Raw genomic sequence first — 206220 nt, 5'->3', positions numbered from 1 at the left:
GGATGAGGAATGGAGGAGAGATGGTAAGCCTTTCTGAATAGGTGAGTTTTCAAGGAGCGTCTGAAGCTATACAAGGTTGGAGACAGTCTTATGCAGCAGGGTAGAGAGTTCCAGAGGACAGGAGCAGCACGTGCAAAGTCTTGGAGACGGTAGTGGGATGTAGAGATAACAGGAGTGTAGAGACGTAGGTCAGAGGTTGATTGAAGAGGACGGGATGGGGAATATTTTATGATGAGAGAGGAAATATAGTTGGCAGTTAGACTGTTGAGTGATTTGTAAGTTAGGGTTAATACTTTAAATTGTATTCTGGAGTGAATGGGGAGCCAGTGTAGAGACTGGCAGAGTGGAGCAGCTGATGTAGATCAACGACTTAGAGTCTAGCAGAAGCAAGTAAGTATGAAGAAAATGCTTCATCAGTGTGTGAGTATTATGTGAATATAAGCCAGGGGCCCTGCACCGTAACAGATAGATAAAACATTTAAAATTGGCATAAGGCATGGAGATTAAAACGCTTATGTTTGATCTATCTTCCCAAGCAGTTTTCAGAAACCATCATGTCTACTGGAATGAAACGTAAACATCTCTCTGGATCACAGTATGAAAAGATCAGGCACAAAAAAGAGGCTTTTATAGCTACTCAGAGAGGAGCCATTCTGAAGTTTGTCAATACAGAGTGTCAAGAGAAGTCCTCTACAGAACAGTGTGCATGAAAGCAATGATACTAATAAGGAGAATACACTTAATGCTCAGGGACTTGATACACAAAGTAGGATGACTGCTAAAGCATCAACATCAGCATCTCAAGTTAATTTGGATGAACATGTCCACAAACAAAGCATAGTGGGTTTAGACATTGTAGACCAACAGGTCTTAAGTGCCTTATAGTTCAACATATCTTTTCTAGAGGATCCAAGTCTGTGGCCATGTATGACAAGTAGACTTTTTGGTAAAACATGGACCAAAGCAGGTAAAACAGTTCAAATTCCCAATAGACTCCTCTGAACACAAAAGAAGTTTCCACCAAATGCATTATTGGAGGCAATTACCCAATGGAGAGAAAATGAAGAGAGAATGGCTTATGTACTCAAAGACAAAGAATGCTGTGTACTGTTTTTGCTGTAAAGTATTCCAACCAATGTTGTCATATTCATTCAGTTCTAGCGGTACAAGTGACTGGAAACACCTGCGTAGAAATTTGGCTTCTCATGAGAAATCGGCAGCTCATTGAAAAGCTTTTTTTAAGTGTAGAGAACTGGAAATAAGGTTTCAGTTTAAAGCTACCATAGATAACCAGCGACAGGAAATCATGGATTCAGAGACTGAATACTGGTGAAGTGTATTAAAATGGCTGATTTCCCTTATTAGAGTATTTGCTATTCAAAACATAGCATTTCGTGGGTCATCTGATGAACTGTATGTACCAAATAATGGAAATTTCCTTAAATTTGTTGAAGCAATGGCAGAGTTTGATTTAGTATTAAAGGAACATTTGAGAAGACTTACCAGTAAGGAAACCCATGTTCATTACCTTGGGAAAAATGTTCAAAATGAGATTTTCCAGTTATTGGCAGACCAAGAATATTCTGTCTGATTTGAACAAATGAAATCTGCAAAATACTACTGTTATTCTGGACTGCACACCTGACAATAGCCACACTGAGCAAATGACTTTCATGGTTCGGGTTGTGACAACAAGTGAATCCACTGTTAATATAACAGAACACTTTTTGGGATTCATTGATATAGATGACACTGCTGGAGCTGGGATGGCAAATGTACTGCTTCAGAAACTTGAAGAAAATGGTATTGATGTTGCCAATATGAGAGGGCAAGGTTATGACAATGGGTCCAACATGAAAGGGAAAAACAGTGGCGTACAAACAAGAATAAGAGAAATAAATCCAAGAGCTTTTTTTGTACCTTGCAGTTCACATTCTTTAAATTTAGTCATCTGTGATGCTGATTCTGCTTCTTCTGAAGTTTCTGAATTTTTAATATTATTCAAAGCATCTTTGTATTTTTCTCTGCATCCACTCATCGCTGGCAAATTCTAAAGAGACACCTAGGAGAGACACATCTTACCCTGAAACCACTAAGTGCCACAAGATGGGAGAGTCGTGTGGAAGCAGTAAAGGCAGTCAGAAATCAAGTTGGAATTATATGTGATGCATTTGTTGCAGCTATGGAAGATAAGAGTCTTACAGGGACTGCTCGTGGCAAAAGAATACCAGAAGTAGGAGGAATTCTTAAAGGGACACTGAACCCAAATTATTTTTTTCTTTCATGATTCAGATAGAGCATGCAATTTTAAGAAACTTTCTAATTTACTCCTATTATCAAATTTTCTTCATTATCTTGGTATCTTTGTTTGAAATGCAAGATTGTAAGTTTAGATGCCGGCCCATTTTTGTTGAACAACCTGGGTTGTTCTTGCTGATTGGTGGATAAATTCATCCACCAATGAACAAATGCTTTCCAGAGTTCTGAACCAAATAGTTTAGATGCCTTCTTTTTCAAATAAAGATAGCAAGAGAACAAAGAGAAATTGATAAGAGAAAATTAGAAAGTTGCTTAAAATTGCACGCTCTATCTGAATCACTAAAGAAAAAATTTGGGTTCAGTGTCCCTTTAAAAATGTAAAGCCTAGTACTATGGCATGATATACTATTTCATGTCACCATCACAAGCAAAAGACAACAAGGAATTGAAATTGATATTTCAGCAGCTCTCAGACAACTCGAAGCAACAAAGGTTTTTCTCCAGTGCTACAGAAGAGATGAGTTTGTTAATGTTATAACAAATGCACAGAAGTTGGCAGAGGAACTGAACGTTGGTTTTTCAACCTATACAAGTTTTCCGGTCTCGTCATGTAAAAAAACATTTTCGCTACGAGGCACAAGATGAACCAATCACAGACCCAAAACAACAGATGAGAGTTAATTTTTTTTTTATCCAGTTCTTGATTTGGCAATACAGTCATTAGAAGAACGCTTTCTACAACTTTGTGACCACTGCAACACCTTTGGTGTGTTGTACAATATCAATAATCTTAAAGAAGCATCTAATGAAGTTTTACACCATCAGTGTATTGAATTAGAGAAAGCACTTTCACATGGCAGAATGCGTGATATTAATGCAGCAGATCTACAGGATGAACTAAAGGCCCTCTCAATATCTTTACCTAGACTTAACTCCAAAAGAAGTTTTGAAATATATCTGCAAAAGCAAGATGACTGCACTGTTTCCAAATATCTTTATTGCTCTACGCATACTCCTAACATTGCCTGTAACATTTGCAAGTGGAGAACGAAGTTTTTCCAAACTAAAACTAATAAAAACATACCTCCGCTCAACTATGACACAGGAGAGGCTAGCAAGTCTTGCAACTATATCAATCGAACATGAACTAGCCCAAAGTATGGACCTTAAAGAAGCAGTGCGTATATTTGCCGGCAAGAAGGCATGAAAAGCACCAATTTAAGTTATACCCCTGGGCTTTCATGTAGTCCATTTATTTTGTGAGTCATGTTCTTCAATTAAATATTTACTGTTGGAATGCTATGTGTATGTCATTCTTCAGATAGATTATTGCACTCTATTATATTTGACCTGTTTTATTTGTATTTAAATTGCATATCACTTTAAAAAAAAAAGTAAAAAAATAGTAAATTAAAAAAAACAACCTCTTGTTTCTTTCTAATGCTCTGTTGGCATAGTAGCTTATTTTATTAACAAACCAACCGACTTATTTCACCCAGTCTGAGTGTAAGTGGCAGGGCCGGACTGGGAAATCAGACCAGCCCTGGAAATTTGTATAGACAGGCCCAACCCCGCCCCCTTCAACATAGCCATGCCCCCTCCAACATAGTCACGCCCCATATATATATATATATATATATATATATAATAAAAATACAAATACAGGTGGCCTTCGTTTTACAACGGTTCAATTTACACCGTTTCAGAATAACAACCTTTTTTCCCAGTCATGTGACTGCTATTGAAAAGCATTGAGAAGCAGTGCATTTATTAAAATAGCCAGTAGGTGGAGCTGTCCGCTTGTGTTGCAGCAAAGTCAAGCAATCCGAAATTAATCAGTTTAACCAGACCTGAGCTATCGAGCAGATTTCAAAGGAACAATATCTTCCTGTCTATAAATCAGTCCAGATTGGAATGCATAGAAAGAACTGTTTGCAGAAAAATGCAAGTGAAGTCTGTGTTGTGTGATTATTTTTTTAGGTTTATAATGCTGTTTAGCAAACGTTTTTGTTCATTTAACTTAGTTTAATTATATATTCTGTGATGTGTGATTATTTTATTAGGTTTATAATGCTGTTTAGCATTTAGTCTTAATTTCAAAGCTTTAAAAATAATGTATTAGGTGTTACTTATGACAATTTTGAGAGGGGCCTGGAACCTAACTCCCTCACTTCCCATTGACTTACATTATAAACTGGGTTTCAATTTACAATGGTTTCGATTTACAACCATTCCTTCTGGAACCTAACCCCGGCGTAAACTGAGGGCTACCTGTATTGTGAGTTAAGCAGGCAGTTTATACACAAATTAAATACTTGCCTACATACTTACACATACTTGCAGACACACTACATACACAGCATACACATACATACACACACACACACACACACACAACATACACATGCATACATGCAGACACACTATATACACTTGCATACAGACGCACACCACAACATACACATACATGCAGACACAAAACTTTTACACATACAAACTGGCACACACATACATGCAGGCACAAAACATACACACACCACAGAGTATAAGATTTTTAGGTGGCTAATTAAAATGCCTAGAAAAGCAAAACATTGACCTCTTTTGACACTGTGACTTGATGCCACATGTACTTGATGCCACATGTATGGGTCACTCACAGAGCAGCAGCCAGACGTCCCAGCTTCAGATTTCACACACTAACTGACAGACACTGAAAGTGCAATAAAATGATGCCCCCAGCCCCATTGCAATAAAATGAAGCCCCATCTCCCCTGCAATAAAATGATGCCCCCTGCAATAAAATGATGCCCCCAACAAAAATTTGATGCCCCCAGCACAAAAATGATGCACCATCTCAGACCCTGCAATAAAATGATGCCCCCAGCCCCACTGCAATAAATGATGCCCCTAGCAATAAAATGAAGCCCCCTGCAATAAAAATATGCCCCAGCCCCCCAGCACAAAAATGATGCCCCCTGCAATAAAATGATGCCCCCCCAAAAATATAATACCCCCAGCACAAAAATGATGCCCCATCTCCCCAGCACAAAAAGGATGCCCCTGCAATAAAATGATGCCCCCAGCAAAATGATGCTCCATCCCCCCTGCAATAAAATGATGCCCCATCCCCACAGCAATAAAATGATGCCCCATCTCTCCTGCAATAAATTGATGTCCCCAACAAAAATATGATGCCCCCAGCAATAAAAAGATGTCCCTAGCCCCCTGCAATAAAATTAAGCCCAGTCCCCCTGCAATAAAATAATGCCCCCAGCCCTTGCAAAAAAAAATTATGCCTCCAGCCCCCCTGCAATAAATGATTCCCCCAGCCCCACTGCAATGATGCCCCCAGCTATAAAATTAAACCCCCAGCCCCCCTGCAATAAAATGATGCACAGTCCCCCTGCAATGAAATGATGCCCCATCCCAACTGCAATAAATGATGCCCCCAGCAATAAAATGAAGCCCCCAGCCCCCCTGCAATAAAATGATGCCCTCTGCAATAAAATGATGTCCCCAGCCCCCCTGCAAAAAAACGATTGCCCCCAGCAATAAAATGATGCCTCATCTCCCCTGCAATAAAATGATGCCCCCCCAAAAAAGATGATGCTCCCAACTCAGGCGCAATGACTGTTACCTCATATGACCCTTTCCAGGCTTAACTTTCCTTATAAAGACAAGTCAACACCATAACCCTGCTTGGTGTTAATCAAATCGGCATGTGTAGGAGATGGATCCATAGGTAATACCATTCAATGTTTGTTCATCATAAAATATAAAATTAATAAAAAAAAATTATACTACATGAACATGATGAGATGAGAGAAGAGATGAATGAATTTGTGTGGTGACCCACTACTGCACTGACTGTGACTGACTACTTCTAAGTCCTGACCGACCACAATGTTTGCCTGCCTCTGCTAAGACTGTGAGACAGACAGAGTTCAGTTGCCGGCTGCCGTCCTGTGACTGTCTCGCCGTCGGCCCGCCTCTGTGGTGAGGTCTCTGACTTCAGACTTTCAGCTTCAACCCTGGACCATGGCTGCTCCCACTGTCTGTGTGTGTCTGTCTGCTCTGTCCACACACGTGACCCCACGTGCCATCGGCCGTGGCCTGGCTCACTCCTGTCTCCTGAGTCCTGACTGATGATGACATGACGCAGCCGCTCCCAGGCTCCCTCCACTGTGTCACGTGGTGCGTGCTGGTGAGACACTCAGTCTCTCGTGACATCATCACAGCCGCCGGCCCGGGCAGGGGGCGGGCCCGCCCACCTGCTGACCCGGCCCATAGGTGCTGACCCGGCCCATAGGAACTGACAGTTACATGAGTGAGAGCGAGGAGTAAGTTTAAGGAGTTGTGGACGGAGTCAGAGTGAGGCAGCAGCGGTCGGATGGAGAGAGGGGGACAGGGCCCGGAATTAAGGGGTTACAATATATTATAAGTTAAAGTTAGAAGTTTAATAATATTAATATTATAATAACTTTACTACACGGATGCTGCTGCAGCAGTGGGGAGGGGACTACCCAACCATAACTTGTATAAGGGACTGGTATGTGGATACCTTACCGGCCGGCGCGGCCCCAATTTACAATAGCAAAGCTGCAATAATTTATACAGCAGCCAGGCCAGCCCAGCTGAGCTGTCGGCCAGCGGCCCACCGAGATTTTTCCCGGTATCCCGGCTGCCCAATCCGGCCCTGGTAAGTGGCACTGTAATATTAATGAGTAATAATATTAAGAATTTAATGCATTGCTATGGATGGAGTTAGATAGGTTGAAGTGTGTGTGGGATCAGGGGGTCGTCGTCGGGGGGTTGGGGCTTTGTCAAGGGGGGGGGGCGGCGTGGGGGGGTTGGGGCTTCGTCGGGGGCATCATTTTGATCTCGGACCCAGGCAGCACAATGTCTTGAGCCAGCCCTGCTAATATGCCAAAGTAGGATTTCAACATTGCAATACTATGCCTCAAATCAAGACTGAATAGAATGAGGCTCCCTGGCTTTATATACACAGTTAAAGGGACATGAAACCCCAAAAAATTATTTCATGATTCAGATAGAGAATACAATCTTTCTAATTTACTTCTATTATCTAATCTCTTTGTATCATTTGTTGAAGGAGCAGCCGTGCACTACTGGTTTCTAACTGAACACATGGGTGAGCCAATGACAATCAGTTTATATATGCAGCCACTAATCAACAGCTAGAACATAGGTTCTCTGCTGCACATGAACTTGCCTAGATAAACATTTCAGCAAAGGATAACAAGAAAAAGAAGCAAATTAAATAATAGAAGTAAATTGGAAAGTTGTTTGAAATTTTATGTTTTGTCTAAATCATGAAAGAAAAATTTTGGGTTTCATGTCCCTTTAAGTAGCGTTGTCTGGAACTCACCTGAACAGGGTGGAGTGGCTAAGCACATCTAACAAACATTTTAATGCACATATTGTGGGAGTGCTGCCAAAATAAGTATAAGACAAAAACAGGTACTGGCGCACCTCCAAACACAAAAGACCACAAATTTTTTCACATATTTCTTAATGCTGCAAAAAATTGCTGCCTTAATTTTTTTTAAATAAAGATGGGATCTTAGTCACACAATATGGCCATATTCCGCTCAGCCAGTCACCACTTACATGCTGTCCCAAAATAGACTGATCCTAACACTATAAAATTATCCTTACTGGGCTGAACCATACCATTCTAATATGCCAAAGTAGGATTCCAACATTGCAATACTATGCCTCAAATCAAGACTGCATAGAATGATGCTCCCTGGCTTTATATACACAGTTAAATAGCATTGTCTGGAACACACCTGAACAGGGTGGAGTGATTTAAACCAAGGGGATTAGGTCAGTCTCCCTTAACATAATACAACAGGGGGGTTTGGTTAAGCACATCTAACAAAAACATATTATATTTTAATGCACATATTGTGGGAGTGCTGTCAAAATTACCAAAATAAGTATAAGACAAAAACAGGTATTGACGCACCCCAAAACACATAAGATACAAATTTTCACATATTTCTTAATGCTGCAAAAAATTGCCTTCTGGCTGAGCAGAATATGGCCATATTGTGTGACTAAGATCCCATCTTTATTTAAAAAATTAAAGAAAATTGTTTCTCTGCTTCTACCTTGCATCCCTAGCACTATTTAGGGACATATTTACCTTGTTCTTTTATTCTTCTCTTTCTCTCTCCCCTCCCCAGCGAATTTAGTGCTTCCTTCCCCTAACTTTCTCTTCCCTGCTAGACTTTATCCCTCCAGTCCCCTCCAATTTTTTTTTTCTCTCTCCCTAAGGATGGCCCTCAAGACAAGTAAATTTGGTTCCCATGGCCTGACTCTTACTACCATCAATGCCAAAGGCCTAAATGACCCAGGTAAGAGGTCTATAGCATTCCGGGAGCTTGATAAGCTCCGTAGCCATATTCTCTTTGTCCAAGAGACTAATTTCCGTAGAGGCCATGAGCCTCAATGGTTTAACAAACAGTACCCGTTGGCAATTTTTGCCTCAGGTCGGTCCAAAAAATGTGGTGTTGGCATCCTGGTTCATCACTCCGTCCCACTGAACATTACATATACAATAAAGACCCAGAGGGCAGATTTCTATTAGTAACTGGTTCACTCTATGAGCACCCAATTACATTGATTACAATCTATAGCCCGAACGCTGACCAACATCGTTTCATGACCAAAATCTCGCAACTTATCTTGGACCATGCAAAGGGCCCTGTATTTCTATCTGGTGACCTTAATATACGCCTAGATGCCCGCATAGATGCATCTAATGGCTCATCTAGTGTCCCCAATAAGGTAACTAAATCGGTTAAAACAACTATCGCAAACTTGCAGCTACACGATGTGTGGAGATCTCACCACCCCTCTGGAAGAGATTACACATACTATTCTCCTCCACATAACAAATATTCCCAGATAGATTATTTTCTCTTTGACTCTATGGCACTTGACATGGTTAGTTCTTGCAAGATAGACAACATCACCTGGTCCGGACCATGCCCCCTTGACTTGCAATATCTTATGGCCAGATTTGCCTCCTTCGACTTATATATGGAGACTCGAAGACCATCTATTGGACAGGCAGGATATAAAAGACGAAATTCAGAAATCCCTGACTGATTATTTTTTGCATAATGCACCTTCACATACCTCTATTTCTTGTTTTTGGGAAGCCCATAAGTGTGTTATACGAGGAGAATTCCTCAAACATAAAGCTCGCATAATTAAACAAAACAGACTAAAGCAGACCCAACTTCTGGAGAGAGTGACTGAGTTAGAGACTATACATAAAAGAGATCCCCTAGATGAGACCACGGGCACTTTGTTAAGGGAAGCAAGGTTGACTCTTAAACAACATCAACTCGAGGCCCTTCAACATAAAACCCTCTCCATGAAACAGCAATATTATGAAGGGGGAAATAAACCCGGTAAATTACTGGCTAGGTCTATTCGCAGGCAGCAGCTTAAATCTCATATACACTTTTTGCAGGGGGGAGATGGCTCCTATATACGAGGATCCAAACAAATTGCAGCCTCCTTTCATTCTTATTATTCGAGGTTATATAATATCTCACAAACAGCAGGGACTCTCTCAATTCACCAATTACCCTAGAGGAACTGCCTCAAGCCCTAAAAGATCTCCCAAATGGCAAGTGTCCTGGCCCAGATGGGCTAACACCAAAATACTACCGAGTTTTTCTTAAAACATTAGGCCCCCATATGCTCCAACTATTTAACAATTTAATAATGACCTCACATTTAACCAGTTCGTCTCTGGAGGCGTACATCACTGTTATTCCTAAACAGGGTAAGCCTCCTACTTCCCCAGCTAACTTTCGCCCGATTTCCCTTTTGAATTCGGATATTAAGGTCTTCTCCAAAATATTGGCTAAGAGACTCAACAAATACCTCCCTTCCTTAATTTCTTCTGACCAAGTAGGCTTTGTCCCTGGAAGAGAGGCGCGAGATAATACCAGTAGGGTGATCCAGTTGATATCACATGCTCAGGTGGTGGGGGAGAGATTAGTGCTTCTCTCGACCGACGCGGAGAAGGCCTTCGACCGTGTCAATTGGCTTTTTCTGTGTCGGGTCTTAAAGGCCATGAACTTTGGAGCCCCTTTTATAAATATGGTGTTTGCACTGTATTCAACACCGAATGCCAGAATCCGGGTCAACAACACCCTGTCAGACACCTTCTCTATTACGAACGGCACTAGGCAGGGGTGCCCTTTGTCGCCCCTTCTTTTTGCCCTTTCCATAGAGGCGTTGGCCCAAAAAATTCAAATCAACCTGCTGATCAGGGGGATAAGGTTGGGTGACACAGACTATAAGCAGGCTCTTTACGCTGATGATATCCTTTACACACTTACTGATATAGAATCCTCACTCCCAGAACTACTATCTGAGCTTTCACATTATGGGGAGCTTTCCAACTTCCACCTAAACCTAACCAAATCAGAAATCTTAAATATTAGTGCCCCCTTGGAGCAGGTCGAAAGACTTGCTCAGAATTACCAAATACCTGTAGCCGCTTCCAAATTGAAATACCTGGGCATCTATTTGTCCCCACAGACCTTTTTAAAAATAAATTCTTGGCCTTATGCAGGGAAATTACGAACGACTTGTCCTCCTGGTCAAACAAAATGTTATCCTGGCTTGGTAAAATTAGTCTAGTTAAGATGAATATTCTCCCCCGCATCTTGTATTTACTGCAAACGGTTCCCGTTGCTCTGCCTAGGGACTTTCTCCCCCAACTTCAGAGCACACTGGAGCGGTTTGTTTGGTCGGGGATTAAGCCTAGGGTTCCTAGAAAAAACGCTATATTTACCCCGTGAGAGGGGCGGCCTGGGGTTCCCTGATCTGGCCACATATAGGAGAGCAATCTTTTTACAGAGGATAGTTGAATTGTCTCATAACTCAACCCAAAAGCAGTGGGTCAGGCTGGAGGGACAAATCTTTAACTGCATAACGTTGGTACTTTGCCTTGGATTCCCTCACCTAGTCGCCCTGCCCTAATACAAAAATATCACCTTACACTAACTACATTGCAGGAATGGGACAGACTATTGGCTACCTCTATGCATATTTCCTCGACACATTCCCCCTTGCTCCCAATCATAGAAAACCCTGACATCCCATACCATGTACTGGGGACTCGAATGAGCGCGTGCTATACCCTCCGCGAGGGCACTCTACATTATGCTTTGCATGAGGGTAAACTTCGCTCACAGCTAGACATGGCCAAACAATTTGGCGATCTTTTCTCCTCCTGGCTCCGATACCACCAGCTCTCGCACTACCTTACTCACCACAAACACAAAAGCAGGTTTCTGAGGGACCTCACGCCCTTTGAGACTCTCTGCTCTAGCACATCCTACCCCAGACGCTTGATTTCAAAAATCTACAAGCTCTTGCTCCTACCGCCTGACACTCGACTTCCCTCTTTTACTTTGGCCTGGAACAAGGACCTTAACAACACTATTGAGGAAGAGGACTGGGCACGTTCTTCTACTTTAACTAAATGATCCTCTGTCTCCGCAACCATCCAAGAAGTACACTTAAAACTTTTAACAAGATGGTATCATACTCCAGTGAGATTACATAAATACTTCCCCTCGGCCAGCTCACTATGTTGGAGGGGGTGCGGAGAGCACGGTACCTTGATCCACATCTGGTAGTCGTGCTCTAAGATGAGAGATTTCTGGATGACCATGACGGAGGCCATGTCCCATAAGGCACAGGTCCTTGTCCCTAATTCCCCTGAGACCATGTTATTACTACAGCTTCCTAAGACCAAGGATGTTTTTACTGGAGCCCTTCTTTTGCTAATGATTACAGGGGCCAAGAGATTGATTCCTAGGAAATGGAAATCTACCCAGGTTCCATCCTACGATGAGTGGCTGGCCTCAGTGGATGACCTGTTACAATTAGAGAGGCTGCATTACTTTAAGACTGGCAGATAGGGGTTTCATGAGATGATGTTGGCAGCATGGAGAGGCACTCCCTTGTAGGGCCCTATCACACGGAGCCCCCTTTCTTTTTCCCTCTACCCCCCTTTTTTTTCCCCCTCCCCCCCCCTTTCCCCCTCCCTCTCGCTAAGATGTGTCCCTCCCTTTCCTACCCCCCCTCCCCTTCCCCATTGTCTTGCTTTACTTTTGTTTCTGTTTTCTCTCTCTTTTTCCTCTTTATTATATTACATGTGTTTCTTTACCTTTTTTCTCTCTCTTTTTCCGGTTATCGGTACAAGTATAAAGTGTTTATGACATAACTGTTTGTTACAACAAAAATTAAAACTTTGTCAAGCTTTGTATCCTTGGGGGAACCTGGACCTCTCCCCTTCGGGGTTTTTTTGGTTTCCTCTGAAGCATAGTCAAAGTGGACTCTAGACACAATGAGCTGAGCAATGATTTCTTTATGTTCAGACCGTTTGCATACGGTTTTCAGAGATGTGTAATGTGGCCAGTTTTGTCTACTTTTGAATTTTCTTTAATAAAGCTTGTTTAAAAAAAAAAAAAATTAAATAAATATGCCCTTGGCGATAAAAGGGTTAAACATAATGTGTCAAAATATCTCTAGATAAATACCATGGCCTCTAGTTATCAAGCCGTCAACCTCAAATACGCTGGAATTCCGCAGCGTATTTGTGGCGAGGCTGATTCGCCTAAGTTATCAAGCCCTACACACCGGCAAAAGTAGAATTTAGTGATGTAAGCTTCGATCCGCCGGACTCAGTCCGACACAGATCGATTCTTACATCACTCCAGATGTTCCGCACACAAGTTCGGCACAATCTGACTACTTTTGCTAGTTATCAAAAAACTAGCAGGTACGCTCAGCACTTTTCCGGCCCAGCGTACCTGGTTTTCAATCCGCCGCCCTGGAGGCGGCGGATCCCATAGGAATCAATGGGAGTCTGACCATAGCGAAAGTTCATGTTCGCTGCTGCCAGATATCCCATTGATTCCTATGGGAGATGTCTACACCTAACACCCTAACATGTACCCCGAGTCTAAACACCCCTAATCTGCCCCCCCTACACCGCCGCAACTAAATACATGTATTACCCCCTAAACCGCTGCTCCCGGAGCCCACCGCCACTCTAATAAACGTATTAACCCCTAAACCGCCGCTCCCGGACCCCGCTGCCACCTATATTAAACTTATTAACCCCTAATCTGCCCCCCCTACACCATCGCCACCTATAATAAAATTATTAACCCCTATCCTGCCTCCCCCTACACCGCCGCAACTATAATAAAATTATTAACCCCTAAACCTAAGTCTAACCCTAACACCCCCTAACTTAAATATTAATTAAATACATCTAAATATTATAACTCTTATTAACTAAATTAATCCTATTTAAAACTAAATACTTACCTTTAAAATAAACCCTAATATAGCTACAATATAAATAATAATTATATTGCAGCTATTTTAGGATTTATTTTTATTTTACAGGCAAATTTCTATTTATTTTAAATAGGTACAATAGCTATTAAATAGTTATTAACTATTTAATAGCTACCTAGTTAAAATAAAGAGAAATTTTACCTGTAAAATAAATCCTAACCTAAGTTACAATTACACCTATCACTACACTATAATTAAATAAATTATTCCTATTTAAAACTAAATACTTACCTGTAAAATAAACCCTAATATAGCTACAATGTAATTAATAATTACATTGTAGCTATTTTAGGGTTTATATTTATTTTACAGGTAACTTTGTATTTATTTTAGCTAGTTAGAATAGTTATTAAATAGTTATTAACTATTTAACAACTACCTAGCTAAAAGAAATACAAAACTACCTGTAAAATAAATCCTAAAATAAGTTACAATTAAACCTAACACTACACTATCATTAAATTAATAAAATAAATTACCTACAAATAACTACAATTAAATACAATTAAATAAACTAACTAAAGTACAAAAAATAAAAAAAACTAAGTTACAAAAAATAAGTTACAAACATTTAAAAAATATTCCAACAATTTTAAGCTACTTACACCTAATCTAAGCCCCCTAATAAAATAACAAAGCCCCCAAAATAGAAAAATGCCCTACCCTATTCTACATTAAAATGTTAACAGCTCTATTACCTTACCAGCCCTTAAAAGGGCCTTTTGCGGGGCATGCCCCAAAGAATTCAGCTCTTTTGCCTGTAAAAAAAAAATACAACCCCCCCAACATTAAAACCCACCACCGACATACCCCTAATCTAACCCAAACCCCCCTTAAATAAACCTAACACTACCCCCCTGAAGATCATCCTACCTTTAGCCGTCTTCAGCCAGCTGACCACCGATGGAACAGAAGAGGAGATCCGCAGCGGCCGAAGTCTTTATCCAAGGGGCGCTGAAGAAGTCTTCCATCCGACTGAAGTCATCATCCAAGGGGCGCTGAAGAAGTCTTCCATCTGACTGAAGTCATCATCCATGCGGCGTCTTCAATCTTCATCCATCTGTAGCGGAGCGGAGCCATCGTCAGACGAGCCGACGCGGAGCCATCTTCTTCCACCGACGACTGAACGACGAATGACGGTTCCTTTAAGTGACGTCATCCAAGATGGCATCCCTCGAATTCCGATTGGCTGATAAGATTCTATCAGCCAATCGGAATTAAGGTAGGAAAATTCTGATTGGCTGATGGAATCAGCCAATCAGATTCAAGCGCAATCCGATTGGCTGATCCAATCAGCCAATCAGATTGAGCTCGCATTCTATTGGCTTTTCCGATCCTATCAGCCAATCGGAATTCGAGGGACGCCATCTTGGATGACGTCCCTTAAAGGAACCGTCATTCGTCGGGAAGTCGTCGGCGGGATGAAAATGGATCCGGAAGAAAGAAGATTGAAGATGCCGCTTGATAGAAGACTTCAGCCGGATGATGGATCTCTTCAGCCCCCGCTTGGATCAAGACTTCAGCCGGATGATGGATCTCTTCAGCCCGATGATGGACCTCTTCAGCCCCCGCTTGGGCTTGGATGAAGATTTCGGAGCCTCTTCTGGACGGATCGGTGATACCCGGCGTGGTGAAGATAAGGTAGGAAGATCTTCAGGGGCTTAGTGTTAGGTTTATTTAAGGGGGTTTGGGTTAGATTAGGGGTATGTGGGTGGTGAGTTGTAATGTTGGGGGGGTATTGTATGTTTTTTGTTTGACAGGCAAAAAAGCAGAATTCTTTGGGGCATGCCCCGTAAAAGGCCCTTTTAAGGGCTGGTAAGGTAAAAGAGCTTTTCTATTTTTATTTTAGAATAGGGTAGGGCATCTTTTTATTTTGGGGGCTTTGTTATTTTATTAGTGGGCTTAGAGTAGGTGTAATTAGCTTAAAATTGTTGTAATCTTTTTATAATGTTTGTAAATAATTTTTTTATTTTTTGTAACTTAGTTCTTTTTTTATTTTTTGTACTTTAGTTAGTTTATTTAATTGTATTTATTTGTAGGTATTTGTATGTAATTAATTTATTGATAGTGTAGTGTTAGGTTTAATTGTAGATAATTGTAGGTATTTTATTTAATTAATTTATTGATAGTGTAGTGTTAGGTTTAATTGTAACTTAGGTTAGGATTTATTTTACAGGTAATTTTGTAATTATTTTAACTAGGTAGCTATTAAATAGTTCTTAACTATTTAATAGCTATTGTACCTGGTTAAAATAAATACAAAGTTACCTGTAAAATAAATATTAATCCTAAAATAGCTACAATATAATTATAATTTATATTGTAGATATATTAGGGTTTATTTTACAGGTAAGTATTTAGATTTAAATAGGATTAATTTATTTAATAAGAGTTAAATATTTTGTTAGATAAAAATTATATTTAACTTAGGGGGGTGTTAGTGTTAGGGTTAGACTTAGCTTTAGGGGTTAATACATTTATTAGAGTAGCGGTGAGGTCCGGGCGGCAGATAAGGGTTAATACTTGAAGTTAGGTGTCGGTGATGTTAGGGAGGGCAGATTAGGGGTTAATAAAATTTATTATAGGGTTATTGAGGCGGGAGTGAGGCAGATTAGGGGTTAATAACTTTATTATAGTAGCGGTGAGGTCCGGTCGTCAGATTAGGGGTTAATAATTGTAGGTAGGTGGCGGCGACGTTGGGGGCAGCAGATTAGGGGTTAATAAATATAGGGGTCGGCGGTGTTAGGGGCAGCAGATTAGGGGTACATAGGGATAACGTAGGTTGCGGCAGGGGGGGTTGGCAGATTAGGGGTTAAAACAATTTATTAGAGTGGCGGCGATGTGGGGGACCTCGGTTTAGGGGTACATAGGTAGTTTACGGGTGGTAGTGTACTTTAGAGCACAGTAGTTAAGAGCTTTATGAACCGGCGTTAGCCCATAAAGCTCTTAACTCCTGGCTTTTTTCTGCGGCTGGAGTCTTGTTGTTAGATTTCTAACACTCACTTCAGCCAAGACTCTAAATACCGGCGTTAGAAAGATCCCATTGAAAAGAAAGGATACGCTAATGGCGTAAGGGGATCTGCGGTATGGAAAAGTCGCGGCTGCAAAGTGAGCGTTAGACCCTTTCCATGACTGACTCTAAATACCATCGGGCGGCCAAAACCAGCGTTAGGAGCCCCTAACGCTGGTTTTGACGGCTAACGCAGAACTCTAAATCTAGGCGTAAGATAGCTACAATGTAATTATTAATTACATTGTAGCTATCTTAGGGTTTATTTTACAGGTAAGTATTTAGTTTTAAATAGGAATAATTTATTTAATGATAGTGTAGTGATAGGTGTAATTGTAACTTAGGTTAGTTTTTATTTTACAGGTAAATTTCTCTTTATTTTAACTAGGTAGCTATTAAATAGTTAATAACTATTTAATAGCTATTGTACCTAGTTAAAATAAATTGAAATTTGCCTGTAAAATAAAAATAAATCCTAAAATAGCTACAATATAATTATTATTTATATTGTAGCTATATTAGGGTTTATTTTACAGGTAAGTATTTAGTTTTAAATAGGATTAATTTAGTAAATAAGAGTTATAATATTTAGATGTATTTAATTAATATTTAAGTTAGGGGGGTGTTAGGGTTAGACTTAGGTTTAGGGGTTAATAATTTTATTATAGTTGCGGCGGTGTAGGGGGGCAGGATAGGGGTTAATAAATTTATTGTAGGTCGTGACGGTGTAGGGGGCAGATTAGGGGTTAATAAATTTAATACAGGTTGCGGCAGGGTCTGGGAGCGGCGGGTTTAGGGGTTAAACAATTTATTTAGTTGCGGCGGGGTACGGGATCAGCAGGATAGGGGTTAATAAATGTATTATATGTGGTGGCGATATAGGGGGGACAGGATAGTGGTTAATAGGTATTATGTAGGTGGCGGCGGGGTCCGGGAGCGTCGGTTTAGGGGTTAATCAGTTTATTAGAGTGGCGGTGGGCTCTGGGAGCGGCGGTTTAGGGGTTAATACATTTATAAGAGTTGCGGCGGGGTCTAGGAGCGGCGGTTTAGGGGTTAATAACTTTATTTAGTTGCCGGGGGTGCCGGGACAAAGGGGTAGAACAGTATAGTTAGTGTGAGTGCTTAGTGACAGCTTGTCAATAAAGCTGTCAAAAAGCTGAAGAGCAGCGAGATCGGATGAGTGATAACAATCACAGTCCGCTGCTCTTCGCCCCGTACTTGGTGAGCGGCTTTTTGACAGCTTTTTTGATAACTTTGGCGAGATTTTTCAGGTCCGCGGCGGCGATGGTAGGTGGGCATATTGGGCCGGCGAAGGCAGGTAAGTAGACACGTTGATAACTAGGCTTCCATGGGTGTCTAAATTCTACAAATTCATAGTTCTGTGTAGCAGTTTTGAATTGGCGGACTGCTATTTAGTTTACAATCCAAGCATAGCAAATATTTGCGTTAAACCAATAATTACATCTTTGTGGTATTTGGCCTTTATTTACTTGTAATATAGACATATGGGGTATTCCTAAAATAAGGACGACATAATTAAAGTGAATGTTAATTTAGATGATAAAGTGCCCAGTTTTAAAAAATCCGATTAAAAACAGGGGCACTTTAATTCATCAAAATATTCCCTTTTAATCTTGACAGCTGCTGCACTGCTTCCCCCGCCCGTCGCAAAACCTCTTCCCGGGTCTAAAATGAAGAATCCGGCTTCCTCCAATCATGGCGTTGAATCAGACACTGATTCCCCCGGGGGGGAAGCCTTGATTGGAGGATGACCGATCTGTCACTTCTGACGTATGAAGAGGCTTGCGACTAATCGCTGAAGCGGCTGTCAAGATTAAAAGGTAAGTATTTTCACATCACACCTGCTCTAATCTTAGAGGACTTCAACATCCCCATTGATAACCCATCTACCCCTGCTGCCTCTAAACTTCTCTCACTCACAAACTCCTTTAGTCTTTCACAATCCACCCTATTCCCTACTCACCGTGACGGACACTCTCTTGATCTGGTATTCTCCTACCTCTGCTCACCTTCTGATGTCACCTGTCGCCCATTTCCCATCTCAGACCACCATCTGCTCACCTATAATCTCAATGTACAGGCTAAACCTATTTCTACCCCCCGCCTCCGCACCTGTAGAAATCTGCACACTGTGGATCCTCCAACTTTCTAACCTTATTCAAAAACGCCTTCCCCACACTTCCACGGTATCCTGCCCTGACCATGCTACAAACCACTATAACAATACTCTTTCCTCTGCACTCGACACCCTTGCTCCTCCACAAATACGCAAAACCCCACGTCGTCGGCTCCAGCCCTGGCACTCTCAGCAAACACGCTATCTACAAAAATGCTCCCGTGCTGCTGAACGTGCCTGGAGGAAATCCCGCTCTGAACACGATTTCCTACACTAAGTTCATTCTTTATTCTTACTCCTCTGCCCTTCACTTAGCCAAGCAAAACAGAATTTATGTTTACCTGATAAATTTCTTTCTCCTACGGTGTGTCCGGTCCACAGCTTCATCCTTACTTGTGGGATATTCTCATTCCCTACAGGAAGTGGCAAAGAGAGCACAACAGCAGAGCTGTCCATATAGCTCCCCCTCTAGCTCCGCCCCCCAGTCATTCGACCGACGGTCAGGAGAAAAAGGAGAACCATAGGGTGCAGTGGTGACTGTAGTGTACAAAAACAAAAATTTTAAACCTGACTAAAAGCCAGGGCGGGCCGTGGACCGGACACACCGTAGGAGAAAGAAATTTATCAGGTAAACATAAATTCTGTTTTCTCCTACATTGGTGTGTCCGGTCCACGGCTTCATCCTTACTTGTGGGAACCAATACCAAAGCTTTAGGACACGGATGAAGGGAGGGAGCAAGTCAGTTAACCTAAACGGAAGGCACCACTGCTTGTAAAACCTTTCTCCCAAAAATAGCCTCTGAAGAAGCATAAGTATCGAATTTGTAAAATTTGGCAAAAGTATGCAGTGAAGACCAAGTCACTGCCTAACAGATCTGTTCAACAGAAGCCTCGTTCTTGAAAGCCCATTCGTTCAGGAGGCTGCTGTCCAGCAGTCTCATAAGCCAATCGGATGATAGCTTTCTGACCTCTTCTCTTACCAGAATAGACGACAAACAAAGAAGATGTCTGTCTGAAATCCTTTGTTGCTTCTAGATAGAATTTTAAAGCACGAACCACATCTAGATTGTGTAACAAACGTTCCTTTTTAGAAACTGGATTAGGACACAGAGAAGGAACAACTATTTCCTGGTTAATATTCCTATTGGAAGAAAACCAGGCTTGGTACGTAAAACTACCTTATCTGTATGAACACCAGATAGGGTGAATTACACTGCAAAACAGACAATTCAGAAACTCTTCTAGCAGAAGAAATTGCTACTTGTACAGAGCGGCAAAGAGAATGACTGGGAGGCGGAGCTAGAGGGGGAGCTATATGGACAGCTCTGCTGTTGTGCTCTCTTTGCCACTTCCTGTAGGGAATGAGAATATCCCACAAGTAAGGATGAAGCCGTGGACCGGACACACCAATGTAGGAGAAAACTACTTCTCTTCTCTCATATCTTCTCACTCATCAAACCCTAAACGTCTCTTCTCCACTTTCAACACTCTCCTCTATCCACCTGCATCACCCCCCTCATCTGACTTTAGTGCTCAAGACTTGGCAGATTACTTTTTCAACAAAACACTTACCATCAGAAGCAAGATCCCACCACAAGACTGCAACCTTTCATCTGCGCCCCCGGTCACCCCCTCCAACACTCTCAGTACCTTCCCCCCCAACCACTGAGAATGAAGTGAGTTCCCTAATATCTTCCTCACACCTCACTACAGGGAGTGCAGAATTATTAGGCAAGTTGTATTTTTGAGGATTAATTTTATTATTGAACAATAACCATGTTCTCAATGAACCCAAAAAACTCATTAATATCAAAGCTGTTTTGGAAGTAGTTTTTAGTTTGTTTTTAGTTATAGCTATTTTAGGGGGATATCTGTGTGTGCAGGTGACTATTACTGTGCATAATTATTAGGCAACTTAACAAAAAACAAATATATACCCATTTCAATTATTTATTTTTACCAGTGAAACCAATATAACATCTCAACATTCACAAATATACATTTCTGACATTCAAAAACAAAACAAAAACAAATCAGTGACCAATATAGCCTCCTTTCTTTGCAAGGACACTCAAAAGCCTGCCATCCATGGATTCTGTCAGTGTTTTGATCTGTTCACCATCAACATTGCGTGCAGCAGCAACCACAACCTCCCAGACACTGTTCAGAGAGGTGTACTGTTTTCCCTCCTTGTAAATCTCACATTTGATGATGGACCACAGGTTCTCAATGGGGTTCAGATCAGGTGAACAAGGAGGCCATGTCATTAGATTTTCTTCTTTTATACCCTTTCTTGCCAGCCACGCTGTGGAGTACTTGGACGCGTGTGATGGAGCATTGTCCTGCATGAAAATCATGTTTTTCTTGAAGGATGCAGACTTCTGCCTGTACCACTACTTGAAGAAGGTGTCTTCCAGAAACTGGCAGTAGGACTGGGAGTTGAGTTTGACTCCATCCACAACCCGAAAAGGCCCCACAAGCTCATCTTTGATGATACCAGCCCAAACCAGTACTCCACCTCCACCTTGCTGGCGTCTGAGTCGGACTGGAGCTCTCTGCCCTTTACCAATCCAGCCACGGGCCCATCCATCTGGCCCATCAAGACTCACTCTCATTTCATCAGTCCATAAAACCTTAGAAAAATCAGTCTTGATATATTTCTTGGCCCAGTCTTGACGTTTCAGCTTGTGTGTCTTGTTCAGTGGTGGTCGTCTTTCAGCCTTTCTTACCTTGGCCATGTCTCTGAGTATTGCACACCTTGTGCTTTTGGGCACTCCAGTGATGTTGCAGCTCTGAAATATGGCCAAACTGGTGGCAAGTGGCATCATGGCAGCTGCACGCTTGACTTTTCTCAGTTCATGGGCAGTTATTTTGCGCCTTGGTTTTTCCACACACTTCTTGCGACCCTGTTGACTATTTTGAATGAAACGCTTGATTGTTCGATGATCACGCTTCAGAAGCTTTGCAATTTTAAGAGTGCTGCATCCCTCTGCAAGATATCTCACTATTTTTGACTTTTCTGAGCCTGTCAAGTCCTTCTTTTGACCCATTTTGCCAAAGGAAAGGAAGTTGCCTAATAATTATGCACACCTGATATAGGGTGTTGATGTCATTAGACCACACCCCTTCTCATTACAGAGATGCACATCACCTAATATGCTTAATTGGTAGTAGGCTTTCGAGCCTATACAGCTTGGAGTAAGACAACATGCATAAAGAGGATGATGTGGTCAAAATACTAATTTGCCTAATAATTCTGGACTCCATGTACATGCCCCTTTGACCCTATCCCTTCACATCTAATACCCTCTCTGTCCTCTACCCTCACCCCAGCTCTTACTCACATATTCAACCGATCACTTACTACTGGTTCATTTCCATCATCCTTCAAACATGCAAAGGTCACCCCCATCCTCAAAAAACCCTCCCACAAACCCAATTCTCCTGCAAACTACCGCCCCATATCACTACTTCCGCTAGCTTCTAAAGTCCTGGAAAAACTAGTTTTCGATCGCCTAACACACTTCCTATCCTCCAACTCATTGCTTGACCCCCTGCAATCTGGCTTCCGTCCCCAACACTCAACTGAGACTGCCCTCACCAAGGTTACTAACAATCTTCTTTCTGCTAAAAACAATGGCCACTATTCTATACTTATCTTACTTGACCTGTCTGCTGCCTTTGACACTGTTGACCATCCCCTCCTCTTATGGACTCTCAGCTCCCTTGGGCTCTGTGACATTGCCCTCTCCTGGATCCACTCTTATCTCTCTAATAGGTCCTTTTCTGTCTCATTTGCTGGTGACTCATCCTCTCCACTGCCTCTGTCTGTTAGAGTACCTCAAGGCTCTGTTCTAGGCCCTCAACTCTTCTCTATTTATACTTCCTCACTGGGTAAACTTATTAGTAGCTATGGCTTCAACTATTACCTCTATGCCGATGATACTCAGATCTACCTATCCACCCCTGCACTCTCTCCGTCTGTCCTTTCCCACATCAGCGGCTGCTTATCTGGCATTTCTTCCTGGATGGCCTCTCACCACCTAAAAATCAACATGTCCAAGACTGAGCTTCTTCTAATCCCCCCAACTAATTCTATTCCAGTTTCTAACTTTACTATCACTGTCGGTGACACCACTATCTCCCTATCACCCCAAGTCCGCTGCCTTGGAGTTACACTCAACTCCAATCTGTCCTTCATACCCCATATCCAATCGCTCTCTTCATCCTGTCACAACCACCTACGCAATATCTCCAAAATTCGTCCTTTTCTGAGTGATGAAACTACTAAACAGCTAATCCATTCCCTAGTAATTTCCCGGCTTGACTACTGTAACAACCTACTAACTGGCCTTCCTCTATCCTGCCTCTCCCCCCTTCAATCCATCCTAAATGCCTCTGCTAGGCTAATCCACCTCTCCTGACGCTCTGTATCTGCCGCACCCCTCTGTGAGTCCCTTCACTGGCTCCCCATTCACAGCAGAATTAAATTCAAAATTCTCACTTTGACCTACAAAGCCCTTACCAATGCAGCCCCCCCATACCTGTCCTCACTCATCAACAAATATACTCCAGCCCGTCCCCTAAGATCCAACAACGATCTACTCCTTGCCTCTTCTACCATCACCTCTGGAACGCACTTCCTCGTGCTGTCAGACTTTCCTGCAACCTCTCCTCCTTTAAACGCTCCCTAAAGACCTTCTTGTTCAGGGAAGCTTATAACCAAATCAGTAACTAATGAATTCCACTTGCCTAATAGTTGCCCTCATCTAACTTCACACTAACATCATTCCCACCTTTGCAGTCCCCACCTCCTGTTTCTCACCCTCCTACCCATTTAGATTGTAAGTTCCCATGGGAACAGGGCTCCCAATTCCTCCTGTATTTGTTTGTTAAATGTTGTCTGGTGTCTCATATTGTAATGTCCTTTTATCTTTGTTACCTAGGAACAGCGCTGCGGAATCTGTTGGCGCTTTATAAATAAAGAATAAGAATGTAGGTGGATTACTATCCTACAAACCCAGATGCCTAATGGACTAAATGACAGAATAGACATGGCCTGCTTCCTATAAGGAACAGTTACTGTTATAACAGTACTCCATTCTCTCTTTTTCAGACATGTGCAAATTGCACTAAAAAGTAACAATATTACTTCATTCAACAGTGATAAATTTTAGCTATGTATATAATTAATTTGGTTTGTCACAAGGTTTTAGAAGTATTTCCCATGCACTATAAATGTAGGGCTCCCACTGCCATAGGTACTTTTACACATGCAATAATGTCCGTTACTTTCATAAGCACAAAAATGACCAAGATATGAATTAACCGGTGTGTATATATGTATCTTTCCATTAGGGCTTACTAGCCCGGTTTTGACAGGTTTGCATCACAATCATGTAAGCTATAGAGAGTTAAGTATTTACGCATTTATTCTCTCTAAATATGATTGGTTCTTAAGAAATTTGGAAAAAAGAGGCGTGCAACCTAGGAAGCTTAAAAGGGAGATGAGACGCTCCCTACGTCATCACGCCCTGACGAAGCCCGACACACCCAACGGGTGAAACGCGCGTCGGCATTGGACGAGCCGACACGGTGCATGTGGTCAGTGTGAACGCCACTGAACGGTGATACAGACAAGCATCGCATCTAGGAAAAGTTTGGAGGTCCCGGGAAAACCACTGATGACTATACAGCAAGCATCAGTCTGAGGACTTGACAGGAGACAGGTCGTATGCAGTTATAACTTGGCCTGACAAATAGGCAAACTGATGTTAGACTTGGATATCGTTACCCTGCAGAGAGGGTGGAAACAGAAGCCACTCTATATATAAGAGTCTGTGATTTCTATCTATCGCTTACAGCATACTAACATCTTGCATACTTGACCTGCAACTCTACACAATGCTTGTCATTTTTTCATGACTTTTCACCTTATGCATATATGACCTCAAGCTAAGGACCTCTGCAATGACTTTTCAAGCATCACGCTACTACTTGCTTATTACTAATCATTGCTGAGCATACTTCATCTCTGCTTTTTGATGCTTGCTTGTTTATGTACAGACATATGTAAATATTTGGAGGCACATTATCAGTAACTTCTTAGATCCCATCACTATACCTGCCCGGCATTAAGCCTTATCTGATAAGGTGCCGTATGCAGCAGGGTGTAGTAGTTTGATAACTGTTCCTCACTAATATATCTCAGTAATACTTTGTACAATTATTACATTGCTTTTGCCCATACTTGTATCATATATACTTGTACTATATCTTGAGGTACATAGTCAGAAACTTTCTAGTTCCCATTTTGATATCTGCTCGGCAGATTGCCTTATATTTCTACAAGGTGCCGACTGCAGTAAGAAATAACAGTCTGACTATAGTTTCCCAAGACATATACTGCATTTATAGCATTGTGAGTACAATGAGATACCTCTGTCTAATATCTAATAGAAGTTACGTCTTTTATTAATATATCCTGTTCATGCTTGAACACTTACCCCTGACCGGTCAGGTTTGTTAATTATTATGTTTTATGTTTCTATTACACACACTACTTGGTCATTTGTGTACTTACCTATTGCTAAGTAGAGTCCTAAGATAATTTTGTCCTAGGATTCAAGTGTCAGAGATTGATCTCTCTTGAAACCACTACAGCTTTCATTTTGGATACACCTTATTATATATTTTTTTGAGCTTAATAAAACTTTTTTTAAAAAGAGTGCTGATTTCCCTGTCTTTTATCCTGGCATCTATTTCTTCCAGGATTTACTCTTTCTTGCTAAACCATGAAAGAATAATAATAATAATCACAAGTGAAATGTAAATTTTGATGAATTAAAGTGCCCCTGTTTTTAATCGGATTTTTAAAAAACGGCCACTTTATCATCTAAATTTACATTCACTTTAATCTATTTGGAGGTATTTTAAATTAGCTACACTAGTTTTATAGAAATGGTTATAAAGAATTTCAGTATTAAATTCCAATTTAACTAGTGGGAAAGCATGCCCAGAGGGCAGTCTATTGTGGTGACGGATTTTCGGAAGGGCAGTCTATTGTGGTGACGGAACCAACCTGCCATTTTCGGAAGGGCAGTCTATTGTGGTGACGGAACCACCCTGCCATTTTCGGAAGGGCAGTCTATTGTGGTGACGGAACCACCCTGCCATTTTTGGAATCCACCTGGATGCAGCTTATGCTGCATCCAGGTGGATTCTGAAAATGGCAGGGTGGTGAAAGAATCCATCCAGTTTGATACTTTGACCACCCCTTTTGCTCTCTCTCTCTCTCTCTCTCCCCTGTCTTTTGCGCTCACGATCTCTCCCCTCTTTCTCGACACTCCCACTGCCTCGCCTTCCCTGCTGAGCCACCTACACCTCCCGCCGGCACCAGCAGAAGATCGTTACAGACGGTGACACACACAGTGTCACCGTCTGTAACGATCAGGCATCTGGCCTCATATGGAGTCGGAGCACCGATCGCACTCCGACTTTATATGCGGCAGATGCCTGAAGCTTCAGGAGCTCCAGCTCTCCGCTGTTATGTTACAGCTGATAGTTGGAGCTCATGAAGCTGTCTCATTGCCGCGAGGTGGCTGCGCGTGCATCCAACATTCCTTTGAGGATGCGTGCACAACTGCAGACGGCGGCGGATGCTTACAAACACAATTATAGTATAGAATTATATACCCATATAGGGTATAACTAAAAAGGCTAGCTTGTCTGTTAAAAAAACTGTATATAATATGAATGGGTGCACTTAACAAGAGAGATGACAATTAAGGGGAAACCAATAGTGAATAAAAATGCCAAAATTGCTTGTGTCATTTAAGCACGGGAACAGAAAACAACTTTGGTCCATAAGGGGTAAAAAAAAATAACACCCTCTTTATTTCAATTATTTATTAATAGCCAAACTCCACCCACCATTTACCTTATTTGGGTGAGCCAATCTGGGCTTTAGTCCACAGACACAAGGCTAACCACAGTCATAAAGTTAGTATAAAATTTATTGTTTTGCCGTTATCTGGTGACGCCACTTAGGGGCCGATATCTAGCAGAGTTAGTCTTGGTAGATCAGCAGGTTCTTTTCACGTTCTGAGAATTAGAAACTGCTTAATTTTGAAATGTACATTACATGGCAAGGGCGGACAATGAATATTGAAAACATCTTACTGTCCCTTTCTGTGAGATTCACTATCCCAGAGAGCTTTATTATTTTCTATGTTGAATCACTTTAAACTTGAATGTGCTACAGCATAGCTGTGAAAAGCTGAATGGAAAATATCACCTGAACATCTCTATGCAAATAAGAAAAATATTCTACCTCAAATTTTCCTTAGTAGCTACATTACATTGTAAAGGGACGCTAAGAAGCCAATCAGGACTTGCAAGGCAAGGAAGTGTGTGCATCTGGCACGTGCAGCACAGTTCCGTTATTTCCCTTCTCAGTTTAACCCCTTAAGGACAGGGCACTTCAGACAAAAACTTCCCCAAAAGACCAGAGCATTTTTGCCATCACTACATTTATTTAAACAGAAAAAGAGCCTTTTTTATAATTTTTTTTTTTAGTAGACAACCCAAAGTATTGATCTAGGCCCATTTTGGTATATTTCATGCCACCATTTCACTGCCAAATGCGATCAAATAAAAAAAAATTGTTAACTTTTTCACAAATTTAGGTTTCTCACTGAAATGATTTAAATTTTACAAACAGCTTGTGCAATCATGGCACAAATGGTTGCAAATGCTTCTCTGGGATCCCCTTAGCTCAGAAATAGCAGACATATATGGTTTTGGCATTTGTTTTTAGGTTAGAAGGCCGCTAAATGCTGCTGCGCACACTTGTATTATGCCCAGCAGTGAAGGGGTTAATTAGGTAGCTTGTAGGGTTAATTTAGCTTTAGTGTAGATATCAGCCTCCCACCTGACACATCCCACCCCCCTGATCCCTCCCTGACCTCTCTCAAAAAGCTCTCTTCCCTCTCCCAACCCCCAAAGGTCACCCCCATCTTAAGTACTGGCAGAAAGTCTGCCAGTATAAAAATAAGTTTTTTTTTTAATTTATATATATATATATTTTCCTGTAGTGTGGAGTAGCGGTGGTGCCCACCCGCCTCCCTCCTTATGCTCCCACCCACCAACGATCGGTTCCACCGATGTCCGATACAGAGAGGGCCACAGAGCAATCTCGCAATTTTGAGCGAGATCGCAGCAGAGAGATGCCCAGGACTGCAGTGACGTACAGGGTATTTCACTGGTCCTTAAGGGCATAATGACCGGCATCGTACAGGGTAGGGCACTGGTCGTTAAGAGGTTAAGGAAGTTTTCTATAAAATCTTGTGAGATTTCAGTGACATACCATGAGATCATAGTAAAGCTCCCCCTGCTGACAGACTCCTGTACTGCAGCTACATTGACAATGTGTTGAAAAAGAAGAACCCTACTGAGCATGTCAGCTGGTGACATAACTGCTGTGCAGTGGATTACAGGGACGGAACTAGCATTGGGGCAGCAGGTGCAGTGGCACCAGGCCCAATGGCTGGGGGGGCCCCATTGCAGTCAGTCTATAAATAGGCTTGTGCAGAATGTGTACAATCCTTTTATTAGTGCAGGTGTAGCTACCTATTTATCTAGCTATCCTTAAAATCATTATACAGAGTTACCTTTTGGGGGTTCCAACATTTTCTTTTTTGCACCAGGACTCTCTGTTGAGAAGGTCCTCTACTGGTGGATTAGCGCATCTACTTGTGAATTCAGGTGTTTTGGAGAAGAGTATTTTATCAGAGATCAAACAAGTCACCTCAGGAGCTGTCCCCGGTCAACCCAATATACTGTACATTGATAGAAACTACATATGAAACACTACATTTTGATAATGAATTTCTTTTTAAAACAAACTCTATTTGCTTACTATGGGGGTTGATCACAATCCTTAGAAATTTATTTTCTACAAAAAAAAATCCCCATTAAAGTCTGAGGAGTTTTATAGATAAATAATTTGATAAACTTTCCTACAGGGTTGTAATCAATCCCTATCGGCTAGATTTAGAGTTGGGCAGTAGCCGTCAAAACCAGCGTTAGAGGCTCCTAACGCTGGTTTTTACTGCCCTCTGGTATTTGGAGTCAGTCAGGAAAGGGTCTAATGCTCACTTTCCAGCCGCGACTTTTCCATACCGCAGATCCCCTTACGTCAATTGCGTATCCTATCTTTTCAATGGGATCTTTCTAACGCCGGTATTTAGAGTCGTGGCTGAAGTGAGCGTTAGAAATCTAACGACAAGACTCCAGCCGCAGAAAAAAACAGGAGTTAAGAGCTTTCTGGGCTAACGCCGGTTTATAAAGCTCTTAACTACTGTGCTCTAAAGTACACTAACACCCATAAACTACCTATGTACCCCTAAACCGAGGTCCCCCACATCGCCGCCACTCTATTAAAATGTTTTAACCCCTAATCTGCCGACCGCACACCGCTGCCACCTACGTTATCCCTATGAACCCCTAATCTGCTGCCCCTAACACCGCCGACCCCTATATTATATTTATTAACCCCTAATATGCCGCCCCCAACGTCGCCGCTACCTACCTACACTTATTAACCCCTAATCTGCCGACCGGACCACGCTGCTATTATAATAAATGTATTAACCCCTAATCCGCCTCACTTCCGCCTCAATAACCCTATAATAAATAGTATTAACCCCTAATCTGCCCTCCCTAACATCGCCAACACCTAACTTCAAGTATTAACCCCTAATCTGCCGATCGGAGCTCACTGCTACTCTAATAAATTTTTTAACCCCTAAAGCTAATTCTAACCCTAACCCTAACACCCCTCTAAGTTAAATATAATTTAAATCTAACGAAATAAATTAATTCTTATTAAATAAATTATTCCTATTTAAAGCTAAATACTTACCTGTAAAATAAACCCTAATATAGCTACAATATAAATTATAATTATATTGTAGCTATTTTAGGATTAATATTTATTTTACAGGCAACTTTGTATTTATTTTAACCAGGTACAATAGCTATTAAGTAGTTAATAACTATTTAATAGTTAACTAGTTAAAATAATTACAAAATTACCTGTAAAATAAATCCTAACCTAAGTTACAATTAAACCTAACACTACACTATCAATAAATTAATTAAATAAAATACCTACAATTATCTACAATTAAACCTAACACTACACTATCAATAAATTAATTAAATAAAATACCTACAATTACCTACAATTAAACCTAACACTACACTATCAATAAATTAATTAAATACAATACCTACAAATAACTACAATTAAATAAACTAACTAAAGTACAAAAAATAAAAAAGAACTAAGTTACAAAAAATAAAAAAATATTTACAAACATTAGAAAAATATTACAACAATTTTAAACTAATTGCACCTACTCTAAGCCCCCTAATAAAATAACAAAGCCCCCCAAAATAAAAAAATGCCCTACCCTATTCTAAATTAAAAAAGTTCAAAGCTCTTTTACCTTACCAGCCCTGAAAAGGGCCCTTTGCGGGGCATGCCCCAAAGAATTCAGCTCTTTTGCATGGAAAAAAACACATACAATACCCCCCCCCCCAACATTACAACCCACCACCCACATACCCCTAATCTAACCCAAACCCCCCTTAAATAAACCTAACACTAAGCCCCTGAAGATCTCCCTACCTTGTCTTCACCTCACCGGGTCCCGATCTGTCCAGAAGAGCCTCCGATGTCTTGATCCAAGCCCAAGCGGGGGGCTGAAGAGTGACGTCCATCCTCGGGCTGAAGTCTGGATCCAAGCGGCGGCTGAAGAAATCCATCATCGGGCTGAAGTCGGAAGTCCATCATCGGGATGAAGTCTTCTATCAAGCAGCATCTTCAATCTTCTTTCTTCCGGAGCAGAGCCATCTTCTTCCCAGCCGACGCGGATCCATCCTCTTCTAACGACGCCTACTCCCTGAATGACGGTTCCTTTAAATGACGTCATCCAAGATGGCGTCCCTCGAATTCCGATTGGCTGATAGGATTCTATCAGCCAATCGGAATTAAGGTAGGAAAATTCTGATTGGCTGATGGAATCAGCCAATCAGATTCAAGTTCAATCCGATTGGCTGATCCGATCAGCCAATCAGATTGAGCTTGCATTCTATTGGCTGTTCCGATCAGCCAATAGAATGCGAGCTCAATCTGATTGGCTGATTCCATCAGCCAATCAGAATTTTCCTACCTTAATTCCGATTGGCTGATAGAATCCTATCAGCCAATCGCAATTCGAGGGATGCCATCTTGGATGACGTCATTTAAAGGAACCGTCATTCAGTGAGTAGGCGTCGTTAGAAGAGGATGGATCCGCGTCGGCTGGGAAGAAAATGGCTTCGCTCCGGAAGAAAGAAGATTGAAGATGCTGCTTGATAGAAGACTTCATCCCGATGATGGACTTCCGACTTCAGCCCGATGATGGATTTCTTCAGCCGCCGCTTGGATCCAGACTTCAGCCCAAGGATGGACGTCACTCTTCAGCCCCCCGCTTGGGCTTGGATTAAGACATCGGAGGCTCTTCTGGACAGATCGGGACCCGGTGAGGTGAAGACAAGGTAGGGAGATCTTCAGGGGCTTAGTGTTAGGTTTATTTAAGGGGGGTTTGGGTTAGATTAGGGGTATGTGGGTGGTGGGTTGTAATGTTGGGGGGGGGTATTGTATGTGTTTTTTTTCCATGCAAAAGAGCTGAATTCTTTGGGGCATGCCCCGCAAAGGGCCCTTTTCAGGGCTGGTAAGGTAAAAGAGCTTTGAACTTTTTTAATTTACAATAGGGTAGGGCATTTTTTTATTTTGGGGGGCTTTGTTATTTTATTAGGGGGCTTAGAGTAGGTGTAATTAGTTTAAAATTGTTGTAATATTTTTCTAATGTTTGTAAATATTTTTTTATTTTTTGTAACTTAGTTCTTTTTTATTTTTTGTACTTTAGTTAGTTTATTTAATTGTAGTTAATTGTAGGTATTGTATTTAATTAATTTATTGATAGTGTAGTGTTAGGTTTAATTGTAGGTAATTGTAGCTATTTTATTTAATTTATTTATTGATAGTGTAGTGTTAGGTTTAATTGTAACTTAGGTTAGGATTTATTTTACAGGTAATTTTGTAATTATTTTAACTAGTTAACTATTAAATAGTTATTAACTATTTAATATCTATTGTACCTGGTTAAAATAAATACAAAGTTGCCTGTAAAATAAATATTAATCCTAAAATAGCTACAATATAATTATAATTTATATTGTAGCTATATTAGGGTTTATTTTACAGGTAAGTATTTAGCTTTAAATAGGAATAATTTATTTAATAAGAGTTAATTTATTTCGTTAGATTTAAATTATATTTAACTTAGGAGGGTGTTAGGGTTAGAATTAGCTTTAGGGGTTTAAAAATTTATTAGAGTAGCGGTGAGCTCCGATCAGCAGATTAGGGGTTAATACTTTAAGTTAGGTGTCGGCGATGTTAGGGAGGGCAGATTAGGGGTTAATACTATTTATTATAGGGTTATTGAGGCGGGAGTGAGGCGGATTAGTGGTTAATAACTTTATTATAGTAGCGGTGCGGTCCGCTCGGCAGATTAGGGGTTAATAAGTGTAGGCGCCGTTGAGTGGGGCAGATTAGGGGTTAATAAATATAATATAGGGGTCGGCGGTGTTAGGCGCAGCAGATTAGGGGTACATAGCTATAATGTAGCTTGTGGTGGTGTACGGAGCAGCAGATTAGGGGTTAATAATAATATGCAGGGGTCAGCGATAGCGGGGGCGGCTGATTAGGGGTTAATAAGTGAAAGGCTAGGGGTGTTTAGACTCAGGGTTCATGTTAGGGTGTTAGGTGCAGACTTAGGAAGTGTTTCCGCATAGTAAACAATGGGGCTGCGTTAGGAGCTGAACGCTGCTTTTTTGCAGGTGTTAGGTTTTTTTTCAGCTCAAACAGCCCCATTGTTTTCTATGGGGGAATCGTGCACGAGCACGTTTTTGAAGCTGGCCGCGTCCGTAAGCAATGCTGGTATCTAGAGTTGCAGTGGCGGTAAATATGCCTGTACGCTCCCTTTTTGGAGCCTAACGCAGCCATTCTGCGAACTCTAAATACCAGCGGTATTTAAAAGGTGCTGGAGAAAAAAAGCACGCGTAGCTAACGCACCCCTTTGGCCGCAGAACTCTAAATCTAGCCGTATGTTTGTAAAGGATGAAAAGTGCAATAACGCACTCAGCACACTGCTGTGGGCTCTACAGATGAGGATACTGCTGGTGAGCCAATCAGGAGCAGGTATACATATGTATGCTTTGACCACTGGCATCAGAATGTGTTTACAAATAAAACAATACAGAATTCCTGTAGAGTGTAAACCAGAGTGAAACAGTAATGAAACACAGACTGTGAAGAGGGGGTTACTAAATTCTAAATGTGTTATAGCTAGACTCACCTGTTGTCCTCCACAAAAATACTAGAAAACCACTCAGCAAGTGATTGTGGGGCTGTACACAGAGCTTAGATCAGGCCCCATGGCCTTGATAGTTATATATCTGTGAGACGTCACAGATCAGTCACTTGCCAAGAAGCCCACATCACTTTTTTCTTTTTTCTACATCAGACCTCAGATCAGACCCATAGACCAGTTAGACATTCATCCTATGGGCTAGATTACGAGTGGCCTGCTAACTGTTATTTAATTGAATTTAACACGTGTCAGGATATTACAGTTCTATTCATAATAACACTATATAATAAATTATTTTAAAAAATTGCAATAAAAAGTTATAAGGGCTCAAAGATATGAGGTCTCAGATGTAAATGTCTTTAACATAGAGTTACATACATATACATGTCTAAATATGTATGTGTATATATGTATATGTATGTATATATATATATATATATATATATATATATATATATATATATATATATATATATATATATATATATATATATATACACACACACAAAGTATCTCACAAAAGGGAGTACACCCCTCACATTTTTGTAAATATTTTATTATATCTTTTCATGTGACAACACTGAAGAAATGACACTTTGATACAATGTAAAGTAGTGAGTGTATAGCCTGTATAACAGTGTAAATTTGCTGCCCCCTAAAAGTAACTTAACACACAGCCATTAATGTCTGAACCATTGGCAACAAAAGTGAGTACACCCCTAAGTGGAAATGTCCACATTGGGCCCAATTAGCCATTTTCCCTCCCCGGTGTCATGTGACTCGTTAGTGTTACACGGTCTTAGGTGAGAATGGGGAGCAGGTGTGTTAAATTTGGTGTTATCGCTCTCACACTGTCTCATACTGGTCACTGGAAGTTCAACATGGCACCTCATGGCAAAGAACTCTCTGAGGATCTGAATTTTTTGTTGTTGTTGCTCTACATAAAGATGACCTAGGCTATAAGAAGATTGCCAAGACCCTGAAACTGAGCTGCAGCACGGTTGGGCAAGACCATACAGCGGCTTCACAGTACAGGTTCCACTCAGAACAGGCCTCGCCATGGTCGACCAAAGAAGTTGAGTGCACATGCTCAGCATCATATCCAGAGGTTGTCTTTGGGTATTAGACATATGAGTGCTTCCAGCATTGCTGCAGAGGTTGAAGGGGTGGGGGGGTCAGCCTGTCAGTGCTCAGAACATACGCCGCACACTATCAAATTGGTCTGCATGGCTGTCGTCCCAGAAGGAAGCCTCTTCTAAAGATGATGCACTAGAAAGCCTGCAAACAGTTTGCTGAAGACAAGCAGACTAAGGACATGGATTACTGTAACCATGTCCTGTGGTCCGATGAGACCAAGATAAACTTATTTGGTTCAGATGGTGTTGTGTGTATGGCGGCAACCAGGTGAGGAATACAAAGACAAGTATGACTTGCCTACAGTCAAGCATGGTGGTGGGAGTGTCATGGTCTGGGCATGCATGAGTGCTGCCGGCACTGTGACATACTGAAGCAGAGCATGACCCCCTCCCTTCGGAGACAGGGCTACAGGGCAGTATTCCAACATAATGACTCCAAACACACCTCCAAGACGACCACTGCCTTGCTAAAGAAGCTGAGGGTAAAGGTGATGGACTGGCATCTGTGGGGCATCCTCAAACGGAAGGTGGTGGAGTGCAAGGTCCCTAACATCCACCAGCTCTGTGATGTCATCATGGAGGAGTGGAAGAGGACTCCAGTGGCAACCTGTGAAGCTCTGGTGAACTCCATGCCCAAGAGGGTTAAGGCAGTGCTGGAAAATAATGGTGGCCACACAAAATATTGACACTTTGGGCCCAATTTGGACATTTCAACTTAGGGGTGTACTCACTTTTGTTGCCAACGGTTTAGACATTAATGGCTGTGCGTTGTTATTTTGAGGGGACAGCAAATTTACACTGTTATACAGGTTGTACACTCACTACTTTACATTGTAGCAAAGTTTCATTTCTTCAGTGTTGTCACATGAAAAGACATAATAAAATATTTACAAAAATGTGAGGGGTGTACTCACTTTTGTGAGATACTGTGTGTGTGTGTGTGTATATATATGTACATAGTGAGTGTAGATATGTATTTATGTATTTTTATCTATATGTATTTACAGACATATATGCACATATAAACACGTATGTACAGTATGTATGTATATATAACAGTGTAAATATTTCACATTCCAATGTTCTTCACATAGAGAAGTATGCCCTAAGTATTTATAAATTGATATTCCTATATATAGCTGTATATATCTATACCTATATAGATAATAATTTACCATTAGATATTTGTAGAAATATGTATTTATGAATAAATAAAACATATTCTACTATGTGAAGAACATTGGAATGTGAAATATTAATATTTTAATGTCGGGCTAGCACACTTGAGAAAATGTGATCGGGTCTGCTGGCGAGTAGGCTGTTCGTTTCCCCCCCACCCAGTTTTCAAGCTTCATTGAAGTCTTTAGGGGAATTCATTAAGGCAGTAGCGATATTCTAACTCCAGATTTTTGCGCTTGTCGGATTCGCTTTACTTTCAACTGGTAATACACATGCTGCCCGACGCATGCAATAAACTTACTTTTAGCAGAGTTAGCGCACAAGCTGGAGTGATAAATAGCGCTCCACTCATAATCTAGCCCCATGTCCGCTATATGTACACATCTAATCTCAGATCACAGTCAGTAGTACCACAAAGGACCTCAGATTATTCCCATGTTCATGCAGCCACTGTCAGCTATTTGCTTACATAATACCTCGAATAATACTCATGGCCTAGTAGCCACATAAGTCATATGCCCACATAGGACTTCATATCAGATGCAGTTATTTATTTGTGTAGTTCTTTACCTATGTTTTTATAAACGGGCATCTGAAATACGGTAGTGTTCAGTTAAATACTTGACATGATTCCTTTATGCGCAACAAAGTGTGTTGTGATCTATATAAAATAATCTGATTTATTTAGAGGTTACTAAGATATTGTCAAAAGCCATAATATTCATGTGTTCAATTTCAGTCTCAGCTTTCAGTTATTGAAGTTATCTGCACAGGCAGCACATAGATCTTCTTTCCTTTTTATGTCACATTCCTCTTTTCTTTTGTTATGACAAACTCCGTACCAATGAGCTGCAGAAAGACTAATCTACAGATGCTGCTTGTTTCACTTGGCCACTTGTCACTTTCATGCAGAGTTTGTTGCCAGGAGAGCACGGCTGCGCATGTTTCCTTAAACTGATGGAATGTACTAAAAAAAGAGCAACAATATCCAATAAATGTGGTCCTGCTGCTTTCCAGCTGTAGTTACGCTGCCAGGGAGAGCTCAAAGGGACAGTATGTAGCTAAAACAGAGAAAAAAGTGAGAAACGTGCGTCAAACACAAATGACTTAAACACTTGCTCTATTTTGCTAGAGATTTTCTGTTACTAACTGCTCCTGTTCTGCTCGTTCAGCTAGTTCTAGTTACTGAAAATAAAATGTTTGAAAGAACCATAACCAGTGCGGCCCCATAAACGATCTCTCTGCAACTGCTGATTTGCTGATCCCACCTCAGTTTTTGGTTGCAGAACCTGCTGTGCTCTGATTGTGCATTTATTTATTTAAAGGGATATGAAACCAAAATTTTGTCTTTCATAACTCAGAGCATGCATTTGTAAACAACTTTACTTTTATTATCAAATTTTCTTTCTTCTATTTGTATCTTTTTTTTTTTTAAATTGTAATTTTTATTTTTTTTTGTGATAAGAAAGTAAGAGATACAACAATTGTACGAGACAATCGTACATCAAATGTAAATACATCAGAACAGAAAGAGTAAGCAATACAATTATGACGTTAATACCTATTCAAGAGGGATAATGGTATTCCAATGAGAAGTAAGGTAACATTGAGAGAGGGATGGGGAAAGGGAAGGACAGGGGAAAAAGAGAAAGGAGTAGGCTAGGAGGCCTTAAGGGGGAGGGTCATGGGAGGAGCCAGTTCAGGTATACAGGGATAAGGCCAGGGGTTCTGCCTAAGTAATTGGGGGTATACTTTCACCTAGGTATCAAAACTAGGGAGCCAGAGAGTGTCAAACCTGCTTTTCCAATCGGACCAGACTAGTTCAAAGAAATCGGACCTACCAGAGGCATAATAAATGTTCTTCTCCATAGAGTATATGTAAGCCATAGTAGATACAATATCCGACCAGGCTGGGGGGAGGGATCTTTTCCAAGATCTCGCTATATTAAGTTTAACTGCAGACAGGAGATAGACACTTAGGGAACCATAGTGTTTGGGTAGTTTACATGTGCCTAAGTGGAACAAAGCGTCTCGGGTGTTCTAGGGAGGTTGATACCTAAGCTGGTTAGTGTAGAAAAGCATTTATTCCAGATGGGTTTGAGTCTGGGGCAGCTCCACCAAATGTGGATCATGTCACCTATATGTGAGCAGTCTCTCCAACAGGTGGGGGAGGCCCAAGGAAAAATTTCTGCGAGTCGAGCTGGGACATATGTAGGTTTCAAGGATGGTAATGCAATGGAGGGTTTTCTTCATTAATAAGAGCGTGCGTTGCCACTCTGTGAGGGGTACCGTGAAGTCTAACCTCCGTTCCCATTTTTGAATATGTTGGGCTTTATCAGCTGGAGCAGCAACTTCCATAAGGGTGTAGTGTAAGGATAATGGTTTGCCCAGCTTAATCACCTGTTGCCATCAAGCTTCTCAAATGGTAAGCTGCCGAGGCAAAGCAGGCTTGAAACCCCACCTTGACAGGAGGCTAATGACCCTTGAGTATTCAAACTTCATATACGATGGGGTGGACGGGGAGACATCAAGTTGGTTATAGGAGGAGAAGGCTACTTGAGGTGAGGTAGACCAAAGGTCTGCCACTCTCGTAACACCCAGCTTAGCCCAAGCAATCGGGTGCGAATCAGGTAGGCCTGACAAGAGGCCGGCTATGGAAGTAATTGGTGACGGGTGGGGAGCTACCTTAGGGTTATGTCGTAGACAGTCCCAGGTGGACAGGCATTCCCGAATAATCGGGTTTGTGGCTCCTAGGTTCCTTCTACAGTGGGGTGGCGTCCATATTAGGTCCCTCAGAGCAAGATTGTGTGGGAGGGAGGCTTGTTCAATTGTTCTCCATTTGCAATCTGACCCCTTAACTCCCCATTGGGAGATGTGGGTGAGCATAGCGGCGTCTGCATACCTAAAAATAGAGGGGGAAGCCACTCCACCATGCATTCTAGGGTATTGTAGAATGTTATGGGCAACTCTAGGAGGCTTACCCTGCCAAATGTACTTAGTACAAGCGCTCTGGAACTGTATAATAAGGGTTCTGGGCACCCTGATTGGGAGACAACGTAAGGCATACGTAAACTTAGGAAGGTAGCTCATTTTTAAGGCCGCTATGCGGCCTAACCAGGAGACGCATTTGAAGTTCCACCTCGAAGGCAGGGACCGAAGATTGGCTAATAAGGGTTTGAAGTTATCATCGATAATTTGGGGGAGAGAGTTGGACAGTTTAACACCGAGATGAGAGATAAACCTTATGACTAGGGTTAAACTTGTATTTTTCGCATAGGCTTCTGGAGACCTCTTCAGGGAACCCAGATGTGAATAATTCTGATTTTGAGTGGTTTAGCTTATAGTATGACATGACACTAAACGTCTCAAGGAGGGACAGGAGTCTCGGGTTCTCTCTCAAGGGTCTGGAAAAAAAGAGTAGTATCATCGGCAAATAGGGCCACTTTATGGACCGTACCTTGTAGGGTAATTCCCGATATCTCTTTATCCGCCCTAATCGCTGTGGCCAAAGGTTCCATGGCTAGCACAAACAGAATCGGGGAGAGGGGGCAACCCTGTCGAGTGCCATTGATGATAGAGGCTACTGGGAAGGAATACAAGGCCTTAACTGCAAGTATGAATTGCGTGGGGAACTGGAAGTTCTCTAAGACCCGCCAGAGGTACTCCCATCTGACGCGGTCAAAGGCCTTCTCAGCATCAAGAGAAAGCACCGCAAGCGGCCTATCTAGTCTCTTGGCTTCTAGGAGGATGTCAAGGAGCCTCCTGGTGTTGTCCGGGCCCTCTCTCCCTGGGATAAAGCCGACTTGGTCCGGGTCAATAAGTGTTGGGAGCAATTTTGCTAACCGGTTTGCTAGAATTTTGGCGTAAATCTTAACATCAGTGTTGATGAGCGAAATGGGTCGGTAATTAGCGCAAAGGGTTGGGTCTTTATTGGGTTTAGGAATAGTGATGATAGAGGCCTCCAAGAATTCCCTGTCAAATTTCCCTGTGGACATTGCCTTATTAAAGAATCTGGTGAGCATAGGGACAAGTTCTTCCAGGTATGTCTTGTAAAAAATAGCCGTAAAGCCATCCGGCCCGGGGGCTTTAAGGGACTTCAACTTCTTAATGACCAACTTGACCTCTTGGCCAGTGATCGGGGTGTCAATACACTCTATATGAGTTTTGTCAAGGGTGGGGAGTTTTAAGGATTGGAGGAATGAACTTATGTCTTCCGAGGGGGCTTTCCCGGGTGTCGACGCGTCGCCTATATTATAGAGTTCAGAATAAAACTTATTAAACTGTTGGCCAATTAGGGAGGGGAGTCTAAAGGATTGTGTACCCTGTTTGATTTCATGGATGCGGGAGGCACCCGTACGCTGCCTAATTTTGTTGGCAAGTAAAGAATCTTCTTTATTGCCCTTGGAATACAGGACATGTTTCAAACGGAGGAGATTGGATTGTGTCCTATGGAATTCTAGCTGGCAGATGTGTCGCCTAATATCTTCCACCTCAGATTTGTATGCTACGGGATCTAAGACCCGTCGTTGGGTTTCAAGAACCCGCAGTCTACAATGTGCCTGGGATAGGGAGAGGCCTGCCTGCCTGCCTCTTGAGGTGAGCCTGCTTGCGGATAAAGAGGCCTTGAAGGGTAGCCTTAAACACTCCCCATATTGTGTTCTCGCCAACATCGGGGGTATCATTTATCTGGAGGGTGAAGCGGATCTCCCTCCTGATCTCCTCCCTGAATGGGACATCCAAAAGGAGATGGTGCGGCAGCCTCCAAGGGGCTCTAGTCTTAGTAGTGTGGCTGGAGTCTATGTCTAGGGTGACAAGATCATGATCCGACCACGGGCAAGAATGTATGCTCGTGGAGCGGATCAGATCCAGATCCATGGGCTGGCAGAAAAAGTAGTCCAACCTAGAGTATGTAGCGTGTGGGTGGGAGAAGTGGGTAAAGTCCTTGTCTAGAGGGTGTAGGGACCTCCAAATATCAAAGTAAGTAAACTGGCACATAAGTTCCCTGAATCTACGACTGGTTGGGTCGTGGCTGGAGGAAAGTCTCTTAGAAGGGCTAGTCTTCCTATCTATCTTCCCATCCCACACCATATTTAGGTCACCTGTAAGGATTAAATTGCCCTGTTTAACTTTATCTACATGCAGGAGAATTTTCCTTAGGTACCTAGGCTGGAGCGAATTTGGGAGATAGACTGAAACCAGAGTATATGTGACGTGGTCTAGGTTGCAAATAAGAATGAGGTATCTGTCCTGGAGGTCTCTAAATATGAAGGGGGTCATAAGCCACCTTTTTGTGTATTAAGATGGCTACTCCTCTGGCTTTTTTGGTGAAGGAAGACGCCTCAAAAACTGGGTATTCCCTAGATGTGTGGAGGGGAGTCTGCTAACAGGTGCGTCTCTTGGAGAAAAGCTACATCCGCCCTATGATGGCGCAGGGAGCGGGACAGAAGGCATCTCTTGCCTACAGTATTAAGGCCTCTAACATTATGTGTAAGGAACCTGAGGGAGGCCATTCAGAAACCTTTTACGAGGATGGAGGGAAGGATAGCGATCAGAGGTTGGGTAGGGGGGAAGGGGGATGGAGGGAAACAAGTGGAAGTAGTCCACCTATGTGGGGCCCTGGGATGGGCACCGATAATTGGGGGGGAGTTAACCCTGTCTGAGAGGTAGAGGGACTAGTGCGAGTAGCCACGCTCTTCTGCAAAAAGTGAAGTAACAAAGTAAATATAGAAATACTAAAACTCTAACTAGAGCTAGTTACAATAACAAGTAAACGAATAACAGTACATGAGAATAACATTGGTAGCCAAGTATAGTTCAACACCCTCAAGTGGGTGAGGCTTGAGGCCTCGGAATGTGGTCAGGGGGTTAGGTTTTGGTCGTTTCGGCCTCTGTTCTTTAATGGACCACTCCGGAGCTGTGACCCGCAATCTGGAGCGGACCTCTTGCTGATTGTCAGGGGCAGTTTGGAGGCCCCAGTTGGCCAATAGGGTGCCCCCCATAGAGGGTGAGGAGACTATGTGGGTTTGGTTGTCCCTGGTCACAATCAATTTAGTGGGGAATCCCCACCTATATTTGATCCGTTTTCCTCAGTTGAGTGGTAATTGGGACGTAGAGTTTTCGCTGTTGCAATGTATGGGAGGAGAGGTCAGGCAAGAGATGGATATCTTTAAAATTATCAGGTAGGTTTGGTTTGCTGTATGCCGCTTGCATCAACCAGTCTTTAAAGGTAAAGTGGTGGAAGCAGACCAGCACATCTCTCGGCTTGTCTGATGATACTGAACGTGGCCTGAGAGCCCTGTGGGCCCTTTCCATAGCATGCATGTTGCCCTCCAATGGGCCCAAGAATGCAGTGAACAAAGAGATGAGGTACTCCTGTAAGTTACCCGTGGCAACCGTCTCTGGGATGCCTCTGAACCTGATATTGTTCCTCCTAGCCCTATCCTTCATATCTGTTAGCTTTAGCTCAAGTTGGGAGATTTGTTCGGCCAGATTTTCCACGTAGGCTAGCAGGTTCGAATGATCAGTAGCCAGATCATCTTGTTGTCGTTCGAGTGAGTCTACTCTATCACCTATTTCCAAAATTTATTTTTTAAGTTCAGCTGAGCTTCTCTGAATCTCAATGGTGATAGATTTGGTCTGAGCCGCAAGGAGTTTCTGCAGGGTACTTTCAGTAATGCAATGATTGAGATGGGCGACTGACTGAGAGCTCTATTGGGAACCCTCATCCTGCGACTCGGGATCGCTAACGTCCTTGTTCACTGGAGTAGACAACTTGCGTGGCTGAGAGAAATGGTCTAGAACAGTCTTTTTTTTAAGCCGCTTGGGACTTGGCATTTTTTCTGGCAGAGTGCGACATACTTGGCAATGTAGGAGGACCAAAGGGTGATTCGTTAATTTACAGTGGAGGCCCACCCTGACCACTTATGCACAGATGAGTCGTTAGGCCACTGGACTAATTACATAGACAGATAACGATATCTAGGATATTTCATAAATTAAACTTCAACACTTAGTTAGAGCATTGACAGTAAATGTTACACTGTAAGAGCGGGGCTAGCACAGCCCTCTAGCATGAATTACACCTGGTACATGATATTTAACACTTACATTAACGATAGAGAAGGCCCAACAAGTGGACCATCTGATGGTGGTTGTAGCGGCTCCCAAGAGCCCCCACACGCCTCAGGGAGAGGGGATACGACCAGGAGGAAGGGGAAAAGGAGAGTGGAAGTGACCAGCCCAGACAAGCTGGGCCAGAAAGGGGGAAGCGCGAGGGGGACCAAAGCAGCCAGTCCCGTTTAGCGAGACTTACAGGTATACCTCAGCAAACAAAACGCAGGAGAGACAGGAAATAGCATGCACTCATATTTAGAGTAATACTAGATATGATTGGCCCTGCAAATGGTTAGGACAAAATGGTGGGACATCAAAATTAAACAAGGGGGAGTCTTAGGGGATTACACCTAAGGTATATACTTATCTACTAAGGTATATACTTATCTACTTATCTACTTATCTTCTACTTATCTTCCCCTACTGCAGGGAACACCTGGAAAGAATGAGTATGGTTAGGTAGGCAGCAAAGCAGAACAACACTCCACTTTGGGTTGGAGGCCCAAAGGCACATAAGCTAACGCAGCAGCTAAAATTTGCAAATTAAATGGTTAAGCTGATACAAAACAAAGACCATGCAGGGGGTCAAGAGTATTAAGTTTGGTAATGGCTGTGCGCTTGAGTCAGGAGCACAGGGCTCAAAAGTATCCACGGGGAACTGTTAGGCTGTGGAGTATGAAGTGGGTTTAAGCATCAAAGGGGGGTGATGCAAATGCTGACAATTCCACCCGCCAAATAAGTTGGATTCCCTGCCAGAGAAGAGATTGTAGGTTTTACACACTGCTGCATCAAAACAGGCATTGTGGCCGGTAATACTAAACTATTTGCATAGATATTTTGAGAGAACAGAGTCCACAGTTAGTGTAGGTCCAGCTGAAACCTGCGTAGTGTGTTCTGAGACAAGTGGAGCAGAGGCAAATCAAAACAGGGTTAATCCAGGTGTACAGTTCACAGCAGGGAGCTAAGTTCTGCTCTGTTATTCCCCTCTGAGGGTACCAGCTAGCACACAGAGGGATCTGTTCCCAGAGTATAGATAGATATTGGATGTCTATGTGCAAGTGCAATGTTTACCAGCTCTGTATGTCTGCTGTGGCGTATGGCTGCTGTGAGCTCCTGAGACCCAGGGAAACAAGTTCAGATAGAGTCTTGCTTAGGCAATAGGAACTGTTTAAAATGTAGATCCCACCTGTGCTCCCAGAGGTATATGCATCAGTACTGGCTGTAGTGTGTCCTGGCTTGCACAGGTAGGGCCACTGCAGAGTAGTGAAGAGAGGGGCTCTAGCCCTATGGGCCTTGTGGAGCTGCAGATGGGCCTGTGAAAGTCAGACTGGGTAGGTCTTGGGGCCTTTCAGGCAAGATAGTGATGTGTAGCCCGCTTTATGAGTGACCACAGGGTAAGCGGGAGGAGGGCAAGAGGGCTAGGTGACAACTAATGTAACCCCCAGGCTGCAAGTGTTTAAGATGGGGTTAACTCACCTGCCCTCTGCGCTGGTCTGAAGCGGTCCAGGTCCGGAGGCTGTCACTGCAACTGCCGCTATACCTGCAGGTACTCCTGTGTCCCAGCAGTCCAGGGACACAGCAGGGCCGTCTTCTACAGGGCCGGAAGGTTGGAGGCTGGTGAGACCGCAAGTGGCTGGGTAAGTGAGGCTCCCGGATCCCTCCCGGGCAGGCCGCGCCACTACAGAGGAGGAAGGCCGCAACTAAGATGGCGGATCTTCGCGCCCTAATCCGTTTAGGCGCGCAGGGTCCCGGTGCGTCCGGGCAGCAAATGGGAGCCCGTAAGGCCTTGGCCAAGCTATGTCACTCCCGGGGTGACTGTCGGTAAGGCTGGGCAAGCGGTCCGCAGAGAGGACAATCTTCCGGTGAGGTGGCAAGGAGGGCAATGCGGCAAGGAGGACAATGTGACTCAGACTCCGGTCGCAGGTATAGCTAACCAACCGGTCCCTTGGCTGGTAAGGTAGTGGTAATCTTCTGCTCCGGAGCGGATCCCCGACCCTCCGGAGCGAGCAGGAAGCACTGTATTAGGGTAAAGCGGCAGCAGAGATATAATTGGGGCACCAGCAGTCCAAAGTTTCACAAAAGCCCCCAAGTTTTATATGAGGGATAAGAGGCTGTTGTTATAAGTTGGAATATGTCCAGTGTACCCCCAAATGCAGGCAGAGATACCCTTAATTGTGCACTTTTAGGGTGCTAGCTGCAGGAGCTCTCCTCAAACACGTCTGTCTCTGTTGGCAGTTAACGCCGCCCCCTCTCTATTTGTATATTTAGTTGAAAAGCAGGGACATAAACTTTGGAGCCGGCCCATTTTTCGAGCACTATATGACAGCAGTATTGTAAGAATGTTATCCGTTTACAGGAGCGCTAGAAGGCAGCACTATTTCCTGACATGTAGTGCTCCAGATGCCTACCTAGGTATCTCTTCAACACAGAATATCATGGGAATATCATGGATACAAAGCACATTTGATAATAGAAGTAAATTGGAAATGGTAAAAATGGTATGCTCTGTCTGAATTACATTTTTTATTTCACATACCTTTAAAAAGAACCATCTTAGCTAACTTAACAGCAGCGATAAAACCCTTCCAAATACTGCTATAGTATTACAGAAATTATTATTAACTCTTTAAATAGGCTTAATAAAAGTACCAGAATGCCATGCCTTGAGCACTATATTGCTGCAATGTAAGCAACATTTTAAACAATGTTATTCATGTTTAAACCCCGTAAGATACATGCATATCTAGATATGATCTTCAATCAAGCCTAATAAGAGAACAAAGTCAATTTGATATGGGAAATAAATTGGAAAGTTTTTTTTTTTTATTACATACTCTGAAATTTTAAAGTTTGAATTTTTACTTTCATATCCCTTCAACACTGCACAGGAAGACACAAGGGGCTCCATGTACTAAGAGGCGGGCGGACAGCTTCTTAACTCGCGAAGCTGTCCACCCGCCTCTGCTACACACGGGCAGCGGATCTATCAGCGACTGAAGGGGCTGTCAATCACAGAGAGCGAGCGTGCTCTCGGTGATTTTGCTTCGCCACCTAAGAGGTGGCGTAGGCTGTAGGAAGCAGCAGTCTAATGACATGCATATGCGAACCTGCCCCGCAAAGGCTCCGGAGCAGCTTTTGCTGCTTCGTACATGGAGCCCAAGGTATGTGAACAAGGTATGTGATGGTCTGACCTGGGGTTACAAAGTCCACACTCCTCCTCATAAAGTGCATACAGGACTTTAAAGCAGTTATCCATAAGAGCCTTTGGACGTACTGGCTTCCCTATAGCATCTGGTATCCTCCGTCTTTCCAAAATGTCTTGCATAATTGTTGTGTTTGTCTCCTGCAAGTACAGAAAAAAAAAACAACATAATTCATTTATACACAACACATCAATCTGAAAAATGTCAACGTATTTATTTTACAATATTTACTTAAAGGAACACTAAAGTCAAAACTAACTTTCATGATTGAGATAGAGCACACCAATTTAATCAACTTTCCAAATAACATCCATTATCAAAATGTGCACAATGTTTTTATATGCATACTTTCTGAGGTACCAGATCCTACTGAGCATGTGCCAGAATTCACAGCATATATGTATATGCATTTTGGGATTTGCCAATAGCTGTCACATGAGGCAGGGTAAGGAAAATGGAACTAATTTTGAAATTTGTCTGAAAAAAAATCTACTACTCATTTGAAATTCAGACTATGGGGCCGATTTATAATTTGTCTGGCGGACATCATCCGCTGTAGCGATCGTTTCCGCTAGACATCGATAAATGCTGACAGCTTAAACTGCTTGTGCAATGCCGCCCCCTGCAGGGGGTCTCAATCAACCAGATCATATTCAATTGGGCGGATTAATGTCTGCAGCGGACGAGTTAACTCCTCTTTCCGGCCCCTAAGTCTTATTGCATTGTCTTTATATTATGCATTTGTCGATTATGCAATTCTACTATATTTGATTGTCCTTTAAAAAATAGATAATCCCTTTTAAAAGATGGATAATCCCATTTCCCAGTTTTGCATAACCAACACAGTTATAATAATATACTTTTAACCTCTGTGATTATCTTGTATCTAAGCCTATGCAAACTGCCCCTTTTTTCAGTTCTTTTGACAAACTTGCAGTCTAGCCAATCAGTGCCTGCTTCCAGATAACTTCATGTGCACGAGCACAGTGTTATCTATATGAAATATGTGAACTAACACCCTCTAGTGGTAAAAAACTGTTAAAATGCAATCTGAAAGAGGTGGCCTTCAAGGTCTAAGAAATTAGCATATGAACCTCCTAGGTTAAGCTTTCAACTAAGAATACCAAGAGAACAAAGCAAAATTGGTGATAAAAGTAAATTGGAAAATTGTTTAAAATTACATGCTCTATCTGAATCATGAAAGTTTATTTTGGCCTAGACTGTCCCTTTAAATTAAAAGGAAATAAACGTGAAGCATTTATTTAACTTTGAAGTGCTTTATTAAATTTTGTTAAAAATATTAATGAATCAATCTTTGTGGAGCTTAGTCTAGTCAGTGACATATTAAAGTTAAAGGGATATCAACCTGTACACAAAAAAATGTGAGAGCATTATTTAAAGGTTAAAAATATTGTTTTTTCATGAAAAAAGGTTGTGCCAAAATTGCTGTTTTGATTTTAAAAACTAACAGGAAGTGCATCCCTATGCACAAGGTCTACAAGTTTACCGGCCGTTACACGCTATACAAGCATAAAAGCAAAACCTGACCATTTTGTTCACATGTGCCCATCAAGGGCTGTAATGGGAGTCATTCATAGTAGCGTAATTCAAAGTAGCGTGCCCTGAAGGATTGTGGAACTTTGCTGGTCAGAAATGAAGGCAAAAGTTTTTAGAGAGGTAAATATTGCCTTTAGTTTTTAAAAACAGCCTGCTCTTGAAAAGTATTCTTTATAAATGCAGTTTCATGTATCTTCCAGTATGTCCACAACATTTCCCCTTTCAAGTCAACTGCATTTCTTAATAATCAGGAGTGAGTCATTAACTAATTTCTAATTAGCAAACTCAAAAAAGGGAATGACCAATAGAGTAATAACTTGTTCTACAGCTAGTTACCCCCCCCCCCCCCAGGAGCATTTACTTCCATGTTTTGAGCGATTCTCTCTTTTTGTACATGCAAGTTGTGACCTTTGGGGAAGTCTCCCTAAGGATAATGGCGGGAAACCAGACATGGACCCTTTGCCCAATGTGCCTAGAGGGATATGGCTGCACCTCACTGACAAGGCCCTCACTAGATTTAAAAGTACATTTTGAGGTTTACCATTTCTCTCTCTCTCTGTGTATCCATTAGAGCTTTGAAAATAGTCAGAAGATCTGAAACATAGGTGAATGAAGGATGTTTCTCTCGCAACACAGCTTTGATTTTCAGAAGGATTCCTTCATTCACAATGCCCCAGAGGTAACGCAGTTCCTTCACAGTGATGCCCTGTTTAATCTGCAGGAGGAATAAAGAAAGCACAGTCATTTCCTTGCACCATGGGTACTGTAGCAGAGAATTTGCAGTGGAGGGGATACCCTTTTTATTGGACTAACAATACATTAGGAAAAAAATGTGCTAGTTTTCAAACATATTCTATCTTGAAAGAGATCTTTGTGTCCAATAAAGGAGCCTTTCATTTTCTCCCTCCAAGGGCCCCAAAGCTTTTCAGTTGTTTATTGACCTACACATATCTGTACACAAACTCATAGTAAAATATCATTTTGAAAAAGCCAACAAAGACAGAGTAATCAAAATCTTAATGGAACAGTAATGTCAAAATTACATTTTCATGATACAAATCGAGCAATTACTATTATCAAATTTGTTGAATAGTAGACTCATGAGCAGGAATGCACAACTGAGAGCTAGCTGAAAACAACTGTGAGCCAATGACAAGGGGCATGTATGTGTAACCAAATCCCCAGCCAGCTCTGTTGTTCTGAACCTATCTATGTATGCTATTCAACAAAGGATACTAAGAAAACAATGCAAATTTGATAACATAAGTAAATTGGAAAGTTGTTCAAAATTGTATCCTCTATCTGAATCCTGAAAGTTTATTTTTGAATTTCTGACCTTGAGGTAGCACTAGAGGAACTTGATTTTTTTATAAAGATCCTAACACTAAAAACATACTGATTTCTTTCAGAGCATACACTTGGCTAAATCCCATATTAAAATTCCCTGCTGTACAATCAAAAGACAGTTTCACTCTAGAATTTATTAACTTATGGCGTTCTACAAAAATGTCTGAATCAGATATGATAACCTAAGAAGAAAAGATAATGATATAGTTGAAAAACTTAAAAATTATCTCATCATTGTGATAAGAGAGGTAGAAGCTTCTAAGTGGTATAATATGGGCTGAGATAGGAGCTACCTCGCACTACTGTAATATACTTCATAGATCCATTTTGTTTTTATCAACTTTTTGTTATTTTTAAGTGCTCTAACTGTTGATAACTTCCTATATGTTGATTACAATATTATGGACTGTACACTTGGAGTATCCCTTTTTCTCTCTCTGTCTTTTGTTTTGCTCTTTGCATACAAATGTTTTGCTGCATTTAAATAACTATTAGATTTCTAAATTTTTCCATTGTTTTCCTTTCTCATTATTATTATATTGTTATTAAGTGTATCATACATTTGTTATAAAAACAATAAGAAAAGGATTCACTCAAAAAAAAAAAAAGTAGATTAACCCCTTAATGACCACAGCACTTTTCCATTTTCTGTCTGTTTGGGACCAAGGCTATTTTTACATTTTTGCGGAGTTTGTGTTTAGCTGTAATTTTCCTCTTACTCATATACTGTACCCACACATATTATATACCGTTTTTCTCGCCATTAAATGGACTTTCAAAATCTACCATTGTTTTCATCATATCTTATAATTTGCTATAAAAAAAATACAAAATATGATGAAAAAATGAAAAAAAAAACTTTTTCTAACTTTGACCCCCAAAATCTGTTACACATCTACAACCACCAAAAACACCCATGCTAAATAGTTTCTAAATTTTGTCCTGAGTTTAGAAATACCCAATGTTTACATGTTCTTTGCTTTTTTTGCAAGTTATAAGGCAATAAATACAAGTAGCACTTTGCTATTTCCAAACCACTTTTTTTCAAAATTAGCGCTAGTTACATTGGGACACTGATATCTGTCTGGAATCCCTGAATATCCATTGACATATATATATTTATTTAGAAGACATCCCAAAGTATTGATCTAGACCCATTTTGGCATATTTCATGCCACCATTTCACCGCCAAATGCGATCAACCACCCGCTCCCTCCCCGTGCCCGCGCCCGCCCCCACCTCCCCTTGCACAAGCGCGCGTCCGTGCGCGCCCCCGGGCATCCCCGCCCCCGATCCCGCCCACCTCCGCATCATCCAGGGCCATCGATGGCCGCCACCCGCCTCCCACACGGCGCTCCCACCCACCAACGAACTTAGCCGTTAATGTCCGGTGCAGAGAGGGCCACAGAGTGGCTCTCTCTGCATCGGATGGCTAAAAATGGTTATTGCAGGATGCCTCGATATCGAGGCATCACTGCAATAACCGGAAAGCAGCTGGAAGCGAGCAGGATCGCTTCCAGCTGCTTTCCACACCGAGGACGTGCAGGGTACGTCCTCAGGCGTTAACTGCCTTTTTTTTGAGGACGTACCCTGCACGTCCTCGGTCGTTAAGGGGTTGAATTGACAGTTAAGTCCCAAATTTTTTTTTTAGCATTCAAATAGGGCATGTAGTTTTAAACAACTTTCCAATTTACTTTTATCCCCCATTTTGCTTTGTTCTCTTTGTGTTCTTAGTTGAAAGCTAAACCTAGGAGGTTCATATGCTAATTTCTTAGACCTTGAAGGCCGCCTCTGCATTTGACAGTTTTCACCACTAGAGGGTTAAGCTCATGCACGTGAATTTACAGAGGATTGAGCTCTGAATGGCTAAAATGCAAGCCTGTCAAAAGAACTGAAATAAGGGGGCAGTCTGCATAGGCTTAGATACAAGGTAATCACAGAGGTAAAATATGTATTATTATAACTGTGTTGGTTATGCAAAACTGTTCTAAGCTTGTCAAGCATTTCAGTCAATGGAGTAGCTGTCTGAAAGGCCTCTTCCAGAGACTCAAACCAGAACGCCGCAGCAGCAGTGACAGGAGCAATGCATGCAAGGGGCTGCAGGATAAAACCTTGTTGAATAAACATTTTCTTAAGGTAACCTTCTAATTTTTTATCCATTGGATCTGAAAAAGCACAACTGTCCTCGACAGGGATAGTGGTACGCTTTGCTAAAGTAGAAACTGCTCCCTCCACCTTAGGGACCGTCTGCCATAAGTCCCGTGTGGTGGCGTCTATTGGAAACATTTTTCTAAAAATAGGAGGGGGGGAAAACGGCACACCGGGTCTGTCCCACTCCTTAGTAATAATTTCTGTAAACCTTTTAGGTATTGGAAAAAACGTCAGTACACACCGGCACCTCGTAGTATTTATCCAGTCTACACAATTTCTCTGACACTGCAATTGTGTCACAGTCATTCAGAGCAGCTAAAACCTCTACAAGCAACACCGGGAGGTTCTCAAGCTTAAATTTAAAAGTAGACATATCTGAATCAGGTTTCCCCGAGTCAGAGACGTCACCCACAGACTGAAGCTCTTCCTCAGCTTCTGCATATTGTGACGCAGTATCAGAAATGGGCCTTAAAACATCTGCCCGCTCTGTATTACGTCTAACCCCAGAGCTATTGCGCTTTCCTCTGAATTCAGGCAGTCTGGCTAATACCGCTGACAGGGTATTATCCATGATTGCCGCCATGTCCTGCAAAGTAATCGCTATGGGCGTCTTTGATGTACTTGGCGCTATTTTAGCGTGAGTCCCTTGAGCGGGAGTCAAAGGGTCCGACACGTGGGGAGAGTTAGTCGGCATAACTTCCCCCTCGTCAGAATCCTCTGGTGATAATTCTTTTAAAGATAACAGCTGATCTTTATTGTTTAAAGTGAAATCAATACATTTAGTACACATTCTCCTATGGGGTTCCACCATGGCTTTTAAACATAATGAACAAGGAGTTTCCTCTATGTCAGACATGTTTATACAGACTAGCAATGAGACTAGCAAGCTTGAAAAACACTTTAAATCAAGTTAACAAGCAATATAAAAAAATGTTACTGTGCCTTTAAGAGAAAAAAGTTTTGCCAAAATTTGAAATAACAGTGAAAAAAGGCAGTTAAACTAAGAAATTTTTTACAGTGTATGTAACAAGTTAGCAGAGCATTGCACCCACTTGCAAATGGATGATTAACCCCTTAATACAAAAAACAGATTAACAAAACGAAAAATATGTTTTTTAAACAGTCATAACAACTGCCACAGCTCCTACTTTTGAAGCCTTTTGAGCCCTTCAGAGATGTCCTATAGCATGCAGGGGACTGCTGACGGAAGCTGAATGTCACAGTTTGTAATTTTAACTGCACCAACTGTAACTTTTATACTATAACAGTGGAAAGCCTCAGGAAACTGTTTCTAGGCAAAAATAAAGCCAGCCATGTGGAAAAAAACTAGGCCCCAATAAGTTTTATCACCAAAGCATATATAAAAACGATTAAATATGCCAGCAAACGTTTTATATTGCACATTAATCAGAGTATATACCTCTGATAGCAAGCCTGATACTAGTCACTATTAAATCACTGTATTTAGGCTTTAACTTACATTAATCCGGTATCAGCAGCATTTTCTAGCAAATTCCATCCCTAGAAAAACTTAACTTCACATACCTTATTGCAGGATACCCTGCACGCCATTCTCCCTCTGAAGTTACCTCACTCCTCAGACATATGTGAGAATAGCAGTGGATCTTAGTTACTTCTGCTAAGATCATAGAAAACGCAGGCAGATTCTTCTTCTAAATGCTGCCTGAGATAAAATAGTACACTCCGGTACCATTTAAAAACAATAAACTTTTGATTGAAGAAAAAACTAACTATATTTTACCACTTTCCTCTTACTACATCCAGCTATGTTGAGAGCTTGCAAGAGAATGACTGGATATGGCAGTTAGGGGAGGAGCTATATAGCAGCTCTGCTGTGGGTGATCCTCTTGCAACTTCCTGTTGGGAAGGAGAATATCCCACAAGTAATGGATGATCCGTGAACTGGATACACCTAACAAGAGAAATATATAATTTTTTTACCTTTTTCTAATTTTGCATAACCAACATTGTTACATTTATAATACTTTTTACCTCTGCAGACTACCCCCTTATTTCAGTTCTTTTGATAGACTTGCATTTTAGCCAATCAGTGCTGACTCATAAATAACTCGACAGAAGTGAGCACAATGTTATCTGTACTCACCAGCCACTTTATTAGGTACACCTTGCTAGTACCAGGTTGGACTCCCCTTTGCCTTCAAAACTGCCTTAATTCTTCATGGCATTGATTCAACAAGATGTTGGAAACATTCCTCAGACATTTTAGTACATATTTACATGATAGTATCACGTAGTTGCTGCAGATCTGTCTGCTGCACATCCATGATGCAAATCTCCCGTTCCACGAGATCTAGTGACTGTGGAGGCCATTGGAGTACAGTGAACTCATTGTCATGTTTAAGAAACCAGATTGAGATGATTTGAGCTTTGTGACATGGTGCATTATCCTGCTGGAAGTAGCCATCAGAAGATGGGTACACTGTAGTCATAAAGGAATGGACATGGTCAGCAACAATACTCAGGTAGGCTGTGGCATTTAAACAATGCTCAATTGGTAATAAGGGACCCAAAGTGTGCCAAGAAAATATCCTGCACACCATTACACCACCCCACCAGCCTGAACCGTTGATACAAGACAGGATGGATCCATGCTGTCATTTTGTTTATGCCAAATTCTGACCCTACCATCTGAATGTGCTGAAATTGAGACTCATCAGACCAGGCAACGTTTTTCCAATCTTCTATTGTCCAATTTTGGTGAGCCTGTGTGAACTGTAGCCTCTGTTTCCTGTTCTTAGCTGACAGGAGTGGCACCTGGTGTGGTCCTCTGCTGTTGTAGTCCATTTGCTTCAACGTTCGACGTGTTGTGCTTTCAGAGATGGTAATCTGTATACCTTGGTTGTAACAAGTGGTTATTTGAGTTACTGTTGCCTTTCTATCATCTCGAACCAGTCTGCCCATTCTCCTCTGACATCAAGGCATTTTCGTCCACACAACTGCTACTCGCTGGATATTTTCTCTTTTTTGGAACATCCTCTGTAAACCCTAGAGATGGTTGTGCATGAAAATCCCAGTAGATCAGCAGTTTTTTAAATACTCAGACCAGCTCGTCTGGCACCAACAACCATGCCATGTTCCAAGTCACTTAAATCCCCTTTCTTCCCCAGTCTGATGCTCGGTTTGAACTTCAGCAAGTCGTCTTCACTACATCTAGATACCTAAATGCATTGAGTTGCAGCGATGTGATTGGCTGATTAGCAATTTGTGTTACCAAGCGATTGAACAGGTGTACCTAATAAAGTAGCTGGTGAGTGTATATGACACACATAAACTAGCGCTGTCTAGCTGTGAAAAACTGTCAAAATGCACTGAGTTAAGAGGCGGCCTTCAAGAGCTTAGAAATTAGCATATGAGTCTACCTAGGTTTAGCTTTCAACAAAGAATACCGAAAGAACAAAGCAAAGTTGATGCTAAAAGTAAATTAGAAAGTTGTTTAAAATTGCATGCCCTATCTGAATCATGACATTTTATGGGATGTTAAACAGTAAATACATTTTAGACATAAAAAAACAATATATAAACTTATTAAATCACAATATAAGAAATAATAAAATATAAAAACAAATGTGATGGTGCACAAAAAAGGATAAAAGTCCCAGGTAATAACGATGGTAATGCTCAGCAGGGGAACCTCAGGGAAAAAAGAAGAAACACATATAGTGAAGTTCTGTGGTTATGTGAAATTTACAGATGAACCTAGAAAAGGTACTCACATTGTCTAGAGCTTCAAAATCAAGCTCTAGATATATAGGCACAGGAAGCTCCTAATAGGAGGCAAGGCAAAGAAGGATATGCCAGCTCCAAAGGATGAATCAGAAGTGGTTAAAAAGTATAACAAATTTATTAAAAACAAGTCACAAGGCATATAATGAGACGTCCCAATCATAGACTACTACAAACAAAAGACTTTGTGTATCACAATGTCCAATGAATGCTCTGTTAGTCCGGTAAGGAACAAGGCTCCGCCCCTTTTGTGACGTCACTACTCCAATGATCATTTCACCAATAACAGCTTGGCTTTTTCAAGGATCTGCTAGACATAATGATGTATTCACAACAAAGATTAACCTTAGAAGTATATGTAAATAGATATAACAAAATGGCGCCTTATGGAAGATTCCAATCAAGAACTGTCAGCCTGGGAAGGCACCTCCTGCTTCCTTAGCTGATGAGTAGGCAGAGATAGTGTAAGCAGCCCGGTGGTATCATATAGCTATAACAGCCTCCACCTATACTTACTATTTAACTCAGGTGAATTTAGTAAAACAAAAATTTTATAGAGTTAAATTACAGGAAAAGTAGGCAAAATAAATAATGAAAAGATATTCCAAAGTTCTTTAACTACACGTAATTAAACATTTTATATTACAATCATGACTTACAGGAATAAAAGATTTAGGAATATGACCCGTTTAAACACCACTAATCTTGACAATATATTTACCACTTAATAATTTCATTGCTTAAAGTAAATGTATATTTTGATGCTAAAGTGCCCGGTTTTTAAAAATTCGATTAAAAAGAGGGGCACTTTAATTCATCAAAATTTACATTTCACTCGTGCTGTGAAAAAAAACTTGACAGTAGCTCCAGCTTCCTCCACCCGTCGCAAAGCCTCTTCCTGGGTCTAAAATGATGAATCTGGCTTCCTCCAATCACGGCATTGAATCAGACTCTGATTCCCCTGGGGGGGAAGCCGTGATTGGAGGATGACCTATCCATCATTTCTGACATCAGAAATGGCTTGCAACGACCGGAGGAAGCTGTCTGTCAAATTTAAAAGGTAAGTATTTCTTCACAAGTGAAATGTAAATTTTGATGAATTAAAGTGCCCCTGTTTTTAATCAAATTTTTAAAAAAACGGGCACTTTAGCATCAAAATTTACATTCACTTTAATAATGGAGAATCTACCATCATCATTTTTTTACCACCTCTCAAAAATTAGAGGTGTATTGTAGCTAGAACAATTCATTCTTTACAAAACTATTGTAATACGTAGTCACATTCCTGCTACCATTGGCCTAAAAGTTAAAAAAAAGTGACAGTTTACCCCAAAATGTCCCCCTCTTTAATTTATTCCCAGTGATCTATTTTTCCTCCTGGAGTGTATTAAATAGTTTTTCCTTAATTTGGTATTTAAAATAGCTTATTTAGTCTGTGATATTCCCACCTATAAAAAAAACTTTCTAGACTTAAGTCCGGGCTATTGACAGGTTATGTAACACAGCCAGCAGAAGAAATTACTCTCCCATGACCCAATCCCATCATTGAAATCACACAATCGCATGATTTAAATCTTTACTCTTTGTTTACATCGGCAATATTTTTTCTGTGCTCCGTTTGCCATATGAAGGCAGATGCCCGAAGCCCACAAGCTTCCAACATGTTAGATATAAATTTATGTTATGCGCTACGCTCAGCTTTGTACCACATTACATACAGGGAGTGCAGAATTATTAGGCAAATTAGTATTTTGACCACATCATCCTCTTTATGCATGTTGTCTTACTCCAAGCTGTATAGGCTCGAAAGCCTACTACCAATTAAGCATATTAGGTGATGTGCATCTCTGTAATGAGAAGGGGTGTGGTCTAATGACATCAACACCCTATATCAGGTGTGCATAATTATTAGGCAACTTCCTTTCCTTTGGCAAAATGGGTCAAAAGAAGGACTTGACAGGCTCAGAAAAGTCAAAAATAGTGAGATATCTTGCAGAGGGATGCAGCACTCTTAAAATTGCAAAGCTTCTGAAGCGTGATCATCGAACAATCAAGCGTTTCATTCAAAATAGTCAACAGGGTCGCAAGAAGCGTGTGGAAAAACCAAGGCGCAAAATAACTGCCCATGAACTGAGAAAAGTCAAGCGTGCAGCTGCCAAGATGCCACTTGCCACCAGTTTGGCCATATTTCAGAGCTGCAACATCACTGGAGTGCCCAAAAGCACAAGGTGTGCAATACTCAGAGACATGGCCAAGGTAAGAAAGGCTGAAAGACGACCACCACTGAACAAGACACACAAGCTGAAACGTCAAGACTGGGCCAAGAAATATCTCAAGACTGATTTTTCTAAGGTTTTATGGACTGATGAAATGAGAGTGAGTCTTGATGGGCCAGATGGATGGGCCCGTGGCTGGATTGGTAAAGGGCAGAGAGCTCCAGTCCGACTCAGACGCCAGCAAGGTGGAGGTGGAGTACTGGTTTGGGCTGGTATCATCAAAGATGAGCTTGTGGGGCCTTTTCGGGTTGAGGATGGAGTCAAGCTCAACTACCAGTCCTACTGCCAGTTTCTGGAAGACACCTTCTTCAAGCAGTGGTACAGGAAGAAGTCTGCATCCTTCAAGAAAAACATGATTTTCATGCAGGACAATGCTCCATCACACGCGTCCAAGTACTCCACAGCGTGGCTGGCAAGAAAGGGTATAAAAGAAGAAAATCTAATGACATGGCCTCCTTGTTCACCTGATCTGAACCCCATTGAGAACCTGTGGTCCATCATCAAATGTGAGATTTACAAGGAGGGAAAACAGTACACCTCTCTGAACAGTGTCTGGGAGGCTGTGGTTGCTGCTGCACGCAATGTTGATGGTGAACAGATCAAAACACTGACAGAATCCATGGATGGCAGGCTTTTGAGTGTCCTTGCAAAGAAAGGTGGCTATATTGGTCACTGATTTGTTTTTGTTTTGTTTTCGAATGTCAGAAATGTATATTTGTGAATGTTGAGATGTTATATTGGTTTCACTGGTAAAAATAAATAATTGAAATGGGTATATATTTGTTTTTTGTTAAGTTGCCTAATAATTATGCACAGTAATAGTCACCTGCACACACAGATATCCCCCTAAAATAGCTATAACTAAAAACAAACTAAAAACTACTTCCAAAAATATTCAGCTTTGATATTAATGAGTTTTTTGGGTTCATTGAGAACATGGTTGTTGTTCAATAATAAAATTAATCCTCAAAAATACAACTTGCCTAATAATTCTGCACTCCCTGTAGATCTACATTTGAGAATAACAAGAGCTATTTGAAGGGGCAGGAAACCCAAAATTGTCTTTCATGATTTCGGCTAGATTTACTTCTATTATCAAATTTCATTTCTTGTTATCCTTTGCTTTAAGAACAGCATTGCACTAATGGCAGCTAGATGAACACATCTAGTTAGCCAATCACAAGAGACAAATGTTTGCAGGAACCAATCAGCAGCTAGCACCCACTAATGTAGAATATGTGCGTATTCTTTTTCAACAAGGGATACCAAGAGAATGAAGCACATTTGAAAATAGAAGTAAATTGAAAAGTGTCTTAAAATGACATGCTCTATCTGAAGCATGCAAGTTTAATTTTGACTCTCCTATCCCTTTAACCCCTTAATGACCGAGGACGTGCAGAGTACGTCCACAGAAAAAAGGCAGTTAACGCCTGAGGACGTACCCTGCACGTCCTCGGTGTGGAAAGCAGCTGGAAGCGATTCTGCTCGCTTCCAGCTGCTTTCCGGTTATTGCAGTGATGCCTCGATATGGAGGCATCCTGCAATAACCTTTTACGGCCATCCGATGCAGAGAGAGCCATTCTGTGACCCTCTCTGCACCGGACATCGATGGCCGGTATCGTTGGTGGGTGGGAGCTGGTGTGGGAGGTGGGTGGCGGCCATCGATGGCCCTGGTCATGTGGAGGGGGGCGGGATCGTGGGCGGGGAAGTCCGGGGGGGCGCACGCACGTGCACGAGGGGGCGGGGCGGGTGCGTGCACAGGGAGGGAGCGGGTGGGAACCACTACACTACAGAAAAAATGTGTCCCAAAACAAAATAAAAGTGGGACCTATAATGTAAAAAAAAAAACCTTAGGTGTCATTTAGGTGGTGGGGGTTGGTCCGTGGGGAAGCTACACTACAGAAAAAAAAAAAAATAAAAAAAAAAAATAAACATTTTGTTTGTGCAAACTGGGTACTGGCAGACAGCTGCCAGTACCCAAGATGGCCCCCAATAAGGCAGAGGGGGAGGCTTAGAGAGCTGTTTTTGGGGGGATCAGGGAGGTTGGGGGCTAAGGGGGGATCCTAAACACAGCATATGTAAATATGCTTTTTTTTATTTTTTATTTTTTTATTTTAGTACTGGCATACTTTCTGCGAGTACTTAAGATGGCGGGGACAATTGTGGGGGAGGGAAGGGAGCTGTTTGGGAGGGATCAGGGGGTGGGATGTGTCAGGTTGATCTCTACACTAAAGCTAAAATTAACCCTGCAAGCTCCCTACAAACTACCTAATTAACCCCTTCACTGCTAGCCATAATACACGTGTGATGCGCAGCAGCATTTAGCAACTTTCTAATTACCAAAAAGCAACGCCAAAGTCATATATGTCTGCTATTTCTGAACAAAGGGCATCCCAGAGAAGCATTTACAACCATTTGTGCCATATTTGCACAAGCTGTTTGTAAATGATTTCAGTGAGAATCCTAAAATTGTGAAAAAATTAACATTTTTTTTTTTATTTGATCGCATTTGGCAGTGAAATGGTGGCATAAAATATACCAAAATGGGCCTAGATCAATACTTGGGGTTGTCTACTACACTACACTAAAGCTAAAATTAAGCCTAGAAGCTCACTACATGCTCCCTAATGGGTGTTTTTTGGTGGTTGTAGATGTGTAACAGATTTTGGGGGTCAAAGTTAGAAAAAGTGTGTTTTTTTCATTTTTTCCTCATATTTTATAATGTTTTTTTATAGTAAATTATAAGATATGATGAAAATAATGGTATCTTTAGAAAGTCCATTTAATGGTGAGAAAAAACATAATTTATGTAAGAACTTACCTGATAAATTCATTTCTTTCATATTAGCAAGAGTCCATGAGCTAGTGACGTATGGGATATACATTCCTACCAGGAGGGGCAAAGTTTCCCAAACCTCAAAATGCCTATAAATACACCCCTCACCACACCCACAATTCAGTTTAACGAATAGCCAAGAAGTGGGGTGATAAAAAAGTGCGAAAGCATATAAAATAAGGAATTGGAATAATTGTGCTTTATACAAAATCATAACCACCACAAAAAAAGGGCGGGCCTCATGGACTCTTGCTAATATGAAAGAAATGAATTTATCAGGTAAGTTCTTACATAAATTATGTTTTCTTTCATGTAATTAGCAAGAGTCCATGAGCTAGTGACGTATGGGATAATGACTACCCAAGATGTGGATCTTTCCACACAAGAGTCACTAGAGAGGGAGGGATAAAATAAAGACAGCCAATTCCTGTTGAAAATAATCCACACCCAAAATAAAGTTTAACGAAAAACATAAGCAGAAGATTCAAACTGAAACCGCTGCCTGAAGTACTTTTCTACCAAAAACTGCTTCAGAAGAAGAAAATACATCAAAATGGTAGAATTTAGTAAAAGTATGCAAAGAGGACCAAGTTGCTGCTTTGCAGATCTGGTCAACCGAAGCTTCATTCCTAAACGCCCAGGAAGTAGATACTGACCTAGTAGAATGAGCTGTAATTCTCTGAGGCGGAATTTTACCCGACTCAACATAGGCAAGATGAATTAAAGATTTCAACCAAGATGCCAAAGAAATGGCAGAAGCTTTCTGGCCTTTCCTAGAACCGGAAAAGATAACAAATAGACTAGAAGTCTTACGGAAAGATTTCGTAGCTTCAACATAATATTTCAAAGCTCTAACAACATCCAAAGAATGCAACGATTTCTCCTTAGAATTCTTAGGATTAGGACATAATGAAGGAACCACAATTTCTCTACTAATGTTGTTGGAATTCACAACTTTAGGTAAAAATTCAAAAGAAGTTCGCAACACCGCCTTATCCTGATGAAAAATCAGAAAAGGAGACTCACAAGAAAGAGCAGATAATTCAGAAACTCTTCTAGCAGAAGAGATGGCCAAAAGGAACAAAACTTTCCAAGAAAGTAATTTAATGTCCAATGAATGCATAGGTTCAAACGGAGGAGCTTGAAGAGCTCCCAGAACCAAATTCAAACTCCAAGGAGGAGAAATTGACTTAATGACAGGTTTTATACGAACCAAAGCTTGTACAAAACAATGAATATCAGGAAGAATAGCAATCTTTCTGTGAAAAAGAACAGAAAGAGCAGAGATTTGTCCTTTCAAAGAACTTGCGGACAAACCCTTATCTAAACCATCCTGAAGAAACTGTAAAATTCTCGGTATTCTAAAAGAATGCCAAGAAAAATGATGAGAAAGACACCAAGAAATATAAGTCTTCCAGACTCTATAATATATCTCTCAAGATACAGATTTACGAGCCTGTAACATAGTATTAATCACGGAGTCAGAGAAACCTCTTTGACCAAGAATCAAGCGTTCAATCTCCATACCTTTAAATTTAAGGATTTCAGATCCTGATGGAAAAAAGGACCTTGTGATAGAAGGTCTGGTCTTAACGGAAGAGTCCACGGTTGGCAAGAGGCCATCCGGACAAGATCCGCATACCAAAACCTGTGAGGCCATGCTGGAGCTACCAGCAGAACAAACGAGCATTCCTTCAGAATCTTGGAGATCACTCTTGGAAGAAGAACTAGAGGCGGAAAGATATAGGCAGGATGATACTTCCAAGGAAGTGATAATGCATCCACTGCCTCCGCCTGAGGATCCCGGGATCTGGACAGATACCTGGGAAGTTTCTTGTTTAGATGGGACGCCATCAGATCTATTTCTGGAAGTTCCCACATTTGAACAATCTGAAGAAATACCTCTGGGTGAAGAGACCATTCGCCCGGATGCAACATTTGGCGACTTAGATAATCCGCTTCCCAATTGTCTACACCTGGGATATGAACCGCAGAGATTAGACAGGAGCTGGATTCCGCCCAAACCAAAATTCGAGATACTTCTTTCATAGCCAGAGGACTGTGAGTCCCCCCTTGATGATTGATGTATGCCACAGTTGTGACATTGTCTGTCTGAAAACAAATGAACGATTCTCTCTTCAGAAGAGGCCAAAACTGAAGAGCTCTGAAAATTGCACGGAGTTCCAAGATATTGATAGGTAATCTCACCTCCTGAGATTCCCAAACTCCCTGTGCCGTCAGAGATCCCCACACAGCTCCCCAACCCGTGAGACTTGCATCTGTTGAAATTACAGTCCAGGTCGGAAGCACAAAAGAAGCCCCCTGAATTAAACGATGGTGATCTGTCCACCATGTTAGAGAGTGCCGAACAATCGGTTTTAAAGATATTGTTTGAGATATCTTCGTGTAATCCTTGCACCATTGCTTCAGCATACAGAGCTGAAGAGGTCGCATGAGAAAACGAGCAAAGGGGATCGCGTCCGATGCAGCAGTCATAAGACCTAGAATTTCCATGCATAAGGCTACCGAAGGGAATGATTGTGACTGAAGGTTTCGACAAGCTGCAATCAATTTTAGACGTCTCTTGTCTGTTAAAGACAGAGTCATGGACACTGAATCCATCTGGAAACCCAGAAAGGTTACCCTTGTCTGAGGAATCAAAGAACTTTTTGGTAAATTGATCCTCCAACCATGATCTTGAAGAAACAACACAAGTCGATTCGTATGAGATTCTGCTAAATGTAAAGACTGAGCAAGTACCAAGATATCGTCCAAATAAGGAAATACCACAATACCCTGTTCTCTGATTACAGACAGAAGGGCACCGAGAACCTTTGTAAAAATTCTTGGAGCTGTAGCTAGGCCAAACGGCAGAGCCACAAACTGGTAATGCTTGTCCAGAAAAGAGAATCTCAGGAACTGAAAATGATCTGGATGAATCGGAATATGCAGATATGCATCCTGTAAATCTATTGTGGACATATAATTCCCTTGCAGAACAAAAGGCAAGATAGTCCCTATAGTTACCATTTTGAACGTTGGTATCCTTACATAACGATTCAATATTTTTAGATCCAGAACTGGTCTGAAGGAATTCTCCTTCTTTGGTACAATGAAGAGATTTGAATAAAACCCCATCCCCTGTTCCTGAACTGGAACTGGCATAATTACTCCAGTCAACTCTAGATCTGAAACACATTTCAGAAATGCTTGAGCTTTTACTGGATTTACTGGGACACGGGAAAGAAAAAATCTCTTTGCAGGAGGTCTTATCTTGAAACCAATTCTGTACCCTTCTGAAACAATGTTCTGAATCCAAAGATTGTGAACAGAATTGATCCAAATTTCCTTGAAAAAACGTAACCTGCCCCCTACCAGCTGAGCTGGAATGAGGGCCGCACCTTCATGTGGACTTAGAAGCAGGCTTTGCCTTTCTAGCTGGCTTTGATTTATTCCAGACTGGAGATGGTTTCCAAACTGAAACTGCTCCTGAGGATGAAGGATCAGGCTTTTGTTCTTTGTTGAAACGAAAGGAACGAAAACGATTATTAGCTCTACTTTTACCTTTAGATTTTTTATCCTGTGGTAAAAAAGTTCCTTTCCCACCAGTAACAGTTGAAATGATGGAATCCAACTGAGAACCAAATAATTTGTTACCCTGGAAAGAAATAGAAAGTAAAGTTGATTTAGAAGCCATATCAGCATTCCAAGTTTTAAGCCATAAAGCTCTTCTAGCTAAAATAGCTAGAGACATAAACCTGACATCAGCTCTGATAATATCAAAAATGGCATCACAGATAAAATTATTAGCATGCTGAAGAAGAATAATAATGTCATGAGAATCACGATGTGTTACTTGTTGCGCTAAAGTTTCCAACCAAAAAGTTGAAGCTGCAGCAACATCAGCCAAAGATATAGCAGGTCTAAGAAGATTACCTGAACACAGATAAGCTTTTCTTAGAAAGGACTCAATTTTCCTATCTAGAGGATCCTTAAACGAAGTACCATCTGACGTAGGAATAGTAGTACGTTTAGCAAGGGTAGAAATAGCCCCATCAACTTTAGGGATTTTGTCCCAAAATTCTAATCTGTCAGACGGCACAGGATATAAATGCTTAAAACGTTTAGAAGGAGTAAATGAATTACCCAATTTATCCCATTCTTTGGAAATTACTGCAGAAATAGCATTAGGAACAGGAAAAACTTCTGGAATAACCACAGGAGCTTTAAATACCTTATCTAAACGTTTAGAATTAGTATCAAGAGGACTAGAATCCTCTATTTCTAAAGCAATTAGAACTTCTTTAAGTAAAGAACGAATAAATTCCATTTTAAATAAATATGAAGATTTATCAGCATCAACCTCAGAGACAGAATCCTCTGAACCAGAGGAGTCATCAGAATCAGAATGATGATGTTCATTTAAAAATTCATCTGTAGGGAGAGAAGTTTTAAAAGATTTTTTACGTTTACTAGAAGGAGAAATAACAGACATAGCCTTCTTTATGGATTCAGAAACAAAATCTCTTATATTATCAGGAACATTCTGCACCTTAGATGTTGAGGGAACTGCAACAGGCAATGGTACTTTACTAAAGGAAATATTATCTGCTTTAACAAGTTTGTCATGACAATCAATACAAACAACAGCTGGAGAAATAGCTACCAAAAGTTTACAGCAGATACACTTAGCTTTGGTAGATTCAGCACTTGACAGCGATTTTCCTGTAGTATCTTCTGGCTCAGATGCAACGTGAGACATCTTGCAATATGTAAGAGAAAAAACAACATATAAAGCAAAATTGATCAAATTCCTTAAATGACAGTTTCAGGAATGGGAAAGAATGCCAAAGAACAAGCTTCTAGCAACCAGAAGCAATAAAAAATGAGACTTAAATAATGTGGAGACAAAAGCGACGCCCATATTTTTTCGCGCCAAATAAGACGCCCACATTATTTGGCGCCTAAATGCTTTTTGGCGCCAAAAATGACGCCACATCCGGAACGCCGACATTTTTGGCGCGAAATAACGTCAAAGAATGACGCAACTTCCGGCGACACGTATGACGCCGGAAACGGAAATAGAATTTTTGCGCCAAAAAAGTCCGCGCCAAGAATGACGCAATAAAATGAAGCATTTTCAGCCCCCGCGAGCCTAACAGCCCACAGGGAAAAAGTCAAATTTTAAGGTAAGAAAAAATGGTCAAATCAAAATGCATTATCCCAAATATGAAACTGACTGTCTGAAAATAAGGAAAGTTGAACATTCTGAGTCAAGGCAAATAAATGTTTGAATACATATATTTAGAACTTTATAAACAAAGTGCCCAACCATAGCTTGGAGTGTCACAGAAAATAAGACTTACTTACCCCAGGACACTCATCTACATATAGCAGATAGCCAAACCAGTACTGAAACGAGAATCAGCAGAGGTAATGGTATATATAAGAGTATATCGTCGATCTGAAAAGGGAGGTAAGAGATGAATCTCTACGACCGATAACAGAGAACCTATGAAATAGACCCCTTAGAAGGAGATCACTGCATTCAAATAGGCAATACTCTCCTCACATCCCTCTGACATTCACTGCACGCTGAGAGGAAAACCGGGCTCCAACTTGCTGCGGAGCGCATATCAACGTAGAATCTAGCACAAACTTACTTCACCACCTCCATCGGAGGCAAAGTTTGTAAAACTGAATTGTGGGTGTGGTGAGGGGTGTATTTATAGGCATTTTGAGGTTTGGGAAACTTTGCCCCTCCTGGTAGGAATGTATATCCCATACGTCACTAGCTCATGGACTCTTGCTAATTACATGAAAGAAAAGGTATATAATACAAGGAGTGCAGAATTATTAGGCAAGTTGTATTTTTGAGGATTAATTTTATTATTGAACAACAACCATGTTCTCAATGAACCCAAAAAACTCATTAATATCAAAGCTGAATAGTTTTGGAAGTAATTTTTAGTTTGTTTTTAGTTATAGCTATTTTAGGGGGATATCTGTGTGTGCAGGTGATTATTACTGTGCATAATTATTAGGCAACTTAACAAAAAACAAATATATACCCATTTCAATTATTTATTTTTACCAGTGAAACCAATATAACATCTCAACATTCACAAATATACATTTCTGACATTCAAAAACAAAACAAAAACAAATCAGTGACCAATATAGCCACCTTTCTTTGCAAGGACACTCAAAAGCCTGCCATCCATGGATTCTGTCAGTGTTTTGATCTGTTCACCATCAACATTGCGTGCAGCAGCAACCACAGCCTCCCAGACACTGTTCAGAGAGGTGTACTGTTTTCCCTCCTTGTAAATCTCACATTTGATGATGGACCACAGGTTCTCAATGGGGTTCAGATCAGGTGAACAAGGAGGCCATGTCATTAGATTTTCTTCTTTTATACCCTTTCTTGCCAGCCACGCTGTGGAGTACTTGGACGCGTGTGATGGAGCATTGTCCTGCATGAAAATCATGTTTTTCTTGAAGGATGCAGACTTCTTCCTGTACCACTGCTTGAAGAAGGTGTCTTCCAGAAACTGGCAGTAGGACTGGGAGTTGAGCTTGACTCCATCCTCAACCCGAAAAGACCCCACAAGCTCATCTTTTATGATACCAGCCCAAACCAGTACTCCACCTCCACCTTGCTGGCGTCTGAGTCGGACTGGAGCTCTCTGCCCTTTACCAATCCAGCCACAGGCCCATCCATCTGGCCCATCAAGACTCACTCTCATTTCATCAGTCCATAAAACCTTAGAAAAATCAGTCTTGAGATATTTCTTGGCCCAGTCTTGACGTTTCAGCTTGTGTGTCTTGTTCAGTGGTGGTCGTCTTTCAGCATTTCTTACCTTGGCCATGTCTCTGAGTATTGCACACCTTGTGCTTTTGGGCACTCCAGTGATGTTGCAGCTCTGAAATATGGCCAAACTGGTGGCAAGTGGCATCTTGGCAGCTGCACGCTTTACTTTTCTCAGTTCATGGGCAGTTATTTTGCGCATTGGTTTTTCCACACGCTTTTTGCGACCCTGTTGACTATTTTGAATGAAACGCTTGATTGTTCGATGATCACGCTTCAGAAGCTTTGCAATTTTAAGAGTGCTGCATCCCTCTGCAAGATATCTCACTATTTTTTACTTTTCTGAGCCTGTCAAGTCCTTCTTTTGACCCATTTTGCCAAAGGAAAGGAAGTTGCCTAATAATTATGCACACCTGATATAGGGTGTTGATGTCATTAGACCACACCCCTTCTCATTACAGAGATGCACATCACCTAATATGCTTAATTGGTAGTAGACTTTCGAGCCTATACAGCTTGGAGTAAGACAACATGCATAAAGAGGATGATGTGGTCAAAATACTCATTTGCCTAATAATTCTGCACTCCCTGTATGTGTGGGTACAGTAAATGAGTAAGAGGAAAATTACAGCTAAACACAAACACCGCAAAAATTTAAAAATAGCCTTGGTCCCAAACGGACAGAAAATGGAAAAGTGCTGCGGTCATTAAGGGGTTAAGTTCTGCAGTGTTTTTACGTTGCAGCAATTAGTTACAAATGTTACTTTAGCAAACCAGGCAATCAGCCAAAAATACTGTTAATTTGTTTCTAGAAAGACAGGCTGCTAGGTGTTCTGTGATTAACAGAATAAATATTCAATAGCAGTTCCCTGCAGACCTATGAAGGTTAAAGGGATACTAAACCCGGAAAATTTCTTTCATGATTCGAATCAAACATGCAATTTTAAGCAACTTTCTAATTTACTCCTATTATCAATATGTCCTCATTCTCTTGGTATCTTTATATAAAAAAGCAGTAACGTAACCTTAGACGGCCCACTTTTGGTTCAGCACCTGAGTAGCACTTGCTCATTGGTGGCTAAATGTAGTCACTAAACAGCAAGTGCTACCCAGGTGCTGAACCAAAAATGGGCTAGCTCCTAAGCTTTTATTCCTGCCTCTCAAATAAAGATACCAAGAGAACAAAGAAAAATTGATAATATGAGTAAATTAGAAAGTTGCTTAAAATTTCATGCTCTATCAGAATCTTGAAAGGAATAATTTGGGTTTAGTGTCCCTTTAAAGAGATGTGAAACACAATTTTTTCTTTCATGGCTTCTAAGTGTATATTCCTGCTTTTTCAAATAAAGATACCAAGAGAATGAAGAAAAATTGATAATTGGAGTAAATTTGAAAGTTGCTTTAAATTGCTTGCTCTATCTGAATCATGTTAGAAAAAAATTGGGTTTCATACCCCTTTTATTTAAGCACTGGTTTGGATACTTAAAGGGACAGTCAAGTCCAAAATAAACTTTCCAATTTACTTTTATCACCAATATTGCTTTGTTCTCTTGGTATTCTTAGTTAAAAGCTAAACCTAAGTTAGCTCATATGCTAATTTATTAGACCTTGAAGGCCACCTCTTATGTATGTAAATGCATTTTGACAGATTTTCACCACTAGAGGGCGTTAGTTCATGTGTGTCATATAGAAAACATTGAGCTCATGCACGTGAAGGTACCTAGGAGTAAGCACTGATTGACTAAAATGCAAGTCTGTCAAAAGAACTGAAATAATGGGGCAGTTTGCTGAGGCTTAGATACAAGGTAATCACAGAGGTAAACAGTGTATTATTATAACCGTGTTGGTTATGCAAAACTGGGGAATGGGTAATAAAGGGATTATCTATCTTTTAAACAACAAAAATTTTGGTGTAAATGCAAAGAAAAAAAAACTTGCGTCAAGAAAGCCACAAGAAAACACGCTACTTGCGTCACGGCAGACATGACTGCGGAAAAAAAATTTGCGCCAAAACTGTTGCAATAAAAAGTAACATTCTGCGTCATCGAGAGCCTAAGCCCACCAAAATTTTGAAAAAAAACAGACTCCAAGTTACAACTAACTGGAACCCCAAGTAAGCCTAAAAAACTCCCATAAACATAATTTCCATGCTGAAACTGTTAGACTGCAAAGGGAAATACACAGACCTGACTCATGGCAAATATATATAATATACATTTAAAACTTTATAAGATAAAGTGCCAAACATAGCTGAGAGTGTCTTAAAAAATGATATATACTTACCAGAAGACACCCATCCACATATAGCAGACAGCCAAACCAGTACTGAAACAAATCAGCAGTGGTAATGGTAGAGTAGTATAATGTCAATCTGTAAAGGGAGGCAGCAGATGAATCCTTGCAAGCTATTTACAGAGAGCCTTAAAATAGATTTCGCATAGGTGAAAACATGGCATCATCAGGCAATACTTACTTCACATCAGTCAGACAAACACTCTACTTTGAGAGGAACTGGGCTTCAATATGCTTAGAAGCGCCCATCACAGAAGAAATCAAGCACAACTTGCTTCACCACCTCCATGAGAGGCAAAGATTGTAAAGGGAGGTGTTTTATAGGCATTTTGAGGTTTGGGAAACTTTGCCCCCTCCTGGTAGGAATGTATATCCCATACGTCACTAGCTCATGGACTCTTGCCACTTACATGAAAGAAAATGTTATATAATTCTGCACATAGTGCAGAATTATATAACATTAGCTGAGCACCAACATTATACAGCAAAGTATTACAGTGCTATTTTACTACTATGTACAGAATTATATAACATTATTTTGTAGGTTTACTGCCCCACTATGTACAGAATTATATAACATTATTTTGTAGGTTTACTGCCCCTTTAAAGTTTAGGATTTACCATCACTAAAAATAAACTGGATTTTCAGTGATGAGTTAGTAAAAAAAGGATGCTAGTTTCACCCTGTCTGTGCCACAGGACCTCACTAAAGTCAGCGCCTCCGGCGGCCCACAGCACAGCGCTATTTACCAATGAGGTGACGTTTCCACCTCTAAACCAATAGCCAATGCCATGCTAGCATACAGAACACTGTCAGATGACCAGCACAGTTATTGGTTTAGAGGTGGCAACGTCACCTCATTGAGAGAAGAGTGCTGTGCCCCCTTTTTTTTATTAAGTGATCAATGAAAGTCCACTTTATTTTTAGTGATGGTAAACACTACACTATCAATAAATTAATTAAATAAACTACCTAGGATTCTATCAGCCAATTGTAATAAAGGTAGGAAAAATCTGATTGGCTGATTGAATCAGCCAATCAGATTCAAGTTCAATCCGATTGGCTGATCCAATCAGAAAGATCAGATTGAGCTCGCATTCTATTGGCTGTTCCGATCAGCCAATAGAATGCGAGCTCAATCTGATTGGATCAGCCAATCGGATTGAACTTGAATCTGATTGGCTGATTCAATCAGCCAATCAGATTTTTCCTACCTTAATTCCGATTGGCTGATAGAATCCTATCAGCCAATTGGAATTCGAGGGACGCCATCTTGGATGACGTCATTTAAAGGAACCTTCATTTGGACTTAGGACGTCGTTAGAAGAGGATGGATCCGCGTCGACTGCTTCAAGATGGTCCCGCTCCGCGCCGGATGGAAGAAGATAGAAGATGCCGCCTGGATGAAGATGTCTACCGGTCCGGATGCCCTCTTCTTGCCGGATAGGATGAAGACTTCGGACCCTCTTCTGGACCTCTTCTTGCCGGATAGGATGAAGACTTCGGACCCTCTTCTGGACGGATCGGTGATACCCGGCGTGGTGAAGATAAGGTAGTAAGATCTTCAGGGGCTTAGTGTTAGGTTTTTTAAGGGGGGTTTGGGTTAGATTAGAGGTATGTGGGTGGTGGGTTGTAATGTTGGGGGGTATTGTATATTTTTTTACAGGCAAAAGAGCTGTTTTCTTTGGGACATGCCCCGCAAAAGGCCCTTTTAAGGGCTGGTAAGGTAAAAGAGCTGTAAAATTTTTATTTTAGAATAGGGTAGGGCATTTTTTTATTTTAGGGGGCTTTGTTATTTTTTTAGGGGGCTTAGAGTAGGTGTAATTCGTTTAAAAATCTTGTAATCTTTTTTTATTTTTTGTAATTTAGTGTTTGTTTTTTTTTGTAATTTAGTGTTGTTTTTTTTGTAGTTTAGTTGATTTAATTGTAGATAATTGTAGATAGTTTATTTAATTAATTTATTGATAGTGTAGTGTTAGGTTTAATTGTAACTTAGGTTAGGATTTATTTTACAGGTAATTTTGTAATTATTTTAACTAGGTAACTATTAAATAGTTATTAGCTATTTAATAGCTATTGTACCTGGTTAAAATAAATACAAAGTTGCCTGTAAAATAAATATTAATCCTAAAATAACTACAATATAATTATTATTTATATTGTAGCTATATTAGGGTTTATTTTACAGGTAAGTATTTAGCTTTAAATAGGAATAATTTATTTAATAAGATTTATTTTATTTCGTTAGATTTAAATTATATTTAATTTAGGGGGGTGTTAGTGTTAGGGTTAGACTTAGCTTTAGGGGTTAATACATTTATTAGAGTAGCGGCGAGGTCCGGTCGGCAGATTAGGGGTTAATACTTGAAGTTAGGTGTCAGCGATGTTAGGGAGGGCAGATTAGGGGTTAATACTATTTATTATAGGGTTTTTGAGGCGGGAGTGAGGCGGATTAGGGGTTAATACATTTATTATAGTAGCGGTGAGGTCCGGTCGGCAGATTAGGGGTTAATAATTGTAGGTAGGTGGCGGCGACGTTGGGGGGGGCAGATTAGGGGTTAATAAATATAATATAGTGGTCGGCGGTGTTAGGGGCAGCAGATTAGGGGTACATAGGGATAATGTAGGTTGCGGCGGTGTACCAAGCGGCAGATTAGGGGTTCAAAATAATATGCAGGGGTCAGCGATAGCGGGGGCGGCAGATTAGGGGTTAATAAGTGTAAGGTTAGGGTGTTAGGTGCAGACTTAGAAACTGTTTCCCCATAGGAAACAATGGGGCTGCGTTAGGAGCTGAACGCTGCTTTTTTGCAGGTGTTAGGTTTTTTTCCAGCTCAAACTGCCCCATTGTTTCCTATGGGGGAATCGCGCACGAGCACGTTTTTGAAGCTGGCCGCGTCTGTAAGCAATGCTGGTATTGAGAGTTGCAGTGGCGGTAAATATGCCTGTACGCTCCCTTTTTGGAGCCTAACGCAGCCCTTCTGAGAACTCTGAATACCAGCGTTGTTTAAAAGGTGCGGGGGAAAAAAACACGCGTAGCTAACGCACCCCTTCTAACGCAAAACTCTAAATCTAGGAGAATGTTTTTTAAACACTTTGATTTACCATCACTTTAAGCTCTCTGGGGTTAATCATTTTGTCCCCTATAGAATACCATAATATTTTGCAGTGAAGTTGTTTGATCTTATGTATTGAGAGCAAAGTTGCTGCAGAATTGTTTTTAATGTTTCAATTCCCCATTTTTAATGTGAACATTTTTTAATAAATGTTACGTTTTATATACAGTGAATCACAAACACAAGTAACAGAGGAATTACTAATTTACCTATTTAGGACTTAGGGCTCGATGATATAATCTTCGCAAGCTCAAACCTACTTTTTCTCGCTGATTCTCGCAGGGCTGTCCCGGTGCAATGATCGTAAAAAAGGGTCAGTCCTTGTGAGTGGCGAGATGGCTCCTATTAAAAGTATTGGAGCTCGCTGGATAGGGACACTTCGCTCCTTAGTGACAAATTAGCAGGGAGCAGGGGGGGGGCACTTTAAAATGAAAATCCTGCAGCCAATATAACCCACATTATGCTGCTTTATGCATAAAGCATCTTACAATCGCCAATATTTTAGTATGCATTTGTTTTTCTATTGGGTTATAAGTGTTCGTATTGTTTTGAGAAAACCTTGCCATCTTTTTTTTTGGCGAGAAAAAGCTGTGAGATCTGCAGTGCGAAAATCTTTATAGAATTACACTGGGTATAGAGAGACATTTTCATATACGCCCAAGTTCAGCCCATTTTACGAAAAAACAACAATTACGCTTTGCATTTTTCAAATTTCTGTGTGATTTTTGCACATCCAGTGTACTACAATTACGCTTTACCCTATGCATATTTTTTTTTTTATTATTATTTATTTTTTATTGAGGTTTCAGGAAAGTGTTACAGACAGTCATACTTACAATATAATGAAGGCATACCTGAAGTAAATACTTAATACAAAACAATATTCTCCCTTTACGGTACAAGAAAGTGTTTGTAAAGAACAAAACCAATAGAAATTAACCTCAGTTTTACCTTTTGGTGCTCACCCATTAGATAAAGGGCCACTCTTGGACCCAAGTATGCTCATGTGACAAAGGAAAGGGGGAATTATAGGTCTCAAAGGCCACTCTTGGCCATATTATATAAACTAGAAATTAACAATAGAGATGCTATATAATGGTAAGCTAGCCATATTAAGATGGAGATACGTTGTATAGTATACATCAACAACAAAATAATAGCATAGTAATTGCTACTTCCCAGAAAGGTACATCTAGTAAATATTACATGAAGAGATTGCTGTCTAATAAAAAGGATATATATAAATAAAATTTAAAAAAAAAAGAGTGCAATATGTATATACATAGCAGTTCTATTGTGACGTATTTTGATTAGAGCAAGACCTTGGCAACGGTAATTACAGGCTTAATATAGGACACCACTTTTATATTATTTTATAATCCCTTAAACATAAGAAGATCACTCTTAGGTCTATATATATAGGAAATATTGGATACATAGCATTAATGGGGTGATGGGTTACAGTTCTCTATAGAGATAGTGGTTTCATGAGACGGAGAAAGATAGGAGCATAAATAATCTCTATTTGTTTATAGAACTGCCACTTGTTTAACTGTACAGGTAGACAATGATAGCAAGTAAGATGCTGGTGTACCTCTCATAAATAAGGAGGCCTCCCTTGTAAATGTATAATAAGGTACTTTTAAACTATTGGAGGTTTTTGTGCAATCCAAGCTCCAGTATTGAATAGAGCAGGGTTAATTTTTTGGCATGGATTGGTAGTTGGGAGAATAAAATTGCTCAGAGCCATATGTACCGTCAGTTTAGTGCAGATCTATACATATGTGACACACTTACTACAGGTTGTCCTTATATTGTAGAGTTAGCATAATTCCTATCTATTAACATATTACTGTGAGAGTCAAACAACTGTCAGAGATCGATGCGTCACATAAAGGGATGTATAAGCTAAAGGGTGATCCATTGAATAGACATTCTACTTCCCAAATCAAATTATATAAATTCAGAAATATATAAAACCATTACCTCACTCTGAATCACACATATCAGGTGGCTTTGAGGATACTTCCAACCCCAGCATGAGTACAGAAAACATTGGTATACCTAGGTATGATAATTCTATACCTATATATAGCAAGCCTTTAAAGCATCTTAACTAGTAAAAATTCTAGGCTTGCATTAACCTACAATAAACTATAGATAGCAATATTGCATAAAAAAACAGTTGCTGACACACTAATTAGGGGGTTGTCAGAGTATATAAATATTATGATGAATATTACATATGTGTATATATATATATATATATATATATATATATATATATATATATATTTTATACACTGTATATGTTAGATGAGACCTCAGGATTAATTGAACATGAGTTTGTTGAACACAGCTTCTAATACACGTCTATCAGGATTGACGATCAGTAGAGCCTTTTTGAAACACAAACATTTCTTTTCTAAAGGAAATAGCTCAGTGACCCTATTCATTTGACTATATATGCAGATTTTTATAACCTCAGAACATTTGGTGAGGTGAGAAAAGAATGTGTTCAAGGACCCCTTTGGAATTTGACACGTGTGATACAACAGTTCTATCTCACTGAATCTCTATTTGAAGACTTACTGCAAAAACCCCTCTTGGGGGAAGGTGACACAAATAAAATCAAATACACATCTGCACTGCTGGCTAAACAGGAAATATGCTGTTTTAAAGACTCTTACAACTCCTCATGGATTGACCCCATGTGGTGAGTATGAGACAAAAAGTCTGGCAACTGAAGTTACTGAAAAGTTAGAATGTTAGGATAATACAGTGAAGGCCCATGACTTACATTATGATTTCAAAACAACTATATATATATTTTAATGGATATGAGATGTATATTTATGTGATATCAAACATTAACATCTAAATATATATATATATGGAAAGTAAAAGATTGAATGATATATATATGTATATATATATATATATATATATATTTTGAAGGCATGAATATCTTAGCCTCTGTGTGTTTAAGAACATGAATAGATGTTTATGGACCTGAAGAGAAGTGATTATTAACATTTATTTTTATTTCAGATCGACATAAACAGGATTTATGTATTCAGGAAGAAATACACAGAAATGTCACATACTATATCTGGGTGGATGCAAATATCAGGAGTTTTAAATACTACCAATCTGGAGATATAAAAATAAGCTGTTATTTGCAAAGAAATGCCAGAATACTGATAAAATTATAATGCATTTTAAGCTAATAATTAGCAGTGTTAAATTACCTTAATATAATAAAATGTTAATAATATAACATATTTGGTATCAGAATAATCAGAAAAAATAACCTAATATTAACCATCTGTAATTGGGGTTATATATGATTAATGCAGAGAGTGTGATCTGATTAAATAACCATTTTATAAAAAAAAAAATTAACTTGCTTAAAAATGTCAGAAATGCTGTATTGTATTGCTATGTTGTACTGTATGCTGCCACCTGGTGTTATGTTGCGAGAACTACAGCCAGAAGGTTCTTTCTGGCTGTTAAAAATGAAATTTCCAAGGGCCAATCCGATTTAGACTTCCCAGATAACCAATGGGAAGGTCAGCTTCCGTAGTGCCACCCACATGATGTCATCAATGATTATATAATGGGAGTGTTGAATGCACAAGAGAGAGTTGTCTGTAACTTGTTGAAAATTAGTGATCTGATTTTGGCTGCGATATACCTGAAAAAAAAAAAGTTCACTTCAGCAAGGAGCTTAAAACTTATCCTTGATTTGTGCAAAAACCTTCTTTCAAATGAGATGACCTAAAGACCGCTACGAATTGGTTCAAAATTGGTGAAGTATATTGTATTTTAAATTGGTAGTTATAAGCCTAGGTATTGTTCAAATCTGTGTCTAAATTGGCTAAGTAACTCATCTATACAAGTTCTGATATTGTCGGTTAATTTTGTATTAGGATAAATTGCAGTTAAATAGCAGAATATATATTTTATCCTATTGTTTTATAAACACTGTTTAGAATTGTATTGCTTGGATGTTAAAGGTTTTTAGTCCCATTGTGTTAAATAAATAAGGCTGAATTGTGAAGGTATATTGTTCTGGGTTTTGTAAGAAGAATAGCATATCTTAAGAGTTGGTTCTAACGCATATAAACTTTTATTTAGTTTCCTTTTATTGCAAATATAGTTCAATATGTTTATGGATATTAACTAAATAAAAGAATTCAGATATTTATATTAATTGTATGGTCTAGTAGGTGCATGGTTGAGAAGGGTTTCTATTTCTTTGTATTATGTTTATAACCCTGCCATAAACTTATATATATATTATTTGGATAGCACTGCTAAGATTTTCATAAATATACTGACATAATAATTGGAGGCACTGCTGAGATTTATTAATATTCCATCATAATTGATATAATATATTTGTAAGTAAATAGAAATTATTATAAAAGAGAAAAAAAAAAAAAAAAAAAAAAATTCATATTTCGATATTAATATTTTGAAGATATAATTTTTTTTTGAAAAGTTGAAATATTAATTTTCATATTTCGAGATTGACATTAATATCTTGAAATATTATTAAAGATTAATTTTGAAAAATTAATAAAAATATTAATTTTTCATATTTCAAAATTAATCAAAAATATTGATTTTTCATATTTTCAAAGTTAATCAAAAATATTAGTTTCTCATATTTTGGAATATTAATTTTTCATATTTCAAAATTAATAATATTTTTTTTTTTTTGAAATATAAAAATTTTCCTTCTCTCTTTTTATTGGCAAAAATTGTATTAGCGTTTTAGTTTAACTAAGTACTAAACCAATATAATAATGTCCGTAGCCAGAAGTGACTCATTTAATTCTATACATAGCAATGAAATTGGTCCCATAACCATACCTATTACTAAAGGTCAGGTCCTTAAGAAAGATATCTTAAGTTACCTTAAAGGGAAGTTTAATATTGCGGGTGAATTAAATGATTTTATGGATATGCTTGAAACTAGGGCTAAAAATATTACCGTTAATAATAATATGTGGAATGAAGAGAATGAATTCTTCCAGGAATTATTAATGATTAATCAATGCGAAGCTCCCAAAAAGCGAGATGAACTAATACTAAAATCCTGGCCCCTTTTAATATGCATAATTGACGAAATGTCGTTTTGTGTCACAGACAAACGATTGCAAATACAGGAGCTAGAAAATAGTATTCGTTCCTCGCGCAGACGCGAAGAGGGTTTAAAAATAGCCAAAAATAAAATGGATGAATTTGCCCAAAACCTAGCCACCTTAGATAAGCACAATATGGACTTAATCGCGCAGATACAAGATTTAAATAAACAGCTTGCGCAAAGCCAGAGAGAATTAAGCGATTTAAAAAGGTCATATCGCCATAATGAAAACCCCTATATTAGCAATGAGAATAATACAGATAATGCTAACTCCTTTAGCGAACGCGTAAGGGACGAGGTACGAAAATATATAGAACAACATAGACAAATGACCCCTAACGGGTCAGAAGTAGATTTCCCAAATAGACAATCCCCTCAGGATGTAAATCCAGAGGACAGCTGTAGCGCAGCTGATGCGGGGGAGGGAAACTCTAACAGAGAATCCCAAAATAAGTCTGATAAAGTCTATGATTCCCATAAAATAATCACCTTCGTACAACGCGCAGTACCTATATTCTCCAATAAGGGAACAACATCTGTAATTGATCATTTACAGGCTTTTGAAAATGCGTTAGCTATAATGAATGTTACAAGTGAGAAATTGAAAATTGAATTTCTGCCTTGGGTATTTGACAGTAAGCATCACAAATTCTTTGCTTCACTAAAGGATATGAATATTCATTCCTGGAATGGGGTAAAACAACAATGCAGAAAAGAATTCGGGCAATATCGCACTAAAACTGCCGCGAAAATAGCGGTATATGGTTTAAAGTGTCGTGCGAATCAGAGTCCAGTCGAATTCCTTTCTGTATTGAAAAATGCGTACAGTATGGCTGAAGATAATCCCAGATTTGATGGCTCAGAATTTGTAAATTTATTTTTTGAAGCACTACCTACACCCATCAAAATTAACTTAGCTAGAGATTTTGATGAGGACTGCTCATTGGAATGGCTGATCAAAGAGAGTACAAAATTATACTCTATTCAGCAATCCAGTGAACAGGGGGTTAAAAAGGAGTCAAAACCCAAAATTGTGGCAGAAACTAGGGTATCACCTAGCCCCCTCAATTTGGAGTCTAACAAGAGGACTTATGCAGAGGTGGCCAGTCAAAACAGGCCATCTCCACAGAGGTTTAATTCTGCCCCTCCCCCTACACAGGTTGAGGTGCAGGGAGACTATAACCAAAGTGGGGGACATAATCAGGTGAATAATTACTCACAAAGAGAATACTCACCAAATAATTGGTATCCGCGCAAGGGTAGATACAATAAACGGCGAAGATATTCTCAGGGTAACCAGACACCCCAGGTATATAATGCTCCCCAAAATATTAATACTGAACAAGCTGAACCCCAGGGGCAACCACGCCAGAATAGAAATAGTGGCCCTGATTCTGAGGGAACGCAATGGTCCAGGAATCAGTACAATGGGGCACCAAGAGATAGGCCCAGGGGTAGAGGTAACTTGTACAATCAGGTAGATATGCTGTTTACCCAATTAAATCGGTTGAGCGAACAAATCGCTAATATGAGTCAAAAATCTACGGCTCAGCAACCGAACAATACTTTTTTAGGGGTACAGCCAGTGGTCAGCAGTGGACCACAGGCACAGTCATAAATACTGCAGTATCACCTGAAGGGGAGGGGAGAGATATACAAAATGTAGTAATAAATATCAATGATACTAATCATGTTATCTCCCCACAGACCGGAAACGGACAAATTAGCTGTGACAATGAGCGACATCAGCCGGAAAAAGTTAACAAATCTCTTCCTTTGCAGCTCTCTCTTAACCTTGTTTCCACAGATGCAGTACAAAAGAATCCAGCCGACCCTGTCATAGAGGAAACAGGTAGGTATGAAGCTTCTTCTGCATCGGAAAGCATGGCAAACTCAGGTAATACGTGGCGAAGCCCACAAATGTATGAGAATGCAAATTTTATGTGTGAAATGATAGAAACTGCAGGAAGATATTATGTACTAGTTGAGCTGCAAGATTCAGTCTCCAACCCTATCAGGGGATTAATTGACACTGGGTCACAGGCAACTATCTTATCCCACAGATACTACACACAGCTAAATGAGCTAACACCCCACAAACCTAAAATAAAAGAATTTGACGGTTCTCTGATAAGTGTTGGGGGTGATTCCCTAAAAGTCTACGGTATTGCCTGGTTAAAATTTAAATTGGGGAACAGGGTCATAAGACACCCTGTCATTATAGTGGATCTGCCAACTGATCGTTTAATTATTGGTAGTGATCTCCTGAAGCGATTAAGCACCATAATTGATTGCATAAATAATGTAATTTGGTCGCAAGTTAAACGGCCTATCAATTATGAAAAATCTGGTACATCTCGCACCCGACACAGCTGTCACGTGGTGGAAGAGAAACCAGATGCTGTGGAGATTCATTTCAGGAATAACTCTACACCTGAAATCACTATTCTACAAATAGATGATCAGACTCCTTTTAGTGGCTCTGATGGTAATACTTTTAAAATATCGCCTGGAAAGATAGCGAATATCTCCCTAGATGGCGATATATTAACCATATCACTCCACAAGGGGGATCCTAAAATCCCTAAAGGGGGAGGCCATGCTCAATACCTCACAGGGATTGAGAGAGTTAAAGAGGATCTATTTATCCCTATACAAGTACATGACCTTGGTAAAACCAAGTATGCTAAAATAAACCTAAAACAGGAAGCTAGCTATATAAGCGAAGGTTTATTAGAGCAAATAGCTGAACCTAAAGTGATTAAATATCTTTCTCCCCAAGACCACTGTGTCAACGGCCTGGATGACAGGTCTGAAAGCTATAACATCACAGCTAAGTGCTTATTATCTATCTCTCTTGGTAATAAGTCAGTGAAGCACCTGTTTTTAGTTTTAAATACTCCCCATAATCAAATATACATTGGCAATGATATCTTACATAGATATGCCATACAAATAGATCTGATTAATTCTTGCCTCTGGAGCAGGTTAAAGGGGGACCCTGAAGTATTTCAGGATGAAAATGCAGCCCTGAAATCAAACCAGCAATTGCCATATGCTGTGAATATGCAGGTATCTAGCGATGTTATAATTCCTGCTGGGGCTGATAAATTTCTGTTACCCTTACAGGTAAAGAGAGGTCAGAAATTAAAAACTTCTGAAACACTGATTTGCCTCTCCCATAGAATACAAAATCTGGGTGTCACAGTAACCTACACTCCTATGGTGAATATTGGAACTGTTCCAATACATATTATTGTGCATAACATGACCCCACAGGATATAACATTATCCAAGGGAACTACCATAGGATATGCACTGGAATCAAGTTATTACACTTTTGGATTCCAGAATAATGTAATTGGGCTAATACCTGAAGGGTACCTAACTGAAGAACAATTAATAGAACAATCCTTTGCATCTATGCCAGAGGGTCTATTTAATGTTCAATCTATTTATCCCTTCAGCTCAGAGGAAGGCATCTGTAAAATTGAAGAAGCCTCTCTAGTGTTTGATCAGCCAATCAAACAGCAAGATTACCCCAATACCCAGAGTCATGGGAGCAATGTAAACTATAATCAAGGGGATCTCACCTCTAGACTGGAAGAAGCCTATGAAATAGGACAGCCTGAAATCTTTCCAGGATTTCAGCAAATAGTCGAAGAGCAAATATCCTTAGCTAATGGCTGTTCCAGCGATGATGAACGCCAACAGCTGCGAGAACTCCTGATGGAGTACAAGGATATTTTTGCTAAGGATTCTTATGACTGTGGTACTACAGACTTGCACATTGCAAGAATACAAACAGATCCCGATGCACCACCTGTATTTGTCAAACAATACAGACTTCCCTTAGCCTCATATGATTCTCTTGCAGAGATCATAAGGAATTTGGAAGAAAGAGGTATTATCAGACAGGTGCACAGCTCTTATAATAATCCTATTCTAGGTGTCCTTAAGCCCAATGGACAATGGCGTTTGTGTGCTGACTTAAGACAGCTAAACAAACGAGTATACATGTCTGGCTGGCCTGTACCATACATTGACCAGTGCCTAGCACAAATGCAGGGATCCAAAATATTCACTGCCATTGATTGTGCACAGGGATATTGGACCATAAAGGTACATGAAGAGGACCAATATAAGCTAGCATTCTCCTTCCAAAAGGTTCAGTATGCATTCCAGAGACTTCCATTTGGATACATAAATTCTGGACATGAATTTGCTGTATTCATGCATAAGGCTATGCCTGACGCACTGGAAAGGGGGACCTTATCTTATGTTGATGATGTTTTAATCAAAAGCACAGACTTTGAAAAACACATCGCAGAGCTTAAACACGTCCTCAGCCAACTTAAAAGGGCAGGTGTCAAATTATCCCTGCAAAAAGCTCAATGGTGCCGCACTCGTGTAAACTTCTTGGGACATGAAGTTACCTCTGACGGATTAAATCCCCAGAAGAAAAAGGTGGAAGCGATAGTGAATTCTAAAAACCCAACTAACTTAAAGGAATTGAGATCATTCCTGGGTATGACGAATTATTCTCGCAAATTCATTGATAATTATGCGGAATTAGCTAAACCACTACTACTTCTTCTAAAGAAAGATGTGAAATGGCACTGGAGTGAGTCTCAAGAGACAGCCATCAGAGAGCTGAAGAGAAAACTCACTCAAGCACCTTGCTTAGCGTACCCTGAAGGTGGTAAACCTTTCTTCTTAGAGACAGGTTACACAGATATAAGCATGAGTGCTGTACTATACCAAAAGCATGATAATTTGAACAAAGCCATTGCTTATGCGAGCAAAAATCTATCCCCAGTAGAAATAAAGTTTAACGATTGCGAAAAAGCCCTCTTATCTACTGTATGGGCTCTACAAAATTTCCGCAGCTATATACAGGGCGAGAAAATTATTGTAGAAACGGCCCACCAGCCTTTGCTATATTTGCAAAGTGAGAGAATAAGAGATGGGAATTTGTCTAATAGCCGCATAACAGCGTGGACTCTTTCCTTACAAGGCTGGCCCTTAGAAATTCGCTACAAGCAGAATAAAAAGAATCCAGTCGCACAAGGGCTTGCTGAGCTCCACGACTGTACTGCTAGAGATCCTGGGGAAAAATTATCAGAAGATGATTTTCTGGAAGAACAATTGCTTTCCCCATATAAAATGTACAATGAAGACCATTGTCAAACATTACCTTGGGTATATGTTGATGGTTGTTCTTACCATGCCACTATTGATAATGAGCACAGACTAGTCGCTGGCATTGGTATAACTGGGGCAAATGGATTCTCAAATATATCTGTAGGTTTCAACATTGGACCAAGATCCAGTCAAGTTGCAGAACTAACTGCTGTTTTCAAAACCATTGAAATGGCTATTGAACATGGTATTCATGAATTTGTGATCATAACTGACTCAAATTATGTGCGTGACAGTTTTGTTGAATACCTGCCAACTTGGAAAAGAAATGGCATGCAGAAAAGCAATAACAAACCAGTCAAGCATGGCAAATTGTTCTGCGAGATTGATAATCTGGTAGTATCCAATGATTTAACCATACACTGGAAAAAGACCAAGGGTCATTCCAGAGTTTTAGGTCCTGATAAGGAAGGCAATGACCTTGCGGACTCATTAGCCAAACAAGGAGCCATAACTGGAGAACTCCTTAATATTGAACACTTAATGGGTGCAATTCAGGTAGAAGCCATTACCAGAAACCAGGCAAAACAACAGAGTGAGCCTAACTTGGTACAATGGAGTCAGGATTCTCCTAGTGAGGACCTGATCACTAGTCAAAAAGAAGACCCCATTGTAGGCATCTTCTATAAACACATAGAAGATCCTGAAAGCAACCCCATCTCAAAAGATGATTGTATTGGCAAAGAAGATCTGAGAATCTTAATAAAATCTAAATCACAATTCAAATTACAGGATGGTTTGTTAATTAGAACCTCCAAAACTGGCATCCAACAGTGGGTAGTACCCACCAAGTTCAGAGGTCTAATGCTTCAACATGCCCATGATGCTCCCACATCTGGTCATCGCGGTGCCAAACTCACGTACGAAATATTGCGTGACTACGCTTTTTGGCCACACATGTTGAAAGATGTTCAAACCTACTGTCAAGGGTGTTTAATCTGTCCACAGTTCCAACCCACTGCCCCAACGCATAGAGCGCCATTGCAGAAAAGGGGGATGGTAATGCCATGGTCAGATATACAAATTGATTTTATTGGTCCGGTAACAAGGTCATCAAGAGGTAACAAGTACATGTTAACAGTGACATGCCTGTTCACTAAATGGGTAGAGTGCATTAGTGCACCTAACAATAGTGCTGAAACATGTGCAGCATTGCTCATCAACCATGTATTTTCCAGATTTGGTTTGCCCCAAAGAATCGAATCAGATCGGGGGACCCACTTCACTAGCGAAGTAATGACAAAAATGTGGAAAATACTAGGGGTTAAAAGAAAGCTCCATATTGCTTATAGAGCTGCCTCAAGTGGTGGTGTAGAGCGTTACAACCAGTCCATTGTTAAAATCCTCAAAAAGTTTGTGAGTGAAACAGGTAAAGACTGGGATATAAAACTACCTCTAGTCTTAATGGCATTAAGAGCAACTCCAAGTAGTGCTACCAAGATGTCACCTTTTGAGCTGATGACTGGTAGAAGAATGGTTCTACCTCAGCATCTGCTGTACCGTACATCAGACCAAAATTTGATAAACGCTGCCAATACACATCAATATGTGGAAAACCTAAGGAGACACCTGCAACATGCCTTTGCATTTGCTCAAAGGAATTTAGAAAGAGCCGCAACTGCCACTAAAACCTATTATGATCTCAAAACATCCAAAAAGGAATATGAAATAAATGATAAAGTTTATCTTTATAACTTTGGAAGAGATCAGGTTAGGGAGAAGAAATTTCTTCCCTCATGGAAAGGTCCTTTTGTCATTACTGACAAAATATCTCCAGTGGCCTATAAAATACGGATCCCCAAAAATGAAGGTTTCATAGATAAATGGGTACATATAAATCAACTGCGGGCATGTCATCCCAGGTCCCAACTACAAGTCATAGAGGGAGAATGAAGTGTCATATCCCCAAATGCACTAAAGACATACTGTAATTTAAAGATGCCTAACTGATAAACATGAAAGCTCAAAATAACAAACTTTCTTCATAAGAGACTGTCTATGAGGTATACGGTTGATCCTCATCAAATACCACTGACTTTAAGCCAATTCAAATACATGTGTCCTACATCTATTTGAAGTTGGAAGGGGGATTTATGTCAGAGTATATAAATATTATGATGAATATTACATATGTGTATATATATATATATATATATATATATATATATATATATATTTTATACACTGTATATGTTAGATGAGACCTCAGGATTAATTGAACATGAGTTTGTTGAACACAGCTTCTAATACACGTCTATCAGGATTGACGATCAGTAGAGCCTTTTTGAAACACAAACATTTCTTTTCTAAAGGAAATAGCTCAGTGACCCTATTCATTTGACTATATATGCAGATTTTTATAACCTCAGAACATTTGGTGAGGTGAGAAAAGAATGTGTTCAAGGACCCCTTTGGAATTTGACACGTGTGATACAACAGTTCTATCTCACTGAATCTCTATTTGAAGACTTACTGCAAAAACCCCTCTTGGGGGAAGGTGACACAAATAAAATCAAATACACATCTGCACTGCTGGCTAAACAGGAAATATGCTGTTTTAAAGACTCTTACAACTCCTCATGGATTGACCCCATGTGGTGAGTATGAGACAAAAAGTCTGGCAACTGAAGTTACTGAAAAGTTAGAATGTTAGGATAATACAGTGAAGGCCCATGACTTACATTATGATTTCAAAACAACTATATATATATTTTAATGGATATGAGATGTATATTTATGTGATATCAAACATTAACATCTAAATATATATATATATGGAAAGTAAAAGATTGAATGATATATATATGTATATATATATATATATATATATATATATATATTTTGAAGGCATGAATATCTTAGCCTCTGTGTGTTTAAGAACATGAATAGATGTTTATGGACCTGAAGAGAAGTGATTATTAACATTTATTTTTATTTCAGATCGACATAAACAGGATTTATGTATTCAGGAAGAAATACACAGAAATGTCACATACTATATCTGGGTGGATGCAAATATCAGGAGTTTTAAATACTACCAATCTGGAGATATAAAAATAAGCTGTTATTTGCAAAGAAATGCCAGAATACTGATAAAATTATAATGCATTTTAAGCTAATAATTAGCAGTGTTAAATTACCTTAATATAATAAAATGTTAATAATATAACATATTTGGTATCAGAATAATCAGAAAAAATAACCTAATATTAACCATCTGTAATTGGGGTTATATATGATTAATGCAGAGAGTGTGATCTGATTAAATAACCATTTTATAAAAAAAAAAATTAACTTGCTTAAAAATGTCAGAAATGCTGTATTGTATTGCTATGTTGTACTGTATGCTGCCACCTGGTGTTATGTTGCGAGAACTACAGCCAGAAGGTTCTTTCTGGCTGTTAAAAATGAAATTTCCAAGGGCCAATCCGATTTAGACTTCCCAGATAACCAATGGGAAGGTCAGCTTCCGTAGTGCCACCCACATGATGTCATCAATGATTATATAATGGGAGTGTTGAATGCACAAGAGAGAGTTGTCTGTAACTTGTTGAAAATTAGTGATCTGATTTTGGCTGCGATATACCTGAAAAAAAAAAAGTTCACTTCAGCAAGGAGCTTAAAACTTATCCTTGATTTGTGCAAAAACCTTCTTTCAAATGAGATGACCTAAAGACCGCTACGAATTGGTTCAAAATTGGTGAAGTATATTGTATTTTAAATTGGTAGTTATAAGCCTAGGTATTGTTCAAATCTGTGTCTAAATTGGCTAAGTAACTCATCTATACAAGTTCTGATATTGTCGGTTAATTTTGTATTAGGATAAATTGCAGTTAAATAGCAGAATATATATTTTATCCTATTGTTTTATAAACACTGTTTAGAATTGTATTGCTTGGATGTTAAATGTTTTTAGTCCCATTGTGTTAAATAAATAAGGCTGAATTGTGAAGGTATATTGTTCTGGGTTTTGTAAGAAGAATAGCATATCTTAAGAGTTGGTTCTAACGCATATAAACTTTTATTTAGTTTCCTTTTATTGCAAATATAGTTCAATATGTTTATGGATATTAACTAAATAAAAGAATTCAGATATTTATATTAATTGTATGGTCTAGTAGGTGCATGGTTGAGAAGGGTTTCTATTTCTTTGTATTATGTTTATAACCCTGCCATAAACTTATATATATATTATTTGGATAGCACTGCTAAGATTTTCATAAATATACTGACAGGGTAAACATGTAAACTATTTGCTAAAGTGTCCCAAGCTTAAACAAAAGTGTTGTATAACGAAAACCTGACCTTTGGCTATTATATCGTCACCAAGCAGTCGCTGTAAGAAGGTGAACTAGGGCATAGTGTGGGGATCTGCAACATGTTTAGAGTCCATTGCGTTGGTGCAGGAGGGTGCAGATATCACCCCACGCCGGTCTTTCTCTGCGACCGGAACAAATCTGTCAATCTTCGGTGGGGCTAAGAAGTGGGGCAGTAGTCCCTGGAGATATCTGTTAATGTAAGTCCGATCACGGGACACACCATGGAGCCTACCGCTGTCCCTACAATCTCAGGAGTGCTGCGGTTGAAGCCTCTCACAATGGCGCAAAAGTAAGGGTCTGTGAATTCAGTTTCTTTCTTGATTGCAGGTTGGGAGCTGACATATTTTCCCCAAAACTTCACAGGAGTCCGGACCTTTTCTCTGATAGAGGGGTGCTTGGGATCCTGCTGAGTGTGAGTGTCTGTAGTATTATTTTCTTTATCCAACGGTAAACCAGTAGACAGATATTCCGTTTCATGGTCTGATAGGGTTATATTAGTAGCAGGCGCAGTATAACAAATGGTTGTCTCCGTCTACTTCTCCTTAGCCGAAGTCAAAACAACAGAGTCTATTCCCAATAAAGACCCTTGCGGCAGGAGGTCTAAAGGCAAACTAGCTATTTCCACCTCTGTATCTCTTGTCTGTGCCGCATCAGCAGATATGGCGTGTGAGGCCTCGTGGGTGACTGATTGTATAGTTCTAATCTCAGAAGAGAGAGAGAGAGAGATGCACTCCTGAGGTAGAACAAAAGCTAGTATAACTTCCATGCCTGTTTATTTCCATTACAACTCTGGGCGCACACTCTTTTAGCACACTATGCTCTGTGTAAGGCATATGTTGAGCAAAAAGATGCTGCTTCTTGGGTGGTAACTAGCCATAGAATAAGCTATTATGCTATTGTTCGTTCCCAGGTTGAGCGCTTCTCTCTTTTTATTTATGAAAATTGTATAGAGCTAGATAGGTCCTCCTCAAGTTGGGCAAAATGATTCAGTAGTAGGTATTCCAGCTCTTGGAGGATTTGCATCTCCATGTTTACTGTAGCTGATGAGAAATTAGCAGTGTTAAAGCACTGTATACCCGGCGTACGGGGGGTGGGGGGTGTTGAGCGCCTCTCAGTGAACAGTCTGCCTTAGGCCCCAACGCTCCGGATTGGTGAACAGAGGTAGAGTTCCTTATTGTAACATATCATGAGTATCAGCTTGAGTTGCAGGTTCTAAATATTCAAGAGGCTATTAGATAGTCATCTATGTCACTGATAATAGGCAGATTATCTGTGGTCTACTCAGAGCTTCCGATATTGCAACCATTGAAGGTGCTGCCCAGAGACACGGCCCTGCATATTTAATTTGATTTATTCCTGTGTAAATTACATACAAATTTTACTTTTTTGTTAACATACGATTTTTGGTGAAGAATTTTGCTACGATTTTTGATGCACCGTAATAATACAATTTTTTCCTGCTTATTTTTGTGTGAATGGTTCAAATATTTGTTTTGTATGATAATTAAAATACGAATTTTGTTGTGAACATTTCATATGAAAATGTAGTATACGCCCATTAGCGAGACACCCTGTTTTCAGGGTAAAACGTGGCTTTAGATCATTCCACCAGGGAAATAGAATGAATGGCGAGCATTCTTTAACCCCTTAATGACCGACGACATATAGGGTACATCCTACAAAAAAATGGTCGTTAATGATCAACGACATATCCTGTACGTCGTCAGGGGTTTTGCCCGCGATCTGGCAAAGTTAAAAAAATTGAAGTGGTGGGTGGCAGAGGAGGGGGGGGGGAATACATTTTTAAAAAGGATCTGGGAGGGAGAGGGTATGGAGGGGGGCAGCTACACTACAGAAAACGTAGGGTTTATTTTAAAACAAAGCCACATTTGATTGCAAAGTAGTGGCAAATAGTTAGTGGGGGGAGGGTTAGGGAGCTCTTTGGGGAGGGGGATCAGGGAGGTTGGGGGCTAAGGGGGGGTCCTACACAGCAGAATATATTAAAAAATAAAAATAAAATAAAAATAAAAAAAGTATTTTCTGCCAGTACTTAAGATGGCGGTGACAATTGTGGGGTGGGGGAGGAAAGAGAGCTGTTTGTGAGGGGTCAGGGGGTGGGATGTGTCAAGTTGGAGGCTGATCTCTACACTAAAGCTAAAATGAACCCTTCAAGCTCAATAAAAGGTAGTAACACACAAACACAGAAACACAGACACACTCATACACTGAAACACACACTCACACATAAGGATTCACATATAGACACTCTAGCAGACACGCAAAGAAACACACTCAGACACAGACACCCAAACAAACACTCAGCACTTGTTTACATTGACCTGACAAGTAATGAGGTAGACTACAGTTTTGCCAAAAAAAGGAGATTTACAAAACAAAATATGGAGTTCTGATTATCTTTTTGTCAAGGAAGATGCCAACTAAATGATGACAACAGCATGCAGTGGCTGAAAGGAAGGGCCCTGAACTGCCTAAACAATAATTTAAAGGTTAAATGGTGGGTTGGTTACTTCCGTAAAGGTCTCATTAGTCTCAAAGTCTGTAGAAAGATGTGAATAATCAGTAGTAAGGTCAAAATGTTCTAAAAAGGAACAGACAATGGACACACACACACAAACTTAAACACAAACTTGCACATGCACCCAAGGAAACACCGACAGAGACAGCCGCAGAAAACACACAAAGACACACACAGAGACACCCACAGAAAACGCACACCGATATACACACACAGAGAGACAACCACACAAAACACACAAATGCATACATACACACACACCCTCACTGAGACATCCACAGAAAGCACACAAAGACATACACACCCTCACAGAGACACCCACAGAAAACACACAGACATATGCACACACCCTCACAGACATCCACAGAAAACACACAAAGACATATATACATGCACCCACCCTCACAGAGACATCCACAGAAAACACACAAAGACATACACACCCACCCTCACAGAGGCATCAAGAGAAAATACACAAAGACATACGCACACACCCTCACAGATATCCTCAGAAAATGCACAAAGACATACACACCCACCCTCATAGAGAGACCCAGAGAAAAAAATACATACACACTCAGAGACACAAACAAAAGCACAAAGACATTAACACAGACACCCACAGAAACACTCACAGGAGATAACATTTCTGCACATTGCATCCTCTAAATCAACAGTGTCTGACATGCATAATAAAAAAATTGCAGACATTAAGAGATCACTTTTTAAAGAATCATATTTGTATATGTGCAAACAAAAATAATTCTGTGAATTCAAAATTGTACATTGATCTGGGTAGATGGCTAGATGAAGAAAAGTACTTTTGAAAGGTTGACAAATGTTTTTTTTCCCCCCATTTTCCCCAACCAAGAGCACCACTTCAAATCTGGTGTACAAATGTTCCAATCTGTCAGCTGTACTTATGGATTTTGAAAATGCTGTACTCTATATGGTCTTGGTGGAACCATAAGCTGTGGTACTCAGTCTCATACCATTAGATCTGGTTAAATGCAGGATTTAGTACCCTCTGATGGCGGCCCTGACTGCTGGGAATAATACAAGTGTGGTGCGCAGCGGCATTTAGCAGCCTTCTAATTACCAAAAAGCTGGGGGAGCTGCGGCTGTTGATCCGGCGGCACCTGGTTGCCTTCCTTGCCGAATGCGGGGACCATACAACGGATACTACAGCCCTGCAGTTTAAGCCGATACAGGATCCCCACGGATAGGTCGGTACACCGTCACGTGGTTTGCCGCATCACAGTGCAGAGGAGAAACGAGATCTCATCAGTGATTGACTGTTTGGAGATCACGTGATACGGATCTACGGAGCCACAATACAGCCGAAGAGGAAGAGGAAACTCCATGCTGACAAGGAGCTGAGACATTGCCGAGCATAAAGTGAGTTTAATACTCCGGCCATATTTAGATAAGTGCCTCAAACTGTACTTATTCTTTGTTTGCTCTACACTACAAGGCTTTTTGATTCTCAGCGCTTATGACTATCACGGCCCTTTAAGCACTTTAAGCACATCAAGCACTTTTTTTCTCACTCATACTGTATGGATATTAACCATTGAGGATACCACCGAGAAATGCAATTTCCTTTTTCTTGCCACTGTGACACCTAGGTAATTTATTATTTATTGAATTTTGGGCTTCAGAGACCTCCTGCTTATGGTATTCATCCTATACCTATGGACTACCATTCAGTGTCTATATCAAGGACTGGTCTTCATACACACAATTTTTTCTGACAGCCTGCTTTATTTGAACACATTTTAAACAGGCTCTGAGAGACTTTTTACGTCCAGTGTGTTTCTTGCCCACATACCTTAATTAACTTACCTGGGACTACTAAGAACATTAATTTTGTTGATTGGCTTTCCACACTACTAATTTATCTCTCTTTTTTTACTCAAAGCCATATATGTCTGCTATTTCTGAACAAAGGGGATCCCAGAGAAGCATTTACAACCATGTGTGCCATAACTGTACAAGCTGTTTGTAAATAATTTCAGTGAGAAACCCAAAGTTAGTGAAAAAGTGAACGATTTTTTTATTTGATTGAATTTGGCAGTGAAATGGTGGCATGAAATATATCAAAATGGGCATAGATCAATACTTTGGGTTGTCTACTATACTACACTAAAGCTAAAATTAACCCTACAAGCTCACTACAAGTTACCTAATTAACCCCTTCACTGCTGGGCCCAATACAAGCGTGGTGCGCAGCGGCATTTAGCGGCCTTCTTATTACCAAAAAGTAATGCCACAGCCATATATGTCTGCTATTTCTGAACAAAGGGGATCTCAGAGAAGCATTTACAACTATTTGTGCCATAATTGCACAAGTTGTTTGTAAATAATTTCAGTGAGAAACCTAAAGTTTGTTAAAAAGTTTGTAAAAAAGTAAAGATTTTTTTTTTTGATCGCATTTGGCAGTGAAATGGTGGCATGAAATATACCAAAATGGGCCTAGATCAATACTTTGGGTTGTCTACTAAAATATATATATACATCTCAAGGGATATTCAGGGATTCCTGATAGATATCAGTGTTCAAATGTAACTATCGCTAATTTTGAATAAAAAAAATGGTTTGTAAATAGCAAGCAAAGTGCTACTAGTATGTATTGCCCAATAACTTGCAAAAAAAGCAAATAACATGTAAACATTGGGTTTCTAAACTCAAGACAAAATTTAAAAACTATTTATCATGGGTGGTTGTAGATGTGTAACAGATTTTGGGGGTCAAAGTTAGAAAAAGTGTGGGGTTTTTTCAATTTTTCCATCATATTTTATATTTTTTTTTATAGTAAATTATAAGATATGATGAAAATAATGGTATTTTTAGAAAGTCCATTTAATGACGAGAAAAACAGTATATAATATGTGTTGGTACAGTAAATGAGTAAGAGGAAAATTACAGCTAAACACAAATAGCCCTAGTCCTAAACGGTCATAAAATGGAAAAGTGCTGTGGTCCTTAAGGGGTTAATAATCTCGCCAGCCCAGAGAGCTTTCAATCATCGAGCCCTTAGTGTGCTAACAAATGTATCTCTATTAGTGGGTCTTTGGACCTATTAGGTCAATAATTTTCAATATTGATACATAACAGCTTTTCCCTGTGATAATAAGGTGAAGGCAATTCACTTTAATAAATTGTGATATAGTCAGTGTATTTGATATTGTAGTGCAATTGGACTCAGTAATTTAAATATTGTAGATCTACGTCCAATTGGGGTAAGGAGTTGAGAGGAGCAGGAAAATAGTGAGCTGTGTGGGGTAGGAACAATATAGTGTCATACAGCTGATAACGGGAAATAATTAACTTTAACAACTTTAGCTGCAATATTTAATATACAATCATATACATATATTGCAAAAATGCTAATTAAGTCATTCATTTTTAAAATATTGTACTTTGTTTTCTGACTACAGTGTCTTTTTAAAGGGGTGGTTGGCTGTTTTCACTGGGTCAGGTGAGTCACAGGGTTTGGAAGAAACCTACGGCTAGATTTAGAGTTTTGTCGGTAACGACCCGAAAAGCTAACGCCGGCTTTTTTCTGGCCGCACCATAAAAATAACTCTGGTATTGAGAGTCCACATAAAGGTTGCGTTAGGCTCCAAAAAAGGAGCGTAGAGCATATTTAACGCAGCTTCAACTCTCGATACCAGAGTTGCTTACGCAAGCAGCCAGCCTCAAAAACGTGCTCGTGCACGATTCCCCCATAGAAAACAATGGGGCTGTTTGAGCTGAAAAACAACCTAACACCTGCAAAAAAGCCGCGTTCAGCTCCTAACGCAGCCCCATTGTTTGCTATGCGGAAACACTTCCTACGTCTGCACCTAACACCCTAACATGTACCCCGAGTCTAAACACCCCTAGCCTTACACTTATTAACCCCTAATCTGCCGCCCCCGCTATCGCTGACACCTGCATATTATTATTAACCCCTAATCTGCCGCTCCGTAAACCGCCGCTACTTACATTATCCCTATGTACCCCTAATCTGTTGCCCTAACATCGCCGACCCCTATATTATATTTATTAACCCGTAATCTGCCCCCCACAACGTCGCCTCCACCTAACTACACTTATTAACCCCTAATCTGCCGAGCGGACCTGAGCGCTACTATAATAAAGTTATTAACCCCTAATCCGCCTCACTAACCCTATAATAAATAGTATTAACCCCTAATCTGCCCTCCCTAACATCGCCGACACCTAACTTCAATTATTAACCCCTAATCTGCCGACTGGAGCTCACCACTATTCTAATAAATGTATTAACCCCTAAAGCTAAGTCTAACCCTAACACTAACACCCCCTAAATTAAATATAATTTAAATCTAACGAAATTAATTATCTCTTATTAAATAAATTATTCCTATTTAAAGCTAAATACTTACCTGTAAAATAAATCCTAATATAGCTACAATAAAAATTATAATTATATTATAGCTATTTTAGGATTAATAATTGTTTAATTGTAGATAATTGTAGGTATTTTATTTAATTAATTTAATGATAGTGTAGTGTTAGGTTTAATTGTAACTTAGGTTAGGATTTATTTTACAGGTAACTTTGTAATTATTTTAACCAGGTACAATAGCTATTAAATAGTTAAGAACTATTTAATAGTTACCTAGTTAAAATAATTACAAAATTACCTGTAAAATAAATCCTAACCTAAGTTACAATTAAACCTAACACTACACTATCATTAAATGAATTAAATAAAATACCTACAATTATCTACAATTAAACCTAACACTACACTATCAATACATTAATTAAATACAATATCTACAAATAACTACAATGAAATAAACTAACTAAAGTACAAAAAATAAAAAAGAACTAAGTTACAAAAAATAAAAAAATATTTACAAACATAAGGAAAATCTTACAACAATTTTAAACTAATTACACCTACTCTAAGCCCCCTAATAAAATAACAAAGCCCCCCAAAATAAAAAATGCCCTACCCTATTCTAAATTACTAAAGTTCATAGCTCTTTTACCTTACCAGCACTGAACAGGGCCCTTTGCGGGGCATGCCCCAAGAAGTTCAGCTCTTTTGCCTGTAAAAAAACCCATACAATACCCCCCCCAACATTACAACCCACCACCCACATACCCCTAATATAATCCAAACCCCCCTTAAATAAACCTAACACTAAGCCCCTGAAGATCATCCTACCTTGTCTTCACCTCACCGGGTATCACCGATCCGTCCTGGCTCCGATATCTTCATCCAACCCAAACAGGGGCTAGACATCCACTGAAGAAGTCCAGAAGAGGGTCCAAAGTCTTCATCCTATCCGGGAAGAAGAGTAGATCCGGACCGGCAACCATCATCTTCCAAGCGGCATCTTCTATCTTCATCCGATGAGGACCGGCTCCATCCTGAAGACCTCCACCGCGGACCCATCTTCATCTGGCGACATTCCAACTGAAGAATGACGGTTCCTTTAAGGGACGTCATCCAAGATGGCGTCCCTCGAATTCCGATTGGCTGAATGCGAGCTCAATCTGATTGGCTGATTGGATCAGCCAATCGGATTGATCTTGATTCTGATTGGCTGATTCCATCAGCCAATCAGAATATTCCTACCTTAATTCCGATTGGCTGATAGAATCCTATCAGCCAATCGGAATTCGAGGGACGCCATCTTGGATGACGTCCCTTAAAGGAACCGTCATTCTTCAGTTGGACGTCGCCGGATGAAGATGGGTCCGCGGTGGAGGTCTTCAGGATGGAGCCGGTCCTCATCGGATGAAGATAGAAGATGCCGCTTGGAAGATGATGGTTGCCGGTCCGGATCTACTCTTCTTCCCGGATAGGATGAAGACTTTGGACCCTCTTCTGGACTTCTTCAGTGGATGTCTAGCCCCCGCTTGGGTTGGATGAAGATATCGGAGCCAGGACGGATCGGTGATACCCGGTGAGGTGAAGACAAGGTAGGATGATCTTCAGGGGCTCAGTGTTAGGTTTATTTAAGGGGGGTTTGGGTTAGATTAGGGGTATGTGGGTGGTGGGTTGTAATGTTGGGGGGGGGGTATTGTATGTTTTTTTTTACAGGCAAAAGAGCTGAACTTCTTGCGGCATGCCCCGCAAAGGGCCCTGTTCAGGGCTGGTAAGGTAAAAGAGCTTTGAACTTTAGTAATTTAGAATAGGGTAGGGGATTTTTTTATTTTTGGGGGACTTTGTTATTTTATTAGGGGGCTTAGAGTAGGTGTAATTAGTTTAAAATTGTTGTAATATTTTTCTTATGTTTGTAAATATTTTTTTATTTTTTGTAACTTAGTTCTTTTTTATTTTTTGTACTTTAGTTAGTTTATTTCATTGTAGTTATTTGTAGGTATTGTATTTAATTAATGTATTGATAGTGTAGTGTTAGGTTTAATTGTAGATAATTGTAGGTATTTTATTTAATTAATTTATTGATAGTGTAGTGTTAGGTTTAATTGTAACTTAGGTTAGGATTTATTTTACAGGTAAATGTGTAATTATTTTAACTATTTTAGCTATTAAATAGTTCTTAACTATTTAATAGCTATAGTACCTGGTTAAAATAAATACAAAGTTACCTGTAAAATAAATATTAATCCTAAAATAGCTATAATATACCGTAATTATAATTTATATTGTAGCTATATTAGGGTTTATTTTACAGGTAAGTATTTAGCTTTAAATAGGAATAATTTATTTAATAAGAGTGAATTAATTTCGTTAGATTAAAATTATATTTAACTTAGGGGGGTGTTAGTGTTAGGGTTAGACTTAGCTTTAGGGGTTAATACATTTATTAGAATAGCGGCGAGATTCGGTCGGCAGATTAGGGGTTAATAATTGAAGTTAGGTGTCGGCGATGTTAGGGAGGGCAGGTTAGGGGTTAATAAATATAATATAGGGGTCGGCGGTGTTAGGGGCAGCAGATTAGGGGTACATAAGTATAACGTAGGTGGCGGCGCTTTGCCGTCGGCAGATTAGGGGTTAATTATTGTAGGTAGCTGGCTGCGACGTTGTGGGGGGCAGATTAGGGGTTAATAAATATAATATAGGGGTCGGCGGTGTTAGGGGCAGCAGATTAGGGGTACATAAGTATAACGTAGGTGGCGGTCGGCAGATTAGGGGTTAAAAAAATGTAATCGAGTTGCGGCGATGTGGGGGGACCTCGGTTTAGGGGTACATAGGTAGTTTATGGTTGTTAGTGTACTTTAGAGTACAGTAGTTAAGAGCTTTATAAACCGGCGTTAGCCCAGAAAGCTCTTAACTACTGACTTTTTTCCTGCGGCTGAAGTTTTGTCGTTAGATTTCTAACGCTCACTTCAGACACGACTCTAAATACCGGAGTTAGAAAAATCCCATTGAAAAGATAGGATACGCAATTTACGTAAGGGGATCTGCGGTATGGAAAAGTCGCGGCTGAAAAGTGAGCGTTAGACCCTTTTTTGAGTGACTCCAAATACCGGAGGTAGCCTAAAACCAGCGTTAGGAGCCTCTAACGCTGGTTTTCACGGCTAACGCCAAACTCTAAATCTAGGCCCTAGCACTTACTTAAACCTTCACCAGCTACCACTGAGAATTTGAAATTTATTTTTGAAGATGAGGTCACAAAGTGAAATTAAATTGAGTGTGTTAATGTGTAAAAAAGTGTTTAAAATAACGCACAAGGATTTGTTTTTAGCTTACAGCTTCATACTCTCTGATCCAGCCTAAATCTTGCAATTAACCGTTTAAAGGGACAGAATACCCTGAATGTAATGTGTTCCCATTGATCCATTTTACCTGCTGGAGTGTAATAAATTATTTACAAATTTCTCCTTTTATTTTATTCTACATTTGCCTATAGTAAAGCTGTGTAAACATAGCCAGCAGAAATTACACTCCCAATAGGAGGAAGGAGAGATAGCTAATAAAAACATAATTTATGTAAGAACTTACCTGATAAATTAATTTCTTTCATATTGGCAAGAGTCCATGAGCTAGTGACGTATGGGATATACAATCCTACCAGGAGGGGCAAAGTTTCCCAAACATCAAAATGCCTATAAATACACCCCTCACCACACCCACAATTCAGTTTAACAAATAGCCAAGTAGTGGGGTGATAAAGAAAGGAGTAAAAAGCATCAACAAAGGAATTTGGAAATAATTGTGCTTTATACAAAAAAACACCATAAAAAGGGTGGGTCTCATGGACTCTTGCCAATATGAAAGAAATTAATTTATCAGGTAAGTTCTTACATAAATTATGTTTTTATTATCTATCTCTCCTTCCTCCTATTGGGAGTGTAATGTTTTCTTTCATGTAATTGGCAAGAGTCCATGAGCTAGTGATGTATGGGATAGTAATACCCAAGATGTGGAACTCCACAGAAGAGTCACTAGAGAGGGAGGGATAAAATAACAGCCATTTTCCACTGAAAAAAATTAATCCACAACCCAAAATATAAGTTTATGATCAAAATGAAAAGACAAAACTTAAAGGGACGCTGAACCCAATTTTTTTCTTTTGTGAATCAGATAGAGCATGACATTTTAAGCAACTTTCTAATTTACTCCTATTATCAATTTTTCTTCGTTCTCTTGCTATTTGTAATTGAAAAAGAAGGCATCTAAGCTTTTTTTGTTCAGAACTCTGGACAGCACATTTATATTGGTGGATGAATTTATCCACCAATCAGCAAGGACAACCCAGGTTGTTCACCAAAAATGGGCCGGCATCTAAACTTACATTCTTGCATTTCAAATAAAGATACCAAGAGAATGAAGAAAATTTAATAATGGGGTAAATTAGAAAGTTGCTTAAAATGTCATGCTCTATCTGAATCACGAAAGAAAAAAATTGGGTTCAGTGTCCCTTTAAACATAAGCAGAGGAATTAAACTGAAACAGCTGCCTGTAAAACTTCTCTACCAAAAACTGCTTCCAAAGAAGCAAATACATCAAAACGGTAGAATTTTGTAAATGTATGCAAAGAAGACCAAGTTGCTTCTTTGCAAATCTGATCAACTAAAGTTTCATTCTTAAAAGCCCACGAAGTGGAGACTGATCTAGTAGAATGAGCTGTAATTCTCGGAGACAGGCCTGACCCGACTCCAAATAAGCCTGATGAATCAAAAGCTTTAACCAAGATGCCAAGGAAATGGCAGAAGCCTTCTGACCTTTCCTAGAACCAGAAAAGATAACAAATAGACTAGAAGTCTTCCTGAAATCTTTAGTAGCTTCAACATAATATTTCAAAGCTCTTACCACATCCAAAGAATGTAAGGATCTCTCCAAAGAATTCTTAGGAATAGGATACGAAGAAGGGACAACAATTTCTCTATTAATGTTGTTAGAATTCACAACCTTAGGAAGAAATTTAAATGAAGTCCGCAAAACTGCCTTATCCTGATGAAAAATCAGAAAAGGAGATTCAAAAGAAAGAGCAGATAATTCGGAAACTCTTCTAGCAGAAGAGATAGCCAAAAGGAACAACACCTTCCAAGAAAGTAGTTTAATGTCCAAAGAATGCATAGGCTCAAACGGAGGAGCCTGTAAAGCCTTCAAAACCAAATTAAGACTCCAAGGAGGAGAGATTTAATGACAGGCTTGATACGGACCAAAGCCTTTACAAAATAGTGAATATCAGGAAGCTTAGCAATCTTTCTGTGAAATAAAACAGAGCAGAGATTTGTCCCTTCAAGGAACTTGCAGACAAATCCTTATCCAAACCATCATGAAGAAACTGTAAAATTCTAGGAATTCTAAAAGAATGCCAGGAGAATTTATGAGAACACCATGAAATATAAGTCTTCCAAACTCGATAATAAATCTTTCTAGAAACAGATTTACGAGCCTGCAACATAGTATTAATCACTGAGTCAGAGAAACCTCTATGACTAAGCACTAGGCATTCAATTTCCATACCTTCAAATTTAATGATTTGAGATCCTGATGGAAAAACGGACCTTGAGACAGAAGGTCTGGCCTTAATGGAAGTGGCCAAGGTTGGCAACTGGACATCCAAACAAGATCCGCATATCAAAACCTGTGAGGCCATGCTGGAGCTACCAGTAACACAAATGATTGTTCCATGATGATCTTGGAAATCACTCTTGGAAGAAGAACCAGAGGCAGGAAGATATAAGCAGGTTGGTAACCCCAAGCAACTGTTAACGCATCCACTGCTTCCGTCTGAGGATACCTGGACAGGTACCTGCGTAGTTTCTTGTTTAAATGGGAAGCCATCAGATGTATTTCTGGAAGACCCCATATCTGAACAATCTGAGAAAACACTTCTGGATGGAGCGACCACTCCCCCGGATGTAAAGTCTGACAGCTGACATAATCTGCTTCCCAATTGTCTATACCTGGGATATGAACCGCAGAAATTAGACAGGAGCTGGATTCCGCCCAAGCAAGTATCTGAGATACTTCTTTCATAGCTTGGGGACTGTGAGTCCCACCTTTATGATTGACATATGCTACAGTTGTGATATTGTCTGTCTGAAAACAAATGAACGGTTCTCTCTTCAACAGAGGCCAAACCTGAAGAGCCCTGAAAATAGCACAGAGTTCTAAAATATTGATTGGTAACCTCGCCTCTTGAGATTTCCAAACCCCTTGTGCTGTCAGAGATCCCCAGACAGCTCCCCAACCTAAAAGACTTGCATCCGTTATGATCACAGTCCAGGTTGGACAAACAAAAGAGGCCCCTTGAACTATACAATGGTGATCTAACCACCAAGTCAGAGACAGTTGAACATTGGGATTTAAGGATATAAATTGTGATATCTTTGTATAATCCCTGCACCATTGGTTCAGCATACAAAGCTGGAGAGGTCTCATATGAAAATGAGCAAAGGGGATCGCGTCTGATGCTGCAGTCATGAGACCTAAAACTTCCATGCACATAGCTACTGAAGGGGATGACTGAGACTGAAGGTTCCGACAAGCTGAAACCAATTGTAATCGTCTCTTGTCTGATAGAGACAGAGTCATGGACATTGAATCTTTCTGGAAACCTAAAAAGGTGACCCTTGTCTGAGGAATCAAATAACTTTTTGGTAAATTGATCCTCCAACCATGTCTTTGAAGAAACAACACTAGTTGATTCGTGTAAGATTCTGCAGAATGTAAAGACTGAGCTAGTGACAAGATATCGTCCAAATAAGGGTGACAAGATATCGTCCAAATAAGGAAACACCGTAATACCCCGTTCTCTAATTACAGAGAGTAGGGCACCGAGAACCTTTGAAAAGATTCTTGGAGCTGTCGATAGGCCAAATGGAAGAGCGAAAAATTGGTAATGCTTGTCTAGAAAAGAGAATCTCAGAAACTGATAGTGGTCTGGATGAATCGGAATATGAAGATATGCATCCTGTAAGTCTATTGTGGACATATAATGCCCTTGCTGAACAAAACGCAGAATAGTCCTTATAGTCACCATTTTGAAAGTTGGCACTCTCACATAACGATTCAAAATTTTCAGATCCAGAACTGGCCTGAATGAATTTTCTTTCTTTGGACAATGAATAGATTTGAATAAAACCCCAGACCCTGTTCCTGAAACGGAACTGATATGATTACCCCTGAAAACTCCAGGTCTGAAACACACATCAGAAAAGCCTGAGCCTTTACTGGATTTACTGGGATGCGTGAGAGAAAAAATCTTCTCACAAGAGGTCTTACTCTGAATCCTATTCGGTACCTTTGAGAGACAATACTCTGAATCCATTGATTTTGGACAGAATCTGCACAAATGTTTTGGAATAATCTTAATCTGCCCCCTATCAGCTGAGCTGGAATGAGGGCCGCACCTTCATGCAGACTTGGGGGCTGGCTTTGGTTTTTTAAATGGTTTGGATTTACTCCAACTTGAAGAATGTTTCCAAATGGAACCAGATAAATTGGGGAAAGGATTAGGTTTCTGTTCTTTATTTTGTCGAAAAGAACGAAAACGGTTAGAAGCTTTAAATTTACCCTTAGGTCTTTTATCCTGAGGTAAAAAAATTCCCTTTGAATCCAACTGAGAACCAAATAACTTATTACCTTGGAAAGAAAGAGATAGTAATCTAGACTTAGATACCATGTCAGCATTCCAATATTTGAGCCACAAAGCTCTTCTAGCTAAAATAGCTAAAAACATAGATTTAACATCAATTTTGATGATATCAAAAATGGCATCACAGATAAAATGATTAGCATGTTGAAGCAAGCGAACAATGCTAGATAAATCAGGATCCATTTCCTGTTGCGCTAAACTTTCCAACCAAAAAGTTGATGCAGCTGCAACATCAGCCATAGAAATGGCAGACCTGAGAAGATAGCCAGAATATAAATAAGCTTTCCTTAGATAAGATTCAAGTTTCCTATCTAAAGGGTCTTTAAAAGAAGTACTATCTTCCATAGGAATAGTAGTACGTTCAGTAAGAGTAGAAATAGCCCCATCAACTTTGGGGATCTTTTCCCAAAACTCCAATCTAACTGCTGGCAAAGGATACAATTTTTTAATCCTTGAAGAAAGAATAAAAGAAAAACCAGGCCTATTCCATTCCTTAGAAATCATATCAGAAATAGCATCAGGAACTGGAAAAACCTCTGGAGTAACCACAGGAGGTTTATAAACAGAATTTAAACGTTTACTAGTTTTAATATCAAGAGGACTAGTTTCCTCAATATCCAATGTAATCAACACCTCTTTTAACAAGAAACAAATATACTCCATTTTAAATAAATAAGTAGATTTTCCAGTGTCAATATCTGAGGAAGGATCTTCTGAACCAGATAGATCCTCATCTGATGAGGATAATTCAGTATGTTGTCGGTCATTAAAAATTTCATCAACTTTATGAGAAGTTTTAAAAGACCTTTTACGTTTATTAGAAGATGGGATGGCAGACAAAGCCTTCTGAATTGCATCAGCAATAAAATCTTTTATATTCACAGGTATATCATGTACATTAGATGTTGAAGGAACAACAGGCATTGTACTATTACTGATGGACACATTCTCTGCATGTTAAAGCTTATCATGACAACTATTACATACCACAGCTGGAGATATTATCTCCACAAGTTTACAACAAATGCACTTAGCTTTGGTAGAACTGTTATCAGGCAGCAGGGTTCCAACAGTGGTTTCTGAGACAGGATCAGATTGAGACATCTTGCAAATGTAAGAGAAATAACAACATATAAAGCAAAATTATCAATTTCCTTATATGGCAATTTCAGGAATGGGAAAAAAATGCAAACAGCATAGCCCTCTGACATAGTAAAAAGCAAGAGGCATATAGGAATGGGGTTTTAAATAATGAAATTATTTGGCGCCATGTATGACGCACAACACAAACTGAATTTTTTTTGGCGCTAACAACATCCAGAAATGACACACTTGCGTCATTGTAAATTTCGAATTTGCTTTACCGGACGTACCTTCGCGCCAAAAAAATTCTCGCGCCAAGGATGACGCAATAAACGTTAGCATTTTGTGCCCTCGCAAGCCTAATTTTGTCCGCAAAATTTTAATGAAAAAGCATTCAATTGAAAAAAGACTACCCCAGGTAAGAAAAATATTATCCTAAATATGTTTTTCCCCAAATATGAAACTGATAGTCTGTAAAAGGAAATATACATAAACCTGACTCATGGCAAATATAAGTAAAATACATATATTTAGAACTTTATATTAATGCATAAAGTGCCAAACCATAGCTGAGAGTGTCTTAAGTAATGAAAACATACTTACCGAAAAGACACTCGTCCACATATAGCAGATGGCCAAACCAGTACTGAAACAGTTATCAGTAGAGGTAATGGAATATGGAGTATATATCGTCGATCTGAATAAAGGAGGTAGGAGTTGAATCTCTACGACCGATAACATAGAACCTATGAAATAGATCTCCCATGAGGGAAACCATTGCATTCAATAGGTGATACTCCCTTCACATCCCTCTGACATTCACTGTACTCTGAGAGGAATCAGGCTTCAAAATGCTGAGAGGCGCATATCAACGTAGAAATCTTTAGCACAAACTTACTTCACCATCTCCATAGGAGGCAAAGTTTGTAAAACTGAATTGTGGGTGTGGTGAGGGGTGTATTTATAGGCATTTTGAGGTTTGGGAAACTTTGCCCCTCCTGGTAGGATTGTTTATCCCATACGTCACTAGCTCACGGACTCTTGCCAATTACATGAAAGAAATGTTAATTTGCCATTGTTTCTCTAAGTGTTGGGCATTGGTTTACAGACAGAGATAATATAAGCAAGCATGTGTGTGTACAGAAAATAATTAAATAATAATAATAAACAATTTGTCATACATTTTATATTCTGCATCTTGTATAACAAATCAATAAGTTGAGTCAGCTGAATGCACTAACCTATTTAACACCAATCTTGGGGTCAGCATAACTATTATCAAAAGTGAGCACTTTATAACCAAAAATGTGTAACAATTATACAAAACTAAACAAAGTGCAAGCCACTCTACTGGCCTGTATACTGTGTCCCTAACATTAACCTTAACTGCAATAGCTACTACACTCTTAATTAACCACTTTGAAATAAGCCACCGCAATAAACTGTAACTGTGACCAAACTGTCCCTCCCAATACCACACCACAAAAAACACTAAGGGGTCAATCACAATATATCCTCCAATCCTTTTCAGCCTGTTTATAGTTGTTGATGAGCACTTTGCGAAGTCGAGCTAATCACAGTAACTGAATTTCCATTTTTGTGGACATAAAAACACATTATCAGCTAAAAAGTGCCATATACATAATAGTCCTGTTCAAGGTTATCAGAATCCTACTTTACAGCAGATATTCGACCCCATTTTCATCTAATTTGACAGCTAAAGTCACTTGATAAAATGTCAAATTGGCCTTTTCAACTTGTTTGCAATAATTCCAAAAGGTTTTGGAATGGAGAAGTTATTTTGCAATAAACCCTGAAAATAATGGACAACACCCTTTTGTGTGTGTGTGTGTGTATATATATATATACAGTATATATATATATATATATATATATATATATATATATATATATATATATATATATATATATATATATATATATATATATATATATATATATATATAACATAATTTATGTAAGAACTTATCTGATAAATTCATTTCTTTCATATTGGCAAGAGTCCATGAGCTAGTGACGTATGGGATATACATTCCTACCAGGAGGGGCAAAGTTTCCCAAACCTCAAAATGCCTATAAATACACCCCTCACCACACCCACAATTCAGTTTAATGAATAGCCAAGAAGTGGGGTGATAAAAAAGGAGCAAAAGCATAAAAAAAATAAGGAATTGGTATAATTGTGCTTTATACAAAAAAAATCATAACCACCACAAAAAGGGTGGGCCTCATGGACTCTTGCCAATATGAAAGAAATGAATTTATCAGGTAAGTTCTTACATAAATTATGTTTTCTTTCATGTAATTGGCAAGAGTCCATGAGCTAGTGACGTATGGGATAGCAGATACCCAAGATGTGGAACTTCCACTAAAGAGTCACTAGAGAGGGAGGGATAAAATAAAGACAGCCAATTCCACTGAAAAAATAATCCACAACCCAAGTCAAAAAGTTTTAATCTTATAATGAAAAAAACTGAAATTATAAGCAGAAGAATCAAACTGACACGGCTGCCTGAAGTACTTTTCTACCAAAAACTGCTTCAGAAGAAGAGAAATCATCAAAATGGTAGAATTTAGTAAAAGTATGCAAAGAAGACCAAGTTGCTGCTTTGCAAATCTGATCAACAGAAGCTTTATTCCTAAAAGCCCAGGAAGTAGAAACTGACCTAGTAGAATGAGCCGTAATCCTTTGAGGCAGGGATTTACCCAACTCCACATAAGCATAATGAATCAAAGACTTTAACCAAGACGCCAAAGAAATGGCAGAAGCCTACTGACCTTTCCTAGAACCAGAAAAGATAACAAATAGACTAGAAGTCTTCCTGAAATCTTTAGTTGCTTCAACATAATATTTCAAAGCTCTAACTACATCCAAAGAATGTAAAGATTTCTACAGAGAATTCTTAGGATTAGGACACAATGAAGGGACAACAATTTCTCTACTAATTCACAACTTTAGGTAAAAATTTAAATGAAGTCTGCAACACCGCCTTATCCTGATGAAAAATCAGAAAAGGAGATTCACAAGAAAGAGCAGATAATTCAGAAACTCTTCTAGCAGAAGAGATGGCCAAAAGGAACAAAACTTTTCAGGAAAGTAATTTAATATCCAGAGAATACATAGGTTCAAACGGAGGAGCCTGTAAAGCCTTCAGAACCAAATTGAGACTCCAAGGAGGAGAAATTGACTTAATGACAGGCTTGATTCGAACCAAAGCCTGTACAAAACAATGAATATCAGGATGATTAGCAATCTTTTTGTGAAAAAGAACCGAAAGAGCAGAGATTTGTCCTTTCAAGGAACTTGCAGACAAACCCTTATCCAAACCATCTTGAAGAAATTGTAAAATTCTAGGAATTCTAAAAGAATGCCAAGAGAATTTATGTGAAGAACACCAAGAAATATAAGTCTTCCAGACTCGTTAATAGATCTTCCTAGACACAGATTTACGAGCCTGTAACATAGTATTAATCACTGAATCAGAGAAACCTCTATGACTAAGTATTAAGAGTTCAATCTCCATACCTTCAAATTTAATGATTTGAGATCCTGATGGAAAAATGGGCCTTGAGATAGGTCTGGCCTTAACGGAAGTGTCCAAGGTTGGCAACTTGCCATCCGAACGAGATCCGCATACCAAAACCTCTGCGGCCATGCTGGAGCCACCAGCAGTACAAACGAACGCTCCATTAGGATTTTGGAAATCACTCTTGGAAGAAGAACTAGAGGCGGAAAGATATAAGCAGGTTGATAATTCCAAGGAAGTGACAACGCGTCCACCGCTTCCGCCTGAGGATCCCTGGATCTGGACAGATACCTGGGAAGTTTCTTGTTTAGATGAGAGGCCATCAGATCTATTTCTGGAAGCCCCCAGATTTGTACAATCTGAAGAAATACCTCTGGGTGAAGAGACCATTCGCCCGGATGTAACGTCTGGCGACTGAGATAATCCGCTTCCCAATTGTCTAAACCTGGGACGTGAACTGCAGAAATTAGACAGGAGCTGGATTCCGCCCATACAAGTATCCGAGATACTTCTTTCATAGCCTGAGGACTGTGAGTCCCCCCTTGATGATTGACATATGCCACAGTTGTGACATTGTCTGTCTGAAAACAAATAAACAATTCTCTCTTCAGAAGAGGCCAGAACTGAAGAGCTCTGAAAATCGAGTTCCAAAATATTGATTGGTAATCTCGCCTCCTGAGATTCCCAAACCCCCTGCGCTGTTAGAGATCCCCATACAGCTCCCCAACCTAAAAGACTCACATCTGTTGAGATCACAGTCCAGGTTGGACTAACAAAAGAGGCCCCTTGAACTAAACGATGGTGATCCAACCACCAAGTCAGAGCCTTGAACTAAACGATGGTGATCCAACCACCAAGTCAGAGAAGAACAAACATTGGGATTTAAGGATATTAATTGTGATATCTCTGTATAATCCCTGCACCATTGATTCAGCATACAAAGCTGGAGAGGTCTCATGTGAAAACGGTCACAAGTGATTGCGTCTGATGCAGCAGTCATGAGACCTAAAATTTCCATGCATAAAGCTACCGAAGGGAAAGATTGAGACTGAAGGTTTCGACAAGCTGAAACCAATTTCAGACGTCTCTTTTCTGTAAGAGACAAAGTCATGGACACTGAATCTATTTGGAAACCTAAAAAGGTTACCCTTGTCTGAGGAATCAAGGAACTCTTTGGTAAATTGATCCTCCAACCATGTCTTTGAAGAAACAACACAAGTTGATTTGTGTGAGATTCTGCAGAATGTAAAGACTAAGCAAGTACCAAGATATCGTCCAAATAAGGAAATACCGCAATACCCTGCTCCCTGATTACAGAGAGAAGGGCACCGAGAACCTTCGAAAAGATCCTTGGGGCTGTAGCTAGACCAAAAGGAAGAGCAACAAACTGGTAATGCTTGTCTAGAAAAGAGAATCTCAGGAACTGATAGTGATCCAGATGAATTGGATTTCAGACGTCTCTTAAGATATGCATCCTGTAAGTCTATTGTGGACATATAATGCCCTTGCTGAACAAAAGGCAGAATAGTCCTTATAGTCACCATCTTGAATGTTGGTATCCTTACATAACGATTCAATATTTTTAGATCCAGAACTGGTCTGAAAGAATTCTCTTTCTTTGGAACAATGAACAGATTTGAATAAAACACCAGGCCCAGTTCCAGAACTGGAACTGGCACAATTACCCCAGCTGACTCCAGATCTGAAACACATTTCAGAAACGCTTGAGCCTTCACTGGGTTTACTGGAATGCATGAAAGAAAAAAACTTCTCACAGGCGGTCTTACCTTGAAACCTATTCTGTACCCTTGTGAAACAATGTTCTGAATCCAAAGACTTTGAATCGAATTGATCCAAACATCTTTGAAAAATCGGGTCAGGCTTTTGTTCCTTATTCTGACGAAAGGAAAGAAAACGATTAGCAGCCCTATATTTACCTTTAGATTTTTTATCCTGAGGTAAAAAGGCTCCCTTCCCCCCAGTAACAGTTGAAATTATTGAGTCTAACTGAGAACCAAACAATTTATTACCTTGGAAAGAAAGAGAAAGCAATGTTGACTTAGAAGTCATATCTGCATTCCAAGACTTAAGCCATAAAGCTCTTCTAGCTAAAATAGCTAAAGACATATACCTGACATCAATTCTAATGATATCGAAAATGGCATCACACATAAAGTTATTAGCATGTTGAAGGCGTTTAATAATGCTATAAACATTATGGTCTGACACTTGTTGCGCTAAAGCCTCCAACCAGAAAGTTGAAGCTGCAGCAACATCAGCCAAAGAAATAGCAGATCTAAGAAGATTATGTGAACATAAATAAGCCTTCCTTAGAAAGGATTCAAGCTTTCTATCTAAAGGATCTTTAAATGAAGTACTATCTGCCGTAGGAATAGTAGTACGTTTAGCAAGAGTAGAAATAGCTCAATCAACTTTGGGGATTTTATCCCAAAACTCTAATCTGTCAGATGGCAAAGAGTACAATTTCTTAAACCTTGGAGAAGGAGTAAATGAAGTACCCAGACTATTCCATTCCCTAGAAATTACTTCTGAAATAGCATCAGGAACTGAAAAAACTTCTGGAATAACCACAGTAGGTTTAAAAACTGCATTTAAACGCTTAGTAGTTTTAATATCAAGAGGACTAGACTCCACCATATCTAAAGCAATCAACACTTCCTTAATTAAAGAAGGAATAAACTCCATCTTAAATAAATATGAAGATTTATCAGTGTCAATATCTGAGGTAGAATCTTCTGAATCAGATAGATCCACATCAGAAATAGATAAGTCAGAATGATGGCGGTCATCTAAAAATTCATCTGAAATATGTGAAGTTTTAAAAGACCTCTTACGTTTAGCAGGAGGAGGAATAACAGACAGAGCCTTCCGAATAGATTTAGAAACAAATTCTTTAACATTAACCGGAACATCTTGAACATTAGATGTTGAAGGAACAACAACAGGTAATGGATTATTACTAACGGAAATACTATCTGCGTTTGAAAGCTTATCATGACAAGAATCACAAACAACAGCCGGATGAACAGTTACCAAAAGTTTACAACAAATGCACTTAGCTTTGGTAGAACCGACATCAGGCAGCGTCTTTCCAGAAGTAGATTCTGATCAAGGGTCAGGTAATGACATCTTGCAATATGTAAAAGAAAAAACAACATATAAAGCAAAATTATCAAATTCCTTAAATGACAGTTTCAGGAATGGGAAAAAATGCAAAATGAAACAAGCTTCTAGAAAACCAGAAGCAACTGAATAGTGAGACTGAAATAGTGTGAAAAAAACTGGCGCCAGTAATGACTCCCATATTTTTGGGGCCAAGATAATGCCCACACATTTTGGCGCCAAGAATGACGCCCATATTTTTTGGCGGCAAAAAAACGTCCGCAATACACATACGTCAAAAATGATGCAATTACGTAAAAACTTCCAGCGCCAACTATGACGCCGGAAATGACGAAATTTTTGCACCAAAAAAGTCTTGCGCCAAAAATTACGCAATAAATAGAAGCATTTTCTGCCCCCGCGAGCCTAACAGCCCGCAATTTTTGAAAAAAAGTCAATTGAAAATTGAAGGTAAGAAAAAAGAAATTTATATGCATTTTCCCAAAAAATGAAACTGACTGTCTGAATGAAGGAATACTGATTATCCTGAATCATGGCAAATATAAGTTTAAACACATATATTTAGAACTTTACATATAAAGTGCCCAACCATAGCTTTGAGTGTCATAAATAGAAATAAGACTTACTTACCCAAAGACACTCATCTACATAAAGTAGATAGCCAAACCAGTACTGAAACGAGAATCAGTAGAGGTAATGGTATATAAGAGTATATTGTCGATCTGAAAAGGGAGGTAGGAGAAGAAATCTCTACGACCGATAGTAGAGAACCTATGAAATAGATCCCCTAGAGGAAGACCATTGTATTCAAATAGGCAATACTCTCTCACATCCCTCTGACATTCACTGCACTCTGAGAGGAAAACCGGGCTTCAGCCTGCTGCGAAGCGCATATCAACATAGAATCAAGCACAAACTTACTTCACCACCTCCATGGGAGGCAAAGTTTGTAAAACTGAATTGTGGGTGTGGTGAGGGGTGTATTTATAGGCATTTTGAGGTTTGGGAAACTTTGCCCCTCCTGGTAGGACTGTATATCCCATACGTCACTAGCTCATGGACTCTTGCCAATTACATGATAGAAATATATATATATATATATATATATATATATATATATATACTTCTCAAATGACAGCAACCAAACAGGATTTCTTCAAAAGTGTCAGATTTATTGACGTTTCGGGGAGTAAACCTCCCCTTCCTCAGAACATACAGTGTACATTTACACACCACCTTATATAAGAAAACCAATACACAATGACCTCCTACTTCCTGTTAAAATAAGGCACCAACATTACATCATTTCCGGTTCCCCTGGTGTCACCTGGAAGTATACAGATCAACCACTTCCGGTGTGTGTTTAAACTATTGTGAATATTAAATACTATACTTTACAAAAAACATCTTATCATGTCAACACTGTGCATAATCATTGTGTCCCAAATGTTCAAGTAGCCTTATCATAACTACTCCCTTTGAGATTTCCATACCTAGAACCTTTCTCTGGGGTAAAGAAAGTCATAAGAAGTAATTTTGATATGAGATTCTCTCCAGGAGGAGGAAAGAGTTAGTCTCGTTACTTCAAGAATTGAGGATTGAATAAGACTGGTATCCACATAGTTTTGTTATAAAACTGTGGCCCATTTAGAGGAGATCTTTTCCAGGTTGATGGTACCCTTTAGGGAGCTCAAGGCTTGATAGCAAGGGGAAACTGACATAAATCCATTTTTAACTAGAACAAGCCATTTCTCTATACTCCGCAGGGTCCAGTTGCAGATGAAATTACTTGTTACATTAAGCGCAAAATGCCTTGCTTGTAGGTACGCAAAAAAGTCTTTTTGAGGGAGATTAAACTCCCCCCTAAGGGAACCAAAGGTTTTAATGCATCTTCTGTTAAAATCTAACAATTGGGAAATATTACTTAGACCTAAGCTATTCCACCTCTGAAAGGGTGATAGTTGGAGTCCAGTTTGAAATTGAGGATTACCTGATAGTGGCATGTATTTGGATACCCTATGATCTAAATCAAGAAGTTTACAGACTCTCCACCAAGCCTGGAGTGGGTTAAAAATAGTTCTAATTTTTTTCACCTCTCTAGGTAGTGAACTGGAGTTGCAATGAATAATTGCTACGGACAAGAGTGGATAAGTTACACTTCTCTCAAGTTCATTGTCAGTAACGTAGTCTCTCGAAAAGATCCAATCCATAATTAAACGCACCAGAAAGGCATAGTTGTATATCTTGATATCTGGTAAGGCTAGCCCCACAAATTTTCTAGGAAGAGAAAGTTTAGACAAAGAAATTCTGGATAAAATTTCTCAAAGTGGTATTAAATATAAGAATGTCTTTTCCCTTAAGGATCAATGGAGTATTCTGAAGAACATATAGTAGTTTAGGGAGACAGACCATCTTATAGAGGGCTATACGGCCTGACAGAGAGAGAGGAAGATTTTGCCAGTTTTTCAAACTCTCCTTAATTTTATTCAACACTGGAAGAATGTTAAGGCTATACCAAGTATCCGGGTTGGAAGAGATTGCGATACCCAAGTACCTAAAAGATCCAGAGACTACTCTGAATGGCATATTTACAAGGGATTCATTGGATTGTTTAATCCACATAAGTTCAAATTTTGTGGTATTCACCCTGTAGCCAGAGAAAGAGGCAAACTGATCAATAATTGATAGGAGTTTAGGAATATTAATGGACGTATTTGTAAAATATATGAGAATATCGTCAGCATATAGAGCTATTTTAAGATCCTTCCTGCCAATCCTAATCCCTTCAAGGTGATGTCTAACACAGATAGCGAGAGGTTCTATGGAAATGTTAAAAAGAGGGAAGAGGGGACATCCCTGCCGAGTTCCTCTTCTAAGCGAGATGTCTGAAGAAATCAAAGCATTAACTAACATTTTTGTGGAAGCTACATTGTATAGATTACTAATAAATTTGAGAAAGCTACCGTGGAGGCCAAATCGTTGAAGAGAGTATAGTAAGTGGTCATAGTGAACTGAATCAAAGGCTTTTTCAGCATCTATTGAGATAATTGCTGAATCAGAGATGTCCCCTCCGCTCCCCAATCTCTCCTGGTTTTAAAGTAGTCTATGGTAAGGAACACCTCCCTTATTTTAGCTGAAGAATTTCATTTAAACATAAAGCCTGCCTGATCCTTATGAATAATGCTAGGGAGAAGAGCTTGAAGCCTCAACGCTAAGATAGAGGTAAGTATCTTGTAATCCGAATTCAACAAGGCTATATATGATTCCTTATTACCGGGATCCTTCCCTTGCTTAAGGATTAGGGTAGTGTATGAAGCAGCAAAGCTGGAGGAGGGAGAGTTACCCTTTGTGTATATATCATTATACAGTGAGGTTAAGTGTGGCAAAATTACTGGGGATACTATCTTGTAGAATTCGTTAGGAAGGGCATCCGGACCCGGAGCTTTATTCAGCGAAAGATCTTGAATTGCTCTAGACACTTCAAGCTCAGAAATAGGAAGATTGAGAGTTTCGACTAAGTCAGGTGCTAAATAATTTAGCCTGAAATCTCAGGTCTTTCTGAGATGACCTATATAGAAGAAAAGAATCCCTTTCCTTTAGTGCTCGAGTATATCGTGCCCAACTCTCAGATGTTTTCTCTAAAAGATAACAATTGTATGAATTAGATACTGACTTCAGAATTTCCTTTTCCCTAAGTTTGACTTTCTTTGTCCTACTTATGCTATAAGCTAGAATCTCCCCCCTGAGTACTGCCTTTGCAGTTTCCCAAAAAATAGTGGGACGATTGATATATTCACGATTAAAAGAAGTAAACTCTTCAAACTTAGATTTAAGCCAGTTTTTAAACTTAAGATCTGATGCCAAGTAAACTGGAAAGTAAAACCGACCGTTTCTTGGAACAAAGTCGCTAGGTTGAAAGTCAAGGAAGATAGGGGCATGGTCTGATATACAAATAGGGAGAATTCCAGAGATCACTTTTAATTACACAGCCTTTCATCTAGGAGGAATAAGTCGATCCTTGAGAGAGACTTATGTGCCCTAGAGAGACAGGTGAAGTCTCTAGAATCAGGATTCTGTGACCTCCAAATATCTCTGACCCTAAGGTTCTGGAAAAGTCTAATGAACAATTTTGACTCTAGGTTATCTCTTTTACTTCTAGGACAGGAAGAATTTTGTCTGAATCTATCTAGAGGGTATTGTGGTGCCATATTGAAATCCCCTCCTACTATCAGGTAGCCCTCCACATAGGTCATAATATTTGCTTGATGTGTTTCCCAAAAAGGCAGGCTGAAAACATTGGGAGCATATATATTACATAATGTATATAGTACCTTAGCTATTTTAATTTTTACCATTAGGTAACCTTCCCTCTGAATCTGAGTTAGTGTGGAGAACTTGATACTTTAGCTTCTTTCCCAAGAGAATCTCAAGCCCTCCTTTTCTTTGTACACTGGAGGAAGAGAGAACCTCCTTAACCCATGAGCACTTAAGCTTAAGAACTTCCTCCAGTTTTAAATGGGTTTCCTGTAAAAAGGCAATATCAGTGTTTTTTTTCTTAGATGAGATATTATTGTTTTTTGTTTAATAGGAGATGTGATACCCCCAATATTCCAAGAGACTAGCTTAAATCTACTTATCACGTCTATCATCTAGGAAAAAAAGAGAGTGAATCTTTATATAGGGAGAAACTAAAAATGCTGAAACCACCACCCAAGGGAAACGAACATAACAAATATGACCGAAAAGGGAAGGAAGGGAAAACACAATCGGGGGGAAAAAAAAACAAAAAAACACAAATACACAACAACAATAAGACGAATATAACCCAAATAACCCCACGAAGGACTGTCATTGACAGTAGAGTAAGTACAGTATGAAGATAATTGCCTATCTCACTCTGAAGAGAGAGTTTCAGCAAGAAATTTTTCTGCCTCTCTAGCAGAATCAAAAAAGTGTGTTTGGTTATTGACCCTAATCCTCAGTCTAGCTGGATATATTATGGTAGCTCGAAAACCTTGATTAATGAGCTTCGAACAAATGGGGGCCAAGTCCCTCCTCTTTGCCGCTGTCTCGGCAGAGAAGTCTTGGAATAACATTATTTTTGCATCTCCAAGAAATATGGGTTGTTTTTTTCTAAAGAATTGTAACAATGTAACTTTATCTTGATAAGTTTAAATTTTTACGATAATTGGCCTAGGCCTGGAGTTCCCTTTACCAGTTGTGGGCCATCCTAGCCTATGTACCCTTTCTAGGACCATCTGTGATTGAATCTGCGGAATTTGTAAAAGTTGCGGTAAGGTAACAGTTAGAAAATTATTAAGATCTTCATACTGTTTTTCTTCTGGCACGCCAATAATTCTGAGATTGTTCTGCCTGGAACGATTCTCTAGGTCTTCTAGCTTACTCTGAATCTTCAAAAGTGTAGAATTCATAGCTTCTAGCTTAGTGTTGTGACCTCCAGAGAGGTCCTCCAGATCCGAGATTCTTTGCTCTGCCTCAGATAATCTACCAGAGAATTGCCAAATGTCATTTGTTAGTAGTGAGATATCTTGCTTAATCTCATCTTTGAGAGTGTCGAATTTGGGAGCCAGAGCTTCAGAAATACTTGAAACTAATGATTGTGCATCCAAAGGCTCATTTAAGTGCGCAGGGTTGATAGGTATCGGGTGTGCGTCCGCCGAGGTATCCAAGGTAGGCTTATTTTTCCGCTCTCTTTGTCTAACCGCCATAACTGAAGGTGAAGTTTTAGGATGTGAATTTAGAAATTTGTCCATGTGATTGTGCTTGAGACAAGGAGAAAAAAGGAGTTATCAGGTGTCCGAATATGTGAGGGAATATAAATTATAGAAGGGGGGAGATCCCACTAGTGAATTGAAAAAAAAAGAAAGAAAAAAAAGGAAAATAAGAAAAGGAAAAAGGGAGGGGGGAGTGTTAGTGAGTGATTGTGATATGTGCCAAAAAGAGGAAAAAAGGGATGCAGTGCTTAGTGACTTTCAATTCAGTTAGGGAGATTGGCAGATCACTCTAAACCCGTACGAACAAAACAAGAATCAGTAAGAATACCCTTTCAAGAAAATATCAGTCTGATTTGAGGCATAACAAACAATTCGATCTAATTTAGAGGCCCTCTCGGAGTCTTCTCTTAACTCAGTGAACTCTGTGTATCTTTTCTACTTTTACCTTCTTACTAGTGGAGTAGCTAGAAAGAAGAATTTAATGAAATAACCTTTCCCAGGAGTATTTGTATATAGAGGCGGATTCTTTAGTCTAAACTGTGTTTGTAAATAACCCACAAGGTATTGAGAAATAAGATGAGAGCTAAAGCGACCCTCTTTTTTGTAAATGGCCCACTAAAATATGAGATATTACAGCAATACAGGAGGGAATATTAGGATTTAGAATTAGGTTTTTTAAAAGAATTTTATAGAAAATTTTCCATCTAAGCCTAAAAGTATAAGACAGAAACCTTTATCTTGAAAAATAACTTCTTTTTTTTTTCTTACCACCCAACCCATAGATTTGTGGTGCGTGTTTGGGTACAAAAGATTATTATCCCTCTTAAGGGTGTGTAGGAATCCACACTTAACAAAAGAAGTTCTGTAGCCAACAGTTAGTATTTAGTTTGACAGTAATTAGGAAAAAAAACAATACAATGCCCAGAGAGGCAATCAAGGAAAAAATAAAAATAAACTAAATACTAATTATAATAATTGTCAATAGGGTTATGATAACAATGCAAATGTCCACCATAATGTCCATGTTAATAATGTGTAATAAAGTAGAGTTTGTGGTTACATATACTTTATATTGAAGCCCTGCTAATCAGGGTAGCACAAATAAAAGGTTGTAACTTCTGAAACCCCAAAAGTAATACAGGGGTTTTTGGCTCACTTTATTTCTAAGAGCCCATAAGAGAAAAGATACGTCTAAGAGTACAAAGAGGTATTCCACCTCACAACAGGTTATAGGAAAAGGCCACCAATCACGCCTCTGGATTTGGGGGAAAGCCCAGGAGTCCCCAATCCAAACAACCGAGAGTCCAGGGTCACAAGAGCAAGGAGGTAACAGGCAGGAATCTTCACACTACGACTCAAGTCCCCTTCACGCAGCACCGGTGGGAGGGGGCAGACAAACAGAGCCAGCGAGATCCAGCGCCCGAATGGAGACACTTCCAGAGCAGAAAACAAACTACCCGCAGCTGTCTACACCCCTAATGGCAGCGTTCCAGACAAGGCAGATCCCCTACTTACAGCACCTGTAGAGGGGGGGGGGGCGCATGGCCCCTAGATCACCACAAGAACCACGACAGGACTCCTCCAGAAAAAAGGCACGGTCGGAACCTCTTGCAGCCGAGCTCAGATGGGGCACAGGGACGGCTGGTAAGTTCCTTCAGCAGGAAAAGGAAACTACTCCAAACTTATGCCTATAGAGGGGATAGAAACAGGCTGTAGGCAACTTGAGTAGATTTCTTCCCCCTCACACAGCACCCGTGGGAGGGGGAGGAAGCAGCAACCAACCGGATCACTAGTGTGCTTCTGTAAGACCGATGGAGAACAGCTGGAAGCTGGTAGAGAGCTGAGAGGGGGGTAGCGTGAAAAGCAAGCCGCAGGTTCCAGGTAGCTGAAAAAGACTCTGCCCCCTCACGCAGCACCCGTGGGAGGAGGGAGGGAGATGTTGGCTTTGCAGGCTGCTAATATGTCCCCACCAAAATGAGATAGAAATAGATATAATAAGCAATAGCGATCAGTCCTTCTAGTTTACTGCAATGTACAGATTAGTACGATGATATAGCACTAGGGGAGTGCCGGTAGCAGTGTGTAGATTGCTATGCAGGCCGCCCAAGGTCCTGGGTTTTCGGCACGAGATTTCTCTGCCAATAGCTATTGCTGGGAGAGTCAGAGCATGCGTTTACGTGGCCTTACGCTTATGCTCCTCCCCCGGAACTCACAGAGGATACAATTTTAAACAACTTTCTAATTTACTTCTATTTTCTAATTTGTTTCATTCTCTTGGTATCATTTATTGAAGGAGCAGCAATGAACTAATGGGTTCTAACTGAACACATTGGTGAGCCAATCACAATCGATATATATATGCAGCCACCAATCAACAGTTAGAACCTAGGTTCTCTGCTGCTCCTGAGCTTGCCTAGATAGACATTTCAGCAAAGGATAACAAAAGAAGGAAGCAAATTAAAATAATATAAGTAAATTGGAAAGTTGTTTAAAATTGTATTCTCTATCTGAATCATGGAAGAAAAAATGTGTGTTTCATGTCCCTTTAAGGATCCCCCACATGCCAGGACTCTCCTTCTCAGTCACTATTATAAAGACCCCATCTTATAAAATGTTAACTATTTAAAAACCTTAAAGGGACATGAAACTATTTTTTTTCTTTCATGATTCAGATTGAGCATATAATTTTAAACAACTTTCCAATGTATTTCTGCTATAATTTTTGCTTCATTTTCTTGGTATCCTTTATCGAAGGAACAGCAATGCACTAATGGGAGCTAGCTGAACACATCTTTAAGCAAATGATAAGAAGTAATTGGAAAGTTGTTTAAATTTGCATGCTCTGTCTGAAAATGTTGGGGTTTTATGTCCCTTTAACATCTAAAATGCATAACACCTTAAAAAAACCAGGACCTTTTGATTTTTAACCAGACAGAAAAAGAAACATATCCCATTTGGGGGTGCGGAGTCTGGCCGTGCAGGGATATGGCCGCACTGTGCTGAAACTCTGGGCAACTTTATCCCAACGCCTAATTCAAACGGCATAAAGTGCCTAAAAAAGCTAATGAATCGATAGCTCAACATGCCTAGCACCTGAGGGGCAACCTTTTTAGAACCGGACAATCTTATCCAAGATGCTGCATGATCCGATAATTGAAACCGGTGAGCTATGCATTGAGCTGCGCCATGTGACTACAGCCTTCTGAGAAGCGGCGCTTCAGTGGACAGCAATTATTAACCTGATAAACAGGTATAACGGGCCAAGGAAGATACTGATACCACCCATGAGAGCACAATGACCTGACAAGATAAAACATATTCTGACTAAGACGAGCAAATACACCAGTAATGGGGTCCCAGCAGCTATCTTACATAAAAACAAACCAGGGGACACAGGGACAGATGGGAATCCCCACATATAAAACGTTCATAGCCTAAGATGACCACCATGAGCACCTCATCCTCAAACTGGATGCTATAAATTCCTCACTTCCTTTTCTCAAAAGTTGGATGCTGACCTAGGCACACAGAATTTTATAATTTGTATCCTTTGTGAAAGAACATAAAGTTCCCCCAACAACAACAAAAATCCACATTAATTATTTGTCATTCACAGAGCTGTCAATCAATAATTTGTTGGGGGATTTTTATGGATTGAATAACCTCATTCCAAAATAAACTGGCTGGCACAGCAGGTACGTCCAGCTATTGCCTCTAGTTATACAAGTCATTCATTTATACCTTATTGTCTCTTGATTTTTGTTTGATTTTTTTGTTAAATACATTTTTATAAAGATTTTCACACACATAACATTAGGAATAATTCAAAAACATCACCAAATGAACATGGTTTTGAAGGTGCATATTGCCAGTGTAGACATAAATATAATGTATAAACCAAAAGAGGCATTTGAATTACAATGCATCAGAAAACTACATAAAGTAAGTATCTATCACACTTGCAATAGGGAGGAATTGTAGATGCACAGAAAAAAAAGGAAGGGGGGAAAAATGATATACTTTATTGAAAATAACAATCAAGAGCCTACCTCTCCACTAAACCACAACTAGGTATGCTATCTTGATTTTCAAGGAGGTTTTCAGCAAAGCTGGCTCTGATGATTAGCTGCCATAAAGACTCATGTCATACTAAATGTTGTCAAGGGTGAGGGTTAGAAGATAAATTAAAAAAAAATGAAAAAAGTGCCTTCAAATGAATACTGAAAACACTGGCAAGCAGTGCAGATGATTGTGACATTAATTTTTTTTAAGCCCTGAAGAATGCGGTTGGCATTGTAAGGTTAATTCGTGCCAAACTGACCAGAAGGCAGATTTATCCTCTGGTCGTTTTGGCACAAATTAATGTCACAATCATCTGCACTGCCACTAAGTCTCTCTAAAGTGTTTTCTGATTCTCTGTACTGTACAGCAAGCAACTACACAAGCACAACTTGAGAAGCTGAGAAGCGTAACTATACACATACTGCACCCCGGCTGCACAGCACCCCTCACCCCCCTCTACACACACACTTGCGCCTGAATGGTTGTACTTGCAACCCTCACTCCTCTCTACAAACACACTTGCGCCAGTGCCTGAATGGTTGTACTTGCACCCCTCACCCCTCTCTACAAACACACTTGCGCCTGAATGGTTGTACTTGCACCCCTCTCTACAAACACACTTGCACCAGTGCCTGAATGGTTGTACTTGCACCCTCACCCCTCTTTACAAACACACTTGCACCCCTCTCTACAAACACACTTGCACCTGAATGGTTGTACTTGCACCCCTCTCTACAAACACACTTGCACCAGTGCCTGAATGGTTGTACTTGCACCCCTCACCCCTCTTTACAAACACACTTGCGCCAGCGCCTGAATGGTTGTACTTGCACCCCTCTCTACAAACACACTTGCACCTGAATGGTTGTACTTGCAACCCTCACTCCTCTCTACAAACACACTTGCGCCTGAATGGTTGTACTTGCACCCCTCACCCCTCTCTACAAACACACGTGCGCCTGAATGGTTGTACTTGCACCCCCCACCCCTCTCTACAAACACACTTGCGCCTGAACGGTTGTACTTGCACCCCTCACCCCTCTCTACAAACACACTTGCACCTGAACGGTTGTACTTGCACCCCTCTCTACAAACACACTTGCGCCTGAATGGTTGTACTTGTACCTATCACCCCTCTCTACAAACATGCTGCTCGGACACAGTTGCATGGTACACCCTTCAGTGCCTTTACCGTTGGATGAGATCTCACCTCAGAGATCTGATGATCCGGATTCCAGCGGCTCCTTTCGTCTAAGTGCTCAGTCCTCCTGCTCAGTTCACCACGTGCCCACACGCTGCTATACTCCTGCCTGCTGCTTTCACTAAGTACAGTTAAAATTGTGTTATTGTGTGCACAGCCGCCGCGTGGGTGGAGCTGAGCAGGAGCCAGTGCCACAAGTAAACAAGCAACAGGGTAATACTAATCTCTTTTACCCAGACGGACCCACCACCATTGGCTGCACACCTGATGTGAGAGGGCCCCCCAGTAAAAAATCCAAAGAAAAAAACTTATTGTAATTTTAATTTATGAAAAAAAAACAAACTGCTGGCTGCTGCAGTATTTGATTATGCATGAGGCGGGGCCCCCTTAAGATGTGGGGCCCTCGGGCAAGGGCCGATTTGCCCGACTTGTCAGTCCACCCCTGCAAATACATATATAAAACAAAACAAAGCAGGGAGATCAATGGCACGTTACATAAAAAAATCTAAATCCTTTTATATTCTACATATTAAAGATAGCAAAGGAAAATCACACCATTCCTTCCGTGGCAGAAACATTTTGGAAATATTACCATAATCTGTACAGCCTCTGCAAATCAACACCAATGAATGATAGCAACATCCAGAATACAAAATATTAAAGACTACCTCTCAAAACTAAAATTACTTAAATTAAACCCAATCCAAAAAGAAAAATTAGATGAACCCTTTTACCTTAAAGATCTCCAAAAAGTAATAAAAGGCCTTCCATCTCACAAAGCATATAAATATTACAAAATACATATATAACAACTAGCAACCCACATGTTGTCATTCTTCAACAACATTGATAAAACACACCCTTTTTCGAAACACGCCCTAGAAGCCCACATACTTGTACTTTTAAAACCAAACAAATCACCGGAGCTGACATCAAGTTACCGACCCATATACTTACTTAATACAGACATCAAAATATTTTCTAAAATGGTAGCAAACAGAATAAACACCGTCTTACCAGAAATAATTAACTTAGACCAAGTGGAATTCATACTAGGAAGGGAAGCAAAAGATAACACAGGCCTTGAACATAATATTTCATGCATAAAAAAATAATATACCACTAATTATCCTATCAACGGATACAGAAAAGACCTTTGACCATGTTGCTAGGGACTTTCTAAAACTCACTTTAGAGGCAATGGGATTTGTCCAAGACATCATATCACGCATACTATTCTTATATTCCCAACCAAATGCCAAAATTCTTATAAAAAGGGCCCTATCCGAGTCATTCCAGATAACAAACGGTACTAGACAAGGATGCCCACTATCCCCCCTACTCTTCACCAGCGTAATTTAAACACTAGCCAAGAGAATCTGATCACACCCAGATATATCCGGCATACATATTAGAGATTGTGGTGCACATCCATACAAAACTTCTGGAGATCCATTATCATAGAAATAGAAGATATAATAGAAATACAGATCCCTCTAGACCCTCTAATATGGCTATTAAATAAACCCCCCAAATGAAAGTAGAAGCCATTCTTAAAATTATTTTTCATAATGACCAATAGCATCAAAGAATTGGAAAGCCAAAGACCCACCTACAGAAAAGATGTGGATACAAACAGTGTCAGAACTGTTGTTATTGAAAGGAATTGTATTTTTTGAAACAGGATAGAATGGTCATTTATGCAGAAATGCTGATGACATGGGAATCATACCTAAAAATTAAAACAACTAAAACAAATCACAAATACTAGGCCTCTGAAATGAACAATTTATTCATACATTGTCTGACAAATGCTCAACATCTTAAGCAATACAACAGAAAATAAATATGGGGAAAAGTACCAATCACATTGACAGAGATATATTGTTCTGACAGACAAGATATCATTAATATTTGTTTATTTTCTTTTATTGTTGATTTATGTGTTAATTAGTAAAATTGAATTCGCTAAACAAATGTTACTATAACTCAAATGTCTCAAAAAAGGAGCTGCGTCTCCAAACTATGTGAACAACCCATTTTACTTTCAATAAAGCTAATTTGAAAAAAATAATAATACAAAGTAACCTATAAAAAAAACAAAAGAAACATATCCATTTTGTCATTAAGCCCTCCTACGTTGATCCTAATTTGTTTACTACTTATAGTGCTAAAGCCTTATATACAGTATTTACAATTATATATATTTATATTATATACATATATATATATATACATACAGTGTGTATATACTGAGTGTATATATATATATATATATATATATATATATATATATATATATATAAAAGCATCTATGTTTATAATTAACAGTCTGCAAGTAACTTTTACATACTTAGACATTGCTTTTGTCAAATATTCAGATATATAACTAAATTCAGACAGAACAGATTTACCAGACTGGTGATGTTTTGGTAGCGTAGCACATCTTCATATGTCACATACAGTTTGTAATCTAGTGGGAAGTTATCCTCCTGTGATGAGCAAAGGAAAATGTAATTATTCCCAAGGTTATTATCCCACATAGGGCCAGATTAAGAGTGGTACGGTCCAACAGTTATGTACAAGCAAAAAGGGGTTTACCACTTTTGTTTGCACACATAGGGTTTATTGCTTATATTAGAAGCTTAAAGTAAACTTGCGCTAGAATGATTACCGCGTCCTCAAAACACTGGTTAACTGCTTCACAAAACAAAAAAGAGTAACAAAACACATCAAAAATACATTACAAAGTACAGTTATACTCATGATAACACTGTCTAATAAAAATTATTTAAAAAAAATATTGCACAAAAAAGTTATAAAGGCTCAAAGATATGAGGTCTCAGGTGTTAGAGAAAAAAGGCTGCAAAAGGGCTTTAACATTGAGACACATAAATATGTAAAAGTATGTATATGTATTATTTCCTTTTCCCTAAGTTTGACTTTCTTTGTCCTACTTATGCTATAAGCTAGAATCTCCCCCCTGAGTACTGCCTTTGCAGTTTCCCAAAAAATAGTGGGACGATTGATATATTCACGATTAAAAGAAGTAAACTCTTCAAACTTAGATTTAAGCCAGTTTTTAAACTTAAGATCTGATGCCAAGTAAACTGGAAAGTAAAACCGACCGTTTCTTGGAACAAAGTCGCTAGGTTGAAAGTCAAGGAAGATAGGGGCATGGTCTGATATACAAATAGGGAGAATTCCAGAGATCACTTTTAATTACACAGCCTTTCATCTAGGAGGAATAAGTCGATCCTTGAGAGAGACTTATGTGCCCTAGAGAGACAGGTGAAGTCTCTAGAATCAGGATTCTGTGACCTCCAAATATCTCTGACCCTAAGGTTCTGGAAAAGTCTAATGAACAATTTTGACTCTAGGTTATCTCTTTTACTTCTAGGACAGGAAGAATTTTGTCTGAATCTATCTAGAGGGTATTGTGGTGCCATATTGAAATCCCCTCCTACTATCAGGTAGCCCTCCACATAGGTCATAATATTCGCTTGATGTGTTTCCCAAAAAGGCAGGCTGAAAACATTGGGAGCATATATATTACATAATGTATATAGTACCTTAGCTATTTTAATTTTTACCATTAGGTAACCTTCCCTCTGAATCTGAGTTAGTGTGGAGAACTTGATACTTTAGCTTCTTTCCCAAGAGAATCTCAAGCCCTCCTTTTCTTTGTACACTGGAGGAAGAGAGAACCTCCTTAACCCATGAGCACTTAAGCTTAAGAACTTCCTCCAGTTTTAAATGGGTTTCCTGTAAAAAGGCAATATCAGTGTTTTTTTTCTTAGATGAGATATTATTGTTTTTTGTTTAATAGGAGATGTGATACCCCCAATATTCCAAGAGACTAGCTTAAATCTACTTATCACGTCTATCATCTAGGAAAAAAAGAGAGTGAATCTTTATATAGGGAGAAACTAAAAATGCTGAAACCACCACCCAAGGGAAACGAACATAACAAATATGACCGAAAAGGGAAGGAAGGGAAAACACAATCGGGGGGAAAAAAAAACAAAAAAACACAAATACACAACAACAATAAGACGAATATAACCCAAATAACCCCACGAAGGACTGTCATTGACAGTAGAGTAAGTACAGTATGAAGATAATTGCCTATCTCACTCTGAAGAGAGAGTTTCAGCAAGAAATTTTTCTGCCTCTCTAGCAGAATCAAAAAAGTGTGTTTGGTTATTGACCCTAATCCTCAGTCTAGCTGGATATATTATGGTAGCTCGAAAACCTTGATTAATGAGCTTCGAACAAATGGGGGCCAAGTCCCTCCTCTTTGCCGCTGTCTCGGCAGAGAAGTCTTGGAATAACATTATTTTTGCATCTCCAAGAAATATGGGTTGTTTTTTTCTAAAGAATTGTAACAATGTAACTTTATCTTGATAAGTTTAAATTTTTACGATAATTGGCCTAGGCCTGGAGTTCCCTTTACCAGTTGTGGGCCATCCTAGCCTATGTACCCTTTCTAGGACCATCTGTGATTGAATCTGCGGAATTTGTAAAAGTTGCGGTAAGGTAACAGTTAGAAAATTATTAAGATCTTCATACTGTTTTTCTTCTGGCACGCCAATAATTCTGAGATTGTTCTGCCTGGAACGATTCTCTAGGTCTTCTAGCTTACTCTGAATCTTCAAAAGTGTAGAATTCATAGCTTCTAGCTTAGTGTTGTGACCTCCAGAGAGGTCCTCCAGATCCGAGATTCTTTGCTCTGCCTCAGATAATCTACCAGAGAATTGCCAAATGTCATTTGTTAGTAGTGAGATATCTTGCTTAATCTCATCTTTGAGAGTGTCGAATTTGGGAGCCAGAGCTTCAGAAATACTTGAAACTAATGATTGTGCATCCAAAGGCTCATTTAAGTGCGCAGGGTTGATAGGTATCGGGTGTGCGTCCGCCGAGGTATCCAAGGTAGGCTTATTTTTCCGCTCTCTTTGTCTAACCGCCATAACTGAAGGTGAAGTTTTAGGATGTGAATTTAGAAATTTGTCCATGTGATTGTGCTTGAGACAAGGAGAAAAAAGGAGTTATCAGGTGTCCGAATATGTGAGGGAATATAAATTATAGAAGGGGGGAGATCCCACTAGTGAATTGAAAAAAAAAGAAAGAAAAAAAAGGAAAATAAGAAAAGGAAAAAGGGAGGGGGGAGTGTTAGTGAGTGATTGTGATATGTGCCAAAAAGAGGAAAAAAGGGATGCAGTGCTTAGTGACTTTCAATTCAGTTAGGGAGATTGGCAGATCACTCTAACCCCGTACGAACAAAACAAGAATCAGTAAGAATACCCTTTCAAGAAAATATCAGTCTGATTTGAGGCATAACAAACAATTCGATCTAATTTAGAGGCCCTCTCGGAGTCTTCTCTTAACTCAGTGAACTCTGTGTATCTTTTCTACTTTTACCTTCTTACTAGTGGAGTAGCTAGAAAGAAGAATTTAATGAAATAACCTTTCCCAGGAGTATTTGTATATAGAGGCGGATTATTTAGTCTAAACTGTGTTTGTAAATAACCCACAAGGTATTGAGAAATAAGATGAGAGCTAAAGCGACCCTCTTTTTTGTAAATGGCCCACTAAAATATGAGATATTACAGCAATACAGGAGGGAATAATAGGATTTAGAATTAGGTTTTTTAAAAGAATTTTATAGAAAATTTTCCATCTAAGCCTAAAAGTATAAGACAGAAACCTTTATCTTGAAAAATAACTTCTTTTTTTTTTCTTACCACCCAACCCATAGATTTGTGGTGCGTGTTTGGGTACAAAAGATTATTATCCCTCTTAAGGGTGTGTAGGAATCCACACTTAACAAAAGAAGTTCTGTAGCCAACAGTTAGTATTTAGTTTGACAGTAATTAGGAAAAAAAACAATACAATGCCCAGAGAGGCAATCAAGGAAAAAATAAAAATAAACTAAATACTAATTATAATAATTGTCAATAGGGTTATGATAACAATGCAAATGTCCACCATAATGTCCATGTTAATAATGTGTAATAAAGTAGAGTTTGTGGTTACATATACTTTATATTGAAGCCCTGCTAATCAGGGTAGCACAAATAAAAGGTTGTAACTTCTGAAACCCCAAAAGTAATACAGGGGTTTTTGGCTCACTTTATTTCTAAGAGCCCATAAGAGAAAAGATACGTCTAAGAGTACAAAGAGGTATTCCACCTCACAACAGGTTATAGGAAAAGGCCACCAATCACGCCTCTGGATTTGGGGGAAAGCCCAGGAGTCCCCAATCCAAACAACCGAGAGTCCAGGGTCACAAGAGCAAGGAGGTAACAGGCAGGAATCTTCACACTACGACTCAAGTCCCCTTCACGCAGCACCGGTGGGAGGGGGCAGACAAACAGAGCCAGCGAGATCCAGCGCCCGAATGGAGACACTTCCAGAGCAGAAAACAAACTACCCGCAGCTGTCTACACCCCTAATGGCAGCGTTCCAGACAAGGCAGATCCCCTACTTACAGCACCTGTAGAGGGGGGGGGCGCATGGCCCCTAGATCACCACAAGAACCACGACAGGACTCCTCCAGAAAAAAGGCACGGTCGGAACCTCTTGCAGCCGAGCTCAGATGGGGCACAGGGACGGCTGGTAAGTTCCTTCAGCAGGAAAAGGAAACTACTCCAAACTTATGCCTATAGAGGGGATAGAAACAGGCTGTAGGCAACTTGAGTAGATTTCTTCCCCCTCACACAGCACCCGTGGGAGGGGGAGGAAGCAGCAACCAACCGGATCACTAGTGTGCTTCTGTAAGACCGATGGAGAACAGCTGGAAGCTGGTAGAGAGCTGAGAGGGGGGTAGCGTGAAAAGCAAGCCGCAGGTTCCAGGTAGCTGAAAAAGACTCTGCCCCCTCACGCAGCACCCGTGGGAGGAGGGAGGGAGATGTTGGCTTTGCAGGCTGCTAATATGTCCCCACCAAAATGAGATAGAAATAGATATAATAAGCAATAGCGATCAGTCCTTCTAGTTTACTGCAATGTACAGATTAGTACGATGATATAGCACTAGGGGAGTGCCGGTAGCAGTGTGTAGATTGCTATGCAGGCCGCCCAAGGTCCTGGGTTTTCGGCACGAGATTTCTCTGCCAATAGCTATTGCTGGGAGAGTCAGAGCATGCGTTTACGTGGCCTTACGCTTATGCTCCTCCCCCGGAACTCACAGAGGATACAATTTTAAACAACTTTCTAATTTACTTCTATTTTCTAATTTGTTTCATTCTCTTGGTATCATTTATTGAAGGAGCAGCAATGAACTAATGGGTTCTAACTGAACACATTGGTGAGCCAATCACAATCGATATATATATGCAGCCACCAATCAACAGTTAGAACCTAGGTTCTCTGCTGCTCCTGAGCTTGCCTAGATAGACATTTCAGCAAAGGATAACAAAAGAAGGAAGCAAATTAAAATAATATAAGTAAATTGGAAAGTTGTTTAAAATTGTATTCTCTATCTGAATCATGGAAGAAAAAATGTGTGTTTCATGTCCCTTTAAGGATCCCCCACATGCCAGGACTCTCCTTCTCAGTCACTATTATAAAGACCCCATCTTATAAAATGTTAACTATTTAAAAACCTTAAAGGGACATGAAACTATTTTTTTTCTTTCATGATTCAGATTGAGCATATAATTTTAAACAACTTTCCAATGTATTTCTGCTATAATTTTTGCTTCATTTTCTTGGTATCCTTTATCGAAGGAACAGCAATGCACTAATGGGAGCTAGCTGAACACATCTTTAAGCAAATGATAAGAAGTAATTGGAAAGTTGTTTAAATTTGCATGCTCTGTCTGAAAATGTTGGGGTTTTATGTCCCTTTAACATCTAAAATGCATAACACCTTAAAAAAACCAGGACCTTTTGATTTTTAACCAGACAGAAAAAGAAACATATCCCATTTGGGGGTGCGGAGTCTGGCCGTGCAGGGATATGGCCGCACTGTGCTGAAACTCTGGGCAACTTTATCCCAACGCCTAATTCAAACGGCATAAAGTGCCTAAAAAAGCTAATGAATCGATAGCTCAACATGCCTAGCACCTGAGGGGCAACCTTTTTAGAACCGGACAATCTTATCCAAGATGCTGCATGATCCGATAATTGAAACCGGTGAGCTATGCATTGAGCTGCGCCATGTGACTACAGCCTTCTGAGAAGCGGCGCTTCAGTGGACAGCAATTATTAACCTGATAAACAGGTATAACGGGCCAAGGAAGATACTGATACCACCCATGAGAGCACAATGACCTGACAAGATAAAACATATTCTGACTAAGACGAGCAAATACACCAGTAATGGGGTCCCAGCAGCTATCTTACATAAAAACAAACCAGGGGACACAGGGACAGATGGGAATCCCCACATATAAAACGTTCATAGCCTAAGATGACCACCATGAGCACCTCATCCTCAAACTGGATGCTATAAATTCCTCACTTCCTTTTCTCAAAAGTTGGATGCTGACCTAGGCACACAGAATTTTATAATTTGTATCCTTTGTGAAAGAACATAAAGTTCCCCCAACAACAACAAAAATCCACATTAATTATTTGTCATTCACAGAGCTGTCAATCAATAATTTGTTGGGGGATTTTTATGGATTGAATAACCTCATTCCAAAATAAACTGGCTGGCACAGCAGGTACGTCCAGCTATTGCCTCTAGTTATACAAGTCATTCATTTATACCTTATTGTCTCTTGATTTTTGTTTGATTTTTTTGTTAAATACATTTTTATAAAGATTTTCACACACATAACATTAGGAATAATTCAAAAACATCACCAAATGAACATGGTTTTGAAGGTGCATATTGCCAGTGTAGACATAAATATAATGTATAAACCAAAAGAGGCATTTGAATTACAATGCATCAGAAAACTACATAAAGTAAGTATCTATCACACTTGCAATAGGGAGGAATTGTAGATGCACAGAAAAAAAAGGAAGGGGGGAAAAATGATATACTTTATTGAAAATAACAATCAAGAGCCTACCTCTCCACTAAACCACAACTAGGTATGCTATCTTGATTTTCAAGGAGGTTTTCAGCAAAGCTGGCTCTGATGATTAGCTGCCATAAAGACTCATGTCATACTAAATGTTGTCAAGGGTGAGGGTTAGAAGATAAATTAAAAAAAAATGAAAAAAGTGCCTTCAAATGAATACTGAAAACACTGGCAAGCAGTGCAGATGATTGTGACATTAATTTTTTTTAAGCCCTGAAGAATGCGGTTGGCATTGTAAGGTTAATTCGTGCCAAACTGACCAGAAGGCAGATTTATCCTCTGGTCGTTTTGGCACAAATTAATGTCACAATCATCTGCACTGCCACTAAGTCTCTCTAAAGTGTTTTCTGATTCTCTGTACTGTACAGCAAGCAACTACACAAGCACAACTTGAGAAGCTGAGAAGCGTAACTATACACATACTGCACCCCGGCTGCACAGCACCCCTCACCCCCCTCTACACACACACTTGCGCCTGAATGGTTGTACTTGCAACCCTCACTCCTCTCTACAAACACACTTGCGCCAGTGCCTGAATGGTTGTACTTGCACCCCTCACCCCTCTCTACAAACACACTTGCGCCTGAATGGTTGTACTTGCACCCCTCTCTACAAACACACTTGCACCAGTGCCTGAATGGTTGTACTTGCACCCTCACCCCTCTTTACAAACACACTTGCACCCCTCTCTACAAACACACTTGCACCTGAATGGTTGTACTTGCACCCCTCTCTACAAACACACTTGCACCAGTGCCTGAATGGTTGTACTTGCACCCCTCACCCCTCTTTACAAACACACTTGCGCCAGCGCCTGAATGGTTGTACTTGCACCCCTCTCTACAAACACACTTGCACCTGAATGGTTGTACTTGCAACCCTCACTCCTCTCTACAAACACACTTGCGCCTGAATGGTTGTACTTGCACCCCTCACCCCTCTCTACAAACACACGTGCGCCTGAATGGTTGTACTTGCACCCCTCACCCCTCTCTACAAACACACTTGCGCCTGAACGGTTGTACTTGCACCCCTCACCCCTCTCTACAAACACACTTGCACCTGAACGGTTGTACTTGCACCCCTCTCTACAAACACACTTGCGCCTGAATGGTTGTACTTGTACCTATCACCCCTCTCTACAAACATGCTGCTCGGACACAGTTGCATGGTACACCCTTCAGTGCCTTTACCGTTGGATGAGATCTCACCTCAGAGATCTGATGATCCGGATTCCAGCGGCTCCTTTCGTCTAAGTGCTCAGTCCTCCTGCTCAGTTCACCACGTGCCCACACGCTGCTATACTCCTGCCTGCTGCTTTCACTAAGTACAGTTAAAATTGTGTTATTGTGTGCACAGCCGCCGCGTGGGTGGAGCTGAGCAGGAGCCAGTGCCACAAGTAAACAAGCAACAGGGTAATACTAATCTCTTTTACCCAGACGGACCCACCACCATTGGCTGCACACCTGATGTGAGAGGGCCCCCCAGTAAAAAATCCAAAGAAAAAAACTTATTGTAATTTTAATTTATGAAAAAAAAACAAACTGCTGGCTGCTGCAGTATTTGATTATGCATGAGGCGGGGCCCCCTTAAGATGTGGGGCCCTCGGGCAAGGGCCGATTTGCCCGACTTGTCAGTCCACCCCTGCAAATACATATATAAAACAAAACAAAGCAGGGAGATCAATGGCACGTTACATAAAAAAATCTAAATCCTTTTATATTCTACATATTAAAGATAGCAAAGGAAAATCACACCATTCCTTCCGTGGCAGAAACATTTTGGAAATATTACCATAATCTGTACAGCCTCTGCAAATCAACACCAATGAATGATAGCAACATCCAGAATACAAAATATTAAAGACTACCTCTCAAAACTAAAATTACTTAAATTAAACCCAATCCAAAAAGAAAAATTAGATGAACCCTTTTACCTTAAAGATCTCCAAAAAGTAATAAAAGGCCTTCCATCTCACAAAGCATATAAATATTACAAAATACATATATAACAACTAGCAACCCACATGTTGTCATTCTTCAACAACATTGATAAAACACACCCTTTTTCGAAACACGCCCTAGAAGCCCACATACTTGTACTTTTAAAACCAAACAAATCACCGGAGCTGACATCAAGTTACCGACCCATATACTTACTTAATACAGACATCAAAATATTTTCTAAAATGGTAGCAAACAGAATAAACACCGTCTTACCAGAAATAATTAACTTAGACCAAGTGGAATTCATACTAGGAAGGGAAGCAAAAGATAACACAGGCCTTGAACATAATATTTCATGCATAAAAAAATAATATACCACTAATTATCCTATCAACGGATACAGAAAAGACCTTTGACCATGTTGCTAGGGACTTTCTAAAACTCACTTTAGAGGCAATGGGATTTGTCCAAGACATCATATCACGCATACTATTCTTATATTCCCAACCAAATGCCAAAATTCTTATAAAAAGGGCCCTATCCGAGTCATTCCAGATAACAAACGGTACTAGACAAGGATGCCCACTATCCCCCCTACTCTTCACCAGCGTAATTTAAACACTAGCCAAGAGAATCTGATCACACCCAGATATATCCGGCATACATATTAGAGATTGTGGTGCACATCCATACAAAACTTCTGGAGATCCATTATCATAGAAATAGAAGATATAATAGAAATACAGATCCCTCTAGACCCTCTAATATGGCTATTAAATAAACCCCCCAAATGAAAGTAGAAGCCATTCTTAAAATTATTTTTCATAATGACCAATAGCATCAAAGAATTGGAAAGCCAAAGACCCACCTACAGAAAAGATGTGGATACAAACAGTGTCAGAACTGTTGTTATTGAAAGGAATTGTATTTTTTGAAACAGGATAGAATGGTCATTTATGCAGAAATGCTGATGACATGGGAATCATACCTAAAAATTAAAACAACTAAAACAAATCACAAATACTAGGCCTCTGAAATGAACAATTTATTCATACATTGTCTGACAAATGCTCAACATCTTAAGCAATACAACAGAAAATAAATATGGGGAAAAGTACCAATCACATTGACAGAGATATATTGTTCTGACAGACAAGATATCATTAATATTTGTTTATTTTCTTTTATTGTTGATTTATGTGTTAATTAGTAAAATTGAATTCGCTAAACAAATGTTACTATAACTCAAATGTCTCAAAAAAGGAGCTGCGTCTCCAAACTATGTGAACAACCCATTTTACTTTCAATAAAGCTAATTTGAAAAAAATAATAATACAAAGTAACCTATAAAAAAAACAAAAGAAACATATCCATTTTGTCATTAAGCCCTCCTACGTTGATCCTAATTTGTTTACTACTTATAGTGCTAAAGCCTTAAATACAGTATTTACAATTATATATATTTATATTATATACATATATATATATATACATACAGTGTGTATATACTGAGTGTATATATATATATATATATATATATATATATAAAAGCATCTATGTTTATAATTAACAGTCTGCAAGTAACTTTTACATACTTAGACATTGCTTTTGTCAAATATTCAGATATATAACTAAATTCAGACAGAACAGATTTACCAGACTGGTGATGTTTTGGTAGCGTAGCACATCTTCATATGTCACATACAGTTTGTAATCTAGTGGGAAGTTATCCTCCTGTGATGAGCAAAGGAAAATGTAATTATTCCCAAGGTTATTATCCCACATAGGGCCAGATTAAGAGTGGTACGGTCCAACAGTTATGTACAAGCAAAAAGGGGTTTACCACTTTTGTTTGCACACATAGGGTTTATTGCTTATATTAGAAGCTTAAAGTAAACTTGCGCTAGAATGATTACCGCGTCCTCAAAACACTGGTTAACTGCTTCACAAAACAAAAAAGAGTAACAAAACACATCAAAAATACATTACAAAGTACAGTTATACTCATGATAACACTGTCTAATAAAAATTATTTAAAAAAAATATTGCACAAAAAAGTTATAAAGGCTCAAAGATATGAGGTCTCAGGTGTTAGAGAAAAAAGGCTGCAAAAGGGCTTTAACATTGAGACACATAAATATGTAAAAGTATGTATATGTATATATGTCTGTACATATGTATTTATATGTGTATTTATTGTAAATATTTCACATTCCAATGTTCTGGCACATGGCAGAATATGTTCTATGTATATATATATATATATATATATATATATATATATATATATATATATATATATATATATATATATATATATATATATATATATATATATATATATATATATATATATATATATATAGGTCTAGCTATATATTGTTCAAAAAACATCAGATATATATATAGAAATATGTTTTTATGAATAAATAAAACATATTCTTCTATGTGAAGAATATTGGAATGTGAAATATTCATATTTTCATGTCGGTTTAGCGCACGTGAGAATATGCTATCGGGTTTGTGCACGAGAGTGGGGTGTGCACCATTGACTACTATGGGGGAATGCGTTAAAGCATGCTCAATGTCCTAAGTTCGGCTTTTTGCGTAAATCGGGTTAGCACTTGTGCGAAAACAGTTTACTTTCAACTTGTAATATGAGCGCTACCTGACGCACTCAAAATGCTTACTTCTAGAGAAGTTAGCGCGCTAGCGGGAGCGTTAAATACTGCTGCACTTGTAATCTGGCCCATAGTCCTCAGATTATTCCTCTTATTCAGCCACATCCGTTTAGAGTAACTAACATACATTTTGGATAGATAATATAGGTAGCATATACTGTATATTTATGCATATTTACCTTTTTATTTATATCCAGGATATCTCTCAGGCATTTGTTAACTTTACATTTAAGCTGAAATGCTACTCTGCAAACCTATTATGTGCAAACTGTTAGAAAGTGGAGGTGAGCGCCAGACAGGCTGAGGAGGGGGAAGGAAGCACCACTGGTATTTTAAACAACTGTGTGGAATAAATTCTATAATTATAATTTTAACCATTATCATAACCACCGTTTTTAAACGCTATTTTTTCATCTGTGCACTCCCAGCCCAATTGGTGCTTCCTTCCCCCTCCTCAGCCTGTCTGGCGCTCACCTCCACTTTCTAACAATTTATCTTTACATTGGGTACACTAGGTTACCCGCTGAGGAGAGCTAGAGGTATCCCCTATCCCCATTCCCTTAATCTGTTTTTTTGTGCAGGATATACATCCCATCTTCTATTATGTGAAAACTACCTAGAAAATTTCGGCTCTTCAAGTCAAAAGTACATTTTCATTATCCAAAAAACAACTTTGCAGTTTACCTCTATTATAATTTTTCTGTTCTCTTGGTATCTTTTGTTGAAATGCATACCTAGGTAGCCTCAGGAATGTCACCTTGAGAAGCCCAAACACAAATCACTGATTGGAAAAAAATCACTCTTGGGCTCCCCAAACCTCACTTATCCATTTTATAGCCATGAAAATGCTGTACTGTTTTAGAGCATTTTGTTGTTGTTGCATTGTTGCCTATATATGTATACTATGTGTTTAACCTCTGTAAAGTCAGCTCCAGAGCAGCAATGCACTACTGGGAGCTAGCTGAATATATTTGATAAGACAAATACAAGAGGTACCAATCACCAGTAGTACATTGCTGTTCCTAAGCCTACCTAGGTATTCTTTTCAACAAGAATACCAAGATATCAAAGTAAATTTGGCAACAGAGGTAAATTAAAAAAGTCTCTTAAAATCGCATGCTGTTAAATCATAAAAGTTTAATGTTGACTTTCACGCCCCTTTAAATATAGTCCTGATTTAACACATATTGTGAGGTAAGTACTGCTGCATTTTATACAGTATATTGAAAATTATGTTTTAAACAAAGAAAAAACTTTTGTATGAAAAAATAATAATATAAAATTAAATTACATCTTTCTGTTGTAAAACATCTGCAGACTGCATATTTCTCACAGTTGGAACAAGTGATTAGTTTTATATATATTAGAAAATCTGAGATATCATAACATCATTATGTGAAAAATGCTATAACCACTTGCAATGGCTGAACATTATAATTACCATGTAGAGTAAACGGTTATCGTACAACAGTTTGCCATTTAATATCTGTGTAATCTGACATTCATCCTGTAACATAGCAGCTTTCCATAGATCAAGTACACCTGCAACACAGAATGGATATAGTCACATATTTACATATCTATAGTGGTAAAAACTATTAAATGTTCCATTTAGACTGTAAAGCTCTCTAACCTTAGGCAGATTACTAAACCATGATTTATAATTTAACTTTTATTCAAGTCACAGTAAAACCATTGGTGCATAAAACAAAATCAGCTTGTTGACCAGTGTGACTATTGAGTTTCAGCGCAAGGCCGTATTCATAGACTCACATAGACGTTATTACACATCTTATTTAAATGATATAAAGTCAGACATCCCATTGGTTAAAAAAAAATTGGCTGGGGGGGGCGGAGCAGGCCACGGACCAACATGACCGCATTGTGTTAGAGCTCCAACACAGCCTGCTCTTCAGGGCGTTATAATGCCAGTTTGAAACACCACACAGTATTTATTTTTGCACCGCTTGCTGCAGCTTATCACCAGGGATCCACAAAATCCACAGCGGATCTCGGCAACACCCGCTACATGGAAGGGCCAAATTGCCGCCTAATCATCCCACACTCCAGTGCCGTGTGAAGAGGCGACCTCTGGATCACTCAGTTTATATCCGGCTCCAATTTAAGGGCTTATAGGAGAAGCAAGTAGAAGTGGTAGCAGCGCATAGCACCGGAGGGTGGAATCTAGCATAAGTACCAAGGGGTGAAGTGGAGGTAAGAAGGAGGGGGTTCCTGAAGATCAGACACGCAGCAAGGCCTAAAGTAAAGGCAATGTTCCCCCTTCAGAAACAAACATCTGGCAGCAACACCTTTCTCCCTTACCCAACATTGCACAGACATAGACCGGGTAGGAAAAGGACTAAATAAAAGATACAGACCCTGTGATTAAGAATTTAAAAAGGACATTGCACTCTTGCCACCACCATCTAGGCCGCAACTATGCCATCACGTTTATATCACTTCAGCAACAAGTGCCCCACACATTTCACAGAACTGAATTGTTAAAAATGGCAGCAAAGAACAAAGGCAAATCTGACAGAACTAGCAAAGGCCCTAGCTTAAGTGGTGGTAAGCTCAATGCCTCCTTTAAGACACTGGGCCCTCAATAGGCAGAAGACACAGAGCCTTCCTTGTCTAAAAACATAGACGTCTCATCACAAATAGAAGATAATTCACCTATCACTAGAGCAGACCTGAGTGCCTTAACTACAAAAGCAGACCTCACAGCTTTCATGTCTCAAGTTAGCCGAGTAATAAAGAACGGCATTGCTGAAGTAAAAAGAGACAAAGATTTAGGCGACAGGGTTCTTCAATTAGAGGAACAAACAGAAGAAACTTCTAAAACTTCAGATTGCATGACTATAGCATTGCAACAACAAAATACAACTATCGTACAGCTACAAACCCAGGTGGAAGATTTAGGTAACAGAGGCGGCCGCCAAAACCTGAAGATTTGTGGGGTCCCCGAAAAAATTCTCCCTGCACAACTGCCATTGTATCTTCAAAACATATTTAAATTCCTCTTGGGAATGGACAATAATGACACCATCTGCCTTGACAGAGCACACAGGGCCTTAAGAGCCAAACCAGCCACATCAGCACCTCCAAAAGACATAGTTCTTTGCTGCCATAAATATTTTGACAAAGAAAGAATTCTGCAAGCAGCCAGGAAAAAATCCCCTATTATCTATGGGGAAGACTCCCTTCAAATATACACAGACTTCAGTCCCATCACTCTAGCGAAACGCAAGGAAGCTAGATATCTCACACTACATTTACAAGAGTTAGAGATTCCCTACAGATGGGGGTTCCCGCTTGCATTCAGAGTAATCAACGATGACAAAACTATTACATATAAAGATCCAGAAGACCTGGACGAATTCTGAAAGCAATTGGATATACCTCATCCATCTCTACCCAGTCTTTCCGCTGATAACCCGAAAGCACAAACACAGAAGAAGACTGCATCTAAGCCTCAGCATTCAGAATGGGCCACCATGCCAAATAAAAGAAGAAACCCGACCACATCTAACATGGCATCAACACCAGGGGCAACTGCCCTGACCTGAAGCTTCCTCATTCACAAGAACAGTTACCAAGTAATAATGAGAGAACACCTTTACTGAATGATGACATAAACTGTCTCTAATACTGACATGATTTACAACAATTAATCTATTTTTTACAGTATGCCCTTGGAGAGTGGAATGGCACTGTGAACTGCCTAACCCCTCCCTTCCATTCTCCAACTGTTTCATGAAGAGTGGCTTAATTCTACACTTGTCACTAAAAATTGTTCATGCACTGATTGATAAGTGAAATTGATATTTGTTATGATTTAACTATTTGTTTATTAATTTTAATTAATTTTAATTTTGTGCTTGTTCTTCTTCTTTCCATTGCAATGTTGTTTTGCTATCTTCTTTACCCTAGTGGGATTTATATAGGGAGGACTTTTGATATGACAGTATTGAAAACACGGACAGGTAAAAATTCCCCACCTGATTTTTTAACTCACATACTATTAAGAAAAATGGAATAGGCATTTTAGTACACTGAAACCTACATTTACAACAAAGTGACGGACACTGAAGGGAGAATATTGATTGTTACAGGTCTATTTAAAAGACCTGTTAGTTTGGTCAATATATACTTCCCAAATACCAGAAGACAAAAATTCTTTCAACACCTTCTCCCTATGGTATTAGAACACAAAAAAGGGATGTTAAATTTTGGAGGGGATTTGAATGTTACATTAGATCCAACATTAGATGCATCCGCGGGTTCCCCGCAAACACAGATGAGATCACCTAATGTGGTATATAAATGTATAGAGCAATTGGGGTTAGTGGACACATGGAGAATACAACACCCAACACAGCAGAACTACACGTTTTACTCACATCCTTGGTCAGTTTATACACGTATAGATTATTTGCTCATTGACCAAGGCCACTTGTCCCAATTGAAGGAGTCTGACATACTGCCAACTGTTTTGTCAGACCACTACGCGGTATCCATAGAACTAGAATGTCCTAGTAGACCAATAATGCCCTACATTTGGAGGTTAGATGACTCCTTGCTCCATTACCCAATCACCTCTGACTCGCTTGATACATCATTGCAAGAATACTTCCAAATTAAAACAGCAGCAGATACGTCCCCAGGATGTGTCTGGGAAGCACATAAAGCAGTCATCAGGGGAGAGTGTATAAAATACAAATCCTTTATGAAAAAAACATATAATACATCAGTAAACACCCTAACAGCACAAATCAACCACTTAGAACTATCACATAAAAACAAATCAAAAGATCATACTACTCTCATGCATCTCACTAAAGCAAGACAAGAACTACATGCAATACTGACTAATGAAGCTCAAAGAAAAGCTCTCTATCTAAGGAAAAAATATTTTTATTATTATTATCATTTATTTGTATAGCACAGGGCAGGACCACTTTTAGCTAAATTACTAAAGGCACAATCACTCAGATCCCAAATAAATAAACTGATCACCCCTGAAAAAGATGTGATATATGACAGTAAAGGGATAGCGAATCATTTTAGCTCTTACTATTCCAACGTGTATAACTTACATTCGAATGAAGCAACCAGAACGCATAGTACAAATAATAAAATATATTGAAGAAGCCGACTTGCCTAAAATAGACCCTAGTGAAAAAGATCATCTTGAAATGCCTATTATACTGCAGGAGGTTAAAACTACCATCTTGGATTTACCTTCAGGAAAAAGTCCAGTTCTTGACAGTTTTACTAATGTGTACTATAAAAAATGTAAACACATATTAGCTCCACATCTACAAAACCTTTTTAACACTATATATAGATCAAGCCCTACCCAGTGAGATGTTGCTTGCCCATGTGTCGGTCATTCCGAAACCAAATAAATCTCCTACTGACCCAAGCAGTTACAGGCCTATATCACTACTGAATACAGATGTTAACATTTTTGGTAAAATATTGGCGACACAATTAGCTAGCATTCTGCAAGATTTAGTTCACACTGATCAGGTGGGATTCATCCCATGTAGAGAGGCAAGGGATAACACAATCAGAGCCCTGATTTTAATGTCTTACGCAAAGCATAATTCTATCCCAGTATTCCTCCTCGTGACTGATGCTGAAAAAACCTTTGATCGGATAAGCTGGCGCTTTTTAAAAGAAACTGTGACCTCAATTGGTCTTGGCCCGAAATTGATTTAAAGAATAATTTCCCTATATTCTCACCCCACTGCCAAGGTAAAAGCGAATGGAATGCTCTCGGACACTCTTTCCAAATTAAAAATGGAACCAGGCAGGGATGCCCTCTGTCGCCAACACTGTTTATTTTAACAATGGAAGTGTTGGCTGCCCATGTAAGAGCAAACCCAGAAACCAAAGGTATAGAAATTGGTCCACATACTTTTAAAATAGCACTATATGCAGATGATGTACTCTTTACGTACGGTGTTATCCCAATCCCACACCATTCTAGAGATAATATTAGAAATATATACATTTGGAAACTTCTCCAATTTCTTAGTCAACACGCAAAAATTGGAAATAATGAATATTTCCCTTAGGCAACATGAATTCCAAGCACTCTCTAACATCTGCCCGCTAAAACTACAAACTAAAACCCTCAAATATTTGGGCATACACATTTCCCCAGTGTCAACAACCCTATTCAACAGTAATTATTTACCCTCCTACGAGAGATACAAAGGGACTTGCACACATGGTTGAGTAAAACAATCTCCTGGTGGGATGTATTCAATGCATAAAAATGACCACACTACCCAAAATATTGTATATATATTACAGGCACTACCAATCCCTATACCTAAATGGTATCGCATACAATTACAAAAACATGTAAACTCATTTATATGGGGTAAAGGCAGACCCAAAATAAACAGAGATAATATGTACAAAGCCACTATCAACGGGGGTCTAGGTCTTCCTTGTATAGCCAACTACTTAGAGGCCATCACTTTACAAAGGGTCTTGGATTGGCATGGAGCTAGACACACCAAAGCATGGGTGGCATTAGACTCACATATATTAAAAGTACCTACTGTGGGTGCACTTTGCTGGGTACCAAAAAACTTACGACCACCCCAATGTCGAGAGCTACATAGACACATTTTTGAAACCTGGGATATGATAGTATCACAGAATAAACACATATCAGGAATCAAATCCCCTCTTTTCCTGATACCCACCAATGCTGAATTGATCGGAGGCTTCGATAATGGATACCAAAGACAAAGGGAATGAGGATATACAACACCTTTAACGGCGTTTGTCATGGATGGCAAACTTAAAGAACGAAATAATTTAAAAGAAATAGCAGGGGGTAATTACTCTAGCTGGCTTAAACATGCACAACATGAGCATTTCATCCATACCTCTCCCTATAGAACAGATTTTATACGGGCACTGACTCTATTTGAAAACCTATGCTCTAAAAAAGGACACAATACCACATTCTTTAGCAGTAGCTCAAAAACTTATACAAACACCTCATATAGCAAGTCTTCCTACATACACAATTAAATGGCACACAGATTTAGGGAAAGTGCTAGTTAGAGAAGAGTGGGATAAAAATTTAAAAAATACAAATAAATCATCCACTTCCCCATGATTATTGGAACTCAACTTTAAAGTGTTACTACGGTGGTATCTCACCCTGACCCTCATACATTCCATATACTCGGAGGCCAATGACAGGTGTTGGAGAGGGTGCGATGATAGAGGTAGCTATAAGCACATGTGGTGGGAAGGCAACAAATTAAAGCCATTATGGCAAAGTGTAGAAATGCATTACTTAATGATCTACCGAAATTCCAATGTAAACTGACACTAAGGGGCCTATTTAACAAAGGTCTGTCGGACCTGATCCGACAGTGTGGATCAGGTCTGACAGACCACGCTGAATGCGGAGAGCAATACGCTCTCCGTATTCAGCATTGCACCAGCAGCTCTTGTGAGCTACAGGTGCAACGCTGCCCCCTGCAGATTCGCGGCCAATCAGCCACCAGCAGGGGGTGTCAATCAACTGGATCGTACTCGATCGGGTTGAATTGCGGCAATGTCTGTCCACCTGCTCAGAGCAGGCGGACAGGATATGGAGCAGCGGTCCAGAAACACGGGGCTTCAAGCTCCATACAGAGCTTGATAGATATACCCCTAAACCTGTTACAAATAGGCCTGAATGGGGCTAAGTCCTTGATAGCTCTCAAATGGAAGACACAAGAAATACCAACAAAAAGAATGTGGACAGACAATGTATCTGACCTATTAACATTGGAAGAGCAGGGGTTCTTAAAGCAACATAGATTGAAAACCTTTTATGATATAAAATTCTTATGGGAGGCATACATTCACTCCACATAAATACATACATAGGACCGAGATTAATGCTCGAGACAGAGGCCTATTTATCAAAGTGTCAACTGAAAATGCGCTAGAATTTCACGTCGTAGTTCTCGCGAGATTGATGCGCTGTAGTTATCAAAGCCTTAAGATCGGAAGAATTTGAAATTTGTGACGTAACATACGATCCGACGGTCTCAATTTGACGCAGATCGATGCAAATAGAAAACCTCTGGAATTCTAGCGTAATTCAGTGTATTCGCCATGGTATTCGACACAATTTTAAGCTTTTCAAAAGTTATCAAAAAATGAACAGTTACGCTCGTGTCTTATTTGTGGCAGCGTACCTAGTTTTCAATCCGCCGCCTTAGAGGTCGCGGATGCTATAGTAGTCAATGGGAATAGGAAAACTGAAATCTTATGTTCAATGCTGCTAGAGAGTGAAGCATATAACCTAATAAAACTCAATGTAAAACATTATTAAATATGTATACCCTTTTATAAATAGCATTCCCTTCCTATAATTCAAAGATTGTAAAAAGAAAAAAACATTCACACAAAGGATAGCAAGAGAATAAAAACAGTGCACAGCAATGACAAAGATTGTAAAAAGAAAAACACATTCGCACAAAGGATAGCAAGAGAATGAAAACAGTGCACAGCAATGGCAAAGATTGTAAAAAGAAAAACACATTTGCACAAAGGATAGCAAGAGAATGAAAACAGTGCACAGCAATGACAAAGATTGTAAAAAGAAACACATTTACACAAAGGATAGCAAGAGAATGAAAACAGTGCACAGCAATGACGCAATGACAAAGATTGTAAAAAGAAAAACACATTTGCACAAAGGATAGCAAGAGAATGAAAACAGTGCACAGCAATGACAAAGATTGTAAAAAGAAGAACACATTCGCACAAAGGATAGCAAGAGAATGAAAACAGTGCACAGCAATGACAAAGATTGTAAAAAGAAAAACACATTCGCACAAAGGATAGTAACAGAATGAAAACAGTGCACAGCAATTATGCTATCAATTAATTATGCACAACACCAATTATGCTATCAATTAATTATGCACAACACCTGCATATTTACATAGGCATGCCATATGAACTTTGATTTTCTGTTTGTATGGCAGCGTCATAGAGGCTTAAAAGGTAAGCCACTTATATTACTTTTCAAATAAACAATGTCACGGTTTTCATTCTGTTGCTATGATGCTTTTTTGGAGGTAGAATGCCATTTAAAATTTTTCTATTGCTCATTTATGTCACTGTTTAACGTTGCACTTTCAAAATACATTGAAATGATTTTTAAATGGTATTATGAATCGCATAAAGGATATCAAACAATATTTCATATCATAATGTTCGACATTGCATTCTTTTTGTTACTTAGGTTTGCAAATGTTAATACACCACTTTTTTCTTCAATATGTAATCTGAAAAACACAGTAATCACTGACCTTTTTAACCTTCACAATGCTGCCATCCAAACACAGAAAATTCAGAAATATGAATTAAACTAGAGCTAAATACTCATGTGTTTTTCATAATTAATTTAGTTAATTGCACACACACACCTGCATTTCTTACAGCTGATAAACTCACCTGGATGACCTAATCAGACATTCATTTGGACATACCATCGTGCTCGTCAAATAACACAATAAATAATGAAAATACAATATTTTTTAATAAATTATTCAATTAATTGCTCGTAAAATGACGCAAGAATAATCGAAATGTGCAAGTCATTTGTTAGGTAATGTTTGGTGAATCATTTATCCAATTACTGAAATCATTCACAACTGTGAAACTAGGCATTATAAAAGGAGCTCTTCAATCACTTTATTTCATTAGTTTGATCATGGACATAGTGAATGCTGTCCAATTTGTACTGTTCTTAAGGAGACGCAGGGAAAGACAGGTGTTGATGGCTGCAGTGCGACAACGAAGACGCCAGTGAGTGCCAAGGGTTTTCCTTCCTAGGGTTGCTCTTCATGTCTTCAGTGACCGAGAGGTGATCCGTAGATTTCGACTAGATAGGGCCTCTATTGAGAGGCTCTATGTTGAAATCAAGGACTCTCTCTCGAGTCACTCACTGAAAGAACTAGGGCAATCCCTGGGATGTTGAAATTGCTATCTGTCCTCTATTTCTTGGCAACTGGATCATTCCAGGCTGTGACAGCTCTAGGCGTAGATATGAGCCAGGCAACCTTCTTACGTCATCTGAAAGTTGTCCTGAATGCTTTGCACAAAAGGTTATATTGGTTACTGCGCTGAGAATTGCTATTAAGCCTATGAAAACAAGAGGACTCCCCATCCTCTAAGAAAAATATGTGATGGGGTATAAGAGATATTTAGCCAAAAGCCAAATTACCTTAAATCATAGGCGCTAATAAAAGCTTAAAATAGTGAAATAGAAAGTGAGAAAAATGTATATAAGTGAGAAAAAAAGAAAAAAATTAAAAATATTGAAAAAAATTAAATAAATTGTGAAAATGTGCACAAGCCAATCTTGGCCAAATGAAATAATGCAAGTGAATATATAAATTTTATATGAATTTAATACAGGTTAAAAAATACAAGTTAAAAAATACAAATTGTAGCATTTGGTTGTTGCAATTCCTCTAGTTTATTTGGCCTGAATGCTTTGCACCAACGCCTAGTCCATTATGTCTACTTCCCAAATACACCGGAGGAGTGGCATGCTGTCAAGCTCCAGTTCTACCTAAGGGCTGGATTGCCAAGGGCATTGGGGGCCATAGACTGCACCCATGTATTGGTGCAGCCTCCCAGGGGTACAGAGGAGCCATACCGGGACAGGAAATTCAACCACTCGCTGAATATCCAGGTCATCTGTGATGCCAGGTTGAGGATAATGAGTGTACGCTCTGGACTCCCTGGCTGCAACCATGATTCCTTCATCCTCCGGAATTCATCTACCATCGGTTCCAGGAGGGCCAAATGCCAGAGGGAATCCTGATAGGTAAATATCTCTTAGATACTCTAACATATGTATATGATATATTTTAATCATTCTGATTGCTAATGTCAATGATCTATTTTGTTTACGCAGGTGATTCTGGATATTTGTGTCTTCCATGGCTGTTCACACCCGTCAAAAACCCCAACAGAGTGGAAGAGTTGCGCTACAACCAGGCACACATCGCCACCAGATTGAGTGTACCTTTGGCGTACTGAAGAGCCGTTTCCACTGCTTGGACATCTCTGGTGGGGTTCTTCAGTACGCCCCCTCCAAAGTCTCCTTAATTTTTATGATTTTCTGTATGTTGCATAACATTGCCCTAACAATCCCTGATATAGATCTGGAAAGCTTGGATAACCATGAGTATGGAGAATATATAGATCCATTCCTGGAGTATGATGCTCTGGGAGTCCAAGCTCGAGCAGACTATATTCAGGCGGTTTTTGGGCAATAATGTTGACTGTGCAACATACAGTTTTTATTTTTGTTTTTATTTACTTTACAGTATTATTTTTAATCCAAAAGATTATATATTTTGGATTAAGTTTGAGCAAATATTGTCATTTCAATATCGACCAAATGATATTGTATATCATTGTAAAACCATTGATTGAAAGTGGTTAATTGTGTCAGATGTTTCAATTGTTCAATGTAAGGTTGATGAAACACATGTTTAATAAAATTTCTTGGAATAAATATTTTTGAGATGTACACTTGACTCTGTTGTTATTTGTAAAGCTATAACAATAAATATTTTGGAATATGTGTTTAGCTTCTATCTTGGCTTTTTCAAACTGCCCCCTTATTTAATTTCTTTAGGCAGACTTGCATTTTAGCCAATCACTATTATCTTCAGGATAACTTAACGTGCATGAGCTCAATGTTATCTATATGAAACACATTAATTAATGAACTATAGTGGTTTAATTTATTTCTGATTACATGCAGTCTTCATGGTCTAAGAAATGTGCATATAAACTTCTTAGTCTTATTTTTCAACTAAGAATACAAAAATAACATGTCACATTTTTTATATTAATTATTAGTTTATAAAGTTAAAACAATTATTTATAAATATTCCTTTATTTTTAATTTCACTGTCACATTAAACTAATATAAAAAATATAAAAAATAAATAAAAATAATCTTGGTATCATTTCTGGAAGTAGCAGCAATGCACTACAGGTTTATAAATGAATACATGTGTTTCTCTCCCTCTCTGTCTGTCTCTGTCTCTGTCTCTCTCTTACAATCTCTCTCTCTCTTTCTCACAATCTCTCTCTCTCTTACAATCTCTCTCTCTTTTTTTCACTCTCTTTTCTTATAAATATTGAGAAATAGAAGGTTTATTTACATGTGCACCCTTCATTTCTTCATATTTTTTTGGATTTATAGCTTACATTGTGTGGCAGTTTGTCTTTTTAGAAAACCCAATAATTTCTTAAATTAATTTAAAATATATATATATACATTAATAGATATATTTTTTTATTTTATAAATAATAGAGACACTGAACCAAAAATATTTTATTTCGTTATTCAGATTGAGCATTACATTTTAATCAACTTTCTAATCAACTCCGATTATCATATTTTATTCTTTATATTTTTATCTTTATTTGAAATGTCAGAATGTAAGTTTAGATGCCAGACCATTTCCGTTCAACAAAGTGGGTTGTTCTTGTTGATTGGTGGATAAATTCATCCACCAATAAAATTAAGTGCTGTTCAGAGTTATGAACCAAAAAAACTTAGATGCATTTTTTATTTTAAAAACATGGCAAGAGAACAAAGAGAAATTGATAATAGGAGTATATTATAAATTTGATTAAAATGGCATGCTCTATCTGAATCACGAAAAAAAGAAATTGGGTTCAGTGTCCCTTTAAATGCTCTATTTGTTTTAAGAATTTGGTTGTTGGTGTTCACTTTCCTTTTCTTTTTTAAAAGGTCATATAATTATGAAATATGAAAATGAATACATTTTCACAATTTATAAAAAAATATATATAATTGACTATCACATGTTAATGATTAATCCTTAAATTATAATTATTGATTCATGTAACCTTTATTCTAATTGAGTTGTTTATGCAAAAGGTCAATATTATATATTAATTTAAAATAAATATGTGGAGTAAATTGAACCTTTACTAGTAAGACTAGATAATATCTTACAATTTGAACATCAATTATTTGTAACATGTGAATCAAGTAATAACAAACACATTTATTCCTTTTTCCAATATTTTTATTGAGGTATAGATAGATGCATTACAACAAATAAATGACATAAAAGTAAAGAAGTTACAATAACCGCTATATCTTCATATAGGGTTCAGTTTGTTGCATATCAAAAATAGTAAACATACACTGAGAATAAACCTCAAGTTTTCCATTTTTTGTTGGTAAGAGACTAGGACATTTTCAAATATTTTTTCCCACATCTAATATACTCTTAGAAATATAATCTTAGCCAATTGATCTCAGAAAGATTTAGCGATGCAAAATACATACCTCTTATTAGAACAAAAAAGAAAGCTAGCGCAAGTGAAATAGAAAAATGTCATAATAATACTTGCAAAATAAAAGGTTGCGGTACAAATAAGCTAAACCGCTTAAGTAGCTCTTCCAATTAGGAAGGTACATTATGGGGGGGGGGGGAGGAGGTGGCATACTGAATATAATAAAGTAGCAGAGGTGTGAGAAGGGGTAACCTTGATCTTAGTAAGCTAGGTGTATATATTCTATCTTGTAGCAGCCTTAGAGTATCTGTGTGGCGGAGTTGTAGAGTTGACTAACAGTAGGTGAAGGAGGTTCAGCCCCCAGCCAAAGAGGACAGGACAACATTTAATGGACTATGTGTGCATAGCTAAGGTATATGGGCTGTCTTATATCTGTATAGTAACTTGGCATATGGCAGTAAATAGCGCATAACAAATAACATACATACTAAACAGCCTTAAGTGACAATAATATGACATCACATAAACATAGTCCATCCAGACATATAGAGCTGAGTGCCACCTAGAGTCCTACGCCTTTCACTTGACAGTCAATATATAAATGCGGACAGTCTCTGAGCTTCATATCCAGCTCGCTGTTCAAATAATTGAGCAGAAAAGTATAATGCCATTACAGTTAAACATACATGTGTCTTCATAGCGAAAATACAGATGTAGTATGCACATAGAGAATATACAATTGACAGCAAACACATTCAACCAGTAATCATAAAATATAAGATAAAATGAGCTAGAAAAACTTACAAGCTTCAGTTACAGTAAATGATTAATATAAAAGAGAAGCATTTCCATCTTAATTTGCTACCAAAAGTAAACACATGAATGTATAATATATATAGCAATGTTTCACATAATAGGGCAGCAATATGAATAACCAAACTTTGCTCAGTAATAAACAGTACCTACATACAACATGAAGGCGGGTGCAGATTAAAGGCTAACTTATCTATATGGCGATATGTCCAGAATGTTAATCAGCAGTTAGTAGGCAGTGAGGCATATACAGTAGCGCCAGCACTTTGAAGTGTTCCAGAATTCACTGAGCCACTCACAGTAAAAATGAGTCTCTAGCCCACACCGACTCGCTGCATTGCGCTAGATATGAGCTGCATGTTATAACCTTCTCCTCTGCTGCTGGCACCCCGGCGGGAGGAGTGCAAGAAGGAAGCGGGTCTTGTAGAATAGAAGAGAGAGACTCACTGCAGACCTGGAGGTGTTGAAGGGAAAGTTCCAAGTTCCTTGCCCCTGTGTATAAAGAAAGTAAGTAACGGAGCTGCACAGGGCTGTTGATGTATTTGAGTTCACCCGGAGAGTCACAAGCAAAGGACGGCTTGGGAGAAGGACATGAGTATATGTCCTGTTGGGTTACCGCACTCCCCCTTTGCACAAGGCTATGCTGAGTTGGCTTTGCGTCTTGCAGCGTTACCGTTGCCTCATTGACAAACTTGTCCGCAGGTAATAGTGAGTACCCGTTTTCCTTGTTGCCTGATATAATTAGAAGGCGTACTTTTACAAGTTATCTCCCTTGCTGTACTCGCAACCCGACCTTCATTAGACATGCTGCAGGGCGGGAGTAGGCGCCGGGGCCCCATAGCACCACCTCCATCCCGGTCACTTAAGATATGTTCAGCTAGGTCGGGCTGCCGGGTCTGATGGCCGCCATTTCTGTTTGTAGCTGCGTACAGCCTGTCAGCCAACCGAGCATGATGATTTTCAAGGAGGTGCCTCATCTCCTCTAGAAAGTGAGACGAGATCTTCATATTACAGGCTGGATCGAGAACCTTGAGGGATAGTGGGTTTTCAGCTGCCTTTAAGTGAAGGGGTTAGCTAGAGGCCCCAAGATGGCATCTTTCTTATCTAACTCAGTAGTATAAGACAGTAAAGATGGGCTGATGCAGTCTCCCTGGGTCCCTATAAGTTCATCAAAATACACCGCTAGTTTTTAGGTCTATCCACATGAATTCTGATTTCAGAAAGGTTGCAATAAAATGTGAAAAGACCCCTAAATTAGGATCTTGGGCCCGGGAGCTGCATCAGAACACGTCCCACCAGCTCTGCAGTTGGCTCCGCCCCCCCAAACACATTTATTCCTAATTCAAAAATATTTTATTAATATTTTTATGGATTAAAATAAATAAATAAATCAGTACAGACATAATAAAACAAATTTAAACTTAAAATTAACAAAATCAATAAGGACAGACGTAATAAAACAAATAGAAAATTAAAAATATAAAAAAATAAGGACAGACATAAAAAAAAAAACAAAAAAAATCAGGACAGACATAATAAACAAATAAAAAATAAAAAAAAATCAGGACAGACATAATAACACAAATAAAAAAATTAAAATAAAAAAAATAATCAGGACAGACATAATAAAACCAAAATGTGCACATTAAAAACCCTAATAAAATTAGCAAATTAAAACACCCTAATCTTTCTTTTTTTTAGGGTGATGGAGAGAGGGGGGTGATCTCTCCCTTGTTCCCCTTCTCCTAAAAGTTAAAAACAATTGACGATGAAAAATACGGTTGTCTTCATCTGCACTCTCCCGCTGCTGTAGTTCTCCCTGCTCTGTAGCTGCCCTGGCCCTATCTACTTCTAATCTATCCCTATCAAAGTTTAATCTATCACTATCCCTCTGTCTTTCATACAAAAATCTATCCCTCTCTAATTCTAATCTGGCACTATCCCTCACACATTCATATTGAAATCTTTCCCTCTCTAAATCTATTCTAGATGATTCTATCCTCAACCTTTCCCTCTCTAAATCTAATCTTTCCCTATCTACTATAATGCCCCTCTCTAATATCTGCCCCTGTTGCTCAACAGATGATTTTAATGCCCCATGCAACTCATGGTGATCATCCTGGTACTGCCTGGCCAGATGTAACATTTCCCAAACTGCCTCCTCATCATTGATGCGAGGCAGTTCGTGGCCAGGATCAGCATGGCCATGAGCTGATGGAGCATAAGCAACAGGTGCAGGAGGGGCAGCAGGGTCCAGAGCAGTTGGGTCTTCTGGGTCAGGAGGGGCAGCACAGCTGAGAGCCTCCAAATCCGATGTCCCCTGGGAGATTCCCTGTTCCTGGAATTCTGGATATTGGGTCTCTCCCAGGGACTCCTCCTCAGCCATAATAGCTCTCAGCTGTCGAAAACAACCGTCAATCTCCTCTGAAACATTAAGTGCACGTTCCGCACCTAAAGAAATGAGAAAATAAAAATATATTGTTATCCAACTTAATGTAAATTGAAAGATTAAATGCATATGATATTAAACATATCTTCCATGATTCCTATCGAGATAGAAAATATAAGACACTGTATTTTAACATGAAAGATTTGTATAGTTAATGTTATCTTAAATGGATAAAACAAATCAAAATGTTGCTATATCATTTTTTTTAAAAAGTGCTTATTATAAAAGCTATATCATTTTCAACAGTGTATTTAAGTATTTTCAACACAGCACTTTTCTTAATTGAAAATTTTCAAAATCTGTTTAAACTATTTCTTAATCACTGACATGATTACAAACCCCACTGGTGCTGTGAGAAGCTTAAGTATTGACAATGCTGTTGCACTGAGAATATCTTAGAGGCCTATTTATCTTAGGTCTGTTGGACATGATCTGCCATACCTCGCTGAATGCGGAGAGCAATGCGCTCTCCGTATTCTGCATTGCACCAGCAGCTCTTTTGAGCTGCTGGTGCAACACCACCCCCTGCAGAGTCACGGACAATGGGCCGCCAGCAGAAGGGGGTCAATAAACCCGTTCATATTCGATTGGGTTGAATTGCGGCAATGTCTGTCTGCCTGCTCAGAGCAGGCGGGTAGGGTTATGGAGCAGCATTCTTTAGACGGCTGCTTCATAACTGCAGTTTCTTGCAAGCCTGCAGGCTCGCCAGAAACATAGTCTCTCAAGCTCCATTTGGAGATTGATAAATGGGCCTCTTAGTCTGATTCAGAGAGAGAGAGAGAGAGAGATAGACACACCTCTATATATGCGATAATGCTGATGTTTGTCTAAGTTAAACACATTTTCCAATAAAAATATAACGTTAATGCTGGTGATAGAGCATGCAATTTGAATGAACTTTATTAAGGCCAAAATAAACTTTTTGCAATGTTTATATTGTCTAAAAGGTAGCCTTCAATGTTCTGTGTTTCTCACTTGATTATTGTTGAAATCTAGGCAAACAATCGGCATGCGATACACAGGTGATGATCCAAACCTGGGATTTATTGGAAGTTGAAATGGACTGGAAATTCAAATATGTTCTTTTATCATTAAAGGGATAGTCTAGTCAGAAATAAACTTTCATGATTCAGATAGATCATGAAATTTTAAGCAACATTATAATTTAATCCTATTATCAGTTCTTATTCTTTCTCTTGGTATCTTTATTTTAAAAAAAGGTAGAAAGTAATATTAAGAGCAGGACCATTTTTGTTTCAGCAAATGGATAGCGCTTGGTGATTGGATGTTTACATTTAGACACCAATCAGCAAGCGCTACCCAGGTGCTGAACCAAAAAACATAATTTATGTCAGAATTTACCTGATAAATTAATTTCTTTCATATTGGCAAGAGTCCATGAGCTAGTGATGTATGGGATATACAATCCTACCAGGAGGGGCAATGTTTCCCAAACCTCAAATGCCTATAAATACACCCCTCACCACACCCACAATTCAGTTTAATGAATAGCCAAGTAGTGGAGTGATAAAGAAAGGAGTAAAAAGCATCAACAAAGGAATTTGGAAATAATTGTGCTTTATACAAAAAATCATAACCACCATAAAAAGGGTGGACCTCATGGACTCTTGCCAATATGAAAAAAATTAATTTATCAGGTAAATGCTTAGATAAATTATGTTTTCTTTCAAGTAATTGGCAAGAGTCCATGAGCTAGTGACATATGGGATATCAATACCCAAGATGTGGAACTCCACACAAGAGTCACTAGAGAGGGAGGGATAAAAACAAACAACAGCCATTTTCCGCTGAAAAAATAATCCACAACCCAAAATATAAGTTTATTCTTTAAATGTCAAGAAAAACTTAAAACATCAGCAGAAGAATCAAACTGAAACAGCTGCCTGAAGAACTTTTCTACCAAAAACTGCTTCTGAAGAAGGAAAAACATCAAACGGTAGAATTTAGTAAATGTATGTAAAGCAGACCAAGTTGCCGCTTTGCAAATTTGATCAACTGAAGCTTCATTCTTAAAAGCCCACGAAGTGGAGACTGATCTAGTAGAATGAGCTGTAATTCTCTGAGGCGGGGCCTGACCCGACTCCAATAAGCTTGAAGAATCAAAAGCTTTAACCAAGAAACCAAGGAAATAGCAGAAGTTTTCTGACCTTTCCTAGGACTAGAAAATATAACAAATAGACTAAAAGTCTTCCTGAAATTTTTAGTAGCTTCAATATAATATTTAAAAGCTCTCACCACATCCAAAGAATGTAAGGATCTTTCCAAAGAATTCTTAGAATTAGGACACAATGTTGTTAGAATTCACAACCTTAGGAAAAAATTTAAATGAAGTCCGCAAAACCGCCTTATCCTGATGAAAAATCAGAAAAGGAGATTCACAAGAAAGAGAAGATAGCTCAGAAATTCTTCTAGCAGAAGAGATGGCCAAAAGGAACAATACTTTCCAAGAAAGTAGTTAAATGTCCAAAGACTGCATAGGCTCAATATGGAGGAGCCTGTGAAGCCCTCCAAACCAAATTAAGACTCCAAGGCGGAGAGAATGATTTAATGACAGGCTTAAATACGAACTAAAGCCTGTACAAAACAGTGAATATCAAGAAGTTTAGCAATCTTTCTGTGAATAAAACAGAGCAGAGATTTGTCCCTTCAAAGAACTTGCAGACAAAAACCTTATCAAAACAATCCTGAAAAAACTGAAAAATTCTAGCAACTCTAAAAGAATGCCAAGAGAATTTATGAGAAGAATACCATGAAATGTAAGTCTTCCAAACTCGATAATAACATCTTTCAAGAGACAGATTTACGAGCTTGTAACATAGTATTAAACACTGAGTCAGAGAAACCTCTATGACTTAGCACTAAGTGATCAATTTCCATACCTTCAAATTTAATTATTTGAAAATCTGATGGAAAAAACGGACCTTGAAACAGTAGGTCTGGCCCTAACAGAAGTGGACAAGGTTGGCAGCTGAACATCCGAACAAGACCCGCATACCAAAACCTGTGAGGCCATGCTGGAGCCACCAGCAACACAAACGATTGTTCCATGATGATTCTGGAGATCATTCTTGGAAGAAAAACTAGAGGCGGAAAAATATAAGCAGGTTGATTTTACCAAGGAAGTGTCAGCGCACCCACTGCCTCTGCCTGAAAATCCCTGAACCTGGACAGGCATCTGGGAAGTCTCTTGTTTAGATGAGAGGCCATCAGATCTATCTGTAGAAGACCCCATATCTGAACAATCTGAGAAAACACATCTGGATGGAAGAACCACTCCCCAGGTCTGACGGCTGAGATAATCCACCTCCCAATGTCTATACCTGGGATATGCACCGCAGAAATTAGACAGGAGCTGGATTCCGCCCAAGCAAGTATCCGAGATACTTCTTCATAGCTTGTGGACTGTGAGTCCCACCCTGCTGATTGACAAATGCCACTGAATGTGATATTGTCTGTTTGAAAATAAATTAACAGTTCTCTCTTCAACAAAGGCCAAAACTGAAGAGCTCTGAGAATTGCACAGAGTTCTAAAATATTGATTGGTAATCTCGCCTCTTGAGATTTCCAAACCCCTTGTGCTGTCAGAGATCCCCAAACAGCTCCCCAACCTGAAAGACTTGCATTTGTAGAGATCATAGTCCAGGTTAGCCGAATAAAGAAGCCCCTTGAACTAAACGCTGGTGATTTACCACCACGTCAGAGAGTGTTAAACATTGGGATGCACATAACCACTGAAGGGAATGACTGAGACTGAAGGTGCCGACAGGCTGCAACCACTTTCAAACGTGGACACTGAATCTATCTGGAAACCTAAAAAGGTGACCCTTGTCTGAGGAATCAAGAAACTTTTTGGAAAATTAATCCTCCAACCATGTTTCCGAAGAAACGACACTAGTTGATTAGTGTGAGATTCTGCAGAACGGAAAGACTGAGCTAGTACCAAGATATCGTCCAAATAAGGAAACACCGCAATACCCTGCTCTCTGGTTTCCATAAAGCAGGGCACCAAGAACCTTTAAAAAAGATTCTTTGAGTGGTTGCTAGACCAAATGAAAAAGCTACGAATTGGTAACGCTTGTCTAGAAAAGAGAATCTCAGGAACTGATAATGATCTTAATTAATCGGAATATGAAGGTATACATCCTGCAATCCATTGTGGACCTAAAATGTCCTTGCTGAATAAAAGGCAGAACAATCCTTAAAGTCACCATTTGAAAATTGGTACCCTTACATAACGATTCAAAAAAATTTCAGATCCAGAATTGGTCTGAATGAAATTTCCTTCTTTGGGACAATGAATAGATTTGAATAAAACTCCAGACCTTGTCCCTGAAAAGAAACTGGCATGACTACCCCTGAAACTCCAGGTCTGAAACACACTTCAGGAAAAGCTTTAACTGGATTTGCTAGGATGCGTGAGAGAAAAAAAATCTTCTCACAGGAGGATTTACTCAGAATCCTATTCGAAACCCCTGAGAGACCGAATTTTATCCAAAACATTCTTGGAAAAAAAAACTTAATCTGCCCCCTACCAGCTGAGCTGGAATGAGAGTTGCACCTTCATGCAGACTTAGGGGCTGGCTTTTGGTTTCTTAAATGGGTTGGATTTAATCCATTTAATGAAGGTTTCCAATTGGAAACAGATTCCATAGAGAAGGTTTAGGTTTTTGTTCCTTATTTGACATAGAAAACTAAAACTATTTAGAAGCTTTATATTTACCCTTAGGTCTCTTATTACCTTGGAAAGAAAGAGATAGCAATCTAGACTTAAAAAGTCATATCAGCATTCCAAGATTTAACCCTCAAATCTCTTGTAGCTAAAAATAGCTAAAGACATAGATTTAACATAAATCTTGATGATATAAAAAAATGGCATCAGAACTGATTAGTATGTTGCAGTAAGCGTACAATACCAGATAAATCAGAATCGAATTCTTGTTGCGCTAAATCTCCAACAAAAAAGTTGATGCAGCTGCAACATCAGCCAAACGAAAATTGCAGGCCTGAGACGACCTGAATATAAATATGTTTTCCTTAGATAAGATACAAGTTTCCTATCTAAAGGAACTTAAGTACTATCTTCCATAGGAATAGAGGTACGTTCAGCAAGAGTAGAAATAGTCCCATCATTTTTAAGGATCTTTTCCCAAAACTCTATAGAAATTGCTGGTAAAAGGATACAATTTTTTAAACCTTGAAGAAGGAATAAAGAAGTACCCAGCTAATTCCATTCCTTAGAAATCATAACAGAAATAGCATCAGGAACAGGAAAAAAACCTCTGGAGTAACCACAGGAGGATTAAAAACAGAATTTACTAGTTCTAAAATCAAGAAGACTAGTTTCTATGATATCCAAAATAATTAACACTTCTTTAACAAAGAACGAAAAATAGTTCATTTTAAATAAATAAGTAGATTTGTTAGTGTCAATATCTGAGGAAAGATCTTCTGAATCAGATAGATCCTCATCAGAGGAGGATAATTCATTATGTTGCCGGTCATTTGAAATTTCATCAACCTTATGAGAAGTTTTAAAAGACCTTTATATTAATTAGAAGGCAGAATAGCAGACAAAGCCTTCTGAACAGAATCAGTAACAAATTCTTTAAATTTCATAGGCATAACATGTACATTAAAAGTTGAAGGAACAACAACAGGAAATGTACTATTTACTGATGGACACAATATCTGCATGTAAAAGTTTATCATGATAACGAATACAATGACATTCGGAAATATAATGCACTTAGCTTTAGTAAAACCGACATCAGGCAGCAAAATTCCAACAGATACTTCTGAGGCAGGATCAGATTGAGACATCTTGCAACATGTAAAATAAAAAACAACATATAAAGCAAAATTTGTCAATTTCCTTATAAGACAGTTTCAGGAATGGGAATAAATGCACACAGCATAGCCCTCTGACATAGAAAAAGGCAAGAGGCAAATAGCAATGGGGTATTAAATTAATGAAAAAATTTGGCGCCAAGTATGACGCACAACGTAACTGAAAATTGTTTGGCTCCAACAATATCCGGAAATGACACACTTGCGTCACTAATGACGCAACTGTGTGTAAGGCTTCGGCATCGACTATGACGCCAGAAATTATGAACTTGCGTCAACGGACGTACTTTTCGCGCCAAAAAATTCTTGCGCCAAAAATTACGCAATAAAGTCTAGTATTTGGCGCACCCGCGGGCCTAGTACTGCCCGCAATTTGAAGTAGTCAATTGAAAAAAAGACTAAACCCCAGGTAAGAAAAATATTTCTTAATATGTTTATTTTCCCTAAATATGAAACTGACAGTCTGCACAAGGAAATACATGAACTTGACTCATGGCAAATATAAGTACAATACATATATTTAGAACTTTATATAAATGCATAAAGTGCCAGACCATAGCTGGGGTGTCTTAAGTAATAAAAAACATACTTACCGAAAAAGACACCCATCCACATATAGCAGATAGCCAAACCAGTACTGAAACGGTTATCAGTAGAGGTAATGGTATATGAGAGTATATCGTTGATCTGAAAAAGGAGGTAGGAGATGAATCCTACGATCAATAACAGAGAACCTATGAAATAGACCCACGTTAGGAAAATCATTGCATTCAATAGGTGATATTCCCTTCACGTCCCTCTGACATTCGCTGTACTCTGAGAGGACTCGGGCTTCAAAATGCTGAGAAGCGCATATCAACGTAGAAATCTTAGCACAAACTTACTTCACCACCTCCATAGGAGGCAAAGTTTGTAAAACTGAATTGTTGGTGTGGTGAGGGGTCTATTTGTAGGCATTTGAGGTTTGGGAAACTTTGCCCCTCCTGGTAGGATTGTATATCCCATACGTCACTAGCTCATGGACTCTTGCCAATTACATGAAAGAAATGGGCTGGCTTTTAAGCTTACATTCCTGTTTTTCAAATAAAGATAACAAGAGAACAAAGAAAATTGATGAGAGGATTAAATTAGAAAGTTTCTTTAAATTGTACTCTCTATCTGAACCATGAAATTTTAATGTTAACTATATACCCTTTAAGCTAGAGAATACAAATTTTAAATTTTAAATAAATATAGTTCTATTGAATTTTCTTCATTTACTCGGTATGTTTTATTGAATGAGCAACAATGCACTACTGTTTGCTGACTGAACACATTGGTGAGCCAATGACAATCAGTATATAAGTATCTATATCTATCTATCTATCTATCTATCTATCTATCTATCTATCTATCTATCTATCTATGCATGAACCAATCATCATCTATAACCTTGGTTCTTTGATACCACATGGCTTGCAAAGTTAAACTTTTCATCAAAGTATAACAAGTGAAAGATGCTAATTATTTAATATAAGTGCATTTTCAATATGATTAATCTAGTATTCTCTATCATAATCCACTGAATAAAGGCCTGTGTTTCATGTCCCTCTAAATTTATGGCTAACTAAAGATAATAAAAAAATAATAATTTAACAATAGGCATATTTTCGTATGTGTATCTAAAATAAATGTTCTATGTAAATGAGTAAGAACATCATTTGACTGTACTATTCTTTTAAATACTATGAAATGAGAGATTATTTAAACAATCTATGTAATTTCACTTTAGTTTTTAAGACAGTGATATTCTTCATTAATACAAATTTAACTTTCACATTGAGCTATTGAGATTCACGATAATGTGAGCACACATAACATTCATTTGATCTTGTTTTTGTTACCTGAGGAGGCGATCTAGATCTTGGAGGGGGTCCCAAAGCCCTTCGGACCTCAGCTGTATAAGAAAAATAGAATGTACATAGTTAAAAATTTGTACAATCATACAAGTAAGAAAAATGTAATTAAAAGCCAATGAATATTAAAAAACATACCTGTAGAACGGCCAATGCTTGCTCCATCAGGGGTGCTGCACATAATGTCCGGGTGTGTGGCGGCCGAGGAGAAGCTGTGACAGGATTCAGTGTGGATACTGACGGGCAATAGGAGGGTCTAATCTCCAGCCATAGCAGCAGCAGCAGCTGCAGCACTGGTAGATGATTAAACAAAATACAACATGAAAGAAAACATTAGTATTAACATAATTGCACATCATAATCTCAATAACCAAAAAAAAATAAAGTTTTAGTTACCCTGGTTTTAGCGCACTATGGTTTTATTTATGGTTCCAAAGCCCAAAAGACCTCGCTCTCCAAAAAACAAGAGATTTGGAGAGCTATAGCTGGCAGTGTCTCCGCCGAAGGCACTCATCCCAAAGTGGTGGAGCACTGTAAGAAGAGGTTCTCTGACAGTAAGAGAATCCTAAAGGCCAAGCTGGCCAGGGAGAAGCAGGCTGCACATTCTACCGGTGGTGGCGCGCCATATACGGCTGAGCTCTCAGAATACGAGACTCAGCTGATTGAGAAACTGGGAGCAAATCTGACGCTGGATTTGGTGGGACATGATACTGACGAGTTGACAGATAAAGTTCTATTACATGCGTTTTTGATGTCGCAAAAATTTTAAAATTTTTTAATTTTGCTCAAAAATAAATTGGATATTTCTACCAGACTTTGTCTTCACAGACATAACCAAAAACAAATAATAAAGCACACAAATGTCGCAATAATAATAATGTAATCAAAAGGAAGACCTACAGCTCTTGTCAAAGCTTAGTCGGACTTAATAGACTCCATTTTCAATTCCCTTTTATAGATAGTTAACACGTAGACAATCAGCCGTTAACAATTATACAATCATCACTTAAACTTTTACAGTATTAGGACCAGGGGCAGATTGAGACCAATCAGGGCCCCGGGCAAAAATTAGGGAAGAGCCCCTACTGTTTCACACTGACCCAAATGTATGCAAATTAACATGGTAGCCTCCCTACCCTGCCCTGCCCCCACCAGCCCACCCAACCTCCATGGCCGGATGCCCAACCTCCAGGTCCAGACCCCACACTCCATAGCCCTCACAGCAACAGACCCCTGACAGGACCCCCCCAAGCAACAAACCCCATATCCAGGCCCAAGGCCCCCATTCTGGCTAGGACTCCCACAAAACCCACACTTAACTGCTTAGTTACTGATAGGACAGCTGTGAGCCCCAGCTTCAGTAGCATACCAGGAGCCATGGAGATGCCATTTGTGGGTCCTCCTGACATGCTGGGCCCTCGGTCCAAGTCCTATTTGCCCAGCTGATCAGTCCGCCCCTGATTAGGACATCTTTTTTATAATGCCGTCATTGATGACGCCTGTTTAATATAGTCCCCAAATGAACAAGAACAATCTATAATTGTGATGTTTGTGTCGCAGTTAAAATGATATAAAAAAATTATTTTAAAGTTCAAGATGGCGCAATCTAAATTATTTAGTGACAGTGAATTGGTCATCCTTGTCTACAGGGTGTCATCATTGTCTACAGGGTGTACCGCTATTTCACACGGATTATGTGAGTGAGGGCTATTGTCTGACAGGAGAGGGATCGCATCATTACATTTTTGATAATACTCTTAAGACACCACAATACAGATAATCCTATTATCAAATGTATATTTTTAAAGGCCTTTTTTTTTTGGATAACTGATTGTTAACGCATAACCAATAATACATTTTATTTATTGTCAGTCAGTGATTTGTTGGTGACGCATGTAATATGATTTTTTTAAAATGTTTGTGGATTACATAGCAATCGTCATGAACACATGATAAATATAATCCGCCAACTAAATATTAATAATTTGTTTCCACTTGCAATAACCAATCAGATGTATCTGTATATTTGTGTCGCACTTCAAAATTATTTTACATAATTTTTTGGATTGAAAAATGGCGCAACCTCCTATTTTTAGTTATGGTGAGCTTTTAATATTAGTATATGGAATGGACAGGTACTTTCTGAGGAGGTGTGTGCGAGGGATGAGGATAGGGGCCGCATCATCTATGAGATGATGCGGCGTATGAGGAGAGTATTGGGGGTCCAGAGGTCGAGGCACAGTTGTCTCCGGAGGTTTTTGGACCTTCTATCAGCCAATTGGAATTAAGGTAGAAAAAATCCGCCAATAGGATTGAGCTTGCATTCTATTGGCTGTTCCAATCGAATAGAATAGAATAGAATTCTATCAGCCAATTGGAATCTAAGGGACGCCATCTTGGATGATGTCACTTAAAGGTACCTTCATTCGTCGTTAGTCCGTCGGATGAAGAGGATGCTCCCGGTCGGATGTCTTGAAGATGGAGCCGCTCCGCATCGGATGGATGAAGATAGGAGATGCCGTCTGGATGAAGACTTCTGCCTGTCTGGAGGACCACTTCACCTGGCTTGAATGAAGACTTCTCCCGGCTTCGTTGAGGACTTCAACCCGGTTGGATGAAGACTTCTGCCGCTTCCTTGAGGATGGATGTCGTATCTTCAGAACAGTAAGTCGATCTTCAGGGGGTTAGTGTTAGGTTTTTTTAAGGGTGTATTGGGTGGGTTTTATTTTTTGGTTAGGGACTTTGGGCCGCAAAAGAGCTAACTGCCCTTTTAAGGGCAATGCCCATCCGAATGCCCTTTCAGGGCAATGGGGAGCTTAGGTTTTTTTAGTTAGGCGTTTATTTGGGGGGTTGGTTGTGTGGGTGGTGGGTTTTACTGTTGGGGGGGTGTTTGTAGTTTTTTTTTTACAGGTAAAAGAGCTGATTACTTTGGGGAAATGCCCCGCAAAAGGCCCTTTAAAAGGCTATTGGTAGTTTAGTTTAGGCTAGGGTTTTTTTTTATTTTGGGGGGGCTTTTTTTATTTTGAGAGGGCTATTAGATTAGGTGTAATTAGTTTAAATATCTGTAATTTGTTTATTATTTTCTGTAATTTAGTGGGGGGGGTTGTACTTTAGCTCATTTAATTAATTTTATTTAATTGTATTTAATTTACTTAATTGTAGTGTAGTGTTAGGTGTTATTGTAACTTAGGTTAGGTTTTATTTTACAGGTACTTTTATATTTATTTTAGCTAGGTAGTTAATAAATAGTTAATAACGGCGGTGTCCGGAGCGGCAGATTAGGGGTTAATAAATATAATGCAGGTGTCGGAGATGTGGGGGACAGCAGATTAGGGGTTAATAAGTGTAAGATTAGGGGTGTTTAGACTCGGGGTTCATGTAAGGGTGTTAGGTGTAGACATAACTTTTATTTCCCCAGAGGAATCAATGGGGCTGCTTTAAGGAGTTTTACGCTGCTTTTTTGCAGGTGTTAGGCTTTTTTCAGCCGGCTCTCCCCGTTGACTCCTATGGGGAATCGTGCACGAGCATGTACGGCCAGCTCACCGCTGACTTAAGCTGCGCTGGTATTGGAGTGCGGTAATGAGCAACATTTTGCTCAATGCTCACTTCTTGTCTTTTAACGACGGGTTTGTAAAAACTCCTAATATCAGCGCTGTAGGTAAGTGACCGGTGAGGGAAAACTGCTCGTTAGCACCGCACAGCTCAAAACGAAAAACTCGTAATCTAGCCAATAGTTTTTTATCTTTATATTATGACAGACATATAAAGCCTAAAAAAGAATAAAATAAGTAAATATGGTTGATTTAACATTCATACTGTATCATAATCCAATTGCAAAAAAAATAATTAAATTCTATATATATGTATATATATTTCTTTTTTTATATATATATATATTTCTTTATATATATATATATATATATATATATATATATATATATATATATATATATTATATACATAACTATATATTATGCATGTAATGTATGTATGCAAATATATATATATTGAATATACATATCTCTCTCTATATTTTGAAAGAGTTAGTTATTTTCATCATTTTCATCATAGAAAATAAAGTTTACATGCATTGCAGCTGCAGATACATTACACAAATAAAATTATCACCTTGATCTAATGTGTACATACAACTTTTTTATTATTATTTTCACAGATCTCAGGCGCACGAGAGACCGTATCCCCCGGTACATAAGGCTGGTGTCGATGGCGATACTGATGAGCAACCGCTCATCTCCCCCACTTCCGTTGACACTCCTTGAGGGTCGTCAGGATGAAGAATCAGGGACAGATGTTGAAGTCCCTGATATCCAAGGTAATTTTCAATTATCATACTATGTTGGCATTATTTCACATTACAATTTGGTGATTTTTACAGGTTCATTCATGGTGCAGGTTAAATGGACACTAAACCAAAAAATATTATTTCATGATTCAGATAGACAATATAATTTTAAACAATATTCCAATTTAATTAAAATATTCAATTTTCTTCATTCTATCCTTTGCTATCCTTTGTTGAAGAGATATCAATGTATATGGGTGAGCCAATCACACAAGTCATCTATGATCAACAACCAATCAGCAACTACTGAGCATATATAGATATGCTTTTCAGCAAAGCATAACTAGCGAATGAAGAAAATAGACATAAATTATAAAGATGTTTAAAATTATATGCTCTTTCTAAATCAGGAAATAAAAAAATGTGTGTTGCATGTCCATTTAATAATTTTTGGAATTAGTTTTTTTTCACAATTTTCAAAATAGTTTTTAAAGCAGTATTTTGTGTATAATATAGGCCTTGTCACATATTCCTCATAATAACAATTTATAATTTTTGTGCTTCATCTCTGACAGACGACCAAGTACCGGGGGAGGAGACTCAACCCGCATTTTCGCCGCTGCTAGCGGAAGAGGAGGTGGCTAGAGTGGAATGTAAGTACAAATAATTTAATTTTGTTTAAATTGTATCTTGATAAAGAATTTATATAACATATGTTCTTTTGGTCTTTTTCTAGATCAAGATCAGGGCACACAGACAGACCCGTTCATGGTTGAGATATTCACCCAGCTAGCACATGGCCTGGACATAGTTTCAAGGGCTGTGCGGGCCCTGCAGGAGGCCATGAATAACCTTCGTTGATTTTTCTGACATTGTTTGGTTATTTAAAAAACAAAACAAAACTTATATAATAAATTAATATTTATTCAAAATTATTGTGTAGCTGTATTTATTTAAATATTAATTTCAAATCACTGGAAAACTAAATTTAATTTTTAAAGATGTACAAATAGCATGCAATGTGGTAAATGATATATTTAGTCTACATTTCGTTTCTCAAATTTATTAAAATACAATTTGAAGAAAAACATATGCAGATACACTTTATAGCTGCTGATTGATGACTGCACATAGATACATCATATGATTGGCTTCCACATGTGCATTGCTCTTTCTATTATTAAAGGTTATCTGAGGATGAAAGTGAAAATGAACATCAGTTTTATTGTTCATGCTTCAGATAGAGCGTACAATTGTAATAAACTTTTGAAGATAGTCCTATTGTCAAAATGCCATAATTCTATTTGTATCTTTATTTAAAAACTAAAGATTTTAAGTTGATAAGCAGGACCATTTTTAATAAAAACCAGAGTTGACCTTGCTGATTGAACAGCACCAATAATATACTTCTTCCTAAAGTGTTTAAATTGAATTTATCTTGCTCCTCAGCCTAGATGACTTCTTTTTCAAATAAAGAGAATAAAATAATGTATGAAAATTGTTAATAGGAGAAATTTAGAAAGTTGATTTCAATGGAATGTTCAATCTGAATTCACAAAGTAAATAAATGTGCTTAGTGTCCCTTTAATAAAAGTTAAACGTTTGTTGAGATTATCTTATATGATATTGGTGTCCCTTTAATTAATAACATAAATATTTAAAAGTAAATGAAAATTGCAATAGATATGTACATAAATACATCTATCATTTTTTTTTTTTATATAGATAAATATGTACATACATATAGATATATCAAGGAATATATTTTTTCGATGCTGCAAGACAATGAAGCATATCACATAATAAGTCAATTACAAACTATTAAATATGTATACCCTTAATAAAATTAATATATATATATATTATATATATATATATATATATATATATATATATATATATATATACACATTGCTTCTAATGGATTATGCTCCAAATTTGTGTCTCATTACAAATCAAGAAAAACTACATATTTGGTGCACAGTTTTGCACCTAATTTGTTGCAATAATAGATATAGAGATAAAAATGTAAATACAGAACAGGCTAAATTAGCAGCTAGCTCCCAGTAGTGTAACTTAAATTTTCGATTTCATAGCCCTTTCAAATAGCCATAGATTTAAAAAAAAATACATATGATACTCAGATTACGTTATATTCGCAATTGTTACGGCTCATAATAATTATTTAAAAAAATATACATATAGTGGTATTAATACAGAGATGTGACAGAACATTGTTTAGATCAAAAAAGGAACTTCGGGACATGTAAATATGTTTGCTAAAGATTTCTGACATAACACACATTTAATAAAATATGTATGGACAATCTTAAAAATAATTCTAATTCCCTCTCCGCTTTGAAACAAATATGTGGCTATTTGCTATATTTAAAAAACAATACAATTAAACTATATACAATAATGTGCTGAAGAGAAATGTGCTATGTTCGTGGACAGTATTGAAATGGTATAAATAAAGTTGGGAAAACACGAATAGATGCGACATCGATGACTGTTAGTTAACAACAGTCCGATGCTCTTCGCACCGTACTTGACGCGCGTGTTTTTGACGGCTTTTTTTATAAATATGGAGAGCGTATTCAGATCCGCGGCAGCGATGTTTAGCGATGTTTGGCGAGCGTATTGACGCCCGCGAATGCAACATAGGTGACGCTTTGATAAATAAGCCTCATTATATACTAAATTAAACTTCACACGGTTTGGTATAATGACATTAACCTGGACACCCTGACATAGAGACTATGGATATAATAGGCAAAATAGGGAAACGAATAGATGGAAAGAAATAGCATTGGGAATCCCTTTGGGTAAAGCAATCTGTAGGAAAACGCGAGCACGACTGAGTTTTGTGTTTTAGTTTTGTTTTTTGTTATTGATTTTGATTTTAATTTTGTTATAGATTTTCATGTTGAAAAGGGTCTAAGCTTAATTTCTTTTTTAAGACACGATGAGTCCACGGATCATCTTAATTACTAAAGGGATATTCACCTCCTGGTCAGCAGGAGGAGGCAAAGAGCACCACAGCAGAGCTGTTAAATAGCTCCTCCCTTCCCTCCCACCCCAGTCATTCTCTTTGCCTACGTTAGTGATAGGAAGAGGTAAAGTGAGGTGTTAGATTAGATTAGATCAAGAGTTTATTATTTTTTAAAGTAGTGCCAGAGAGTGCTGCTTTGTTCTAGGGTGTAGCCGCAGTCCATATCAGTCTCTTCAGTAGAGCTTTTGGTGGCTTTAGAGCAATGGGAACTGGTGGGACATAATTCTCACTGCGCCTCCCATATTTTGATGCTGCCCTACCTCTGGAAAACCTGAGAGATTCTAACTCAGGCCTTTCTCTTCGTTCACAGGTCCATGGGAGGGATAGGACCTCTCAAACCTGGAATCTGCCTTGCTGCCAGGCAGAAAATGAGGTAAGTGCTGACTTTTTTTCTGGGGGAATTGGAAAGTCTCAGAAATAAAGGAGGGCACTTCATTTATTTTATACATAAGCCTCATTATTACTTTCATAGTTTCCCCTTAGACATAGGGGACATTTGGGCAGCTTTGCAGCAGGCTCTGGGGCTTAATGAAAATGGAGTTTCAGAGATAAAGGAGACTCTTTATTTACTTATACACGAGCCTCATGATTATCGCATAGTCTCCCCTTAGGCATAGGGGACATTTGGGCAGCGTTGTAGAAAGCGCTGGGGCTTAATGGAAATGGAGTCTCAGAGATAAAGGAGACTCTTTATTTACTTGTGCATGGGACGAGATAAAGGAGACACTTTATTTCTTTGTACATGGGACTAGCCTTACTGTATTGTTATCGCATAGTCTCCCCTTAGACATAGGGGACATTTGGGTGAGGAGTCAGTGTAGCAGCAGACCCTGAGATTTATCGGGCAGCGTTGCAACAATCACTGGGGCTTATTGTGTTATTGCTATTATCGGTGGTTCCACTTCTCCCGGCGGGTTGGTAACTTTGGTGCCGACCGGGAGATTTTTCTTAGCCATGCCCACGATGGGCGGAGAGTATTTACGCGCCATTTTCACTCCGCTTCAGGAAAAATTGCTTCTACGCATGTGCATATCTATGCTGTGCATATTATCTTAGAGAAATTTCTTACATAGCTACCCCGGAGTTTTGTTTGAGCAAAGAATCATAGTGTCAACTCGATTCCTACTCAGAGGCCATAGGCACCTCAGCAGAAGGGCTGCTGAGGTGTAGGGATGTTTCTATGATTCATTTCTAAGGCAATTATTACTATAATGCTTAGACGTTTTCACAGTAAAAAAGTTACACCTTTATTATTTAAAGAGATAGTAACGTTTTTAGTTTTTTCTCCATTCCTAATAAAAAAATGATCTTTGGATGGTATAAATTGTTCAGTTTAACATTAAATATGGACCTAGAGGTCTTACAAGTGTCTCTTGCTCAATATGATTTAACACTAATGTGGAGCCACCAATCTTTTTCCTGTTCCTCATGGTTTGAGGGAACTTTAAGCTTTATTATGAGCCAGCATTTTCTAATGAAGATGCTGTTCAGGATAATGACAATGCTCAATATATATAGCAGATTTGTTCTTAAAAGGTCCCAGAGTTTACCGCCCCTACATGTAGTGCCCTGCGCTTCCTCTCAAACTTCCGCTGGAAGTTTAAAATTTAAAGAGACCTACTCCTTCTAAGGCAATTGCTGGTTAGGAGTCTGTTGACAATGGTCAATCTATGCCACAATTTTCTCCTATAGTGTCCCACAAAATTTTTATGGCCCACAGGCAGTGCCCTGCGCTTCCATTCACACTCCCCCCGGTGTTACTCTACATTTTATGCATTATATGTTTTCCCCACGTGGAAGAAAACATTACTAGAGGAGTTATTTTTAATCATTTAGGGTGATTGATGCAGTAGTGCTATTCTGAATGGTTCTTCCCTGTTACCTGTAAGAGGAAGATACTTCGGGATTATCTGAGAGAGAATTCTCAGACTCAGATGAATAATATCTTTATTTGATTCTGAGATTGTTTTTCTTTCATTTTTTTCGCTTGAACACTTCCATTTGTTACTTTAGGAGGTTTTTAACTATCCTGGGTGACTCGGACACTACCGGTGTAATCTATCCTAGTGCGTCCAGTAAATTATAAGGAATGGATCGCATTCCCTATATTTAAAAAGATGTTTCCCATAGCCGACTCAGCTAAGGAGGCTGGGCAAACTTTCCCTAGGGTGGAAGGAGTAGTTTCCAGCTTAGCTAAAGAGAACTACTATACCCTTAGAGAATAGTCGGGTTTTTTCAAAGGTCCTATGGACAAAAATTAGAAAAGGGTTGTACACCAGGGCTTACTATGGCAACCAGCTGTGTACTTTGCTACCGTCACTAGTGCGACGGCATATTGGTTTGATGCGTTGTCTGATACTACTAAGTCAGAAACTCCCCTGGATAAAATCCAGGATAGGATAAAAGCTTTCAAATTGACTAATTCCTTTATTTCAAATTATTCCCTTCAGGTTATCAAACTGGAAGCATAGGTTTCAGGTTTCTCTGTTCCAGCTCACAGAGACTTATGGTTAGAGCCTTGTTCTACGGATGTATGCTCTAAGTCTAAGCTTTTAGTGATTCATTACAAGGGGAAGACCTTGTTGGGACCTGGCTTGATGGAAAATAATCTCTTGAAATTTAAAGAATTTAAAAAAAATAAAAAATCTAATTAGCCTGCTGTTGAATCAATGACAGCATGAAGGACATGCCCCCGATCTGGGATCGGATCTTGTAGGGGGCAGACTTTCCGATCAAAAGTTTTCCTCCCAGAGACAGGTTTCTGCTTTAAAGATTATCTGCAAATCAGACAAGAGGAGAGGCGTTCTTACACGGTGTAAGAGATCTCTCAGACCTGGGAGTGATTGTTCCAGTCCCAATGCAGGTACAGGGTCTGGGTTTTTTAGTTTTCAAATAAGCTTTATTAGCGAAATGATATAACAAAATAAGCAAACATACAAACATGATAGGTACATAACCGTACTCAATATTACATATGGTTGTTCAGTTGTATATTGATCAAAAGTCATTTCGTGATATAGTAAATATACAATTCAACTCTAACAGCCTAGATAGCAGCGATAGTTACAGAGCCACTATACGCTGATTATATTAACACGGCTATTCACATTGGCTGTTTTTATGAAAAGAGCCATCCTGTCGGATGATTCTTCTTCTAAATAACAATAAATGCATATTAAAAATCATAGTTCGTCGAGTATAAATCAACCAGAAAAGTCTCTTTTTCACAGCTCACTTTTTACATAATGCTGTGGGTCAAGTTGATCTCGACGTTATAAATCACTAACTAATAGGAAAGGGAAATTGGGGTAGAGTGGAGTGGTCTGCTTGCAGGAGAAGGGGGATATAGAAGGTAAGAGGGAAAGAGGGGAAAAAAAAAAAAACGGGGGGGGGGACTGGTGCAGCAATTGGGGAATGTAAATCGTGTTCTCTTATTTCAATCTCAGTTACAGATAACTTTACAGAAAAGATTAGACTCCTCGCCCTTCCCAGTTTAACAACATCAGCTCATGTGTGCCTAACATCCCAATTTTAAGGTAGTGGTATCTTTCAAGTCTCAGCAAATCGGCAACTCTGTTCTTCCATTCTTGTATATTGGGAGTGTTCTGTTTTTTCCAATATAAGGGAATTAGGCCTTTTGCGCCATTAAGCATCAACAAGAAAAGTAGATACTTATCTTCCCCAACAATTTTAGGTAACTGGTGATATAGTAAGTAGCAAGGGTTAGGGGGTATGATAACACCAAGTATTCTACTCATCTCAGCCATTATGCTGTTCCAGAAAGGTTGTATCCTCGGGCAGGTCCACCAAATATGTAAAAGGGTTCCCTCCTCCCCACATCCTCTCCAGCAGTTCCCGCTTGTGTGTGGGTATATATGTTTTAATCTGTGGGGAGTCAGGTACCACCTACTTAGCAATTTATATTGTGTCTCCTATATCTTGGCCGACACCAGGGTCTGGGTTTTTTATCTCAATCTGTTTGTGGTTCCCAAAAAAAAAAAAAAAGGAGGGAACCTTCAGACCGCTTTTTAGATCTCAAGAGTCTAAACAGATTTCTTAGTGTACCATCCTTCAATATGGAAACTATTTGTTCCATTCTTCCCTTGATCCAAGAGGGTCAATTTATGACAACAGTGGATTTACAGGATGTGTACCTTCATGTGCCATTCTCAGGAATCATCTCAAGATTCTAAGGTTTGCCTTTCTGGACAAATGCTTCCAGTTCGTGGCTCTTCCTTTCGGTCTTGCCACAGCCCTTAGAGTTTTCACAAGGGCTCTGGGGTCTCTGTTGGCGGTGCTTCAGTTTCAGGGCATTACAGTGGCGCTCTATCTGGATGACATTCTGGTCCAGGCGCCATCCTTACAGCAAGTAAGGAGTCACATAGACATGGTGTTATCCTTCCCGCGCTCTCACGGGTGGAAGGTAAATTTGGAAAGGAGTTCCTCAGTCCCATTCACAAGGGTAACTTTATGAAGAACCATAATAGATTCCTTATCAATGTAGATTTTTTGGCAGAATGTCAGGAAATCAGAGTATCAAGTCATTCAATCCATTTCTCGGCCTTCAGCGGCTCAGTGCATGGAGGTATTCGGGCTAATGGTGGCAATGGACATCATCCCATTTGCTCAGTTTCATTTCAGACCTCTGCAGTTAAGCATGTTCAGGGAATGGATCAGAGATTATACAGATTTGTCTCCTTGAATTCTACTGGAGCAGGAGACAAGTGATTCTCTTCAATAGTGGTTGTCCCTGGATCATCTCTCCCAGGGAACCTGCTTTTGGAGACCATCTTGGGTGATTGTGACAATAGACGCCAGCCTTCTAAGGTGGGAAGCAGTCTGGGGCTCCCTAAGGGCTCAGGGGGTTTGGACTCTGCCAGAGTCTGTTCTCCCTATAAACATTCTGGAGCTGAGAGCGATCTACAATGTTCTTCTGGCCTGGCCTCAGTTAGCCTCGGTCCAGTTGATCAGGTTCCAGTCGAACAAAATAGCGTCAGTGACTTACATCTATCATTAAGGAGGAACGAGGAATTCCTTAGCGATGACAGAGGTATCCAAAATAATTCAGTGGGTGGAGGCCCATTCTTGCTGCCGGTCGGCGATCCACATCCCAGTGGTGGACAAATGGGAGGCAAATTTCCTGAGCAGGCAGACCTTTTCATCCGGGGGAGTGGGAACTCCATCTGGAAGTGTTCCCCAGCTTTTTCCTCCATTTGCTTTTCTTCCTCGGATCCAGCAGGAGAGGGCATCGGTGATCCTCATAGCACCGGCTTCCCCTCGCAGGATTTGGTATGCAGATCTGGTGGACATGTCATCTCTGCCACCTTGGAGTCTTCTGTTGAGGAAGGACCTTCTAATTCAAGGGCCCCTCCTTCACTCAAATCTGTTTTTTTCTGAAGCTGACTGCTTGGAGATTGAACGCTTAATATTATCTAAGCGGGGGGTTTCTGACTCGGTCATTGAGACCATGATTCAGGCTCGTAATTCTGTCACTAGAAAAATTTATCATAAGATATGGCATAAATATCTATATTGGTGTGAATCCATGGTCTACTCATGGAGTAGAGTTAGGATTCCTAGAATTTTGTCTTTTCTCCAAGTCAAGTTCCCTAAAGGGGTCAAATTTCTGTCTTTATCTATTTTGTTTCACAAATGTCTGACAGATGTCCAAGATGAACAATCATTTTGTTAGGCCTTGGTCAGGATCAGTCCTGTGTTCAAACCAGTTGCTCATCCATGGAGTCTGAATTTAGTTCTCTGAGTTCTTCAAGGGGCTCCGTTTGAGCCTATGCATTCCTTAGATATTAAGTTGTTATCTTGGAAAGTTTTTATTTCTTGTTGCTATTTCTTCTGCTCGGAGAGTGTCAGAGCTTTCAGCTTTACAGTATGAGTCTCCTTATCTTATTTTCCATTCAGATAAGGTAGTTTTACTTACTAAATTAGGATTTCTTCCTAAGGTTGTTTCTGATCAGAACATTAATCAGGAGATTGTGGTTCTTTTCCTGTGTCCTAATCCTTCTTCTCAGAAGGAATGACTTTTGCACAATTTGGACATGGTCCGCGGGATTAAAGTTTTACCTGCAGGTGACTAAGGACTGTTGTCAGTCTTTTTCTTGTTTGTGGTTTTCTCAGGAAAACGCAAGGGACAGAGAGTGACGTCTACTTCTCTTTCTTTTTGGCTGAAGAGTATCATACGGTTTGCATACGAGACTTCTGGACTGCAGACTCCCGGGAGAGTTACGGCTCATTCCACGAGGGCTGTTGCTTCCTCATGGGTGTTCAAAAATGAAGCTTCTGTGGAACAGATTTGCAAGGCTGCAACTTGGTCCTCTCTTTACACTTTTTCAAAGTTCTACGAATTTGATACTTTTGCTTCGGCTGAGGCCGCTTTTGGGAGAAAGGTTCTTCAAGCAGTGGTGCCTTCTGTTTAGGTTCCCTGTCTTGTCCCTCCCGTATCATCGGTGTACTCTAGCTTGGGTATTGAATCCCATTAGTAATTAAGATGATCCGTGGACTCATTGTGTCTTAAAAAAGAAAAGAAAATTTATGCTTACCTGATAAATGTATTTCTTTTTTGACACAATGAGTCCACGGTCCGCCCTATTCTTATAGACAGGTTGTGGGTTATTGTAAACTTCAGACACCTCTGCATCTTGGCTTTTCCTTTCTCTTCCTAACTTCAGTTGAATGACTGGAGTGGGAGGGAAGAGAGGAGCTATTTAACAACTCTGCTGTGGTGCTCTTTGCCTCCACCTGCTGACCAGGAGGTGAATATCCCATTAGTAATTAAGCTGATCCATGGACTCATCGTGTCAAAAAATAAATACATTTATCAGGTAAGCATAAATTTTCTTTTTTATACAATGACCATTCGGTATAACATAACCATTTGTAAAATGGATAACAATGGAAATAGTAAATTGAACATGATGATGAACCTTGCCATGGACTGACATTGCACGGTTAAGACAACACGGAAAAGTCAACAATAGTCAGGACATTAATACCAAATCTATGTAAATTGACACTTGTCAATACAATGCATATCTATAAATATTATATATTTCCTCAATAAAAAAACAACGAATTGGCTACTTAATTCAACATAGTTAGCCTTTTATAGTTATATTTCACATTTAGCTACAAGATACAATTAGCTTACCGTATTACATATACAGTGGGGCAAAAAAGTATTTAGTCAGCGACCAATTGTGCAAGTTCTCCCACTTAAGAAGATGAGAGAGGCCTGTAATTTTCATCATAGGTATACCTCAACTATGAGAGACAAAATGTGGAAACAAATCCAGACAATCACATTGTCTGATTTGGAAAGAATTTATTTGCATATTATGGTGGAAAATAAGTATTTGGTCACCTACAAACAAGCAAGATTTCTGGCTCTCACAGACCTGTATCTTCTTCTTTAAGAGGCTCCTCTGTCCTCCACTCATTACCTGTATTAATGGCACCTGTTTGAACTTGTTATCAGTATAAAAGACACCTGTCCACAACCTCAAACAGTCACACTCCAAACTCCACTATGGTGAAGACCAAAAGAGCTGTCGAAGGACACCAGAAACAAAATTGTAGACCTGCACCAGGCTGGGAAGACTGAATCTGCAATAGGCAAGCAGCTTGGTGTGAAGAAATCAACTGTGGGAGCAATAATTAGAAAATGGAAGACATACAAGCCCACTGATAATCTCCCTCGATCTGGGGCTCCACACAAGATCTCACCCCGTGGGGTCAAAATTATCACAAGAACAGTGAGCAAACATCCCAGAACCACACAGGGGGACCTAGTGAATGACCTGCAGAGAGCTGGGACCAACGCAACAAAGGCTACCATCAGTAACACACTGCGCCGCCAGGGACTCAGATCCTGCAGTGCCAGACGTGTCCCCCTGCTTAAGCCAGTACATGTCTGGGCCCGTCTGAAGTATGCTAGAGAGCATTTGGATGATCCAGAAGCGGATTGGGAGAATGTCATATGGTCAGATGAAACCAAAGTATAACTGTTTGGTAGAAACACAACTCGTCGTGTTTGGAGGAGAGAGAATGCTGAGTTGCAATCAAAGAACACCATACCTACTGTGAAGCATGGGGGTGGCAACATCATGCTTTGGGGCTGTTTTTCTGCAAAGGGAACAGGACGACTGATCTGTGTACATGAAAGAATGAATGGGGCCATGTATCGTGAGATTTTGAGTGCAAACCTCCTTCCATCAGCAAGGGCATTAAAGATGAAACGTGGCTGGGTCTTTCAGCATGACAATGATCCCAAACACACCGCCCGGGCAACAAAGGAGTGGTTTTGTAAGAAGCATTTCAAGGTCCTGGAGTGGCCTAGCCAGTCTTCAGATCTCAACCCCATAGAAAACCTTTGGAGGGAGTTGAAAGTCTGTGTTGCCCAGCGACAGCCTCAAAACATCACTGCTCTAGAGGAGATTTGCATGTAGGAATGGGCCAACATACCAGCAACAGTGTGCGACAACCTTGTGAAGACTTACAGAAAACGTTTGACCTCTGTCATTGCCAAAAAGGATATATAACAAAGTATTGAGATGAACTTTTGATATTGACCAAATACTTATTTTCCACCATAATTTGGAAATAAATTATTTCCAAATTAGACAATGTGATTGTCTGGATTTGTTTCCACATTTTGTCTCTCATAGTTGAGGTATACCTATGATGAAAATTACAGGCCTCTCTCATCTTCTTAAGTGGGAGAACTTGCACAATTGGTGGCTGACTAAATACTTTTTTGCCCCACTGTATTATTGTGTATTTTTCAAACTTCAAAGTATTTTCTTTATTTATTGTACCTGCTGCATAGTATAGGCATTTTTTTTTTATCATAGAGGTGTTGGTGACTATGTAGGAGTTAACGTAATTGTATTTGTCAGGTCAGAAGTGTATACTTACAAAGAAATAGGATAATTCTCCTCTGCATTTTCTCAGTAAAAACAAAAATTCAGTGTGTTGTTCTCATAGACTAAAAGCCTGCAAATGAGAATAAATATATGAAAATTAAGATTTTATAAGGTCATTTATGATTATGTTTTAATATCCCCTGCATTAATGGGATATGTTTATGGAACCACATTTATATTCATCTTTCGCCTTTTGAAATGAGACCCAAGACAGTTGCAGTTTGCTACCAGCAGTTCCCAATCTTTGCATTTGCACTGAAAAACTATTGATTACATTTTGGAAGTTGAAGTGATACTCCTGTTTTTTTACATTTTTTTATTCACATGATGTCCCAGTTTCTAATTAATGTAATATAATTATATAAAATAAAAATACAATGAACAAAGAAGAATACACTTGAAATATTGTACAGTATTTGTAATTAAAAAGGCACGCAACACTAAAATTATGTTAACACAAAGGTCATGTAAGCGATTTGGGGTGTTTTCACTGTCAGGTGTATTTCTGGGTAATTCTCTTTATTTGAGGGCTGTGATGTTTTAGGGTAGAGATGGTGAGAGTCTTCACACAAGGTGGGGTGCAATAAAAAGGTTTTGTTGGTACACAGCATGCATTGCTGGACCTGCACTACCAACATGCTGACCACCACTTGGACTATATTGCCTGCAAGATCATTTTTTAAATTATCACCTGTCAAAAAATGTGAGCCATCCAAGGCCAGATTAGGCTACCAGGACACCAGGACATTTTCTGGTGGGTCGCAACAGTTGGGGCTGACCAGCTACAATTTAAAGGCGTGGTACTGTTGGTTAAGCGATGCAGCTGTATCACCTCTCTTCTTTTCTGCCCTGAGCTATATGTATTAAGGTCACATAGTATTTCATTGTAAATGTTATTTCCTAGAATATGTAGCATTTTAGTCACCCTCTTTTGAATGGCTTATAGAGCTCCATTTACCAAGCTGTGATAGCAGCTTCAGAGCCCAGCATTTCAGGCTTGCTGAGAGTGACCCAGAAACACTAGTTAAGTAGCATTTAACCTGTCCGCAACCGTTTAGGTGGCAGATTACAATCAGATCAACGTGACTGACAGCCCCCTCTTAGGCACGATTGGTCTTCTGCAAGCAGGGGGGTGGCATTGCACAATCAGTGGATTGTCAAATATTAAATGCGGGAAGCGTTTTGCTGCCTACTCGATGCAAGGCTTGGGAGGACAACTTTGATGACAGTAGACCTTATCCGCCTGCATTTTGGTAAATGGAGCCCAAAGTGTCTAATAAAGTCACAGTGTGAAATAGATTGACATACTGTTTCTTTTCCAGATCACACACTTAATAATAATTTTCATACTGTGAAAGGGAGTCATGGATGATGCCAATATAACAATAATTTGGTATTTTGTATTATTATTATTAGCTAATATCATTTAATTCTGAATTAAAATATGGATTTAGATGTATTCCAGTAATTCCCTTCAGAAAAATGGTGTGTGTGCATTTTACAGACTCAACAGAAAATAGGGCTGGTCTTTATTCTTAGTCCAGCCCTGGTTCCATACTCCTCTAGGTGTATCCTGGTGTCCTAAATGAAAATCACTGCTCAAAGTATACATCATAATCCAAGTTACTGATTTTGCTCCTCTGGACAACTTCCTGTATGACTGTTGATAGCTACACAAAATATTTAGAATCATGTTATTTTGAAAGGGAAGACAAATTATTATATTTGTTTAAATAAAGCATTTTTAAGTAAATTAACATGTGAACCAAATGTGGAAGCTTTCTGTATATATGATAACACCTTGCTTACTGCACTTGTTTTTCAATATTCAGTTGCCTTGTTACTGGACTAGACAAAGCTAGCCACTGTAATTGTATTAGCAAAACTTGCATTGTTTTACAATAGCTTACCTTTTCTCCTCTGCTAAAACCAATTTGGGGAAATAATGAAAGTACACTGCAAAGTTTTTTTCTTACTACACATTATTAAACATTTTATATTACAGTCTCAAAGCATTTCATGTTTCTTTAAAGGGATAGTCTAGTCAAAATTAAACTTTCATGATTCAGATAGAGCATGCAATTTTAAGCAACTTTATAATTTATTCTTATTAATTTTTCTTTGTTCTCTTGGTATCTTTATTTGAAAAAGCATGAATTTAAGCTTAGGAGCCTGCCCGTTTTTGGTTCAGCGCCTGGGTAGAGCTTGCTGATTGGTTGCGAAATTTAGACACCAATCAACAAGCTCTAGCCAGGTGCTAAACCAAAAATGGGTCAGCTCCAGAAAAGCGTCTTTACATTGCGGTCTATGGGAACTGTGTTTTCCCTGTAAATATATATGTACAGTATATGCTTATATACATATGTATTTATGTGTTAATATGTGCATGACTTATGACTCAAGGCATGAGAACAAGGCTCCCATTGGAGCCTATGGAAGTGCGCTCTCGTGAGTGCAATGCTTCCCAGCAATGTGAACGCAAGGTCGTGTTCTCATTGCGGCTAACTTGTAATACCAGCGCACATTTGCATGCGCTGGTATTACTCAGTGGAGCACAAATATCGCTTTTGCTAAAGCGATATCTTGCGCTCCACTTGTAATCTAGCCCTTAGTGTGGCCCCATTGCAATCCACCAGAGGTTCCATACAAAGTCCTTATATGGCTTTACAGGATATTGAAATTAAAAGACATTTTAGACCATTGGAAAAATACCACAAAAGATCTTGATTACAAGCTTTTTAAATACCAGAACTCCCCAGATACTGTAAGATTGTCACAAATATTACACGGCTAGATTACGAGTTTTGCGTTATGAGCGGTGCGGTACTAACTTGCAAGTTATTGTCACAGCTCACTTACCTACAGCGCTGGTATTACAGGTTTATAAAAACCTGGCGTTAGCAGGCAATAAGTGAGCGTAGAGCAAAATTGAGCTCCATACCGCACTCCAATACCAGCGCTGCTTTGAGCTGGTTTTACATGCTCGTGTATGATTTCCCCTTAGACATCAATGGGGAGAGCCGGCTGAAAAAAGTCTAACACCTGCAATAAAGGAGCGTAAAGCTCCTTAACGCAGCCCCATTGATTCCTATGGGGAAACTAAATTTATGTTTACATCTAACACCCTAACATGAACCCCGAGTCTAAACACCCCTAATCTTACACTAATCTGCCGCCCCCGACATCGCTGACACCTACATTATACTTATTAACCCCTAATCTGCCGCCCCTGACATCGCCGACACCTACATTATACTTATTAACCCCTAATCTGCCGCCCCCGACATCGCTGCCACCTACCTACATTTATTAACCCCTAATCTGCCACCCCCAACATCGCCGACCACCTACCTACATTTAGTAACCCCTAATCTGCCACCCCCAACGTCGCCGCCACTATACTAAATTTATTAACCCCTAAACCTAAGTCTAACCCTAACACCCCCTAACTTAAATATAATTAAAATAATCTAAATAAAACCTACTATCATTACCTAAATAATTCCTATTTAAAACTAAATACTTACCTGTAAAATAAACCCTAAGCTAGCTACAATATAACTAATAGTTACATTGTAGCTAACTTAGGGTTTATTTTTATTTTACAGGCAAGTTTGTATTTATTTTAACTAGGTAGACTAGTTAGTAGTAAATAGTTATTAACTATTTACTAACTACCTAGCTAAAATAAATACACATTTACCTGTAAAATAAAACCTAACCTGTCTTACACTAACACCTAACCTTACACTACAATTAAATTAATTACATTAATTAAATACAATTAACTAAATTACAGAAAAAAACCCACTAAATTACACAAAATAAAAAACTATGTGCAGAATTATATAACATTATTTTGTGGGTTTACTGGCCCTTTAAGCCTTGAACTTCATAGACAGGTGCATCCAATCATGAGAAAAGGTATTTAAGGTGGCCAATTGCAAGTTGTTGTTCTCTTTGACTTTCCTCTGAAGAGTGGCAACATGGGGGCCTCAAAACAACTCTCAAATGACCTGAAAACAAAGATTGTTCAACACTAGCACGTCTGGTAATAAAAATGATTTAGAAATTAAAATAATCAATCTAACACACATTCACTGTAAGAGCTGCTTCTGGTTTTACACAAGCTCAGAATATTATTAGTAACTAAACAAAGAAAGCATAAGGATTACTGAGAGCCCTGCAAAAAGGAAAATACTCTGTGTTAGAGCATTTTAGCATTGCACTGTTGCTGACTGTGCTTAACTCCTGCAAGGTTGTTAAACATAGCAGCTCCAGAATAATACACTACAGAGAGATAACTGAACAGATATGGGGAACCAATGACAAAAGGCATATGTGCATAGCCACCAAGCACTAGCTAGCTCCCAGTTGTACATTGCTGCTCTGGAGTTGAATTTAACTGTGTTTTGCAAGGGTTAACACAGTTACAGTGCAATAATAAACTGATCTAACACACTAAAGCACTTTCATTTCCTGTTTATCACATATTAACATGGGAAGAAATAGGCTACTAATTGTGAATTACTCATGTGTAAATCTTTATTATAAACAGCTTTTACAAGTCAGCATTAACAAAACATAATTTATGTAAGAACTTACCTGATACATTCATTTCATTCATTTCTTGTATATTGGCAAGAGTCAATGAGCTAGTGACGTATGGGACATACAATCCTACCAGGAGGGGCAAAGTTTCCCAAACCTCAAAATGCCTATAACTACACCCCTCACCACACCCACAATTTGGAAATAATTGTGCTTTATACAAAAAAATCATAACCACCATAAAAAAGGGGGTGGGCCACATGGACTCTTGCCAATATGAAAGAAATTAATTTATCAGGTAATTTCTTACATAAATTATGTTTTCTTTCATGTAATTGGCAAGAGTTCATGAGCTAGTGACGTATGGGATAGCAATACCCAAGATGTGGAACTAAACGCAAGAGTCACTAGAAAGGGAGGGATAAAAATAAAAACAGCCATTTCCGCTGAAAAAATTAATCCACAACCCAAACTATAAGTTAATTCTCATAAATGTTAGGAAAAAACTTAAATCAAAAACAGAAAAATCAAACTGAAACAGCTGCCTGAAGAACTTTTCTACCAAAAACTGCTTCCGAAGAAGCAAATACATCAAAATGGTAGAATTTAGTAAATGTATGCAAAGAAGACCAAGTAGCAGCTTTGCAAATCTGATCAACTGAAGCTTCATTCTTAAAAGCCCAGGAAGTGGAAACTGATCTAGTAGAATGAGCTGTAATTCTCTGAGGCGGGGCTTGACCCGACTCCAAATAGGCTTGATGAATCAAAAGTTTTAACCATGAGGCCAAGGAAACGGCGGAAGCCTTCTGACCTTTCCTGGAACCAGAAAAGATAACAAATAGACCAGAAGTTTTCCTGAAATCTTTAGTAGCTTCAACATAATATTTCAAAGCTCTCACCACATCCAAAGAATGTAAAGATCTCTCCAAAGAATTCTTAGGATTAGGACACAAGGAAGGAACAACAATTTCTCTATTAATGTTGTTAGAATTTACAACCTTAGGTAGGAATTTGACTGAAGTCCGCAAAACTGCCTTATCCTGATGAAAAATCAGAAAAGGAGATTCACAAGAGAGAGCGGATAATTCAGAAACTCTTCTAACAGAAGAGATGGCCAAAAGAAACAACACTTTCCAAGAAAGTAGTTTAATGTCCAAAGAATGCATAGGCTCAAACGGAGGAGTCTGTAAAGCCTTCAAAACTAAATTAAGACTCCAAGGAGGAGAGACTGATTTAATGACAGGCTTGATACGAACCAAAGCCTGCACAAAACAATGAATATCAGGAAGTTTAGCAATCTTTCTGTGAAATAAAACAGAAAGAGCAGAGATTTGTCCTTTCAAGGAACTTCCAGAGAATTTATGAGAAGAACACCATGAAATGTAAGTCTTCCAAACTCGATAATAAATCTTTCTAGAAACAGATTTACGAGCCTGCAACATAGTATTAATCACTGAGTCAGAGAAACCTCTATGACTAAGCACTAAGCGTTCAATTTCCATACTTTCAAATTTAATGATTTGAGATCCTGATGGAAAAACGGACCTTGAGATAGAAGGTCTGGCCTTAATGGAAGTGGCCAAGGTTGGCAACTGGACATCCGAACAAGATCCGCATACCAAAACCTGTGAGGCTATGCTGGAGCCACCAGCAGCACAAACAATTGCTCCATGATGATTTTGGAGATCACTCTTGGAAGAAGAACTAGAGGCGGGAAAATATAAGCAGGTTGATAACACCAAGGAAGTATCAATGCATCCACTGCTTCCGCCTGAGGATCCCTGGACCTGGACAGGTACCTGGGAAGTTTTTTGTTTACATGAGATGCCATCAGATCTATTTCTGGAAGCCCCCACATCTGAACAATGTGAGAAAACACATCTGGGTGGAGAGACCATTCTCCCGGATGTAAAGTCTGACGACTGAAGTAATACGCTTCCCAATTGTCTATACCTGGGATATGAACCGCAGAAATTAGACAGGAGCTGGATTCCGCCCAAACAAGTATCCAAGATACTTTTTTCATTGCTTGAGGACTGTGAGTCCCACCCTGATGATTGACATATGCCACAGTTGTGATATTGTCTGTCTGAAAAAAACAAATGAACGGTTCTCTCTTCAACAGAGGCCAAAACTGAAGAGCCCTGAGAATCGCACAGAGTTCCAAAATATTGATTGGTAATCTCGCCTCTTGAGATTTCCAAACCCCTTGTGCTGTAAGAGATCCCCAAACAGCTCCCCAACCTGAAAGACTCGCATCTGTTGTGATCACAGTCCAGGTTGGATGAACGAAAGAGGCCCCTAAAATTATACGATGGTGATCTAACCACCAAGTCAGAGAAAGTCAAACATTGGGATTTAAGGATATTAATTGTGATATCCTTGTATAATCCCTGCACCAATGGTTCAGCATACAAAGCTGGAGAGGTCTCATAAGAAAACGAGCAAAGGGGATCGCGTCCGATGCTGCAGTCATGAGACCTAAAACTTCCATGCACAAAGCTACTGAAGGGAATGACTGAGACTGAAGGTTCCGACAGGCTGCAACCAATTTCAAACGTCTCTTGTGTGTAAGAGACAAAGTCATGGACACTGAATCTATCTGGAAACCTAAAAAGGTTACCCTTGTCCGAGGAATCAAAGAACTTTTTGGTAAATTGATCCTCCAACCATGTCTTCGAAGAAACAATACTAGTTGATTCGTGTGAGATTCTGCAGAATGTAAAGACTGAGCTAGTACCAAGATATCGTCCAAATAAGGAAATACCGCAATACCCCGCTCTCTGATTAAAGAGAGTAGGGCACCTAGAACCTTTGAAAAGATTCTTGGAGCTGTAGCTAGGCCAAAAGAAAGAGCAACAAATTGGTAATGCTTTTCTAGAAAAGAGAATCTCAGGAACTGATAGTGATCTGGATGAATCGGAATATGAAGATATGCATCCTGTAAGTCTATTGTGGACATATAATGCCCTTGCTGAACAAAAGGCAGAATAGTCCATATAGTCACCATTTTGAAAGTTGTTACTCTTACATAACAATTCAAAATCTTTAGATCCAAAACTGGTCTGAATTCATTTTCTTTCTTTGGGACAATGAATAGATTTTAATAAAACCCCAGACCCTGTTCCTGAAATGGAACTGGCATGATTACCCCTGATAACTCCAGGTCTGAACACACACTTCAGGAAAGCCTGAGCCTTTACTGGGTTTTCCAGAATACGTGAGAGAAAAAATCTTCTCACAGGCGGTCTTACTCTGAATCCTATTCTGTACCCCTGAGAAACAATACTCTGAATCCAATGATTTTGGACCAAATTGATCCAAACATCTTTGAAAAATTTTAATCTGCCCCCTACCAGCTGAGCTGGAATGAGGGCCGCACCTTCATGCGGACTTGGGGGCTGGTTTTGATCTCCTAAATGGCTTGGATTTATTCCAATTTGAAGAAGGCTTCCAATTGGAAGCCGATTCCTTGGGTGAAGGATTAGGTTTCTGTTCCTTATTTTGTCGAAAGGAACGAAAACGGTTAGAAGCTTTAGATTTACCCTTAGGTCTTTTATGCTGAGGCAAAAAAACTCCCTTCCCCCCAGTGACAGTTGAAATTATTGAATCCAACTGAGAACCAAATAATTTATTACCTTGGAAAGAAAGAGATAGCAATCTGGACTTAGAAGTCATATCAGCATTCCAAGATTTGAGCCACAAAGCTCTTCTAGCTAAAATAGCTAAAGACATAGATTTAACATCAATTTTGATAATATCAAAAATGGCATCACAAATGAAATTATTAGCATGTTGAATCAACTTAACAATGCTAGACAAATCATGATCCGATACTTGTTGAGCTAAAGTTTCCAACCAAAAAGTTGAAGCAGCTGCAACATCAGCCAAAGAAATTGCAGGCCTAAGAAGATGACCTGAATATAAATAAGCTTTCCTTAGATAAGATTCAAGTTTCCTATCTAAAGGATATTTAAAAGAAGTACTAACTTCCATAGGAATAGTAGTACGTTTAGCAAGAGTAGAGATAGCCCCATCAACTTTGGGGATCTTTTCCCAAAACTCCAATCTAACTGCTGGCAAAGGAAACAATTTTTTAAACCTTGAAGAAGGAATAAAAGAAGTACCAGGCCTATTCCATTCCTTAGAAATCATATCAGAAATAGCATCAGGAACTGGAAAAACCTCTGGAATAACCACATGAGGTTTATAAACAGAATTTAAACGTTTACTAGTTTTAATATCAAGAGAACTAGTTTCCCCCATATCTAATGTAATCAACACTAATAAGAAGATTTGTCAGTGTCAATATCTGAAGCAGGATCTTCTGAATCAGATAGATCCTCATCAGAGAAGTATAATTCAGTATGTTGCTGGTCATTTGAAATTTCATCAACCTTATGAGAAGTTTTAAAAGACCTTTTACGTTTATTAGAAGGCGGAATGGCAGACAAAGCCTTCTAAATAGAATCAAAAATAAATTATTTTAAATTTACAGGTATATCTTGTGCATTAGATGTTGAGGGAACAGCAACAGGTAATGAACTACTACTGATGGATATATTCTCTGCATATAAAAGTTTATCATGACAACTATTACAAACCACAGCTGGAGGAATAACCTCCACAAGTTTACAACAAATGCACTTAGCTTTGGTAGAACTGTTATAAGGCCGCAGGGTTCCAACAGTGATTTCTTTTCTGAGACAGGATCAGATTGAGACATCTTGCAAATGTAAGAGAAAAAAACAACATATAAAGCAAAATTATCTATTTCCTTATATGGTAGTTTCAGAAATGGGAAAAAATGCAAACAGCATAGCCCTCTGATAGAGAAAAAAGGCAAGAGGCATATAGGAATGGGGTCTTAAATAATGAAAATATTTGGCGACAAGTATGACGCACAACAAACAGAAAAATATTTTTTGGTGCCAAAAATGTCCGGAAACCACACACTCGCATCATAGATGAAGCAACCTTGTGAAAGGACTCGGCGTCAACTAAGATGCCGGAAATGATGAATTTGCGTCAACGAACGTAACTTCGCGCCAAGAATGACGCAATAAACTTTAGCATTTTGCGCCCTCGCGAGCCTAATTCTGCCCGCGAATTTTGAAAATGACAGTCAATTGAAAAAAGACTATACCCCAGGTAAGAAATACATTTTCCTAAAAAATGCATTTCCCAGATATGAAACTGACAGTCTGCAAAAGGAAATATACTGAAACCTGAATCATGGCAAATATAAGTACAATACATATATTTAGAACTTTATATAAATACATAAAGTGCCAAACCATAGCTGAGAGTGTCTTAAGTAATAAAAACATACTTACCAGAAGACACCCATCCATATATAGCAGATAGCCAAACCAGTACTGAAACAGTTATCAGTAGAGGTAATGGAATATGAGAGTATATCGTCAATCTGAAAAGGGAGGTAGGAGATGAATCTCTACGACCGATAACAGAGAACCTATGAAATAGATCCCTGTGAGGAAAACCATTGCATTCAATAGGTGATACTCTCTTCACTTCCCTCTGACATTCACTGTACTCTGAGAGGAAACGGACTTCAAAATGCTGAGAAGTGCATATCAACGTAGAAATCTTAGCACAAACTTACTTCACCACCTCCATAGGAGGCAAAGTTTGTAAAACTGAATTGTGGGTGTGGTGAGCTGTGTATTTATAGGCATCTTGAGGTTTGGGAAACTTTGCCCCTCCTGGTAGGATTGTATATCCCATACGTCACTAGCTCATGGACTCTTGCCAATTACATGAAAGAAAAGTTTTCCAGTAGGTCCATTTAAGATACCACTATTCAGTACTAGATTAACACAGCATACCTTAATCTCATTAACATTTGTGGGTTTAATCTTCTGTATAAGCTATAACTCATTAGCTCTGTCATCCATGTCCCTTTTACCCGCAAAACTACCAGAGAACAGATTACAGTTTTGACAGCAACCTATTAGCCGTTATACATTCATGCAGCAATAGGGGGTATATATTTATGAGCTCAGGTTTTTACATATTTTGTTTAGTACATGCGTGCAGATTATAGCCTGTTGTTTAGTACAGGACAGGAGGGTTTTTATGTTTGTTTGTTTGTTTTTTAAACAAAAAATATAAATTTTGAAATGTCCTTTTTAGATGAAACAAAGAACAGAGTTCTTAATTTCTCTTTTATTGTGTTTTCCTTTAGCTAAAGCAGCAATGTTTGGCCATGCACTATTTTTTTGGGAGCTAAAAGAAATTAGAGATTCCGTAAATAATTTCAAGGACCTTGTATTGTCCTTTTCATTGTGACAATTGAACGTACAACTCCTCTGCAAAACCACAGAATCACACACAATAGAATTGCATCCCAACAGCTAGTGCACTCGTTTCTTACACATCAAATCAAACAGAATGGGACACCAGCAGTTATGTGCGGTGACTTCAGAGGCTGGTGAGGCAGTGGCTAGGAATCGGATACGCCTTCATTCTTTAGATATCCTTTGTTGAAGAAATAGCAATTGCACATGGGCAAGCCAATATCTATATGCAGCCACCAATCAGTATCTACTGAGCATATTTAGATATGATTTTCAACAAAGGATATCTGATTTTCTTCATTCTTTTGATATCCTTTGTTGAAAAGCATATCTAAATATGCTTAGAAGCTACTGCGCATATTTAGATATGAATTTCCACAAAGGATATCTGATTTCCTTCATTCTTTTGTTATCCTTTGTTGAAAAGCATATCTAAATATGCTCAGTAGCTATGAGCATATTTAGATATGATTTTCAACAAAGGATATCTGATTTCCTTCATTCTTTTGTTATCCTTTGTTGAAAAGCATATCTAACTATGCTCAGTAGCTACTGAGCATATTTAGATATGAATTTCAACAAAGGATATCAAAAGAATGAAGAAAATCAGATATCCTTTGTTGAAATTCATATCTAAATATGCTCAGTAGCTACTAAGCATATTTAGATATGATTTCCAACAAAGGATATCAAAAGAATGAAAAAAATCAGATATTAGATGTAAATTGGAAAGTTATTTAAAATTGCATGCTCTTTCTAAATCATCTCCCTTTCAATGGTGTCTTGGAAAACTGGTCAACTTAGTAAACATCTGATTTTAGTCTAAAGGATTGTAACAGAAACTCTTGCCAGATAACAAAATGCTTGCTACAGAAGAGCTTTGGCTTCCTCAATATAAAAAAAAAATTCACAATGTTTCTTGAGCATTGCCAATGGCTTCTTGCTAGCTCCAGTACAGTATGGTATCATGTTATTATGTACCAGTAATCAGCCACCAGCCAAGCCAATATATTAACAAGTGAAGCAATTGCAAATCACTTGTTAATATATTGGCTTGGCTGGTTACTGGTACATAATAACATGATACCATACTGTACTGGAGCTAGCAAAAAGCCATTTGCGATGCTCAAGAAACACTGTGAAAAGTTGTTTATATTTATATTGAGGAAGCTCTTGTGTGGTCTGTTGCTTATGTTGAAATATGTTGCTCTAGACTGGTCAGGGCATTTTCAAAAGAGCAGGGAGGATTTGAACAGAGCAGATGGAATGCTTTTTTAGTGTGACTGGCAGCAAAGCTAGGTTTAATGCAGGTGATGGCTAAATGCAGGAAGTACTGAGGAGAACACTGTGAGGTAGCAATGTACTGTATGTTGTCACCTGGTATTCTACAGCTCAGAGAAAGGTGTTCAGTGACTGAATCAATTGGATCTGATTCATGCAATATGTAATTTAAGTTAAAAATATGTATTACAAAATACCCCACAATGCAATGTCCCCTTTTAACCAATTCCCTAACACCAGAAGAGAAATAACACCTTACATACAAGGAGTACTATCTGGTAATATTCAAACACACAATGGTTCTCAAACAAACCACATCCATCCTGTAACTACTGATATGTAAAACATCCCACTTCTTAATAATGAGTAGTCATTAAGCAATAAACAAACCACACACCACTGATAATAAAATGATAAAACCCCACCACCAGTAATTATTCTGCTCACATATATGTAAATTTATTTTTTTACACCATTAATAGTAATAAATCCAACAGCCAGAGATGAATAAAAGTACCATGATTTGCAGATAGTTAAGTGCTGCATTTGTCTTGAATGGTTATTAAGTCTGCAGTACTGTTCCCTCAGTATACATTGAAAAGATAATCAAAAAGTGAGTATTATCACATAAGCTTACAAGCAGAAAGCTTATGTGATAATGCAGATTTTGATTTAGTTGAAAGAAGCTTCAAGCTTTGGAATGTTTAACAATTTTCTATCTTTTGAACTTTTTTCATCTCTGTACTGAATCTGATGAGAAATTCTGTCACTGTGCACCTGCAAGTTGCAATGTCATTTGCCAATATGCCATGATTGCCATCTGGCCCACCCCTCGACCCCCTCCGGCTCCTACTCTATCACTTACCAAGTTTTACCGGTCCGTTACCTGCTTGCTTGGTCGACTCGTCTTTGCTGCCTGACTCAGTCCACCTCTGCTCCTCAGCAGCTCGGCTCCTTCTCTGTCTGAAAATCACGTGCCACCGTCTGTCTACTGCAGCTGCCGCCTAACTAGCCTCTGATACGCTGTTAAAATTGGGTGCGTGTGGAGGGCGGCTGAGCTGATCAGCCAGACAGACTAGAGCCAGGGCAGCTGGGAGGCAGGTCATTAATAATATGTGTACCGGATTCTGGATATACACACCTGACCGGCCGGTCCACATATTGCAGGCTGCCGCTTACTTGTTAGTTAGTACACCGCGGTCCAGCTCCTAATGTGTGCAGGAAAGAAAGACTGGAGTCCAGTCTTTCTTTCCTGCATACATTAACTTCTAACCGGCTCTTGCTCCTTGACACCTTCATTCACATCATGAGTTGTTTGACACAAGTGAGTCACGTGCGTCTCCTCCTCCATCGCACCCAGGCACCCCCCCGCCCGCAAAAAAAAAAAGTTAATCATGGCAAAAATATATATATTTGTCAGTCCGCCCTAACGGTCGTCAACTAACTTTAAGTGCCGCCAGCCACCTACCTATAGTACATAAAGAATGCGCGGCTAAAATAAAAGACAAGATTGGCCCAGGCTGAGCAGGCTCAGTCACTACTATAAAACCTTTTTTTTGGCTGCAGGTATCTCAATTAAAATATCAATGTTAGTGCCGCGGCCGCCACGGCCACCTACCTAAAAAAGATGTTCTCCAGTCCGCTCCGGTTCACTGTGACTGAACTTCAGTATGTTTGTAACAGTGCGACACTTCTCTGACCCACCATGTCTGACACCCGTCTGAGTTGAGCTGCTCTGACACGTGACCGCACGTGACACGCGGAAGGATTCTATTTCCTTCCCGCCCGGCACTCAGAGACAGCCAGCCCCAGTGATTGGCTGAGAGTGAGACTCTGAGAGGCGGCCAGGACGGAGGCTAGCCTCCAGTGGAAGCGTATGGGGCGCATTGGAGAGCACTGCATTAGCACCTTTTCTCCTCTTGGTGGCAGTCTCTCAGCGTCCCATACACTTCCACAGTAGTCAATACATTTCATATTGCGCAATGCAAGGACAGCTGGCTGGCCTTGTCTTGCGCAATATGAATGTATTGATGTTACGTTTTATAAGCTAATTAATTTAAATTGAGCTGTTGAGTACACATTAAAACACACAAGTCCTGATTTTGGTGGAGGGGTGGGGGGGTAGGGGGGGTCACTTTTTTTATTAAAAAAAAATATATGAAAAAAAAAAAGATCTATTTTTTTTTTTTTAATTTTAAAAAAAAGCTGTTACATACATTGGCCAGGGGAGGCACTGCCTCACCTGCCTCCTGTGACTGCACGTTACTGGACACCAGGATTGCACAGAACACAGATACAGAGTCCAGCAAAGCATTTATTACAGGTCAGATGGAAGCAGTCATCAGGGCTGGACTGGGACCAAAAATAGGCCCAGACGATTTAAGGCAAAACAGACCACTCTTCCCAAGGACTGAGATAATTAAATGGATGGTCCTTTAAAGCAGTTGCCCAAATGAAATGTTCAGTTTCTATGACAACTGCTGAGAGCCCAAAGTTTAATAAAGGGAAAATAAGGGTTTAAGATAGTTTTACTATTCCTCAGCACATGCAGATTTGCCATTGGTGACTGAGATTTAGCTGCAGACTAGGGCTGCACGATTAATTGCATGATGCGATTCATCGCTATATTTAATCGCCGTGATTTTAAATCGCGGGAGTATGCGATTTTTTTGATTAAAAAAAATCCTCCCATGTGGCTGACTGTACTGCATTAAAGGGACAGTCAAGTCCAAAAAAAACTTTCATGATTCAAATAGGGCATGTAATTTTAAACAACTTTCCAATTTACTTTTATCACCAATTTTGCTTTGTTCTCTTGGTATTCTTAGTTGAAAGCTAAACCTAGGAGGTTCATATGCTAATTTCTTAGACCTTGAAGGCCGCCTCTAATCTAAATGCATTTTGATAGTTTTTCACCACTAGAGGGCATTAGTTCATGTGTTTCATATAGATAACATTGAGCTCATGCACATGAATTTACCATGGAGACAGCTCTGATTGGCTAAACTGCAAGTCTGTCAAAAGAACTGAAATAAGGGGGCAGTCTGCTGAGGCTTAGATACAAGGTAATTACAGAGCTAAAACGTGTATAATTATAATTGTGTCGGTTATGCAAAACTGGGGAATGGGTAATTAAGGGATTATCTATCTTTTAAAACAACAACAATTCTGGTGTTGACTGTCCCTTTAAGGATTTTTTTTGTAATAAAAAAAATCGCATACTGCCGCGATTTCAAATCGCGATTAATCGCATCATGCATTTAATCGTGCAGCCCTACTGCAGACAGTAGAGGTTTGTGTTCCGAGCGACAACTGATTACAGTGCAAGGAGATGGCGGAAACTTTGGAGTCCTCAACAATGAAAAGTACTTAAAGGGACAGGAAGCCCCAACATTTTCTTTCATGATTTGGAAAGAACATACAATTTTAAACAACTTTCCAATTTACATCTATTATCCAGTTTGCTTCATTCTCGTGTTATACGTTGCTGAAAAAACATCATTGCACTACTGGCAGCTAGCTGAACACATCTAGTTAGCCAATCACAAGCTCATTTAACCACCTGTGACTGAGTATAAGCAACACACCAGTAGCACCCCCTGGCGCCCCTTACATGCCGGGCCCTCAGTCCAGGTCTTATTGCCTGACTGCTCAGTCCACCCCTGATCAGAACTCAATATCTAGTATTAGTAAATAATCACTATGTAATAGTATTCCCTTACCTTACACAGTAGGAGTCCCATTGATGTTTGGATATCACTTTTGCATAGAAAGAGAGTGAATTTCCGTGCCACCTCCCTTCTATTGGCGTATAATACATTGAGAAAGTAATATTTTGATATTGAGTATCAAGTGGGTGATCATATGATCACTTGCTTGTTTTCCTTGTAGCTAAAATAGAGACAGTTTACTACTTTAAACCTGGCGTTGAACAGGTTACAAAACTGCCATTTCCACATTGATCATGTTATAACCAGAAGAACAAGAGGAGATTTTACACTCACCAATGAAGGGTAAAATGCCCCTTTAAATTGCACAGGAATTGAGTTGGAGGGCTTTAAAATCTGCCTAACCCCAGAACAAGACCCTAAAAAGGTACCCAAGCCAGAGGGGTTCTTTGGCAACCTTGTCCCCTGGGGAGGCCCACGAATGTGCCCAGCTAGTTTTTGGCAGCATGGGGAAAACTTCTGCTTCTATACATAATAAAATGTCAAATAAAACCATAAAAAACTGGTCAGCCATAATGTGAATGGGTAGGTGTGTGCACATATGAAAACTCTTAATTAGGACTGTCACACTTTAGGGGTTCTACCCCACTGCCCCTCTTCACCCAGGATCACCAAAGACTTACCCTGATCAGAAACAGTTCATGGTACAGCCATGCCCTGGAGGTGTTTTAAAGGGACAGTATACTCCAATTTCCATATAACTGCATGTAATAGACACTAATATAAAGAATAATATGCACAGGTACTAATATAAAAATCCAGTATAAAACCGTTTAAAAACTTACTTAGAAGCTTCCAGTTTAGCTCTGTTTAAAAGGTTACTGGAACACCCACTGCAAGTGGGAAATAGCAGACACTCCCCCTCCCCCTTCCCCCTTTGCATATGAAAAGACCCTTTACACTACCAGAAGCAAGCTGGAGAATATATACTTTGGTATTCTCCTAAAACTTTGGGGCTTGGTTAGGAGTCTGAAAATCAGAGCAATCTTATTTAAAAATAAGCAAAACTATCCATTTAAAAAAAACAAAAACCTGTATAGGCTATATAAATGGATCATCTACAAAACATTTATGCAAATAAAAATCTAGTGTATAATGTCTCTTTAACATTGGTCTCTTAGCTCATTGTCCTGTGTTCTGGCTTTGAGCTACTAGAAGCTCCAATACTCTGACACCACTTTTAGGGTGAGTTTATGTTTTGCTTCTATACAGTGTTCTCTGATTAATCCGTTTTGTTTAATCATCTCCAAATGCTCCATTTGTAACCCCAAAAAAGTATATACAGGAAATTCTTAGAATTATTTTGTACAATTGCTTATTCTGTGGGGATTTCCTGGTATTTAATTTGTCCACAGTGTTCTTAAAAAGGACATTGTATGCAAAATATGTGCACTGTGTATATTAAAGGGCAACAATTAAGCTTACTAAGATATGTGTGCACAAATAATATCGCTATATTAATGGTCACTGGCTTTGGTAAGGACAATTCCCTTGTCTATATTGGTTGGCATAGACAAGCCTCCACAAGGGTGATTAGAAAGCTCGGATTTACTTAATGCTGGAATAAAAAGGGCTGTAACATATTGTGAAATGCCCTATTTAGATAGAAATTGGAAAATGGAAGTGATGACATATTAATTGCTCCCTTACAGGCAATTGTAGCAATGGTTAAAAGAAATATGCATTTTTATTTATTTATTTGGATATATTTACCATAAACATACTGCTAGGTGTGCATGCACTCTAGTAATTGTCTTACCTCTAGGCAAAAAGCTGTACCCATTCAGTACAACAGATTTGCCAAGAACATTTCTGATTGGCTATACCGGACTATTGAGTAAAACATTGTGAGAGTTGGAGGAAGACAACCTTCAGCATATATATTTAAAATTAGTCAAAATAAATGAACGAATAAATAAAATAAAACGTTTAATAATTTATTTACATTTTTCCCAGAAATTGTCTATTTGTCAATGAGAGATTTTATTTGTAGTTAAAGAAAGCTTAAAAAAAATGGTGACTCATAGGGATATATTTATCAAGCAGCTCGCCAGAAACAGGATTTAAGAAGCAGTGTTCTTAAAACCGCTGCTCCTTAACTTGTCCGCCACTTCTTAGGAGGCGGACTGCAATCATCCCGATACGATCGGGATGATTGACGCCCCCTGCTAGCAGCCGATTGGCCACGAAGATGCAGGGGGCGGCATTGCACAAGAATTTCTTGTGAAATGCTTGTGTAATGATAAATGCTGACAGCGTATGCTGTCGGCATTTAGCGATGTCGGACAGAAATGATTTGCTACAGCCCGACATTTGATAAATCAGCGCCATAGACTAGATAGCAACTGAGGTAAATACACACATGATATAGGTGTGTAAAGGGTTGCTTAAAGCAATAGTCTAGTCAAAATTATTCAGATAGAGCATGCAATTTTAAGCAACTGTCTAATTTACTCCAATTATCAATTTTTCTTTCTTCTCTACATTTAGACACCAATAAGCAAGCGCTACTCAGGTGCTGAACCTAAAATGGGCCCGTTTCTAAGCTTACATTTTTGTTTTTTTCAAATAAAGATACCTAAAGAACAAAGAAATATTGCTAATTGGAGTAAATTAGAAAGTTGCATGCTCTATCTGAATCATGAGTTTAATTTTGACTAGACTTTTTCTTTAAAAATAAAGGTGTCTTATCATGAGAATGCTCAAATTATACAGGAGCACCTAGAATGTGTGACCACAAAATCAAAGGCCAATAACTAACTTTTTTTTTTTTAAATGTAATCTTGTTATTATAATAGTCAGATATACTGAATTATTTTCATTTTGTTTAAAGGAATATAAAAGCTCCATAATAGTAATTTACAGCATACGTATGCAACTATGAAAAATATCTTACTTGCAAAGTGCTGTGCAAACCACAACTGACAGGGATCTCCTTGACGATTTGTAACAAAACGTTTGAGAGGTAAGCAGATTTTTTATATTTGTATTGTACATTTTTTATAAACCCTGCATCACTAATATAGGGGGCGTTTACATCCATTTAAATTTAACATCATAGTTCTTCTCACTCTAGATTCTGGGAAATAAACAGTTCTTTAATCTCATTTTTTCTATCAGTTACATATCTTCCAGACAGATAAAGGGACTGTCAAGTCCAAAAACAACTTTCATGATTCAAATAGGGCATGTAATTTTAAACAACTTTCCATTTTACTTTTATCACCAATTTTGCTTTGTTCTCTTGGTATTCTTAGTTGAAAACTAAACCTAGGGGGTTCATATGCTAATTTCTTAGATCTTGAAGCCTCTAATCTGAAAGCATTTTGACAGTTTTTCACTACTAGAGGGCATTAGTTCATGTGTTTCACATAGATAACATTGAGCTCACGCACGTGTATTTACAAAGGAGTGAGCACTGATTGGCTAAAATGCAAGTCTGTCAAATTAACTGAAATATGGGAGCAGTCTGCAGGGGCTTAGATACAAGGTAATTACAGAGGTAAAACGTGTATTATTATAACAGTGTTGGTTATGCAAAACTGGGGAATGGGTTATAAAGGGATTATCTATCTTTTTAAACAACAAAAATTCTGGTGATGAATGTCCCTTTAAAATTGTGGAGATTAGAATTTGACATTTAAAAAAAAAAGGTCTTGTGACATAGAATTTAGCATATAAATGGGGGTCTGGGATGTGCAGAGATCATGTAAAAACTAGCTGCAGGCTAATAAGATGTTTTGTTTCTTGTCTCTAGCTTATAGAGTCAGCAACCATTTCCAGTTACTGAAATAGAGAAATGCTTTGCTGCTTAGGAAATGCTTTGTGTAATGAAAAGATTGTTTTAAATACAATGTTTAAAAGGTATTAAATATGGAACATGAGCAGGATTAGAGATTAATTGATGTTTAAAAGTAAGAAAAGATATTGCTAAGTAGACTTTGTTAAGTTTTAAGTATAAATAAACTCACCCTCTTTTACCCAGAAATATGTTGCTAATCTGAAAACCTACTCGATTTCCTGTTCAAGTTATCACCTCCAATTTTCTTCCTTAAATGAAATCGGATAAAACCCAGTTGGAAGTATCTGGCAGATGTCTTTATTCAGATTTGTATTTCTATACAAAGAGCAGATTTGGGGACAGGAAAAGGGGAGGGGGAAGAGTGGCGATGAAGAAGAGATATGATACGTCTGCTTCTCTACCACTGTTATAGTCAGTAGCTGGCTCTTACAGCCCCCTCTCTTACAACTTGTGTTTGGTAAGGTCACCACCCTATGGATCTGGGAAAATAATTCTTATGAGAGTCCATTCATTTTGTTTTACAACCTTGCATAATTAAAGGGACAGTGTACTATATATATATATATATATATATATATATATATATATATATATATATTAATGTGTGTGAATATATATGTGTATATATATATATATATATATATATATATATGTGTGTATATATATATACATATATATATTTCTTTTTTTATATTGTACTATTTTTTATTTATTTTCATCTACACATCTCATAGCACTAACATGTATCAAAATATGACCATACTGATATCCGTGACAACCCTTTTCTCACTCCAATTTTGTTCACTTCATTACCGCCATAATCACCCACCTCAAACTGGAAAACAAATTATCATACACCATGGCCTGCTCTGTTGCTGTAACTTATCTGCTGAGTGCTGGTGGAGAGTTATAAAAAATAGCCCTCCTACCCCCACCTCACAAAATTATAAAGTATGCCATTCACTATATAGTCAAACAAAAACTATGTCCAAACTTCTATTCCTTATGCTACTTGCCCTTGCAAATGATGTAGAGTCTAACCCTGGTCCCCCAGCAAATTCCATTCCTAGCCTTCCAGCTAAAAAAGGCCTCTCCTTTGTGCACTGTAATATACGCAGCTTATTTCCAAAAATCGATGCACTGCAAGCTTGGTGTTTACAACACAAGCCAAAAATCATTGTGATCTCTGAATCATGGCTAACTGCAAAAATACCTGACTCTGCCATTGCAATACATGGGTATTCATACCATAGAATTGACAGAGCAAAGAGAGGAGGCGGCATTGTAATTTATGTTGACAACTCCACAAAGTTTACCCCCATACAAAAATCTAGCTCTCCTGCCACCTTTGATTTCCGTGCAGTAAATCAATCATTGTTGCAGGAATCTACCGCCCACCTAGCTCCCCTGTGCATTCCATTTCGGACATAGCACAGCTCCTTAGTGAATGCATAACTCAAAACCCAAAAAGTGAAATTTTGGTTTTTGTAGATTTTAACATCGATTGGCTGAATCCAAAAAATAACAGTTGTCACTCGCTGTTTAAATCTTTGCAGCTAACGCAATTAATCTCCTCCCCAACTCACATAAACATCAAAGGCCATAATCATACCCTGCTCAACTGGATTCTCTCCACTTCTCCCGACCGAATCCAGGAGGCAGGTGTTCTCCCTAACAATTTCAGTGACCACTGCTTAGTGTACTGTGTGCGCAAAATAAAGGCTACTAAATCCTCTCCCAAGGTTAAAATCACCAGGTCCTTCAAAAAATTGAATCTTCAATCATTTCTAAATGACATCAAGAACCTCCCCTGGCACAGATTAAACCTAATCCCAGATCTAGACTCTGCAGTTGAATTCTTTCAGTCTGAACTCCTACAAGTTTGGAATTTAGATGCACCGCTGCGTAAGGTGAGAGTAAAAGGAGCACACTTGAATTGGATCACAGCTGACCTCATTCAAATGTACCAATTTCGGGATTCATTGTGGCTCTATGAACGATCACTGTGTATATAGACAATGGCGAAATATATGTACTAAACAAACAAAATTGGCTAAGGCGCAATATTTCTGTGAAAATCTGCACAATAATATATCTAACCCTAGAAAGCTTTGGAAACTCATAAATAACTTACAAAATCCACCAATCCACTCCCAACCCTCCGCTGTCAATGTGGATAAGCAAAACCTGCAACTCCCCTTAGAAGTAGCAAATGGCTTTAACAATTATTTTGTCAGATGCTCCACCACCCTGATTGACAAACTAATAAATGGCACGCATCCTGAAGCTACAAATGTGGATCAGGCCCCACTAAAACAGCAAAGACCCAATATAGAAAAGTTCAATTTTAGACCTGTACCCTTCAATGTCATTAAGAAACACCTCAATAATCTAAAAATGAAAAACCAGTCAGGACCTGATCAAATCCCAGCAATGCTGTTGAAGCTCAGTGCGCCGGCAATTGCTAAGCCTGTCACAACCCTAATTAACGAATCCTTGGTGTCTGGATACATACCCAAACTCTGGAAAACTGCAAGAGCAGTGCCTATTCATAAAAGTGGGGAGTTAACCTTGGTTTCTAACTAACGTCCTATATCATTACTCCCTGTATTGTCAAAAATCTTAGAAAAATGCGTCCATACGCAATTATGCGAGTATTATCAACTTTCTAACTATCTGACCCCTGATCAATCAGGTTTTAGACCAAATCACTCCACTACAACTGCCCTCCTAAAAGTTTGCAACGACATCCAAACTGGCATGGAACAAGGAGACCTAACTGGAGCTATTTTCCTTGATTTTGCAAAGGCTTTTGACACAGTGGACCATGACATACTACTTCTCAAACTAAAAAACTCTGGTATTGCTGATCGCCCGTTAACCTGGTTTAAATCATATGTATCGGATCGATCACAATATGTCTCTGTCTCTAACAGTGACTCCCTCCCTCTCCCAGTCACGTGTGGTGTTCCCCAAGGTTCCATTCTCGGCCCCCTACTATTCACATTATTTAAAAATGATTTGCCTAATGTCTGCAAATCCTCAACTGTACACATGTACACAGACGACACGGTAATCTATGCAAACAAATCTGATCTGCCACAGCTTGAAGCAGTGCTCCAAGACCAGTTCACAGAGGTAGAAAAGTGGATCTCGAAAAACAAACTCTTCCTAAACACTGACAAAACGGTCACAATGATCTTTGGAACGGGACCTAAAATACAAAAATTACAAAATTCCCATCTTCGCATCAAAACAAAATCCAATTGCACGCTGACCGCAGTCCACTCTTTTAAATACTTAGGTATGTTGTTAGACCCCAATCTATCTTTTGGACTCCACATAGAAAAACTTGCCTCTAAACTTTATCCAAAACTAGGTGCCCTGTACAGAAACAAATCTTGCCTCAGCCCTACAGTAAAGGAAAAGATTGTACAGCAAATGCTGATGCCTATCTTGGATTATGGGGACATAGTATATGCACCTGCTCCGCAAACTCACCTTAATAAACTAAATACGTTATATAACTCGTTCTGCCGCTTTGTGCTACAATGTAACTACAGGACCCATATTTGTGACATGCTAAAAGAACTAAACTGGCTGTCGCTGGAATCCAGACGCACCCTCCATCTTTCCTGCCTTGTCTTTAAGAGCTTTTCTGGGAAGCTCCCACCCTACCTGAGCAGAATGCTCTCCCCTGCTATTCCCACCTCCTATAACCTCCGATCCAATAACAGCACATTATTTAGCTTGCCTCAATACAAAAAAAAAGCAGCTCGATCTTCCTTTTCCTACAGAGCGCCACAATTATGGAATGACCTCCCTCACACTTTAAAAACTTCCCCAAGCCTAAAATCCTTTAAGAGATCCCTCTATACATATCTCAAACAGAATGCTCCTGTCATGGTTGATTAAATATTTCGCACCTGCTCTATGTTAAATGTTTGCATATATTGTGTATTATTATTGTTTTTGTATTTTATTGTACCCTATTGTATCAATGTTTTGTGTTCCCAGGACATACTTGAAAACGAGAGAAATCTCAATGTATCCTTCCTGGTAAAATATTTTATAAATAAATAAAATAAATAAATGTGTTGCTATGTATCCATTTTATCTGTTGGAGTGTATTAAAATTTTTACAAATAGCTCCTTTACTTTTATTTTGTCATTTAAAATAGTTGTTTTTGTTTCTTGAAACTGTCTCCTAGAGTCCTATACTGAAAATGTAAGTACAGCAGTGCTGGCCAGGGCCGCCACTAGAAATTTTGGGGCCCCTGGCTAACCATTGATTGCCCCACCTCCCACACCATGTAAAAAGGGTTCTAAAATTAGTAAGGTCCAAACCAGTGATGGGTAGCCAGTGCCATTAAATGGCCAGCATATGAAGTTCCTGGGTTCCTCAGAAGTACCACAATATACTTTAATATGTGTGTAAGCACATACATAGAGTATATGCACTCTCATACATAGACAATCACATATACACTTAAGCAAAGACACAGACACACACACACAGACCTGTATACACACATACACTCAAACATACAGACATTCACATAGATACTCAAACACACAAAGAAACTCATACACACACAAACACACCTATATACACTGTACACACACATTCAGACACTCTTATACATACACACATTGAAGTCTCAAATTGGCATATAGCTAGCAAAATGTCTTTATTTTTTGGGGGGGAAATAACTAGTCATCTAACCCAAATCTGTTACATTATACTCAGCAGCACCACTGATTATGGGTCAAACACTTCTCTGTCCTTGCTCTGCTATATACAAGATAATATTGTATGTCTCAGATTTAAAAAAAACAACAACAACAAAACACTAAAACTTTATCATCTACTCTAAAAATTATATTTATTTATTTATATATTTATGTATTAGTATTTTTTTATATTTTCTGAGTTTACTCATTTATTTAAAGCAAAGTAGCAGACTACAATCTCCTGAGCTCTGGCAGATTAAAAAAAAAAAAAAAAAAGTTTATGGTTTGATGCTGGCAGAAGCAGCAGTGCAAAGGCACAAAGCTGCCCTGCTTTGTGACCTCCAGCATTTTAAACCAGGAGACGGAAGAGGGATCATCAAAAGCACTTTCAGAAGTTAACAGAACGGCACATACCTGGGAAGCATGAAACATAATAACTGCACATTTCTCACGCCTGACCGATCAGCCTCACCACAAAGGCAAACTGCTGGAAAGATGAGCAGCTGTGGGAAATTCTAACACTCTAAGTGCATAAGTTCGCCCCCTGCAGGTATTCCTACAATAGTTCGGTCCAGGCCCCCTGCACTACTAGCACACTGCTGCAATAATGGTTACAGGAGGCTGACGCACTACCGGAATGGGGCTATGTTAGTGCATCCAGGGCACCCTGAATTCTATAGTAGCGTTCTGCTATGGGGGCTATATAGCACACTATGGCACGCTATATATATATATATATATATATATATATAGTTAGTTTAAAGTGAATGTAATTTTTGATGCTAAAGTACCCGGTTTTAAAAAATTCGATATAAAACAGGAGTACTTTAATTAATCAAAATTGACATTTCACTCGTGTTGTGAAAAAATACTTACCTTTAAATCTTGACAGCCGATCCAGCTTCCTCCACCCGTCACAAAGCCTCTTCCTGGGTCTAAAATGAGGAATCCGGCTTCCTCCAATCACGGCGTTGAATCAGACACTGATTTCCCCTGGGACGAAGCCGTGATTGGAGGATGACCTATCCATTATTTCTGATGTCAGAAATGGCTTGCGACGACCGGAGGAAGCTGGAGCTGCTGTCAAGAATTAAAGGTAAGTATTTTTTCACAACACAAGTAAAATGTGCCCCTGTTTTTAATCAAATTTTTAAAAACCGAGCACTTTAGCATAAAAATTTACATTCACTTTATCTATGGGGCCTGGGCCCCCTGCCATGCATTTTGCAGCCTCAATGTTAAAAAAAAAAAAAAAAAAAAAGTGTTCCAAAAACAATGTGTGTCTTAAGTCCCCGCAAGTGTCAATAACTCGGCCTAGTTCTCGGGCCCCCTACCTCCAATCACCCCCTTCACCCCCTGATGGCGGCACTGGAAAGGAATGCCAAGAGAAATCATGAAAAGAACACCAATAAATATAAGTTTTCCAAACTTTGTGGTAGATCTTCCTTAAAACAGGCTTGCGAGCCTGAATCATAGTGTTAATCACAGAGTCAGAGAAACTTCTATGGCTGAGGACTAAACTTTCAATTCCCATGGCATTAAATTTAGAGATTTGAGATCTGGATGGAAGAAATGACCTTGAGACAGGAGGTCTGGTCTTAGAGGAAGAGGCCAAGGCTGGCAACCGGACATTCGAATAAGGTCCGCATACCAAATCCTGTGAGGCTTCGCTGGAGCTATTAGAAACACATAAGATTGTTCTATTATGATCTTTGAGATCACTCTTGGAAGTAGAACCAGAGGTGGAAAAATGTAAGCAGGCTGGTAAGACCAGGGTACTGCTACAGAATCCATAATTTCTGAAGAGGTACCTGGGAAGTTTCTTGTTCAGATGAGAGGCCATCAGATCTATCTCTGGAAAGCCCCACGTTTGTACAATATGATAAAATACATCTGGTTGTAGAGACAACTGCCCCGGATGAAAAGATTGAAGGCTGAGATAATCGGCTTCCCAAATGTAAGATACTTCTTTCATAGCTAGGGGACTGCGAGTTCCCCCTTGATGATTGACATATACCACTGTGGTGAACTTTTACCTGCCACAACTGCTCCTTTCCCTCCCTCCGGACCACAACCCAACCAACTAACCCACCTAAAAACAGCCGCAATTACCTAAACTGTATCCTCCTCAACACCTGCTCCATCCACAAGCACGCCCCCTAGAAATCTGGAACCTGCTAGACTCCACCTCCCCAGACGTCGCCTTCCTCACCGAGACCTGTCTAAACCCCACATCAGCGCCGGACATCGCCACTGCAATACCTGAAGACTACAAGATCTGCCACAAAGTCCGCAGCAACCGACCTGGAGGAGGCATCGCCATCATCCACAAACATGCCATCCAAGTCACAACCACTCAGCAGGCCTAGAACACCTACACTTCAAGATCCAGGTCAACCCCAACACCACCCTCCGTGGCACCCTCATCTACAGACCTCGTCCCGCCTTCTGCGACTCCATCACCGACCATATCTCACCCCATGCCCTTGCCTCAACAAACTACATCCTCCTCGGTGACCTCAACTTCCATCTTGATATCCCCAACGATCACAACTCTTCCACCCTCCTGGAAAACCTGGGAACCATCGGACTGAAGCAACTAGTAAATGACCCAACCCACGCAGCCGGCCACACCCTCGACCCGATCTTCTCCTCAGGCAACTACATCTCAGTCAATAACATCACCAAACTCCTCTGGACTGACCACCACTGCATACACTTCTCCTTCAACAAACCCACCAGCCACCTCCAACAGTACCACCCACCCCACAGAAACTGGAACAACATCACCCAAGATCAACTACACCGCACCCTAAACAAATCCTCCCCACCTACTTCCACAGATGCCAACTCCTCCACCCACAACCTCCAACTCTAGATTACAGACTGCTCCAACATCCTTGCCCCCCTCAAAAAACCATCCAGCCGCGAAACCACCAACAAGGCCAGCTGGTTCACCCCGGCCCTTCAGGACTCCAAACGCCACTGCAGACAATTGGAAAGAGCCTAGAGATCCAGCAAAACCCTTCTGGAAAAAGCTGCCGTTAAGGAAGCAATCACCACCCACCACCACCTCATAAAAAACGCCAAAAAAACAGCCATCCAAGACAGAATCAACTCTAACACACACAACAGCAAGGAGTTGTTCTCAGTCATCAAGGAATTCTCTAAACCCAATAGCGACACCACCAACATCCCACCCTCCCAGGACCTCTGCAATATCCTCGCTGCCCACTTCCACCGCAAGATCCTCGACATCTATGACAGTTTCACACCTCATAACTCAACCTCCACCACCCACTCCCCTACACCCCTCCCAAATTTGCCCCCCCACACCACACACGGACTATCTGGAGCCCCCTTACCACAGAGGACACCCTCAGAATCATGAAATCCATCCACTCCGGCACACCCTCGGACCCATGCCCTCATCACATATTTAACAAAGCATGCAGAACTGAAATCCCTGCTGAAGAAACCCTCGGCAGACCCCACAGACCCAAATAACTACCGCCCCATCTCGCTACTCCCCTTCCCGGCCAAAGTCATAGAGAAGTCCATCAACTCGCAACTTATTGACCACATTGAGGCCAACCACATCCTGGACCACTCCCAATCCAGCTTCAGAAGCAACCACAGCACCAAGACCACCCTCCTCGCCGCCACAGATGACATCCGTGCCACGCTCGACCGAGGAGAAACTGCCGCCCTCATCCTCCTAGACCTCTCAGCAACCTTTGACACTGTTGACCACAACACCCTCTGCATCCACCTACACAACATTGGCATACGCAGCAAAGCCCTGGAATGGATCACCTCCTTCCTCACGGGCAGGACCCAGAAAGTCAGACTCCCTCCCTTCTCCTCCAAACCCACAACAGGCAACTGAGGTGTACCGCAAGGCTCTTCGCTGAGCCCCACCCTCTTCAACATCTACATGGCCCCTCTCGCAGCCATCGTCTGAAGCATGACCTCAACATCGTCTCCTACGCCGACGACACCCAGTTAATCATCTCACTCACCCGAGATACCACCACCATCAAAAAGAACGTCCAAAAGGCCTGACAGCAGTCGCCACCTGGATGAATGACAACCGGCTCAAACTGAACACAGACAAAACCAAAGTCCTCCTCCTCGGACCCAATAAATCTGCATGGGATGACTCCTGGTGGCCCACAGCCCTCGGTCACCCTCCAACCCCAACCGACCATGCACAAAATCTAGGCTTCATCCTGGACTCATCACTCTCCATGAACCGACAAATCAATGCCATCACCTCAACATGCTTCCACATCCTCCACCTGCTACGAAAAATCTTCAAGTGGATCCCTACCGAAACCAGGAAAAAAAGTCACCCACGCCCTTGTCAGCAGCCGGTTGGACTACGGCAACGCACTCTATGCCGGCTCCACCATCAAACTCCAAAACAGACTCCAACGTATCCAGAACGCCTCAGCCAGACTCATCCTTGACATCCCTCTCCAATGCCACATCACCGAACACCTAAGGAACCTTCACTGGCCCCCCATCAACAAGAGAATCACCTTCAAGCTCCTTACCCATGCATTCAAGGCCCTACACAACATCGGACCCAAATACATAAACCACCGCGTAAATTTCTACACCCCCGCCAGACAACTACGATCGGCCGACTAAGCACTCGCAGTCATCCCCCGCATCAGCAAATCCACAGTGGGCGGAAGATCCTTCTCCCACATAGCAGCAGACATGGAACACCCTCCCGCTGAACCTTAGACAATCCACCTCCCTTACAAAGTTCAGAAAGGACCTCAAAACTTGGCTCTTCAACTGAACACCCATCCCATCCCCTCCCCCCTCCTCCTATCTGCTTTCCCTTAGCGCCTTGAGACCCTCACGGGTGATTAGTTCACGCTCTATAAGTACCCAATAGATAGATAGATAGAGATATTGTCTGTCTGAAAAGGAATATAAGTTTCTCTCTTTAATAGAGGCCAAGCCTGAAGAGCTTTGAAGAGAGCACAATATATTGATTGGTAACCTTGCCTCTCGAGGATTCCAAACTCCTTGTGCTGTCAGAGATCCACATACAGCTCCCCAACCTGTAAGACTTGCATCTGTGGTGATCACAGACCAGGTCGGACGAGCAAAGGAGGCCAGTTGAACAATAAAGTGGTGGTTTAACCACCAAGTCAGAGAAAGTTGTGTGTTGGGAAAAAGAATATCAATTGTGATATCCAAGTGTAATACTTGCACCACTGGTGCACCATGCAAAGCTGAAGAGATCTCATATGAAAACAAGCAAATGGCTTACGAGCCTGGATCAGAGTGTCAATAACCTAATCTGATAAACCTCTTTTAGACAGGACTAAGCATTCAATCTCCACGCAGTCAGCTTCAGAGAATCTAGATTTTGATGAAGGAACGGATCGTGAAGTAGAAAATTTGACCTCAGAGGCAACCTCCACGGAGGGGAGGATGACATCTTCACCAGATCCGCAAACCACGTCCAGTGAGGCCAAGCTGGAGCAATTAGAATCAATTAGGCCAGCTCTTGTGAGATGCGGGTTATGACCCTGGGAAGAAGGGAAAACGGAGGAAAGAGATATATCAGACTGAAGTCGCAGGGAACTGCTAATGCATCCACCAGCACTGCCTGAGGGTCCTTCGATCTGGACCTGTATATGGGCAGTGTGGTATTGAGGCAAGAAGTCAAAAGATCTATCTCCAGAACACCCCACCTGAGAGTTATCTCAGAGAACACATATGGATGAAGATTCCACACCCCTGGGTGGAACATCTGTCTACTCAGATAATCCGCTTCCCAATTGTCTATTCCCGGAATATGAATGGCTGAAATGAGACAATTGTGGTACTCTGCCCACTGAAGGATGCAAGAGACTTCCTTTATAGCCAGGGAATTCCTTGTTCCTCCCTGATGATTGATATAAGCCACAGATGTTATGTTGTCCGATTGAAATCTGATAAACCGGACAGAACGCAGTTGAGACCACGCTATCAAAGCATTGAAGATTGCTCTCAAATCCAGAATGTTTATGGAGAGGACAGATTCCTCCAGCAACCAGGATCCATGAGCTCTTAAGGGACAGCAAACTGCTCCCCAGCCTGAAAGGCATCAGTATTCACAATCTCCCATGATGGTCAAAAAAGCAAATGCCTTGAGCCAGATGATCCTGACAGAGCCACCAAGAGAGAGATTCTCTCGTATGGTTGTCTAGGACGATCCTTTGAGATAGATCCAAATGATCTCCGTTCCATTGTCTGAGCATACATAGTTGAAGAGGTCTCAGATGGAAACTAGCAAAAGGAATAAGGTCCATGGTCGCTATCATGAGACCAATCACTTCCATACACTGAGCCACTGAAGGATGTGCAGAGGATTGAAGGGAGAGACAGGCAGAGAGAAGTTTGGATCATCTTAGATCCATTAGAAAGATGGACACTGAGTCTATGATTGTCCCCAAGAAACAAACTCTGGTATTGGGAACCAGAGAACTTATGTCCAGATCTTCCACCTATGAAGAAGAGACAAGAGAGAGTCTGTGTGAAATCTTGCCAAATGAAAAGGAGGAGCCTGAAACAAGATATCATAGAGGTACGGAGCCACAGCGTTTCCTTGAGTCCTGACTACCGCTAATAGAGCCCCCAGCACTTTCGTAAATATCCTGGAATTTGCAGCTAGACCAAAAGGGAGAGATACAAATTGGAAGTGTTTGTCTAGAGGGTTATAAACTGACCCTCCTGGACCAATGGAACAATGGATCTGATGGTTTCCATCTTGAAGGAAGGGACCTTGAGAAATTGGTTGAGACTCTTTAGATCCAGGATAGGACAGAAGGTTCCCTCCTTCTTGGGAATGACGAAAAGGTTTGAATAAAACCCTAAGACCTGTTCTGTCGACAGTAGGTCGTTTACACAATTTGCTTAAAATGTCATGCTCTACCTGAATCATGAAAGAAAAAAATTGGGTTCAGTGTCCCTTAAGGCTTTAATCCGATCCTGTATCTCCTCCAAATGAGTCTCTTCCAGGATCAGTTCAGATAAAGAGTCACACCAGTAAGAGGCAGCTCCAGTGACCGCTGCAATAATCACGGCAAGTTGCTATAAGAGGCTAAGCTGATTAAAAATTATCATTAGGTACCCTTCCATTTCCTGTCCATGGGGTTCTTAAAAGGAGGTACTATCCTCCAACGGAATAGTGGTTCTCTTAGCCAAGGTGGAGATAGCCCCATCCACCATAGGAATAGTACTCCATCACTCTAAGATAGAGTCAGAAACAGGAAACATTCTTTTAAAATTAGGAGATGGAGAAAAAGGAATCCCTGGTTTTTCC

The 206220-nt window shown here is 39.4% G+C and overlaps 1 protein-coding gene across 3 annotated transcripts; it reads right to left on the bottom strand.

The window, feature by feature from the left end:
* Positions 1–36303: 36303 nt before the first annotated feature.
* IL34 (interleukin 34) lies at positions 36304–199366 on the bottom strand. Of its 3 annotated transcripts, none has more exons than XM_053702301.1 (7): positions 199302–199366; positions 174464–174541; positions 135253–135353; positions 132787–132864; positions 48052–48225; positions 45942–46093; positions 36304–36698 (listed from the first exon to the last, which is right to left on the bottom strand). In XM_053702301.1, exons 2-7 carry the CDS (start codon positions 174489–174491, stop codon positions 36680–36682), a joined length of 552 nt encoding a protein of 183 aa, XP_053558276.1. In that variant the 5' UTR covers positions 174492–174541; positions 199302–199366; the 3' UTR covers positions 36304–36679. The 3 variants fall into 3 exon arrangements, with proteins under 3 accessions (XP_053558276.1, XP_053558266.1, XP_053558269.1); XM_053702291.1 differs by lacking the exon at positions 199302–199366 and adding an exon at positions 194323–194484; XM_053702294.1 differs by lacking the exon at positions 199302–199366 and adding an exon at positions 194364–194460.
* Positions 199367–206220: the final 6854 nt, after the last annotated feature.

This window comes from Bombina bombina, chromosome 1, assembly GCF_027579735.1.
Source record: "Bombina bombina isolate aBomBom1 chromosome 1, aBomBom1.pri, whole genome shotgun sequence".
Lineage (NCBI taxonomy): Eukaryota > Metazoa > Chordata > Amphibia > Anura > Bombinatoridae > Bombina > Bombina bombina.
This window is presented reverse-complemented; position numbering and strand designations above follow the sequence as displayed.

Coding starts and splice junctions, on each gene's coding strand:
- IL34 (XM_053702301.1), bottom strand. CDS start 174,491: ATGCAGAGGAGAATTATCCTATTTCTTT. Junction 48,226..132,786: donor ACCAAAACATCACCAGTCTG/GTAAATCTGTTC, acceptor TTCCTCCTGCAG/ATTAAACAGGGCATCACTGT. Junction 46,094..48,051: donor CACAGAGAGAGAGAGAAATG/GTAAACCTCAAA, acceptor CTGTACTTGCAG/GAGACAAACACAACAATTAT.